The 288,358-nt window shown below is 36.0% G+C and overlaps 1 protein-coding gene across 1 annotated transcript; it reads right to left on the reverse strand.

Annotated features, from left to right (window-relative positions):
- Positions 1-37,462: 37,462 nt before the first annotated feature.
- Positions 37,463-225,626, reverse strand: KCNH8 (potassium voltage-gated channel subfamily H member 8; the record flags this gene model as incomplete). Its single annotated transcript, XM_080339990.1, has 16 exons — positions 37,463-38,173; positions 49,327-49,403; positions 50,127-50,233; positions 54,152-54,504; positions 56,226-56,264; positions 70,888-71,102; positions 74,675-74,924; positions 76,889-77,088; positions 81,590-81,787; positions 103,460-103,667; positions 108,288-108,445; positions 126,290-126,530; positions 129,276-129,403; positions 144,012-144,143; positions 160,139-160,372; positions 225,551-225,626. The coding sequence occupies 16 exons, from the start codon at positions 225,624-225,626 to the stop codon at positions 37,463-37,465; spliced, it is 3,327 nt and encodes a 1,108-aa protein (XP_080196116.1).
- Between the last annotated feature and the right edge of the window lie 62,732 nt (positions 225,627-288,358).

Here is a 288,358-nt window from a genome sequence, read left to right on the forward strand (position 1 = left end):
TTCCTCACCTATCTCTTCTGCAGATTCTATAGCCATCCATTGCACTACTCCAGTTATGAGAGTCATCACACCATGTTTCTGAGATGACAATTAAATAATTTTTTTTCTGCCTCACAAGGGCTTCCAGCTCCTCCTGTTTGTTGCCCGTGCTGCATGAATTCATATAGATGCACTTCAGCTGAGCCATTGATTCCACTGGGTTGGCAGACTGAAGTGCTTCATTAGCACTACCCTCAGATGCTGGGATGTATCCCTTGGGTGTGCCTCTGCCAAACCTGTTTTCCTCCCCCTCCCCTTTCAAATCTAGTTTAAAGCCCTCTCGATAAGTCCTGCTAACTCCTGTCCCAGGATTTTTTTTTTCCCTTTTGAGACAGAAGCATCCCATTTGTTGCTAGAAGGCCAGGTGCCATGTAAGATGACCCATGATCAAAAAACCCAAAATTCTGCCAGTGACACCAGTCCCACAGCCAGATATTCATCTGCTGGCTCTTCCTGTATCTTTCCTCCTCATAACCTGCACATGTAGGGATAGAGAAGAACACTACTTGTGCTCATGATCCCTTGACAAGTCATCCTTGAAGTCTCTCTTGATCATCTTCAGTTTTCCCTTTGCAGTTTCATCACCTGAAAAATTATTAGTAGTAGTCTGAGGCCCTAACCAGGGCAGGAAGTTTCCAACATCTTTAACCCTGGCCCCAGGGAGGCAGCAGACTTCCTTAAGAAGTGGGTCTGGCCTGCATATAAGGCCTTCTGTTCCCTTTAGAAGGGAGTCTCCTACAACCACAACCCACCTTTTTTCCTTGGTGGGAGCAGTTTTGATGAAGGGTGCAGGGTGACTTATCCTCTGTGGCACCTCCAACTCAGTGGAACTGGCTCCCTCAATGTTGTTGTTGGGTTCCACTTGCAAGGCCCTGTACTTGTTTTGCAAGGGAACCTAGGAGGGTGTGGTGGTCACAGTAGGAACCCTCCTCCTTCTGTGCTGGGCAGGAACTTGCTGCCATTTCCCCTCGTTCCTGGAGCTGTTGCATTCCACATCCTGACCCTCTTGCCTGTTGGACACAGGGACCTGGGAAGGTGGGGTGGATAGAGGGATTTTTCTCCTGCTACCCCTAGTGTGGACTCTCTTCTGTTCATCCCTTTCCCTTGACCTGCCTTCTTCAGTGAGGTAAGGGGAGGAGACAGGAATCACTTGATCTTTGTTTCTTGCTGGTGGTCTTACCTGCCCCTGGGTGGCCAGAGCTTGATGCCACCAGTCAATTTCCTTTTCCAGCTCCCTGATACTTCTCAATCTTTTGACCTCTTCTTGCAGCTCTATGACCAGGCTGAACAGGTCATCCACGTGCTCACAATTCACACAGCTGCTTTCTGTATTACAACTCCATACCAGTCAAAGGCTCTTACGTGCTCTGCAGCCTGAGGTCTGCATAGCTGCATGTTCCTGTGGCAGCTCTGAGTTGCCGCCTCCTTCCTGCTTAGGGCAGAGTACTTACCTATGCCCTGAGTGGATACCAGCTCCTTCTGCAAGAGTAACAACAACCAAGCAAGATAAATCACTTGAGCTTCCCTGCCTGTGCAAACTGCTTCAACCCTGTTTCCTGTCCCGGTTCACTGGACCTGTTTGCCTGTGTTTGCTAAGAGGGCATTTAAACCTCCCCTGGTAGCTCTTGGCAATGCCCCTTCCAGGTAGGTCAGCCCCTCTCTCGAGATCAGCTGCTTTCATAGCGATTCTCTCAGCAGGACCGTGGCTCCATGATCTCCCTCTTGCCTCCCCAATCTGTGCCCAGCCTCAGTATCAGCTCTCACCATAGCCACTGCTGTGCATGTTGGTTCACCGCATTTAAAACTCCCGCAGTTGCTGTTGTAGTTGATGCTGTGCTTGTCACTGGCTGCTGACTCAAATGATTCTATGATGCCAGGATTTTACTGCCAAAGCGTAAGACATGGCAAATGAATAATGTGTTAATTTCCATCCCTATGTAATTCCCAAGTGCTTAGAAGCTCTGACTGCGGAAGCTAGCAGAGAAGGGGGCAGGGCAATTGAGCAATGCCACAAAAAATGAAAGCTATCTTGATACAGAACATTAGAATATAACTGAAAGAAGATGCACTTTTTAATGTAATGCCCATCCTAGATACAAAATGAAAATAGTAGCTACATTTGCAATAAAACAAAGCCTTAAACCAATGCTATCTAAGAGTGTAGTGTCAGCTATCTTTACAGACTTGGTCTTCTGCTGGCTTCTGAAGAAAGGCATCAGGGCCACTGAGCAAGTGCCAAGCTAAGTCATATCCCAACATTTCTAAGAAAGTCCAGTACTATAAAGCTTAACTCTACAATAGCCACAAAAGTTTGTCTGAAAATATTAGGAATGACTCAATGTTAAAAGTGGAAGACCTCAGGACAGCCTCAGTGAGACAGATGTGTAGCCAAAACAAGCACCTTAAAAAATGAAGTTAAATAAAATTCAGAATCAAAGAGTTAAACACATACTCCCCTCCACTGTCCCAGCTCTGCTGACAAAAATGTCAGAAACTCATTCACTGAAAAAATGTCCTCTGTCCTCTAAAGCAAGGTAACAAGCTAGATATGGAAGACTGTGCCAATGAAGACACTGCATCCATATTTCAATTATTTTCATGACTGAAGATGAAAGGTCCTTTCCTGGCTCTGAGCAGTATGTAGGTGGGCCCCAGAGTCTGGGTCAAATCCAGAGGCTGGGTTATGGGAATTGGTTGTTTGTAGAGCTAGAGTGGTGTTGATGCAGTAATTTTTAGAGTTGGTACGAATTCTGGAGCTGTTTGGTTTAGTGGGAGTGGACATGTGTCTAGACAAGGTTCTAGCTCACTTGAGGGTTCTAGAGCATGTTCTAGATAGGATTAACAATATCTTGAAGGTTCTACAGCTTGATCTAGACACCATTCCAGATCACATGAAGGCTACAGATTTGGTTCTGGGTCACTTGAGTGTTCTATATTTCTTAGATCTTCTAGATTGGGTTCCAGAGTAGGCATATAGTTCTGGAGAGGGATTGTGTTCTGAGAGTTAGTTTTAAATAGTGTAAGTATTTTCATAATGTCTTTTATCACTACTCTGAATGCAAACACAAGCCCTTAGACCTTGTTGGTAGTGAAACCAAACAATGTTTTGGGAATGTCAAATCTCTGAGAGACAGCATACAATTATTTTGTCGTTGTTGTTCTGTGGTTGGTGGTTCTTTTTTTTTTATTATTTTGTTTGTTTTGTTTTTGTGAATTTCTGTGTGTCTCTGAAATGCTCTGAGGTTCAATTGTACAAAAAAAAGTGACCCGTGCTATTCAGTATGGAGGCTTTGGGGAAACATGGGAGTCCAGCAGACATTGTCCACAATTCTTCTCCAAATAGGTTGTAAAGTTGGGCAAGCAGTCAGAAAAGCAAAGAGAAACCTTTTTTAGCTTCCTCTGAAAGATACATCAAAAATCATGTTTTCATGGAAAATCTTCCTTTTAAACAAAGAGAAGTTTCTTTATGTGGGAAAGACCTTCTGTTAACTAGGCTTATTATATTGTTGAAATTATCATATTAGCAAGTATCATGCTGACTTGATATCATGAAGAGAAAACCAGACATAAAGCAATTTCCTCCTATGACTGTAGGTCAGATCTGCAGATGCAGCGGGATGCTGAGGTCCAGAGGTAATAAACTGAAAACTCCCTTCAGTTGTTGGAATTACTGCTGTACAGGGTGCCACTGAAAAGTGGTGCACAGCCTGACAGTACGGCTTCAGTTTTAGACTTGTGAACTTTTTGTTATCTACCTGTGGCAGTATTTGTACCACCAAAAGAGCAGCTAACCACGTAATTTAGATAACTGTCTGAACACCAGGACCTATTGAGAGTTTTCCTTAGGTTGTTTTTTGGAGAATGTACAGCATTTATTAATTTACTTATTCAAAGCTGCTCTGGATCATTTTGTCACTTTGAGATAATCTTCACCCTAACTGAGCTAAAAAAAGTTTATGAAAGCTGAAATTCCCAAACAATGCAGGAAAAGTCACGATAGTTATGTTGTGTATTTATTTTACTGGATCTGTGTTGCCCTTCTTATGTAATTTTTTTTTTTTTTTTTTAAATTTTGTTTTCACCTTCAGTTTTATTGTGAATAATATTATGCCTGAACATGCCTCCCACACCTCTGCAGCAATCTGTTTGATACATTTTAAATGGATGTATTTTTCAAATATTATTTAACCTCATCAACATGCTTAAAGTGCATGTCTTTTCATAGATGACACTGTGCCATCTGGGTTTCTGTTCAGATAATAAATGCCCCTTTCTTTGTTTAATCTCACTTCCAAATTTGCTTTTTAATGGCTCACCACTATTCTTTCATCTTCGCCTAATTTCCTATTTCTCTGTGTTGACTCATTAATGTAAAAAAAAAATATATATATAATGTATATATATGTGTGTGTGTATATATATATATAAATATGAGGCCAATTCCTTATGTTTTGATTTAAGCTACATCAGTTTGACTTTCTAAATTGATTTATTGATCCAAAAATAAGAAAATAACTGATTTTACCACCCGACTGGTTTACTTTTTCATTTTTGCTTGTTTGTTTTTAAAAGCAGTGATATGGAATATCAGCATAACACATGTATGGACTGTCTGTTGTTAGTATTCATTTGGAGTTGTGTGAAGAAACAATAGAAACAAACACCAGAAGCTTCTTACGAGGTCACCTATAAACTCTCCAAAGCCATGAGGATGTTTAAGATGGTTCATTGTAATGAAAGGTAGATGTTTCAGCATAAATAAAGCAGGACTTACAGCATTTTCATTTACAGCTGCAATATATTGAAGTAGTTTTAACAAGCACACAAACTATGTTAGAAAGCAACAGTGTGACTATTACTATGAGTATAGAAAGCTTTTTTTATAAATAGTGACTTACCTTGACCTCTGCATGTTTACCTGCCAGGTACCATGGTACTCCAATCCTTCTGATTGGAGGATCTAATTTAGTATAGTTTAAAGAGCAGCTTTTCTTCACATACCCTAGCAGAGGAAGAGATTCAGAAGCCAGGCATTTCTCTTGGCCTCCCTGGGTTAGGCCTTTCAGGGGCTAATTTAAGTATCTTGTCTCAGATGACAGTGTATTTTAATACTCCAAATAACTTACAGGATGCTTAAATAATTACATAAACTGTAGAAGACCTTTTGGAAAAATCTTCATTTACAATCTCTCCTGGTCATGATTTAACATTTTTCTTTACTAAGTGGAAAATTATTTGGAAGCCTCACTTTTTTACATTGTTTGAAGATAATAGTACTAGGTCAAACACCAATGTCATTTATTGTTTTCTTACAACTGAATGAACACACAAAAGATCAACTCATTCTGCAGGAGGAAGAGCTGTTGTTTTCAGGGCTGAATTCAAAATAAAATAAAACCTTTGCAAAAGCATTGGAAATGTTTCCTTTGGTATCCTCTTGGAATACATTTATTTTCTTTGTTATTTAAAACAAAAACCACAACTTCATTTCCAGTTAACTGTGCAGTTAACCTGCAGCTTTGTAATTTCAGGAATTTGTCACACATTAAAAATGTTGAGTATCTCCTGTAAGGTAGAATAAAAATCACTTTCTCACAGAAGAGTGCTCTTTCCTACACAGAAAAGTACTGTATTAAGTAATTCATATTTCACAAATGCTCCACAGGCTTTCTCTTTTTTTTAATAAAGGATTAGTGAGTGGAGTTTGTTTGTTTGTTTGTTTTTAACTGTTTTCTGTTAGAGTGAAATGAAAATGCAGAAGAGAAAACAGACTTGTGTGTGTAAATGCGTTACAGCATTTTACGGTATGTCTCAGGTCATATAAAGTTGATTGAAGAATTCTGTTTGAATTTGCTGCCTTGGGCACTGACAGAAAATCAGCTTCCATAGAACAAATCAAAGGATGCATCACATCACCTGTAGCTCATAGAATGTGAGCTTAGAAGTGCAGCACTTTAACTGCACGCTTGTGTAAATAACTGCTCAGAAGGAAAGAATTGAACTTTGGAGAAATGTTTTGATATTTTTAGTTGTCTTTTATAGTGAAAGCTGAAATACTTTTCTAAACAGACTTTTATGCAGTATTTTCTTCTAATTCTCCTTGTGACTTCTTTTTTTTTTTTTAAATGTTAAAGTCTATGAATTCGTATTAGACAAAATAAGATCTAAAATACTGAGCAAACCCACAGCCTCCTGTACATCAGAAAACAGTTCAATGCCACAGATGAATACAACTTTACAGTTGTTCCACTTACAAGGGCATATTTAGAGCTTAATGAACATGGTGTGCTAGTTTCTATTATGGGACAAGTTTCCAAATAATAACAGAAAATTAGGTTGCTGTTAACATATGATGTGAACAAGCTGCATTGTAGGGAAGGCTCTAGAATGAAATAGTCATCTAAAATTGAATTTAGGGCTGAAAACCTGTACTGTTACTCATCATTAGTTTATCCTGCCCTCTCCATTTTAATTCTGTGGTGATCGTTGAAAATACAGCTGTCATGAGAATGTCAGATGAACAGAAGTACATGATGCACCATTCCACTGAGGACACTGAAGACAATGGACTTCTTTATGTAAACCCATGTTCTATTTCAGTCAAATATGCCATCACACCACCTATATGTTTACAACAGCTTCGTAAAAAAATCAGTGCTGGCATATATGGCATATTAGACCATCCTGCTGGGTCAGCTTAAAATGAAACAGGACTCAAGAGTGGGTGAAAATCATCAAGTGATAACAAGCATATAGATTCATTAGTTTGCAATATATTGATTGGGGAACAGTGCAGCTATGGAAAGTCAGTATGCCTGTATAGTGTTTTTCCAGCTGGATAAATCCACCTAGGGTCTTCTTATTACTGTAATTACAAAAGTAATCAGTTTTAAAAGAAGACCACAGCTACCCTGTAAATGGATGTTGACTTTAGCAGAACAGCACCATTTTTTACCTTCTCAACATAATCAGTTTTGCTACATAAAGCAAAACCAAAAAATACTATCAGGAAGGCTGTCCTAGAAGGTTTGTTCTGTAGAAGTGTTTAATAATACAGTATTAAAAATATAAAATTAAGGAGTCAGTTCTAGAAGGGAAGAGAAATAATACAGAGGCACAACTGTATCTGCCAAAACAGGTATATTCAAGAAGCATGTAATCCCAGTATTATGGCAAATTCAAATAACCCTATTAGAAACATTTCAGGTTTGAATTAGAAGACTTCTCATCCACCCAAAGTAAACAGAATTCTTGACAGTGCAATTAACCTTCTTAGAAAAGCAACAGGAGAGGGTGAAGTGGTGGTGGGAACAGAATATGCTATGAGGCAGGAAGCTGTTCAGGTTTACAGCATCCATCTCAGCTTCTGTTGGGCTTACTACAGATACATCTAGTATGAAAGAAAAGTTTATGGCTTCAAAATGAGTGCAGCTGAGAAAATTAGTTTTGCTCTAGGCTTGCTCTTACATGTTTGTGGCAGTATCAAGAAGAACCACTTCTAACAAGAAGTTTTTTTTCAGAATAAAGTGCATTCCACCATCCTTTTAAAAGATTCCCACCTCTGTTCATGCTCTGATCCCTACAATAGGGAGGGTAAAAAGCCTGCCTGCTGCTGTAGTGACATGGTGTATGCTGTTTCAGAAAAAGTGATAATAAAATCCTTCATAATGAAGAAGGGATTGCACTCTAGAAGGCAGTTTCCTGGCACAGGAAAAAATAAATGTGTATGTTTTTCTTTTTTCAGGTGAAATTTTTTTGGGGTGATGTTAATTCATGAGCATAAAAAGACATTTCAACCTTTTTTCCCACAGCTAAGAAAGCATTTTGTATTTTTACACTTGTTTAAAATAGTGAAGTGGATTTTCTCATCAGGCAATGTTCAGTTTTAGGTGGAAAAATATAGGGATGTCTTAAACTCAGAGGAATTTTTATGAGAGAGGTAGTTTCATACTTTAAACATAGAAAACACTGCACTGAAAATAAAAGCAGCTGTTTAGAACAACTGCCCTTATGCAGGTAGCGGACATTTTTATTAGTGAATAAGTAGGGCAAAGGGGAAACTCAAAATTCCTTATGTGACAGCTTTCCTCTCAAGGAAATAACATAATTAAAATTTTCATTATTTTTCTTCTCACTGCATGAAAGTATATATGCGCATGTATGCCAAGGGGAGGCTGTCTGCACTCTGAAATACAGACCTGGCTGCTCTCATCAGCTCTTCTCCAGCTCTAGTCCTTCTCTTTGCAGTGTCTCCCATTTCATACGCACCTCTGTGCTCCTTGTATTTCTCAGGACGGGCCAACACACAAACCCTCCCTTTCAGTTTGCATGAGTGACACAGAATCAGCTGAGACAGAGAAAGAAATACTGGTAAAACAAAATAAAGAAAAGAGATAAGACTAGCTATGAGAGTGAGTAAGGGACTGGAAGAAATTAAACACAGGAATAAAAAAAGCTGCCCTCAGTGTTTTCTACCTGAGATTCAACACCCAAGCTTAGGCTTGCACATTAACTCTGGGCATTTGTCAAGGGTTAAGATTGCGGGGTGACAATAAAACCCTGGCAGATGTATTGTTAACCTCCCTCCCCACTTCCCCCTTTTTGCCCCTCCCTCCCCTCCCCTTCCCACTCAGGACAGGCAATCGGGAGGGAAAGAAGGACAGAGAGAAGAGAGTTGGAAAAATTAACAATGTTTTACAAATGCTACTAATAAGAATATAGAAAATAATACAAAATATACAAAACCAATCTTGAAAGTCTCAGCAACTGCAGAGCCGGCACCCAAAGTCCTGGATTAGACTCTGCAGCCAACCAGAGCTGGATTCAGTCTGTCACTAGACCTCAGTTCACAGGGACGACTAGCAAGGTCCTCTCCTAATGTCGGCCATAAGCAGAAGGGAAAGGGCAAAAAGGGAAAAAAGGATGAAAGGGATGAGATTCTCGTGATCTCCCACTTTTATATGAAGTATTCACGTGAATGGAATGTTATACACAGTTGGTCAGTTTCTTGGTCACTTGTTTCTCGTCGCCCCTCTCGCGAGATGTCCATCTATGCTTATCAATAAGTTTGCATTCCATTGCTAGGTTTACCAAAACCTGTGTCTGGTTCTCCAGGAAAATGCAGCTAATATGAAGGCTTTAGCTGACAGGCAAATTCACTAAAAGAGAAACTTGTTTTTAACAAAACCAGGACAGCAGTGCTGTATGAGTTCCTGCGGTTGTCATAGATTAAAGCTGCTTGACGATATTGGTCAAGTGGCATCTCCTAGCAGCTTTTGATGCTTCTGAGAGTGGAGATGATGGAAAGCCAGGGACAGTCTGCCTTTGGGCTCCCATCACATTCCCTGAAGAGGAGAGCTTGGGTACTCCTATCTGCATCCTTGCTCATGCTGCTCTTATGTAGTGTAACTACATGAATGCCCATCAGGATACTCTGAGCTGCCAGTCATACAGAGGAGCATAACCTGTCTCCTCTCCTCCCGAAGGTCTGATAAACCATACTCAGCTGTCCAGGTGCCAGGTACAGGTAATCTTACAATAGCAGTGCCATGTGGGTTAAAATCTTTCTTTCTTTTGAGCCAGCAACAATCACTGGAGATGTAGAGATACCTCTTCATGTTTACATAGTACCTGAAAATACATTGGAAGGATTACTGTGCTAGGTCTTCCAGATCTCATTCACGTTAATGCGAGCTGTGTTATTATTGCATTCACATTCTCTCAGAGCTCGAGGTCTGATTTGGAAGCCGGACTTTTCAAAGTGTCAGGTCTATCTGTATCACAAATTAGTCCCTTTGCCCTAGTGTATTAGTGTAACACTGAAAGTAAATTGATAATAGGTATAATAACAGGTAAAATGTTTTGGTTGTAGAAACATTATGATATGAATCTGAGTCATTATAGGATTTGCAAGCAACTGCATGTGCTTTTATTTTCTGGCATGAGATAACGTTATCCCCCTTACCCCCTGCCCATTACAACTACATGAAGTGTGTGTCTGTATGTGTAAACAAGATAACAGCACTTGGGACTCCCTTTTGTTAAACTACATTCTGTTACCTTTAAAGGTGTCAGCATTATATGGACCAAATATATGCTTAGTGTGTATTTTTACAATGGTATCTGCCTCTCAGAATTAATTACATTTGTAACATTACTTGTTAATTTTTTCCTTGGTTCTTGGTGATGAGGAAGGTTTTATAAAGAAAATTCTTGTTCTATCTGTTGTTATATTATCTAACTTTGCTTTCTCTGGCCTGTCTTATTCCACCTACTATAGTCAGCATCCCTGCTCCTGCTGGTACAAGCTGTTGTCCCAGTCTGCTCCAGACTTTTAATTTGTGAATCTTGCTGTTTATTCTAAGCTCTCCTTTGCTATAGTGTCCCTGTGAGTGGGGGGCTACAACTGCTATTGACTTTTCTGCCCAGTTAGTCTCCCAATTCCTTTCCTTTTATTCCCAAATTTCTATTCTCCTGCTGCAGCAAAGTAGATTGTGTTGCTGATGTTACTAATTTTACTATTTTTTGTCAGCGGCTTTATGCTTTTTACACTTTTTATTTTATCAGTTAACCCTAACATGGTTGCTGCTGCCTGATGAGATGTCTATGCTGACCTAGTATACAGCAGCAATTTTTTTTCTCCCTCCTGCATTGCTATTTTTGTCTCTTGCCATTCTAATCATTACTAGTTTTGTTTTGAATCAGCTAATGCTCATTCATGTAATTTTCTTCACTTCATCTCTGTCCTAAGCATCTGCCACATTTGATTTGCTCTGCCATTTATTTGACTCCTCAGGCTTCACGTATATGTATACACCTGTTTTATGTGGACTTTCTTCTTTTCTTCCCAAAGGCTTTTGCAAATGCAGGCAGTTTCAGCCACACCTTAGAGAAGTGAAGTTATCCATGCAAGTTAAGTTTCTACTTTTTCTGTGAAAACATATAGTATTGAAAAAGAGTACCACTGTGGGTGTTCTCATGTACATGTTGGACACTACCACTGCCAAGCTGCAGAGAACGCTTTTGAAGGGCTCTAAGGAAAGATGCATGTATGATGCACATGTATGTGAAACAAAACTGTTTATATTTGTTTTATTTGCAATTTGCATTACTCTAACAGAAGGCAGATTTTAAAGAAGTCTCACTAATGTATGTCTTTTTCAGTTGCCTTAGCTATGGAACTTGTGTACAATTGCAGAGGAAGATTCACCAAGTTTGATTATGCACATTTGTTTTTTAAAAAAATATATTTACTATGGTGAAGAATGTAAGATATAATATTTTTTTCCTTGAAGACCTGTTTACTTGACAGACTTGTATTTCTGCCTTTATTGCACGTACTCAAGAGCTGCTTTTGAGACCTTTTTTGCTTTCTCCTTTTTGGGCTTCACAAGCTGCTGTTGGACAATTTCCTGCTGTCATAAATAAATCATGCCCATACTTACGTATTCTGTATGACTTTTTTTTTTTTTTTCCCCTGCATTTACCATGTGAGTTTATTTTTAGTCTTTAGTCTTTTGAAAGTTGCTATTTGAACGGATTGTCTCTTCTTTGACTCTATCTTTTTTGCCAGAGGTTATTCTACTAAGACTGTCAATGGAAATGTGTGAAACCAAAAAATCTGCAGCAGCAAGGATTGCTGTAATCCTTTAGTATCATTCCACAGTCGATGAGGTCATTCAGGGGTAAAATAAGTTCACAGTTCAGTCTCTAACTATAGCTATATCATGTATCATCCTTGGGATATGTTAAAGGATTATTTCTGTTTAAGTATAGATTTCCTGACATGGAGGGTTAAGTGTTGGTATGGGTGAGAGCATCCACTTGGTGGCTGTATTTCTGATTTCTGGAGCTCTTCAAAATAGTTACTTTGAGAGTTTCTGATATGGAAATTTGTATTTTTGCTTGGCGTTATCCAGACAAAATTCCCTCTATCATCCCTTACTTTCAGTGATGATTATCTACACAGAAAATCTGATGTATGAGTTAGAGCCTCTTTAATTGAGTACAGCTGATCAAAATAAAATGAGGCATCAGTGTAAGGTTGTGCAATGAAAGGGCTGTACAATCCAGGGGTCTTGCAAATAGAGGAGAAGATGGCTGGCAGGGGGTATGATGTTTATGAGGAGCAAACCTTATTTCTACTACTAGACCTAGGTTTTTTTAAGTGGTCTGTTTTGTTAATTTTCCTTCTCCTTATCTGTGTTAACAGCAAATGAAAATACATTTCTTATGAGGTTTCCTACTTGACATTTCAGACAAGAGTGAATAGTTTGACATGGCACCTGTGGTAACACATTTAATTGTCACTCCCTGCCTCTGCCAGTCCATACCTCAATCCATGGTCCAGCCACTGTGTTTACCCTGTTAGTTGCTTTCCTAGCTTTGCCTCTTTGGTGAAAGATAATCCGCCATTACTGAAGGTGGGACCTTTTCAGGTGAAGTGAAATAGTGGACACTAACAATTAAGTATTTTCCGATAAAAACATAAGTATTTTTTCCATCTCATGTTAGGATGCTTTCTGAAACCAGAGAATTGATTGAATAGGTTCTTCAAAATTATTGTGCTGGAGAGAAAGATAAAGATGTCATTGAGTGACACTCGCCTTATCTAGCTTTGCTAGGTGCAAATGAAAAAGCTACTTCCCCTCCTCCCCACCTCCAGTCTTGAAACCTTAACATACTTAGACTGTCTTTCTTTAGGAAAGGAATTAAAGAATAAAAATAAAAGAATATAACAGCACCTGACAGTGTGACTTCAGACTCTCTGAGAGGGATGTTCAAAGCCTCTTCAATGCATAATATTAATTTTTATAAATAATATATCAGTATGCTACATTCTTCCACTAAGTAGTATGGTAGAGACCTAACAGATATGTTGACCACTGTAAGTCCTGTTTTCCCAATCAACAGCTAGTTGCAGATAAGTTCTTGATGTTATGACAGACAGCTTCCAGCACTGATGCATTCTGATCCCCAGCAGTTGATTTGGATATGAAGTTGCTCTACTGGCAGAACTCCTGTGAATGGCAGTCACACTGGGCCAAGTCAGCAGGTTTGAAGGCCACCTCCATTTGACTGGCCACAGGAATGTGGTCTGCTAAGACCTAAGAATACCTATCTAGCTGTGCCACAAGGATGAGCTGATTCATGTTGAGGGTCACACATGGGAGAGTGCTTTGGAGTGCTAAGCAGCAATAAAGATATGAGGACCAAATCAAGGAGGTAAACTGAATGTCACAGGTTCTCTGAAGAAATTCCTGGTTTTGAGAGAATATTTTTTGTCCTGTCCTGTAATAAGCAAGCTCCCTGTTTAGGCCTGGATACAAGCTATGTTCAGAGTGTTGCAACAGCATTGTCCCAGCTGCAGATACAACTTAGTTGGCTCAACGGAAGAAAGCCAGAGCACTGAGAAGGACTCTAAGGTGTGGAAGATGCTTCCAGGCACTCCCATCGAGTGAGCTATGTGTGCTGTGAAGGACTTGTATATTATTGCTAAGTATTACCCAAGAAGAAGCAGACTGACTGTGTCTTTGGGTAACCAAGAGAACACGTAGAAAAATAAGTTGCCAAATTACAGCTAAAAACTTTCAGATTAAAAAAAAAACCAAAACCATTTGTAGTGTGTTATGTATAATTTGAAAATAACTCTTTGAAATTGAAATAACTAATTTGAAAATAAATCTTTGTCAGGATTTTCACTGTATTGTGGTTCAAGAGACAGCCAGATGATAATTAAGGGATAGATGGTATTGAGTTGCAAGGCTGAAGAAAGGAAGCAGAAAACCACTTGATCAGGATGAAACAGCTCATGGAGCATGGAAGTGATCCTGCAGCGTGCAACTTGCAACCCTTTTAACATATGATAGCCAGTTTTTGTGGTTGATACATAGGGAAATGAAATGATCTGACAGCTTATCTATGTGTAAGTAAAACTCAGTTGAAATCGAATGACTGGGATATGTGAACAAAATATGTATTGGTGGTTCTGCAGAAAAAGAGTAAATATGGGATGCTTATCTATTGGTAAATGCAAAGTCAGCTGAAGCCACTTACCCTTCTTTTTTCTTTGCATTAAAATATAAGCTATAAGTAGGGAAGAGCAGGCACATGGCTACCTGGTTTTGTGTAGCTGGTATGCAGCAGCTAATTTACATTCTATTGTCTAAGCCCTATCTGTTTAGTTCCAATATTTGAATCACATGTGTAACCTACACCAATTTTAATCAAGTGTTTTAAATTACTTTAAGGGGTTGATATTAGTATTTTGTATTTTTTTTTAATGCATTTATGATCAATGTTTTTTTAGTATAGGGAAAGCCTTGGTTTGAATTCTGAAGTTCTAAAGTTTGTTTTATTATCCCTGTTGATCTGAACCTTCCATCGAATACTCAAATACTCTTTGAATAGTATTTGATTGTGAGAGAGAAATGAAGTAATTTGACAGAACTGAGGGAGAATATATCACTAGTGGAGTTGCATAGTACACCAAGACGTACAAATGGTATTTCTGAGTATGAAATTGTTTTGAGAACAAAGAAGCTTCTCATTTTGTCTTGAACTTCGTGTTGACTGTCAAAAATATTTCCTGGTGCATTAAAATTGATACTTACTGGCCATGGTTTTAGTGAATTAATATTTTTTTTTAAGATTTCTCCCCCATCTGCCCCGAAACAAAAAAATGCAGCCCAAATATATTTCCTCAAAAAAATCATGACCACATCAATCTGACATAATTTGTGTTCAGGAACTGATACATATAAACAAGCGTTGATATCATTGTCACTGAACTGTTTGAAAACTGGCTCAACATCTGTTACTGTTTGGCAGAGGGGCACAGAACGTACAGATTAAATTTTTAAAGCCTTGTAAAATGCTTTCATATTTATGTAATGATTGATATTTCATTGCAATTACTAACCTGATAAAATTCTTCACCAGAGGTAGGAGGATGAGAGAAGTTAAGAGACAGGCACATCTGCTAGTCTTTTGGAGATCCAACAACCTTCTAAATGAGATTCAGACTTTGAACTCCTTTCAAGTTTATTTTTGGCCTGAAACCCAGAGAGGATAGTAATGGGCTGAAAGGAAGCACACTGTATTGCAACAAAATGTGTCCCAGAAGAGCCTTTGTGATAGGTCTCTAACCAGTTTCACTAGTCAAGTGTTTTCCTTGGGAATACGAGTGAGAGAGAAAGGGAAGTTGGCTGTTTTCCTAGCAAGTGAATACCACTATGTCTCTGACACTTCTAAGCTTCTAAAAATTATGAAAGGATACTTTAAAATATCCCTCCTCACAAATGATAGTAATTGTGTAGTATGAATTAGAATGGAATAAGACTTCTGAAAACGTTGCCTAGAAGTACCATGAGCAAGAATAATACTCAAAAATATATAGTTCATTAAAGGGCATAAAAGTGAAATTTTGAAATGACTGAAGATGACAGTTGTGATCTTAAATGTTGAAGTGACTTATTAAAGAAATTCTTAATTTGTTTAAATTTGAGATATGTCAGTCTTTAAAGTGAACATTAAAAATATAGTCTGACTAGATGTTACCCTCAATAGGTTTTGCAATATCAAAATCTCTATGGGCACGTCTGTGCTGTACTATATGATGCAAAATAGGTATCCCTAAACTGATGTTAAAAGGGTTAGAAACAGAACAGTATAGTCACCTCACTTGCTGCAGCCAATTTGTTCCTTAGCCTGGAAGCAGATGTTTTAACATCAGTATATTATTATGATATGCATATCAGTTTATGAAATCAAGCAACCAAAATTGGAAAAGATGGGAGTTTAGTTTGTCTTTGAGCTCTCATGTACATGTATCTTCACACTATCTTTGCTCTCCATAAGACCTCTCAGTCTCTATTACTCCCAGTAAGTTCTTTTGTGGTTTGAGCATGAATAATTGAGCAAGCAGCAGAGAGAATCATTCTGGTTTCCATTTGTTGGAACAATTGCAGGGGAATTACTCTGAAAGTCTGTTCTAGAACAAACCCAGTATAAAGTAAACTTTTTGAGAACACAAGTGCCAGGCAAGCCTCTGTTAATCATGTGTTAATTATAGTGTGGTGTGGGCATTTTTTTTTTCTTCTTCCCTGGGATGCCCTTAATTGTACCTGTTTGAATCTGTTTTGCTATTATATGTGTTTCCTCTGTTTTAAAGAATAAATGTTTTAGTGAATTATGATACAAAGCCTTCCAATTTGAGAAGGTTGTAGAAACATGGTTTTTCAACCTTTTTCTGGAAAACCACAAAGCCTCTCTCATAAAATTATCCTAAGTGAAAAAAAAAAAAATTGACATGAAACAATAAGCAGAGTTTCAAAATTTTGGTATTGCTGACCCAAATTTTGAATAGTTCAGTGACTGAAACCAGAAGTGTTGGACCTTTTTACCAAGCAATGATATTTGCACTTTTCAACTCTTGACTATATCTGTTAGTAGAAATGCTATTTAATCTGTCATTCCTTTCCATAATCAAATTCTTTAGTGGAATAAAAGTGAACATTCATTAGATATTGCCACTCTACAAGGAAATAAAAAATAAAATTAAATTGGAATATTCTGATTTCAAAAGCAGACACAGTTGGTGCTAAAAGTAAAAATCATCTTTCCCAAACATAGCACATATCAATTTAAGTTTAAATAACGGTTTCAGCATCAATACCATCTTGGTGTTCGTCAGAGTATTGAACAGTTGTTGGCAGATGTCTGACAATACAGCAGTAGTTATGAATCTTGCTCTGTTGTATCATTTCTATTTAATTCACTTTTTAAATGATATCTCAGTTTATAGACTCTTCAGGTATGCTCAAGTCCACAGTCTATGGTGCAGACACAGCACAGAATATGCCAACCTCTTAGATTAAATCAATGCAAGTCTAAAAATAAATATGAACATATGTACTTTGAGGTAACCTTTGTTTTCTCTCAACATAATGTAATAAATCAAAACTGTCGATCCAAGCACATGCTGTTGCAGTTCTTCTTGCATATATCACTTCTCAGTGCAAGAAGGAAATTGTGGATATATATAATCTGCAGAAAGTACTTCTGATAGTATTTTTAAAAGGAATGTAGTATTAGTAAGGAACTTACCCTCCACTACTATCTCTTCTTCCTCAAAAAAAACCCTCTAAAAAGTGGGATGGCTGATAGAAGAGTAACTTTCTACAGAATTTTTTTTACCATTTTAAGGTCTTCACACTTATAGATCACCTGCTGAGTGACTACTGACTGTTCATTATCTTGTGGTTTGTGTTAAATGAGATCAAGGGCTGTTCTTCAGAAGTCTGTCTCAGAGCACCTTGAATAATATATGGATCTCACATTCTTGTGGGTTTTCCTCAAGACCCAGTAATTGGTGGTGGGAGTTGCTTTTATCATCTGAGGAGTAAAGCACATTGGTATGAAGCTGAAGAAACGTTGCTCTGTTTTGGCATGCCACGTGTGCTCTGTTCAGTGGGAGAATGTTTTCAGATCATGACCCATAGTTTTTACAGTGGCTCAAGCATTTACAATGTGAAAACAAATTACTCTTGGAAAAGAAATTAAACTTGTGACTCTTAAGCAACAAACATCTCAGAAAGGCTATAAAGCTGGTGAAGGGTTTGGAGAGAAAGCCGTATGAGGAGTGGCTAAAGTCATTTAGTTTGTTCAGCCTGGATAAGAGGAGACTAAGAGGAGACCTCACCATGGTTACAGCTTCTGGTTACAAGGGGAGGAGGAGGGGCAGTCGCCAAACTCTTCTCTTTTGTGATCAAAGAACAGACCTGAGGGAATGGCAGGAAGATGTGCCAAGGGAGGTTTAGGCTAGACATTAGGAAAAGGTTCTTCACCTCAGAGGGTGGTGAAGCACTGAAACAGGCTCCTCAGGGAGGCAGCCATGGCCCCAGGCCTGACGGTGTTCAAGAAGAGACTGGACAACACCATCAGACACATGGCGTGAACTATGGGGTTGTCATATGCACAGGCAGGAGTTGGACTCAATGATCCTTGTGGGTCCCTTCCAACTCAGGACATTCTATGATTCTATGCTTCTATGACTGGAGAGAAGGAGAAAGGGACAAGGAAGCTGATATCAGCAGTATAGAGAAATGTCAACAAGGCAAAAGGATGGGCCGTACATGGAGGTTTATACATCAGCAAAGCTGACAAAAGCAGCACCTAAGCCTTCAATGATCTCCATCTATCTAATTAATGAGTATTAATAGATCTTAGAACAACAACACATAGTTTGGGAAGGGAGCTATCTTTTTTGTGTGTTTTGTTTCTTGGTATGGTAGAACTGTGTGGCAAGGTGACATTCAAGCCCTCAGTTATTTCAGTGGGGTTTTGTCTGTTTGTTTGGAACTGCTTTATGCTCATGCAATGCCCTTTCTGATAACACCATGTCTTTGTCAATTTAAAAAGAAAATCTAAATCTACAATATGACATTTTTCTGTGGGTGAGTGAAGGAGCAGTCATGTAATTCAGATTTATACCTTATAGTTGTTTTGCCTCAAGCCAGCTGAATGAGAGACTGCATTTCCTCTTAAGTTTCTTAAAGATAGTGTTTGTTCTCAGTGTATTTTTTTTTAATAAGGTATTTTTATATTACTGCTTTCAGTTATGAAATGCTTTTGCCACACTAGTGTTGGAAAGTATGGCTTATGCTGATAAAATACAGGTAACTGAAAATTCATCAAGATACGTTTTGGATAAAATAATTTCTAACAATATATAATAAAATAAATAAAGGCATGATTTATATTCTTTGTATTGTGATCAGCCTGCAAATTAAAAGATTTGGATCATAATGTATATATTTGAACAATGATAAGTCTCTGGTATTAGACTTATTCAACATCTTGTTGTGTGGGATTGACATTGTGCAGGCTTTTTTGGCTCACCTTCTGGTTAATTTATTAATTCTTTGATTTTCCAGTATCCCTAATATATGTGGGGTGGTGTTTTTGTTTGGGTTATTTTTTGAGAAGGGAAATAGCCTTAAACATTTGACCACTGAGACCTCTTTTTTTATAAATTTTTTTTAAAACTTCCAAAATACAAGGTTTCTTGTTATCATTGTTATTATAATGTTAAGTGAAAGCAGTCAGAGTTGAGCAAGCTGCTCATATCACTTAGATTCTCAAACTGACTTTGTTTCTGGGAGTTTAGAGAGACTCCTGTGAGCAAACTAAAGGTAATGATTGGTAATTAACTGCCCATTGGTTTGTAGCAGCCCCAAATAGCCTTTTCAGGTTGGTTTTCTATTTCTTATGCTGGATTCTGAGTTTAGTGCATACTTTCAGGTGGGGTTTACTGCTAGTCTGAATGATGAGGCTGGTGCCTTGAGGCCAGGCCAGATGAAACCCTGCTCATTTGCTTCTGGCTTAGCGGGGTGTGAAGAAAACAGAAATATCGTGGGGTGAGACAGGCTTTTTACCTGTGTGTAGTAGCAACTGAAAAGCATCAGAAGATCAGTCTTTTGTCTCACCAAGAGCTTTGACTGAAGGCTTCAGCTTCCTTAACCAAAGCAAAACACCCATTCTTGGGATTGATTTGTAGTAAACTCTGGTCAGCACACAAATAACTAGGTCCATGGTATAATAAGGAAAAGGGGGGATTTTTAGCTTTATTGTTCACCTGTTGGAAGAGTTACCTGAAGGGAAATGGGAGTGAAGAACCTTGGTGCAGTCTCTTTGACAGAACTGCTGCTGATCACAGATGAAGAAGACAAGCCATCTCTATGGGGAGTGTCAAAATTGGCAGGTCTTTTTGTCTCCTATGAGAAGGTCACAATGTAGTGGGTGAAGTATTACGTACAACTGCCATATGGCACCACTTGAAATACTGCTGCAATTAAAAATAACACCTGAACACTGTAAGACTTACTGTGGATTTCAACAGTATGGGCTTTTCAATCTGTCCTATTTGCAAGTTTCCCAACATTTTTCATCTGACTGCTTTCATTGAAAAGAGATGAGCTATGCTTTTTACAATATGTACTCTACAGTAAATCACTAGAAATACTCAGATACCAAAATCAAAAGGTAAATAAACAAACATATCTCTTTTTATACAGCAAATAATCCCTTTACTGTAAATGCTGTCAAGCATAGCAAGAGACAAGGTATTCCACTCAGTATTTAATCCCTTTCAAGATGCCTTTCTTAGGTTAGACTTAAATGCAGTATGTAAAATGTTAATGCAAGTAATTCTGCTTTTGTTGTCTGTGAATTATTCAGATCTGAATATCTGTCATGTGTAGTCTGCAATTTCACAGAAGAATCTTATCTAACTACTTTCACAGTCAATCATTAGAAGGCTTGAGCAAGTATAACGTGCTCAAGTACTGTAACTCAGCTGATTATGCTAACACAGCTCAAAGAGAAGTGTTTGCACTACAAAGGCCAATAAGAAAAAGGCAGTTGTGTGTTGTCAAGAAAGGGATGTTTGCAAACCACAATTACATGCAGTAAAGTAGATTATCATGCAAAATATATAGTATTGGAGTCTTCTTTCAGAGATAGTTTTTTTTGCCTCACATGAAACAAATACTTTTTTCAAATGGCATGCAGATTTAAAAACCACCCATCAACAAACAGTCCTTCAAGAATTAGATAATAATGCCTAGATGCTGTACAAAATTATTAAAAGAGTTTAACGATCCAGGACTTGACTTGGCCCAAGAAGAAATAGTTGGGTGGAAACAGAAGTGAGGTGGTGTTGGCTGGGTCTTGTACCACTTGGTGAGGCAGTGTGTTTCAGCTTTCCTGTCTTGAACTCCCTTTGTCTGCTTGTAGTTTCTTTGGTATAGGCACCATCTACAACTGCATGTGTCTTGTAGTAGATGACATTGCATGCCAGGGTCTTGAGGTGGGGAATGCATGTTAAGTCATGCCCTTGCAGTAAGAGTATAGAGTATAATAGAGATAGTAAGGGTCCTAAGTGGATATGGATGTCATGATGTTGTGGAGGGTTGGTTGTGTGGTATTTTTTTGTGGTTTTTTTTTGTGTGTGTGTGTGTGTGTTTTTTTGTGTTTTTGTTTTGTTTTTGTTGTTGTTTGGTTTGTTTGTTTGTTTGTTTTGGGGGGGAGGTTTTTTATCTCTTGTAACAGTCATTTGTATAACACAATGACAGGAATAATTTGGGATGTGGATGGATAGATTTCTAGGAGAAAGATGTGAACGGGAAAGAAAAGGCAGAGTGAAGAGAAATGTAGGTTATAAAAAAAGAGCAGACCTGATACAAGGACTGTGTTTCACATGGAAGGAAGAATGACCCTGAAATTTTAAGGAAGTTATCTTCAAAACTTTTTCATATCATTACTCCATATTAAGGATGGGCCAGCTGAGGGGGAGAGAAATACCAAGTTGGGGAAAGATTTCAAAAAGAAACAAATGATTTGATCCACTTCCAAGCCTAGTATCTTAAGTTTTATTTTGAATACATCATTGCAAGTGACATGCTTATAAAAGAGTGTGGTCATAATGACTTGTCTCAGAGTAGGAAACAAGCCTTTTGGGCAGCTCTTGAGACTTCCAGAGGTCTTGTGAGTCTAGCTATTTGAGGTGGCTCAGCAGTCTGGTTTGCTGCTCTCTTAATACCGCTCTCCATGCAAGCCTGCTACAGTCAGCCCCACTATAGCAGGGTTCAGCGTATTATGAAGGCAGAATTTATTCACTTTTCAGTACAAATGAAGGTCTCAGACCTTTCAAATGGTATACATACTGCTTAGTGGCCTGCATCCAAGCCTGCCCCTGCTTCTCTGGAAGCATGATGGTGTTTTGGTTAGTCAGCAGGAGACAAACTTCAGCCTCAGAGAGCTGGAGAGGCTCCAAATGTGAAATATAGATCACATTGTTTGGAACTGGATTCAGGAGTCTATTAAAAATATAATCTATACACAAACCTTGTTTTCACTGCATCCTTAGTTTACTGCAAGAAATTTTCCCGTTAATTGTACACAGTATATAGGTACTGGATTCAACTACCAGATTTCTATTTCTCATGTGTTACCATACACAAATCTCTTTATGCATGCAGGCCCAAGTTTCTTGGTTGTAATTTCTCCATTTCTGAGTCTCTCTGAATAATTAACCAAGGCAGCAATAGGGGAAGAGAACATCGCAACTCTGTATGAGGGCTTTTTAAATTCAGATACTAAGTAGCTTGAATGTGTTTTCTGGAAGCTCCTCATTATGTTATGATGCTCCATCTACTGTGCATTTATGGTTCATGTAGTGATTTTATGTGTTGGTTCTCTTGATAACTGGAAGTAGATCTTCAGGAGCAGATTAAAAGTAAGTAAAATTATCAGAGAAATATGCAGTAATTGCTTTGTTCTTCAGAGAGCTTAAGACAAGTGGCAGACGGTTAAAGCAGAATCTTCTTATCCAGAATTTCCTATGAAAGTGCGAGATGAAAAAGGGGAGTAAAATAGATAAGTTCCCTTTGAAAACCACTCAAAAATGCTTCAGTGCACAGTGTTAATAGAAACCACTATTACAAGTCATTTGCTAGGGATGCATGAGTGAGCTAGAAGTGTTTTAGGACCTGAATTATTCCTCTTGGTAGCATCTGCTATTCAAAAAATATTGGACAGTATTTGGATGTGATAAATTTATAACGAAATACAGAAATATAATAATATAACAAAATTGTAGTAACAGTGTAGCAAAAGCGAGAGAACTAAAGGGAGGAAAGGTCATGGAGAAGACATAGTTATTATTTTTGCTATTTTTTTGAAGTTTAAAGCCTCTCAAGGGACTGACAGAAACATACAACTTCTTTGAACGTCAGCATCGTCCCCCTAGTACAAATGAAGCAAGAGTTTATTGTGAAAATAAGTGTTCAGTTGCATAACTAAAGATTGCATGGATGTGGTTTAGACTGTGGATGACTCTTGTAATGCAGTGCATAAGGGTGTATAAGGTTTGGAGGACTTGAGGCTGTGAAGAAGGCAGAAAGCTAACAGGCACCAGGAGAGGAGCAGAGGCTGGAAACTTGTGTCAGGGTGTGTAAATCTTCTGGAGTATGAAATGTGTGTAAGTTTTCTTCTGCAGTGTCAATGAGAGGCTGTGAAGTACTACCTGAATGTATCACTGAGCAATCTGTTTATGTTAGGCTGAAAAAGAATCTTCAATGATGGCTTTATAACTTTAATGAACTTGGTCTTCATTTACAAAAGAAAAAAGTTTGAGCTTACTCAATAAATGTGATGTCACCAGTTTTTGTACTTCAGTCAGTACTCACATAAGCTTCTGCTTATGCTTTTCCTATCCCAATCATCAAACCCATATACCCCATGAAACAAGATGTTGTCATCTTACGTATTCTGTGGTATTAAAAAATAACAATCCCAGTCTCTAGATATATTGGACCTTGTTAAATATACTTGTTTCATTTCAACAGTTCTTATCACTGTGCAGCTTTCCTACTTTTTTTCCTAGTATCTATGTATTGATGGAGACACAGCCTCCACCTTGAGTGTCATCTGGCACTCAGTGCTGTGATCTGGTGCACTTTTCAGCCAGATCACATAATTCTTGAGCAATTTAATGACTTGTACAAACTAACAGGGGAGTGTACTGTGGGTGTTGGTGGCCAGCCAGTCACTCAATGAAATGCATGATGTAACCTGGTACCAAGGTGGGATGAGGCCAAGTTGGTATGTCAAGTACTTGGCAAAGTTTGAGAGTCAGTTTGGGCTGTTGGAGGGGAGATGGCCCATGACTCTAGAGATCTCATGCCCATTACCTGTTTCACCTTGGGGAAACTATCACCAGCAAGTCACTTTTCCTGCCTGTGCAGCTGCTTCTTTGACAGTGTATGTACCTGCTCTAATAAAAGGGAAGATTTTTGAGGTTTGGATTGTCAGAGACTATGCATGTACACAGTTCATTTGTGCCTTACTGTCAGGTCCTGTGATGCTGTTAGCTGTCAAAAATCCTGGGGACTTTTAAACTGTCAAAACCTCTTGTAATTCCCTGGCAGAATACTTTGCTGTGACCATTCCTGTTTCAGGGATTCTGCCTGTTTCTTGCCATTCCCTGCAATTACTGGCTCTGCTGCCCCATTCCCTCATGAATGTTTGCTTACTGAGTCTCACCTGGTTTTTGTTTCACCTCTCCTCTTGGAGTGGAAGTGTCTCCCTAGAGGTTTGTTGCTGGTGCTTGCTACCTACTCCTGTGGCTCTTCTTTTGAAAGATTATCACAATTGAATAGAAACCTTTTGTCTAGAAAGCAAATCAAAATGGTAGCCAAAGACAACCCAGGGCATAAAGTCCTTCACATCCAGGTACATCCACATCCCAAAGACAAAATCTTCTGTGTGGGGAAAGGAGCTGTTGAGTCTGAGTCAGGATAATTTGATGGAAGTTTGATTCAGTTGTTAATGGGCTTACTGAGGAAACTTAATTTGAGGGATGGTTGTCTCCTTCATGAGTGAAATGGAGTGTGGTGTGAAATGAAGTAGACAGGAGATAGGTAGGAGAATAAGAAGAAAGTAGGAAAGAACTTCAGCTCCAGCTGAGCAGCTTGTTTTGATTTCGCTTTGAGTTATCTTCCCCTGCACCCTCCTTGGTCCTTTCTCTCCTTAGGTTGGCTCAACTTTCCAGAAGCAGATTTTACTCTAATCTTGCATTATTTGTCATTTAAATGGATTTTAGTCATCATCAGTTGCAGAAGTACATAGAAGACAAAAAAAAATAAATAAATGTGGTTTAAGTTCACTGATAATGTCAATGTTGGTGTGGGGACTATCTCATTTTGAGCAAGAATGAATTAGTTTTGCAATTTTTGCTGAAATGGAAGTTCGAAAATAATTATCATTTGGGTAGATGTGCAGTGTTTTGCTTTCAGGCTTTTAGCACTTGATTTTAAAATGAATGAAAGGAACTGTTGAAACAACAAGAAACTTGTCTTAACAGCACAGCTATATGTTTGGTAAAGCACTGGAGACTTGGAAGCCACTTCTCTCTTGTCGGAAATTGTAAATCATTAATTTTACCTGAAGTGGTGAATAGTACCTCAGGAAATTTTAGGTTCCAGTTATAATGCCATTTATTAGCTATTCAAGTGACTGATCTCTCCATTTGATGCTTAATGCTTCCCTAGAGAGTTCAGGGACAAAGGTGAGAGGGCTAAAGTTTTTTATTGTTGTTGTTATGGGTCTGCCAAGCGTGGAATCTGGTTCTTTCCTTAGCTAATCAAATACTCTGCTGTGACAGTTCAGGCTTCTCAGGGAACTGCACCTGATGGCAAACTTATTGTATAAACAGACAAGCAGAAAACTGCCTGCGGGTTGGAAATCTGTGTTGCTGTCCCTACAACACATTGCTACAGAAGTAAAAGGCAAGGGATAATTGATGGAAAGAAAATATGAAATTGATAATAACACCCAAAGTATTAGAAGTGTCTGAAAACAGTTTTTGAGAATCATGTGAAAAGTCTGTTCTGGTAGCATGTTGACAATATGTGTAGAGGAAAGAGAGATTACTTACATATTATAAGGCCTTAATTGGCAGCCGAGTGAAGTATTCCATTTAGAGCTAACAGGTATAAAAATGTCCCTCCATAGACAATGGGTTAATAAAACATTTCAAGCATCCTAGAAAAGTTGCTGCTTGTAGAGTGGGCTGGTTATGGCTTCTGTAAAACACAAAAACGCATTCTCCTGCTTGGACCAGAAGTTAATAGGAAAGTGGTATCTGTGGTGTGCAGGCTGGCTTCACTTACAGAGTGAATGTGTCCTTCCTTGACCTTCAAACACCCACCTAGTTGAAAGTACTTGCAGGAAGAAAATGGTCTTTTCACAGCAGATTAGGCAAGGATGGTAAGTATTTTGCAGTCATTCTGTAGTGGTTACTAGTGGAAAAATAACAGCACAAAAAATGCATAACAAAGAGGGACTCATGCATTTATTAATTTGTTGAGGTAGTATCATAAATTACATATTATTAAGATACCTGACCTACAGTGGTCCAAACCTGGAATTCTTTTTTATGGGAAACCTGGGGAGTTAGTATTTGAGCTGTATCTGAAGCATACAGCAGATTTTTTTGAAAGCTTTTTGAAACCTTTTTTTGTTTAGTTACTTGAAATGAAAGCATTTAATAATGTACATACAACAAAGGTTTTGAAACTTCAAAACTGAGTTACGAAAGTCCTTGAGATTAGGAATTAAGGTTTAAGGTTCAAATTTCCAGAACCCCCACAGTTCGGTATCACAAAGGTGAAAAGCTGTGGTATTCTGTACAGCCAGGACTGCCATGGAAAAGCGGACTTGTAAAGTCCAAAGACTAATTGTCTGGGAGCTGTTTGTATTTTGTTAAACATCAATGTCAACTTAGATATTTTTAGAAGGTATTTCAGGTTCAATAATTCCAAATTTTCCAGTTAAATCTGTTTCACCTGATAATTCCCAGTGAGCTGTACTCAGCATACTTCTGTAGAATGGGAGTTTGTGAGAACTTCACATTTTATGAGTACATAAAATAAATTGCTGTATCTGTCTTTAAGTTATTAGTGTACAACTTTTAACCCACCATTTTGAGTGGAAATCTGATTCTGGTGTTCTGGAAAGTCGCTTATAACTATTTTTGAGGCACATCAATTACAACACTATTTCAGCCTAAATAATTACAAGTCAAAATTTTCTCATTACAGGAAGCAGAGGCTTTAACATGGAAACCATAAAGCCTGCTAATGGATAGTGAGGTTCCCTCTTTGGTGAGATGGAGAATGTACAGTTAAGCAACTTTTATTTTTATGGGCAACAACTAACACAAAGGAGAAAAATCCACTGAAGGTGTGGAACAGAATAACTCAGGATTTAGGAGAAAATGTAGAAAACGCACAAAACTACTTTTAGGAAAATGTAAGTTAACAATGTGGAATGTGAATTAAGTTTGACAATAGTCTAATAGGCATGGATTCCTCCTGAGGAGCTCCAAGTTGCCTACGGGTCTCTTTAATTCTCACACTGTTTTGTGGTAGGCATTCTTACTAAGGCAAGTTGGGCTTTTTACAGGAGAAAAACTTTCCTATGAAGATTTCTAAAAAGCACTTTAATATAGATGTAGCACGTAGACTTGGTGCCTGTTCAAGGGGAATATATGCCTTACAGATATTTGAAAATACTAAACAAAAATAATAAAGAAAAAAATACTAGAAATAGATTATAAATAGGATTTTTCTGAAATGAAATGATAGCTGAACACCAGCAATAATTTTTCTTTATGGTGACCACTACTAGACAGTGGCATAGTTCAAATGAAAATAGAAGAGTAATTACTATGGAAGCCCACAAAAACATTCTGTCTCACATTTAGGTCATTACACTATGGTGGTGATATTTACACAGCAGAACTTGTGCAGAAAAATAAAATGAGGACCCAAAATCAATAAAATGACAACCTGGGGGGAAGAATCCTTTTCAAGTAGTTGCATTCTAATGCACCCTAAACCATTAGGCAACTTAAGGTGGGTCCTGGTTTTCTGTCATTGCTTTCCTGAGAGTCATTAGCTGAAAACAAGAATGTTGGAGTTCTTGTCTGTTCAATTTTTTGTTACCAATGCTAAATGGAAAAGAATTCAGCCCTAAAAACTTAAGTTCTGAGGTTCATTTTGTATCACAGAGAGCTCTTGTATCCATCCCAGCTTCAGGATAATGTGCACAAATTGCTGTTGAGCTTTATAGCTACTGGGATTTTACACTCCTCTTTCCTGGGTGGTGGTGATTCTTTCCCCTCCCTTGCAGTTAGTCTCTGGCTTTGGTGGTTGTTATATTGGTTTTTCCTGTTAAATGTTTCTTAGCCAGCAATGAATCATCATGTGCTACTTGTTCTGCTTTCCACTGTTCTGAGGGCTTCTTTATTTATTAATAAGAACAATAGCAAACAGAAATGCATGGCTTTTTCATAGTCATTATTTGCAGAGCACTTTGTTCCAGGCTACCTTGCACCTGTGTCATAAATTAAGTCTGTAACAGACACTTCACATACATACAATAAATAATAAAACTAGTGTTCTCTTGGGGCCAATTTAAAAATAATATATTTACATTCTGTGTGGATCAGTAGCTTTAATATTTGTCTGAAGCTCTGAATAAGACAATGAAATCCTTTTATTTTGCACTTAAGCCATTTATTTTATGTTGATGTTACTTACATGACAGAATTTACACAAGAAAAAACAAAACAAGCTCAGGTTCAGAAAAGCTGTCCCTGCAGAGAGGAAAAGAGTTATTTCTAACTCACCACATTCTGATTTAAACCAAACAATTGCAGGAGAGTAGAAAGTGAAAATAGATTCACATCAATATTAAGAGTTCACCCAGGAAAGTTCAGACTGGATGAAAGTCATAGCCTGGCTAGAGGACTACAATAAAACTGTAGTTAAGGAAAAAAAAGATTTGTTTCTGCCACTGACATTTATGACTGCAAAAAAAAATTAAATGTTCTTCTACTCCACAAAACTCAGAGCTGGCAAGGGACCGTAGAAATATTGGGAACATGTTGTAAACTCTCTAGGCTAAACTTTGACATAGTTGGAAAGTTCAGTACTGTTATTAGTGATACAGAGAGAGAGAGAGAACTGGGAACTGTTTCATTGTGGGAAACTTTCACTTCCCAAATATAGTTTGGACAACAAATGCCACTAACAGTGGTAGACAAAAAACGTGCTGGAGAGATGACAGCTGGCAGATTTAATCACCAAAAGGTCTCTGAAAGAACAAGAGGGAGGTCCTGTAACAGGTCTATTTTAGACTTTTATTGGGGGCATTGCAGAAGGTAACCTTGGACCAACTGACCACATGTAGGTAATTTAAATTAGACAGAAAATAGAATTCTGAAAGGACTTACATATGACAGTCTGAAGTTAGTTGAACCTAACCTGACAAGGAATATGAATACAAAGGAGGCTTCGTTTTTATTCAAATAAAAAAGAAATTATCTAAACTCCATATTCCTAGAAAGAGGACAATGTTTTAAAAGAAAAGTTCTGCAGTATTAACATCATTCATTTGCACAATAAATTCTGAGTCTATTAGCATATTCATCACCATCAAGCAAAATAAATAGTGAATTATTAAACAATATTGGATTTATTCAAATTGTAAACATGAAAGTTGGCTGTAAAAACTATAAAGAACCTGGAGGGAACCTGCTCCCATTCCCAAGGCTGCCAGCTTTTCCTTATCCAGGTGAGTGCCTTGATGTACATGAACTCATATGGAGGTTAAGCTCTGAGGCAACATTGGACATATGCTTTTCTTTTTTTCCCAGTCTTTAAAATTCTGACTACAGTATTTCCCAAGCTATAGATTGTTTTTGGTTTCAGATAGGTCCTGGGGTCTTCATGTTCCTGCTTGTACAATGACTGGGGGAAAAGCTGTGGATGAAGTAGAATTGCAGGATGTAAAATGTTTCTCAAGGTCTTGACTGCCTTTGCTTGGAAGGTTGACTGTAGCAGCAGTGAGGCTTGGGCAGCTGTATGTGCAGAGTCAGCACGTGTACTATGTATTGCTAGAACACGCTGTTGCCTTCTTGCCTCTGACAATACCTGACTGAGGCAAAGTTTATCCTCATAGGCACTAAAATGCACATGTATTGTCCAGATGTGATTTTTATGCCTGATAGCAGGTTAAGGAAAAGGGCTGCTCCTGCTAAATTAGTCTTGCAGGTGTGATTCAAAGCTTACTCAGGCTCTTCAGAGGCTACATTTTTTCCACCTTGCATGGATGAAAAGGCTAATTAATTATCAAACCAGCTGGCATGTTTCAAGCACCTGCTCTCAGAAACTTCAGCACTCTTAGGGAAAATGCTGTGCTATATAGCTCAGACCACAAACAACCCTCCCATATGTCTTGTTTGTAGTTAACTTATTTTTGTACAAAGCATAATGCTGGGAATCCTTCAGTGTCAGTGTTTGGAAACAGCTTTTGCTTCCTGGGGCTCTGTTCCCTGCTCTCCTGCCTGCTGCTCCCACGCTGCAGAGTCACAGGGCGGACAGGGAGGCTGCTCCTGCCAGGTCCCTGCCCAGGCAGCCAGAGACTCTGCTCCTGCCTCCCCACAAGCCATTGCCAGACCTTGGATAAATTTTTCATGCTCCTTTTTCTCCCTTTTTATGCTATTCGTTGTTTTGTTAGGTTGAAAGCTCTTTGAACTTTGTATTGTCCCCATATACTGTGATGAATACAACAGACACCTGAACTCTTTTGGGCACTCCAGGTGCTACCATGATGTGAATAATTGCTTAACTAAGCTCCCTAGGATGCCACTTCTTTTCCAATACAATTTCCTTATTGAAGTGAAGAGCCACCAATGTTTCAAAAGACTGTGTGCTATGGCTCTAGTGAGCATATTGTTAAGTGCCCCTGAGAGTTTTTACAATTCTCCTGTTTTATTTTTTTTTGTTGTTATTAAGTAACTATATGGAAACAAGCTTTTGATAACAGCTGGTTGCTGGAAGGCTCTGTACTTAACAACAGTTCAAAGAATACTTATGTTTTCTTACTGGTTTGCATCAGAAATGGGCAGCTTCATCCCTTGGGTGCTCTATAAGTCTCATATTGCTGTTGTTTATTAAGATAATTTAGTCCTAAAATGGCATGAAATAAAAGTATAATGTTTTATGAAAGACTAACCAGCAATTTTATTTTTTTAAAAAAGCTTTGCCTGTTATTAGAGAGATGGTGAATAAGGAAGATTTGAGTTATCTCTGATATGGTAGAAGTGCCAGTAGCTATTAGTGCACTGTATATATAAATTCATCAGAGGTTCTGTCGCATAATCTGTAGTGCAAACTGGCAATTTTCTATAGGGAAAAATAAGTGGGTGATCACATTTCTTTAAACCCACAATAGCTGTTTGACAAGCATGACCCAGTAACATTTTCAAATGCTATTGTGTAGCATTCAGAAAATGTGTGTGTTAATTTATTTCTTTTTCCCACCACATCTATTAGATTCATTGCAAACAAAGGAGCAGAAAAGAACTTTGCCATTTGCTTTTGGAAAACAATTTCAGACTGATGTAAGAGTGAAGAAAAATATTTTCATTTGTCTCATTATAATTTTCCTTGCCTATAAGCAAGTTTAATACAAGAAATCCATACATTTATGGCATACTAGAGGCTTTAAGAATCTGTTTAGCAGCCATTTGCATGCTTACTGAAATAATGCTGAAATTTTCCTTTTGAGAATGTGAGCTGTAATTCTGTGCATCATTGCTGTGTAGGGGTGGAAAAAATCCAGCAGCACTAAGATATATGTGTTAAATTACAATATTGTGGAAGGAAACTCAAGAAGTAAATGATTGACAATGCTGGCCTTGAAGAAGGCATAGTTAATCTGTAAAGTTACTGCCTATTGAGACTTGTGGTTCCAGTTTGTCTCATGATGCTGCTGTTTTTGTCCTGTTTCTGCAGATTTAAAAAGAAACTGTTATGTGGGATTTGATTGTTTGTACATAGAGGGGTTAATACTTTTTTTTCTTTTTTTTTGTTTTTTTTTTTCTTTCTTGAAGGAAGCTTAAGGTGCCTCATGACGAAAAAATTCTTCAAATATGTGGATTTGAAGTAACTACGCAGTTATTTTCTACTAGGGCAAGCAAAGAATTAACTAGTCCATTTAATTGCACAAAGAGATCAGAGGTAGAATATACCTAAAGTAATCAGAATAGTTACTATGTAGGTCGGGATGAATATATACATATCCTGTCACCTCCTATATATGAAATGTTGAATTTAAGTGCAGATAAGATGGATGATACATTTAGAAATTGCACTGACTGCCCTAAATCCTCAGGATGTGTGAACTGTTAAATGTGAAGTACTGTGAGTTTTTAATTTAAAAAAAAGTCTTTATCTTTGCAGGTCTCCCTGAGGAATCTTTTGCCACTTTTTCACTTACTTAATAGTTCCAGTATTGTTTATTAGGGCCCTAGGATTCATCTGCAGAAACTCCGGTCTTTTGTGTTTCTGAGCATCTTTGTGATGCCCGAATGTCCTTAGTGCAGTAGTTCCCACAGTTGTGATTTACGATGGTGTTAAGTAACTCTTTTGCACTGCTCTGGCCCTTATATTTCTTGGGGAAATAATCTGCAATGAGTTAAAGGCAAGTTAAAAACAGAATGAATTTAAATAGTTCTCTGAAGCTGTAACTTTTAGGGACCTTATCAGCGTATTTTGAATATGTGAGGTTGATAACATCTAGGAAACTGAGGAAACATGTTTCTTTTCAATGGTCCTCATAAGCTGGTTAGTGGAAGCATATATTCCATGTGAGAACAGTTTTGTTCACATTTTATCCTATGGTTAGATAAATACTAGCCATTTACTATTGTAATAGATAATTTGTATAATTCTGTGTCATTGAAGATGTTTGCTATTCTTTTTTTCTACCACACATCTGTTGTACTGGGCTGTTTCTTTGTTGTGGTTAAGATCTTCAGATTTACCATGGCAAAAATTAACAGGTTTCTGAAGAGCTGTGGAAAGAGAATAAATTCAGGTGTTAATCTCTTGTACATAAATGCAAAGACTTAGAGCGTACCACCAAGACGTAAGTGTAAGTTTATATACTAAATCTTGAACATTAAAACAACTTGGGAGAGAAAGGGACCACTTCTCCTCTTGCACAACTCAGAGGTTTTGAGTTCTGATTGAAATGAGTCTTTCAATTTTTAACCTTCATTAACTTGGTTCTTTGAGAGATTTCTGAAGTTTGGGAGACTTCTGGTATCAACATATATACAAAATAAAAATCTATTTTCATCAGCCAGTTTCTCTGAACAAAAGGATCAGATCTGTGGTATTTATTTGTGTTTTAGAAGCAGGAAATTGCTGTTTCTTGTCATTGTTGCCACTGACTGTGCATGGTAGGAGAAAGGCAGGGACCCTGGGAAGAAGAATCTATGCAGTACCGAGGAGGTCAGTGATTGGTGTGGGAATGATGAAATAACTTTTATGTTCATTTTGGAAGTGATAAAATTCATTTTGTCCTTGTAATCATCTAAAAAACTTGCAATTATGCATTTTTCTTTATAGGATTTGACTGTTTTGACTACTTACAGATACTGAGGGAGATGGCTTTAGGTCTCTTGTGATATTTTATCTGATTTTCTGAGTAAAGACTCAATACCATGTAGGCTGCTGGAACAGGTGATTGCTATGCAACTTCCCCTTGCTAAGTCAAGAGATAGAGCCAGGAAACCAAGCACCAGCCTTTTCACTGTTCTTGTTGTTTGCTCTATTGCTGCCTAAATTTCCAGCTGTAGCCTAATTCTTTTAATCTTGTGGTAAATTGTTAGAAGCATTTTTCTGGAAAATGGGAAAGTGACTGTGCACTTTCTGTGGTATGCCCAAGAGCAATAAATATCTGCAATGTGTCCCATCTAGAGGGGTGTTGGAAGCCAGTACTTTTGGGTTAAGAAAAGAAGATGCAGAAAATGCCGAGAACAACATTTAATTTGCAAAACACAGGATCTTTTACAAACTATCAGATGAGGTTATTGACACAGTGTGTTACAAAATCACTTCATAAAATAAAATGTTTTGAAATCTCATGTGCAGTTAGCAGATGAACTAATTAGAGAGTGAATTATTTGTGGTAGATAACCAACTGATGGGTTAAAGCAAGGTTATCACAAGAGCTGGGTATGACTTGTAAAAAAATTATGAGTATTTGCAGAATTTGTGTTAAGCTGTGTTTCTTAAATTGAATCTAGTAGTTACCATATAAAAAAAGACAACAGGAGAAAATTAATGGAGGATCCTAGTTTTTTTTTCTCATTTTTCCTTCAACACCTTTATTCCCATTGTCAGTGGAGGCAGCTGCAGCATTGTGAGTAGGTAACAATGCATGAGATTTTGATTAGAGACTGGTGGTTTACTACCTGAATCTTGACATAGACACAATCTGCTGTCCTGCTTAATGACTGAGTTCTGTAGCCATCTTGTTCATTAGTGGCATGCCTAGGATGTTTCTTTATAGGGAAATGACCAGGGAATAAGGAAATAAATGGTTGGGTTTTATGATATAAAGGGGATATAAAAGAGAATGGATGAGTCAAAAAAAAAAAAAAGACAGGGAAAATAAATAAATGGAGATTACAGTTACTGTACAGGAGAAACTATCTGTGTTGGAAAATATAAGAAAGTAAGAAAATGTATCAAATTTAAGAAGTAAACTGATGCAGAATTAGATGCGAAGAACAATCCTGAAACAAAAATTAATTTTACTTTTTATTTTTGTAAAGCTTACTGCAAAAAGAATACAGTAAACTGTCTGAGCTGGGCTGCTGGATGTCAAGGTGTGGGATGCTTCACTGATGTTCATAACGAACACATTTTCAGGGTAATGCCTGAATTTTACAGTGGTTGTTGCTTTAAACCCAAAAATCCTCAATGACCACTCTGTATGTAGAACTATTGTGCTCATGGAAATCCTGTTTGGAAATTACTGTTCTGTTCCAAACATATGTGCCTTCCCATTTGTCCCTATAAATTGTTATTTTGCCTGCAAAACTGAAATCAGTTTCATCTGTTGCTAGATACTTTCCAGCAAAGGTGCTTGAGAGATTATTTTCCTGAGGTTTTCATAACATAATTGTGTCAGAGAGTTTAAAATAGAACCACTCTTCAAATCCAGATTTCTATTTTGCTGACCTTCCCCTTTCCTTACTTGAGTTTGGCCTGGAATTAACTCTTGTCCTGTTCTAAGTTCCTTGAGCTTTTCCCTTGGAGGCAGCATGCTCACCTGTGTGATGTCCATCTTACAGACACTCTACAATCCTGGTAATGGCTATGGATGTTCTTTGACACTATAACCAATACAAATGTATAGTGTTTGCCACTTTGTTTAGGACATATTTGACACTTGCAGAAACTATTTAGGAGAGATATCTTGGTGCTATTTCTTCTCAATTGCCACACATGCATTTTTTTATTCAATAATTAATTGTACAACAGTTAATCTATGGCTGTTTCTGAAGAGTGGCTTTTTGTTTCCACTGACATTTTTATACTCTTATATAGAACTAACACACAAACTCCAGAACAAAACATTCATTTTTAATCTCATGACACCAGTGTTTATACTGCAAAAGAAAAAACAATGCCAAAACTTTAAAGCATATACATAAGTATTTATGTATTGCTTATAAAATGAGAAAGAAAACATGCTCCCAATTTATATACATAGGGGAAATTATTAAATCATATTGGGAACTAGGCATGGTAGACAGTGTATTTGTGCAGTCCCAGTTGAAGGCTGGGATACAATGATCTTAGATTAGCCTGTGTATTTCATTAATGCAATAGTTTGAGGGCAGGTTACCTTGTGTGGCATGAAGAAGGTAGCAGTGGAGAGTCAGGCCACCAAGCTTTTGGCTGCTCTGTCAGGAACTCATTCCCACGAGCCTACATTATGCAGCTCCTGACTTCTGGCAAGTGGGGCTGCCCTGGGTGTGGGGGCAGGCAGCTGCAGTGGGGTGGGCAATGGAAGGTTGCTAAAAATAGCATAGGCCTGTATTTGCTAGTGTTTGTTATTGATACTTTCTTTTTTATTATTATTATTTTTTTTTTTATTTCTGGGTTATTCCTTATTTAATCAGCACTTCTCTACTCAACCATAAGCTAAATATAAACTGGAAGAGAGGGGAAGTAAGGAACCTTGTATATAAACACTCATGTTGAAGTTTAGACACTGACAAAATTCAGGCAGCTTAAAATGAGGGATGATACTTTGTCCTTAATTTGTACCAGTGGGAGAAAGGATGTGAAAGGATGTAAGTTGGGCACAGAGTATCAGCTGGGATTTGTGTTCCCATGCACATCCAAATGTTAACAATGAACTTAGTCTTCAAAGTTTTCAGAAAAAATAACTCTTAAGGAAGTTAAGCATAAATCTATTTTCTGTAAAAAAAATGTAATTTGATAAATATCATCAGCTTGCATGAATTATTAAATAACTTAATTTACTTCTCCATTTTAGACCATTTATTTTGGGTTGTAAACATGTTGTTCTTTTTAGAAATCTTACTAAAGGACATGCAAATGTGATGCATACTATGCATCTTTAAACATATAAATCAAAATTCCAATGCAAATCCATAACTCTGATTGCACTGTAGCAGTATAAGTTTCTAATACATTAAATACTGAAAAAAGACCCTTAAAATTTGCTTTGGTCATTAAATCATATTCTGAATTAAATAATTTGCTAAACCTATAGTCTATTTTTTTTTCTTTTGACCAAAGGTCAGATCTAGTTTTTACATATGTAAGCAAAAATCATCAGACAAATAAATTTAAATTAATTTATTTGATTCTGACTAAACCATTGTAATTTTCTCTTTTAATATTCCTCAATTTGTTCAATGGTTTTCATCCTTCTTAATTTTCTTGTCAAGATACAAAATCCCCAAACAGGGATTGTGTAGTAAAATGTTGACTTGCTCTTATCAATAATATTGCCATACTTAGACATAAACCAAGGGTACTTAATGTTATCAGTATAACATTTCACTTTCAAAGTAGTAGTAGCTGACTTAGTATAGGATTCAACATTCCAGCTGTTTTATTTTTTTTAAATAAAATAATACCTTAATTTATTTGTATTCCACCAGCATGAATACATTCATTGTAAATTACATGCACATAAAAGGGAATAAATTCGTAAACTACATAATATCTTAACAATAAATAGTATTTGATCTAATACATGATGGTAGTGCACTTCTTGTTAAAACTGCAAGCTTTTGCCAAAATGAAAACAAACTCTTATTCTCCTTATAAATATTTTAAATAATTTTTAAGTACATGTTTCATACCAAGTATATAAAAATAGCATTTTTAGATAAATTAAGAGGTTCCATTTACATGACAAATAACGTGCAACAACTAACCACTCTCTACCAGCTCTATTTGGTTGATTGTCTAGATGACATGCAGCGATAATTGTCCCTTTGCCTTCACAGAACTGACAAACACACCAGCAGGACCCACAATCACCTGAAGCAAACAGTGCCTTACATACTGTTTGAGAACAACAGTCAGACACTCAGGGAAAACCTTTGCTTCGATGAACAAAAGCCACCCATGACAGTTCTTTTGTCCTAGGCTTCCAGCTGCTCTGACCCCCAGGGTCTTTGGACTATCACAAGAGTCTGCCAAACAGAACAATAATATGTATCTGTATACAAAATGCTTTTCATCATGCTTTTAGAATCTAGAATTTTTTTTTTCCTATAATATGAACTGGCACCTTTTCTATATACCTTCTTCTAGAAATCTGAATTTTCATGTTTGTAAGTCTCCATGATTGCCAGAGAAAAGGTCAAATAAAGCAGTCACACAGTACTCTCTGAATTTAAAACTGACAGCTGTGGAACGTGCTTTGAGTACCACTTCACTGTTTCTCATTAGACGTCTATGGCTTGGTAATCTTTATCTTTAACATCCCTTGTGCTTGTCACAATGTCTATCGGGAAATCTGGGGTCTGTGCAGAAACTACTCCCGCTGTTCCTTCCGGGTCCCACGGTACCGGCAAGTTCTCCAGGCTTAATGAGCTGATTGCTCCTTGGCTGAAACTACCTTCCTCAGATCTGCTGGGGAGTACGAGGTGTAATGATGTCTCTGATGAAGAGCATACTGAAGAAGAAAGAGTTGCTGAAATAGACTGAAGAGGAGTCAAGGTAGTGTCTGAACGGGGAGAGGTGCATCTTAAAAACTGTGAATTGTCTCTCTGAATTACCTGATACTGGGAGGGGGAATTGTGAAGGCCTGCTGTATAGTAAAATTCACCACCTATAGAATTTTGTGGGTTGGATTCGGTTCTTTGGGGACTACTGCCCACAGAGGACAGATCCGTATTCCAAATGTCACATAACGTGTTGCCGCGGCAAAGTTGTGCTTTGGTGTAAGTAAAGTTGCCAGCTTGCATGTGTGTCCAAGGTTGATGTGTAGTCCAAGCCATTCGAGACTGCAGGCTTTCCAGGGTAGGGCTTTGAGATATACCGTGCACGGCACAGAACTCGGGAGGCTTCTGGGATGTGAGCAGGTTCTCCAGAAGGTGCAACACATTCTTCATATCCTTACTTAATTGTGAGACTTCTTGAGTTAAAGTTGTCACCTGTTATGGAAGGGCAAAATAACACAGTATTTCTTTGTGTAGCTATGCTTGAAATACACACATATGTACCTTTTCTCCTTCTAAAAATATCAGCTTTCATCTGTGGCACAGTGTGTTTACTTTAAAGAAGTATACTCTACTAATATATGCCTGGGAAATGGTCCATCCATCTGCCTTATCACAGCTGCATGTTACACTTCCTGTGGCATATCGAAATAATCAAACAATTCAATAAAAATGTATGAGGGGAAACACCATAGGCATAGTTCTCCTGTTTTTAAATGACAGTCTGTATATAAAGAATGGGCTTAGGGTCAGAACTGAGATGATTTCCAGGGGCAATATGACATCAATAGCTTATTGATCAATCCTTAAATAGCTCAATGCATAAACCACTTTTATTAACCAATTTTATACTGATGAATGATGTCAAAATGAGTTCTTGTGGAATCTTGTACAGAAATACACAAGTGAAATATTTTGCTGTCTTCACAGTAAAATACAATAAACCCATACCCAAACTCTAAAACAAACAGTTGTCACCTCTAAACATTTAAACAATATAAAAAGCCTGTGAAACAGTTTGCTTCCATATAGTTAAGTTTATGCTTGACAAGTATTGCATTATAACACTGAGATAGTAATCCATAGCATAGATTACTCTGCTGTGTGTGCAAAAAGGAAGAATCATGTTTTCTTTTAGGCTTTTTTTTTTTTAATGCTGAAATTACTGACAGCATCTAATTAATTAAAATAATTACACAAAGTCTTAATCTCCCCAAAAACTGCTGGTTTAGTTGGTTCCAAATTTGTGTTTTAAAGTAAATTAATATATATTAACATTAATGGTGACATTTGTTGGGAGATTATAAGGACATTTTGGGAAATGAAAAGCCTAATTCAAAACTAAAAGTGACCCCCCCACCATTTTAAATATGTTTGTCTTTCCTGTTTCCTTCTTAAGGAAAAATTTGTTGGAAGTTAAGATCAGTCAATGAAGAGAAATGAACTTATCAAGAGATAGAAATGAACTATGTCTCCATGGTAGCTAATCAATCTATTTTAGGCCAAACCACTGTCATTACTGTTAGTCATTACTGTTAAAACAGAGTTTATCATACTGATGCTAGTAAAAATACTTGGGAAAAAAAGACATGACTGCACATTTATCTTCGGAAGAATAAACCTCCTGTCAAAAAGAAAAAAAGGCTAATTCAAGGGGCCTTTCTTTGCTGTGAAGACACCATCAATTAGATGCCCTACACAGATTAATTTTAAAGTAATCAGAAATAGAAATAAAATTTTCAGTTTCTCTGACAGAATAGTTCTGAAGAAATCTCCTGAAAAGACATTTCAGGCTAAGTTTGACTGTGTTACTACAGGCAAAATAATTTTAAAGAAATTCTGAGTTAGAAGGAAAGAAGGAAGCTCCAGTACAGCTCCTATATATTTATTTGTTCCTCTCTGAGCTAGGAGTTCTGTAATGATCACACTACCCTGGAGAGAAAATGCATAAAGGGAGGAGAGTCTTGAATGAGAAGTTACAGGATCTCTGCTTCTCTTTCGCCACCTTCTCTTTCTTTCTGCCTTGTTTATCTAATTAAGTCACACTACATAGAAAATAACCATGGGATCTCCTTCTGTTGGCTGAGATTAAGCTTCGAATGCCTGGTAACTCATTTGGACTTCAGCTAAGGTGAGGCATTAAAATATGTTAGCAAAGTGATTTGTCAACAGGCTTTCTGTGATGTCAGAGTAGCCAGAGAAGGTTCTTGGTGCTGTCAGACTGTAAGGAGACACACTGTAAGATTTCTGGAGAAACCAGCCATGCAAGAACTTCTCTGTCCCATCAGGAACTATGAGATGGCATTGCAAAACCTCTAAAAGGTTCTTTGGGAGGAAAGGGGAAAGAAGGACAACCAAACCTATGACTACATAGATCTAGTGGTCATCAGCTCTTTTTTAGGATCATCAGTGGTCCCTGCTCCTAGCAGACAAAATAACTTTGTTTTCTGTGCCAAATTTTCCAACTTACTTCCGTTTTACAGGTCTTTCTGCAGTTGTGCAGATTGATGTTACCTTATGACTATGCAACTGACCTGAACTATCAATACTGTGTGAAAATACCTGCAACTTTAAAATATCTTATTTGGCTTTATCCATTTCTAATTACTTTAGGCTTTTTTAAAGTTTCATTTATCCTTTAACATGTTTCTTTTGCCAGTTCATTAAGACAACACAGCAAAAAATCTCAGCATCGATACACGTGGAAGTCCTGAATTTCTTTTAAATACAACGTCCTCTAGTGCCCAGATACTATTTTTGATATGTCAGCTAACTCTTGGAGTGCTGTCTTCTCATGAGCTTGCTCTCACACAAGCACAGGAACTGACCTGAAAAACCCACCTTTGATGTACACTTTAGTAGCTTCTAACACTGTGATAGTTTAAGATCCAAAGTAGTTATGCCCAACTTCATTAGAAATTGACCACCATTTAGTGACATCTATTTGGACCAATACTGCTCAACACGCAGGCAAAGCAAATATATTATTTTCTGGATAATTTAAAAAACTTTTTCTGGATTTTGCAAACTGTTAATGTCACCCAATTAAATCTCCAATATCTGTACTAATATTAATTACCGTCTATCTCTATATTATTACACTTATATACTTACATAGTATGCTGTTACTGTTATTATCAATATTATGCTGTTTATGCTATCCTTTCTACACCTTACAGAGATTCTTGAGCAGATGCAAATAAGCAGGTGTAACAGGGTACGGTTTTATCAATAATGTTAACAATTTCACAGTGCTCCAGAAAGTGCCGAAGAACAGAGATTAAAAGCAAAAGAATTTTTATGGCTATGAACCAGAAATTGAAGGCAGTACAGTTTTCTCCTGAGCAAAAGGACAAATTCCTTGCATGCTGGTAAGGCTATTATCTTTTCAGGAGTTCAGTGATTATTGCTAGGCTATACAGCTAGCTGTACAAATGGTTCCTGCTGTGCTAGGCAGACAGCTTTAAAATGATCTGTGAGATCCCAAATATACTTCAAAACTGCCTTAACAGTTTCTAGGACTCGGTAAAGATACTGCAGTGTTTCCTGATATAGAAACTGGGGTTTGTACAGATTTAGCATGAATTAGCAAGAGGTGCTTCTCAGGCTGGTCAAGAGCAATGCACCGGTACCTTTTTAGAAGACTCTGTTATAAAAAAAAGAATACCTTTCAAAATATAGGTTAAAAAATAGTGTGGGCTTTTTTTTTTTTTTTTTTTTTTAACCCCATGGACTTAAATAATATTTTCTCATGCTCTGAACAATATAAGTTTCAGTAAATGTATTTTGCATTTTCAAATTACTTTTACAGTTTCAGTAGAAAGAGTATTTTTCTTTACTACCACCATGAAACAGCTGTGTAGTTTGAATACTGTGTTCCATGTGGTTAAGTTGGAATGGAGGTGATTGTATTTAAACCTTTCCATGAAAGTGAGGAAAAGTTCTTTGTAGTGCAACATGATGATGGTGATCATTATCTTGTTTATATTGTATTGGCTGTACAGGTTTCTCTGTTTTTTTCATTGCATATTCTGGCATTTAATTTTTTTTTTAATGTTAAATTTTCTACTAGAATGCTTACGTCTCATCACTGTTCCTGAATAAATCTGGAATAAACCTATACACCTTAAAAAAAAAAACCAAACTCCCGCCCCTGTTTTTTGTTTTCCTAATAAGAAGCCTAATATAGTGGTATTTTTTTCCTCTCTGTGCTTTACTCCTTTTAGCAATTCAAACTTCACTTAGACCACTTCCTACCATGACTCTTTCTCAACACCCAAAGAAATGAAATAGAATATTTGCTTATTGAGAAATGGAAGTTGCATTTTGGCAACACAAGGAAGCTCCCTGGCTTGCACTGCATGTGGCAGCTTCTCTGTTCCCGTGCTTGATGTTTCATTGCTTCTACTGTTTTGGTGCTTTAAAAAGCCAAGGAGACTTTCAGTCATAATGAGATGTCTTTCAAGGCTCAGATTAACTAGCTGCCGATCCTTTGGTTTTCAGCAAGTGTATTTTTGAATGAACAAAATGAGAACTGAGAAATAAGCAAACAAGTTCTATAAGCACATAAAGAAATACATAAAAGAGAACAGGAAATAGACATTTCTCAAGGATAAATAATGGCAAAGCAATGTAATTCTCTTCTTTAACTGAAAAGCTTATTTAATAGATAAGACGAAACTGCAGGTGCAATATATATATATCATGTCAGAAGAGTTCTCGAATATCACTGTCCCCATGATGTTCTTCTAAACCAACTAAGAAAATAAGACCAACATGTCATCACTGTGAGCTGGATTCATATGTGATTGGAATGGTTTATGATAAACAGTTTGCTGTCATCTGTGGACATTTCAAGCCATTCTTTTTAGCAGCCTATCTAGATATGTTTTTATTTAATGTTTATTTTAAATCACTAAATGGAATTTGAATTCACTTTTAAATATCAGTAATATGAAATTCAACGAAGATAAATGTTAAACATTAGATCTGAAAAGCAAATGTCAGAGGCATGAGTGTAAGTATAATATTCTTCCTATGCAGAGTATTATAGAAAAAAGTCTGTGGAGTTTTGTTGAATCACACTTTGCAGACATTAATCATGCTCCCAGAGTATATCAACAGCATTTTTTTAATTGGACACAGGAAGGAGGATCTCTTAACTAGGAATTACTTAGGTGGATGCAGCTTGAAGTCATGTACTTTGTCAGTGACTTTAAAGATCTAACCAAAGGCAATCTGAAAGAAAATATTACCAATGAAGAGTTCTAGAAAACGTGAGGGACAAAGAAAGACAGAAGGAAATTGGTTTGTTGAGATCTGCTGGAACAGTATGTTTCCAGTGTAAGTTTGTTTTAGAAGGAGAAGGCAATCAGCTTTTCCTTATATCTTCTAGGCATAAGAGAAAAAACAGTGAACTTGCATATCAACAGATGTAGATATTGGGAAAATAGGTCTTTTCAGTGCAGGAAGGTTTTGAAAGGCCTATTAAAGAGTTAACTGGATAGTCATCATCATCTGTCACTACAGTAATATTTTTTATCCAAATATGAAGTCACCTTTTGGTGTCCAGTTGATTTTTACACTGCATGCTTTCCTCTCTTCATTAATTTCTTTGTTTGAGATGCCTTTCCACCAAGGAAAAGTTCAACAGAGACACTTGACATAGGACTTATGCCACGTATGTGCCATATGTCCTGCTTAAAAAATAAATTAACCTAAGCTTTAAAGCATCAGCTGTTCTTGTTACCTTCATCTGACAATAGTTATTAAGTTAACATTAAAAAAAAAAAAAAAGAAAAAATAGCTGAGAAGGCTAATCTACGATCATCAAAGTACAAAAGCATAGAGAGAGACAAAACAAGAAGGTAGGAGCTCTTTGTAAATATGAATGTCAGTGATAAAAGCAAAATGTGTGCTTATAAGTTTACAAAGCTTCTATTTCTTAACACAAATGATACTAGGTTGCATGTATTAACATTTGTGTTAAATTTACATAGTTTAAATCCAAAATAAATAGTATAGTCTTAATTAGTATTAATCATCAATAAATGTCATTAGTTCACTTTTGGACACATTTTCTTGATTGAAGGATGTTTTCTGAAGTGAATTATTGAAGTACGCTGCAAAATAATCTCATGTGATAATATAGTTATGAACTTGCTACAAAGAACATGTTTTTAATTACTGTAAGTCAGGGGAGTTCTTCATTTGAGTTCTCAAAATGCAAATTGAACTTCAGCAGTTCATCCTCTATGTAAAACTGGAAGCCTGATTAACCAAATTTTCTCCATTGGCACTGATTATAAAATGACTGTTTTCATCACATCCATACATTTTTATTATTAAGGAAAATTTTTTGCTTAAAAAAACCCAACCAACCAACCAAACTTTTTTCCTGGTCTGAGAGGAGAATGAGATCGATTTTTTGGCAGCTGGATGTGAAATATGTCTTAAAATAATCTGTTTATAAAATTTCTTTATGTGATTTGGAAAATCAACATATTTATCTAGGATTGTTCCTTTTGTTAGATGAAAGTGAAATATCCCTATGAATGCATTTTCTCTCTTCTGAATAAGTGCCAAATGCTTAGAGTATTTTAAACACTTGCATCTAAAAAACCTAAAATTAAAAATAGCTCAATTTGCACTTAGCACTGCAACATGGAGCTAAATAGAAGGCAATTTTCCAGTACAGAATCTGATGCTATTTGTATTTAGTCACGTTCATTTGTGTTTCAGTTGAATGAGAGAAATGTGAGTACTCTGTTCATTATATTGTTTTAGTACCGTAATTCTGAGGTCTACTGATGTGGCAAAGAACGAAATCAGCCCCTCATTTCTGAAGCTGTATTAGGCTGCACTGGACCTGGGTCTTATTTGGGAAAAACAGGGGACATGCAAAAGTAATCTCAGTTCATCTACATGCACTGTACAAGATGTCCTGTATATCTGAGCATGAAATCCTGTACCTGTATATTCAAATGGAGAATGTGTACACGTGCACTCTGCAAATTACAGGAGAAAAATAATGACTAAAATTTGTGTATCTTCTTACTTTTAACTGACCTATGTTTTAAATAATTCAGATTTGGGTCTTTCACTTTGAATTAAAATAGAAGTATTTCCATGCTCTTTTTGTACAGTTGCACTCAAATGATAGAGAGCTAAAAGCCTATTTTGATACTGACAGTGGCAGAGTGATAGGCGGGTGCTTTAATTTAGACTTATGGCCATCTGCATATCTCAGAAAATCTGCTTAGTGTTTTCCTGGTTTTACTTCTGGGCTCCTTAATAGTTATGTATGATTGTACCAAACACATGGTGCCTCTGAAAAAAGTCTGAATGTTTAGATGCGCTCGTTTGATCAGTATCTGCAGACAAATGCATTGGAAAGAGCAGGCTGGGTGTACAGATGTGTGTAAAGGAAGGATGCATACTTGTAAAGCAGAAGACCTATTCCTAAATTCCCTCTCTGCCTAATTTGGGACAGGTCTTTGAATCAAGCCTTCACCAGCTCAGAAAATGTGCCATGCTGTTAGGTATTCAGTCACCTAATCTTGAAACTGTTGCTTGAATAACTGTGTTTTTTCAGGAGCAAGAACCTGAACCTTAACTCTCTTGTCTGCCACACACGGAACAATAGTGAAAGTCATGCCTTTTTTATTCAGTGATTATTTAGGCTAAGCAAAATGGGCAAATTGGGTAGGAGATTAAGCAGTCCTATTCCACCCCAGTTTACAATGCTGAACCAGAGGGAAATTCCCTTTTATCAGCTTTGATCTCATTCAGGCTCAAAATGAGAAGTGAGTTTAGGTAGAAGAATGAAGAAGCTGGGTGATCAGCTGAGCAGCCAAACCAAGCAGCTAGACAAGAAGAATCTGGGATGTGTTCAAGTTTCTCTCATGTTACCTAATAAAGTGTCTGTGCTCACTTTGAAGCCTGTCGTCCTTAGAGGAAGTCTGTGCATCCATTAGTCCTAAAGTTTATGCATAACGAACTCTGAGAAGTGAAATCAAGGCTCTGTCTTCTGTTTGTCTCATTCTTAGGTAAAAGAACTTTCCTTTGTATTATGTAGTGAATGTTACGCTTAACATACTGCCAAGAGCTCCACTAGATATCTAAGCTGCGTATAGCTTGTTTTGTAGATTTATCTCTGGGGTAACTCTTTGTTTTGCTTTGCTAACAGACTGTATTGACTGTCAGAATGGGAAGATGCATGTCTTTGTTCCCCCAACGAACAGCTGAAATGTTTTTAAGCTAACTAGTGAACTGTTGTAACACAATTGCCTTTTATGAAAGCAGTTATTTTTGCATTTGTTGATAGACTACACAAAAAAAAGTATTAATGATAGTGTTTGCTGCTGTTGGCTACTTATGACCTGTTTTCTCGTATTTTCTTTTTCAGGAGGAGACTGCATGTCTTAATAAAGAAATTTGTTTCTAACTCTGCCAGTATTTAAACTACTGCTAACTGTCTCCTGCAGTGTCAGTCATAATTTTCCTTTAATGGTCATAATTGAGTGATGGAATGATGAAAGCACTGGGTTTACTAGTGTTGTTCAATACTTACTGTAACAACAGAAAATAGCTAGTGTATTCCAGCAAGGATACTCACAGGCTCATCTGGGTAAGTACCAAGTCAGTACTGTCAGTTGAGAAACTCCAGCTGGGGCATATTCAAATACATGTAGAATACCAATTAAGCAGCTTTATAGTCATGAAGTTTTTCCAATGTAAATTTTGATCCATGGGAGGACTTGGAGGATACCCATCTGTCTCTGCAATTTGAGCTCAGAGTGTTACCTATGAAATCTAAATCTATACCCTTTTAGAATTGCTCCTGATGCTTTTTTTTTTTTTCTCATCTAATATTTGTCCATGTTGTATGCCCATGCATTGTCACATTGAACTGAGAATTCTCAATTTAAATGTATTTAAATGTTTCTGTTTAAGACCCTTGCTTAGTCAGAATGCATAATGCTGTTTTTCTGTCCTGGGGGAATTTTTAGACAGGAAACAAAATATGATCTTGGAAAGCAGAGAATACTCCTTCCAACTACTGCAGTACACCAACAACAGTCTTCATCTTAGACATGTCTATATTAGTGTAGATGCATTCTATGTAATGTAGTCTATACAGCATGGAGTAAATTGATCTTGGAGATACTGTGAAGACTAATATTAATGTTCCTTTAGGTTCCTAGGCTAACTCTGGTGTGATTTCCAGAATGTGTAGGGTTTTCCATAATCCTTCACATAGTCTCATGTAGCTCTATAATCTTCTGTAAGTTCTTGGAGGTCCTGTAATCAGAGAAAGGTATCTTTTTCTGCTATGACTAAACAGTAAGTACAACTGCGCTCAGAATTTTTCAACATTATTGTGTTATTTGTATCTCCTGGTTGCACTATCATTAATGTCATTTTATCACTAGCAAGACTACATGTAAATCAAATCAAATGTTGCTCAAAGATGTCTAAGCCTATCAAACCTTTTTTGGCTTCCAGTTTTAGTATTCAGCATTCCATGTTGGTGCCTGTCTGTCAGCTACACAGCATGAAAGCAAATTCTGTCTCACCCACCTAGTAAGCTAGCAAGACTCCACAAGTTTCTTGAACAGTTTTTAAACCTCCAGAAATTTTCTTCCTTTTACTCACAGGACTCCTAATACCTGCTTAACAGACAGAGACTATAGATGAACCAACTTCTGTCACACTCCTATGGAAAGAAGAGAAAGACCTTCTGATGTGACTTCTTCTTGTCTGACAATGTAATGGTTGACTTATTAAGTCAAGAATCAGTGGTTCAAATCCACCTCTGAGGAGACATTGCAGAAGTCTTAAGAGGTAAGCACCTCTTATTTCAAGTGAAGTCTCACAGGTAGAATACTACGTTAAAAAATGGACTGATGCCCCTCCTCAATTTTAAAATTAAAGAGTTAACCACATTCAGAACAGTGAAATATTTGTCTCTGGATTTTGTATTTTGTTTTTCTGTGTGAAAACTGTAGTGGTTTACCACATGTGTTCACATTTCCTTTTTTTTTTATGACAGTGTGAACAAGCAAGCTGCATAATATTTTGTTTATATGGTGTTATCAGGGAAAAATGAAGATTATGCTTGAGGGAAATGACCTTCATCATGGTGGCTTTTTTTTTTTTTATTTTTTTGTTTCTTTAACTGTTCTTTAACATACTGCTCTACTCCAAGATTTATTTATTGGTTTTCACTAGGAAAGGGATGACAAACTCAGAATTGTTGCAGTTGAAATATTTGGTTAATCCTCAAGATGCCTGCCTTAGCACATCTGCCATCACGATGTATTTTCCAATTGCCTCTAGCAGATAACCACATAGTACATCTTTATATTTTAGAAATACCTGTCCTCTTCAAAGTCAAATGGGTTGAATCAATATGGCTTGTCTGTTCCAAAAGTATTACACTGGAAATATTATTTTCTATCACAATAGTGGTGTTAACAAACATCTTGGAGATATTTTTGAGTTCTTTGACCAAGCTTTATAAAAAACTGTCATCAGTGGAGCATGAAACTTTTGTCTGAACTCTACAGTTTGACATAAAAATGAGGTTATGCATACATAGTGACTAAATAACCATGCTTGCACTCTTAGCTTAGGACATTTATCTGACAAAGTTAACCTGACTCAGAAGAAAAGAGGTTTACAAGCCAAATACTTCACATACGGAAAAGAATAACTAGATTAATAGTACACAATATAGAAGGAAAAAGAAAATAAAACTTGACATTTCTGGTAACCAAAGAGATCAGCAAAAAAGAAGTGAAAGTGTTTGGTTGGATTTATTTAAACATTTCCTCATGTGGAATCAGAAGAAATTGTCTCTGATCTCTTTATATTGAAAGACAGATTATGCTAGGAACATATTTTTGTCTTGCAGTATAACTGTGAGCTAAAATCTTATGCCTTCACCTTGTTAGCCAAAGTACTGCAGTAGCTGGAAATATGAAGCAGTTTAGCCAGAGAACACATCCTTTTTAGTGTCAGATTGAGAGCAGATTACATGTTTGAAGTTATCGGAAGGGAAGAATACGAAGCACCACTGAACAATATTGGCCCTGTATTCCTCAGGTCATATGGCTTAAGCAGGACTGGATGAGCTTCTGTTTCTTTTTAAATAGGCACAGGTAAAGTGATCTGCAATGTTTGTCGTGAATCTGAACATGAGTGGATTCACATTTCTTTCAAGGAAATTCACCAAAATCATAGCATTCACCAAAACAAGAAAAGTTAGAAGAAGGGACTTGAGGAAAGAATAAGAGAAATAGATGCACATACAGAAGAGGATAAATGCTAAGAAAATGAGATACAGTAACTATGCTAAACTAATTTACTTTTTAGCTCTAGCACGACACTAATTTCTATATAGCTTTCATGCAGAAAATTAATGTGGGAAAGAGTTAACCTCAAACTGCCTTAAATGTAGGAACTCCATCCAGTTCTGCAAACTTGTTAATCACACATTTATCATATTCTCAAGTTATCTGAGTTTTCTACAGCATTCCTTGAATCATTGTTAATATCCTCCAACCCCCACAAAAGCTCATTACCTCATTATTAAGCCTGTTGATCTGCTGTTTGGTCTCTTCTGCTTTGATGACAAGCACGGCAGCACCAATTTCAGCCTCTGAAAGTAATTCAAATGCATGTAAATGAGAGAAAAGGTGGGGACAGCTTCCTCATAAAAGAGAGGACATTTGAAACAGTCTGAGCTGCACTAGTTGTGCCACTTCAGCATGAGTCTACCCTTCAGCATGAGGCATGAGTCCACTGGTCTCCCCCTCTGTGTCTGTCTTTCTCTCTCAATTATTTTTTTTCTTCTCCTCCCACATGAACATGCTCTGTTCCTCTGTGGTGCTATTTTATGAATGTTTTCAGGATGTAAATCATTTAGGGTTTCCTAAAACCTCTTGTTATTAAAGGTTTTCACTCTTACTTGTGAAAATCTAGGTACTTCCATACTTCTCAAAAATTGAAAGCTAAGTTTGCATATGGAACTTCTTGTGTGTGTCGGAATGTTTTTATGTTGAATTTTATCCTTGTGTTTAGTACCTTACATGCTCAAACGTTTGGGAGCACGAGGCTCCAGGCTGATCCTACAATACTGCTAGTAAAAGCTAATACGTGAAAATACAGTACATGTATCGTGACTGTTAGGAGGAAAACAATAAATGGCCTTCAGGACTCTGTAGTATTTTTTTTGCAGTTCTAATTGTGGTACTGAAATGGTACTGAAAGTATGGATATATGTTAAACCCATTTATGCCACTTCTGAGAATCGAAGGAACAAAGGGGATTATGTTATGAAAACTGTTTTCTCTAAAGAGTGATTTTCCCAGGCAAAACTCACCTCCAGCTGTAGGAGATAACCTGGAGTCCTGCCTAAGTTGATCAGAGCTGAAGTCAAAGGTTTGGCTTTCCTCATTATGATTTCCATCTTCAATCCCATCAACAATTCTGTTGAGAAAAATTGGCATGATGGAGAAGTTTCATAAACAGTTTAATAAACATCAGATTCATAATTATGTTGTCAAAATTACTCCTAAAGGGCACATTTTTAAGTAATGATAAACTTTGCACAACATTAAGTTTAGAGAAAAATAAAGACTATTATATTGGTATAACTTCTTGTGAGTCACTAAAGATTAAACTTGCTGTTAGAGGAATGAATGTGAGGCCAAACATAATTAACTGAAGTTTCAAAATTTTAATAACTTCTGCAATATACCTGTATTGAGTATAGTTTGCTCTTCATATATCTAGTAATCTGTTGCCATTCTATCTTTTACACAAGCTAAGGATGCTTCATTATGCTCTTGTGAAGTTTAAATCTCCTTGCACATAATACTCAGGCTCTTATATTAGGCTTACTTAAGCAAAGCCTAGGCCTGAACATAATATATATATTATATGAAAGCATCTCTATAAATCACAGTCAAAAGTGTTGTTGCCACACAAATAGCTGTTCTCAAATTCATTAAAACTAGTTCAAGCAGAACAATCTTGTTCGCAGATTTGGTATAGGAAGATGCATAGACCAGCCTGCAATGTCCCAGTTACATTAGTGCTGGTATTGGATCTAGATACTAGAAGAGGCATTTTTGTCATTTATTTCCACTCATGCATTGCAGTTGATCTGCAATTTGCAGTGTCAAGAAATCTAAAGAAAAAAAAAAAAGGAAGCATTTAATATAGTATTCAAGTTCTGCATAGAAAAAATAGAAAACTGGTACTAGATGTGCGAATTCATACACCTTATTAAAGTATATAATTATGTTTGTTTTTTTTTTTTCTCATTTATAATAAATTGTGCTGTAAATAGAACTGTTTTAGAGTAGATGAAAGTGATTCAGAAAACTGCCAATTGACAGACACGGAGCATAAATTTGTTTTTCTGTCCAGGCACAAGATTCAGAATTTGTCTTATAGTAGGCAGATGAGTTAAATGTTAATCTGGAGGGGCTAAAGCAGACAGTTCTTGGCCTCTCAGTCAGTGATGATAACTTTATGAGATGGAAATGAAACTTTCCATCTGATAATGATATTCTTAAGCAAACCTCTGACTGGAAATGTTTGGAGAAGGGAAGAACAGACAACACAGAGATATCTGTGATGTATTTGGCTTCAAAGACCCATGTACACTTAGAACCCTGTGTGCATATCATATATGAACTTGTACTTGGCTCTTCATGTGGGTTTAGGGCTCTGTGTCATGTCTGAGTGTTCATGATGCCAGCTGGATGTTAGTAGACTTCACTCTAATTTTAACGAGTCTCTGGGAGGTGAAACTCAAATGTGGTGCTTGATCTGCTCTGGCCTATACTGTTATCTGCAACTGAAAACCTGAATCTTTACTTTGTTTGAAATTTGCTATAAAACCTATTTAATGTCATCTGGCCTCACTGCTCCAAAAAGCAAATTTTAAACACCGATGTCCCTTTAGTAGAGATTTTTAATTATATAAAATGTTAACATTTTAACTGTCTTTAAAACACACCGGGGAGAACCTACTTAGACGTGACTTGGAATTTATAGATGCTATATTCTTTTAATTGTTTAAAGATTCAGACTAAAAAGAAACCATATCAGTAAAAATAGCTAGTTCTGGAGAGACACAAGCCAGGATTCTATGTGGGAAATATTTAACAGGCAAGATACTTATTCATATACAAGGAACTTGCTGTGGAGTGACATAATCTAATGAGTTGAAAACATGAGGGGAAAGTAGTTGGTAAGTCCCATCCCTTTCTGAATTAACCATTGTACAGCCCTGATTTTTCTCCTAAAGACAGGCACATCCACTTATAGAAGCCAAAAAGTCAGAGAAGATTAACATGTGATCTCTTCTATCTACTCAGTCAGAGCTAGAGTACACTTGTCCATGTCAGTCTGAGGAGATTCAAATGCATAACTCCCTCTTTCCAGAACTGCCTTTGTTATCACTTACACTTTCTCCCTTATGATGCTCTTCTACTTCATAGGCAGTACCCAAAAAATGATTGGTAAGTATCCTAGAAGTTAGGATGCTGGCTTCTATTCCTTGTGCCAGGAAGTATTTAAATATTTTACCCAGCCTCTGTGCTTTATCATCTTCACTGTGGTGTACAAGGAAAGAACCTGAAGCACCATTGAAGAGTTCTGGTTGGCTTACTGTAGGGAAAATCCACAACAGAACAAGTTTCTTAAGCAGACAAAATATATTTTCTTGAGAAAGTGTGGTTATACACCTTACAACTGCACTGGCTGGACATTTTAACCTGAGTCTTGCCTTCCCCTTACAAAAGTGAGGATGCTAATTAAGGTCTTATTTTCTCTTTAATATTTACTAAGAAACATTTAAGGCTGATTTTAAAGTGTTATTAATTTGTCAGTTTTAATGTTCTAATAATGTAAACTCATTCTGGGAAATACGAAAGTGTTTTGGTTGGAAAACAAAGTCTGAAAAACACATATGTATTGGGCCAATTTTCAAGCCTATTAACATGATTATTCTGTAGTTATAAAATTATGAATGAAAATAGGACAAAATGATATATTTAACAATACTTGTTTCACATTTTTCTCTTGCAGCCTTGGGTGCCAATGTCTGGCTGCATATGTTCAGAACAAAAATGAATAAGATTACATTTCAACAGAAAATATGAAAGGTAGCTTTTCTCTGAATTATCGCTTGTTAGGCAAATGATGATGACCTTTACTCGTAGCTGCTCTGAACTAAATTCACATGAGATCTATTAAAGAAATGAGAAAATATCCACTATGCATTTCAATTTTGCTAGCCTAGAAGCTGGTTTTCCACATATTATCTTCCCTTGTATTGACAAAACTAAAATCAGTTTGTATTCTGCCCCCATTTGTAATGTAACTGTGCCAATCAAATATATGATAAGGGCGAAAGATTTCTACATAGTCTTTCATGTCCTTTTTATGATTGCATCCTTAGGGACATGTACCTTGACAAAGCTAAGTAAACATTGTTCACGCTGTGGCTATTTCATGTTTGCAATGGCAAGTTGCTGAAACTACCACTCTGCCTTTAGTGAATAAAGGAAGTTCTTGAACATGTAAAACACTTCATATTTTAGAAACTGAAACTTGAACTGGAAGATCAACTGCTACATTTCTTCATATGTGAAAGAAGTGATTGTGATTTCTGTAAAGAACTGACGCCAAAACTCTTGGTTTATAGTTAATTATTACATTGTAGCAATTTAGAAATAACATACATAAATCAGCTTACAAGTAGCATGCAACTAAAAAATAAAATATTAAAAATTAGATACTAATCATACCAAACCAAACTATTATATGACTCTTGTTTAAGTCAAAAGTCACAACAAAACAGATTTTGTCAGCTCCATATTTACTCTCTATATAACTTGCATTATCAGGTTTCCTTTCTGTAATCTAAAACCCCTTATTTTCTAAAATTGTTAGGCAATAGTTTTCCATTATAGTCCTCTACTCCAGTAATTTTTGTATTTGCACAGCTATGCTGCATTTAAACTTGCTATTTAAACTACTGTCTCTCTGATTGACTCCAAATATTTCACAGTGCTATGGTAGGAATCCACATTATTTTGGACAGACAAATGGTACCATAAATCAAGACTGTTAAGATAGTCATTTTCGTGATTGTTCAATACTTTTCCTTTTTACGGGTAGAAATACTTTATTTCACAATTAAGCCCTAAAATCATAATATTCTGCATAGTGTGTAATAGTTCCTACAATAAGAAAACTTTTCCTTCTCTGTGGGATAAGCAAAAGTATCAACTATTGAAAAAACATAATTTTTGTATAGCGTATCCTAGTAATGATATTTTTAATGGGCATTACATGACAGAGAAGAAAGTAACTGCTGACAACTACTACCTTGGGCTCAGGTCAGGTGGGCCACTGGTGGTCAGTGCTGAAAGGTGTAACTTAAGGTTTTTCTCCTTCCTTCTGGAGTAGTAATGGAGCTCCGTTTCATGTTTGGTTCTTGAGGGGTTTGAACTGCAAGCACGGATAGGTGAATGGAAGGGCACTGTTCCTGAGGCCAACTGCTTCAAGTTTCTCCCCAGGTGGCTTTTGCTTCCAGCCTTCTTCTGCTGAGAGCAATTTGTGCTTCTTGTATGGATTGGTGAAAGGGTGCTGCTCTCTTCTTCTCCCTCCTCATCCTCATCTTCATCTTCTACAATTAAAGGGAGTCTCTTCTTTATATTTCCGTTTCCCTTGAGCTCTGTCTAAAATAGATAATATGTACTAGCGTAAGATTCAGAGCCTGACATTGCAGAAACAAAATTTCTTCTGGTGTTCATCCTGGAATGAACCCATATCTAGCACAGCTTTCATTTCTTATTAGAGACAGCTCTTTTGGAACTCTTTCATGGCTTCCCTCCTCAAATATGGCTATATGTGGATATGTGAGAAAAATACAAATTAAAAAAGGTCACTAGCGACATAGCTGGTGAACTCACTGCAATATGTTTAGTTACCAAGAGTACATGACTGGTTCTTACAAGCCATATGCCATATGTAGAATTGAACACATGAATCTTGCTTTACTGAGACATTATTTCTTTCGAATTTTACAATCTCTGATTCCTGGTGGACCAAGGGAAAGAACTGAGGCTGGTAATTCATGTAATTCCACATTTTCACATGGAACTATCTATCATGTATAAATAGCATTTACACCAGTTCAGCTTAAGTGCGATTGTCCTCTGTATCCTTCTTAGTTGTTGTAACTGAAGACACTGCTGGGGTAGTAGGCAGATTTTTCAGTTTATACAAATTCCTGTTAATGCACCAGTGGTGTGACAGTGTCAAATTCAGAATGGAGTCGTTGAAAGCTACATCTGTGTTTGTTTTGAAAAAATGCAATTTGAATGCTTGATGTTGGAACCGAGGTAATTTAGAGGCAACATAGACTGAGGGTTTGTGCTTTATGTAGTAATTAAAGTACAGTCTAAGAGAGCAATGTATTGTTTGTTATTGTTTTGTGGTAACAAAATACACTGGTCATGAGTGCTGAGATATGCCAACATAGAGCTCTTGTCAGGAATAGGCCCTAACTCAAAAATAGTTGTATTTAATCCCACGGTACAACTTACTGTATACATTGGTAGAAGGTGAATAGGCAGAATGAGGTTTTAGGTCAAATTAATGAACTCCACACATTTCAGTGAGGAGTACAGACAAATGCAACTTCATGGTTTCAGAAAAGGTTGCTATTTTTGTTTTCTAGGCTACTCCTCTTAATCAAGCCTGATTAGAGCACTGTTAACTTGAGATAGAAAACCTCAGATAGGTTTGTATAGTCAAATTTCCCACATTCAGGCCAAGTAAGATTGGCTGGGTGGAAATGCAGATTTGGGGAACTGATCCAAATGTTCTAAGCCTACAGTACTATCTGTCTAAATGTATTGCAGCATAAGTTTAATTTTGCTGTGTGTTACAGCACACTTCCATTGAGTGAACACTTTAATCTTAGTGCGCATTGACAGATTTAGTGAACTAGGTCCTTTCCATCTGAGATGTATGAAAAGCTAAGAATTTAAAACAGTGGCAAAAGACATGTCTGTATAAAGTACACCATCCATGTTGTCAACCATAATAGTCACATGAAAGCTGTCGTGATGACCAAATTGTACAGAACTTGGCACTGATGCAGCCTGTACTCCACAGATAATCAACATTACCCATATTCAAAATTTTGGCTTGAGTAACCATGTATTTAAAATGCAAGTGCTATAGTAGGATGTCCAAATCTGGCACCTGGAAGAAAAGATCATAAACTGCTACTCATAAAATGGACAGTGGCAAAACTATGTGCAGAACGTTATTTGAAGTCCTGTTCTGAAACCATAGAAGTCAGTTGGACTTTTTCCAGCTTTACTCTGGCCATAACTGTGTGCGTGTTTTGAAGCTGAGCTTGGCATATTTAAAAATGTGACTAACATACCTGAGAGAGCGTAGACTTGTTTGATAATTTTGATATTACCTGAAAAACAAAACAAAACCAAAAAAATAGCAAATATGTGCATTTGCACAGTATTGGCTTCCAAAAGCACACAAACATCTAAAGCAAAATATTTATGGTGATATGAGAAAAGAATCTCATGACAAAACAGCTGTATTAAATTAAATGGTGACATAGCACTGAACTAAGGACACTCCTTAGAAAGAGGTGCTGTGAGAAAAACAGCAACAACAACAACCAAAACCACAACCAAAAAGTTTCCCCAAAATCCCCACCAAATCCCCAAACATTTTATTTTTATTAAAAAAGATAGTTCCTGTGAAAATAACATTTTACTTTAATAAAAAGTTGTGTCAAAGCTTCAGACCAGTGAGTGAATGTATGCCTGGTAGGTTTCAGTGTCGGTTTGCTGGAATCCCATGAAGGAACAGTACTCTCCTTGGGCCCTTTCTCTTTGTAGCTTTAGCTCCTGTGCCAGCCTAGTCCTTAAATGCAGGTGATTTAACTAACTGTAGCATCTTTGGGGAATTTTCAAAGGCAGTGATGGGACTGAAGCAAGTAGGACTGATATAACCCCGAGGGAGATATATTCCTAACAGCTGTTCAAGGCCATGATATTTTCTTTTCTTGGATTAAATATAAAGTAAAACAAAAGAAAAGGAAGAAGATAAAAATCATACAAGCTTAATGTGTAACTACCTCTAATAAAATCCACTGGAACTGCTGAATAATATCTGTCATGAACATTCTGTTGTATACTTGAATGTCCACATCTTGACGACAGGCAAGTCTCTGACAGTCTACATGCTGTATTTATAGGAAAATCTTAGTCCAACAGGTAGAATTTTCAGAAGTTATTTTCAGCTTTCTCATATGTCAAGATAAAAAGTGCTTAACACGTGTTATTTGTTAATTTGTTAATTTTTTTTTTTTTTTTTCCTCCAACTCCAGGTAGAAGTTAAACCTTTCTGGAAGTCATTGGGACTTCCCTATTTATTTGATAAAAGTCTTTAGAACTCCTAAATACATAAATTTTAGGCATGGATTTGGATTATTTTTTCTGTCTTCCTTCACAAGCCTTTCAGGTTAACCAGAAAACTTCTGTAGTTGCTCATAAAACTGAGGGTACTAGTAGTGGTATAATAAACGAATACACAATATTTAAGTCTGCGTAAGCAGAAATTCTACTCCACAACAGCCAAGCAAGTAGCAGGTGTATCAATAGATTTAGCAATAACACACTAATAACTGCCAAACAGAACAACTGCAATAATTAGCCTATGTAAATAAAATAACTGCTGTGTTCTTCCTGAATTATGTAAAGTACTCAATGGTATTAACAGGAAATGAGACCTCAGATACTGAAATATCCCAGCTTGCACTGTAATCTATGTTGAATGAAGAAACACCGTCTCCTTCAAGATTCAGGACAACAGGAAACCGGTAATATACTAAAATATAACAGTCAGAATTAGGAAGTACTAGTGTCCCACTTCACATGTACATTTAATAAGATTAAGTTAAAATAATGCCCAGAATTGTGGGGCATCAGTTTGCTTGGCTTCTAGCACAGGTGCAGTATGTATTTTAAATAGCATCCTTAATTAAAACTCTAAGCTAATCCCAATCATGCACAGCTTCACAAAATAAATCTTAGAAAGTATGAAGGCCTTAGAAGTGACTTGTCATTTGTAGTTTCTAATGTGGGTCAAGATTTCACCCCACTTTTTTTTTTCTCCCCCCCTTAGCACGTGTTAAACATGATTGTACATTTTGAAAGCAGAGACAAACAAATCATTATGTGGGTGTCTACTAGATGTCCTGGTGGCATTTCCCACAGCCCTGCTGGGGTCTTTCAGCTGGGCTGGGCTTTCAGCTCTGTGACCAGTTGGTAGCACTGTCCCCTGGCTGCAGGACCTCTCTGATGACCATCAATCCAGTGGCCACAGCCACCCATTCATCCTCCTCTGCTCTCTGTGCCACCTTTGCTAGTTACTGCAGCAGAGACAAACTGGCTGCAGAGGAAATGGAGTCACTGGCAACACTTTGTTGCTTTATGACCTTAACAAGAGAACAGTAAAGGGGTTTTTGATTGTTTTTTGCGGGGAGAGGAAGGATTGTACTAGGGAGTAAAGGGTGGCAGTAAAGGACAAATAGGAACAGGAAGCGTATGATGTGAAGAAAATACTCATCAGACCTTCTTCTTCTGTTTTCCCAAAATGGCCCCTTTAAACCTGCTGGGGATAATTTCAGTCTGGATAAATTGATATCTTTAGGTACAATCTGGACATATAAACTATCTTGTCTATCACACAGAACCCATTGTAAAGAATGTTGTAATTGCTTCAGTATTAATATATTGTAGCCATATTTATTTGTTGTAGCTTCAAACACTGTATATCGCATGCATAAAGTGGGGTCTAGACTTTATGGCCTGGTAGTTGAAAGCTGGTAGAATAAACTATAATTAATTTGTGACCAGAGAGAATTCTCAAGAGTTTGGCTTTAAAATCTCCTGCAACAACTCCCCTCTCTCTCCCTGCAAAAATACCAGCCTCAAAGAGAAAAGGAAAGGTGAATGAGAACATGGACAAAGCTTCATATCTGTTAAAATGCAGTATCAGAGTAAATTATGAGGTGGTAGTCCTGGTTTCTGATCTGCTAAAATCTTTTATTTAGGGCAACACACTGGTGTAGCCTTCTATAAAATGCATAAAATGCCCTTTTTTTTTTTTAATATGTAAAAAGAATGTGCATACAAAATAGCTCACATGCTGGTCTTTTAAAAATGAGTAGAACTCCTAAAAGATAAGGGCCACTGGAAGAAAAACACTGGTGTTTCCCTTCCTATGCCAAAACACCAAAAAGACTGATGTTAGTATGACTTGTGAAATACTGTCAAAGATGAAATCAATTTTTAATTTCAGTCCTGGTATCTCTTTCTCTTGTGAAACTAGCTATTAATTTCAAAAGACAAAACAATAATAGATCATGCACCAAAAGCAGAATCATCAAATTCTTCCATGTATGTAATCTCAAACCTATAATCTTCTAATCATTTAATATATTAATATATAGAGCTTAAAAATTAGGTAAACTTTATTATTACTTACTACAAGTACAAAAAGAACATTTCACCATCTGAAAATGCTGGTGATTTGCTATCAAAAGCCAGTGATCTGAAGATTTTTCAAGGGTCAAGACAGTAGTCTTTAATAGAAGAATCTCTACCAGGAATTGTGGCCAAACAAGGTAATTAGCTGTACAATAATTCAAGATGAATAAAACCCTCAAAAGAGAAATATAGAGATGCAGCTAAATTTGAGCTTAATACATTAAATATCCAGGTAAGCAACTTTCTATTTTGGGGCTCAAAATAATGTTACCAGCTTTTACTGGCTTGATTCCTGTCACCTTCATGGGAAGTGGGTACGAAATAGAAACATAATTTTGATGATTTTTGTGTAAGTCTTAGGTCTTAAAATATATGAATAATTCTTTGTGTCTGGGTAGCCAAATGGATAAAATACACTTTCAGGAAAGGATTTGAAATCAAACTAGAATATTAATGTTCTTAGTCAGAATTTGGAATGGTGCATGGAAAAATACAATTCATGCCATATGTTCTATTCTTTGCAAATTTACCATATGGTAATGGCAAAGATACAAACACATAACAAGGGATTACTGTACTGCTGAAAAGCTTAATGCCTCACATGTGTTCAGGCCTCAGTTTTCCATAATCAGGAAATTTTTCAATGAAATATCACAAATCCTTTAGATCACGAAGGATTCAATCACTCACAAAGAATTTGTCAGGTTAAATATAATTGTTTTATATCTGTATTTAAGGAGCAATTAATCTGCCTGCCATTTTAAATTATTTTTTAAATACTTTCTGTAGTTCATTGGCTTGTTCCTGTATTTTTTCAGGTTTATTCTTATCTCTTCTCCTGGTTTTGTGGAAGAATATACTGAATTAGCAGCTGAATTTAACAGCTGCTCTGTCACTGGTATTATATCCTAGATGACCAGTAACTGTGTATTGCTGTGAACTCTGCAATATTAAGTCATTTTCCTACATAATTTCTATCTTTTGAGAAAATTATTGTAGCCTGTGAAGTTAAGGACAGGTGTTCAGTAACTGGCTGTTTGTGGTCAGCTTTGGATAAGTTTTTTTGCAAACGAATACTATCTTGGATTCAAATTTTTCACATGAGCTTTTTTATTTGATATTAAAACTTTTCATATATTTCTTTGAAACCTGGATGTGAATTTCACAGAATTAATCAGGAGAAGCTTGTAATTCTACTTTGATTGTTGCATTAACAATACAAGACCTATTGCATTTCATGTTAAAAAGTTGTCACGGAAACAAAAACTAGCCTCTCTGTCACTTGCTCAAAATTACAATCAAATAAATGGTAGATGTAGGTGGTATAATTTGTAATTTTTACCTCTATATTCTTAACCCCTTTCCCCAGCCCCAAAACAGGAGAAGAAAATAGACTGCTCTGAACAGACGTCTTTCATAGCAAACCTGTGCCAACAAGAATTAAAAAATTAAAGACACTGTCAATAAGGTCAAAAGAAGACAAAAGGAGGAATTGTTAAAATAGACAATATACCTGGCACTGACTCTATGTTGCTCTGGCAGGTTGCATTTTTGGAAAAACTAGTCTATTAATGCAGATAAAAGATGTAGTGGAGAAAACTTTAATATTCCTACAGTTTGATTATAGTAATGTAGAAATTTGCATAATATTAATAGAAATTACAATGCACGCTAAGGGCTTTCAAAGCAATAAAACTTGCCTGCTTAACTTTGTAGAATTCAACTTTGAGTTGTTTTCACACAGATTCATAAATATTTGCAGGACTGGCACTGCATATTACTATCCAATTAGACTTCTCAACTCAAGGTTATGGGTACTATGGAAGAGTTGCTTTTAAGTTTGCATTGTTAGATTTATCTTTAAATGAAACTTCATATTATTTTTTTACTAAATGTGTATATGTAACTTGAGAGAGGCTCTTTAAAAGAAAAGAGGAAGACAATTAAGTGGAATTTAAAAAAATATTCTCTCAATGAATTTTATTACTTGCATTGCCAAGCATCCCCAATGATGCCCTGTTGTTTTGCTGGCACTCAGAGGCCAAATCCTTGGGACTAAGTGTTAATAAGAAATGTCTCACTGAGGATAGCAACATACTTGTGGAGAATTTTTAAGAAAGTCCAGTTCTGTCTGTCTTTCAAGGTATACCTTACTAAGCAGAATGCAAAGACAGGCATAATCGGTTTCCTTTTTATTTTTTTTTCTCAGTAATGAATATTTTGCTTTTTCAGTGGCAAATTGATCAGTATATTAAACTCTATTCAATTCTCCCAGAAGGCAAAAAAGTGCGAATTGAACACACATCTGCCCCATAGATACATTCAGAGTTAAAACTTTGGGAAAGACAGCAGCTGTACAGTAACTGGAAAAGAAATTCTCATGATTTCACCTCAAGGCAAGAAACCATGTCCTGGCATGTGAAGATATCAGCAGAAGTCTAAGTATAAATCTTGTTAAGTAAGAAAGCCATCATAATTTCTGTACACTGAGATGCAATTTGTGTTTTCTATGTACACATAATACAGAAAAGCTGAGCTCATAGCTTTTTGGGGCTCTTGTCAGCTTTGTTAATCAAGAAGTTCTGCGTAGGTTAGAAACCAAGGCAACATGGACAGTCAATAAATAAATATAGCGTGATTATCAATGGACCCTGTCCCTGAACACTTACTATACATGCAGTACTGTACTGTATATACTGTATGTATGTATTTGTAACTACAATCATGTTATTTATCACAGCATTGAAAAAGTGATCTTTACCATTTAAGCCAGTCTGACATGCTCATTACATCTCAAGGTAGTCTGTGCCATCAGAATTAATGTCCTTATAGAAAAATTGTGGTATTATAATTTCCTTCATAAATAAGTTTTACAGAAGAATAAAAGGATAGGTTACTGTAAGAATGCTTCTAAATTTAAGGCCACTATCTCGTCATTGCTGTATCAATGCAAAATAAAAGCAATTCTGATTTTAAAAACAAATTAACCTTCTAAATTAATACCACTTTAAGTTGTATTAGGATTAATTTTATTTCTATTCTTCCAGTGTAGAGAAAAAGATATAATATTAGTATTGTAAAAGTTATATTATCGATTTTCCTCAGGCACAATCAAGCATATTGGAAAAGGTTATCATCCCTGTGTAATTAGAATAGAAATATAGCTATATTCCAAGGCAATACTCTCTCAAAGTCATGAGCTTTTTCTGACTAAAATTCAGTTTGACACTGTGTTTTATACCCTTCTCCTACCACAGTCTGAAAACATCAATAAGCTGCTTTGCTAGCCTGGATTTTTTTTTTTAAAACATGTAACCCCCTAGTTAAGCTTTATAATCTGATGCAGAATGCAGTAATCCCAGGAAGTGAAATGAATGAGAATAGAGAGTGTTCAGAATGACTCAAGAGCTAAAATTAGAAGTAAATTTTTTCACATATTTAAACGTTTTAATTCTAGTTATAATGAAAATTATTTGTCAAGAAAGTACTAAGGTCCAAATGTGAAAATCCTAACTACATATATGCATTGAATAGTCTTAATATAAATAATGTATAACTAATAATTGCGCTTCCTGTCTCTTAACACATTAATAAAATTAAAAAAAATGACCACAGAGGTAGGAATTTTGGAATGTCTCACATATATTAACATATTCCAAGACAAAAATAAATGGGTTATTTTTCTCTCCTTCCCTTTGGCCTCTTCTACATCTTGTGGGATTTATCCTTACAGCAAATTTAGGTGTAAAACAGAAAGGACTTGTAAATATACAAGAATTTATGAGAAAGAAATGATGAACTGCAAAGATGACATAATCACAGAAATAAGTTGTGATGGGATGAATTTCCTAACTGGAACATGACCACAACTCAAAAGAATAAACTATTAGAGAGACAAAACCCAAACATTATAGGTGGCTGTGTGGTGGGGTTTTTTTTGTTTGTTTGTTTGTTTGTTTTAATGTTAGAATGACTGGAGAAGAAAAAGAAACCAGAAAAAAAATATTCCTCAGCTAAAGATACTAGGAAAGCAAATGAAAAGGCCACCAAACCTGCAAGAGAAAAGGCATAGCGGCCTGTCCTTTTTGAATTACATGTTTCTGTATTGCATTATTTCTCAGCGCTGTACCATATTGAAGGATATATTAGAAACGTGATAGTGAGATTATTATCTTGAGGGGTACTGGGTGAACTGGTGACTCAGGGGCACGACACATCATGCTCACCAATGACTGCAAGGAAACCAGCTTTATGAGTCATCAGACAACAAAAAGGAATGAAACCTGACTCGCATCATAGCTCCAGGTCAGCCCTGCTCCTATGCTGAGTGCAGCAGGTAATTGCCAGGTTGAGGGGGTGGAGGAAGGACTGACTGTAACACTGCACAGGGAGGATGATATTGCAGCATAATCAGTTGTCTGAGGCTGGCATCTGCCTAAAATAATCAAAGACCCACCAAAACCACGCTGTCATGAATACATCAATATATAGGAGAGATGTGAAATACCTTGCAGACAGCTAGATGGCAAAGCTTTTTCCTAAACTGCTTCTCATTCATTAAAAATCAGAAATTAAGTGTAAAACAGGTGAAGGAACTGCTCTGTTTTTTTTTTTTTTTTTTGCTGGTGATCATGCCCTTCTACAGCTGCACAATCCTGGTACTTGTTCCATAGAAATATAGGAGTTGAGCTGTGTAAATGATGTACGAGTGCTCTCTTATTCAGCAATAGGGTAATTTATTTTGGGAAGATGAAGGAGAGAGGGAAGAAGGAAAAAAAGAATTCCAGATGGTCCCAAAAGCATGAAAAAAAATGTTCATAGCTTGTAAAATGTGAAAGAGCACTAAGCAATATTTCACAGCAGCACTGATTGCAGAGTAGTCCATGCACAGAGGCAGGTAAAAGACCTTCTCCTGTGAACACGTCAGAACTCACATCTCAAAGTTAATTATATGTTCACACTTTAAAAATTATTTTAGTTTTTGATAGTATGAGGAGCACCTTCATTCATATACTATAATTGCTGGAAAGATCAGAAATTGGCAGACTCCATCTCATACCCAAAGAAGCACAAAAGAGTAATGTCAATATAGTGACTGGCAGGCAAAAAACAGTGGATGGACAGCCATCAGTCACTTAGAATCTCTAACAGAACAATGGGAAAATGTTCTGTCTTGCTGCCAAGCTCTCAAAGATAATAAAGATAATAAACAGGAATTTAAGGCAGTGGTTGATTTTTCTTTGTTTGTTCTCACCCTCCTGCCCCCCTGAATAATCATGCATATAAAGTATTAGCCTTCTTTTGCTTTAGGTGATTTATTCACTGCTATATTCTGCCTGTTGTAATAATTCTTGTATAGAAACACAAAAATTACCATTGACTGGTCTCTTGTTTTGCAGAATTCATACCTACTCTGCCATAGACAATAAACATCAGCGAGTTACACCTGCAGTAATAGTAGATGTTCTTCTGCCAGACAAGCTATTGACAAAAAGTGATGTTTAATTGCATGTAAGTTTGTTTAAAAATGGCATGTTTTCTCAAAGTTACCTGAGCCCACTCTAAATGTCAAAGTACGACTTTAAAACTTTTCTAAGGTAAGCCACTTCTTTCTACAGAGCTACTGGGTAATGGGGCAAAACCCTCTTCTCTGTTAAAAAGGTGACTGGAATTATTCAGGAAATCTATAGAAATTATTTATGATGAAAAATATTTTGCATCTGTGATTGCCCTGCAGTGTACAGGACGAGCTATGGTATAGGCTGGGGTGGAAGAATTATGACTGTGTCAGTGTAGTAAGATTTTATTTGGAAATTATTTTTTTCAATGCATAGGTTTTGTTACAAACACATAGGTAATACCCGAGAAATAGGATTTTTTTTTTTGTTCTGAAAATTAAACATATCAATATGTAATTATGTGACTGAAGTTTCTATCAGGTTTTTCTTAGCTTACAACACTTGCCAAAATTAAAAGTAGCAATTTTTTTTAAAAAGCTTATTTTTTCCTTAGTACCTCTAGAATTGCAAACAGGAGAACTTTGATTTGTTTCTTTAAAGCAAAATACTATTTACTACGCAGAAAATAAAGACACACTAAAAAAATCAGAAATGTCATGCTATTTCCATTGTTGATTCATAATAGATAATCAACTATGTAACAGGTAGAATTATTTCTGAATTATTACTATATTGGAAAGCAGCATTCATAAATTCAACAGATTTATACTAGAATTTCTAGAAAATGCATGCCTAAAGAGGCAAGAATTAATGTATGTCAAATACAAAATATACTGGCTGAAAAACAGACAGTGGCCAGACAGATTTTCACCTGAATTTTGTGCTTGCATCCAAAATATTTTTGCTTTTCTTTTTCCCTACAGAAGTAATGACATCAGTTGTCACAAATAAATATAGAAGTCTAGAAATAAATCAATTAAAAAGAAATAAATTTGAGTTAAATATACATTGTTAAAACACTTAATGCTTAGCTGGAATGAACCGGAAACCAGCATAATTTAGATTAGAATTCGAAACCCTTTTTCTTCCCAAGATGTGCCCTCTGTTGTTTGCTCCAGAGCTTAGAGCTGTTTTCACCTTTAAGAACAATTGGTTTGGCCAGTTTTCAGGTTTTCTGGTAGAAAATGAGGAGCATCCCTTGTAATTTGTTTGGTATTGCTAGTAGCAACCTCAGCTTTATTATATTAAAAATATCCCACAACTGAATCATTAAAATTTAATAAATTCTAAACACCAGCCTCTCCAAAGCACAAGAATTAAGCCCCATTTTGTCACACAGTGCCTTTCTGCAGGGAAACAAACAAACAAACAAACAAATATTTGTTTTTTATTGCTTCTTGCTTGTCTTTTAAAATTTGTTTGTTTATTTTATTATTGAGAAGGCTGACTGAGCTGCAGTAAAAGTCGATGTTCCCAACTGGAGGAAGAATCTACCACTTGTGCAATCTTTGTCTCTATGTGACTTTGTCACATTTACACTGCAGATGCACTGAAGGAAGCAATCCTCCCTCCTGCTTCAGAGACTGAGTATTTTCATTTTGAAGAGAGTAGCTTCTTCTCTTTTGGGGAAAGGGGGCAGGAATGCTCTTATAGGAGGCAGAACACTACTTCTAAGCCTGCAAAAGGAGAAGTTGATTCTTATAAATTATGAGTCCTGTATACAAATGCAGATTTTTTGAATCTTCAGGAATATCACCTTTTCTTTTTAAAAATGACACATACTGATTGAGCTCTAGCACATCAAAGATTGTGCCTGAGTGGGTCTTATCTTCCTTTGGGACTTCATTACAGCTGGAGGGATGGCATAGGCATCAAGGAGGCCTTTTGTTCTTTGTATCAGCCTGCCTGTAACCAGCCTTTGGGGTTTTTTTGATGAATAATGATATCTACACTGCAGACACAAAAAATAATCGGAAACAATAAACTCTTACCAATCCCACAAAGATGCTGTGCAAATATTGACCTCATAAGATTATCCAGAATTATGAGCATCTGCTACTGCTTTCTAAATCCATAAAATAGCACATGTATTCCAGAGCTGGTGGGTAGCAAAATAATTTCCTGTTTCTTTCATGTAATTGTATTATATGTTGTAAGAACTTTCTTATGAGTGCTCAGCTTTTATCAGCTTGTATCTCTCTCTCTCACTGCCTGCTACATATGCAACATGTAATATATAGTGCAAAAGTATATGGGTCGGGTAAGGCAGGTGTCAAAATCTGTGTCACTTAGCAATCTATTTCATGATTATGACATCACAGTCACAGACCTAGAAAAATTGGGTGAAACACCTGAATGGCTGAGTTGTTTTAAGGTCATGACTCCAGCTGTGAAACAAATTAGCCTATACTAACTATCCTCAAATAATTGAACACTCTTACAGAAACAGTTATGAGTTCCTTGAGCAAAGTGCAGCAAAGAAAGTAAAGGGCAGAATACATATATTCAACATAAAGATTTTTTTCCTAATTTACATCTCACTGTGATGGGAATATGTAAAAAGATGGCATAATAGCACTGCCAGTGTGTTTGCACACACGTTAATTGTTATGACCATAAATCACTTAACAGTTGCTGGGTTTAGAGCTATCATGAGGAACCACTGAAACTTTCTCACCCTGTTTTTGCATCTTTCTGTTTGTCTGTTACTCATTAAACACTGAAATAGTTACACAATTGCTAGCATCCGTACTTAAAATCTCCTGAGCTTTTCTTCCAAGATTGCTTAAAAAACAATTTCAATCTATAACTAGACAGCTACAGTTTCTAGTTATTACTGGGAAATCTGGTTACAGCTCCTCCTTCTTTTACTAAAAAGTGACATGGGTATGGAAATCCTGGAGCTTTTTCTACTATTATGCCTTGCTTGGATTTTAACACAGACAGAATACATCATTATATACACTCTTAGACTTGCAAATGAACGAAGAAAACATTTTAAAAGTTTTCCTAGAGATTTCTGTGTGGGTGGGATAGTTACATGATCTAGTGCTAAGTGTACAACTTTGACACTCTGGGATCAGGAAACTCCCAATGATTTTTGGCCATTTTCAGACCACTTACTTTTAATAATTCAGTTCAAATCTCCTATTGAATTTTGTGTGCAATGAACAGTTCAAACAGCACAAGGAAAGGGATAATGGATCACCGGGACTACATCTTTCTGCAGCCTCAACCATTTAATGCTGGCTTAAAGTGTTAGAAAATCTACAACCTAAGGCGGTTTTGGTAGACTGTGACTGAAAATGCAATAATATTTTAGGTCAGGACATAGAGGCACTTGACAAGTCATAATGGGAAATTCATGCTCTTTCACCCTGCAGTTCACCTGACCCTAAATGCTGCTACTGGTCCATTTTCAGAAGCATTACATTCACATTCAGCTGCAAATTTGCAATAATTTAAAACATCCAAGGAAAAAGACCAAAAAACTGACTTATTCAAATGAATCAATCTACTCTTTAATTATGGAAAAGCTCTCTGAAAGCCAAATGTCCGTAAAGCTGCAGAAGTCATGGACACTTGCATAAGTAAAATCTCCCTGTCTTAGGGAAATATCAAGATGCAGTGTCAGAGCTGCCCAATTCTCCCCATAGCACCATTTCCAAGAAATAATGCTATGTGTATATATAGTCATATTTTCATGCCCGTACGTTGTACTTCTGAAAACCTTCTTGCTATTCCATATAAACCATCAGATGACTCAGATTATTTCCTCTTGCCAAATTACATTCATGAAGATATGAAATTCTCTAAGTGAAGCAGAGTGAGTGGTTGACCAGAAACACTTGCTACTGACATAGATATCTTCCCTCATTTTATGAGCCTTCTTTTTATACAATTTTTGGCCACCTGAGTCCTGTTCTTTATCCTGATTTATAAGTAAAACAGTTGGATAAAAGCGATGCACATGACCAAGATTAGTTCTGTTACAAGAGGAATACTAGTGGAGGATATAGTTAAACCAAGGATGTAGGAGAAAGTGACATTCAAATAATCTATCTTGGGTTCTCTATATTTGTCTGTGACACTAGATGCTACTCAGTGTTAGGTTTTTTTTGTTTCCCTTTAAGTTTTAGATAATGGATAACATGAAAATACAGTGTATATGCACAAATGCTGTAAATATTTTCCTTTTTAAAGAAGAAAGGGTGCTTGGATATATCCTGTACTTCTTTAAATTCCATCCTCCACAGTGAGTGTGAGGAGGTGTTTTTTTTTTTTTTCCTGTCTGCACTCTCACCTTCAAAGCTGGTGTAGGCTTGCTTTCAGCAGAGAGTCTACACATCCCCCAGCCAACTCTAATTGGAAAGAGTTGTCCCTGATTTTATAAAAGCTAAATGTGTATGCAGCTGAGATGGTAATCCCCAGAGTTGTCATCATACAGAAAATAATGAAGAAATACATTGTGGGGGTTCATCAGGGTCCATAACAAAACTGGAGAGGAGAATGCAATCACTGTCAAACCCTACCTTTTCATGGAGTTAAACTCCTTTTCAGATTAAGCATTCCTCTCCAAGGAAAATGTGTTGGTTATACAAACTAACCTTCAAATTCTCAGAACAGCTGTGTACTCTCTCAGCTGCTATCTTCAGCAGCAGGAAGTTTGGGGACATTTCAAAAGACAAACAAATGAGATTTCCTGATTATTTTCCTCTCTACAAGTTTGCATTCATATATTTACACCTTTCTACAGCCACTGTTTACAGAGCATTGCTGTGGAAACACTGGTGCCAAAGTATACCTAATAAGAAATTTATGTGGAAAAATCAGCCTATCTATGGCATTCATTGGGTGTTTAAGCTGAGAAGGGATTTTGGCCTACTGTTCTTGCATGCATTGAAGCTGTTCAGTCAGCCCAGAGGTCCCTCAGGCAGGTGACAATCCCCATGGGTGACTACTGCAGGGCAGAACTCGCCATGACCTTCTGCACAGGAACACGTGAGTGGGCATGAGCAGAGAAGCCACAGTACTAGAATGGCATGCATGTAGGACACGCATTAACACTTTTCTTCGTAAACCAGCCAAACAACAGGCCACTCTATATAATAGAGAGTGCCTGCCTACACTATATAGAGGATAACAGCCACACAGTGTGTGGAGTTTTTAAACTCTGAAGGTCTTTGTAGTGTGTGCCCAAACAAATAACCTTTTTTTGTCCTTTATGCTGCCTTAGAATTAAATGCGTCCCCTGCCTTGCTAATATCCTTTTCACTAGTTATGCGCTTTCAATATTATTTCTCTCTGTGTGTAAGGAGAAGCACAATAAAAAGACAAATACCTGAATGGTTAACTACCCAAATGAAAGTTTGGCTGTCACTATCTTTGTTCAATCATATGGTTAAGTCAGAAAAATAGAGCTGTCAGAAAAGCTTTTCATTATTAAAATCTAAATATATATTTTTGTTACAAAATATCAATGCAAGTGCTTTGATGAGTCTATACTGATGTCTTGCAGCAGTGTTTTATCTGGAATTTTTGTTGTTGTTGTTGTTTTTTTTTTCCACATTAAATTGCTCATTTAAATAGAAAACACAGTTTAGTTGCAGTGTGATGAGAAACAACTGTTTCTCGTTTTGAATGTGTGTGAAAATCTTCTTAACTACAAAGTAATAATCAGTGATCTATGAAATAAATGTTCATTAGGCTGGCGCATGAGCCACTAAAAAGGCATAGTTAAATACCTTTATTTGGACACATGTTTTACTTAACTATGAATTATTTTTAAACATAACCAAAAATAACAAAATATTAAATAAAAATGTTCTTCCATAGATGATGTTTTCTATGGAAAATGAGAAACTGAGAACATGTTCAATACTTATGATTTGATCAATTGATAAACAATTCATGTAGGTAATGACTGAATTATCAAACAAATGGAATGAGTGGTCCTTTTAACACAATCTGTGTATTATTTCTTTACTATGGCAAAAATATGAGAACTGGTTAAAGTATCAGTAAAATCTTAGAGGCAGCAATAACTGCAGAGACCTTTAAAGATACTTACATCACTTTCATGGCCTTCTCTTAGATTGTATGTGAGATCATGCTGTATGTCTTCAACAAACTTGTGAGCATACTCTGGGTAAAGGTCGAGCACTTCGAAGAGACCTTTGAGGATAATGCATTGGAGGTCACAGTATGTGAGAGCTTTAACATCTGCATTTGTTTTAATTACTTGATCCCTAATAGATAGGTTTGCTCCAATTAAATCTCCTTTACCTAAAAGAAAATATGAAAATGATAATCTTAAAAGTATGAATTCTTTACCTTTTTTTCTGAATCCTGAATGTATTCAACATAATTACTAGATCTTAAATCCCAGTGTCACCACTGCGTTGTTTAATTAATAACATTCTAAAGGATCTTTGAATAAAAGCTGCCTTTAAAAATTTATTTATTTATTTATTTATTTATTTTTAGGTTCAATCTTATATGCAGTTTGCTAGAGGTACAAAGACTGATTTCCAGATAGGTAACTACCTGATTTAAGGGAGCAATCAAGTAGATATGTATGACATTATGATCTACACTAGTAATGAATAGCAGGCATGATTTTATTTTTCAAAAAATTGAACATTAAGATAGCATTTTAGCAAACACATGATTAAGCATAGATTGTCCATTCAAATTATTGATGTCTTTAACAGCCTAATGTGACAAGTGTAGAGAAAACAGAGATAAATTCATTTTCTGAGTACACAATATGATGAGATGTACTGGGAACAAGTTGTAACAACAATAAAAATAAGTGATTAGAGATCAGGAAATGAAAGTCAGCATGAGGCTGGGTCAAACACTGGGACAGGCTGCTCAGAGAAGCTGTGGATTCACTGTGACAACATTCTTCAGAATGTGTGTGGACATGGCCCTGAGGAAGCTAGGCGTTCCTGCTCCAGCAGGGGGATTGGACTAGATGATCTTTTGAGGTCCCTTCCAATCCCAAACATACTGTGATACTGTGTGTAAATTGGCCCTGCTTTAAGCACCCTTAGGTTGGGTGGCTTCCAGAGGTCCCTTCCAATCTTATATTATTCTATGATTAATCGGTAATAAGTGAAGACTACAAAACCTGAAAATCCACCCAGCATGTGATTCCAGCTGGGTATTACACAAGAAATAGTGAACTTGAAGGGTAAGGTTAAACTAAACAGCAAACCATTCCTGAAGCTACTTAGATAAGATAATTTTATACTTTAAATACTACTCGTGATTTTTTCTATCTACATGAAGTTTGAACAACTTCCTCAAAAGAGCTTGCCATAAACCCAGCACAGGGAGGGATTTTATTTTATGTTAGAAATATGCATACACTCATGCTACTCTGGTGTTTCTTAAAAATTGCGGTTGGTATAAATGAGAACTAGTATTAGTTTTAGGGAAAGATAAATCCAATAGATGACCATCACACTTATTATTTCTTGTCAACTGATGTGATATTTATGTAATCTAATATGATGTAAAGCTAAGCAAGAATTTACTTTTACTTTTTACCGTAAGTATCAACAAGTCTTTAGACAGTGTTGGGCAATGTTAATCTATTGCTGGCTGTGTAACTACAGACGAGAGAAAAAATATTTCGTATATGCCGAAAATGATCTTTAAACATCTTAACTAGAAACTTTTTTGGCGTATAAACTGTATTAACACCAGTAATGCATAAATACTTTGGAAAATATATTAGAGTGCTATCTCATTGTAGTTACAATGTTTAATGAAATGATGTCAGCCTGAAAAACACTACAATTGATCTGATAATGCTAAAATATGTTTATTTTCAAATGAAAATGAGGTAGCAAAAGCTGTAACTAATAAGCTGCGTTTGATGTAGAATTAATGCAGGAGTGAAGTGATCGTACCTTAAATATAAACATCTTTAATATAAACAGAATCATGTAAGTTAGTAGCTCTTTTTCATTGGAGGAGAAACTTTAGAAATGTTTATGCAGATGCTTCTGTTTGTTAATATATCTGGGACATGCAGGCAAAGATATAAATTGCTTGTCTTTATGGATATCTTTTAAATTACTTATGGCTAATATTTTTAAACAAATCTGTGTACTCAAACAGTACATAACTGTTCTATTAAAACATATTTTCCTATAAAAGATATCCTAACCATCATTATTAGATATCAAGTAATAGTCTCAAGAGATAACAAACAGCTGTATTTAATTGGAGCATTTAATTGTATTGTTTCTGTATTGCTTGTTAGTGAGAATGGTTTAGTAAACAAAACTAATCTGCTAGAATTAGAATCATGACAGAATTATAAAATAGTGGACTGGACGCTGTAAGTAACCCAGCATTGTCAGGAAAAAACTGCTTACTTTACATCAGTAACATGTTTTCTCATAGGGACCTACAGATTTGATGCATTTACCTTCTGCTGGTGTTACTTAGGTTTAAATGATGGAGCTCCCATTCACTGTAATGAAGCATTATTTCATCATATTATGTTTATGTTTTTGCATTACAATTTCATTAACTTCTCTCAGAAATCCACTAATCTCTTTCTGACTTTTTTTCATTGTCACCATTACACAATGATGTTTTCATTAACATTTTCAGAAGTGTCTGAAAATGGAATCATGAATGAAATCATAGATCCAATGAGGGCAGCTTTCGACCTTTTGATATGCGTAAGCTTATGTTTTTTTCTAAGACATTTTATATCTTTGATCTGTCTGATCCAATAAAATGGAGGCATTTGAAAACTTCGTTGGTACAAATGAGTGACAGAGGGATGTGGACTGTAATGGAATTAAAGAGTTATGAAAAAACTAGGATGTGTATCACATTTATATTCTAAAAATGGACCAATCAAATGCATGCTAGTGAAATAAAGGAAATTCAATTAAAGAAGATCAGAAGCTTGCATTATCAACAGTCTAGTGCAATCCCACAAAACAGGAAGGAAAACAAAAAAGGGAATGTTATTTCAAACTCTGCTTTGCAAGAATATTAAGAGTTATCAGAAAGAAGAAGGCACTTGAATCTAAAGAGATATTAAAATAATAAGAAATTAGTTATTTACATTTAGGGTAAAATTTTATATTTTACTTTCTCAAAGTACTTTTAAAGCATTAACTATTCATCCTTTAGCTGAAGATAAAGGGAAAATCTTTGCTAGGAATTGGATTGAGGCCAATCACTGAAATTTACAGATAGAGATGCTTAAGTTAAAGTAGTCATCTAGCAAACAACAATTAAACAAGATTTATTAGAACAGAACTTTTGGCCTTTCTCTGTTTTTATATACTCAGATGACTTCTGGCAGCATCTATTAGCTTGAAGAAGTAACTCTTTGGGAAGCAGAGCCAATGATGCCTGGTTTTAATCATACAGATGTCCTGCAAGGGCTGTTCATATGCATGCAAAGAACGAGAGCAGTCTTGCACCACCTTGCCACTAATTTTCCTGAAAGATTTAGGAACTAATAACCAATGTCCCTTGAGGTATCAATACTATCATCAAGCTCAGTTGAAAGCAATAATTTGTATCAAAAGCTAGCAAGTACCTCCCTACATGCAAAGCAGAGAGAATAAGAAAATCAGGATACAAGTGAAATATTGCACCGTTAACACTCTAGCAAGTGAAAGCTCTTTAGGGCAAAAAATACTGAAGTTTAAACTAAAAAGTAGGAATGTCCATTTGTGTAAACAGCAGATTAAAACTGGAAAAAATTCTTTCTTATCAGCCTACTAGGGCACACTAAGTCATCAGTTAGTATTGAAGGTCCTCCTACACTGGAGGAGGATTCTTTCTCTTTGAAGCTATGATTATGAACATACCAAGAATTGCCAGCACCGTGCTGTCCTTCAGGACTTCCATGGAACCTGAGCACACAAAGTAGATCGCTTGCAGGGCATCTCCCTGCCGGAGGAGGTATTCCCCAGGAGCACAGAAGGAGGTTTTGATATGCAGAGACAGAGACCTGAGGCAACCACGGCTGGCACACTCAAAAAGGGAGAGCTGCAAAATCTCCTTGTTCAAGTGCATGGTGATGTCTGAACGTAGCTCATCCGGGAAGTCTTTTAAAAGCTGTCCAAAAATGAGAAAAAGGGGCCAATAAGAGAAAAAGTGTAAAACAACCTGTTTCATCTTTTGCAGAAGTTATCTGATTTAGTAGTGCTGCACGTATTCTGATTTTACTGATAAAGATTTCCCTTTGATTTTTCTTATTCCCTTGATACGATATGTACTATGATTTAAAAAAATGTTTACACTGACATACACTGAAATTTCAGAAAAACAAAAAAGAATAAAAATATGTCTTTATAAAAAGAACAAGTTTTGACAACACTGTGTGTAGATATTCCCCCTAGTGCACAATTTAATCTTGTCTAAGTTCTTAGCTGTTAGAACACTGTATACAGTGGCATATACACTGAACCCAGGGGAAAACTAAATTAGTTTAGACTTTTTTTTTTAATTCTTCGCTGGTAGGGTATATTGCTGCTTCTATGGTAAAACTGCTGGAAGACAAATAATTCGAAAAGCCTCTAGACTTTTGTTTGTTTTATTTTTTAAAGATGCACTTGGACACTGAAGGAGAGGAGGGAAAGGACTGCAGGCAAGGTGCATGTTCAGGGGAAGAACCTATGAAAACTGAAAGACTATAAGGTCATCCTGTTTTGACTCAGTCTTAATTTTAGGCAAATTCCCATTGTAGCCTGGCAAACACTTAATGACATCTATGTATGTTTCACAGAAGATCTGCTGCAGGATGACAAAATTGAGACGAACATCTTTCTGCTCAGAGATAGTCTTCTGAGAATAATATATAACTGCTCAAATAATCTAAAATTTCAGGTGGAGATTAAAAAAAAATAAAATATTTAAGTGGTTTCAAGTATCTGTCCTACTGATGAAAAATACACTGCCTGCCTATGGGCAGAGCTCTGAACCATGCAAGCTGCAAGCCTATAAGCTTCGTTTTCTCTGTAGTCTGAGGAGATCTGGCATCTGAGAAATGCTATCAGCCAACATGTGCCCAGGTGGGCTTAGACAAGGCAGTTTGTGGATGGGAGACAAATCATGAAATATTATTGACAATGTCTCCGGAGGCTGCCCTTATAATACAGCAGCCACTCATTTTCAGTGGGACTAAAGATAGAGAAGCTGAAGGTGATCCTTAACCAAATCCAGGAAAGGCTTGACATAAGGGTTTTTTATACCTTTGTAAATCTTATTAGTTTCCTTCGTTGCTAGGATGCTGTTGAAAATCCCATTCTTTGTGCTGTGCACACCGCAAAAAGAATTTATCACAAAAAGAATGTTCTCAAAGCCAAATCTTTCTGCTTATTTTCACATTATCTTTAGAGATCACTGAGTTTTATAATGACATATATAACAAGAACTCTGAAATGAGTGGTTCATTCAAAGAGCACTCCAGCAGAGAGAAGACATTATTCCTCCTGGAACATAGTAACACGTAACCTGGACAAGTCATTTAAAACAAGCAAGCAAAGACATGTCCAGAAATCTCTCTTTTGATTTCACTTTCATGTTACATTTTGCAAGATTTAAAAAGATAGGTAAATGAATAACATAAAAATTAAGCTCAAACTACTTGTTTACAGTATTGCAAAGAATAAAAGAAAATTGAGGGAGGAAAGGGCTCTAGAGAAGTGCCTCCTTTAAAAAATACCAGAAAAAAAAAAAAAAAAAAGATTAAATATTTTGTTTGGTGAAAGGCAAAAATGGAGTGTTTCTGCTGGTATCATCCAAAAGATTTCTAAAGAATGCCTCTTCAGCATTTCAGAATTATGGAGAATTTTGAATTTGTGATATATGTTACGATGTTCTAAATCAGATTTTTCAGTAGTATACCCTCTTCCTGGGACAACCCAGCTTTATTTTTAAAGATGCTCTTTTTTTAATATGTAATTTTACGCAAAACACAGCATCACAAATGGAAAATTACTGCCCTGCCCGTCCCACTTCCCACGACCCTAGGTCCATAGTCAAAACCATCAAACGTACAACCTCCTTCATTTGGTTACCTCATTGGAATCAATTCCATTATTGACGGACCACGTGGTTTGGAAATATTCAAGCATCCTTTGCTTTAGCTGCTGTGGCAGGTGATGGACCCGTATAAAGTCCTTTAGATCCTTCGTTCTTGTGTGATAAAGGGACCATCTGGAGTACATCCTCTGAATTATGGCAGTCACATTGCCAAACACCAAGGCATGCATCAAAGCTAGGGGGGACAGAAAGTATGTGCAATGTGGAGTGACTTGTTGATCATTAAAATTTAACACAGAAAATGAAAGGATCTTCACAGAAAACCAGTTTCCTGCTTGATAGTTATAGTAAAGATTTTAGATACAAGATTCCATGAGTAATATACAGTGGTATTCATATAATTAGTCAATTCTGATTTCTGTGTCACCAGCAGGCACCATCATGGGAAAGGACAGAATCGCGTTTGATGGTATCTAGTTGGGGCGCCAAGCAAAAGAATCCCCAAGCCAAGTTAATTTTATAGTCTAAGAAAAAAGGAAATGAATGAATGCTGGTAGGCAGGCATGTTCAGGAAACAGAGGCTAATAATGAGTATGAAAAGTAGACTCAAGTAATCACCTAGTGACTACATAGAATATAATAGATTTCATATAAATAGAAACTATTACTAAGAGGGACCATGCATAGTGGAATAAGTTTGCAAATGACATCTAGAGATGCATCATATTCTGGGGAATAAGATGTTAAAAAAAATGACAGAAAAAATCCCAACATTGTAAAGCAGAAATTCAGGTAAAAAACAAACAAACAAACATTCAAACTGACAATCTGATTTCTTATGTTGTTTCAGAAGGTCAAATATGGTGTGAAATTGTTTATCAGAAAGTTCTGACATCCTGGAGTTTGTCTTCAATTAGAGACTGGCTTGGGAATAAAAAAAAACAGAAGCAAAATTGAAGAAATGCTTACAGATACAGGTTGTCTGGGATTGTCTGTGCAGAAATGTGCTTGCTGATTATCAGTGGGAAAAATCACTGCAAGATTGTCTGTCATGCAGTATTGATCTGAGTACATAATATACACATTTACAAACCGTTTATTGAAAAAACTATTAAAAAGCTGGATTATTACTCTTAAGGGATATCTATCTCTACAGTGCTTGAAGGGAGGCATACGGACTTCTCCAAGTGGCAAAGGAATTGGTTTATAAACAAGAAAAACAAGATGTTGACCTTGTATGGCAATTTACAGAAGTCCAGTGTGAGTGAGGAGAGAAAAAGCGGAACAGTAGGAGGAAAGGATGCATTGTCATGCTTAATAAAGCTTTTACATGATAGAAAAAGAAAATTCTTTAGTTTGGAGTGTTGAAAATTTTTGTAGGTTGAGTAGAACACAAAAGAGCTGATAACAATATCTATGTCTTCATTGTGAAGGGAGTGCAGAAAAACAGATAAAGCACTAGTGTGAGGTAGTTTTACAATAAAATATGCATTCTTTTTCAGGTGATCTAATGATATAATTAAGTCAATACAAGTCCATTATTAAAAGAAGATGAAGGAGAAGTAGTGCAAAAAAAAAAAAGGATCAAATATGAATATTAGAAAGAAAAATAATTGGAAATTTATTTCTAAGAATAATCCTCTGGATCAACTGGATGTTGTTCCTGATGATGTGGTGAACTGCTAAGTCACTAATGTCAGAAGCTTGGGAAACAAAATATGAGGGACTGGAGTAATTCTAGATACAGGATACTAAAAACGAAATATGACAGCTAGGGGTGAAACAATTCTGCTAGATGTAGCTAAACAGGCTAAAGAGATCGTATAGCTTTTTTTAAAGATGTGATTATCAGTTTAAAAAGGGGTGAGGGATAAAGCATTAGGTCGTATATAGATACATGTGATATAAGTCTCCCAAGGTTAGGGGATGAACAGTGTGGAGATCTCCATGATGTTATTATAGTCACAAATATAATCAAGAATTTTATAGTTACGGAAGAATGTGTCTTTGCCTATCTACATTGGAAGACATCTGTTACTGATGATGACAAGCTATTCCCAGTTGTGAGAGGCATTAGCTTTCTTTATCAAATAATCACATACCCACCCTGCTTTCTGTAAGAAATCTATTAATCCATTCTCTAAAACCAAGTAAAAGTCAAAAAATCCCAAACTTCTAGGAGCTGTATTTTCATAAAGTGGTCTTGATTTTAACAGATAGTCCAAATTACATTATTTTTCCTTAGGAAAGAGAGGAACACTTCTGATCCCAGAAAGAACTTGAGCTACTAGAAGGGCATCCAGTCTCATAAATACAAAACTGCACATTCTCTGCACAAAGAACACGGTGAATACAAGACACACGTTGTATGGTCATTTGCAGGACTGACTAATATTTTACAGAAGCTAGGTATCTTAGGAATTGTGGTTAAATTTTAATAAATAACTTCTCTTTAAGAAGAAATACTATCTAGAATAAGATGGTTCATCTTCACAATATTACTTTTCTTAAATTATAGTTCCAAATTCATGCAAAACAAAAATTAATACTAAAAGGTAGGTAAAAATCAAACAAGTTATTTACTTGTTAAATTAAGAGTTGATTTTTTTTTTCTGGCTTCAACTTTCTTTAGGGTTGCAGTGATTTCATTCTTTCAATTTGTATTGGCACACATTAAAGAGGTACAGCCAAATTACCGATAAACTAAATCATGCCATCCATTACACCTGGAATTTCATAAACTAAAACTGTAAAAAAATTACATATTTTTTTTCTCAAAACACCACTTTCCACTAGGGAATTTTAAAATTAAATATCAGCTGAAACTATACATCAAAACATGTTTTAATAAATGAAAACATATTATGCCCTGAACTATGCAGACTAGTATTTTATTCCTAGTAGAATTTTCTGAGATGTGTTCACCAGTCTGCGCTTTATGATCCTAATTCCTCCAAGTTTCCTTGCTCTGGCTATTTTTTTTTAAATAGCATCTAAAATACAATTCCTCAAGAAAATATCTGCAAACCAGCCTGCTCTCCTTTCTTACCTGCTTTATCTTGTTTACTGGACCCTCTCAGACGTAAAGTCATTCTTCTACCTACTTGCCTATGAGTAAGTCTGCCTTTCAGTTTTCCATTCCCTCTTCCTACACTCAGTCAACTAGTTCTTCACAACTTATTCAGTGCACAAGCATATTAGTTTTACCGCTCAATAAGATAAGAATTGAAAAAGAAATTTCTATAACTGAACTGAATAAAAGTATAGGATACTTTTACATTCTACTCTATTAAGTTTGTGAAAGCTTGGCCATATCAAAGTGAATTAAATATTCATCATCACCTTACACAGGGTATCTCTTGATTTTTTGATAGAAATGAAAAATCCTTCCTTCATTCAAACACATTTTATGTAGTGAAACCCACAAAGCACAGAGGCCACACTGTATTTTAAAACTATAATTTTATGCTACCACCAAAAGCAATCCATAAAGCTGCTTGTGTTTTTGTGATATTGTCAAAATCAAAATGATAACGTTCTTGGATCAGATGATTCATTATATTATTGCCACTTATTTTCAGGACAGGGAAAAATGACAATAATTCATTGAGAAATTTCTGTATCACTTGATGCTGCAAATATATGGTTTACAGGTCATTCATCATGTTGCCTGGCTTTTGAGTGTCAAGTTACCAATTTATTTTTGCCCAGGAAAAATTATGCTGCAAAACTGACAGCCAGTGCCTTACTGACTAGCCCTGGAGAAATACCTACTAGTATTTAGAGAAAAATTACACAAGCATAACAAAAGATGAGGGGGGCAGCTCTCTAGCAGTGGTTTGCTTTTACCCCTCATACCCACTGTGGCATCTTTGAGTTGTGTGATGTACACACTATGAAATAGTACAGGTGTTTTTTGGGGGAGGAAGATGAAGATAAAGAGAGAGCTGCAGGTACTTTCCCCAGTAGCTTTGGCTTACCAAGCTCTGCACGTGCCATCAGCTCACGGGTTGTGCCCAGGTGCCTCAACAGAAAGAAGGTGACCAAAATTGAGTACATAGTTTTCCCCAACAGTACGAGTAGGTAATTAATGTAAATAAAAATAATACTAAGAGCTCCAAATATGACAAAAGCATTGCATTTTGATTCAGATCTGAAGCAGTGGTGTGTTAAAATTTACTCAGTTTTAATTAAACTGCTTTTTGTTTATGACAGAGTCAGCTATGGCTCAGCAAATAGACCTCCTGGTTCTGTCCTGTCTCCATTGCCTTCTCGCTGGGCTGGTCCTTCATATGTGGATATGCACCAGCTCACGGCCCGATACACTGGTGGGCTGCCCACCTGCCCTCCCCATCATCCCCAAGGATGCTGTGGGGACCGAACTGGAGCTGAACACCCATTACTTGGCTGACTGGAAAAGTGCCTGGCATGTAATCAAAATGCTCCCCTGGCACACGGTGGGCCTACAACCACTGACAATAATGTGAGTTTGCATTTTATTCTGTGAGGACTGTCTTTTGTCACCATAAGTGATCAAAAGGTTTGAAATATGCCCCTTTAAGAGAGTCTATCTAATGTAAAACCAACCCAACAGAGCCTTTTTTTTTTTTTCCGTTTTAAATTAAACTTGCAGTTGTGCTTTTTGTTTTAAAGAAACTTACCAAAACTTCAGCTTTTATTTTACTTGTTCCTACCCCCCAATTACATTTTACATGATTTTTAGCATTTGTACCAACCTCCAATCAGCATTGTGCAAATGGAGAAGATCTTTTCAGCATCGGTGTTGGCTGAAACATTTCCAAATCCAACACTGGTGAGGCTGCTGAGGGTGAAATACAGGGCAGCTATATAGGCACTTCTGATTGATGGGCCTCCTAGTGTATTATTCTCATAGTAAGGAGACTCAATACGTTTTCCTAACTCATGAAGCCAACCTGAAAAACAAAGCATGAAAAGAACTATTAAGAAATACTGGCACCATGAAAACTATACATTCTGTAAAGCAAAACAATGCTATATATATATATATATATATATATATACATACATATATATTTAGAAGACACTGCATTCATCACATGATTATAAAAATAAAAGTAACGTTAAACTGCAGGAAATTTTACAGCACTTAAATTATTGTGTCTCGAGTATTAATTTTTATGCATGATTATTTATGATAAAACTGTATTTCTGTATGGAAATCAAGTGGTTTTGAATTGCATATTACAGGTCTAACTAGATAATTCACAAAATCCATTAAGGCACTGAAAAGAAAAAAATAATCATCACCTAATAACACTGTAACACTGCAGCAAGAATGCAACATTGATTTGATTATTTTGATTAATTAATGCTTGGAAAGCTTTTTGAGATTCTAAGACTAAATTGTTATAATAATAATTACATATTTAGAGCTTTCTACATGTTGTTTTTTTTTTTTTTTACAGTAGAAAAGACTCAAACAACTAAACATCACTTACAAAGCAGAATTAATTTTCAAAAGATGCTTCACTAAGTATTTTCTAAATTGTTCATTAAATCTTTCATTTTGCTAAATGAGTCTATGTGTGCTAAAGAAAGTAGAATTAGCTACTGCCTCATAGATATTTAAAAAGCAACAAAAGAAAAAACAAAAACACAACAAAAAAAAACCCTCAAAGCAACATATCAGGGAAAAGTATGCAGTTCCTGTTTTGGAAAAGGAAAACGAACAACCTGAATGAATTGCATAAGCACAATGCTTCACAAAAATCATTATGGGAATGAAGAAGATGGTCAATTTGTGTGCCGAGTTTTGCCCATTAAGTAGTTTGCTTGGGAATTTTTCTTGGATGCTCAGTGAGAACTGCCAAAGCAAAATGTTATTGACAGACAGTTTTATTTTAAAATGGGTTGGGGGGTCCCCTGTTGAAAACAGAGACCTGACAGTCTGAATCACCTCCTGAATCACCTTCTCTGCACTTCAGCCAGCATCCATTTCTTCATTTTGGATGAACCCAAGTATGAACGGGGGGAAAACCTTTTGTATAGAATTTCTGCAAAAGTTGGGGGCAGATTTAAAGTATCTGTCCCATCACTTCCAGCTAATTTGGGGAAAAAGTCTGTAAGAATTTATCACCTACAACAGACTTGTTGAGCCATGGCTGCCACCCTCCTAAGCTCCGTACTCTCTTGCATGCTCTCCTCCAGAGAAAGCTAAGCCAGAAGGGCTGGGTCACAACAACATAAAGTGCAGCCATGACCCTGCCAACCCACTCTATGCAGGCCAGTGTAATTAATCAAAAGCATAAACAAAAGCACTCTGCACTGTCATAAGCTGGCAGTACTGACTGTGATTGTTTACCTCGCCAACAGACAAGAAAGTATATGAAAATCTCCTTGATTTTGCCTTGATGCAAATTATTAATAACATAAGGCTATTTTAAACTAACTGGACCAATATCAGTATCCCAGTCCTCTTTCTGTGCACTACTGTTTCCTCTGCCTGGCAGAGAGGAGACAGAGTTAAAAAAGGTCTATCTAAACCTAAACTAAAGAAATACAATCATACAGTTCAAAATAAGGTTTTGAAAGTATTCTATTTATATGAAAAACTGCAAAACTGAAACAAACTAAATAACTTGTTTTAAATAACTGTAGCTGATGTCCCAATACTGAAATGATGTCTTTTAGGAGAAAATCTCTTTCCTGGAAGTGTTCTAAAAGACATTGATTCTTGGCCTCTGTATTCCCATCTTTCTGCCTTTTGTTAACTAAATGAATTTCACATTCATTGTTCCTGGTTGTCATATTGCATCTGATTGCAAGTTTCTGCATCTCAGTTTCAGCTATCAGACAGGCAAAAAATAGAAGAGTTTACCTATTGTAATTTTACATGAAACATTACAGACTTCCCTTTCAGACTAGCACATTTTCAGTGCTATCCAGAAAAGGTGGATGACTTCATTCTTAAATTGATAGATATGTGTAAAATGGTTGCTACTTTACACTTTAGTTTTGAGGTTACAAGGCAAAACACACAGCCTTACTGAAACATCATTGTTCCTAAAGGGTGCACTACTGCTAGTAAAGGTAAGGTACAAAAATGAATGCCTACATTGCATCAAACAGTAGAAGTCCCTGTAATATGTATAATATAATTCTACTGCCAAAGTACCAAATAAAATATTAGCATTTTACAGGTGCTAATAAGAACTTCTGGCCAGGACACCTGTATCTGAGATGAGTTGAGCACTCTGTGGCAGAAAAATGATCTTAATCATTAATATGAATGTGCTATCACTGAGCTACAACAGCAGCAGTTATCAATTATTAGCAATTGTTAATAATTGTTAAAAAAAATGCCTACTGCATAAAGAAAAGCTGTTAGGTAACTTTAGAGATGGACCGCAGGATTTGGAACAAAAAACGTATATTTGAAAGTGAAAAACCAATAAATATATTCCTCTGATTTGCAGATAAGGACGTTTACATCTTATAATTTCTATTTTAGCTGTTAGAGATAATCCTAATAAGGACGTTTGAAGAAATTACATAGGATGTGGTTTCAGTCAAAGTATATAAAATGCTGTGAGATCTTTCAGATCAACTATACTTCTCAGATTTTTCTTGATGGCACTACATTTTTTCCATTTGGGGATAGAGAAAAGATACTGTTGGCTCTAAATACTTCCATTAGCCAATGGAAATAGTTGTGAGATAGCATGATTGATTCATGTCTCTTATTTTTTGTTTCTTGTAGGTAACAGCTCCCAGCAGATTCTCTAGCAAACTTGAGTAATTAGTTCCTGCCCTCAGTGAATAAGAAAAAAATAAATATACCTTGTAGTCAGAGGAAGCTTCCTAGAACGTAGCCTTATGAACGCTGTCTGGTTCTGAATTAGCATTACCTAAATATAGCTCTGTGACTTTGAAAACATTTTTAAGCAGTGATTAGCATAATTAAGAGGAAGATTTTTTCAAAGGAAAGAAGAGTACTTAAGTAATCAAGTCCCTTTGGAAAAGTCAGTAGGAATTGGATATCTAGCTCCATTAGGCTACTTTGAAAATCGCTTGAAGAATCTGTATTTACCTGTATCTGGGAAGTGCCCAATTGCAAACATAAACAAGCATATAAGAATCCATAGATGACAGACTTCATAAATGGATGTTAAAACACATTATCTCATTCACTGGACATGCAGAAACTCAGTCTTCCCTCAGTGTGGTGCTTACACCGCACTGAACATGTATATCACTCCCTATAATTTGCAGATTCATTCTATGCTACGACTTAGATTTTTCTTATATGCCAGATATTTAACATATCAGAATCCTGTCTGGTACTTCAATAACTTAGAAAATAGTTGCATTAATTACCTACAGCGTTTATTCTATAAAACAGACAAACATTTTTTCCAGTTAAAAAGTAGACCAAAACTCTCTGGTTTATTCTGAGCTACTGTGTCAGGAAGTACAAAGAGGTGTGTATGACGAGTACCTCTTAGAGCATTCCTGAATGACTGAAAGGAGAAACAGTTCCCAAGTAGACCAGTGGTGATGATGTTAGAAGAGAAAACATGAGACAAAGATCTACCTTCTCTCAGGTATGGTTCCACATCAAATTCAGGGACTTTAAGTATTCCTAGGGGAAACGTGAAGGTAGAAAAGCCTATCTGCTCCCACATCATCCCTTTTTGTGTTTAAACAGTACTTGAACTTCATTTAGAGCCATACTTGGCTCTTTTGGGCTAGTGGGGGAAGAGAGTAATCAGTGTTATCCTGATATTAGGGAAAGAAAATATGTACTGAGTAAAGCTGTTGTAAACTAACACTGCCAAGTATGGGTTATCTCTAAGGGCTATGTTTCAGGCTGAGTTTTGTTTTTCTGATTCAATTGAAAACCTCTGGAACTCTAAATGAAAGTACAAAAGATGGCAATGGCTTTATTAGATTCCATGTCTTCTTTATACTTCTCCAAAACCTAGTGCTGTACCTTATGAAACAACAGGTAATACAAAACCATCCAAAACCAAACAAAACCTAGGAAGGCTGGAAAATGAAAGTCAAAATGTATAACCAAACACTGATTATTATTTTATCATTATTACCAATAATAATAATAATAACAATAATAATAATAATAATCCTAGAAGAACTTAGCTGAAAGAAAAATCACTAAAAGGAACTGGTCTTGTTTTTAACAAAACCAGGACAAATAGTGATAATAATGATGCCCTGAACTGGAGCACATACAGTTTTCTGATATAAATAGCTTATAACTTTTAACACAGAACTCTTTTTATTTTATGCCTTCTACTGTGTATTGCAGTGAACGGTTTAGGCTCATTAAGGAAAAGATAAAAACTATACAAGAGAAATTAAATCCTTTGTCACTGAAATGCATTTTTAAATGAAGATCACCATGTGCCCTGAGAGCTATGTTGGCTCCCACTGCATCAGTCCCTGGTCACTGCTGATAGCTCCTCATTTCAGATCTAGAGTCAGGCAGGAGCTATAGCTTTGCATGGGGTATCACACCACTCTTTCATTACACACACGTTTGAGTCTGCAAATTATCATCTTGTATTTCCATTTTAAAACTGTTGCAAAGATCACACTCATCTCAAGCCAAGATTTAGCTTGTATCTCTCTCTACTCTGTTTCCTTGAAATATTGAACTCCAAAAAATAAATCTTAGGGTGAAACAGCAGCTAAGATAGAACAAGTAAGAACAAGTAAGCATTTTTTTTTCTTTTTTTTTTTCTTTTTTTTCTTTTTTTTTTGTTTTTCTGTGAAAGCACTCATGATTACACTCTGTGAGATAGATTTTACATGTCCAAATCAATTTCATCAACTGCCCATGTTGCTTCTCCATAATGCATCATAGCTAAAGAGCATTTGAGGAGGGGAGACCAGAGCTAATGTTTTATTTGAGATGTTATCATCCTTTTCTATAACAGTATAATTGAATGTATTCTACCTTATCAAACCCTAATTACCATTCATTAGACATTAAAACATTAGCTTTGCTTTTAAGATTTCTTCAAAATAATTTTGCACAGTTACTCCCTAGTTGTTTCTGACTAATATAGTTCATTCAAAATTTAGAGTTGGATAAGAAGACTAAATAATTTTGCATTTTCTAGTATGCATGACTCTGCATTATTGAATAATCATTGTCTCTGTTCTCATGGTGATTATTTATTTAAGGTATTCAAGAGCTTCTGAAGATCCTCAAAGCTGCTTTAATCCCTGTCTAGCCAAACTGTTTTTTCATCTGCAGTTTTTTCCTACTAAAACATTTGCATTTTTTCCCCAGACTATTGATATACTAAATGCCTCCATTCCTACTACTTAATCTTGTGGAACGTTGCTGTTACCCTCTCATTTTTACAAAACTTGATCATTTGTATACAGGTTTGATTGATGATGAAATTTTGCCTGTAATGTCAGGAGAAGCTCTCAGGTACCAGAGCAGATGGTTTAAGGATTAAAGATCCCCAGAGATGACAGGAACAATCATACTTTCAACCACTGCTTCTGGAGGATTGTAAATGTGGCAGACATTATTGCACGAGGTCACAAACAAAACATGAACCAGGCTTTTCTTCCACACAGATTAGAAAAAAGTATGTACTAAAACCGGAAAAACTCACAATCCTGGAAGTATCATCCAGCTGCAGGTTCTAGGAGTCTGAAAATGCAGCTCCATCATGTGTGCTCAAATAGCGTAATTACGTAACAGTAAAATACAGGATATGAGTCAATACTCTTTTCAAAATGAAGACAATAAATAAATGCTACATGTGTAAGAGGAAATCTGAAGTGCATCTATATGGCATATCAGCAGTTACAGGCTACAGAGGAACAGGCCTGGCCTAGAGGCTATATTTGAAGAAAAGTATTAGCTGGCATTCAAAATAAGTAAAAGTTAAGCGGTAGTGCATGAAATTTAGACTAGAAACACTTCAATATTAGTACAATAGACATAAGCATAATGGTTGCATGACAATGAGGAAATGCTGGCATTGATCTACTCCCCTTGGTCTTTATTTTGCTAGCATACTTGCATGCAAACAGTAGAGATCTAAAATGAGAAAGAAAAAAAAATGATAAGGACATTAATATTTTTCTCAAGCACTGAAACTCTGCCTATAAATATTAAAGTCATTCCCAAAATAATTTATTCTAAAAATGTGTGGAATGACATGTTACATGGGTATGCATGAGACTCATAGTGTGACAGAACTAAAGGAACATCTTCACATGCATGAAAAGAAATAGACTTAACTAGGACTATATGAAGTACAGTTTTATCTCAACTGCCTGTGGCTGGAGCCATTATGGTAGGGGCACACAAAACCACTCAAGGCTGCCCTCTGTGACCTCAGGACTGGAGCCCATGCACATTACAGACACTAAAAACCACCAAAAATTCCTTTAATATGTAATCAAAGAGGAAAAAAAATGACTCTTTTTTTAACCAGTACTCTACGTCTCTTTCTATTAAGTAGATAAAATGTTTACTGGGGAGAGTACCAATTTTATAGGAAGTTTTATTTCTTCATATCTGAAATGTTAATATTTTTAAAGTCTAATACATTAATGAAAATAGAGCCTTAATTTATGTAAGTACTATATATATAATTTACACCTGTGAAATAATGAACACCAGAATTTGGGGGAGTCGCAAATGATGACAATGATAAGAAATGTTATATTTGAATATTAAAAGAAAAAATATTAGAGAGTTTCAAAACTCTTTGTTTCCTTCTCAAAAACAAAGCTTAATGAACTCACATCTTCTCTCCAAAATTATAGATGATGATTCATGAGCAACAAATTTTAGGATCTGCTCAAACTAAGTAGGAGATGGGCATGAACCAAAATCCAAGATACAAACACGCTGAGATATAGACTATATCTTTGCATCTAGTTCATTTCTTTATTATAGAAAAAAATAAAGAAAAAAACATCAGGATTTGAACCTATGTCCGATGAAATTGCAATGCTCTGTTGAACTTTGGGAATTCTATCACTGATTTTCAAGCATCTATAACATCATCCAGAGAAAGTCTGAACTTGGATATAGTGTAGTCAGAAAAGAAAAACAAAGATAAAAATTACAGGTCAGTGTACGCCTTGCTTGTATGGAGCTTGCATACTCAAGATCCATTAATTTCTGTAGTCAAAGGGATGTAAGTGAACTGATTATTTTCATATCTGGTTCCTTTTCAATGCTTGCCTTAAATGATGGAGTACGCTTTGCAGATACATTACCTGTTGTTCTTCTTAGGCACTGGTCTAGAGGAAATGATAACTTTTAACTATCTAGAGACAGAATGAGACAGATGTTTTGAAGACTTTTAAAACCTGTGGAGTTTTCCAATCTAAATGCATACTCCCTTTGATTAGAGCATTTTTAGATACAAAGCTTAATGTTTGTCAGGTCTACCAAAACATGATCGAATTTGAAAAGTCACATCCTTCATAATTCTTTTGTAAGGCTGACTAATACTCTTAGTAAATAAATTGGCTGTTGTATTTCTATTTGAATATATACTTAGAAACTATCACAAAAATAATTACATTTTGTGGAGCCTTAACTCATGTAACTCGACAAAGTCATAACAAGATATTGACCCATTCTGCTCACTGTAAACGAAGTTTTCACGGTGCAATAAATATTCAATGAATTTAGTAGTCTCAGGAAGAAGAGGTGCTGAATCAAGGGATTAAAAAAGAAAGAAAATCTAAGATCTAATTGTAGTGTTGTTGACAACAACAAAAACACAGCTGAGCCCATAAAGTGCTGAAAATCTGACAATTAAGCACTAATTATCTGACAAAACAATTCCCAATTACAAGTATCACTGCTTAGAATAAAAGAGTAAAATTTCTATATTCTCATGGTAAAATTCGTGTCCTCTTGGATGTACTGATGAAATTCCTTTGCAGGGAGCATTTAATTTCTTTTCATGAGCAAGGTGTGGTTTGTTAAAAAATTTATATTTTCAGTTTGTAAGGTCACCAGTGCAAGAAGAGATACTTTTTATCCCATAGGAAACTTGTAATCCACCCCAGTGAAGGTACTATAGATGCCAAGACTTTGGTTGATCACTCCTTGTCATGTTCACGGCTTGTAAGTGGTAGAGCAATAGGTTCAATATTAAATACTTGTAATGTTAACATTTTCTTAGAAAACAATGTTGGAATTATATATTTAAAATATATTTAGTCACCAGTAAGAACAGGGTGGAGTTCTGCACCTCTTCCACCTAATGCAAAATGCTACATCAACAGTCCCCAAAGCACAGCATATTTGAATAACCAACAGCTGCATATGTTTCAAGCCCCAGTTTGTAGCCAGAACCTATGTTCATGCATTAAACATTATCATTTCTAGATGAAGTCCTATTCTCTTTTGTCCGCAAAGTACTTTAAATTTTTCTTCCAGTGAGTGTAAAAGTCACTAAGGACCAGCCCAGACACAGTTCCACAGTCAGAACCCCAAATATTTCTTAAGATGGTATTTAGTTCACGTAAATTAGCTACTTACATTTCTCTTTCCCCATGTGGCAAAAAACTCCCTTTCCAGAGAAGTGATTTCATGTCTGCAGCTACTGTGTATTCTGGAGAGGAAGGAAAGGGAGGGGTAGGGGCAAGATATGTCCTTTTGAGTGGAGCTCCAAGACAGTCTCCAAAAAAGCTAGCTGGTGTTCTGCATGACTGTAGAGGTCATTACTGGAGGACTTTTCCTCCAGGACCATCTGTCACGTGGAATGGGAACTGAATGTCTGAATTGTCCTGTTTGATGGGCCAGCCATGCAGGATAACTGGGCAGGATTTGAGTGATTTGTCCCTCTCATCCCACTGCTGTGTAACTACCTTGCTGTCACATGAGGCTGCAGATTCCAACTCTGAGACACACAACTGCTATTCCATAAATGTCTAAACAAATCAGACCGCTGCATACCTCTTTTGTTTATGTTGGTGAGGAAGCCTCCAATATGCCTTCACAACAGTCTCATAGTTTAACACAATAAAGATTTTCCTTACAGTAGAAGATACGTTTATTCCAAGATAGACATCTGGCTATATCACATACAAGAGCTATATATAAGAATTTTAGGAACACATTCCTTTTGATATTTTATGATAATTCTCTAAACATCTATACATACTCTTGCATAGAAGCTCCAGTATACATGATAAATGCACCTGCATACCTGCAAAACTAGGTCATAAATTCCTTCAGTCTCATTTATCAAGGAGTAGATAAATTTAGAAAAGACATGTACTGGAAACTCTCCTTATTTGTGTCAAGCATGTACAGCTCTTATCAACAGTAATTTCTCAGATGGCTATATTTGGAAATGTGGGAGATTTAAATCCTTCCTGCTTTTGCAAGTCAAAAGTATTTTTTTCTTTTCCCCACTAATGGAAAGGACAAGATGAGGATATTTGCAATATTAACCTTCCATGGCTATGGCAGTCAATATATACAAAGCGCTCTATATAGCTAATGATTTGAATTAAAATTTTCTTTTTACTAGAAATAGTTTATACACAGCTCTAATGTCATGAATGTATTTGTAGTGAAGAAAAATACCTTCTCTCTCTTTTTTTTTTAATTTCCCCTCCCCTTGAAAAAAAAAATAATCCAACAACAACAACAAAATCCAATTTTTTTTCTTTATGGTTCTTAAACTAAAATAAATAAATAAATTACTAAGATAAATACATAAACTTTTTTTTTTTTCCAATGTCACATATTATTAATTTATTTTTTAGGTTACAGGCGAAGTATACAAGTCTAAACCTATAGATAATTTAAGAAATAAAATTGCAAGCATATCATTAGAAGCATATAAACCACTTGCAAATAATCTCTTTTAAGGAGGTGTTCACACTGTCACTTCACAAAGAGTCTCAGCATTTAACATTACTGCTCCCTAACAAAACGGGCTTGTACTGTCCTTTTCCAGGCTATCAAATGCCTTGCAGCTAAGCTTGGAATTAGAAACATTAGTGCTTCTAGTCCATTCAGTGCAAAGAGCATGTCTGTCTATGCCCTCTTTGCTTCTCTCTGCTCCATCAGTCTGTACCCATCTGTTAGAGTTTTTCTTATCTTATATTTAGAGTGTAATACCCTTTTTGGCAAGAGCAGCCCTTTTATCCTGTGTTAATTCAGCAATGAAGACAACAGAGTCTTGACGCATAACTACGATCCCAGGTGCTGTTGCAATAACATTAATGGTAATGACTTTTCTTTTTTATGCTGTCAGCTAAAGCGTTAGAAATCTGCACTGCAGTTTGAGGTGTTTGAGTCCAAATTATGGCAAAAAAGGTTTGAGCTACTACAGGTGATACATTCCTTTCTTTTTTTAAGAAATGAGTACCCTTTTCCATAGATCAATATATATTATATTAAAATAAAAACTTTATTATCAAAATAAGCAAAACCCCCCACAAACCAGAACCTTGAAGAATGTCAGTTATAAGGTTGCTAGTAACATTTTTGGTCTGCATTACCTAACTCCTGTGATAGTTGCTAAAATAATCTCACCTCTGCCTGACATTCTCACCTGGTCAGGTCTCACCATCAGAAAAACTCAGGCTAAATTCTTTCACTGCTTACATGGCAATTTCTCTGGCCTATCAGTGAGTATATTAACAGTCCTGACCCAGAATCAGCAAACAGATTTTCCTCGGGGCAATGATAGTGGTGATCAATACCTTAAAATGTCTGTAAAAGAAAGTATTTATTTGCAAGAGGAAGATATAAATGACTATATTTTTTATAAAAGTATTTAAAAATTCTATATTTATTTTCATACTGTCTAACTGCCAGCAATCTGTAAGAGTGGAGCTATTTACTTCTGGGCTCCCCTGAAAGAGTCGTCTTTGTTTCTCATAGCTGAGTAATGAAATAGGTGGACCTTGATGGTGAATACCTTCCCCTTTCCTGCCATCTCTCCCACCCCAGCAATCATGACAATTTTCAGCATCTTCTATCCATTCAATAGCAGCCTCCCACTTGGTAAAACGGGGGCAGATGCCTCAGCACAGAAGCTATTTCCTTTAGTGGGTCTGGTTATAAATGATTTCATTTCATTTCATTTTATTGCAGAATTGCAAGAAAACCACGTTAGTTTTCATCTGACTAGCTTGTGTAATCACACAGGGTATGGAGTTCAGTTGGGTCAGTACAGACTGCTGCAGTCTACATGACATCTACTTCTCCTTGTCTTCTATACTAATAACATCCATGCTAGTTAGATAACAGCTAAATATGCTAACCCTTACTGCAATGTTCTCCTTGCTTAATCCATAGATTTCATAATATCATCTAATTAGTTTCCTACACATTCTCATCTAAGGAGCCACTGTGCTGCTTTCTGGATCAGGATGATGTCCAAGTCAGGTAGCCTTATGAAGGCTTGATGCAAAAAAGGAATAAAAAGTAAAAAAGAAACCCAGTGTCTAGTTTGGAAAGCACACTACATGCTTAAAGTCACAGCAGCTCTGAAATAAAATGTCTGTGTCTGAAGACCTGACAGGTCTTTTTGAAGTGTATGACATAAGGAAATTCTAGGCATTAGAATTTTTATCCATAGGTATCTTAGATCTGACAATGGAAAATGGTTTAGAATAATTAGGTATAATTATTTTCACAGAATCTGATTTGTGTAAAACTTACAGACTGTAGAGTGCCATGACATACTCTCACAACTCCATATTAGTTTCTTTTGCTGAAAGTAGTTACTAGATAACTTTGAACACTGTTGCCTGGAAGTATGAAAGAGTCATGAATATTTTCCAGTGTATGTGGAAATGGAAGAAAGTCTGGAAAGAAATGAGTATTGAATAATTTATTCATTTTTGTATGGAAATGATTTTCCATTCTGGTAGCAAGAAAACCCATCTTTTATCAAGTACCTGCTCTGTTAAAGGGCAGGAAAAAAGGATAAATAAATAGAAAATACACAAAGGACATTTCTAGATTAAAAAAGTAAACCATGCTTGTGCTATAGAAAAAAAATAAAAGCAATTTTAGTCTTTATGGAATGTCCATGGAATGCAATATGGCATTCTAATACCCTAGTATCTTTACCTATGTGATGGGTCTGAAAGAGGCAGCTGCTGAAAAGACTTCAAAATACATAGCAACCTTTTGCGGGTTTAAACTGGATTGAGACATTGTAATTTGAATAGCCAAGCTGTGAGCTTTGGAATCAAAAGTAGATGCATCTGGGAAATCCTAACAAAACATCCTATTACACCAAAGTGTAATAGACACTAACATTTTAGCAAACTGGTACAAAGCTCTCCAAGGAGGGTAGTGTAATGGTAGAACAAGTAACCCAAAGAGATGGCAGCCCCTCTAGACTTGCTATTTTTCAGGACTTGCAGGGAGCAAGCTGTGTCTTACTCAATTTAGTGCTGGTGATAGTCCTGCCTCAGCTGGCTTGCTGGACTAAATAATCCCCACAGATTACCTCCAGTCAACATTTCTACAATTCAAAATACAATAGTCAAGGGTTAAAGACACTGATGTAATTTCTAATTGACTGAGCAAGGTTTTTATGAACAATATTTTCAACTTTCAAAAGATTATGCTCTACAGTATTTCCATTACAGAAGCCATGTGAAAAGATCATGGTATTATTTTACCTCTTGGGATTATTCCCTCTTATGGGGGCTACACTGAGCAGATTTTTCCCCCTATGTGTAGCACTGAGAACTTCTATTACAGCTGTAGAAATTGGTCCAGCTTTTCCACTGAGATAAAAACTGCTTTGTGGAATTAATTAATGATGTGTAGATAATCTGCGGTTAGACACCGCAGGACACTTTCAACTTTGTCAAATCTCAGGGGCTTTACCCACACACCAGATTTTTATTTTTCACTTAAAATTGTCTAAAAAATGTTGTACTAGGTGCAAAATCTTGGAAATATATTAATAACTACATAAAAACTTCACAGTCTCTTTAATAAGGTAATTTCATCCCTTTTTTTTTTTTTTTTTTTTTTTTTTCCCCCCCCCTCTGGGCTGCAATTCCAATGGGATATCAAAGTCCTGGGGTATTTTGTGATTGCTAAAAAGGTTCAATCTGAAAGTAAAGTACCATTCATAAAGGAAAATATAGCTTAATCAAGCAACTGAGCTTGTAGAAAAGAACAGCAGGGAAGAATGGCTGAGTAAGATCTACTAAGGCCCAGAGCAGCTGAAATACAAATTAATGTTAAACTAAACGCAAGGGAAATGTTTCAGTTCAGTTCAACAAATGACATTTTGGTTTGACACCGCTCCATCACAAAAATAGTGGTTTGGATTTTCAAATGCAAAACTGAATGATTGCCACAAAATTAATTTCTACGGATATCTTAAAATTTAATTTTTATTTTAAAACCTGGCAAGGTCTGGTATACATGGGTCTCAAGCAAGGGTTGTTAATAAAGAAAACTTTTCCTAGAAAGTACATTTTACATATAAAGCAGGCAGAAAAGTAGGGCCAGTTTTTCAGATAAACCTTTATGAGACCTTCATTCGTGTTAGTCTTTAACAAGTGCAGATACGTTTCCACACACATTTCCAACACATGTCCAGGTAATTACAGCTGTACATATAAAAGCTCCTTATAGCAGTTAAATTTCTCTGTGTCTATTCTAACAGGTTGACAAATGAGTGAAAAACTATGTGCCTCTGCTCGTATTATACTAAAAATTGTGCATAGCTATGATAATCTACAAATAGGATTTCTTCTTCAAAAACTAAATGAACTTTCCCCAACTATGCTTAATTAAAACTGTAACCCAAGAAGATAAAAGAGTAAGTTTTCTTTCATAAATATTTCACACTATAAGCTTCTCCAAATTGGGCTCTATATATAGTATTGTACACCAGAATTGTTTTAAGCATTCAGAGGAGATATCCAGTAGACTTTAAATAAATATTTTGTAATTATTTTGAAAAAAATAACTACATTTTTTTCACCACTTTCATTATTTTAATGAATTTATCTATTTTAGTTCTTACAAGGTTGGAAAATGTGCACGTGAAGCATTAATTCATAGAAAACGTACACGTTGCGCATACAATAAAAGCATTATTTTTACTGAGAGGTAAAAATCAAGAGGATTCCAAACCATTTAAAATATTAAAAAGCATCTAGTGTAAAGCATTCTCCTGGAGTTTAAAATTTCTGTTTCAACTGCTTTAGAATACTTGATCGCTGTGAAATGCTTCAATGTTGTGGTACCTTGTCTCTTTTAAAGGATGTACAATGTAACAAATGGAGTTTGCAACTATTTGTGAGATGAGTGCTTTGAAAAGATTCATAGCTCCAAAGTAATTGTCTTTGCCCATTTAGTTTATTCCTAGTTTTCATTCATGTATGACAGTCCAGGGGCTAATTATCTCATGAAAGTGCTGCAAAAAATAGTCCAAACTAGTTGGCTGAGTCTTTAAGATACCAATGCCCCTAAATGTTTCACAAGAGTGGTAACCATAAACATTTCCTTCATATATTAGTTAGAAATTATTTTTCAGCCAGATTAATTCACCACCGCCACCCTCCCATCCCCCCAATATCTAAATAGACAGGTGAGTATATGGGTGTGTATGTTCCACACAATAATGGACCATTGACACAGATACCCCACGTCAGCAGAGCATTATAATTCATTTTACTAAATTGGAAGATGTCAACACTCATGCACGATATATTTTTAAAAATCCTTAAAGTTGTCTCTTGAAAATCAGAAAGGATCATAGTTCCAAAGTAACTGGTTTTGTTATTACCAATGACAAAAAATTAAGACAACAAAATACAAATTTATTCATTATGTAACAGAAGAAAATGTGCAGAGACAGAGCTGGAATGATCTGGGATCATTAATAGTTGAGATAATTTATATATATAAAAAAATAAAAACCAAGCCTCTGTCTCAGCTTTGAGACCAACTCTTGTGTCACATCTAGTCATTTAAGTCATTAACCTGCCTTGCAAAAAATTCATGACGTGAATATTTACCTGCTTCTACAATACACTATTAGGATTAACATAATATGAAAATACTAAGAGTGAAGAGTTAACTAATTATTACTTTAACAAATTACATACTATATTGACCAAGAATGGGAGTGATAACACTGATTTTTCCAATATTATTTCTACTGTTACTTATTCCATGGTTATGCTGGGTCCAAGAGCACCAGAAAATTATATTAGTTCAATAACATACATTTTTTGGGGAAGAACTAGCAGATACATGTACCTAAAAATAGTCTTCCTTCTGAAAAGAGGATAGCCTGAGTTTTTACCTGAATAAATATACCAATGCCACAAGTATCTATCGTCAAGGATATGCTTAAATTTGCAACTTCAGAATTCCTGGCAAAATTGCTCAGGACCTCAAGAAACCTAACAAAGGCTGCCTCAGGTTTCTTAGCATAAGCTTGGAAAAAGCTTCCCAGAACTGAAAACTTCCCAAGCTGTTGAAACACAAGAGATTTACAGGCCAATGACTCTCTTTATGGATATTCCAGCTTGATGTTAACTTATGAAATTCTGACAAGACTGAATCTTTAGAGGAGCCACAAAGGACTCAGACAAGATTTAAGAACCAAAGCTCAAGAGCCTAACCTAAAGATGACATCTGAGACATTAGACATCTACATTTTGGATAGGCCATATTAGCCAACTTCTGCATCAGGTCAGAAATGCCACCATGATTAAAACATGCAGAGAATCTCTACTGTCTGCACCCAGTGAGGATCATTCATCCACTTTGCCTTCAGCCTTCATCTCTATCTTCACCTCGACACTGGGGACTCTGGGTAGAGACTCAAGCATCAGCCATTCCTCTATTAAAATCACATCAGTTTGGGAAAGAAAAGAACAACCGGAAATCAAGGAAGAGAGCTGACCTGGGAGAATGTTGAGCGAAGTAACCCATACATTAGGATATTGTGCTCTCTTAAAGAGATTTTCCTTCTACCTATATCTTCCGTACCTTAATAGAAGTTCCAGTACCTGAACCCCATGCTGAAAAAAAGTGAAATTCAGTAACAATGCTTCTGCCTCCTTTCATGGGCAAAATAAATTGGAGGCCTCTTGTTTTGTTTTTCACCAGAACAACTCACTTCACACCTGTGATCTAGATGGAGACAACCCCAAGCTGCTTGTGCAGACTCACAGGAGTGCAAGAAGTGCTGCAGAAAGGAGAAATCCTCACTGTCACATGTGCAATGCTGTGCAAACACAAATAAACTTACAGAAAACTCAATCCTGCTAGAATTAATAGCTTGTATCAACACTAATTGAGGGATTTCTATGTTAAGTTCCATCATATGAAACACACACGTGCTTCAGTACCTGTGAAAAGGGGTAATAACTTTACTGCAGCCCAGTCTGAGGCATATAAACCTCAAGTGAAGGGGCCTGAAGGCAAAACCTTATTTTCAGCATTTCCCACTGGTTCTACTCAGCTGTTATTCTCCTCACTCTGCACCTAAATCTGCCATCCATTGTCCTGAGAGGTACTTCAGGCTATAAATTCTTCACTGGGAGCCAGGCATCCAGTCACTTTAAAGGTTCTGGTTGCAGGTGTGTGATAAAGTGTGCAGGGGGAAATTTGCTATTGCAGAGTGTGTCAAAGTACACTGGTTCAGTCATGATTGAGCTCTTGTTTTCAGAAGTGCTGTAAATTACAATACAAATAGAAAATGAGTAAAATCCTGAGATATGAGTAGAGGTATGTTATTGAAATAAATATTTAAATAACTGAAGAATTAGCTTTACAGACCTAATTTTAAAGCTTCTCCCAAAGTCAACACATAAGCTTATTTATTTATTTGATAACAACTCCTCCCTAGCCAGAATGTTGTAAGTGGTACTGTGGGTGGACTAATAAAAAGTTGCAGCTGAATTTCTGATAGACAGGAAGGAATATTTTTTCAAGACAATTACCCAAATTACACCTGACAGCTTTGACTATCTAAGAGAGCCAGCATCCTGACTCTTGGCCTTCTCCTAATCTTCTCACTGCACTCAAGATAGCTGAATTTCAACAGCTCATATGGTTGTCACAGAATGATTGCCTTTAGTAAGAAGAAACATTTTCAATATTATCTGTTTCCCATAGAGACAGATTGAAAAGTCATTTCTTATATTTGATAAGAACTTGCTCTATATTAATTCAAAACAGCAGACAGCAAATAAAGAACTTTTGTTTAGATGCGATACCAGTTAAACTTGTAGAAATGAGAGACAATGTATTGAAGTCAATGGAATTACAGCGGTAGGATCAGCCAGGAACATCACCACAGTCTAGTCTCTACTCCATGTCAGCTAATGGAAAATTAATCTTATTTTTACAGGTTGCTTAATATTATGCCATGTCTCAGGGAAACATCTGTTTCACTGATGAGAACAAATAAGGGGAGCAAGGTGGAATGTAACAGAGAGAGATTTGAAAAAGCTAGAAGGGAAAAGCAGGACAAGGAGTGTTCGAGTGTTTCAGGTGAGTGGGAATGATCATTTTAGGAGTCATGTTTTTATCAGACGTTGCAGTCAAGCTGCTACATGTGGAACAACAGTTTCCTGGGATGGGAGAACTTACTGAGCTAAAGGTTTCCAGCACCTGAAAACAGCACTCATGTTGCATATTTTCCAAATATCTCATGTTATCAGTTAAAATATCAATACTAGAGCTAAGCAAAAGATCCAGATTTTTAACATTGTACTGGTAAATGTTCCAATGCCATGGCATCATAACAGTTCATGAATAATATTCCCAAATACTACATCTTTCTCATTTTGCAATAATGTGGCTAAAATTGTGAATATAACATGTTTTAAAAATTATTTGGAATGAGGATGTTGTCTGAATAGGGACTGAAAAAAATAAAACAAAGGAGTTTGAATATAAACAATTAGGCCTAGTAAGAACAAAGCAAAACCACTTTTCAGTTCTGGGAATTTTCATAGGGAGAACTTTAGCACTCCCATCACCCCAATCCAAATGCAAATTAAGCACCTCATTCGTTTATATTAGCCAAAGAAATAGCTATACAGAGCCAAATGCTATTCCCACTAAAGTCAGTCTTGTGAGATCTGGGCTATGGAGCATATCTGATAGCACAGCAAGGTCCAAAGTGCTATGTTAACAGTACTACAGCTTTAAAATGTTTGCTCTAAGTGTTAGGAAAACCTCAGTCTTGTAATCTGTGCTGCAGGCTTTCTGAGGAAGCATTAAATGGAGTAAGGAGGTTGCTAAAAGCTCTTTTCTCCCTCTTCCACTCCTAAAAAAAAAAAACTAGAAGCAAATAAAACCCAAGGAAATCTATTTTTCATCCGTGTATTTCAGCTGCTGTATGCATTGGAGTATCTGTACCCATAGTACTAGTTCTTCAGGCACATACTGCTTGAGACACTATAGTGAAAAATATAAAGTATTATTTACAAGAGGGAGACACATACTATTTAATAAAAAAGTACAGACATTCTAATCATTGTTTTGTATTCTTTTAATGCTACCAGTTAGAAAGCCTCCTAGTGTCTGGAATGAACTTTGAGGAAGATCTATTGATGGAAACTTGAGTGTCCAGTTTTGGTATTAACGTAGTAAAATACAGAGTTTAGAAATATAAACCTGTAAATACCAGACTAAGGTTCATACCCTACTGCTTTGCCTGCAGTAAGAAATCTCTTTTACATGCTCTTTGAAAGCACACAAAAATTTTCAGTTGAGGCCTTCATACAGGAGGACAAAATAACCTTGTCTTACAAGAATACCACCTTTATTATACCCCAAGCAAGATTTCTCCTGTGTGCATCATTTTTTTGTAATTAACTTCAATGCGTTTCACCAGCAAGTAGTTTGCATGTAGAGAGCAATAGGATTTGCACCAATTGAAGGAATTACATTATTTTATTTTTCTGCTCATATATGTGACACATAAGCTTAAACAGAAATTTTAGCAGTGCTGAAGTGGTCTTTGTAAAATAATGGCTTCATGTCAGGAATCTGGATTATTCTGAGCTCTTTTTTAAAAATGCAGTTTCTAATAGTTTAACATTTTAAAACTTGTTGCACTCCTCCCCCCCCCCAAAAAAAAATAAATCCTTAAGCCATAAAAAAACTTCATACTAGAGAGAACTTAAGAAATAACCTTTCTGACAGATATATAACTAATATCTGTCTGAGTTTTACAGAAGTCATTGAAGTGTAATTTTTTTATTACACATTAATAGCTTCTAAACATTTTAGAGACCATCCACGAGGGTGGCAGAACACCTTTCCAGATAAAAATACAAAAACTAAAGTAAAATCAGGTTGTAAGGTCAACAGCTAAGCTGTTTTGCCAGGTAGGAGGCTAAACCCCAAGAGTATGCACCACTAAGAAGTGCCTTGTCCCATCCAATGGGGACATGCATTGCCTGCAGGCCACTGAGTCTCACATGTTGAGATGAGCCAGTTGTGAGAGGCTGATAAGGAGCAATTCCTGCCTAGGAAGCCCCCTAAAAGATGATCGTTGCATGATAACCCAGATACAACACACTTCACTGACCTGCAAATGAGACTTCTGTGAAATGACTCTGTTCCAGTTAAACTGGGATTGATTCTAATGTGGTTGTTGGAACATCCGCTTATTACTGACATCACCCAAGAGAGGACAAAACTAAGGGGTATAAATTAATGTTTTCATAGCAATAAATGCCAAGGGCTCCAGGGAACATGAAGAACATTTCCTGAATGTGGCCTCTGCTCAGGCAAACAGGAGAGGGCCAGGCTGCATGGGGAACACAGCCAGTGGCCACACCTGGGGAACAATGATGCAGCCCATCTTCATCAGTGGGACTGCAATGAATGCTTTCAAATTGCCTATCATTTGTGGCCTACATAAGCTGACAATGTATCTTCATAGCTACTTCCTGACGGGGAGATTCATCTTTTTACTATTACTATTATCTGAATTTGTTTTTCTGTTAGCAGTATTTGACCAATTTGTGCACAGTGGGCTTTCTTTGTATATCCTTCCCTACAGCTGCAGTCTTTTCTTTGAGAGGTTTGCACTCTATGAGGAGTTCAGCAGCAGGTCACAGACATGGTTTACAAAGGGAAGGAAAAGTAAACAATCAAGTAGAAGAATAAAAATACTCCACAAAGCTTTCAGTAACCTATGGAGAAACTGGAGAGATATATTTATTGGACTTCTTTGCTTCTTTTCCTCTTCCTGAACCAGCACCCTCACCTCATCTGAGGTCATACTTGTCATTTTTCCTTCAGACTTATCAGTATTAGATAGATGAACAGATAATAATGGGGTTAAGAGAGAAATGAGAAATTACAGGAGATATTGAATAGAGCACACTGCAGCTTGAATGCGCCTCAATGAGCCTTTGGTCACAGATATTTGCATTATTCCCCCCAACAAATATTTTTTCTGTTGAGAAACTCTCTCACCTTTAGATACTATTTGTTTATGAAAGAGACACATGTGCCTTCTTTTCCTCTCACAGATAACATACACATGTTAAGTTATTCATATGCTTCTTAATTGTGTCTTTAGTGCCTAACAACACAAAGAAAAACAGCAGGTCTTCCCCTTCCAGTTAATTTTATTACTGGCCTTGTTTTCTCTCCTGCTTCACTGAACACACAATAGATGTAGGCTAAATGTGAATACAAGTAGAATTAAAAAGACAGAGCACAAGGAACCAGAAAGAAAAGGGAGAAAAAGGCATGCTCAATATTGATATGGAATCTGAGAAAGACCAAAAAAGAAATGCAATTCTACAATAAAGCCAGAATGACCCACATTGGAAGATGTAATTATCAGCTGTTGCACTAGAGGGTAACACACCTTCAAGAGTGTACAAAGTAACTGGCAATGCCAGGCTCATCTACAAGATATATTCTTTCTTCATTGTACTATCACACACAGGTACAACCCTTAGAAATAACAATAAACCTTAAACAAAAGAGGAAAACCTTAAAATCTAAAAAGTCAATCTGAAACACTCAATGAAATCAGAATAAAGGCAGGGTGGAAACTACACATTGGATCAAAATACAGCGTTCTAAAACCTCCACTGATAAACACTTCGTCTGCTGTGCAAAAGAGCAAAACCTGCAAATCCACTAGACAATGTTCCTGAAGGGAATTTTTAACTTGAAGGCATTTCAGGGCCTATCTATTTCAATGTATAGTAAGGAACAATCAGCACACTCGAGGGAATGTCTCTGTCGAAGAATTTGCCTGATTTGCAAAACCAGGATGAACTTTCTCATCTACTTTTCTACACATTCTATCTAGCCCTTTCCTATACAGATCCTCAATTCCCAAAACATTGAAACACTCTCAAAAATCTCATTCTTTTTCTACTTTCCCATTTTCTTTTCATTTTAACCCTCTTTTTCACATTGACCTGAAATTCAGAGCGCCAATCTCTTCCTTTTCTCTACAAACAACATTAAATAATAGTATAAGATTAAACAAAAAAGGAAATATTGAATGACTTGTACATGTGTTTTTATGTATTTACATATATATATGCATATATACACACATGTATACATATATATGTATATGGTGTAAAGAAGAACTTACCTATGTCCCAGGTAAGGGGGTTATTCTGTTCCATCTCCCTTTTCCCTATGACATACCAAATGCAGGCCATCCAGTGAGCAAGCAAGGCAAACATGGACATGAGAAGTGTGAGAACAATTGTGCTGTGCTGGGAGTAACGATCCAATTTCTGAAGGAGACGCAAGAGGCGTAATAACCGGACGGTCTTTAGGAGGTGGACAAGGGAAACCTAGGAGAACGAGGAGAGAAAACAACTTTCAGCAATTGACTTCTATCACGCAGTTCTCTTATTTCAATGAAAGGAAACTCTATCTGCTAAAGCTCTACAAATTTTTGCCCACTCTTCATTCAGTTACTCTTAGACTAGATTTGAAGACAGCAGAGAACAGCAAAGAAAATGGTTTAAAAAAAAAAGTGTTTACTTTTGCTGTGTACATATATGTTTACTATTTCTGATTAAAACCAAAGAAACTTGAAATACTGCGAGCTTTTCCATTTTGTCTTTTTTTTCCATGCAAAGTCTTCTTTCAGATTTAACTTAAAAACATGTGTTTGTGCAAAAATGCATCCTTCCCTGCTCTAGAACAGAAACACAGTTGTCAAACTGACCAGTGTTCATTTAATTCCAATATGAAACCACAAAATAACCATCTTCAGGCACACAATGATTTTCAGTTTCTGCTAACAGCCAATCTCAACTATGTATGACATGAAACCAGCTTAATAATTAAAGCCTGGAAGAGATAATAACATATAGCAGATATTTTACAGAACAAGGAAGCAGAGAACTGAGTGGAGACTCAGATGTTTTTCTTCAGATTTAAACCTAGATACAGGTTCCTGGGCACATTTTATTGCTCTGTACTAAGTTGAAGTCCAAAAAAGGTTGTATTAAAACTTCTGATACTACTGCTTAAATTCCTTACCTAAAACTTTATTGCCTTTCAACTTTTCACCTAGTCTGCTCAGCACCCTAAGTGTATGTCAGTTTATGAAGTATATGTGCTCTGGCCTCAGAGGAGATGCTCCCATGCAGCAGCCAGCAGGCTCTGGATGACCCCATCTCCTCCAGAGCATCCTCCCACCTACATCCACAGAACATGCACAGTTTCCAACTTTGCATGGAATATACTTGGGTCATGTTTCAGCTGTTTCATAGAGTTAGCAAACAATATATAGGTTAGGATCCCAATTTTTTTTTTTTTTTTTAATTTTTTTTTTAAGAACCTTGACATTTTTTCTCAGGTACATAGCAGGGGAGAAAAGAAAATCAACAAAAACATGACACTTATTTAAAATAATTTGAAGTACACTGCTGTCAGGAATAAGATCTAACATGAGATCACACAAACAACTACATCGTCTTTTTTTTTTTTTCTTGCATTTCTTTCATTCATCTTATGTCATTTACAATAAGTCAGTGAAATTAGTTATGTCTGTGGCCTTAAGCACAAGAATATCTACAAGTCTGCGGCAGAAGGCTGTAAAATATTTGGTTGTATTAGTACAAACATATAGCTATTAAAATATAATTATTCTAATTGAATGCCATGCCACCATAGCAACTGCCTCTTTCTCTGTGGTAATTCATTCCCCACCAAAGTTCTCCTTTTCTTGTCTCTCATCAACTTTTTTGAACCAAACATGGTTCTGTTGCACTCTTAACATAAAGGGATCCCTATTCATGACTGACTCTTCAAGGTGTTATAATAATAGATATACATATATATATATAAGGATCATATATGTGCTATGGCTTTCACATTGGAGCTTTCAGCTTTACCGGAGTTCTACCACATCACAACCAAATAGTGATAACTTAGGTTACAACAAGTGTGCCTTGCCAGTTATCACTTGTGACTGAATTCTGCCTACTTTTTTAAGTTATAGAAAACTAATAGACATAAAAACAGAAAATCAGATATCATAATAATTTTAATGTGAAAACATGCTTTATTTTAAGCCTAAAGATCACCTCATTTTGAAATAATTTCTGTATAGATTTGAACACAGATGTAATTAATCATATGTAATTGCACTGAATTTTCTCATTAGTCATGCCAAACACTTTTTTTGTATTGTGTCCAATCTGTCATTGGAAGACCTGAAATGCCTTCAGGCAGCTTTCTTTTCTATGCCACAAATTTAGAAAGACAAAATGAGGAGTCAGCACTCATACTTGTGCCTGCATAGATTTTTGTCTTGCCCACAAATATAAAGCCATCTAAATTTTCCATTTGGTTAATCATTTTAGACTAGCTCGGTTAACCTTTTTCTGTCAAAATGACAAAGACAGAATCTTATCTCTAACACAAACTCAATCATAGCATAGTGCTGAGAAGTACTGAGAAACAAAGTTGCTACAAACTAGGGATGAAATTCTCTGCTTGGAAGAATCATGTCCTACGGCAAAAAGGTATTATTCAGGAACATGATACATTTTAATAAATGACTAGTGGCAGGGATCTTTAATCCTTGTGTCTACTTCATTAGCTGCTTTCCTTAAAAACTGATACTCTCACTATATAACCACCAAAAGTTACCCAGAGAAGAGCAAATTCAATCATTATAACTGTGCTGTTTTTCACTTTGGCAGCATTTCATACCACATTTCTATAGATTAAGGGGTTGTTTATGTTAGATAATTACAAGCATGGAAGGGATTAGGGTCTCAGAAGGGGTTAGGTTCCCAGCAGTACCTCAACATCTCCCTGAGGTTAGGGAGGAATGTGCCTGAGGTGTCAGACCTCCTAAGAATCACCCATTTAGTGGTGGGGCAGAATCACTGCAAGGTGTAAAGACAGTCGAGCCAATTTATACAGTTTCACTTTTTTTCTTTCAAAATATCTCCAAGGATGGCAAGAGACTCCACAGCTTTTTCACACACTCTAACTCCACAAATCTCCAACTGGAGGATGACATTCATGTGCCATACATACACATGTATGTATGACACTATACCTATAGCTTGCAGAATTTAGAGCATCCCTAAAAATTTGGCCTTTGTGCCAGGACCTGAACAGCAAAGGAGTAAGATGCTCCCTGATGCCCCTTCTCACCGTTCTGTTGAGGCAACATCTGAGAGTCGATGGAGTGAAAATCTGAGAACAGACATGAGGAAATGGCTTATTAAATCTTAAAGCCTGAAAAGAGTGGAATGTACAACAGACAGGAGATGTTTATTAATCGTATTATAGTAGTGTTTTTAATATTATGACATTTTAACTGTAAAAACAAATATTGGGTAATACTTTGTTTTCCACAATTCAGTATGGAAAGCATATCAGTCTTCCCAATGAAAAAAATGAAACAAAACAAAACCAACCAAGATAAATTTTGTGATAATGTTTTGTTTGGTTTTTTTTATTTTTTGTTCATTCAATGAAAAATTCTTAATGAAAATTAAACCAACATGATTATACTGACTGTTTAGTTTTAATGAATGGGATAAACTGAGATAGTAGTGTATTTAAATAGATTACCACCAATTATTAAAAAAAAAAACAAACAAAAAAACAAAAAAATCAAAAAACCAAAACAAAACCAGTAATTGAAGAATGTGAAATGATTAACTATCCGGTTTTAAAAGCTACTGTGCTACAATCAGATTGTTCATTTGTAATGTATAAATGGAATGAAAAGGAAGATTATTGAAGGAAATGGAACAAAATCATAAAATCAAACATGATACCTTACATGGGAGGCTTCCTGACCAGTGTTTTTCTGTTTTGTTTTGGTGTGTTTTTTTTTTTAAATTATTTTTCTTTATTTTTTTCTTCCTGAAATGTGCCTACCCTATCCTCTATGTAATTGTCTGTAATTCACATTTAATGAAAATGAAATTGAGCGTATCTGTTTACAAAAGATCAAAATTCTGAGAATTAGAAAGTGGACAGCTTAAAAGCCTAAGTCTCTATGTGAAAAATCCACATAATTGAGAAACATTTGCCAACTTTTTTTTTTTTTCCAGAATTAAACATTCTGATTCAGAGGGGGTGGAGCTTGTTTGTTTGTTTTTTATTTGCTTGTTTTGGGGTGGAGAGTGTTTGTTTGATTGTTGATTGTTTCTTGTGTTTTGCTTAGTAGATTCTTTCTCTACTAAATCTAATAGCACTATCAGAAGAATATCCTATGTCTTAGACTAAGTAAACTAATAAAAATGTACCCCCATCATGAGTGTAACAACACCAGACCCACACGTTTTTCAAAGCCATTTAAGCATTTTGTCATTATATTCCTAAAAAAGATGAGCTGAAACCAAAGCCAAAGTTAATAACAATTGTAAGTAATACAAGTTAGAACACACAAGATTTAGTGGTCACACTGCAATTTTTGCACTAGAATGTGCAGAGAAAAGTGAAAGAGAAAACAAAAGAGAAAGAAGATTCCTAGCTGAGAAAAGAGTTCTGACCATACTGACGAGAACAATTATTTACTTTACCACAGTAAAAATTTATGAGTGTTGAAAAATTAAGGACTGAATTCATACAGCATAAGAAAGCAAAAGCCATAAGGAACTGTATGTGAGTATCGCAAGTAAAAACGAAGCTAATCTAGGTACAACTCTTTACAAAGTAAGGATAATTGAATTTAAAAAAAAGGTACATATGTGTCTTTCATTATAATGACTGGTGGCTTTGACACCCAATCTTGTAATACTTTTAACCAATATGTACCACTACATTGTAGCCCTTCCTTCAGCATCCAATGTGAAAATACACTACAAATCTGAGAAAGACACCAATGTATTTTAGTTCATTGAGTTTTAGTCTCCAGATTTGAACAAAAACCCAATCAACAAAAACATCTTGAAAGAAGACAAAATAAAAAAAGATAGGTTAGTACTTACCACAGTGACATTGAAAGCGTAAAGAAGATCAAAAGGAAGTGCAGCAATTAAATCAATGATAAACCAGGTAGTCACGTAGTGGATACAAATAGATCTTGCTTCAAATATAACTTGGCCAGACTTGCTGACATACGTTGTTCGGAAATTTAGAATAATATCTGCTTGACAAAGAATGAACAGAATCAGAGACATGGATTTCTTGATTCCTGGGGATAACATCTGAAATTGACCATAGCAGTGATTGTTTTTCTTATGTATGGAAAAACAAACAAACAAACAAACAACCCCGAAAAATGTAATGCAGAAGCAAATAAAATATAGCGGTAAGAGATCATATACATAGAGTTAAATCAATTCATGCAAGAAATTGCTCTTTGTAAGGAGAAAAATAATGTTTAGAACATTTCAAACTCTCTGATTTCAAAGGGATCTTGAATTAAAAAATAAAAAATAATACCAACCACAAACTCACATTGTTCTGTAAACAGTACCAAATATCGGTATTTTTCTTAATGAAAAATGAGAGTATTATCGCTGTGCATTAAACTTGCTTATGTTTTGAGATAAAAAAACCAAAAAATTAATCACTTTATTTCAAAGGTATAACGGAAACTTACTTTTGTGATAGCTGTCCAGCACAGAGAACAAATGCCATCCTCAAAGATAATAATTTGTTTATCAACAGAAAAGTGCTGAGCTCACTCAAAGAAAAAAAAAAAAGGCTTGTAGGCTATGGTGGAGATCACAAAAGTGATGTGAATTGCTTGGTGGCTTGTGCATTTTGTATGTTCCTATCTAACATTCCAGGATGAGTGTCTTTCAATAGGAGATATGCTTTTGACATGTCTTGCCAAAACAAATTAACACTCAAAAAAAAAGCTCAGGTCTTGACAACAGAGTCTCAATTATTTTCATGTCTTACAAGACAAAGACTATAATCTGTCCTGGAGCTATATACCAGTTTCTACTAACATTAGTGAGAACTACTTGTATAACTTTTACACAGTCAGAGAAGAGTGCAGCCAACCATTAATTCTTGGTGGTTTACAGCAAGATAATGAGCCTGCTGCCTTGCAAATTGTAATGCCTCATGTTGAAGACCATCTCATAAAAGAGAAAGAAGTTATCCCAAGTGTTAGGAAGACATTCATAGTATGACTGACTTTTTTCTCATTAAAAAATAACAACTGTGGGGTGATGGTCTTGGCAACCTGAAAGCCAGTGGACTTTCTTTAATATCCAAACTATGATAGGCAGCTTTCTAGATGCTAGTCCAATGTGCAATAGACTTGTCAACTGTGTTATTTGTAATCTAGGTAGACTGTTATTGTTACACAGAGGGAACTGCACTCCCTGTGCCGTCTTATGTCGGCAATGGCAACACAGACTCCTTTCTGTATGCTGGTGATGGACAAGAAGCTACACCTTCAGCTGCCTCTTTTACATGCTGCTGTTGTATGGAGGTGATTTTAGGAGGTGCATGGCTCCACATCTTGAAGAACATGGAGTGTGCAGATGTTTGGAAAGGGTTTGCTGCCCAAAGAGATGTTTCTTACAGCCTGTGGGGAAGGGGAGGTAGAAATGCTAAATGGAAGAACCTACAAGTGAAATTCAGCCTCTTGCCCATGAACAGAGTGAAGGTACAGGAAGATGATGCCTGCCTCACAAATGGAAATAAAAACAGAATATAAGTATTTCGTAGTTTCAGTTTATTAAAGGGATTTGTTTTATCTTTGGATGCAGATATTTCCTTTCCTTATAGCTAGTTTATTGTGTGTTATATAAATCTGCTCCAATTCAGCATATTCCTGGGGAAAAAAAAAAAAAGATATGAAGTCTTAAAAACTGAGCATACCTCAGCTTTCATTTCTTCATAATCAAAACATAATGCAAAATAACCATTCTAGTATTGTAGTATTGTAACTTGGTTTTATTACAAATCAAATTAAAACTAAAAAGTGGGTAGTAGAAGAATTACTAGGAGGAGTAGTAGATTTGTCTGCTCTTGGTTTTGTAGGCAGTTTCTGATGCCTGAGAACTTTTCTTCCTGCTCTATACACATAAGAATGAATACTTAATTTCTGATGTGTCTTTTATGCTGCATTTTTCATTCAGTGTATGGGAAATGTCTGCAGACCAGCATGTATGAAGAGACTCCCCTCAGAAAGCAAAATCGAAGGATAGATTTTCCAGAATATGACAAACAAAGCATTTCTACCACCAGACCTATAAAGAGTAGTGATTGATCTTTGTCCCATTTGCAAGCTTTCATACAATTTAGAAAAATGCAAAAATAAGTACTGACAGGTTTTTGCCCCCATGATTTGTTTGAAAATAATGACAAAAAAATCAAAACCTTATGCTTACATAAACATGAACATAGAATAGCAGAATAAGTAACTATTTATGCAGTTCTCTTTAAATGAGAAAGATTTTATTAGATTCTGGTTGTTAGGTATTTTTCCTATTTCCTGACTTTTCCTATTTATCAAATACACTGTTTTCCACCTTTTCCCCCATGTTTTATCTCTTTTTTTGTTGTTGTTTAATTTTTCTGTGCCTTTACTTCTGAATTAAGGCAGCATTGGAAATGGCACATTTCAACAATTTTGTTACTATAACAAAGACAGCCAACACATAGACTTGATGTGAAGGAGAGCACTGTAAAGAGAGCAAAAGTATATGACCAGGTACACCTTCAATGAGTAAAACAACTTGAGATAAAACAATCTGACATGTTATAAAAACTCAATGGAAAATGCTGCCTCATTGAGAGGGCATGGATCACCACTAGTCTATATTAAAGAACTTTTACATTCTAGAATTTTATTTTAGAATCTTTTGGTACTGAAAGGATATTATAAACGGAAAATGTTTGACTCTCACTATACCAGGATAGCATTGGAGAGTGGTACCTACAAGACTCAAATGCTTAGGTTTAATGTTGTTTACATTTGACCAGGTAGATCCAGTATTCTATAGCAGCTTCTTATGAACATAGATACTCAAATAGAACAGCCACATAATCCATGCAGAAATTACTTTTGAAGTCCTACAACAGAGTTCACATTGTTGGTTTTGCAAAAGAGTTTGAAAAATAAATCTATGCACCTACTAAATTTACCCAGTTGCTCACACTCCATTTTAAATATAATGCAGTAGCTGACACTCTGACAAATTGCTAACTCTTGTCCAGGTTTGAGCAGGAGAACTGTTGCGGTCACTCAGTATCCATGACAGCATTTCCATCTTAAGAAAAGCAATATGAAACATTCTTTCCTTTAATGTACTTGTAGAGAGGCTTTCCTCTGCAGTGGTGTACTACTGGCACATGGTGGAACCTATGAAGAATCGGAGCTGAAGACCTCTACATTTTTGGGACACAAGGTGTAAGAATGTCTAAGGCACTGCCAAACATTGGTATAATGTTACACAGAAGTATCAATTTTGCCATTGTGTTTAATTCTACCCTGATTTACATTGAGAAACCCATTTTGTGAATTGATACTTCGTTAGATGATCCTCTGAACCACCAAAGGACCTGATGAATTTCATTACTGCCAAGAAACACGTCAGTTACAAATGTTACAGATGTTACAAATTCAACTTTCTTGGTTTATTCAGCTCCAGAACACTGTCAGGAGCACTGACTTTTACTTGTTTTCATCCACTGACAGGCTGCTTAGGAAAGACAGGCTACACTGGGCAGACACTGACTTTAGGTAAAGTCATTTTCGAAATCAAATGTGGCTTAGCAAATGAGATGATAAACTCACATCATTTAGATTCATGTTAAACACTCGTATTCTGTACAGCACAATGTCTACAAAAATATCTAAACTAGGTTCAAGCATAAAACACATGTATATGTAGAGGTGCTAGGGAAAAGAAAGGTGGGTTTGACTGTCATGATCATCCCTTGCAGAATTTAGTTACTCTGTTTTTCCTTTCATTTCACAGCTTCAGGAAGGAAAGATTGATTTGCATTTCTCCCTACATGTTCTTTAGGTAGGCTACACTAAGACTAGGTAAAGTAAGATCTAGCCTATTAGCCATTATAAATAAGAAGCCAGGAAGTAATTTTTTCCCCTGCTGACACTCTACTGAGGGCAAAGGGAAAATGCAGAGACAGCAGAAAGAGAGTATCACATTGGACCATTCATTTGACGTATCAGAAAAGAATTCTTTAGGATATATTTCAATCAAATGCCCAGTTCTAGTGCCAGATCTGAGTCTGGAACAGAATTACTTCCCAGGTTTCACTTGGAGAAAAATTTTATATTTCTGCAGAAATCGTATTCTGCAGTTTGAAGCTAGGCAGTATGCTATGATAATTTGACATATACAAGTTAACCTACACACTACTAGTAGTGGATCTGTGGTATTTCTGCCATGTTGATCTCTGCCATTAGATTTGAGTCTCTAAAATTAATGAAAGCTCTGAGGGAATTCTTGTTGTTTTGGCACAGTGCAAGATCCTTCAAATTTTTCAAGATATAGTGCAAAGCCTTAACACAAAGTGAGTTAGACACACATCTCAGAATATCTGGTTTTGTGCATTGAGGTCTTTCAGGTTGTAATTGGTTCATGCTTTAAGAACTACTGTTTTCATTCAACAAAATCCTCAGGCTGAACAGAAGGTATAAGTAAAATGCGAGGTATAAACATTTTAGATTATATCACCAAGTAGGCCCAGCTGGCTCTGCGTTCTTAAAGCTACAAAAAATGTTCTGTCATTTTCAGTAATACAATTAAGATTTGAAATGAGCAAAATTTCATATGGTTCATAATGAGCAAAGCTCCATAAGTGCTTAGTAGAGTTAGGTGTTTACTATTCACATATACAAATCTGTGTGGTAGCACCAGCCACATACCTAACTACTTCATGCAGATTTGGTTGACATAGCTAAGAAAGAAAGATATAAGGATATTTACATTTGTCTCAGAAACCTCCAGTGTGTAGTTATCAAAGTTAGAAAAAAGGATTTTCTTACTTATTCCACATTAGCATTTGTGAAGCAACCAAAGCTTTAACAGAAAAGGAGATAAATGCTTGCTTTAAATTTCCCTAGCGATCCAGTACACCAAAGGCTTATCAGTGTGCATATGGAATCCACCATTCAAGATTGAAGAGATTAGAGGTTTTTTGGCATAGCACCCCTTTCTACCTTATTATCAAAACAATTTAGGACAACAGCCCCAGATAACATATATATGCAATTGAATGGAAAATGGTAAGTATTTCTTTCTGCATCCAACTCATTAGCTAAAAATCCAGAGGGAGGTAGGTGAGTGTGATTCATCTTTTATTTCTTGACAGCTCTCTGATCTATGCTTAGGTGTAAGCTGTTTCTTCATCTGGGCAGTCTTATTTACAGCTTGACTGCTGTGCTAAAGTACTTACTGAGAAAGCTGTAAAAGGAAAAACAAAAACAATCAAACAAAAACAAACAAACAAAATCCCCCAAACTAAAACAGAACTCCTGAGGCAAGAAACTTCTAAAAACAGTAGAAAAATCTTTAATACAAATTGAGAAATGACCAATTCTCTTGAAAGAGTTTATTATTTTTAGGAATTACATGTTCTACTTTTTTTGGGGGGGGATTACTGTTTAAAAAGTGGTAGATTAATTTTTTATATATATATATATATATATATATTTTTTTTTTCCTCATTAAGACTTTGAGTAAGTAGGAAGGTAAGCAAATTGAGGCAACAAAGAGTATTTAAAAAACTGAACAATAACCTATTCTGAAAGTACTTATGGAATATTTAATATGTTATAAACTGTTTGTGATTCTTAGTATGCACTAGCTTCTACCTACCAATGACACTAGCTTATCAAAAAACTTTGAAAATTCAATACAAGCATCAATATTTTAAAGCCTTAGAGACTCCAGACAACTACACAGCATCAAAACTATTGGTTTTCTTTAGTGCTGAATTTGTGTCCCAAATGCCCTGAGATGAGGTGGGCTTTAAGCATTTTCTACAGGAGGAAGGGCAAAAATTTTACAGATAACAACTGTAAAATGGGCAAGAAGGATATTTAATTTGAGCTGATTGTTAAAGCAACTTTAATATATTTGGACAATTAGTGGATCGGAAGTTTTCTACAAGAGGTATGTTAGAATATATTATCTTTAAGTATGCCCTAACAACAAACTTCAGCCTGTGCAAACTTCATACTTGAAGCTTTATTTGATATGTATGTTTCAAACTGGGACAAGAACTACAACCTCTATTCTGTCTCAGCAGCTCACATAATACAAATCATTAATAATAAGCATTATTACTACAGTGAAAAATTCTGAAGTCACCTCACTGTAAATTCTTTCTGTGTAGGCTGGAAAAACATAATTTTAAGTGGTCTTACAACCTACATACATCACACCAAGCACTCTGAAAAGGAGAACAGGTGATGTAAATTGTGTATCTGACATAAGCAATGGTTGCCTACAACTAAAGCAGAAGTAGTAACAGATAATATCAAATTAGTTGGCTGACCATATTCTGTGCTGAAACACAGCACACACATATCTAAGATATCATCTTTATACTTGATGTAGAGAGGAAGGAAAGGGTGAAGACTGTATTCTTTTCTTCACTATGAGAAAAGTTAGATAATTCAGCTTCAGTTATAATTAGAAAAAATCAGAGTTCAAGTGAATTGAAGATCAAGAAGTCTAGACTATCCCATTGACTTCAAAGAAGTTGCCCACGTTCTGTAAAAACTACAAAGTGCCTTTTTTTCCCCACAGATTTTTGCCATGTGTTAGCACAGATACGCCTGTTTTGTTAACAAATACCCATGCATTTTAAGACAGCCCTGACTGGTGTTGCAGACTTTTGCTCCTTCCCCACTTACTGCTCTGCTGGTGAGCCTGTAAGCTTAACAGAAGCAAAGTGCATGAGTCTGCAAAGCAGCAAGTAGTTATGTTGCTGTCAAAGGTGGACTTGACCTGGCAAGGTGAACTGACTTGGTGGAACTCAACAGGAAGAACTCAAGATCTTCAAGTTCAACAGGTTTGGAAACAGCAATCATATCACCTATGCATTCCCCACTCCTCACCTCCAAAGATTTAAACAGAGCTTTTTCTTTTTTTTTTTTCCTATAATTTCAGCTCTAATTTTCACACCCAAGTAATGCAGAATCACTTCATATGAAGCAAAACTCAATAGCAAATCAATGGTCAATCACCCTCAGAAAAACAACTCTGCCTAGTCTCTGTAGGCAGATTCTTACTTCTGTATCCTCTCACTTTCTTTTTCATATTCCTGATGATTTCAGCCCACGTTCTCTGACCACAAGCAGCTGCTGATGCAGTTCTTTTCTGCTTTTCCCATGTTGCTCCTTCTTCCCTCCAGCCTGCAGTCGGCCCTCCCCTGCCAATCCTACACAAAGTAAACCAGAAGCTCCGTTAGGCACTAAGTACCTAAGAAGCATGCAGGAAAAATAAACAGGGATTGACAAATCTCATAAGAGCATTTTGTACAAAAAACCTCAAATGTAAACCTTGGCTTTGATTTATTCAGTTGGATCCTATCGCTAGCGAGCTCAATCTGCATGGCTTCTCTCAGCCTGTTATTTCCACTACTGGTAAGATATGGGCACACATCCCTTTCTAAAGAAAAAAAAAAAAAAAATCTTGTAAGAAATGTACTCTCTCAAAAACTCTTATGAAATTACACTGAAAAAATTAAAGAAAATGAATTTGTACAAAAAAAAAAATGAACTCAGTTGTTTCAGATATGAAAGTGTCTACATTAAAAAATGTGAAACTACGTGCAGTTGTAGTTCCTTATTTATTTATATATTTTGCTCCAGTTAAGCTCTTACACAGTATCCACAACACTAAACATTAGAGGGTTGAGACCAACATTACCCTAGTGTCTTCCAAGTTTGTAATCACCATGTCTACATGCTTTTGTGATATTTTCATTCAAAATTTCTAAAGCAAATACCAGAATCTAACTGAAAAACTCTAACTTATTCCTTTCCTTACTTGAGTGATCTAATGGTTTTTACTCACCATTGATGACCCTTTTCCTTTTCACAAGCTTCCAGCATGAAAATCCATGCCCAAGCTATGCTCAATTCCTATAAAAAGATGACTAATTTCATAGCTGGGCATAAATGAGCTAAGAACCCTCTGCAAGTCTATAGGGTTTTGGAACCATTTGGTGATCTCTCTTGAACTAAAGCTCTGTAGGACATGTCACATCCTTTCCCAAGCCATCCCTTTCTAGTTATCTGCCATACTCACACGCATACACAGACACATGCACTCAGTGAACAGTATGAAAATACCAGTTTAAACTGGTTCTCAACAAAGGGCAAAAATACGGAGGTTCTACTTAGTGCATATGCAGGTTGTAATTCTAGATGATATAAAAAGAGTCAAAACCATAAACTGAGATTCAACAAACTATTCTATTAATCCTTAAAATATTTTCCAGAATAATACTTACTTTCCAATTCTGAAAGCATGATATGTGTTACATATAATCTCGATTTCTAAACCCTGATAAAAAAAAGAAAAAGATAATCCAGAGATAAAAATTTATCTGGTAGCCATCTGAACCCCTTTATCCATAAATGGGATTATTTCACCTGAAGCAGTTGATTTTCCTGTGCCAACATTTTTTTGCTTGTTAGGTTTGGTTTTTTTAAAAACTAAATCCTGTGGGGATTAGACATATGATCAAGCTACAGTAGAATATCAATTTAAGATTAATCAAATGATTCAATAACTGCCCATGGCACACTATTATATCGCAGCAAATTCTAGGTAATCTAACTCAGTTTACCCTCTTTCATGGTGAAATAAATGAAGTTGAAAAATCCTGCACCTTTAGGACAAGAAGTATACATATAAGCAGCAACCAGGGGACTGGGTGATGCACAATTTCTTATTAGACTATAGTAATTCAATCCTGTGCTTGAGACCTAGATGGTTTAGATATATTAACCCCATTGATTTTCAGAGCAGACAGTTTTCTATACCACTTCCCTCTTCCTGATGATATGGCTGACTCTTCTGCTATTTATTTATTTTTTTCCATCTTCCTTTATGTGATTTCACATTGATTGTCTTTAGCTAACAATACTTTCCCCAAAGTCCCAAGCTCTTTGATCTATTTCATTATTTGAGTCAATGTTATTTAATTATATATGGATAATGATATTAGAATCTGGCCGGAGAGCTTTTAGGAAAGATTCCAGGAAATGTTAGTGTTATGTTGCTTGAAGAACAATTTATCTGTCCCTATAAAAACTCTTATTTTTTCTGTTATAATTTTGCTATAAACCTAGAGGTTCCTAGTAAATCTCCAAGGAACAATTTATTCAAATGGAAGCGTGATTTTTCAGGACAACATATCTCTCCAAAATGTGTGTTACCACGATTAGCTTGATGATTTTTCTTTTAGATGCTGAGTGATATGGTGAGGGAGATGGTATTGGTTTTATACAGGAAGAGAAAGTAATGCTTATTTTATATCTGTTGACTAGGAATTTGGACTATTATGAAGTCAAATAAAGTATATAAGAAAAATAAAAAAAAACACCAACAGAGATTAGATAATTGAAAAAATGAAATGTAGGGGTTTAATATAATAAATACATAATATATAATCAATTAAATAAACAATAATATATAACAATATAAGTCTTTATAACAGTCTAGCGCAGCTGCTGAAAGAAAGACTTTTTTCTTCTTTATAAGAAAGAAATAGCAAATGGTGAACAGATATTAAGTAACAATCAATATAAACTATGGAAAAATTGATGTTGAAATCTAGACCTGTTTGGGAAACAGAAAGAAAACACTAGCAGACAGTATGAAGGCAAAATAGAGTTTTAAATGTATTAGGAAAGAAATGCTAATTGGCAACTTTAGTTCCTTTGTACTTGTGACATCCCATTATGAGAGAAGCTATTAATAATATTGTAGAAAAATATATGTATTCAATAAATACTTCTTATCTAATATTGCAATGAAGCAGCAAAGCAGGTTTGTATTGTATCACATGCTAAATTATAATCCAGTGTATCCTAAGTAGGAATCAGCAGGTAGTAAAGTTTTAAACCAGTACTACTAAACACTTAACAAGATGTCACTTCTGCAGGTTGATGAAAAAATTAAAAAAAAAAATAAAAATAAAGCCATTTACAAGCAATAGTTGAGTAGAGTTTTGGGTTTTCCTTTTTCTGAGATCTTTGAAGAAGAACTGATGTCCTTCAGGAAAACATGTCTTAGCCAAACACAATTAATTTGAATTAATATTAATACCTAGACTAAATATGTGTTATATTTAGGCTTGAATTAGATGGTCAAAATTTTTCTTATCAGAATCCTTATGATCTGAAAGGTCACATAAAGCTACATATAACTGGAATCTCAGATGTGTCATATTGACATAAGTAACAGAGAGAAAGAAGAAGCCAGCTCATATTTTATACTGCTAAAAGTTAAAGAAATGACATATCCCAAGATACAAACTGCAGTTCCCAATGGTCTTGAAATCTAAAAGGAAATATCAAAAGCCATCATTGTACCACCAAGATGGCACTTTGTTAAGCAGAAACATTTGTTCCCTTCCACATCTGAAAGAGAAAAAAATAGTCTTATTGAGAAGCATTAAAGAAAATGTTGTAAAAGAATTAGAATTAGTCATTAAGCAAAAGTACATTTAAAATGGTAAAATTTGGCTATTTTTCCTTGGGTGCAGTCCTCAGTAATGTTTTATCCTGGCCATTAGCATTTTAGAACATTGTGGAAACAACCTTATTTGGTTTGTGTGGCTAGTCACAGAGATTGGGAACCTCATTGCAGTGACACGTTTCACCTCCATCCAAAGAAGCTCTTTTTTAGGGGCCTGTGGCTTTAGCTGGGTGACTAGCATTCAGATGAACAATGGAAAAATAGTTTAAAGCTACAAATTCTTAAAATCCTCAGCACAAGGATATGGCATTCATGTAATATGATAGACCTCTGAAAAAGATGCTCTGCTAATGCAAAGTGTATATGATTCTTAGGGTTTGTTCTGTTGAAGTTATCATTGAATTCACTAAGTTATTTTGCCCATCAAATTTCTCCTGCGAAAGGACATTTTTTAGTATTGGACTCTAAGATGCCTGTCACTATACAGCATATGGGGAGTGCTACAGTCCCTGTTCTAAGGCAGGGTTGTGATGTATGTTCTCAGCCTCATTTCATTACAGCTTGACAAATTGACAACTAGTTTAGTGATTTTGATGGAGCAAGATCCATTTTCAGGTATGACGGTTCATAGCGGAACTGATTCCCCAAATCCATCTGTAACTGACAGACTGATTTGCTCTTCTCTACTATTTGTTCTCACAGTGGAAGGTAATGGGATATTGAAGTCATACCCAAGCGGAAATACTGTTTTACTTGGGTAAATCATGCATTAATTTAAAAAACTGAAATGTGAAGGCATTAGTGGTTCAAATGGCTATTGTGGTAACAACAGTCACTCACTCCAGGAGTATAGTATGGTCAGTGTTAATGCACTATCATGGTATGCTCTACCAAACACCGTATTTAGGCTGCTGCACCCATTACTGTGGGCATCCTGGGACACACAGAATAGCCAGCATACCAATGTTAAAGCAGGGGATTTAACTGCAACTCTGTGCTGAGACCCACAAATTCAAATCTCAATATCGTGAAACTGAAGAAAAGACCACAAACTTGAAAAATAAAAAGTTAAATTATTTTATCTGCTGACTTGATTTCCAGCCTTTTGAGTTCACTGTTCAAGTGAACCTTAACTATAAAGATGTTAAACAGACATTAGCTAATCTCAGCTCTACAGTAGCTGATATGCCAGGAAAACATCACAAATAGTGACATTTGTAGTAACATACTGAACACTGGAAATATTTTATTTTCTATAAACTATGTTCTACCTTTTAAAAACAGACTCAATCTATTAATATATTAACTCAAAAAAAATGTATTATATCAACTTTTCTATGAAAGAACATACAGAGTTTGGAGTCTTGAAAGAAGAGCAAAACCCTAAAAATATTCCTGAAAAATGAACTACTACCTCTGCTTTAAAAACAAGCTAGTATTTGTGACTGAAGAAGTGTGACAGTTTCTACATGGGTAATTTTCTTAATAGAACCTGCAGAAATAAGGAGAAATAAGCTATTCCAAAGAGTGAAGAAACATCAATCATATGACTTAACTTTTCACTAAATTCAGTATGTGTGAAGCAAATGTAGTTAAGTATTTTCATGAACACAGTTCACTTTACACAAATGCTGAAGACAAAAATTAAAAGATTAAAAAAGTCAAAACATTCAGTGGGTGATGGGACAATTGTTTTTGCACTTAAAACTTTTGACCAGTTCCAAGGGGGAAACCTGAAATATTTTTCTCAGAAATTACCTCATGGACCTTGACAACAATTCACATACACGGGTTATTATCCAAAAATCATTTAAAAAAAATATGAAAAAGTCCACATGAAAGCTCACAAAAAATATGGTAAATTGTTAGACATCTAATCATTCCTTGGAACTGACCTAGGTGGTTAATTAAAATATGGTAATCCTATTGGAAGACAGTGTTGTTTTACTATCATATTGTAGGATAGTAAACCTAAGTACAAATTTTGTCTGATTGTAGCTATAATGCAGTCAGTCATATTCTGTATAACAGGATAGAATTAACTTTGTATGCCTTTTGAATAGAAATCTAGTGGAGTGAAAATTATCTACAAAACTATTACTACAGCCTTTCTCAATGTATGAATTGACTATAGGTGCTACAAATGATTTGTCACACTGCTTTCCTCTTTGTTTGTTTGTTTTACAGTAGCACCACAGCTTAGTCAAAAGAGATGAAGAGTCAGTTCTTAAGTGCTCTTAGTACTCTTAAGTGCTCAGAAACCTGTCACTCCTATGTTATAAGTCTCATTGCAAAATAAGTGGTAGGAAAGAAAAACAATTTGTCTGAAGAGATTCATTTAGGACAGCCAAGAAGTGGAACAGTAACTATATTTGCCAGAAGCACAAATGCGGAATATCTTGACGCAGTTATAAGCTGCCTACAGACCTCTCCCCAGAATAATGAGGAGTTATATATGGTAAATGCTGTGTATTTCAGCCTATAACCATGAAGTTCCAATCACCCTACATGTGGGGTTTTTTTAAAAGGCCTTTATCGTGCATGAATCACTTGGTTAGTTTTAGGTATTCCTTCACAATTTCAGAATGGAGCCTGTTCAGTACTTCTGTAAGTGGTTATTTCTTGGATTTTACCTTTAACTTTGATGGTACATGGCACAATACATAAGGATTCCCTCTTGTAACCAGTCCACCAGTAGTTTAAATCATTCGTTTTGGCTTCAGCAAAAGCAGGAATGCTCAGATGAGCAGTGTTCTTGTCTTAACTGTTAGGTACCTCTCAACTTCAGGAGTAGTAAGCAACATTTTGGGGCAGTGATTTCTCAAAACTTCAGTTAGATCTACAAGCTTCTGTGAGAAGCTGGCTAATGGTGTGTAAAATGGCATCACACCTCTGCAGATGAAGAGGAGTCAGCACAGCTGATGCAAAATTTTCTAGGTGCCTCTGTTATCATAACATTTATCTGCATCTACCTGAAGATACAGAAATATTTCCATGGAAATAACCACTTTGAAAATATTTATGTCCAGGTGTGTATTTTTGTGCTTGGAAGCAGCACCTTGTGTGCAGATTAGTCTTTGTTCTTAGAAGGGTATATAAAAGGAGGGTTATTGGAAAAATTTCTAACAATGTATTAGTAGTGGTCCTGTCCACTTCAGTGTGATGCTTTAAGTGAGAATCTTTAGGAAATTTATTATTGCTTTACAACATAAACATTGTGTACTATTTGTTTACCTTAGTAGGTAATCCATAATCCATGAACAACTTATTTTGACCTTTCCACCCTAATATTTGGTGTATCAACAATCACTGTATCCAGTTTCATGTTTTGTTCATATGGATTCACAGATAAGACTATTTGATGCTCAGAGATAAATTCCCAGGGACAAATTCAAACCAATCACTTGGTGTAAGACTGAGTTTTAGCATATTAGGGGGCTGAGAGCAAACTTTCTAAAACACAGTCCAAAACACTGCCATTTTCATTCAAAATGCACAAGGCTTAGAAATGAGGTTCCTGTGACACAGGTATTGCTTTACAAGACCTTCTATGCACTTGCAAAGATATGAAATGATAGACATAACAGTGAAAAAGAAGATAAGAGAAAAAAGAAAACAAACCTTCTAATTTAAAAGAACCTTATAAAATCTATAGCATTTCACATTATCTCACCTAATTCCAACAAATTTTGTCTAACATACATTATTTTCAATACAATAATATGCATACTTGAAAGATTGTGCAAGTCATGAATGATGATATGAATTTCTAATGGGTTTGTACCATATTTTTATGTCTCTAAATATTAAACATCTGAGACTCAAGGGCTTCATATGTTTTAAGACTCTTTTGGAAAGATTTTGAGTCATTTACATTTGTGATAAACACCAACGGGCCACCAAGTCTCTTTAGTCTACAGTTTCATGGAATATAAATCACAGCTTTAGGGCTTCTAAAAATGCTGCTTTTAAAAACTGATATTGCTGCTAAAACACTCTGTTAAATAATATTTAACAAGAGAGACAGATACACATACAAAGAGAGGCCACCTTAGTATCCATGATCAATTTTCTTTCTTAAAAGGTAAAGTCTTCAGATGAGCATGTGTGAGTGGAGAGTAGAGGAAGGGATAGGCGTCTTTTGTTTTGTTTTGTTTTGTTTTCCACAGGTAGGCAAAGGACTATGTTACAGAACATCACTTAGAATTACTGTTACCAGTATGATTATAAAGAGCATAATTTTATAGCTACAGTCAGTACCCAAGGCTCTCCACCTATAGAAAATTAAAATGAAAAGTTCACGTATTTTTATAGCTCCTCTCTTTACAGTTGTTCCTAATCACCTTAGAAGAAAAAATACTTAGACATCCTTGATTTTATCTAGCAAATAATATATTACCATTACCTTGAAAGCCTATAAATATTTTCTCTGAACTATCTCATTGATCTCAACCCCTGTTGAAGACATCCTATTCAAATAATCCTATGAGCCTGAGAATTTAGCAATAAAGTATTGATAATTTATAATTTTTTGAGTAATGTTACTTTCTTCAATTAAGGTGTTCAATAACATATTAAAAATGAACAACAACAACAACAAGGCAATATCTGAATGAACATTGGAATGAAACAGTTGCTGAAAGAAAAGCACTACACTGGATAGTTGTGGAAGAGGAGAAGTTAGGCAAGCAGGAGGAAACTATTAATAAAATTGATTGAACTTGGAGATTATCCCAGCTTTCCTGTCTAAAAGAGAGGAAATTTTACAAATATTATAGAAATATAGCCAAGATCCATTGTGCTTCTTAGACATATTGCAACTTCAGCCACCCAGACATTCCTATCTACAAATGGAGTCAGCTACTACCTATGCAAAAAATAAGGAGCATAAATTTTGAAGTAAATAGTGCAATAAAACAGGTAATATCACTCACCAGCTGAAACACTTCCTAAGACAATTCATGTGTTTGCTTAAATACATTAATGTTAAACTTTTTATCTCCACCTCTTTATGATTTTAAGATACATGAAACAGTAAAAAACAAAACAAAACAAACAAACCAAACCAAACCAACCAAACAAAAAGACTTAACTAGTTCTACACTATCATTAGATAGAAGAAGCCCAAGATTTATTTACAGGAGAATGTAGGAGAGGTTTGCACACTTAACAGATGAAAAGAAATCTGAAAGTACACTCAAACATCACATCATACAACTTATCAAAGCACTAATATATACAGAAAACATCAAGTGAAAAATAATCATAACCTAATTTGAGAAGCCTTAATTATGTTCTCTCTCTAGCATCTTCCCCAAAGACATCACAAAATGTGTTGTTCTTATTATTGTTTGTCTTCTGTTTATGTTTTAGAGAACTTTAAAGGCTAAAGCAGCTAAACTCTAGCTAGATATGTACTTTTGTCATTAATAATTTAATTCAGATCAACACTTTTACTTATAAGCACCCCAAGTCAGGAGAACACTTTCATATGTATTTTTATCATGCTTAAGCATATGCTAACTCACAAATTGAATAAGCCTAAAAGATATTTTTAACCCCTCTTCTGCTTAAAGAAAATCTTTAGCCTCTACCCTATTATGTCCCTTGAATTGATCTGCAGACATCTCTTCCTTTTAATGTCATATCTTCACTCCCTTTGATGACAGCTAAAAACAAAGGCTTTGTGAAGTCCAAATAAGGGTTTATGCAAGTTATGTGTGTAAAAGGAATATTATGAGAAATCCAAATAAAATGAAAGCAGATAGATTCTTTTTTTCCAGTCCATGATTGCAAAGTTGTGATATCTAAATCCAGGATTACAGAGCCATCACACAGCTGTAGCCCCATCTCAGACAGATGTCCCCACTGACTTTCTGAGATGGCAGCATCATAAAAAGAATTCTACTCAACTTTTCTCATTGACACTTCTCAGAGCACACAGATCATCAGTTAAAGTTGTGCTTGTCAGAGCCACAATGCTAAAGTGCCCTGAAACTCGTGCTTAAAATTAATGCATGTTGTCAATCTTACTACTTTCAGTAGAGTTACACATGTTCTGAGACATACTAATTCAACATTTTAACAAACAAAGGACTATTGAGAGGTGACTATAAACACACTGTTTTCTTTGAATTCACTGCAAAGATTTAAATGCAGTACAAGAATGTCCTGAAAATACTCAATAAATCTTTCACTAGAGACAGAAATTCAAAAATATATAATAATTGTAGAAACAAGATCTTCATGAAAAATTGAGCCATTATTGAAACTGTGGGGGAGGAATATTGGTATGCTACAGCACAGTGTTTGTGGTTACCAGTAACATGACTATGCAAAGGAGTCTTTTCTAGTACATTAGACACTTTTCTTTGACTGTATTCAGTTACAACCATAGTTTGATTTCCTGGGTTATAGACATAAGAGTCTAACCAGAAAATACAAAGTCAAATTTACAGAAAATCTACTTCATTTTAGTTATCTGTTGATCATAGAGATACCATTGCTTTTTACTCACTGATATAAGAAGTGCACATTTCCTGCAAAGAATATAAACATAAAAGTAGCACTAAGCAGTATACCATCTGTCTTGCTTCAAATGAATACTACAGTACATAAAAAGGTTTGATACAGATTATACTCTCTTGTGTTCAGATTCTGATAAACACATTCATAACACAAACTAGGTATCTACACCAGTGTGGGGTGAAGGATACTGTCATTATCAAAATATTGTAACCTCGAGTCTACTGTTTTTATAAAGACACTCAGGTTGATCAAGTGGAATTTTTCAGTTTGTATTCCTTAAAATGGAACATGGAGACATTTATGACTGACTAGGAGTCATAACCTTGCTCTTTTAACACAAGACAAAAGCTGATCCTCAATGATCTGCGTCGTAGAATGCAGTTTTCTTATTGCAATGTTTGAGTGTCATTGAATGTGAATTGCTTGCATCAACATGAAAGAGTCCACCAAGATCCAATAGTAAGTGTAAAAGAGGAAGATTAGATCTTAAACCTAACGACAGATCAATGTCCAAAGGTGGAAACACAAATATTTACCCATCATAACATCTGATTCTTCCATCAGCCACATCACTTGTTAGTCTTACTGCTTACAGTAAAGCTGTCAGAGAAATGGAATAAACTTCTCAAACTTTTTGTAAGAAAAACTTCCGTTAAAATAAAGACATTCTGGGTTGTTCCTACAACTAGAATTTATTTTCTTTAAAATCCTGAAAGTGATTATTACTTCCTTTTCTATAGTATATATTGTGTGAAAACCTTAAATGTTAAAAAAGAGATCCCAAACAAATCCCCAAATTATCTTACCGATGATAAAAAGAATTTCCACTGCAATGTCACTGACAGTTGTGCTTCGAGTAGTAGACAGCTCATCATGGCCAATAAAGCAAACATTGTAAGGTACAGTCACAGCAACATAAAACGTTGCCAGTAAAGTAAGCCAGTCCCAGCCAGCTTTAAAAGTGCTAAAATGCAACAGTATGAATTTGGATTTTTTTGCATCTGAAACTTTGTATTCTGGAAATGCTGGTTTATCTACAAAAACATTCTGAAAAAGAGAAAAAAAAATAAAATAAGACAAAACAATAATTTGATCATACAGACACATTTATTCCAATGGAGCCATTAGCTGTTTTGTTTTTCTTTTTTAAGCATAATGAAATATGACATGCTCATATGCAGGCAAGAACTAATGCTAATTTTTTTCTAATGTAATCCTTGCACTTACTTAGACAGATGGTTCTGTTGATGGAATAACTTTTGTGAATGTTGGGGCAGGAAAAGGATTAATAAGGAACAGATTAAATATTAATAGAATGAGGACAGGACTGAATCTGGCAAACTATTTCTTCCTCTGTTGGGTGAATTCTGATTGAAGAGCAATGTTTTTCTGCTGGACAGATATGTTAAAGCTTCGTATACATGAGAACATAGTACTGCAAATAGGAATATACGTATAAAAAGGAATAGATGGTTATGAAGACAAAACATCCTTCCTATACATACTTTAGAGCTATAAGGAGGTGGTTTCAGACTAACTCTAGCCTTGTCCTGCCAACAGCTGTTAGTTCCTGGAGCAACTCTCCTGGTTTAGTTTCAGCTGAGGGAATCCAGTTCATGTGCCCGAGACTGCTATCAACCAAAGCACTATTACCTGGAATAACTTCATGATTCTCTTTAAAGATGAACTCTTTACCTAAATCAAATACTAATATAGGCTCACTGTAATATGGCTTCAGAACAGACTGCCTTCACTGTTAGACTATATCTAGCTTTGTCACGTGTCTCGAGTCTTTGTCATCTAACCATCAAAGGTCTTTGCAACAAAGACTTCAGTCTTAAGCACCAGTTTTATAAATGCTTAGCTCTCATCTTTCAGAGTTTTAAACAAAACATCTACCCTCCTGAAAAGCAGCATGTGGTACATGAACTGTCTTGTAGTATTTATAAGAAAATTCTTGCTCACTGTCATTGTGGTCCTGGTTAATGCTATTCCAGTAATGTAGAGCCTCACAAAACAATATCATGTATGCAGCAAGCTAAGATTATTTCTGATCTTGAATATAAAAAGGCAACAACTGCATGACTGCATACTTAATTACATTTGCTTTGCCCGTCACAGGCTTTCTCTTTGTGTGTTTCTTTTGAAATAGTGACATCCTTGCTGTCTCCATTCTTGGTTCTCATTCATGAATATTAGGGACTAAACTGCCTTTGTTGTTAGCATCAGCCCAATTTTAATCACAGAGAAGAAAATGTTCCTCTTATGGCTTCCAATTCTTATCTCCAAAAATCTAGGCGCTAAAGGTAGTAAACTAGTCTGACAACAAATATTTTAAACCAGTATAATATCATCTGCACTAGGATTTTGACAGTGCAGGAAAGTCACCAAAAGCTATTAAAAAGTCACCTCCCTAAAAAAATATACTATACTACGAAAATATCACTGGAAGACTTGGTTAAATTTTGCAGACTCTTTTTTTTTTTTTTGTTAATTTTTTTACGCTCTTTCAACATGCAACATTTGTTACTATTTAGTATTTATATTCAATGCAAGAGACTTTATGCCCTCCAAGGCATATACCTGCTGTGTATTTTCATGTCCTTAATCTATAACAAGTTTTTCTGCTTTTAATTTGTAAAGTAATAATATGCCTAGGGGGATGTATTTACCCTGATGCTTGATTTTGGTAATCAACAAAAGAAACATGCCCAGTGGTAGATCACCTCTGTCTTCAATCCTTCCCCTAACCACATAAAAACAAAACAGAATCAACCAACCAACCAAAACAAAAACCACCACCACCACCACAAAACAACAAAACCCAACCATTTTCTTCTTGTGGCTCTAAGATTTTAGCTTTTTGATGCTAATGATATAGAATAAAGAAACTAAATACTGTTCCAAGATTTTAAGAAAAACTGTATCTTTTTGCTCCCCTGCTTCAAATAATTATTAATAGGCTCTGTCTGTTAGGAAACACTCTTACATATTATTCTACAAAATTTTTATATGTACATACGGATTTCATATGCATCTCTAGTTTTCCTCTGCATTAACTTTTCTGCTGAAACATAGCTCCACAGAGCAGGAGAGGTATTCTTCCTCCTTAGCATATTTCCTTACAAGTCTTTCTGCGTTGTATTTTTGGTTTTATCTATTGTTCGATTTGTTTTTTTGGAACATTCACAGGGTGTTTATGAACTTACTCATTAGTTATAGTTACTATAGGAACAGAAATAATTTAAAGATGGAAACTTTACTCCTTCAACTAGGACATTAAAAGATATATTTACTCTCCACAAAGTTGGAGGCAGTCACATGAAACGTTGCCTAAAGGAAGTGTGACATTCTGGAGCTTACACAGTATAGAGATTTTCAGCTAGAGTAATACCTTGAGTTTCTTTTTTTTTTTTCTTTTTTTTTTCTTTTTTAATTTTTTTTTTTTTTTTTTTTTTTTTTTTTTTTTAGATTTTGGCAAATAGTAATTATTGGAATGAAATAATTGAGATGGTAAGGTAAACTGGAACCTAAAATTAGGTTCTGAGAAATTCTATAATGTTGCTTTCCTGGGATTAAAAAAATGTTTACAGTATGGCTAAATGCACTGTCTTGCTGTATGAAGAGTAATAGATACCATAGTAGGCAGAACTGCACTTCAGTGGACTGAACTTTACTGCTTTTGTTATCATAAAATTATGTCTAGGACATATCTCATGTACTTACTGACCTTCTACAGCACTTAAAAAAATGACCATAGAAAGACTACACTTTTTAAAGAATTATACCTACATTATTAATTTTTAATTTGTTCTTCTCTCTTCTTTGTAGATGTCCAGAGATATGATAAAGGACAGCTCTACTCCGTCTTCGTGCTGACTCAAAATGTGACCCCGCTCTTCCTCTTCCTTTCCATTTTTCTGCAGAACAGAAGTGATAGTACATTTAATATTAGTAAATGGTACTTTAACCTTTGGGAGCTGAACTACTGACATTTTAGACTTTGGCAGAAGCAGGGCTGCATGTAAAGATTATACACAGCTTTTCTTAGTTTTGTTTAATCTTTTGCATTTAAGAGAACTAAATCCCTCTCCCGAAGGGCAAGTAAAAATCACTGTTTTGTTTTAATTGTAAAATGCCTTCACACAACTTGGAAGTAATTAATTACAAGGTATGATTTCATAGATAAGAAAAATATAATCTTTGCTGTTTCAGAAAATGAAATGATGATTACTGATCAGAGGCAAGCATAGCTAAGAACAACCACTTAAAGTGTCCTTAAGGTGTTCCTCCGTTCTCTTTTATTTCAGGGGAAAAAAAAAAAACCCAAAATCTCTTGTGGAATACTTTTTACAACAAAGAATTTGACTAGTACTAGGCTTCCATTATGTTAGAAAATGCTAATTAGCAAGCTTGCTCATTAGTAATATCCAATTCTTATATTCATGCATTTAGAATTCTTTTCCCACCACATGGTCACTAGTATTATCACTTGACACATTCCTTCGTGACATGAAATTCATTAAGAGTAAAGACTGAACACTGTTTTGGAAAGGTTTGTGGTTATTTCCTCCATTCAGACATCTGTAATTGTCAGTCATGGGAAGAATTTTTTTTCTTGCTTAGACAGTAAATTTGAAGTAACTCCATTGACTCTGATGGAATTACATTGAAGTGATGCCAGAGTAAAAGAAAGCAGACATTTTGTGATGTGTCAGGATTAAGAAAAATAGGAATTATGGGAATAAAGGAAGAAGCAGTTTGTCAAGTAAGTTTAATTAAGGTCAATTCAATGCATACAAATTAAGGGGGCAAAAAAACCCCAAAACTCAATTAGCAGAGCCAGCTACATCTTGAAACTTGCATAGAAAAGCAAAAAAAAAAAAAAATTACAGAAAACTGACGTATTTTTGGCTCTGCAACACAAAACTGTACATAGCAAAAAGTGTAGGAAGCTAGACTTTGCAAACTTCTTGATGAAGTAGTAATTTCAGGTAATGCCTGCAAGATCCCCCTCTGGCTGAGGATATTTACATATCAGTAAAGAGAAGAAGGGGGGGAAAAAAAAAAAAAAAAGAAGGGAAGAATGTTGCACTGCAAAACTAAATAGCTACTCCTAAGCTGTAGGAGGTAAATGGAAAAGCCCCATACTTCCCCATCAGGCACTTGGGTACCTGTAGGTGATTTAAAGAGCTGCAGCAAATACAAGTACCAGCTACAAAGACAGGTAAAACAAAATTGACTATTTCGGATAATGCTCAACGAAATGAACATGTTATTTTTAAAATTTCATCTCTCAATCATTAAACCATTCAAAACTCAAATGGAATTTTAAAGCTGTTCTTAAATTTGGAGCAAGAGCAAAGTGCTTATCTGTTTCTCTGAGCAGAAATGAATTTAAATCTATTGAATCAGGTATCCACTGTAGTATTGGACAGCTGCAATAGTCTGTTTTTGTCATATGACTTGGAAATTGTCTTTATAATTATTTACAGGACTCCCTTCCCTTTTGCAACCTGAAGTGTCATGTTGGAAAAGGCCATCCAGTTTACTGCCTCCCAAAATAGTGAATAAAACATGTTTCAGTTCTCCTATGTGGCATGCTGAGAAAGCGGGCAAATTACCTTTCCCAAGTTTCTGGCCAGCAATGCTTTCAGGACTCTTTAGCTAAAGGCTTCACCCTCATGATGTCTCACATCTATTACCTCTCCATGTCTTCAATCTACAAAACACAAGATATTCCATCCTGGTAGGTGGCAGATGCAACTCCTAACCTCAGATTTGCCCTTTTCTTACATGCTGAGCTGGAAGGTGTCCATGACACCACTTCCTTCCAGAATAGCAATAGTTACTATGGATACAGTTGATACACATGCATTCACTTAAAGTTGTTTCTTTTTTCTATAGGTATATTGACACTGAATTTTTATTTTTGTGTCCACTCTTTTGTAAAAAAACAAGGTCCTTGTAAGATTCAAAATTTTATATGCCACTGAACTGATAAAGTTTTGCTTTAGATGGATCCCATCTCTCCTATGTAGGTTTAGCATTTCAGCCACTAAGAATTCTATACTCATTAACTTGCTCAGGCTGTGGGGCTTGATAGGGCACTTAGAATGATACTAGTTATATTCAATCACATGCTGATTCCACTATTTGCAAAGGATTAATGCTACCTCTATGTTAATATTGGAAGTCACTCAACTCCTAGGGACAGCAAAGCACAGATAAAAAGGGAAAACATGACATTGATTATGAAGTAATAATAGTTTGCTTTTTTGAACAAAATGGTGAAGATTTTTTTATTGTATTTATTAGCAGTGAAAAAAAGTATGAGTTGCCTATGCAGATAAGATACCATCAGACAATGCCATCACTGAAGCATGTGTCAATACCTTATAACGTAAACCATTGAATGACATTAATGAATTGTTTTGCTTTAAGATCTTCCAAAAGCTTTTAGGAAAAGAGATAATCCTGATTCTTACTAAACTAGGTTGTTCAGCTTGTATTTGTGCGATTATTGCCTTTAACCTTCATTTCTTTCCTGTCATACTCAGTTTACAGATTGTTTCTTTCTGGTTCTTAAAAAATACTTGAGGTACCCAACAGACTTGCTTTTGTCTTGTCATGGCTGTTCTTAGCAAAAAAGATACAATAGTAAATCCATTCATAAGAAGAAAGTAACTTTAAATACATCTGTTTTATTTTTACCCTGTGCTTAAAATCAAAAGCTTTTATCATCTCACCAAATACTGTGAGAAATCATCGTGCTAAAAAAAAACCCGCAGATTTGGGGCACTATTTCCTGGTGCTTCTACACACTCCTTCCTATGTGAAGATAGTCCTCCCCTAAAAATAGCTCTTATAAAGGATGCTTTGCAATTTAGTCTTAGCTGCCCTTTTCTTTGATCAGAAAAGTGATAACTAGTTTTTTTAACTCTTCTTGCTGTTCTTCTGTGTTGCTTTTTCTTTTAAGTGAGATCAGGAATAGCACCACAACCATCACACACGACAATATCAGGAGACTTTTCTAAGAAAAGAAACTAACAACACCTCTTTGCCAATCTTAATATTAGTTTCATAATGGCTTAAGGGTTCTTACAATCTTGTAGGGGAAGGTTACTGTAAAAAAGTACAATCAGACAGAGATAACTTTGTAACTGCTGACTTTTCTATTTGTGGTTTTATAAGAACATGGGGCATCAATCTTCCTCTTAAAGTTAATGGAAAGTGGAAGCATCAGTCTTTTCTTGTCCCCTTGGAAAAAAAAAATGAATCTACTCCTTAGGTATAAATCAGAAAAATAAAACCTGACAAATTCTGATAAGCTCTACTAGGTATATGCTGCCTTATCAATGCTAAAGAACTGAAAACTGGCCAAATTAAACCCAAGTCTATGTATTTTTTTTCTTCAAAGCATAGAAGAGTAGTCAGAACATAACACTGGAGATAGTCCAGAATACTTTATGGTTTATAATGTTCTCATTCCCCAGATAAAGTATGACACATTTAAGTCCTTAAAATGTAAAATAAAGTTTGAAATCATCAAATGGGAGGTCAGACTCATGCTATTCTTCCAGTCATGAAGTTCAGGTGGTAACAAATAAAAGATATCACAAGTCCTTCCTGAGGAAGAGTCAGACCTGGAGGAGGGGTGCTCAACACATGGTCAGGGAGCCCATTGCAGCCCAACTGCTCTTGAGGACCTTCCTTCTCAGGACAGCTGAGAGTGTGACAGGAACCAGCTCATGGCCCAGGAACTCTTCTATGGGCATGAGCAGGTTGCATGTGAATACCAAACTGCCGTTGTTCTGTCTCTACCCCTGTGCTTGGTTTTAAGTGTGAAGGTATAGGAACTTCCTTGAGAAGCAAATGCACCACGTACAAGCAGAACCACCATTATCTTCTTGTGGAGTAGGTTCAGGCTGTCTACACTGAGTAACTCTGATGTGACTTGGAAGCATTATGCACACTCCATAGCAGAGAAGCTATGGCATAAGTGAGACCATGAGATGCATCTTTCTCCAAATATCGAAATAAGCTAACCTGCTCTGGTCAGAATGTTTGCACATTAGTAACAAAAAATCTCACAGCCTTGGTACATTTCCTCATTTATGACAGCATTAATTTGTATCCCTTCGAAAGAACTGCTGTCACTATTTCCTCAGGTTATGCATAATCACAACTGAATATGCATTAATTAAAACCCCTACCTAGATTTCCCTCTGGTGTGATTAAATGCCCAACATGCACTGTACAGAATCATCTCCATCTGATCATGGATCATTAACACAGAAAGTTTTCTATTCAAGTGTGTGTGGATGCAAAAAAAGAAAATTAATAACTAGCATCTCATTTGTATTACACAGGAATACCCACGCTTTATTCACAGAAAGTAGTTCTACCAAAACCCAATGGCACGGAGTTATCCTAAAGGCTGTGAGGCTGCAGACTTGGACCTCATAGCAGTATTTCTGCAATTTTCAAATAGTATAAATATGACCATCTCAAGTCATGTCATGCAGCAAACCTGACTGTCCATGTGGACAAAAGTAGGGAAAGATAATCTTTGAACACTTTGCAAGGAAGAGTTCTGAAGAAAAGCAGTGTGCTACAATCAGATGGCTCCAGATCTACTTGGACAGTCAACCCTACAGTACCTGCTGTCTAAAAAAAAAATAAAAATAGGTTTATTTAATAGTGTAGTGTATACTTTTATAAGTAGGTTTGTATAAAATGATGAGATAACTTCTTCTTAGCTCTTTCAAGGTCCAGGAGCAAGTATGAGGAATAAATAAGCAAAATTTTTATTCTACTAACATTTTACTGAGAGTACTGGATAAGTTAATAGAGTAGCTAAGGACATTTTAATTTATTTCACTGTTTATAAAGCTAAAATCAATCACAACATGAAATGTTGTAATGCCAGCTCCCACCTAAGAAAATTTGTCATCAAAATTCTGAACTTATAAACTAGATTTCCTTTTGAACAACAACAAGAAGAAAGAACAGGACAAATGGACTTTCTTCGTTGCTAAGAAGTGTCCAGATATGGACAGACACGAAGAGATCCATGATGCTGCTAAATGTAGGTTCTGGAGCACTGTGAAAAGGGGTAGTAACTGGGCTAACACTCTGACTTTGAACTACTGATGGTTGGACCCTCCCTTCCTCCAAACACAGAGGAAGTGGCATATTCATGTACCTACAGGATCTCTCCTATGCTGTACTGTGAAATCAGGCAGGGAAATAAACCTCACCCATTACCTTTCCTGTATAATTCTGGGTATCATAACCCAGCCATTTAGCCCAGCTGCACAGTGGGATGATGGTACCTGCAATATAAGTACTGAACTGTTCTTTTTTGATCCTGACTTCAATGAACCATTTACTAAATAATTTCTCCATTATTAATCTTACAACTCTGTCTATAAAAAGCTCCCTCTATGAATTGCAATTGTCCTTTAAGTACAAGTCTTGAGAAACTCTCATTACTTACATCATATGGTAAAGAAAAACACAGTAGGAAGTGTGATCTTTGCATAGACACCCATGAATAGCCCACATGACATAAAATAAATACAACGGTGTCTACTGGAAACACAATGGTAATTAATCGTATCAAATATCATTACATCAAAATACATTTCATATGTAGCCCTCAAAAAACAAGAACAACACCACCAAAACTGCAAAACAATCAATAAAAAACCCCACAAAAAACCACAAACAAAACACAAATCAAAGTCAATTCCAAAGGAGAAAATTGGCGTAAAGCAATGCATAAATATTCTGAACAAACAGAAAAAAATTCAGAAACAGATTGCATGGAAGTCCTGCATGAATTTTTCTAGGCTTTTAAAAACCCTTTAGCTAACTTTCAGAAATTATTCTCTGGGGACAGCACATCAGCAGTTGTCAGTAAAGTGACAAAAGGCTGCTTTGCTGTTAATGACAGAATAAAAGCACTACCGTGGGCAACAGGCTGCAAGAGGTCTGTTGGTTGCATGACACATTCTTTCTGTCAACAACAACTGAATATTCGTGGAACTATTAGCTGTATGGTGGATCCATCTAGCCTCTAGCCTTTTTTTTATTCTGTTAACTGATTAACTGATTCAATAAGAAGATGTACTTAACGCACATACCAGATGAAAAACTGTAAACATTATTACAGAATATTTCTTAAAGGACCAGTTTTACACAGAATCAGTTGTATGGTTTTCATCAATTTTATATTGTGCCTTCAGAGAAAATTCAGCTGTGAACAGGCAGACAAGAGAAGCAATAGTATACATTAGTACTACTGTTTCATGGATCTGAAAGACCTTTAAACATGGTATGCTTATAAGATAAGAAATCCCTAACCACATTTTAGGCTGCTAAGTCTTCTCTCATTAAGAAAAACAGGTAGGAGGAGACAAACAAAGACCAGAAGAAAGGTTCTTTCTCCATCTCAGTGGCTGAGGGGTGAACACTTCTAAATAAATAAATACATCTTCTTTTATAGATGCCAATATTTGGGCCTGTGTCATAAAATTCAGAACTAAAAAAAAAAAAAAAAAAATCCAGGCAGACATCTGAAGGTGAACTGACTTTAAGCTATTTCCCCATTTATTAATACTGTTGACTTCTTCCAGGTTTTACGTAAAAAGTTAAAGAATGTAAAAGTAAATTAATTATTTAGTAAAGTAAAATAGTCCAACTAAAAAATAACTACTTCATAATTGTGTAAAAATAGTTTATTTACCAGCTTATCACTACACAATTATAGAGAGCGGTCTCAGAAAAGTGAAAATTGGAATTTTCATTATGCCACCAATTTTGAAAGGTGTCTATTGATTTAAATGGAGTAGTCACATGTAGTTCTTACAAAATAAAACTTAATGTTGAATTTAGAGCTAGGTCATCACTTATTCTTTCAGGGTTTTTTTTGTGTGACTTATTGCCTGGAACAGGTTGCATTTCCCATAGTGAGTGTTAGCTCATACCAAAATTATAAGTTCATTTACCATTATAAACAAAAACCGTAACTGTAATAATACAAAGAATACTGGAAATATTTTTAAAAGACCATGGAGCTTAAAAATTTCCAGTTATTTAAGTCACTGAGAAAAATTTGGTTGACTTAAGCAAATATTAACGTCTGACTTTCTGTGCAAGGATGCAGTATTTAAGGACATTATCTCACTGAATCTAAAGGTTTTCTTCATTCCTTTAATTCCATTAATTTAATCACATACTTTATTTACTGATATTTTGTCCTCCAGAATATTTGAGGAAGGTTATTTACAATCTGAGTTGATCATAATTTCAGAATAATTCTTCTTTGCACAAATTACTTAAAAAAAATTCACAGAGGTTGATGGTAAAGTGTAACTTTACTCACTTAAATGAAAATAGTAATATATACACCTGAATAATTTCTATCTGGTAATGAAAGCAAGTCCTCTGATAATGAAGACTTGTTTTCTTGATATATTTATCTACTATTCAGAACCAGATCTGTCACATATAAAAATGCTTTGTAGTCATTGCAACTTGTCCAGAAGCAAAACAGAGGGGAAATAGCTTTAATATATAGAGAGTCAATATTTATATAAGTTCAAAACCATAAAATGTCTGTGTGTGTTTTGTGTGGTTATTAGAACAACCAGAGAGTATCTCTGATTATCTCTCAAGGAATGAGATTTTCAGACTATGAAAGTGACTGGTCATAAAGCAAAACTCTTTTACAATCTTAATTATACAAGGTAGAGTGGATGGTTGGCAGTTAAAAGACTGTTGTTGCTACAGGTAGGCAAAACTCACCTGTAATAGGTCTTATTTGCTGAGTTTTTATAGGACCTTAGAGTTACTCTGAGGAGCTACAGCAAAAATTGCCTTCAATATAACTACAATTACAGGTGAATTCTCAAATGGTCCAGTTCCCTTTATTTGTGTTTCTGAACACAAAGTACATGTGCAATATGTATTCTAGTCCTAGTCCTCATTGTCTCTTAACTAATAAAACGTAAGACATCAGATTGTGTCTAGGCCTGTGAAAGTCTTTAAAGACATTTCTTCCTTTGAAGATTTTTTTTTCCATAGAAATAAGACATTTATGTACAACGGTTTGCCTACCCTCTACCTCCTAAAAAACACCCCTTATTCTCCTCAAAAAATCACCTACCATACACACAACTCTGAGGAACTCTTCTAATTGGCAACACACATACTGAGTATATTCCCTGCTTCTTCCATACTTTTTGTTATCAGTCTTGCATGGTTGAACTAGCAAACTCTAAAATGAACATCTTAAGATATTTTTCCAATAAGTCCACCATCAACCTAGTCCAAGTAACAGAAAAGAACCAAACTGAAAAACAAACCAAAAAACTCTACACAAACAACACCTCCCTATTTGATAACTTGATTTCTAAGGAAAAGTGTTTGCCATCCACTAACCAGGAAGAAAGGAGTTTCTCTTTACTGAAGGCAGAAGAGATGCAGATCCGTTCTAATTTGATGGTCAGCCAGAAATAAAGTCATCCTAGACAGGAGGTAACTGAATCATTGTAGAACAAAGGCTTCCCCAATTCATTCTTCCTTTGAGTAATGGAAAAGTTGAGGTAAAACTGTGCTTCTATCCCACGTCCTCCATTGGCAGAACTCACGATGCTCCATGCATCTTGAACAATTTTATCTGCATTGAATATGTACCTCTAGGTGACTATACAACCCCTTCTATATTTCCTGCCTCCTGACAGGTGTATGGAGCTTTAAAATGAAAAGTTGTTCCCTGAATATTCACTGCTGTAGCTTGAGGAATCACAAAGTAGCTGAGACAGTAATTAAACAGAATAAATCAAAGTGCACATTACAGAATTTCTTAGAAGAAGAGCCCATCCCTGCACCCACCAGGCAATTTTACATAAAAATCTGGAATGCAAAATAGTTGGCACATGGTATTTCACTTCTGGCACACTGAAAAGAACAACCTCCCCCTCCAACAAATGATGTTTAATCAAAATAAATCTGTTTTCTTAAAAATTCTTATAGACCTAAGGATTAATAAGAAGCCAGAAAAAGCTAGCCAGTTAAACCATAACACTGTAGCTGAGTTAAATCTGTGGTGGGAAAGGGTGTAGTCCAACTTTTAATTCACATCAAATAGAAGGATAAAAGCACCTTTGCCAACAGGCAGGCCAGTCTGGTGAGAGGGCCTTCAAACTAGGAACAATGTGGGAGGAGAGGATGACCAATAAACAAGTGAGGAGGTGGTGAGCTAGACTGACAACTGACTGAACTCCTGGGCTCAGAGGGTTGTGATCCAAAGCATGAAGTTGGAATATATTCATCAGTGATTTGGATGAGGGAGTAGAGTGTACTATCAGCAAGTTTGCTGATGACACCAAGCTGGGAGGAGTGGCTGACATGCCAGAAGGCTGTGCTGCCATCCAGCAAGACCTGGGCAGGCTGGAGAGTTGGGCAAGGAAAAATGTAATGAAATATAACAAGGGCAAGTGTAAAGTATTGCATCTGTGCAGGAACAACCCCAGGTTCCATTATAAGTTGGGAAATTACCTATTAGACAGTAGTGTAGGGGAAAGGGACCTGGGGGTCCTGGTGGACAGCAGGATGACCATGAGCCAGCACTGTGCCTTTATGGCCAAGAAGGCCAATGGCATCCTGGGGTGTATTAGAAGAGGGGTGGTTAGTAAGTCAAGAGAGGTTCTCCTTCCCCTCTTCTCTGCCCTGGTGAGACCACATCTGGAATATTGCGTCCCGTTCTGGGCCCCTCAGTTCCAGAAGGATAGGGAACGGCTGGAGAGACTTCAGCATAGGGCCACGAAGATGGTTAAGTGAGTGGAGCACCTCCCTTATGAGGAAAGGCTGAGGGAGCTTGGTCTCTTTAGCTTGGAGAAGAGGAGATTGAGGGGTGACCTTATTAATGTTTACAAATGTATAAAGGGTGAGTGCCAAGAGGATGGAGCCAGGCTCTTCTCAGTGACAACCAATGGTAGGACAAAGGATAATGGGTTCAAACTGGAACACAAGAGGTTCCACTTAAATTTGAGAAGAAACTTCTCAGTGTGGGTATCAGAACACTGGAACAGGCTGCCCAGGGAGGTTGTGGAGTCTCCTACTCTGGAGACATTCAAAAACCACCTGGACATATTCCTGTGTAGCCTCATCTAAGCATTCCTGCTCTGGCAGGTGGATTGGACTAGATGATCTTTTGAGGTCCCTTCCAATTACTAACATTCTGTGATTCTGTGATAAAGTTGAGGAAATTTATCTTAAAATAATTGTTTTCAAACAAAGAGCTAAAATTTTTCTCAAATTAAAAACAGGCAAAAAGCCCCCTATTAACAATAAAGGCTGAAGGAAACTTTTTTGAATGAGTTGTATTCAACAGGTGAATTTTAGCAGTGATTATAACAGTAGCACTCTACATGAATAAAACAAAAACTATTACTTATTTGCATAGAAGTTACAGATTTAAAATAGTTGCAGACCAATTTAATTTATTTTCCTACCTAGATTCTTGTAATCTTACTAACTTCCAGCATGTGTCTGGTTGTATTATGGACATTTCATATACAGAAATGAAAAAACACTGACCCAGTCATACCATATTGGAGTCCAGATTTGTAATTTGATGTTTTTGGCTTAATCAGTTTTCCTCCAAAGGGACGATGGAACTCTTAACCAATTTACCAAAATGTACCTCTTTATAGGTTAGGATAGTAAAACATGTTTCCCATAGCACTGTTTAAGAAACAGTTTCTGAATGAATTGTTTTGTTTTTTGTTTTTTTAAAAACCCAAAACAACCAACCAAACAACAACAACAACAAACAACAACAAAAAATCCTCCACAAACAAAACAAAACAAAACAAGAAACCTCCCCAAAAACAACAACAACAACAACAAAAACCCCCAAAACCTCATCGTCCTTTATATTGGAAAGACCATCAATTTGATTAAAGAGTCCAAATTTAGGAAGAATAGGTGTAGAGTTGCCTTTCACAACAGCAAATGATTATGGGTATTATTAAGCAGATGGAAAAAAAGAGTGTATTTCTACAATAAACTTACAGGTAGGGGAAACATGTTGTTGAAAGCAAATTAACGCTATCAGAAAGCTGAGGCCTCTAAGAACATTGCAATTAAAAAGGGTGTGGAGGTGAAGGAGAAGGATGGTAAATTAACTCAAAAAAACCAAGCCAAACCAAAGAAGCCATATGAGAGTTACTGTCACAGTATTTCTCAAAGACTGCCAAACTTCTCATGTGTATTTTTTTCTTTTTTCCTATGAAAGTCTCAGAAAAAAATCTGCTCTTCCCATTGGCTCAGAGGGCTGATTTCACTGGAAACTTTTATACAGAAGAGAAGAAGAAAAAGTTACGTTAAATTTGTGTTTAGAATGAGCCTTTCAAAAGAAAAGGTCACAGACGGCATCTGACATTTGGGCTGAGTAAAGGGAAATCAGGCAAAAAAGTGGACTTTGCATGATGCATTGGCACAAAGGAGCAACCAAAGTTGTGTGAACAAATGAGATAAAATCGATAAGAATAGGTATGCAGAAAATCAAAGAAGGTATGAGCTCCTGAGGTCTGTAAAAGTAAAAAGACAATCCACAAGGAGAGAGGCCATTAAACCAGGAGAAAAAGCTCAGGAAGGTGTCCTCATACAAGTGCAAGGAGAACAAGATTTTACAGATGAAACAAACAGTATCAAAGGCAGGAAAGACATGAGGATAAATGAGTCTGGAGAAGACTTTTGGAGGTACAACCAGTGAGAGTGTATTATTGTAGACTGCTGTTGGAATGTCAAGTCCAAAATAGACTTAGGAAAAAAAGGAACATGAAGAAATTCTGTTAGATAAGGTTTCTAAGGAAGCTAGAAATTAAAAGGAAGTGAAATGTGGCTATTTATGATCTATACAAATTATAAAATCCTGTTCTTGATAGAACAGTAGAGAAACAGACTGAAATGAAAACGTTAATATTACAGCCTTACATGGGCAGAAGAGCTTGACACTGAGCATATTTACACCTATATTCTCCTTTCCATACACAACCTTACTGCAAGTGATACGCCAAAAAGGCAATAGAAATCAGTATAATGGCAATTATATTGCACCAAGAGCTAGCTTTCAACTCCAGGTTTAGAGGTTGCCTGATTTTTGAAAAGACAAATTCAGTAATCTTTGAAATAATAAAATTATCTTTTAATGAGTATTTACCGTAAAAATAAGATCTGATAATGTGTATCAATCACTTTGCAACACATGTTAACCACTGAACATCAAAAAATATTTTCAATACCTTTAATCAAAATGCAAACTCTTTTTTTCTGTTAATATAGGGTGCATCCTACATGCCTAACAGTAGCTGCAGTCTAAGCAAAGAAGAACCAAATACTTCTACATGTTAAACATTCTGAAATGTCAGATACTGCATCAATTGTATAGCTTGTACCGAGAATTCTTTTATGACAACCATAAGATGACGTTCACCAGTGGAGGACAAGTGAATCACTCTGCACAGGAAGAATTTGAATGTCACTTAAAGTGCTAATGTATCATTAAATGTATTGTCATACAGCTAAGAAGATTTACATAATATTAATATGCTGGAATTGTTTGTAAATATTTTGAATAAATGGTTAAATCCTGTTTCTTATCTCACTTTATTATATAAAACAGTGTATTTGGCAAAGCCCCACACAAAGTGCTACTTTCTGTCACCATGATGCAAACAAATATCACCACAGTATAAAATGATTGTAATGGTTTTAAAATTAGTATAAAGGGAAGGAACAACAAAGTTTTGGGATTGCGCTCTAGAACACATAGCACAAGACAGCCACATGTTAATATTCATAAGCTTATAGCAATTGAATGGGCTAGTGTAAGGTAGCTATGTATAAATGTGTTCCTCTGTCAGTACACAGTAGAAAGAGTATTGGATTTAAATGTGCAACAACAAACATGAGTTAAAATCTACTTAGATTTACAATTTGACATGAACCCTCATCAAAAGCTGAAGGTCATTTTAATCCATCCTAAAATAAGTATACAGCTGTAAAATGTTTATCAGATAACCGATAGCTGTCATTTTACAAGTAGTCAGTGATATATTGTACCTATATCAAGTCATCACTGGCATACTAAATGCAGTTTCTCATTAAGCATATCCTGAAAATGTGCATGTTTCATAAGGTAAATCGTTAGCCTTTGAAACACAGATGTTCTGACAACGTCTCTTCTACAAGGCCCCACATTTGATGTTTTAACTAAATACTTTTTTAAACTTTAATAAGTGAAATGTTTTCTAATACTTAAGGAGAAAATAGATAAAATATGTTTTATATTTTATTTTTTTTTACTTTGAGGGGAAGTGAGTGGTTGAAACTAGATGTAAGGAAAAGTTGCAAAATGTGCTTGTGTACTACTTCAAAGCCTTTCTTCAATCTTCCAGCTCAGAAATTCTCAAATATATTCAATGCAGAAAGTGAAGGATGTAAAAACCCCTCTATTATTAAAGGCTTCAAAAGTAAGACAAAGGTGAAATTATTTGCCCAAATGTACAGAAGAGGCAGACATTATTAGCATAAATGTTGATTTAATAATATTCTGTAGCTCTTTCACCTTCTACAGATAAACTTTCTCTAGACAGTTCCTTTGACACTAAAAAAATTGCAACCTTAAAGTCTTAGTTCACTATACCTTCAAGAAATGTAAACCTAGAATAAGTTCACTGCCTTTGATACACAACATGGGTCAATGCTGATGGCATAACCTCCATTCCTCCACGCTGTCTTTGCTCTGTAACACTGTGTTACCAGAATTTAGCACAACTTGACTACACTATAGAGTCCAAACAATTTTATAGCAACTGTGAATCATTAGCGTAACACAATCTTTTTCCAAATTTATGAGAGAATCATTGCACTGTTTCCTTTCAAGAGCAGATAAATATAAGAACATATCTCTCACAGTATTGAATATTCCTAAAGACATAATAAATATTAATATTTCATATAATGTAATGAACATTAGATAATACATGAATAGTCATGTTTCTCAATAGGTAAAATAATTTCTAAAATTGTATGTTCTACTTAGAGAAACACATTACAAAAATGCATTCATTCATCTTTCAGCTATGTTGAAATCAGATTGTCAAAAAGAATGCTTGGAAAGGTCTAGCTTTTCCAAAATGTACCTGTGAAAATCCAGAAATAAACAAATTAAATCACAACGCATTAAACAAATTTAATTTTGAGGACAAAGTAAGCTGTCCTCTAGATTCCATGCTTACAGAATGTGGGCCAATATGTAAATTTAAAACAAAATTACAAATAAGAACTGCAATAAATTGTCCTTCCATGTCATAAATTAATTTATTCTTTTGAAAGCTAGGTGTTTGCTATATTGAAAAGTGTACACGAGAGACACAGTTCATATAGGTGTGACTCTCAAAAAAGTTATCAGTGTTGGTTCTTATCAATGTTGTTGCAATTCACACAAACCTTCCTTTTTGTCTTCTGCAGCAATCTTCACTTTTGTGTCTGTTATGTCTTTGAAAGAGGCCAGAAAGAGTACTACATCTCCTTTTTCATTCTTTATTGGAACAATATCCAGTAGGCACCAGAATGAAGACCCTGCAAGGATAAAGAATGAATTTAATTCAAACAGCTGTCTTTCAGCAGGGGAAGGGGCAGGGGGGAGGAGGGGGGCAGTGGGGGCAGAAGAAGTGAACCACTCAAACTAACGTAATTTGGAAAAAAATTTCTTATTTAGGAGGTCAGTATTCAGGGAATCACAGATGTTCAGTCCACTTAGATCTCCTTGCATCATTGGTTGAAGCTCAGTAATACTGCTCTCTCTAGAAGCAAGGCATTAATTTAAATGCAAAATTTAACTACAGGGATCATTAATAGAGTTTAATGAAGCTGCTTTCTCTTCTGAAGCCATGCTTCCTTTGAACTCTCAAGTGATGTTTCTTATTTTACTGGAATAGCTTTCACTTTGTTAACTTGACGTCTGAAGCTTCCATGTTTACTACAGAATCATTCTACCTTAATCATCTGACTAGATACTCATTAAAATCTCTTGACAGACAACCTGATAGTCAGAGTATCATTCCACTAATTCAAAGACACTTAAACTAATCAGACATCAGACTTCGTATAGAAAAAGAATTAACTCACTGCATCTTACAGATGGTGAGATTTATAATGCCACACATCATCTGTAAAATTAATACTAGCTATCTTCGTTATTGTCTATAATGTTCATCTTGATAAGACTTAAGTTAGACAACACTGAGTTTGACAATATTTTTAATTCATGTCAATCTTTCTCTGCCCACACCTGCTACATAATTTTACTGCTTAAAATAAATGGTTATCATCACTGATTGTGTCACATGTCCTGTTTGCAAGGTAGGTTGTTCAATTAGAGTTTGTCATTAATGCAGACTACTCAGAACAGAAGATAAGGAATGTCTAGGTGCTGATAATACACTGGAAGTATGACAGGGATCTCAACAAACACCCAAGATCACAACCCCATCCATTCTAGGATAATTCTGCCCATTGCCAGTCTTTTGTGTTCAATTTAGGGGTATCAACATTAACTACCTCCACCCACCATCAGCCTATTTATATTATTTATAACATACAGAAGTACTGCTACAGCATTACTTTTTTAGTTTTACATTTCTTTTTTGGACACGTCTTTACACTTCCATAATTGTGCTCCTTCCAAACATACTTTTTTTGGCATTCATACACAAGCCACAAGTCTACTTTCATTCATAAAGCCAACAGGAATAGTTCTTTGGACCACGGCTGTCACAATTGACTGCTGCCAAGTGATCCACTGAACTTTAGAGGAATCCTTAGGAAGAGCAAGCAGATTAGTCACTTTCCACTCTATTCTCTTTCTTCTCAACTCTGCAGTCCTGAAAATTAAATGGATGCACTGAGCTCACAGTTCAGCTTTCTAATTTAAATTTTCAACTGGAAGTTCTCTGACTGCCTATTGAAGGCTGCAGGCAAGCATGGGATGACAAACAGCAGCTTTCCTTTTGAAGGACCACCATAGTTGAAGGTTCAAAAGTATGCCTCAAAAGGAATTAATCTAGTCCTCTCCTTCATGGTCAAAGTGTCCAAGAGGCAGACAGGCAGCTCTGATAACATTACTAGTTCAGTATTAAAATAATGCTTGCATTTAAGGTATTTTAAGAAGAGAAGGGGGAATTAGGAACACAAGGAAGGCTGGAGGAGAGAAAAGTCATAGGAAGAAGCAGACTAGCTTTATATTGAATTTAAATATTCACATTTTGAGATTGAAGACAGAGAAAGCAAAGAAGCACTTTTAAAAGAAGGTAGAACCGATGTCAGAAGCAAGATATTTCTGCTGTTCCTTTTCCCATATTAATTTTCTGTCCTTAATTAATTTTTGTACAGATTTAACTATTTTATCAAAACCTCTGGGAAAAACTGCTCAGTCCTGTTATTGTCAAAATGTTAGAGAGCCACCACTCTATCAATCTGAAGTGATGCATTCAAAGAGAATAAGTATTAAGCAATTTTACTTTCCTGCTTAAAAATGGAATCAGAGATCTCTACAGAAAACCATTATAACTCCTAAACTGGCCAAATGCTTCCTTGTAAAGTTACATTCTGCCCGGCTACATTCCAGCAGTAGTTTCAGTTGGACAAGAAATCACTCTCAGCTTCCTCATCAGCCATGTTCAAATAAACCTAACTCAGTTATGCTAAGCAGCACACCTGCTAATATTATCTGAAATGATAGATTTGTGGGTTTAAGGAAGACATTGTAACATGGTTCATCATTAGAAATAGAGACAAATCAATTTATACCTTGATGTTTTAATGCAATTACTCTTTTGTTTAATCGAAGCATATTTGAGTTCTTTGTAGGCGAACACTGGTTACTGAGATCATACCATGTCCTGTCATCATTTAATGTCATCTGTTTCTCATCAATCACATTTTCTCTCATTATCTGTCCTTGTTCTCCTCTTCTGCAAATATGCCTGAAAATATTTTAACTAAACTATGCAAGTAATGATAAAAAAAATGGCATGCACTACTACAGAAAACACATACCCAACACATGCACAGCCTACTTCTCTTCTGAAGAGATCCAGGCTAGTGCCCTGCAAGGTAGGGCTGTCAATCTTGGCATTACATATACACTCAATCTTCAAAAGCACTAAATTAAGCTGCTTGATTTGGTTTTTTATTGGTTTGTTGTTGTTGTTGTTGTGGGTTTTTTGTTTGGTTGGTGGTTTTGGGTTTTTTTTTTGTGTGTGTTTTTTGTTTGTTTGTTTTGTGTGGTTTCTTTGTTGGGTTTTTTTTTTTCCCTTGCTTGGTTGGTGGTGTTGGTTTTTTGCTTTTTGTTGCTGTTGTTGGTTGTGGTTTTCATTTGGTTGGTTTGTGGTTTTCACTTGTTTCTTTTTCTGTTCTTACTCTGTAAGAAGCAGATGAATATGAAGTACTCTTCAGGACTAGACGAGATGATCCAGTATTTTAGGTCAGGACAAGGTCAATATGTGCTTGCACTCTGTCAGGAACAGAAGTGTAATATCTTTCACCGTTGAGGAAAAAAATACACTGATCCAATGCACCAGTTACATAGCTATTACTGATAGCTGGCATCATATAACTCTGTAAGCCAAGGAACTTTCCACTCATAAAAAAAAGTAGTACCCTGTTTCGTTACAGTTTTTTTGAGTGCACTCATCTGTGAAACTAAAATTCCTTCCCTGCTTCAGATGGTGCATACAAGGGTTTTCTGTATTGTCAAGAGTTGTCTATCAAATACATTTCTTCTGGAGGTTATATGTATATATACACATGTACATATAAATATATAAATATAAATATATATATAAATATATATATTTGTGTGTATATATATATATATATAGGCTCTCTCTATTGCTCCAAGCCACCACTCTTGAAGAAACAGTCTAGTCTTCCTCTTGCATTATGAACTGATGTTTCAAAATATATTTTAATATCGTCAAGGCTTATAGAAGAACATCACAGGAAAGGAGAAAAAAAGACTAAATGAAGCATAATCTTATCACAAAGTAATTCAGTTATAGTCCACCTTTTTATATACATAAAAAAGAGAGTGCTTTATCATCACTGTCTCAACTACTCTTTCTGGTTTTCCTCACTTGGACAACTAGAAGTCTGTTCTCAGACTGATATCAAAACAAAGGTCAACAGACCAAAGAATTTGAAAGTGAGATTTTATAGAAAACCATGCCATCAGAATGCCAATAGCCTTCAGAGGGAAGCATTTCTTTCACCAGAAAATAAGGCCTACTTAAACCGAGGAACAGATTCAGACCATTAGGCCTATTGATCAACTATATGTACTCAGTGTACAGTAATATTTAATCTTTAGTTATGCCCACCCTAGACAATGATCAATGAAATACTCTTTGGTGGGTATTTAGGTATTGCAGAGGTATCATAATACAGAAATGGAATGGTATTATTGACAACCAGCTTATTTAGTTCTTTAATAAAATTATGAAATTCTGCATCCACTCCCTCAAAATTTTAATTGAGATTTTTCTGCAGTAACTATCTTCTTAGCCACACATATTACTATTATTTACTTAGAACCAGTGATAATGATGCAAAACTATGTACTTTTATTGCTCTAGGTAACCTGGGAGTAGTTTTATCCAGGAATACAAGCTTAGGTCTTCATTTTTTAGCCATGAGTGAACCGTCAAATTCCAGACCTTCTTGCTGCACCACCCTCCAGACAGACGCTGAACCAGCTTTTATTGCTCCTTCCATCACTCAAGGGCAGGAAATAACAAATGAACAAATTCCTGTGATTTATCTCTTCCTTTCTGTAGTGAGAAGAATAGGGATTAAGATGCAGAGCTCTTTCACAAAGCTCTGCATCTGCACATAACATATCAGACTAACCAAATGAAATCTTTGATAATCTAAGTACCTTAAGTTCAAGTACCCTAAAAAAAATATGAAGTGTAAATGTTTTACATATTAGATATATAAGTCTTGTGGCACAAAAAAATCCCTCTTCAAGTTAGAGTTATCATGATGTATATGCATAACAGGGCAGAATTAAGTTGCACAAGATATCATAAATTTGGCGCAGTTCTCTACATTCCAGTATATGACTTAATACACTCAATATTCTTTTAAGCAGAAGCAAAAGAAAACTTAAAAAAGATATATTAAAACACACCACTCTATTTCCAGGGATTTGTTATGTAAAAGACAAAAATATCTTCATATAACTGTAATAACTTGTCAATAAGGTTGATGATAAATCTTTAACATTACAACACAGCCTCTTTTACAGAGTTACTAATTCCTAGCAAAATAAACGTGCTGCTGGATACAGGAGAGAGAAGTTCTAGCTTGATCATTTCCACTTATCCACTGCAAAAAGTGTGAACTCCAAGACTGACAGATCAGGCTGCCAAAGATTTTGCCTGGGGAAACTAAACTGACTCTTTCATTAGCTCATTCAAAGATTTCTGGCATCATTGGTAACATTTGGTTTTGAATATTCTGTGGTTTCGACAAGATGTCAACATTTTGTTGAGGAGAGCAAAGTACAAAGAAGAAAACAATGCTTTAAAATTGCAACTGAACTAAACAGAAAAGGAATGGAGCTGGAAGAAAAAGTAAAGCTATAACTAGAGTAGTTTCTCTCTCATAAATAGCACATATTTGACAATGATCAATTAACACAGCTAATGTAAGGTTTTCCAGCTTTAAGCAAATAAGCCCCTCATTCTTCTCCATTATCTCTGCAGAAATCACATGTATGTATTAACAAAATCTGTCCATTTTTTCCTTGAATTCTGCTACTGTGGATGAGAGCCTGTGTGCTGTAAACAGGCGAGTGTCTTCGGCCTGATGATATTGCAAGAGAACTAACATGATCACACACAGGCTATCAGATAATTGACATACATCATCACTGATGGTTGTGCTGACACTTTCACAAGAGTCGTAAAGAATACTCTAGAACTTGTTGACCCAGATTCTGTGTGGCCAACACATCATGCTTGTATCCTGCAAGTAACTCTGCCTACAAGTTTTAACAGTCAATTCCAAAATGTCTTAAGCCAGAACACAATAGTATCCTAAGAACTTGGTAGAAGAAAGTTACAGTCCTGGGGAGTTGATTTAGAAACTTCCATTAAAAATATCCCTGTATCCCTCTACATATTCTATGGAGTACCATGTGAAATTATTCCAATCTATCACACCTTATCAGAGAATGTGCAAATACACCCTACATGTGTTTCCACTCTCTTTTTTGTGCCCCTGTGCTCTGCTCGCTCTACTGCCAGGTATGTCATTCTGCCCAGTGTGTCTGACTTGTTCTGCCACTACTGCTGTGATGGGAAGAGGGAAAGGAGACACTTTTCTGCACAACAATCTTCTATCCTTGCCTGTCCTTCAAACTACTCGTGTTAAGCAGACAGGGGCTTAACTTATCACCTCAAATTCTCCATTTATTGCTATGTGGACACAGACTGCCTCTGTAATGGCAGATCTTAGTTCAAGTGCATGACTTTTCCATCCTTAGTGTTCTTTACATTTTTTTTTATTTTATGCAACTTCTAGTACAGCCTGCAGTGCACATTTTAAGCAAACTGATTCATGGACTTCCGCACATCTACATTTGAGCTTAGTTTACTGAGCTCTGCTGTCTCTCTTTTAAATAACTCCATTATTTTTCCTATTTAATGAAATATCCTTTCAAAATCCTCTAGTTACACTTGAGTTTTCATTCAACAAAAACAGATAAGCTAAGCGATTCCTTTTAAAGTCATACGACATTCATTATCCTTATGTGTACTACTTACTTTTTGTCTGCTCTGATTTCCTTTTCCTATCTTCATCCAGATTAGAAAATAAAACTGCATTTTAGGAAATAAGTACTTCCCTGATGTAATACATTTGCCAGGTTACATTTATAACAAATCGCAAAATACACAGGATTATCTAAAAAACTCAGTGAAGTCAATGAAATGCATTCTATTTAAATGTAAAAGGCTTCAGAGCAGATTCATGAATATTAGCAGTCTGCAACTGAACTTTCCCTCCACCCCGAAGATCATTACTATGTCATGGTCATAATATTACAAAACTTTGAGCATTTGCCAGCTAACTCCTGTGAAAGTCCTATTTGAGGCAATCTATCTATTTATATAATTAAATATCCAACATCTATAGTTAAAGTGAGAAAAACAAAACAAACACCAAACAAAAAGCACAAGAATACCCACAAACAACAACAAACAAACAAAGTACTCTTTGAGTTTCAGAACCAGTTAGACTCAGTTCTTCCTGAGCAGTATAATCTTTACTTTCTTTCATTGAACTCTGCTTTTTTCATTACTTTGAGGTGAGCAATCCCAAAATGAGAAGTTTGCTTTCCCTTGATTACTGTATTTTTGAAATCTATTGTTAGAATTGTTTTTATAGCCTCCTATGGTACTTATTCCTTTTGGATTTTAAGAGCTCCTAATCCAACATATAAATGTAATCACAGTAGCAAATACAATTTCTCAGCCTACTGAGGGGTGTACTTTTGTGCCTTGGAAATAAGGCAAGAATTTTTTTTAAGTCAGTATGATCTCTTACATACATGTATGTATGTATGAGTGCATATATATTTACATATATATCTGAAAAAACGTATATTTATACACACTGTAAAAAATTTCAGTTTCTGCCTATAAGACACCTAATCTTTTCAAAATTGCATCTGATATTTTGACACCTGGGTGAGATGTACCCCACATTCATCTGAACACAACCATGTTCTCAAATAACATCACTGTGCTTTTAAGCTTACTATTTTATTCTCTTAAAAAGAACCTTCAAAGATGACAAAAATTTTCCTGTAAGTGAAAGCATAGCAATACCAAAACATATCACTACCACTTATAATTTTCCAATGTTCAGTTCACATAACAAGTGATAACAATATAAACAAAAATATTTTTATGCAAGATATTTTTGTGACCCTGATTCTGATGTCTCTGGCAGTGACAACCCCTGGAAACAGAAGGTCTGAAGTCTGCAGAATGGGAGGATTCTCACTGTTGGGAGAGGTGTTGGTCACAGCCTCATGCTTATTCATAAAGTTTTCAACAGACATCACATGGAGAAAGAAGAGATTCTGCTGGTTAGTTGTCCGTTTACATTGCAAAGCACCACTTCAGAAACTGATCATTTATTTTCCATTGCCTTTCCCATAAGGTTATGTTGGAGGAGTTTTTTGCTTAATAAGAATATCAGTGCCTCTATAGTTCATGTATATTATTTTAATTTCACCATTTATATTCACCAGCAAGTTTGACGATTTCCTATTGAGCCTGTGATTCAAGAACTTTAACCTGCATTTGACATGCTGCCCACTGGCACCTTTCTGGAAGGAAGGAGCTACAGGTGGGACCCTGTAGAAGGGGTCGAGTTGTAGATCTGGATTGATACCTCCATCCTGTCAGGTTTATGTTTTTTGTATAGAAGTATTTTGGGACAAACACTAAGGAATTACATAATGCCGTAGAGAGGATTAATCTTCCCAGTTCACCACTTGAATCCATGTGAGCACGTTCTAAACAGACCCTGAGCCTGCCAACTGAAAAGAACTACAGTAATCCCATCAGTTGTTGGTGGTAGGTTTTAACCTTTTAATTACTTAACTGCTCTATAAAGTCAGTCTGCTTTTGCAATTCCTCTAGCCAAATCAGTGAGAGGGTTTAATAGATAGTGCTAATGTGAGCCACCTTCTGCTCTTCCAAAAAAACCACGGAGATAATGCAAGAACTCATTGTAATTGTCAGTACAGGTGGTGGCAATTAGTCTGCACTGTGTTCCAGTACATGGATTTGTGGATCACGAACAAAAGAGGGAAATCTCAGCAGAAGAGAGGCAAGTAGTCATCAGGAGAACTTGTAATTTGATCTTTCTTTAACCAAAGAAGAGCCTAACTCATGGTGAAGCATAGTGACACAAGTCACCTTGGAGCTAACACTTGATTGGAAGCTCATAAAAGGTAGCCTATCAGCAGCCTCAGAGTGACCATAAAATTGGGAGAAAATTTGAAGAGAAAAGTGACTGGTTCGATGTAGTTCAAACATTCCACTGCAAAATAAATTTCTACATATCTTCCTAAAAATGGATGTATAAAAAGTAGAGTAATGAAATATAGCTTTAAAAAAACCCAAACCCAAACAAAACAAAAAACAAACAAACAAACAAAAAACCTTAAAGTGCATACAGGATTATTAACAGCCGTTCATATTAAGTGCAGCTGGAAACCCAGTGTGCCTGTGTTGGAAACATTTATCTGGAAGCAATGAAGAGCCCGTCACTTTGTGACAATGCAGTAAGCAGCAGGAAACTCTCATATGGATTTATTTACTTATCAGTGTGCTTCTAGGAGAACAAATCTTTTTTTCAGTGAATTACGCTTTTAATAAATTGTGTTGCTATTGAAAGCCATCAGCCAATGTCACCATAAGTGTCACCAAAACAAAGTCTCAGCACTGTCAGTTAGTAAGCAGTAGTCTTGTTGAAGCCTCATCAAATTACAGAAAAAAAACTCAGATGTTTTAGATCACATTGCACAGAAAGAATTTTACTGCCTTTTTTTTTTTTGCCTTCTAACTGAAGTTCACCCCTTGTTTCTTGTCCTCACAGGCTTTCAATGACTACTTCACCTGAAACTCCCCAGAGCCGTCTGCCCCATCTTTCTCTTCTGCTGCAGAAGCTGGAACTGTCTCGAAAACACCTGTACACTTCAAGGCTACATATTACCTTTCATCAGAGGCTATGGGTCAATCAAGCAAAGTGTTTGGACAGAAAAAGAGGCCAAAATTTCTTTTTATGTTGTGAAACAGGGGAAAATAATGGCATGCCTTCTGTCTACATCCACAACTATATTCCTTTTTAAGAGAAAGACTTTTCAAAGATTAGTGAAACTTCCTAATGCTTACAGAGCTATATGGAAGGGGAGAAAAAAAAAAAAAAAAAAAAGAAAAAAAAAAAGAAAGGAAAAAAGGAAAAAGAAGATGATGCTTTTATAAAGATACAAATTATTGTTTATGGCTCATGTTACTGCAATTAGATATTACCATCAGATTAATTTTTCAGTATTGCTTGTTCTTTTTATTCCCCTCCTCCTATATTTTGTAGTATAATTTAGATAATGTGAGCAAACCAACCACAAAAGCTTTTTAGCTTTCTTATTTTTAAGGCCACGTTTTTAAGGCAGAGGAGCAGTGGAACAATAGTGAGGTCATGTTGCTATGAACTATCCTTCCAAGCAACTTGTCAAGAGACTTCATCTACGGTAATAACTAGACATCACTAGAAAAATCGATGCTTCTGTACAAAATTTTTTTTCTATTTTTTTCCAATTACAAAATTCTAATAAATGCCTCTTCTCTAACTTCTGGATTTAACATTTCCCAAACACATGGTGGATTTCAGAAGATTTGTTGAAACAGGGAGTCAGTTCATATTGAAAAGGTACCATACAACTCCTGTGTTTCAAAATGCCACAGGATATTTTCAGAAAACAAGTAGGTTTTTAAACATCTTGATGGAAAAAAGGTATATCATTTCTGCAGTGAGCAAAATACTTTTTGTAGAGTAGGAAAGCTTTAAGAAAACTTAATTTTGTTTCATTTTAAAGGAAGTAAATTTTCTTTACCTTTTTTTGTAATTAATTAAATCTTCTATAATTTGAAGATTAAACTCCTAATCTTAAAAAAAGCTTTCTTTGTTTACTTAATGCAAGTTACACATTTACTGCAAATGATGTAACACAATCTTTGTTATCCTGTAGCCATGCTATTCAACTGCAACCATGGCAGAGGCAATAGATGATGTCTCTTGGCTTGAGACATATTTCATTTGTCTGTGGCTGTCATTGCTGCTGACATGAAAACATTGTTACACCTAGACTTAAAATTACCTTTTGTCTGATAGTATCGCCTAACATAGTAAGAGTCTCTTTCACCTTTTCTCCACTCATATGAAGTAATGTAATACCTTGGTCCTGACCTTCTAGGTAAGGATTCAAAGTTATTAAAACACATGTTCTCCTACACTGATGAGAAGAGCCAAAATACCTTGATATAATCATATGACTCTTAAAATTAACATACTCAAGCAACCAAACAAAAAATCCCCAAACAAAACAACAAACAACATCAATCACTCAATAACCCCTCCAAAAACAAACAACAAAACCCCTTACAAACCAAACCAAACCCATACCTGCATCCTGCCTGCCTTTACCAAATCTTCTTGGGCCAAGAACTACAAGGCACATGCCTAAGACACCTCAGAAAGAGTTTAAACCAGTTTATGTGTAGAAGATAAGAAGGCACCCCTTGAGTCCCTGTGGTCTATCACATACAAAGCAAGCTCTGCTTAGAGCTAAGTCTTAAGGCAACTTGTAACGATGGTCCCAGCAACACCCACTCACTCCAGTCCTCTTACAACAGGGATCTTTCGTTGTTCACAGAAGCCTGCACAAACATGCCTTTTGCTGTGGTGCGCAGATACAATGAATACCAAGATGAAGCCCCTCAAATATCCATAAATCAGAAGTGGCTATTGCTGATTACATAGCATTTCACACAATTTACATTTACATAGAAAGAGGCCAATTTCCTTATGATGAAGGAAGGTTGTAGAACTACCGCTGGTCTTAAGAAGGTGTGTGTAAGAACAGATCTCTTTAAATACCACAAAATCAGTTTTGAGACATAGAAAATGAGTCTGATGGGATCATAAGGGAACCAACGTATGACCTTGGAGAGCTTAGACTTGACTAAGTAAATCATTATAGGGTTTATTGTAGTATCCTCTTAGGCTGCAACAGAAATGGAAAAAATCCACAATGCTACTTGTTTGTAGTTCAGTCTGGGGGGTTGCAAATACCTTATTTAACTACATGTACTTGCTGTTGATAAATTTCTGCAGTGGTCTGGCAAGGAGAAAAAGAAGGGTTGGTGTAAACATAGTTCCTCAGCATAGTGTCCATCTGCTTTTAGATGACTCAAAGAAAGAGATCCAGTGAGCAAGTTATTTTCTCATAACTCATTTGAATTCAAAAAGGTTAGTTTGCATTCAATTGTCATAACTGACAACTTAATTTGTTGCACATGTTTTGAAGAAAGCACAGAATTAATAAAAGAAAAAATAATTTAAAAACTCAGCTCCTAAGCTATATAATTTTAAAACTTTCTGAAGAAATCAGCAATCATAAAAATCCCTGTCTTTTAATAGTTTCCTTTTCTGTTTGTCTTCAATAACCCTATACAGCTCTGATGAATAAAAAGTTAGAAACTGAATGGAGAATCAAACCAAATACTGAAACTATGATGAAAAGTGTATTTTGAGTGAGATTTTTAAAAGGCATTTCTTTCTGAACTTGTTGTTGTTAGTGTCACAGTTCTAATACTGCTCTGTGCTAACATGGCAGAAAATATCCTGGATGAGAAGGTACAGCCAGTTTATCCTATGCCAAGGATTTAGCAAAATGCCAACAGGAAAACATACACAGAGAAAAGTTCCTAATCATTCCACTTCTAGTCATTCCAGGAGGATTGTTTTCTAGTTTGTTGAGAGTACAACAGTTATCACCCTCCTGCTAAGATCCAAATCCAAATGACAAAGAAAATGAAATCCTGCATTTCATCCCACAGACAGGTAATCCATTTTACTCATCTCCCTACCCAACTCCTTGCACGCCACTCTTACTTGCTGCAGTGTCAATTCGGAGCAGTTTGGAACTTCCATGAAATTGTATGTGAGTTGCTGGAGTTGCTTTAGTTATAACAATCATTCCTTTAACTAACAGTTACTGAGTATAAGTGCTATGTGAACTCTTAAACGATGGTTAAGTAACTGTGAAAGGCCCCATGTTCAAGCTTATTCAGATCAAAACTAGTATGAGCTTTAAGTCCCAGGCTTGAATCACTACTTGTTTAGAATGAACAGCCTATTTTAATGATAAAAAACAATATCAGTTTTAAACTGAGTTTAAATCAAATACAAAATACTGAAAAATGTGGCAACTAAGAAATGAACCTAAATTTAATTTTGGAAGCTTGAATTTCTGTCTCAGAAGAGGAGACAAATATGGGGGTGGCGGGGGGCAGAGAGGAGGAATATTATTTACAGATTTCTAGGTTCTACATTTTAGATCAAATCCAGAAGAAGAAACCAAGAATAAGTTATTATGTTCATATATCTATTTCCCTCATAGTCATTTCTCATCATAAATTTGTACTCATTATTAAGCTTTTAAGAAGTATGTTAAGGACATACTCTGTGATCTCAGAGTTATCCCTGAAGCTGAACTTCTATACCTGAAGTTATCCCTGAAATTGTACATTTGGTCTTGTAGCTAGGACTACAGAGCAAGGCTGTACCTCTAAATATTGGACTAAAGCCAGATATCTAGTTTCACTTTGATACTCCAAGGTCCTAACAAGACACTGAAATGTAACCCTATGACAACTAGACATTGCTAGTTACTTGTCTTTCATTGAGCTAAGTTCTTGGCATTACAATGGGCAGTAGCCCAACTGACAATTATTTTCAACATCAGATAAGCCTGGAGGTATTTATGCAGTCAGCCTCACTTCTGTTCCTGGCAAAATTATGGAGAAGATTGTTCTGGGAGGTATTGAAAAACATCTGAATGACAACACAGTCATTGGTCACAAGCAGCATGTGTTCATGAGGGGCAAGTCTTGCTTGTTCTATGACAAGGTTACCCACTTAGCTGACCAAGGGAAGCCTGTCAATGTGATCTTTTCGGTTTTCAGTAAAGCCTTTGGTGCTGTCACTCACAGTATTCTCCTGGACAAGATGTCCAGCACACAGCTCGGTAAGCACACAATGCAGTGGGTGAGCGATTGGCTGATGGGCCAGGCTCAAATGGTTCTAGTAAATGGGGTTATGTAGAGCTGGTGACCAGTCACTAGTGGGGTTCTGCAGGGATCCATCTTAGGGCCAGCACTCTTCAATGTCTTTAATAAGTGACTTAGATCCAGGACTTCAGGAATTACTAAGTTTGCAAATAACACAACCGTGAGGAGCTACCAACACTCTTGAGGGCAGAAAGGCCCTGCAGAGGGAACTGGACAAACTGGAGAACTGGACAATCACCAACTACATGAAGTTCAACAAGAGCAAGTTGAAGGCAAGTTGAACACAGGCCAACAGTGTGCCCTGGCAGCCAAGAGGACCAACTGTGTCTTGGGGTGCATCAAGCACAGCATTGCCAGCTGGATGAGGGAGGTGATTGTCCCACTCTGCTCTGCACTGGTGCAGCCTCACCTGGAGCTCTGTGTGCAATTCTGGGCACCACAGGATAAAAAAAGATATAAAGCTGCTAGAGAGTGTCCAGAAGATGGCTATGAAGTTGGTGAAGGGTTTGGAGGGGAAGCTGTATGAGGAGTGGTTAAAGTGGCTTGGTTTGTTCAGCCTGGAGAAGAGAAGACTAAGGGGAGATCTCATTGCAGTCTACAGCTTACTCACAAAAAGGATGAGAAAGGGTAAGTACTGATCTCTTCTCTTTGGTGACCAATGACAGAACCCCAGGTAATGGCATGAAGATGTCACAGGGGAGGTTTAAGTTGGACATTAGGAAAAGGTTCTTCACCCAGAGGGTGGTGGAGCACTGGAACAGGCTCCCCAGGGAGGCAGTCGCAGCCTCAAGCCTGTGTTCAAGAAGAGACTGAACAACTCCCTCAGACACATGGTGTGAACTGTGGGGTTGGACTCTATGATCCTTGTGGGTCCCTTCCAACGAAGGACATTCTATGATTCAGGACCATTATTCCCAAAGTTCTTGTGTCTTAAAATATTTTAAAAACATGTTTCTGCAACAAGGCCTTTTTTTTTTTTTTTTTCCCCTGCCAATGTTGACTAAACTCAACTGCTTTAGAAGTTCAATTTCTCTTCTAAAAAAAACCCCAAAACACATCAAATCCAAAACATGTAGCTAAAATGGATGATTTATGAAATTTGATGCCCACACTTTGTAGCTCTGCTGAAAAAAATAAGGCTAGTTTTTAAGATTTTTTTTTTAGTTTTATTCAAGAACAGTCTCATGTTATTTTAATACCTATTCATTTCTGTTTCCCAATAGTACAGGAATACATGAAAATGAAAAATATAATAGGTAGTCTGGGAAATTTATTCATACTCAGAAAATGCCTTGAAATGGCTTCCAGTCAAATTATACACAGGGATGCAAGTAAGAGGTTATTGTGGGAATTCTTTCATCCTAAACAATTTCTCTATATCTATTTATCTGTGGTTCAGCTAAATCATTGATAAGCAAACTGATCTGAAATTTTTCTTTCTGCCTGTATTAATCATACCTGTTATACATTTGAAGCACCTCTTCAAAGTGAAAAGGAATCACAATTTATCATTCAGGACCAAGCAATGAAATGAATATGTTAGCTTTGCATCTTTCATTTAGATTAATTGAAATCTCTTCTCACTGTGCCCACTCATCACTATACAATACTGGAGAAAAACAGTTCTTATTTTTCTCGATTAAGATTATTTTTCCATACATACAGACATGATTTACAAATTTGAAACTACTTTATTCAAACAACCTTCCTGAAACATGAGTTCAAGGTACTATAGGAATCCCTTCTAACTGCTAAAAAACAACAACAACCACACCTAGAAAGATAAGAGAAGGAAGATTTTAGCAGTATCTTCAGAATGACTTCAAAATTTCATACTGTGAAAAACAGCAGTCATCAATACAAGCCAGCTAAGCAACATTTCTCTCTTTTGTCCAAGCGAGGGAAAGTAAAGCTGCCTTCTCTTAACACCCTAAATCATTGACTATCTTGTCAATATGTCCCTTTTACTCTCAAAAAATAACTTTTAAAAATATTTAATGCAACAGGAATAATACTCAAGGGGAAAATGTTTCATTAGCAGAGACATAAAAAGGATCTATGAGGAAAGCACATAAGCTAAATATATGCCTAGGAATTCTAGCCTGATATAAATGAAACAAGCTGATGAGTATGTATTGTAGGATACTTTCTTCCCTTGCTCCCTCATCTTGACTATGAAATTATAAATGCCTGATCATAGGAGTGAAAGCTTTGGCAGTGCAATGTAAAATTTAGTGAAGTCATAACTAAGTATAAATTTTATAGTAGTTATAGTTTCTGAAAATCATTATTATTGCATTCAACCACTGTCTTCCTTATGGTGATTATTAATATCAATGTTTGAATTACAGTTTCAGCAATCAGGGGTAACTATTTCAGTGTCAGTGCAGATAGCACAGTATCTCACAATACAGCTTAAGACCCCGAATTTCTTCTATGCAGCTTTGTAACTTGTATAGTTATATAAAATCAGTAGCGCTAATATAAACGTAATCTCAATGTGTACCCAGCTGTCTTTATTGAAACCTATTACTCTGGGCCTGACTATAGGCATATAAAATCATTACACAGAAATGCATACTGTATATTATATGCATTAATATTTATTCTTTGAGGCTAAGAAAATGGGAAAGAAAAACTTACCATTCTTCTTATAGAACATGATTTCTCCCTTGAATTCTACCTTTTCCTCCAATGATTTCTCAATTTGAAGAATCATCTGCTCATTTGTTTCACCACCAAGTAAAAATTTACAGCTGCAGCTCTTCTGCATGACTTCAGTTCGTGCAAATCCAGCAAGCTCACAGAAGCCATCTGAGCAGTAAACAATAGGGAATCCTTTAGCCACCTGAGCATTTGCAAGGATGAAGTTACTATCTGTAGAAGAACACAAAAGGAAAAATTGAATTACAGTCTGAATTCTGTATCATTCAACATAATACTTCCTTTAGCTTCATAGGAAGGCACAACTGGGTGTACATTTAAAAACAAAGTCCCAATTGCCTGCAAACAAGAATGCAACTTCTGTTTTTAGATCATTAATCTGAAATGAAACCAAGTCTAAGTCTCCACAGAACACCTTCGTATGATGGGTCCTCATGGCTACATACAGCTTACCTCATTACAGCCTAAAGAATTATTTACCAAAAATGCCTCTGGGATGGATGTTAGCACAATAAAACAACCAATTGAGCAAAGACTGCTGATGAACACAAAAGTCTTCAAGAAATTTCAAAGATGCTATATTATGCTGCCACTTAGACTCCTCTGCAGTCTCAACAGGCACAACTATGTCATAAGAAAGGTCAACCTCTGTATGCTCTTAATAAGCTAAAGGTGATATTTGTCAACAATCAAATGCATTTATTTTATATAATTTTGCAAGGGAATCCTTAAAAGTAGAGTTGAGGGACATTCTGGGGCTACATGGAACATGGAATTATTTGTCTTTTTATTTATTTATTTATTAGTGTGTGGGAAAAACAATTCATTCAAAAGCACTCTCAGCTGCCTTCCAGAGCCCCACTGTATTTCGGTATGAAAGAAGTACATGAAAGATTTACCACCATGTTTTAACTTAATGTGCTTTATATTTTTTCAGTGTATTTAAGATGCAACTAACATGTATGATAAAGTCAAGAACAGTATATCAAGATGGACATCAGTCAACAGAAAATGATCTTCTAATTTGAATTCAAATCTTTGGAAAGTCTTGTCACCTAATAGCTCTTTTCTATCCCTTGCTAAAATGTCTTTGTAACTTTTGTGCCTTAAACTCTCACCTTCAGGTTGCATCAACAGCTCTAGCACTTTACGGTCTTTTTAACTTAGCATCAAGATTCCTTCCAGATAATTTATGAAGTTCTCATACCATTTTTCTTGCCTATGTTTCCTTACCTTGAAGTGAAAAAGTAAACAAATAAAAAAGTTGATGGGAAGAATCTGTCTACATTTCACATTGAGGGAAGAAAAATATTTTTTTGCCAATGCTTATTAAGGAATGTTTACCTTACAGCTTGCTAGAGGGAGCTTAGGAGCAGTCTAGTCCCAAGACTAGACCTCTCATGTGTGTGTATTAATGGAAAAATAGTATTAACTAACTCAGAACCCCTTGAAAAATATTCATAAATTTAAAGAAAAAAAAAATGAACTATTTTCATGGAAAACTCAGGTTGATATGCCTAATCCCCATATAATGATATATTATTAATAAATGTGGAAGGTAGGTATAGAATTAATAAACTAAAAATGAAAAAAAACACCAAGGTTTGGTTTAACCTTAACTGTGACACAAGTTCTACAACTACGAAATTCCAACAATTTCAGCTATATTAGTCTTTATTTATCCCAGAGATAAACTACTATGGTTGATATTGTTAAGATCTCAGTATTTTAAAGACAATCCTGAGGTTTTTATATAATCAATTTGCTCTTAAGATTTTGCTTCAGTTACTCACCTTTTGCTTCAGTCTCATTAAAGTCTTTCAATAAATGATTGCTATATTAAAACAGACTTTTCTCCTTTACCAAATAATGCGATTTAAAAAATGTATTCTGGTTCAGTGCAGTGCTTGACTTAGTCTGTCATTTTTATTTGTCTAACTAGGGAATAAGTATCATTACCATTCATGCACTGACATACTGCTCCCCCTGTCAACACAAAACTAAATCCCAACACTGTCAAAAGAATTAAAATCATATGCTTGCAGTGCAGTTTAATGATGGTGTTACAGTGTTAAGACCTGCAGATCATACATTCCAAATGCATCTGTAGCTATCAAATTAATTTACTCCTGGGTTTCTTATTGTTTAAGATATAATTATGTGATGTAAAGACATTTTTTTTTTTTTTTTTTTTTTAATTCTAATAGTTGTGAATTGCATAAGGCAGAATATAAAACACTGAAAGGACAGAAAGGGCAGGGAGGATGTTCTCAGAGTGCAGGAGTGTTTGAATATCATTATGAACAGGAATACACTAGTTTACCAAGCATATAATGATTTTATGGAAAATTTAAGATGGCCAAACTCTGCTGTCATTTACATCAAAATAAGCTGAAAGAAAATACAACCAGAATTATATTTTCTGTTTTTCTGGAGCTTGAAGTTTAAATCAAATGATGAAAGATATGCCTGCAATCTCAAATTAATAGACTAAAAGACACATTTAAATAATTTATTGAAAAAATTGCTTTAATGTTTAAGGATCAAGCAACAAAATTTTGCCCAACAATCATTTGTTTCATTAAATTCTTCAGTAATACTTATTAAGTGATAACTAACAATTCCCTATTATACAGAGTAAATTAAAAAAAAAATCTTTAAATATTCTACTTAAAAGTTTCTTTACTTCTATAATTTACTTTCATAGATTGGAGTCTTTAACATCACTTGCTATTCCTAGTGCGCATAAAGCACCACAAAATATTTCAAAAAATAGGAACCAAAGGTGAAATGGATATCATTCAGGCCTTAATGTGACACAAATAACAACCTCAGAATTTATTTCTGTGATCTTCAATAATAGCTACCTAGATATTAAAATCAAGAGTAGGAAGAATGACATTTTATTCAGTATAATTTATTAGAAACCTATGGACAGCACTTTCGCATATCTTTGAACTTACAGCAGGATTGTTGCAATGAGTGACAATTTTATTAGTTTGTATATTTTGTCATATCTTTGTGTAGATGGAGATACTTCCAATTTGTCAATGCTTATGAAGGGATAATAATAAATAAGAATAATAATAAAAGAATATGTTGAATTCCATATTGTTCTTTCAGCACATCAGTCTGCATATTCAGTCATTTTATTAAGGATGGTTGATAGTACTAGATTACTGGTGTTGTAGGAAAATAGGAAATTTGGATTTTAGGCCTGTATCAGTGTTATAAGCTGTGCTGCTAAAGCTGCAAGCCTCAGCTTGTCCCCTGTATAGCCCTTGCCCAGAACCACAAGCGTGGTTACCTTATGCTTGCTTTGTACCCTTAGACATTGATGAATGCTATTCTTAAGTTTGCTGATTTCTGTACTAGACTGATGAACTATGGATAACAAATGAGATAAGTAGAACTTCAAAGCTAGCCCTGCAATGCAAGGACTTTTCGTTCGGTACTTGCCAAGTGGAACATGAAGAAAGAAGTGAAACCTGCAGACCACTGGGACGGAAGGAACCTGAAGACATTGACAGTGATAGACAGTGATAAATTTTGCTTAGTTGCATAATACCTGTTAGAACCCTATATAATGACTAGCTGTATGGCTGTATGATTGTCACTCTCTGAGGAGGTGATCCAACCCTGCTGTTCCTGCGAATCTTCTACAATAAATACTGCTCAGAGTAACCCACGAGAGTTCGAGTCTCTCTCCAGTGCCTTCCTAATAACCTTTTTCAACTGGTATGATTTTTTTTTTAAGACAAAAAAACATATCCAAGTGAAATTCAAGATCTATTGAGAAAGATGTAACCTTGATCCTTTGGGACTTATGGGACTCTTTAGGAGTACAGGGCATTGACAGCAAAAGAGTAGAACTGCTGCAAATCTCTGTACAACCTGAAAGAACAAATTTTGACAAAACCATGAGTAGCAATCTTCAGCTCAGAAATTTTTAAGTGCTGCTAGTGTGTGCAAAATAAAGAAAAAAAAATATCAAATTTTATATTTGTATACTTAGTTGTATGTTCAAGGCTGCATATGTTATGTAAAAGTGATTTAGACATGCTTCTATTAAAGATGGGACAAGAAGCCTAGACACAAAAAAATCCAACAACTTTCACTAAGTTTTCCTTAGCAACAAGTCAGCAGAGATGATCAGTATGACAGAGGTATGTCACAACAATTCAGCATGATTTAAAAGCATATTTGTTTCAGCTATGCTTCTTTTCCTTTGCATTAATTTTCTATGAAGATCAAATTACTTTTTCCTGTGATAGTTCGAAGGGAGAATATTGGGAGCTTGCATGCCTGCATTTGATTTGGAAACAGGATATATTGGAGTGGATAGGACATTGATCAGCTGAAGAATGACATTATTTCCAGAAACCTCTGGCAGACATATAGAATAAACCTGGAGACAATTAAACAAACTGAACTAGAACCATGCTAATTACACCTCCAATCACAGGCTTACACACCGTTGTCCTGTGTCAATGACTATACTGATACCCAAACATTACAACTTAAGAAACAACACAAGTTTCTGTTACATGCCATCTGATACAAAGAGACAGCTTCGTTAAACATCCCATGACAGAGTTTTATAACTCAGATGATTAAAGGAAAAGACCGTTATGCAATTCTCTCTTTGTAATCAATGCTCACAACTTATCTGACTGTAATAAGACTACATTATAATTAAACTCAGCACTCCCTTGACAAAAGGCTTTTTACTTTATTATTGTAGCTATGTTTGCTATAAATCTCATTGTTGTGCTTCCCCAGATCTTGTAACAGTTCTTTTCAATCAAAGTCCAAATGCTTTCTGCAAGTCTTCATATTTTCAGTGAACATCTATCTGACTTCTTGTGCAACTGAGCACAAGCAACCGCCATTTTAGTTTTAAATATTAAACTATTTATGAATTAAAAAGAAAGAAAAAAAAAAAAAAGCCCTACAAAGGAAAAAAAAATCCCCAGCAAACAAAGAAACTGCATTATGAAACAAACTACTAACATAGTTACTCTACTGAATGGAGAACAGTCTGTAATTCTGGATGAAGTGATTTACTGCATCTAGGTTTGATTCCACAGTTCCTACATGGACAACTTAAAAAGAGAAGTCTCATTCCAGGTTCACGTAAATTACTGTTACAGATACAGATACAGATCACATTAACAGTTACAATTGCCTAACTGAATGATTAAAAACAGCATATGAAAATATTTAGCTTTATGTCAGTACATTTAGATGGAAGTAGGTTTAATTAGAGTTCAAGCTCATTTACCAACTACTATACTTTGAATCTGATTGAGACCAAAATTATTTCATGATGCATACATTTCCAAACTTGAAAGTTCCTCTTGAAAATTTCAGTGCTGTTAACTGGGTCACTAATGTGAGGTTAAGATTTACTCAGATCTAGGTGAGCTGGGAAGAATGTATATTGATTATACTGGTACCTCTTCCCATTCTTCTCTAAAAACCAATGTATATTCCAATGAGTTTACAGTTCTACAACAAAAGGTAGAATTATTGCAAATTAACCTGCAAGTATGGACTAATGAAGGACCCATCATTGTAAGCTTTATAATTGACTTAATTAGTCAAGTTGTTTCAAATAAAAGCTGACATTACCAGGAAATATATTAATAAAATTGGGCAACAGTTACAAATTCGGAGTACAAAACAATATTTGAAGTACCTAGCTCTATGGGCTCAGGTCAAGGGTGAGCTGCTGCATCTCTCACTTAAAGAATCACAGAATCATTTAGGTCAGAATAAAACTCTTAGATCATCCAGTCCAACTGTAAACCTAACACTGCCAAGTCCACCAGTAGAGCACGTCCCTGAGTGCCACATCTACATGTCTTTTAAGTACCTTCTGGGAAGGTGACTCAACCACTTCCTTGGGCAGCCTGTTCCAATGCTTGATAACCCTTTCAGTGAAGAAATTTTTCCTAATATCCAAGCTAAACCTTTCTTGGTGCAACCTGAGGCTTTTTCATCCTATCCCTTGCTACTTGGGAAAAGAAACTTAAACACACCTCGCTACAACATCCTCCTACTGAGCCTCCTTTTCACCAGGCTAAACAACCCCAGTTCCCTCAGCCCCTCCTCACAGGACTTGTTCTCTAGATCCTTCAGCAGCTTTGTTGCTCTTCTTTGGATGTGCTCCAGTACCTCAATGCCGCTGTTGTAATGAGGGGCCTGAAACTGAACACAATACTCGAGATGGAGCCTCACCAGTGCTGACTACAAGGGAACAATCACTTTCCTAGTCCTGGTGACCACACTATTCTTGATGCATATCAGGATGCCATTGGTCTTCTTGTCCACACTGTTGGCTCATGTTTAGCCAGCTGTTGACCAACACCTCAGGTCCTTTTCTACCAGGCAGCTTTCCAGCCACCTTTGCCTGAGTCTGTAGTGCTGCACAGGGTTGTTGTAACCCAAGCACAGGACTCTGCACTTAGCCTTGTTGAACCTCATACAGCTGGCTTCAGCCCATTGATCCAGCTGGTCCAGATCCCTCTGTGGAGCCTTCCTACCCTTGAGCAAATCCACAATTCTGCCCAACTTGGTGTCATCTGCACTCTATTCCCTTGTCCAGGTCATTGATAAAGATATTAAATAGAACTGTCCCCAGTACTGAGCCCTGGGGAACATCACTTGTGACCAGCTGCCAACTGGATTTGACTCTCTTCACAACTCTTTGGGCCCATCCATCCAGACAGTTTTTTATCTAGCAAAGAGTACACTCATCCAAGCTCATAAATAATTTAAAGTGGCTTGGTGACTACCTCTGCCAGCTTTCTCAGTACTGTTGGATGGTTCCTATCTGACCCCATAGACTTGTGTGTGTCTAAGTGGTGCAGCAGGTCACTAACCATTTCTGCTTGGATTGTGGGGGTTTCATTCTGCTCCCTGTCCTTGTCTTCCAGCTCAGGAACTAAAACTGCACTGGCAAAATAAATTCCTGTTATGTAGAAAATTTCTGAATTCAGAAGCTGAAAAAAATACAATTTCACTTCCCATTTACAGTAATATTTAGTCTCACATAAATACTTTACTGGGTACAATATTTATAGCTACAAAAAGAGTTTATCTGTAATGCAGTTCTATGTAGAGACATCCAAGCAAAACTTGGACATCTGGATGCTAAATCATTCCCTAGTCTTACTGATAAACACAGATCGTAAGCCATTTAAGAGACTCAGTGTTTAATGATCTCAAACCCAGCCTTCAGTGCCATTAGTGCATCAGGTCAATACTGGACTAATGACTGCAGCTCTTTTTTCATGATCAAAGTACCCATTCCTAGAACAAAGCAGATCAAAAAACAGTATAGATGGAAACAAAACTGAAAACAAACCCAAAAATAACCCTTAGGGTGAAATGGGCTCATTGGATCCCAGCCGGAGGCTGAGGGAGTGGGGGGGGGGGGGCACGTAAAACTAGCTCCTCTGTTAGAAATCTCTGTTTTCTTTCCTTTTCTAATCCAAATCTCATTTGTATCCACCTGAATTCTGAAGTATAAGGACTGAGAAGGACTTTGCTAAAACAGTAACAATGCTGTTACTGCTAATTTATCACAGACCACCTTCCAAATAAACAACTAGTGCAATTATAATGCGTAAACTAAAGGAAAGGAACCTTGAGCAGAGATGACTTTGACATTCTTCAAAATTAAACTCCACTAGCAGAAGCAGACATCTACCCCTTTGCCTCAGAAGGAAATATCAGCTAGCTTAAGATATGTCTTTTTACTTTTTTTTTTCTTAATATTCAGCTGGATTTACTCATTCACATTATACATATTGTGCAACAACAATGAAATATTTCTTTTACCACACTTAACCATTTCTGATTTTGACAAAACTCTATTTTTTCAGTATAAAAATATTACATTCTATTTAACCAGCTATATTTATTATCGATTGTGCGGTGACTGCCAACATATAGTGCTGTTATAACTTAAACTGCATTGCAGTAGTCAAATACTTACATGCTAGTGTACAATTTCATATGCATTGAAATGCTGCAAGTGAAAAATTACTTGCCAATGGAAAAGATAGAAAAAATAATATATTAACAGTGAAGAGACACTGCAACTCCTGAGTTGCCAAAGCAAGGTAACAATGTGTGGTGTCGTCCAGAAGTTTCTCGATGGGAACTGAAGGTGCTTGTTTACTTGGCAGAACTGAACCCTCTATCCTTGAGGAGTTCAGCTGCTGTTTGGTGTTTTTTGCAGATGCCCACTGGAGAGCAGAGTGCACAGATTCTTGCTTCCACAGGAAGCATGTTTTGCAATTTCTCCAATAAAATACATGGAAATTTTAAGTCCACTCACCAGCCACAAGGCCCATTTGTGTCGTGTCACCCACCTATGTTTAATTTGCTGCTTTTTTCAGACTGTTCTGTTGATTTAAAGTTCACCTGGAGTGGTAAAAATGGAATTGCTATAAGTCAAACTAACACATTGAGTTCTCATGTGCTTAAATCATATGGCCTAATGATTTAAGATCCTGGGATCATGATTTAGTTTAAAGTGTTCAACTGAAAGGTTTGCAGATGACCAGTCCTCCTGAATAGAAACATTTTCAAAGACAAGAGACATATTATTGTCAAACATTTACCAATGTGGTACTGTCCATACATTCCTTCATCACTTGTCTGAAACAGGAACAAAATAAGGAGTAGAAAGCTGGTTTGTTTACAGCTGTTTTAAGCATTATGTCACCTACTCTCCATTGGTGCTCACTTTACAGACATACCAGACTTTCACCACTGCACAATATTTTGTGTCATTAGCATCCTACACATGCTGTTACTAAGCATTACACCCAAAGAGCCTGTTTATAATACTACTGCAGTGAATATTGCTGCTTTGGATATTTGTCCTCAATGTATGTACTGCTACTGATGTTGCAATATATTCAAACAGCCAATGTTACAGATGCTGATAACAGAGATAGTAGAAGGATACAGGAAATACATTAATGATCTGTTATTTATATGCACCTGAGGGGAATAACTTAACCTAGACATTTTAAACTCAATGTGAAATGCATTTAAAAGATGATGTTCCTACCTCTTTGAGATCTAACACTCCACTCTTCTTATGAGAGTATTTTGACTAAGGAGTGGCAGCTCAGAGGCTAGAAAAATATCCTGATGAGAACTATACTGTGTTGATTTATCTCTATAATTATTATACTTCAATATTACAGTTCCAGGACTCTATGGATAGAAGTACCCATTTTGAGCCTTTGCAGTTTATATGATCCTCTCAGTCTCTTAAATTAAAGGGTAATCTCGAGTTAATTTTAATGTGGAGAAGAAGCAGACTCCCATGTGCCTATTCCAGTGAAATGAGTTATCTGTAAAACTGCAAGAATTTCCACATGCATTTTTCTCAGAGAAGTAACACTAATCTAAAATGATGCTGTAGAAAAGAAAGTCTGTTCAAAGAATGTTCTTCTGACAAACTGACAGAAAGAAATTATGTCAAAATAGTTCAGAAAACAATGAACAGCGTCCAGGAAATGTCATTTCCAGAAAAGACAGAGTTCTATACTGCACTCTTTACCACAGCAAAGAGTTGCACTGTGTATCCCAAACGCACGCTTTCTGAATCAAACTAGTTCCCAGCATCTTAATATAGAGCTTGATGACTTTCTATTCTTGAGCAAGATCCATTAAAACCAAAACACACATGTTTTTGCGGTGGAAGAGGATGAGAGGGAGGTTACAGGTGAGAGTAACTAAATGATTGTGTCCAAAAGAAATTGAACTGTCTTGTAGTGGATTTGCCAGGAGAGAATGATCTCAGAAAAATCCAGAGGAAAAATGCTGAAAACTGTGAAGGGTCCAGTGTTGTTGTTGAACAACCAGCAGAATAAACTTAATGGAAATGTTAAGTAGATGCCTGAAGCACATAGACTATTATTTCTTATAATGAACCAACTATGGACCTCCTGAATGATTGACATAGATTAAAGCAGGAGCTCCTGAGTATAGATCCAGTGATTTATGTAAGATATCCACATAATCAGATTCCCCAAGCAGCTTCTCCCTTGAAAGACATCAGGTGAACATCACCATAAAGTGATCTTCTGGAGAAAAATCCAGATATTGGCTGAAGGAATGGATATGGTCTAGGAAATTCAAAGCATCTGAAACTTCCTTGCAGTAAGAAGTACAGATACACACAGCAAAATTATGGGGGTTTTGATTACCCTAGAAAATGTTAACAATAATTCGGACTAAGTATTGTCTCGGGGAAAGAAAATCAAGCATAGGAAAAGATTGCTAAAAACAAACAAAAAATAATGAAAAACACCCAAGCCCTAAATTGAACTTCAAACAAAGAACTTGAATAGTGCAGACAAGAGCAGAAACACACCAAAATCATAAAGGGACTGAAGATACTTATTTACTCAAAAGCTAGGCCTTTTTACATCTGCTTGTTTTGTTTTATTTCTAGTTCTTTTTAAAGGTAGTAAAGAGGCTAACACAGAAGAATCTTTCATGTTTCCAATTGTAATTTTATTTTCATTCTGTTATGGAAAAAAAAAACAATTCCCCTTCCCATCCCTTTGCCCCCAAAACACTGCTTGAATAAAAGAAAACTTACAACAGAACTCATATCAGAACAATAAGCCAAAGTTCAGTAACTAATGCATGACCCAAACACCCAACATCCCAGGAAAACATTACCTATTAACTGTACTGACGTGAATCAGTATCGATAGGGAATCAAGTAACTTTTCTGAATTTGTTTTTGGTCAAAACATACAAATTACGTTTTGGGTTTTGACTAAATCCCTCTTACTGGTCCAAAACAGTTTCATTTTAAAAGAAAAACCCAAAACCAAAAAGCAAACAACCAAACAACAACAACAAAACAATCAACCCCCCTCAAAAAAACCTTGCACAACAGTGCCAACACTATTTTTGTTCGACAGGAAATAAGTTTAAAGATGCTGCAACCAAATTACAGGGAGGTAGTTTAAAGTCTTGTTGCCTTGTTTCCCCAAAACCCAGTCTATGAATGGCTCAATCAAACAGCAGAAAATGCTTGTAGATGGTTACAAAATTTTCATGAAGGAGAGAATAATCTTATCCATTCTGACAGTTTTGAAGTAATTTGAAAAAAGCCAGGTATTTACACCACGGATTGGTCACCTGTCTCACCAAGTAGAAGTGTCACTGAACAAACAGAGAATAAGAACTAAGAACACATAAAAAACCCCACAGTTTTTAGCACAAACTATGAAAGTTTCTATAAATTACACTTACTGAAAATACCAAAAGTAGAAGAAAGCTATAAGTTACAACACGATTATACTGCCACATTTGCTATGCGATCTGATGCCATAAGTTTGGAAATTCGCTGTTGTTCCAGATACTGTTTTGAATGTTAAAAGTAATTCAGGGAGACTGTAAGTCAGGTGGAGAATTCAACCAGCAGCATCATATACAGCAGAAGAAATGCCTTTGTGTATTTCATAACCTTTTGCAATTCAGGTGGCCACAATCTTGAAGCAGTGTAAACCTCTCCCCTTTAGCCAACTGAACCTCAATATCAGGCTCAGGAGCCTTATCTCCACAGGAATGGCTGAAAGTGACTTCTTCCAAGGGTTACTCAGAATAAAAACCTATATTTATCATATGAGGAGTTTATGTGGACTAAAATGCTTCATGTTTAAGCTAGACTGAAGACTATCTTAAAGTCCAGGGACTGGGTAATACCAGCAAACAAGTAATGAAAGAATTCAGAAGAACCCTTCCATACTATGTGTATGCAGGTAGGTTCTACATGTTGAATGCCTGCACCTGACCTTGCCCTGTCTTGTCTTCTTAAAAATAAAGGGCATAAAACATCTGTAAGTGAATACTATAGAACTAATTCCTTAACTGGAAATTAATCTAAGGAAAGAGAAAGTGGTACAGTGCTTGCTTTTTTTTTTTTTTTAATTTTTCTTTTGCTGTTTTTGTTGGTTTTCTTTTTATTCTAACAAAATAAGGTGCATGAAGTAGGAGTCTGACCTACTTGTGGTGCAGGAAGATCACTCTATTTCAGATCTTCCCATATGTGTGAATGTAAGTATCAAGGGCCATTACACATATTGTGCATAATACCATAAATGAATTTTCTTAAGTTACAATAGCAATAAGGATAACTTTGAAAAAGTTGGGTGAATACTTGACAAAATCTACAGTTGTTAGTTAAAAATAAAAACAAGAAGTGTGAAACTTGACCTGTTAAAACAAATACTCTCACACAAGCTGAGAAAACTTATGGTATAGTAGATTTACATCCAAAAGAGTAACAAATATTGTGCAGTGCCTTAGGTACCATGGTACCTAAGTCTTAGTAATGCTGTGGGACTACTACTTGCAACCCCATAACCCAGGGGCATCAAATTCATTTTCAACGGGCACCACATCAGCCTCGCGGTTGCCTTCAAAGGGCCGAATATAATTTTAGGTCTGTATAAATGTAACTGCTGCTACGAAACAGTCCTAAACTTACATTCGGCCCTTTGAAGAAAGCCAGGAGGCTGATGTGGTGCCTGTTGAAAATGAGCTTGATACCCCTGCCATAACCTTTACCTATACTGCTGAAGCAATGTTTTCAAAGCCTTTGTAGTATTATTTTTTCCTTTATTTTTGTTATACCCTTGTTCTTATATTGTTGTTCTTGCAGCCTTGCACCTGCAAGCCCAAATAGTAGTGGGCTCTCACAGGAAGCACCTATCACCATTTTAAGAATGATCCCTTCAGCCCCCTGGTCTCCTTATCTTGCTTTGTAGATTTTAGTTTGCTAGAGAGAACCAAAAGACTCTGCACAACTAAGCAGAGAATAATAAATTAAGTATTCAATAAATATTAACCCAAATAGGTGTACACACAAGCTTAACAAGCAACAAATACGTATCACCGCCAGCTAATTCACATATCCCCATCAGCGCTGTTGTGGTTTAATACAACCACAACAGCTGCTCGCTCATTCCCTGCTCCTCCCCGCAAATAGGGTAGAGAATCAAAAGGGAAAGGAGAAACTTGGATTGAGGTAAACACAGTTTAATAAAACAACAAAATACTAATACACTTCTAGTAAATATATATATATTTATATTTATATATGTTTTTATATTTATATTTATATATATATATATATAATAGAAATAGAATATAAAATAAAAGATTCTCAATGCAACTCCTCAAGAACTCTCTCCACACCAAGCAGCCAGCTCCAGGAAACACCACCTGATCCCAACAGCTGATCCCAGAGAGATAGAAGGAAAAAGGGGCAGGAGGCCTCTGCAAAATTGCAGGATGGCAAACAAAGCTGAACTAAACGTCCTGGGCAGAACTCCCCCATCTCTGGCAAAAAGAGCAAAGAAAGAAAATAAGTGAGAGAGAGTCAAAGAGACTGGAAGATCCTGCACTCTCCTTAAATATGAAACATGACGCTAATGGGATGGAATATTCTTATTGATCAGTCTGGATGTCAGTCAAACTCTGCCCCATCTCACACCTGTGGGCAAAGTGCTCAGAATGTCCTTGGCTCTCAGAACAGAGCAATTAAAAACATTAACTCTGTTCTGGGGTGTTATCTTCTGTTCTCAAACTAAGTCTAAATAATGACCATGCTTGCTATGAAAAAGGAAGGTTTCTAACTGCATGAAGAAAATTAACTCATTTTCAGGCAAACCAGCACAAGTGCTAATGCCATCATTTAATGGGAACAACCTGTGAGGAGAGTGGGAGACTGTAGAGGAAGTCCTGATGAAAGTGTATAGCACCAGGGCAAAACAAGGTAAAGAATCATCTTCCTCACTGCCACCCGCTGCACTGCAGAAATGCCCTGAGCTCTTCTAGGGATCCTGTTGCTGCTTCTCCCATCTGCACACCAGGGAGAATTTTCCTTTTCCCTTTGCACCCTCAACAAACTCAGTAAATAAAATCTCTCTCCATATTTTTTCTTTTTTTTTTTTTTTTTTTTTTTTTAACTTGAGTTTAATTCCTGCTGACTAGCAAGCTGAATTCAGTAATCAGATGAGAGAACTTTAGTGCAAGGTATGGGGGGAGGAGGCAGCACAGGGTCTCCCCTTTTAGAGGTCAGCAGGTAGTAGGTCAGCTTGGATAATTCTTTGTACAGTAATACATGTAACCCACTTTGGGTCAAAGCTGCCTGTGGTAGGGAGCAATTTGAGGGGCAGCACAAGGACACAATATTCCAGAAAAAGGGTTTCTTTTAACAAACCTGTCAGAACCTGAATGCTGCTGCACTCTTTTCTATATTAATATGGACTCCTGTGTGGGAGTCACGTCAGTGGAAAACTGAGCAGCAGGAGCCAAAAAGAAAATATGTTTCAGGGAAAAATGAAGTCTCTCATCAAGGCAATCATCCAAGCAATAAATAACAAGCCAGCATCTGACGCAGTAATAAATTGGGATTCATTCAGAAGAGGGATAGAATTCTCCCAACCCTTCTAGAACACTTTCAGTTTTTTTTTTTTATAAGTATATTTTTTCTGTCTCTTTCCTAAGACTTTCAAATAGTTTTTATCCTCATAATAGATGAAAAGACCTTTCAGAGGGCTGCCCAAGAACTTCTCTTGCTTCAGAAAAAGTTGATCAGCCTTCTCTCTCTCAGGAAAGACAGATAATCCATTGCCATTCTCTTAACAAAGCCTTGAATATTAAAGTAAACAAGACTCATTTCTTTTCACGCCACGAGACAGAAGAAATGGAGAGACAGAACTTTGAAACTTGGTTCTGTTTTCCTTTTTAATGGGTATTTATTTCATTCCTCACTAGTTGGTAGTACTGGCATAATTCTGTCAGTATTATTAACTACCTGCATTTTGTTACACTTATGATATAGGACATTTTATGAGCATTTGTGCTTAAAAAAATAGCTCTGAACTGCCTGAATCAGGAAGCAAAATATAACTTAAGAGGTGGAGAGACAGTTGCAATCAGTATAATTAGCTTGCCATTTCTAGAGGATGCTGTAGGATACAGCTGTCTGCACAGGTCAGATCATTAACCTCTTTGCTTTGCTTCCTCACTCTACTTCATTAAAGAAATTCCAAAGGGAAAATTACATAAACAGTGTTTTGTTGATATTACTAAAATACTTTCAGTATCAATATCATTATGAGAGGTAATTTTTTTTTCAAGAATATCTAGAAGGTTTTTTTTTTTTTTCATGTATAGAAATTTTCAGTTGCTTAAAATCCTATAAAATTAATTTGATTACTGTCATAAGACTAAATGCTGGGTTTTGCAAACTTTTCCATGGGCAATGATTCCCCATCTTTCTGACCCACCAACTAATCTGCCATATGTCAAAGGGTTCTTAAAAATGGGAAATGCATTAGTTATTTATTTGGAAGTACTACTAACTAGCTTTTAATTAAAATTGAAATCTGCCTTTATAAACATCTTGTTCATATAACCTCTGCTTCAGAAGGGCATGTTTTGAAAAAAAAAGAATTATCCAAATAATTAAACATGCATGAAATGCAACATTTAAACTGATTTATCAAAATTTCAAATTAAAGGATTTTTGTTAAGTATTTTTGTGGCTTTATAAGAAACCAGAAGTAATAATGATAAGCTATTTCTTTTTACATCATCATATGACATGGTAATAAAAATGTAAAACAACACACAGGGAAAAAAACAATTAAGAAAAGAAAGAAAGAAAACTATTTCCCAAAGCTGTTGTTCTTCTCAGGATATAGCCTCACTAGTACATTAACCGACTTTTTTGCGGCATGTAGAAAAAGCAAATGTGCTTGGACCTCTGGAAAGTAATATACTGGTAATATTTCAGGAAAGCGTTTTCAATTTGGCTTTCCCCCTCCCACAGTTTTCATAAATGAGTGTGAATGGCATCGGAGGACCCAGATGACATAGGCCCTACATTTCCTTCTTCGGAGGCACTCTCAGCAATTTATTTCAGCTAGAGAGGTCATTCAAGTCCCCTACATTAAACAACTGAGAATCTTATTTCTTATCCATTTACCCACCAGATGTGGCCTACACTGCAGCTGTAGTTCCCCAGATCTATCACTATTTCTTTGGGCAGTCTGAATCCCCAGGAAAGGTGCTTTCTGTTGATTTTTAAGGTAGCTGTCTCTAACTGGATTTAGGGAATAGGAACTTATTAGAAATACCATTTGCCTCAAACTTGAACTAAGCAAGGGTCTGAGATTCACATATCTTTGATCTCAGTCTACTGTACTAAAAGGCTGTAAAACACAAAGGTTGGTCACACCAACACCTGCCTTTGCAGCATTTAACAACTAATCTTCTTCCTGGATGATTTTCTCTTCCACTTACATTTTCTTAGAAAAGAACAAGTAGACTTCTTCGCAGTTTGGGCTCTTTGATCTTATCCCAGTCTTCAAGAGATATGACAAAAACATAATCCGCTATCAGCTATATGCCCACTGTAGAAAACTGAATAACCTAACAATCATCTGTACTAATTTCAGCTTCCACAAGAAGTGAAGGAAACTATACAGCAAATGTCTAATATGTTCATTTGTAAAGAGAGGCAACCTTAAGGATTTCACTTTACAAATGTATTCCTGTACCACATCACCATTTTTTCAATTAAAATCTGGACATGTTCACATTTTTCAATATTGTATGCAATAATTTGAATGTTTAAGTTCTGCTAATTAGTTGTTGCTCCATTTCTTACTATAATAACAAGCCAGACATCTTCAAGCACTGCTCTTAGTTATGCTGTTTCACAATTGAAGGGGAGCTGATGCTAATTGAGACAATCCTATTCAGCTGGTAAAACTAATGACTAAGTCTCACTTCACCTTATGTAACTGAAACCAAATTAGAAGAGACAAATGACCCATTTTTTCATTTCTAAATCCACTATGACTTGTTTCTAAAAAAAAAAAAAAACCACCTTGAAAAAAAAGTCTATATCTGGCCAAACAATTATATTGTTACGTGGACATGTATGCGAGATTTGTATTGATCATGGCATGATATTTCTGTAACTGAGATGTTAATTTCCTACAGGATTTTCTCTCTGCAAAATGACAAGTAAAGAGAGAACATATTCATAACAAGATTAATATGCAATTTATAAAACATTTCAAGAATATTATAATTCACAAGAAGCCTGTTTCTCAGCCATGAGACAGATGTGTCTCATTGATATCCCACTGTGTTCAGCATCCCATCTCTCAGAATGCAGAATTACTGATGGTTAACTGACACCATTAGTGATGTGCTGCCTGATGCTTTCACCTAAATAAATAACATTCAGGCCAGCTTTGTTTTGAAAGCAAGATTAGGTGCATGCATGCTTCCTGCTTCAGACTTGTGTTTAGTGTATTTGATTTCAAACTTCAGAACTATTTGCAAGGAGAAAATTCTAAAGAGGAATTTCACAAAGGAGTTAAGGAGTTATAGCAAGTCTACTATAGAAGCTCCTTAACTATTAGCCGTGGGAGAAACAAAGGTTTGGTGTTTTTTTGTTTGTTTGTTTTGTTGTTTGTTTGTTTTGTTTTGTTTTGTTTTTAAATAATGGCATTTGCAGCTCCTAGCCCCTGCCTTCTTAACTGCAGGCCACCATGACAAGACCTTATTCATAACTCCTTTTCTTATGCTGTGGTACTTAAATCCTCTTCATTACTTACTGCCTACATACACCCCTTAAAAATCCTCCAGTTCCTCCCTTTCTTCTTCAGGTCCCTAGCTATTTTAATTTGCTTTCAGTTCTCACATGAAGAGGCAGAGAACATTTTCTTGGCCTGGTGAAAAGTGCATGGTGGTTGGTTGGCTGAGGGGGAGATAGGAGCTGGACATCTTCCACTCAAGAGACATGGGTAAGCCAAGTGGAACTTCTTTTTAGATGTTGAAAGCCAAACAGTGAACTTGAAATACTTTATATGGGTTCTGGTTATTTCTTCTGCTGGCCAATTACACAAACGTACTATTTCTTAAATTATCCAGCAAATTCCCAAGTTTATTTTCTGGGGAAGGGGAACTGAAAGAGTATAATACAGTACACATCTTGCTTTCTTGGAACCAGGGCACAAAGTAGTGATTACCATGATCATAATTAGTTTTAATTCTTCTCCCAGAATTTTAGGATGACACTATATTAAATAATGAAAATAGTGAAAATCTCAATACAAACTTAGTTTTCTTGATATAGTTTTAGATCTGTACAGAATCAGCAAAAATAGCATTCTGATCCATAGTATGCATGTATGCTTTTTGCTGAAGTTGTTAAAATAACCTCAGGTTTTTTTTAGTCTGAAGGTGTTTGCTTTAGCTCACCACTGCAAAGTATTTATCCACAGTGTAAGAGTCCATTGTACATACTTTTGTAATTTTACTGGCCAGAAGAACCCAGATCAGATGTGACTCTCCTCAGAGTATTTGTCCACAAGCAGATACTTACTTTTCATCTTGTACATGTAAACTATTTCAGTTGCTGGGCTTTTTAGGTGATATATATATATATATATATATATTTTAAAGATAAAGAGATGTGGGTTTTAAACCTAATTCTTCCTTTGGGATATTAATGTGCTCAAAATTAAATGTCAGTCTTAATGGTTCAAAGGCAACACATCTATAACTAAAAAGTAATAGCTGAATTAGAAACTCTCAAGCTTGCTACTGACTGGAGATTCCTGGTTACATTCCTTCACAGGCTCCATGCAAGAGCAGTGAGAGCACTGATGCTGAAGTGCTGCTTTGTTCCCATTTTTATTATTTCCCCTTCTCCCCCCCAATCTTATTTTTTACTTTGATTTCAAACTGCTGCAAAAGTTGTCTCTAGACCTATCATCGCATATTTCCTGTCACCATATACATTAGAAATGTTTACTCTTATATGAATTAGCAACCTAGAATTAAACTCTGCACTTTTGCTTCCCACAGTTATCTTCCATGTAATAGACGCTGAGACTGAAAATCTTCAGTAGAATGGAAGGTAATAAAATCTTGTTCAAGTGAAACCTGACTGGCCTTTCCTAATGTTTCTTTGGAGTCATAAACATGCATACCCAAATCGTGATATAAAAAGAAAAAGAATAACGCTCTGCTATTACTGCTCAAGTGTTTTAGCACTTATTTTAATGCTAAGAAGCAGGGTGGAGTAGAGGGGGGAAAAAAAAAAAAACACCACCAAAATTTTTTATGCATCATCATTTCCTCTCTCGATTCCCTAAAGAAACAAGTTCATAATGAGAAGGAATTAATGCCATTTTAATCAATATATGTTTTTTCCACTTTCAAAAAGAGCTTTATCATCTTCATCCTTAGATACATGTATTTAAAAATCTCATTTTCTGTGCTCTCAGTTACTCTGGTACATCTCCAGGGCAATTCATTTGACAGTAATAAATATATCTTACTCTAGAAGAGTTGGAAATCTGGAAACTTAGATCAAGCTTCAGTACTTTTGAAAAGTATTTCATTTGAATCCAGCACTTCTTTTCCCTGGCAGCTGGCAAATTAGATTCTGATTTCAATAATATTAATTTGCATCTCATAAAATATTTTCTGTGGAGACTCAAGGAGAGACAATAATTTTAGGATCTCAATTTAGCAATTTACCAATTTTAATAAATTATAATATTGTTATCGAAGAAAAACAGTGAAATGGTAACTAAGGCCACAATCATTTCAGGCTATTCTTAATTTTAGTGTCAATAATAAAATTTGTTTCTAAACTTCCACATCTTCTCTTTTATAAACTGTTTTCTTCTATTTTAGAACAGATGTTACACTATTTATTGTCTTACTATTTTTGGCTTGTTGTTTCATTTTTTAAATCCTTTCTCCCTACAAAACCATGGTGCCGAACAACATTCAGCTGTCAATCAGAAAATACACGTCAAGCTTGAAAGATGCATTGATAGGCTTGTCATATCTGTCTGTTCAGAGGAGAAAGTACAATACTATCAAACTGTTTTGTAAATTAATACACTTTGAACATTTATAATCTCTAAAAGCAAAGCAACACCATGCCATGTGTAAAAGTGCATTAATAGACAGTCCAAAATATTTTTTCATTGAAAAGATATTTCAAACGGACAAAAGACTTTTGAAACTATTGCAATTTATATGATTTTTCCAATCGCTAAGATGCTGAACATTACATAAAGTTCAGATTGGAGTGTTTGTGTCTTTTGAGATCTCCCCTGCAATTAACTCTCTGTTGAAATTCTTAAAATTCCTATTTTTTTCTCTCCAACAACTCTAAGTAAATCAACATTTTATCTGGCACCCAGACCAGACATAATTCAACTTCTTCATTCTTAACAATTGTCACACCTCTGCAATATTGCATCTGCAAATCACTACCAGCAGAAAAAAATAGAGTTTGGAGAGCAAGGCCATATCCATCACAAGTAGCAAGGGAACCTTTTTACATATAGGAGGACTTTTGATGGCTTTTTTTTAAGTGACCTGTGTCTGGTTGAAACTGTGCTGTCTGAGCTGACTGTGCTCCAGCATATAAGGTCTGCTGGATGAAACTGATTATTTAATACTCAGCACATAGGCCTGATTATCAAAGATTATTTTGTAATTTTGGCAGCTGTGCTTTCACCAGAAGCTAAGTAAAATATAACTGAACCAAACAGAATATTCAAAATTAATCAAAACACACAAGCAATTATAATAGATTTGTCTTGAGAATTGGTACTCAGACAAAATTACATCAAGATGGATTTCAGTCTTCCCAGATAAATCACTGCATTGCTCTGGATTATTATATTGGAGGTGGGAGTGTCACTTGGATTTTTTTTGGTTTTGGGTTGGGATTTTTTTTTTATTTCACATGGATAGACTGATACTTCTTTTACTCTCATGTTTACTTTACTTTTCTAAATTATGGTATATCTCCCCTTTGTTCCTCACTTCCTCCTTAATTTTTCGCATTTTGTCTAATTACTTTCTCCAGCTCCATATTGCTAACTCAAGCCGTTTTCCATTCCCACATTCACAGTTGGAAGATTACTGAAAGAGGACTCAAAGGCGCTGCCTGCAACTGACCTGAAAACTGGAAGATAAAGACTGAATTTAGTGTTTGTGGACGATATTTGAGCTTCAAAATTAGTTGTTTGTGACCTATTCCTGCAGCCAGTTATGTTGTAAATTACAACAATTTCAGAGAGCAAAGGGTAGATAACCTTCCTGACAGCCAGCTGTTTCATTCACTAACAAAACAACTGTTCTGTACTACGCATACAGGACATGAGGCAGCTTTCCTTTCCAATATTTACTCACTCATCTGTCTTGCAAGTAGATTGTCATCTTGAAGAGATTCGTCAAGACTGGGGAAAGCTGAACAAAGTTAATAGCTTGCTTTAATCTACAGGAAATGAGACATTGTGTTCAACCTCAAGATTAAAAAGAATAAGTAGAATAACCTTAACTGAAGTTAGATAAAACAGAAAATGGATTTCTTACATTTCTTCAACCACATAGAGAGATAGAAGAGCTAATTAAGCAGTCATTATGTCACTTGCAGCAACTACATACTAATTACTAAAAAAATATTTGCCAAGTCATCTAATAAAAACTTGTAGGAATGCAACTATTATTTGCATTAAAATGAGTGATATGAGCAGAGAAGTCAATAAACTGGTTAAGTCTGATATGGCAGATCAGTTCTGAATTATCAGACTCCCTATATATGAAGAGATGTAGCAGACACGATTATATGAATAAATGAAATTAGAGTTGTTCAGTCAATTAAGTATGCATTTATTACATACTTCATCTTGACAGTTCCTATTTCAAAACAATGCCTGTGGAGGGGCTGCATTTATCAAGTGTGGTTTGAAAGTGGTCTCTAGATACAGTGTATAGTTCAAATTTATCACACCATAGAATCCTAAACCTGAGTGGCAACAGGAGGCATATAGAAAAGAGTCACAGCAGTGACTGTCAATTTTAACTCCAACAGCGAGCTTGAGACAAGATTTAGACTGTAAGCTCACAGACAAAGGCCTGCAACCCCATGGGATGGAGCACCCTGAGAACAGAGAGCCAATTTTGCAAGAAATGTTAGAGTCTGGAAGTACAGATTTTGTTCCACATGAGAAGCCTCCTTGCCTGACCCCCTTGCCTCCAAAGGAAAAGGAGACTTACATATGTCTTCACCATTTTTACTTTCCTCCTCCCAATAATCAGAAGCTGAGAAGACAGAACACTCATGTGGCATTCAGGATTGATCCCAAATGGGTTGTATCTATAAGTACCTAAATTATCAGAGTTTGTGTTCAATTTCTGTTTCTCAGTCTTGTCTGTTCCACACAAAAGGCAATATTCACTGAGTCAGAGAGAGACTGAGCCAATCACAGCTGTCAATATCCCAAGGCTGGTGTGCATTTTGGGTCTGAGTCACTCCTAACTCTTCTGATTTATCCAGAAATTGTACGTAGAGGCTAATAGACTGACTAAATTGTCTCTGGGAGTTTTCAAAGCCCAATATTCTTTAAGTTGTTCCATACAAACCTCCCTATTTTGACTGGATTTTATTGTGTTGTCCCAAAAGTAACACAATAATTCAGGGTGGTAGACGTGGGCATTTTTGTTTGCTGAGGTCTCAAAACAGAAATTATTCCCTCCAACTTCAATCTCTTCCTGATATTCAGACTTTCTGTAAAATGCTAACTACATTTAAAAGAAAAATTAAAACCCCAAATCTCCATAGCCTAACACCACTAACCTTTTCCTCATTATTTTTGGCTGAATATTTTAACTGGAATGAAACAGGTATCACTTCTGCCTCTGTTAAGATTTTTTTTTCAGAGATTACACAAGAAGCAGCTGACCTCGGCATATAATAATACTATTTTTAAAAACAATGACATCACCATTCTTTCAAACGTTTTAATAATTTGAACAAAGGACAGTTTTGGCTGTTTGTTTTGTAAATGATGTCTTTCTGTGGCATGGCTGCCACTCTAGACTCCTCTTCGTTCTGAATAAGACTGATTCTCCAGACTTCCAGAGAACAATGGAATATTTATCAGCAGATTACAAAATTAATTAGCTTGCATTTATATAATGTTTTGAAAGAGAAAAGCATTACACACATATTGATGTTACATGTAATTATGAATAAACCCATCTTTGTTAAGATCTGATGTTAATTCCCTGATGCCTGGCATGCAGCATAATTATTTCTACAAACCTCAAGTTTTTCACAGTGTGGAGAACAGAAAATGTTGCCAAAACCAGACTTGTATAGTACTGCATTGTTTACATCTTCTAGACCTCTTCTTCTAGACAGAGTCAGAGAGAAGCATCTCCTCAGACTTGATAAACACATGATTTTAGAAAAAATAAAGGCAACAACTAATTATAGACCAAGCTTTCTTAATTAACTTAACAGTGAAGCATACCTCCAAGTTTGCATCTTTATTTTTGAAAATGCAAATCAGGGACTATTCTCTGGCCTTGAGGTCAATATCTTGGAGAGCACATATCTTATGTACCTACCAACTATTCATTTAGCTTCTATCCAAAAAAATATAATAAATCCACAAACGAAACAAGTAAACAAACAAAATCCCTAGGCAACAAATGCAAGGGTAACCTCATTCTAACTGTCTATTGAGAACAAGCCTTTTCCCTCGATCTTTCTTTGGCACTACATGTGAAAATAGCAGTTGGATTGGGCCAAAACCATTTTATAAGGCATATTAGCTATCATACCATATGGGATAAAAGCTTTCAACTTGGCTCTGTTTCAGGAATTTCGACAAAGTTTATACTAACAGATAGAACAGCTCAATTAAAGGTACAAATGCCAAGTACTAAGCAGTCCACGATAACCACAAATTCATTGCCAGCCCTATCAGTTGTTTGAATCAACAGCCATTGATTGCAGCTAGCTAGATGTCTCTTGATATGAAGATTGGATCTATAAAGAGAGTGTTTATTGTATAGTTTACATTCTACAAATGCTTAATTAGTAAGGTGAATCTTTTACCACACTGGTTTGCCCTTGACTTTTCTCTCACAAAGCTCTATAAGTTCTGAATCATGTTAGAGCCATGCTGTGAAATTTTAGTGAGGTAAGGAAAGATGGGAACTACAAAAACATTTTGTCTTTATTTATGTAGTTTATTTATGTAGCAATGTAACACTCGGAATTTTATCCTAATTTCTATCAAAAGTCAGGCTCCAGAAGAACCTCAGTGTGTATAACGGCACAATGTCCTCCCTGAACCAGAATACCACCTCCCTCACAAATGGAGATGGAAGATTAAGCTAAAAAAAAATAAATTTCATGATGTGTTGTCTGCAATAGGAAGATACTTTGTTTAGTTACTCGGGAAGTTGCTTCTAATTCTAAATTCCTATTCACTTTTGAAGCTGCTAAATACAAGAAGTAAATGTAATACAAGAAGCAAATGTAATACAAGAAAGGGGTGCTGGAGTAATTGGCCTTGGTATGGGAAAACTGGAATACTTTTAGCTGTCTTTCTTGGATGAACACTGAAGGAATTCATGCAGTACTCTTCTAATACCTTATTTTGAATGAGACAAATAAAACTGTTTAACTAACAGCTGGAGGCTGAGCTACCTATTATTCATGGAAATCTCTTTTTTAGAACATTTTCACTGAACTATTTCCAATATCAATAAAGACTTTCACGTGGGCAGTATTTTTCCATTTCAAATTTCTTATAATGCCAAAGAAAGATGTTTCTCTCTTGTCCTCAAGTTGCCATCAAAACCATCAAATTTCAAAAATATTTTCTTAATAGCATTCTATGTTAGTTTCTACTCATATCTGTTCCACTATCACCTTTTCTGACATAACTAATTTTAGAAGAATGAAAACAAACCATATTATATATTAGAAGCTTTGGATATATAGTCTGTAAAAATACATACAGTAATGACTTTCATCTACTTCACTGCTAGGTTATCAACAGCCTTAGCTTTTAAGACCATGAATATTTCATTCCCATAATTTCCACTGTTCCGTTTTCATTAATTGCTGAATTCCCATATCTGCAAAGTTGCGTCAAGTGTACATTTTCATTTACAATGGCATTTAGAGATGATCTATAGGGAGTGAAATAGTTTTGTGCTACTTTATTCACATGGCAAGGAAAACCAATAATAATCATAATTTTCCTTCTTCTAGATGCAAAAATAATTTTGCCAACTTAGTCTTCAAAAGCTGCATTTTTAATATGTTAGATTATCTTTAAGCTTTATAATTTATTATGCAGGAATGACAGACAAATTCGAAGTACATCTGTGTATGAAATAAATTTCTGGCTTCTTTAGGAAGAAAGAAATAATTCTGAGAAAATGCTAGTAGTTTAGGCATGTGCAAACCATTAGGACTAGTTTAAAACCACACAGTCTTTTAAGTCACTAGAGATTAGAGAAATAGGGATTTGTCAGCCAGATGTTTTTAGTTACAGTGAACAGGAAAGTACAAGGTAGCCTAAAAAAGTACTTGTAGAGTTTTACTTTAAATCCTTCAAAAGTAAAACGAGCATACCAAAAAAATGGAGACTTCAACTTCTATATAATTTTTTATAGGAATGTCTCTAGTTATTAACATAGGGGGCTTGTTCTCCTTTTTAAGCACCCCTTGACAAATGTACTTATTCTACACATAAAAGCAAGGTCTGAAAGTATTATGAAATTTATTGCAAGAAGCAAGACAGTAACAGCAAACATTTTAAAGTTTATTGGCTTTGAGATGAATTACTTCCCATACCTGTGTCTTATTAAATAAATACTATAGAGAGACTTCAGGATTGCATGACCTCATCACTAACATTCTGACATATATACATATATATATATATATATATTTCAGAATATTTTAAGCTATTTTTTCCCCAAATTATGCCTGAAACAACTGATACTAAACCATATAACTGACTGAAAAGGCAGGCTATATATATTCACTATACTTTTGAAAATGTTAATTCCTCAAACATTTGTTAAGTCTCATCTGACTAAATGTACTTCATATCTGAAATAGACATCTTGTCTTCCTTTATAGTTGGAAGGGCAATAGGTATTTCCTGGTCATGATTCATCTCTTTTAAGGTAGATGTCAAAAATAAGTCATCTGAATCATGCCCTGAAGTTGTCTGTTTCTATCCACTAGGAAGAGAGAAGATGGGGGATAGTTAGAGATAGATAATTAGAGATAGATAAGAGTAAAAGCATATTTCATATACTCCAATAAGTCATGGAAAGCCAGAGGTCAACTGCCATTTATTAATCTGTTCCTCTCTTTGGAAAAGCTAAATGAAGGTCTATGGAAGTCTTGATTATGACTTAAAGTAGGGTTGATGTGGTAGAGATTTGCTTTTTTTCATTTTCTTCTGCTAAGCTATTTTGTCCCTGTAGGATCTCACAATGTATAATACCATCACATAATATTTTTAAAGACAAATATTAAAACATGGTATCAATGCCAATACCTATGCCCATAAATCCATTATCCAGAAATGCTTTACACTTCTTTGTCATTGAAGACCAGTTTAACTTCAAGCCTTTGAAAAGTTAGGCTCAATTCTATCCTGCTAGTAACAAATGTTTACAGAGCATACCTACATAAACATTGCAGCACTCCTCTATTCCACTATAAAACCAAAAGGTGGTTCAAACACCCCATGACTCAGTGGCACCCGTGACTTTGTCCTAGAACAAGCATTCAACACAGTCAGGAACCAGACTCTGTTGAGGAGCATCACCTAAGATGCTGGCTTGTTCAGAGTAATTGCCTCACGTTATTAAGTGCAAGAAGGACACCTGTCTGCCCTGGACACTTGATGCCTCTACTTCAGGGGACTCCACACAAGCACACTACACAGCATGACATTGACAAAGAAGCACTTAGGTAATCTACAAATTAGGGCTTCTTCTTGAGCAAGAATCAGTAGTCTGACCTTACCCACTACTTCTACATACTGTTATTTTCATGAGTCATCTTGCATGATGCATGTTGTTTATAAATAGGGGGCAGAAATTCTGAATGTGCACTTCTGTAAAACTATTTGCAGGAAAGGCCCAGAATAAAATGTTTTCTTACAGACAGTATCAGACATGACAAGATAAAGAACTCAACTCTGCCTATATATGGCCTAGTTTGCTATGTACTGTGATTTATCTTGACAAAGTTTTCTGAAAACAATTTAAAAGATTGACTTGAGTGAAGCTAGGGTTTCTGATTTATAAGTAAAAGGACTTTTCCCATGTATAAAAAACAATATATGTATAAGAGGGATGATTCCAATAAGTTAGATTGATAGACAGGCACGACACAGAAAAAAGATGACAGGAGAAAAAAAAAATAAAATATTCCATTAGCATCAAATGTTCTATTAGTAATACAAGATCAGGTTTCTGCTTTGGCTTCCCACTGTCTGGAAAACAGTAAACTTCAGGTTGTGCTGCACTGACAATATCTTGGCTTTCCCAACAGTCTAGAAAGTAGATCGGCTTTTGAGAACACATTGGCAACACATTTCCTTTTCTGTCTTTAAGTACTTTCAACACCTATGGATATTCATGAGATATTCCAGCAGCCCGAATTTCTAAAATTTACTCATTAATGAGCAGACTGAACATACTGGTTAAATAATTTAAAACTAGTAATAGAATGTACAGCTTTTATGTTATTACTACCTAGTGTATATTTTCAATATTTCTTATGAAATAATCAAAATACCATGCAGTTTGAAAATTTCCATGTTTCTTTTAAATTATTACCTTTACATTCCAAGTTCAGCTACCTAACTCTGGATCTTACATTGCAATCTGCAACATACTTACAGTCCTTAGAGACTAAGACACAACCACTTTGATGTGTATTTGCAATGCTCCTTGACATAGTCACAAGCATATATTTAGGTTGCTTCTCAGCTGCCTGATTTCTCATTTACAGCAACAGAATTTATTGCCACAATTATGTGATGAAACGAAGCAATGTTATATCACTACAGCTTTGTAGAGATGTTACTAATATGCTTAGGCGGCCATTAGAGGCACTCCCAGGTCTCTAAAAGATGACCTAGAGGAAAAAGACAAAATAATCTCTCTTTCTTGCAGTTGGTACAGGGATTACTTCAAAAAAAAAAAAAAAAAAAGAAAAAAAGAAAAGAGGAAACATTGACAGGTCCCTTCTGTCAGGCCTAACTCAGTTTCGTAGGAACATGTGCAGAATTTACTAGTTGTTGACATGAACTGGAATAACTTAAAAACTGTACCTTTTATTTTTTTTCCCCCCATTCCTTCAATGCATCTAAACAGCAGTTGAATATTTAGAAGTCTTTCAACCTTGTGTCTATACAATTAAGTCAGAAATTAAACATCTATGTGCATATTTGGCATAATAACATCTATATTATTTTTACATACATTCACAAATAATATATACTGAGTAATTTTTGCTTTTTATTCCCTTTCATTTCTCATCCCCCTCTGAATTCTTATTAACTGCTCACTGCCACCAGAAAAACAAACAAACAAACCCCAAAAAACAAAAACAAACAAACAAAAAAACAAACACAAAAAACCAAAACTAGAAGTCATGCTTAGAAATGCTAGACAATTAAAGAAGAATAATAACTATGAGATTTCTCTAGCACAAACTGTCTGCACCTACAAGTATAATACATGCCAAAGAGAAGGAAGACCTTGGATGGATCATGCTCTGCAAACACCTGACTCCTCAAGTATGTACCATCCTCTGAAAGTACCTCTTTGCACTAATGACAGCTTTATACCTTTGAGATGTTTGCATGAAATAAATTATATCTTAAAATCATAATGATCAAGCTTTAAGCTTGTAGTTTGACTAAAATATAGGCAGGTGTTTGTGGTATTTTGTTTGTTTCATTTATTTGTTTGTTTGGTGGTTTTTTTGTGGGTGTGTGGTTGGTTTTGTTTGTTTGTTTGTTTTTCCTCCTTCTTCAATCTGGAACAACAACAACAAAAAAGTGAATGAAGAACTGGAGAGTTCATGATTCCTACATGATTTCATGGAGATAATACTTCAGATCCATTAAATTCACTTTGGAAAATTTCAGTGCGGTTCCAGTAGGTTATTCTACTATAACGTAAGATTACAACGAAAAAAAAAAATTCAAATCTTGCTTATTATAAGTCAGTCTTGTTTTAATGTCACCATGAGCCTAGAGTTATAGGGAGGAAATTAATTCACTGCAAGTCCACACTTGTTGCAAGGTAAGAGTACAATTGCAATAATAATCTCGGGAGAAACCTATAAAGAATCTCCTATCATGAAATGCCAGTATAAGGTATATTACTGTTAAAAAATGCAGAGGAAATTAAAGCAAATAAAATCCATGTAAAACTTATTATTAGGATCCACAAGTAAATCTGCATATGTTATCAGTCCCTATTCTTCTGGTTATATATCATGAAGCACAGCTTTACTGTAATGTTAAAGAATATACATTCACAAACTAAACAGGAACCTTCTATATCACCCCCTTGATTGTAGGCTGTACCCAAAAGAGGAAAACTTGATTAGGTAGCAGTAGCCAAAACCTTTAACTCTCAAGTTCAGTTAATATTTGCTGTGATGTCAATATATATGATGTCAATTTTCAGCACATGTTGAACAGCTAACAACATCCATTAAACTGCTCTGATTTACATCAAGGACACAAACAGCAGCATTTTAAGAATCAGGAGAATACATCTGGCTTTAAAACTGTGATGTCTCCATCTCCAGAATTGACTCCCTATGAAACAGATAAAAATGTGATCATTTACCTCCCTTAATTCACCGCAGATATTTGGTACCTGAATGTGTCTGATACTTTCAACTATGTTTCTGGTGTAAATTTACTTTGAATATACACTTACACCTATGTAGTTGTTTTATATGATTTCTGCTGATATGGAAAGCCAACGGATTACTTTAAAAAAAAAAAAAAATCTCTTCTTCCCATGAGGACATCACAAATAGGTACACTCTAGAAATCAGTCTGAGATGTTCAATAAAATGTATTCTTCATTCTATAACAAGAACAAAAAAGACCCAGTCCAAGAATCTACAGCATTTAGTCTCCCCTGACAGACTTGGTCAAGAGTCGCCAAACAGAAGTTGAAATGGACCACAGCAGCAACAGAGGAAAACAGAGCAAGCACAACAGCATCCTGATCACAGTATCACAGTATGTTTGGGACTGGAAGGGACCTCAGAAGATCATCTAGTCCAATCCCCCTGCCAGAGCAGGAACGCTTAGATGAGGCTACACAGGAACATTTCCAGATGGGTTTTGAATGTCTCCAGAGAAAGAGACTCCATAACCTCCCTGAGCAGCCTGTTCCAGTGCTCTGTCACCCTCACTGAGAAGAAGTTTCTTCTCAAATTTAAGTGGAATCTCTTGTGTTCCAGTTTGATCCCATTACCCCTTGTCCTATCATTGTTTGCCACCGAGAAGAGCCTGGCTCCATCCTCGTGGCACTCACCCTTCATATATTTATAAACACTAATAAGGTCACCCCTCAGTCTCCTCTTCTCCAAACTAAAGAGACCCAGCTCCCTCAGCCTTTCTTCATAAGGGAGATGCTCTACTCCCTTAATCATCTTTGTTGCCCTACGCTGGACCCTCTCCAGCAGTTCCCTGTCCTTCTTGAACTGAGGAGCCCAGAACTGGACACAATATTCTAGATGGGGTCTCACCAGGGCAGAGTAGAGGGGAAGGAGGACCTCTCTCGATCTACTAATCACCCCCTTTCTAATACACCCCAGGATGCCATTGGCTTTCCTGGCCACAAGGGCACAGTGCTGGCTCATGGTCATGCTGTTGTCCACCAGGACCCCCAGGCCCCTTTCCCCTACACTGCTCTCTAATATGTAATTTCTCAACCTATACTGGAACCTGGGGTTGTTCCTGCCCAAATGCAGGACTCTACACTTTCCCTTGTTAAATTTCATCAGGTTATTCCCCACCCAACTCTCCAGCCTGTCCAGGTCCCACTGGATGGCAGCACAGCCTTCTGGCGTGTCAGCCACTCCTCCCAGCTTAGTGTCATCAGCAAACTTGCTGATAGTACACTCTATTCCCTCATCTAAATCATTAATGAATATTTTGAATAATATTGGCCCCAGTACTGACCCCTGAGGCACTCCACTAGATACTGGCCTCCAACTAGACTCCGCACCATTGACTACCACTCTCTGGCTTCTCTCCTTAAGCCAGTTTGCAACCCACCTCACTACTCTATTGTCTAGACCACACCTCTTCAGCTTAGCTGTGTGAATGCTGTGGGAGACTGTATCAAAGGCTTTACTGAAGTCAAGGTAGACCACATCCACTGCTCTGCCATCGTCCATCCATCTTGTTACATTACGTATGATGTAACGTCCTGACTCACTAGCGGATTGTACCTGCCTTGATGTCCTGCCCTCTCCACTCAGATACAATGAAACACTACCACTAGCCTAAGTGTTGCAGTTTGTGTTGTGTTCCTCTGATGGCCTGAGACAGTTCTGCATATGCAGACTTGTATAATTTCCTTAGCATATGCTGTTTGAAAATAAGGTAAACCACTGTAAATAGTACACTGAAAATTAACTGTAGAAATTTATCTTGGAAATTCTGTAACATCCTGTAAAATTTGCCAGTCTTATGGCATGTGGAGAGGAAGCATTTCACCTCAGAAAATATATATTGCCAGAAAAACACAGGAAAGTTTAAAGCGAATCCTTTCAGTTCTTTGCCTAGTGCATAAACTCAAAACGTATTTGCTACAGTGGTATAGTGGGAGTTGGACCACGAGCTTTAATGGGAACAATATTATGCACTATCCTTTTAAACTGGGACATCTATAATGATCTTGATTAGGAGAAAAGTATGCATGTAGTTTTCCTTAAACAGTTTTTTTGATCTTGTTAAGCTTGTTATTTAGAACTCAGATAGTAGTCACAAGACCTAAAGAAACAGTTCAGAAAAGTAACAGTGCCTCTGTGACACCACAAAACAATCCATAATAGTAGGGAAACTTGATCTTAAAGAGAAAAATATCAAACAAGGATAATGAAAGGGCAAATCAGAGGAAACACTAATACATTAAAATGGATATGCTCAGACATATTACTTGTTAACCTTCTATTTCAATAAGTTTTAAATTTTAAGTGAAAAGTTTTATTCAACATTATGTTTTCCTACAATACACCATGTGATAATCAGGAAAGCAGTAATCGTACATAAGGGGAAAACTAAAAAACAAAATGAACCCATTCTTTAAACTCAGTAGAATCACGGTCTAACTCATGTAAAAGCAGATGGAAACAAGATCCTGTAAGCAAGCATCTACAGACATGCATTCTCTTTCCTTAGCACAAAACAGGGTGAAAACAAGAGCACCTTTGTTGGAATCAGGTGCTGAAAACCAAACATGAAACTTGGCAGGTCTTGGGAACTCAGCAGCACCCTGCAGATTTTCCCATTCAAGAGCAAATGAAGTATGAAGTGGGTGGCAATCATTTCATATAAATAAAATGCAGGAGTCTTAACAGTGAATGTTATAACGTTATAATGGAATAATGAATACATATTAACACTGAAGAAAATTTCTGTCTTGTTTTAAAAGGTTGGGTTTTTTTCTGTTCCAGAAGAGAAACTTATTTTTAGAGACAGTGTTGATGAATGAAGCCAAACCGGAAAAGCAAGACAAGAAGGACACCCACTGTCCCATTATGACCAATTATTTTTTGTGTTGGTACATGTCAGTAATTTCATCTTTGTTCATAACACTGTTTCTTTTCCTTCCAGTTGCTTAAACTACAAGTTTCTCAGGGCCCTGCCAGTTCTTTAATACATGCTTTGATTGTATTTACCGCAGTGGGTTTCTTTCCCATTTTATTTTGCAGCACTACTGCAATATATTGCTGGTATTTCTCTCCTGGATGCTCATCTGATGGTATAGCAATATCATAACTTCCTAAGTTTCCTATTTGAGAATACTAATGTAGTCTCATTTCCCACGAGAGCTGGAAAAAACATTCACAATAATTATCCCTTTAGAAATGCCTCCCTAGTCAGAAATTGTTTACTAATAAGCATAGTTATTTTAAACCACAAATATATGAAATCATTCATTGAAATGTAATGCAATTTCATATTTATTTGTAGTTCATTAATGACTTGCTGTGACTGCGTAGCTGCCACTTATATTAACGTATCTCAATTCTATGTAGTGCTCCTCACCTACAACATACACTAAATTGCTACTAAGGACATCTGAGCATGAAAATGTGTTGCACTTATGATACTTGGAAAAATTAGAAACTTAGAAGAGAAGTTTGAATTAGAAATTAAAAAAAAGAAAATTCCAAACTCAAATTGTAAGTCTCTTGATGAAATAAATTCAAAATATTTTTAAAATAAATTGTCATTTTTTTTACTATTTAGAAACAATACAGAAAGTAATTAACAAGTGTGTAAACGACAACTGATAGACAGCAAGGGTGACAGGCAGTATGGTAACTTAGTGATGCAAACTCAATACTGTTTTAAAACCTACTCTTTGGCTTACAGTAATATAAGTTATTAATCTATAATTAATGTATCTATAGACAGAAGTGATTTTGTCATCTACTTCAAACACAAAACTTTATTTCTAATTTTTGTAATCTTGAAATCTGGCATTGATCTTCATCCTTATAGTTTAATTTTCATTCTCTTGACTTAAGGACAGACATATTCACATACTGGACCTGCAAAAAATGTACCCATCCCTCTTTTTCTATAAAATTAAGTATTTCACTTTCTCCTTTTGGCTTCCAAATTGTTGTTATTCAGTATGACACAGAGGGTCCTCTTCTTGAGCATATGCACTCTTCTAACTATTCAGCAGTTATACAGGGGTCCCTTACTTTTTCACTTTTACCTGATCATTGCCATCAAGAGTGATAAGGTGATGAGAAGCCTGGTTTGGAGACATTTGTGATATGAAGTGAAGGAAAAACAATCAGAAGAGGAAAACAAAACAAAACAAAACAAAACAAAAAGAAAAAAGACCTCTCTCCCGCTGTGTAGTTTATTAGTGTGTTTGTTTTGTTTGCAAGTTATTTTCCTTAAAATAACCACAAAAATGCATTAAACTTGGGCTATGTAATCTTACACTTCTATAAGGAAGCTGCTAGTAGCATTTACAGAAGAAGAAATGTGGGAGTTTGATAGACACCAGAATAATCTCTAGTAGATTAAACCAAATGCTTTCATTAAAAGGGTCACATTTTATTAAATTTTATACAAAATAGAGGTATTGGTTCAAAAGAAACCTTTTTTATACCTTTATAAGAAAGAACCTCAAAGATGTGACCTGAAACTTTTGTCACAAAGCTTATGCCTAAACCCAAATTCTATCATGTATGGCATGGAAAAATCCATTACTGGAGGTGAACCACAGTGAAGGAGTTTGCCTCAAATTAATAAATTAATTAAAGATCTAATTATGCAGCAATTTCCCTTCAGTGTTCTTCCCTTCTGACTGGGACAAGATTGCAACATTCAGTTAGCCTGATCTGATCCTGTTCTCCATCTTCGTTAAACATATATATCAGGACTGTGCTGACACATATCTCCCACATTTCCTCAAAGGCAGAAGGGAATAAAAATAAAATCCTCATAGAAAGCTGCTTATTCAATTGGGTAGGTTGGTGGCGTATTCCCTTTGGTTCACAGCCTAACACAGGCAGTGATGAAGGGTCATTAGCCACAGGCTGAATCAATCTGTTTCACCAGCCACATGAGTTTTTAGAAACAGTCTGTTCTTGGACAAATCAAGCTAAATCCATTTTCTTTTAGAAAGTCAGCACCTCTTTTCCAACAAGGTCTATTATTCTAACAGAAGGGCATCAGGGAAAGGCTTGACAATTACAATCTCATCTAGATCAATTACTGTAGGTCTTTCACTCTTTCTACTTGAACCTCTCTAAGATCATTTCCAGTTGTTTAACCACAGTCATTCATAGTGTTTCATCCAGTTCCCATGCCTACATGTTAAATGTATCCTTTTTCTATCAACAGCTAAAATTGATCAGGCTGTCAGTATTTTAGAATTCTTAAAGAATGTCTTTGGGTCAAAGCCTCCACCTAAATATTTCATTATACAGAAAGAATGCTATTATAATTGTGGCATCTAATGTTTTATACATAGGTAAGAAGTAGATGCTGTAGTTCCCTAAACATTCCTTCTCCATACAATAAGGCAAATCTTCTATCATCTATAATCCACATAATAGTATTTCTTCCTCTTGCACAACAAAATCCCTTAAAGTCACTCTTTTTTTTTTTTTTTTCCCACAGAAAAACATACTCTCAAAGTCAAACCTAGGAAATTTTTATATAATGTGAAAATTTTTGAATGGAGTTTTCCTTCCTTTCAATATATATGTGTCAATTATGGAGTTTCTCAAAGACTTCACTACCCTTCAACTGAAAAGACATAGAAAAAAAGAAACAAACAAACAAACCACAAACATATATGAAGATGGAACATTACAGATAGCACCTCACAAATACACATTTGAAGGCTGATAGCGAACCTTAACTCCGTGGGATTCTGTTTATATTCTTTGTAAAACTTAAGTCTATATAGTTGTCTCCTGTCATATAACATTTGTTATATTAAATTGCACAACCAGTGTCAAAAAATAAAAAAATCATACCAAAAAAACCAAAAAAAACCAAACATTGCATAAGAACAATAATGGAGTGACTATGAACGCTTGCAGAGTTGGGAAGGCGATGCTTGAGCCTACTGAACTTCTGAAAGGACCTATATAAGCAAAACCCAAACCAGCCTTGCCTTTGCTCTGTTTGGAACACAAGATCTCATAGTGACACCGTAACAAATAGATATTTATCTGACACTGTGATGTAAGCTTCATGTTTAGCATGTCTATTCACTGTTTGTCATATCTCAGCTGCTAGAGTGGAAGAACATATAATCTACTCTGAAGGTCAGCATTTCCTGAATTCTCAACTGCTCAAAAGAATTTTTTTTTTTTTTTGACATCTTTCTAAGTGGTTCTAATACCATGGCAGAAGAAAACATTGAAACTCAAATCTGTCTGTCCATTGTTCCTTGTACTAACACAACCACTTTTCATGTCAAACTTTATAAGCAGTATTTTTTTGCTCCACAAGAACTGGCTGCTGATGTTGTTGATTAAAAGATGAGGTTTACAAATTCATATTTATCTTTCTTATTTAATCTTGCATGCTTCAAGAAGATGACAAATATATGGATTTAGCAATTTCTACTAAATAAAAATATAACAAACACCCTTAAATACTAATGCACTTATCTACAAACCCCCTAAAATCCAGCTAAATTGTAAAGCTAGTAAGTTTTACAAACCTCAAAATACAAAAACTTCTGAAAATCTTTCAGAAAATAAATGAATCCAGTGATTATGCCCTAATCTTAAAGCTTCAAGTACTACTTTAGGCTCCACATCATTCTCTTCTGCTCTGTATTTTACCAAAGCAGTTTCCCATAGCTGTTTCTTCTCCATGGCAGCCAGTGTAAGGCCACTCCAGTTGCTACTCATTTCCTCTATTTATGCCAGGATGCGGGAGCACAGAGCTTAGCATTTGAAGAGAAGCAGAGACTGATACCACTGCCAACAAGCAAATACATGAAATCTGAACAGGCTAAATCCTGCTACTAGCAGCAGACATATTTCTCATGTGCATCAATGGGACTGTGAATATCTGTGCTTTGTCTAGTACTTGCATTCATTGTATTTGCAGTCGTAACTACATATGCTGTACATCTAAGAATATGTGGAGAGATGTTTATTGTGAACTCAGAGCCACAAAATCTTGTTTACGTGACTATCTTACGTGTCAGTTTGCAGATTTATGCTTTTTACTCAGTACTCAGAATTTTAAAATAAATTTTATTAAAAACCTGCGTAAACAACTTTCACGGAAAAAAATTAAGTTGTACCAACACAAAACTGGCATGAAACATTAATCAAAAGCCAGTAATTTCTAATGTATTTTTCCATTGTTCCTACTTTATCTTTTGCATCTAAATCATCGCTGTCATTTTGCTATTCATTGTAACAGATGTGTCAGTGTCCTTATTTCCAGTTAGTAATTTGAGAACAGGCAGGTCTAGAAGAATCTGTGCCTTTAATTTACATTCTGTACATCTCTGGAAAAAAAAAATCCATTTGAGATGATATGGAAAAAGCAATGAAACGAGGTAATGAAGGCAATGGAAAAAATCATAGTTGCTTTCTGTATCAAAATGACTACTTTTAGAATATATGCAAAATACTTTTATTTTAAATGAGAGGTTTACTGAGACAAAAATTACATAACCAGCTTTGTTTTGTCCAACAAAATAATTTTCAGTAATACTATTTTAATTCTGAACATATCTTTAGGTCTGAAGAAAAAGTTACAAATTATTTAAATAGGAAGAGTTCAGATGGATATATTGTTTGTTTATGACTTTCTACAGGCAGATTCTTCATTGTGACCACATATCCAAATGGTTGAAGTGAAAATTAGTTATTCCCTTACTGATCCTTTTAAGTTCCTCACTATGCGTTTCATTCCACATTTTCAATTTCCTTTAAAAGAAACTCTTACAAGTTTAGCTCAGTAGACTGGGACTATACTTTCCTCACAAACTCAATTTCTCAGTTACACCTTTCAGTTATTAGTGATCATAGTGACAGGTCACAGATTTATAGCCTTTCTGCTCAAAACTGATGAAGCCAGGATTGAACACTTTATGTACCTTCCTAAGACTTACAAGCATGATATGAAAAATTAATGGTAAGTTCATACATTAATATTTATCCACATATTACTCCTGGAACCATAACATTTCAGTTTTAGACAACGTATTATAGTAAGAAAATGAACACCGTATTCCATTTGTTTTATGATCACTTTATGTGTATCCTGTCAGATAATCAGAATGATTATTTTAATTTACACTGAATATGCAAATAGATCTGGCAATAACTACACTTGAAGTGTTGTGTGTTGTAATTAGAGCAGGGTGAAAACCACAACAGATTTGCTTTAATTATTTCCTCAAACTTAAAAATAAATGGCCACATTCTGCATTCCTCCATCACAGTGAATCGAATTTGCACATTGCAATTCATAGTTCCACTTAGGTAACAGGCAGCAATAACTACACCAAGTAGATCACAGCACTTAATAAATGTTCCCTCCAAGACAAAAGTCTGGTTTCCACCATCCCTTGTCCTTGGGCTTTAGGAAAGGAAAGAGAGTACAGGAAAGGTGTGCTAGCCCCTTTCCTTTTTTTCCTCACAGTCAGTGACATAGGAGAGACAATGATGCTGTCAAAGCCTCAGTTGCTCCTTGCGGTTTTCTTTCAACTACCTGCCTGTCTCTGCACAAGAAAAACAGCACCACAGAAGCAGCTGCTTATCTTCTTCCAGTTTTCTACTGGGAGCACTGGAAGAAATCAAGATGGGAAGAAAGAGAGCTCAATTTAGATAATTTTGTACCATCACCCATCCTCATATTTTTTGACTTAACATACATCTGCTTTGTAAATGACTCCACTGAAACGAACAGAACTATTAACAGCACAAGGTACTAAGAAGAGTCATTGTAAGATGATCAGTACTAAGTTGTTGCCTTCTCCCTGAATCTGTCTCCACCAGGTGAAACCATGACTTGTTGTCTCAGTCAGCACCTGAGCACTCTTTAGAGCTTCACATCACAAAGTTCACAGAAGGTAGATTAAGCTATGTTAGCTGATTTTGCACAGAAACATATCAAGAACACTAATAAGATCCATTATGTTGGCTGCACTGTGAAGGCACTAATCACCCCCAAGAGAGTACAAACACTGTAAATCTCCATGGCTGTTTGTGCAATAATCATTAGACCATGGCTTAAGAGAATGGTTGCAGACTCCTGCCCTGTTGTTATTATTTGTGAAACTGAAATTCATTCAAAATTCTCTAGCAGATTTAGCTTGCTAGAATTATACATGAAATATAGACTCTGTTGACCTGAAAAAACGATTTTTATCTCCTTCTACAGAAATGTCATGCATGCTTCAAGGAAAACGTCTTATTCCGCCCTACGCAGCTGGAGCTGTGAACATAATGACTGAGAAGCTGTGAATTCCTTAATCACACTGATGAGCAGGTACTTGGGCTCTGCACTGGGACACAGATCAAAATTGCAGATAAGTTAGGCCTGATCTTGCTAATCACTGTGCCTCATAAGGATCCTTCCCAGAGCTGCAATCAAGCTCGGGAAGATAAACAAAATAATAGGCCCAAGTGTGGAACTTCTCAAGTAATGAACGTGTGTACAGTGAGATCTGATCACAGGAGTTTCACATACAGCTTAAAAAAAAAACCCCAAAAGTTGTTCTTGCTAGGTTTTACTGTGAATTGTTTATCCAGACAGTTGTCTATTTCGTTATCACAGTATTCCTGGAGAAATAAAATGTCTGTTCATTGAACTTGCAGCCGACAGTGTCCTGACATAGTTCCTGCTTTTGCATTTTGCTGGAGAAAGTTCCATGAAGAAGCTTTTAAGAGCTATCTTGAATACTGAAGTAATTAATTATTGCAGTGTTTAGTGCGTGGATCAAAATCTTGACTGTACTGAAAGGCAACAAACAAAACAAAATAATTGAAAGCACACTCGCAAAAACTAATTCCTTTTTAAAGGCATCTTGCTCTGAAATGGGAGAATTTCACTGAATTTTGAGTGTTCAAAAATATAGAGAATCACAGCAACATATAGATAGATTAGAAAATAAAATCACGTTAATCTCTATTAGCATTTAGAACTTACCAAAATACATGGATTTATGAGCACTATTAATAATTGCATTGCTTAAAGTCTGTTTTCACAGATTTTCCGCTTTCTTTTTCTTAAGATGATATACCAAAGCAAAATACTTATGTGATAAATTACTTTCTGTTAAATTTGTTTTTTAAATACATATTCATAAAAATATAATCTAATGCAAGTTATGTGTTTGTAAGTACACATAATCACTTTCCAAACGAATATTTATATCCACATCTAAATAAACCAAAAATAACTATGCAACATAGACTAAAACCCATCATAGCACTTTTTTTCTTGTTTTGGGACTCCTTGTTGTTTAAAACCCCTTTAGTTCTATTTTAGATGAATGTGAAATAGAAAATTACCATTCTGTTATGTATTTATATTTAACACAGATTCTTCAACTTCACAGAATTGCTAGCGTTTATTATGATACATCTAACATATATGTAGCTCTCACGGAAAAGCTAACACACTACCAAGGGTTTCTCTGCTGACAGCAAGTTCTCTCTTATCTATTTTAATACAGTGGAAAATAGAGACTATTAAATACATCAGCAACACTACTTAGTGTAACTGCTGTGGGAATGTTATTTCGTCATTACTGAGACATACCACAGTGCAGAAGACAACCCTAGAATACAGTGTATGCTAGGAAACTGGTTTTGACATATTCTGTAACTGAAGCTAAGCCTAGCAAAAAGTAAACTACACACAACAAGAAGAATGAAGAGTAACAAGTGTCCCCTGAGACACTTTGGATAAACTTGAACTAATACCATACACTGGTTCAATTTTGTGGTTGGTTTCATTTGAGAGAATGTCACTGTAAAAGGAAAATATTCTTCAAAATAGAGTATTCAGTTTGAAGGTGAAAAGATTTAAAAATCGACAGAGTATTTTAAATTTTCATAGAAGTCCTAAACAATGTGCTCGAAATCTCATTTTTTTTTATTCTGTTAAGAACCCCAAATTAAAGAATCCATTATTTAAACAACCTCATTTCAAATGTTTCATACAAATTCCTTTATACAAAATGGAGTAATGAACTGTACATACATACACAATGCAGATCCAATAATTAAATTTGAATCTTAGTTGAAACAATACAAACACTGAGTAACTCTAACATTTTTTCACTGAAATAGCAGGAAGTAATATCTATATTACAAAGGTCCACATTTTAAAAAAATAATTAAAAAAAAAAAAGTAAACAAGGTGAGTAGATATAATTTACTAAACCAGAAGCTTGGGCCACAATTGAGAGAGAAAAAAAAAATCTCATCCCCTAATGCAGTGTCCTTCCTTGTCCAGTCAGGTCGAAATAAAAGAAAATAAGAGATGCAGATTTTGACATACACTTCTTGTCAAGTTTGTATATAAGTCCTTTCCTGAATCAGGGCTTTGGTAAGCAATTTAAGCACAAGAAATGTAGTTTATCATCCCTAAGATGTCCTCTTTCCCTTGGGATATGAAATACATACAGAAACTCATTCTAAATCTCCCTACAGACAGACGAGTGGTAAGATACTCTGCGTGATGATAAAGCAGAACAAAAAGAAAAACAACTTTGTAAGAGATGTCAGGGCCGATAATGAGGCCACTTATCAAAGAAGTAAATTGCTGAGCAGAATTTGAAAACCAGGAATTGAGACACAGGCTATAGGTTACGTACTCTGACAAAATAATCAGAACCCCACTTTCTTTTCTAAAAATGCAGGATTTTACTATGATTTTCAAAGCAATTGATATTGGATTTTCAGCAAATATAGTAAACAAATATTATTGTATTCAAGAACCATGTGTATATCTGGATTTTTTTTTTTAACTGCAATTTTTGGCAACACTTAGAAGGGTAATTCACTCTATTGCTGGTACTTGTTACTACTTTCACTGTTGAAAAACTCTTAAGAAATATCTTTGCAATGTTTTTTCTACGCTATAATTAAACTAAATTGGTAATATAACTATACAGGAAAGTAGAAGATGCATGGTGTACCTTTAATTTCCCAAAGCATGTCTGACCTATCACACTTAAAGATATGCGTGACAATGAACAGGAACAATCATGTAGTGATAAATAGTTGGAGCATTTGGAGCCTTGCATGTCATTCAAGTGAAAGATATGCCACCATCTTGGTTTTCAGCAGTAGTATACCATAAATTAGACATAACATCATTTGGTGATAACTGCAGCAGATTGAATAAAAGCATAACACGTGCCCCCTTAATGACATACATGCTGCAAGACATCTAAACATTTTTTGTTCTCTATTAATAGCAATTTTCTCCATGCCATTTAAGAGGGCTGAAAGAGTAAGACGTGATAATATGTGATATTTAGGAAAACTTGACTCACAGCCTTGTGCAAGACTTTCAGCTTTATTTTGGGGGAATTTTTTTGACTATAGCGTAATACACCTTTCAAACTCCATTATTCCTAGTTAAAATAAAAATAAAAAAAATTAAGGCATGAAATGGCAGGCGAACAAGGGGAAAATGGCTTTATAAATATCTGACAGCACACATAGATTTAATAATAGTAAACATTAGACACAAATAGCCGTACGCACTAAATATAGGCATGTGGTCACAACAGTTCACATACTTGATTATCATCTCTGCCTTTTCTTCTATCCATTATCTTTTTTTCCTTAATTCTGCAGTATCTCTTCTAGACACTTCGCCTAATTTTCCCCTGCCTGTGTTGTTCATAATAATTTGTCATGCACATTTTTGTCTCTGCCTCTAGTTTGCATTCTTTTAAATGATGTATAGTTTAAAACAAAAATGTGAACATGAAGATAAACTATTGAAAATATCAAAATATTTTCAGGGAGAACATGTTATAGTCTACAGAATTTCACAACTGCATGGAACATAATATCACTGGAAGGGATAATATGCAAAGGGATTTTTTTCATTAAGATGATCTCCATATAAAATATACTTAAGAATTCTAAAAAGTGATGAAGAAGTACTCAGGATTCATATTCACAAAACAAAATTAAAATTATCTTCTATGGTAAATCAATAATAGTAAGAAACTAGTTGCATATTTAATCTTTCTGTTCACACATTGCTTATTTTAAAATGCTATTTTTTGCATTTTGATATTTGTATCATCTGGCAATAACACACCCAAAAAACTTTACATAGAACAGTCCACAAAGCACTGCTAGTCAACAGTGTTATCTCCAGAAGCAGAATATATAGCATTTTTTTCCTTAAGTTAACACACAATTAGTGTAGTTATATTCTCACCTAACACCCCAATAGACTGAAAGAACAATTATAATTATGGTCTGCATTTACAAATTTACAGTGCCTGAGAATACTCTTTTGTTTCTGTGTATTAAACTTCTATTTTGTCTTGTTACTGCATCAGTGTGTAGGTGTTGCAAAGGTGGGAATATTTTTTGTTGCCTATGTTTATCTCTGTTTCAAAAGGTTACCATGCAAGTTATGCATGCTCATTCATGTCACAGCCATGCATTATTTATTAAATGTCTGTACACTTATAGATTATTTATACTCTGATACTTATGGCACATACAGATCTGAAAGTCTGTATGAAATTATGAGAAATAACAACACATAACACAAAACCCTATTATTAAAAAAAGAATGGCAAACAATGCTTCTAGTATTAAGCGTTTAAAATAAATAAATAGATATTTTCCCTAGTGCCTTGCAAATAAAAATCTGACTTTAGGGTTCACTATTCAGGGTTTAGTACATATTTTTCTGACTGTACATGGGCATATGATTTTTTTGAAATATTTCTGTCCAAACAACAAGCTATTGCTGAGCTTTGGTATCCCGTGGATACTTATGCTTCCACAGAGGGTTTAAAGGTTAAGATTTAAATAAATGTGAACTTCTGAAATTTATATCTATTAAATAATTATTTCCTCTACAATTACTTAAAATGTTGTTTTTATATGCTTTAAAGACCTTTTTGGTAAAATCTTAAAGAACATATTAAGATAAAGTCTTCCAGTTTCACCATCCACATGGTTTATACACAAACACCTAATGAGTGGGCTTGAACCAACTCATATAGCTCAAAAAAAAAAAAAGGGAAGAGCCTAAGTCCCAGCCCACAATGAGTTAGGAGTCATCAGGGCTGAGTATGTTTCTTTATCAGCAAGTAACCAATTGAGTTCTTCCTAAGCAAGAACAGCTGATGTGGTAACAAGAGCTGGACAGACAGCGAGCTGTGCAGGTTGAAAGAGTGTGCATGTCACAGAAGGCAGCATTTGTAATCCTGTTCTTCACTGCCCATGTACACCCAACCTCTATGCAAAAGTGAAAAAGGCATTATACATATAGAAGGATACACTGAAAAGGATGAAATAGATGTAAAAAAAAAATTAAAAAATACCTTCAGAAGTCAAGGAAAGGAAGAAAAAGGAAAATTAGTACTCCAGGGACAGGCCTTCTAATAAGTTCACCATAGTAGGATTATCCACGTTGAGTTTCCGAAGCATGTATGCATTTTCAACTTAAGCTTTGACAGTCTTTAAGAAATACAGACTGGTCTTCTATTATATTTTTAAAAATTACTTTACATTCAAAAAGAATGGATAAATCCAACTGGAAAAAATGTAAAAACAGAAAATAGAAGAGTATTTAAGACACAAAATTATAAGAAGTAACAGTAACATAGATAAAATTTGAAAAGAACATGGAATTAAATGCTTTTCTACAACCTGCTTTTGTTTCAACTAACTTGGCAATGATAACTGGAGAACATGTAGCTGCAGTAGAAACCACAAAACTTCTTAAAACAGAAAGGACAACATAACTAAGAAACCCAAAACTTCTATTTAGCTGAAGTTGCATAAATGGTACTATACCTTCATTACTGCTCTATGGATGACATATAGCAACAGCTGTAATTGCACAGCTTCACAAACAGTACTATCTCAAAAGTCACTGGGACTTAGCACAACATTACTGATCTGCCAAATCAGGATAGGACTTGAGGCCTATTGACAATTTGCTAATATTATGTTTGTGACATCGGCCACTTACTTCAAGAGAGAGCTTGGAAAGCTTAAGTCTAACCAGGGTAAAAGTGACTTTTTTTCCCTCCAAGTTTTGATAGTTTAATTGAAATCTCTGTTTGAAAAATATTCATTCACAGCAGCAACCCAAAGCTGAAATAATTTCTCACTTCTGTTCTATTTAAATAATAGCAGTGCTAATGGATTTGAAAAAGAAATAACTTCTTAGTAAAAAGGAATAATAGCTAATATTTTGCAGGGCACTGTACATCTTCACAATGTTTTATATGCATTAAAAGTTCCTCAAAGCCCCCTTGCAAGTTAGATGTACATGATGTCTCACTTCAAGAGCAGAAGAAAATTAAATTAGGAAATTTTATTAATTACTCAGAGAGTCAGAGTGAAAGTATAACTTAGATTATCCAACCTGCTAGCCTTTACTCAAACCTAGAACTACTAGATATCTGAATTTCCCCTCACATTTGTCTTTTTGTTCCACCCAGGCTTCTTAACTAGGAAGAATTGCAGCATTGCAGCATTCTCACCTTTGTCTACAATACATACCCCATGGACTTAACTCTGAAGGAGCAGATTGGCTAGAAGGACCACGAGACATCAGAATTGATTGACAAATACTTTACTGATGGACAGACCATCAAGGCAACATTACCAGCTTCAGAAAACATGAAGTCTACTGTGCGTACTGCTCTGTTCTCCCTGGACTTAACCTGATATATTGCTACAGGATGTCACACAGAGTCTTGCTGGTGCTTCCTGCAATTCAAGGCTTGGTGAGCACCTGCTGTAGCAGGTATCCATGCCCACCCTGACTCTCTTTCAGATCATAGGGATGTGGTAGGTCCCCTCAGTTGGTGGAACACACCTAGGACATGTGAAACACACCACAGATACCATACAGTGCTCACACATACAGGTTTTGTCTAAATTAAAGGACTTATAGACCTATTCAGACCACATCTCAGTGCTTAATGCAAACCCAGTAACAAGAGACATGATTTAAGTTAGTTTGAATTAAAGTAATAATAACATTACAAAACATAGAGATCAAACACTTCCCAGGAACCTACTGTCCATGTATTTTCACAATATAAAATGAAACATCTGCACAGTTGCAAGCAATATCAAGAGAAATGAGGATGTCATCCCCATGGAAAATATTCTAGCTGGGAAAGATCTCATCTATGGAGCTCCACATTCAATTCTCTTACCTTTTCAAATGATGGGCTTGCATGTTCCTGAGGAACAATGATGGAGAGCATGCAGTAACAAGCAGGGGATATTTCAAGCCTGACAGGTCTCACTATGAAAAGGCGTGCGCTTTGGTGAGTACCCAGTGGGTTTTTTTTTTTTTTTGCTTTTGTTTTGTTTCTTTTTCTTCCCTGAGAAAAACGGTTTCTTTCCTGATTAATACTACGTGAAGCACTGTTACAGTGCTGCTCTGTTCCACCATAATCTCCCAACATCCTGTGGGATTACAAACTAACATGAGGTAAATGGTAAACAACAGGCCAATCACTCCTGACCCACTTACATTTCCTTACAACCTATGGCATGCAACTTCCTACATTCATCTGTCTCTATATCTATTCTATTTATATATCTCTACATTGAAAGACAAGTGTAATACTACGGTTTAACTTTTCAATTTAGCTTCATTAAGAACCAAATCAAGTTCAGACCTAGTGATCAGTGCAATCCTGTGGAATTCTATCCCTAGCTTTAATTTGGTCAGCAGCTTTCAATACATCACTCTGCTGAAGTAAACTTCTAGCAATGATAAATATAACCAGTAGATTTAGGTTCAAATATCAATACTAAGTTGGTTTGTCTGAAAGAGCATGTTATCCTTGAACAGTTATTTGAATTGTATCGCTTCAGTGGTTATAACTGGCTGTAACATTTATATATAGATGGATAGAAAATTAAAAAAAAAAAACAAAAAAACAAAAAAACACAAAAACCACAAACAACAAAAAACCCCAAACCCACCAAAACAACAACAACAAAACCCACAACAAAACAAAAACAACAACAGAAAACCCAATATTTTTCAATGACTTAACTGGATAATGACAACTATCAACTACCCTCCACTATGGCTATTTAGTCACAAGGAGAAAAGATCACTTATGTTCCCCTTCTGTCCCATCAAACTTCAGGCACTTATTCCTTACTTCCCCACTCTAATCTTTAGAGAGGACACTTTTCAGATGGAGAAAACACCATCTGGAGCTGCCTGTCCCTTTCCCATGACTGGCAATCCATTTAGGAAATATGTTCATAACAAAGACACTGAAACATCTGGTCTTCCAGAAGTTTCAAATTTTAATTTAATATTGAATTCACTCCTTAGACTTATTACAGGTAAATATTCACAAGAATGAAGTCACTTACAAAAAATAATGCACTACAAATTATAAATTACATGCAGACTCAGAGAAGGATGACTATGTTTTGAGAACTGTCAGAGGGCTTGTTCCTTATCATCCAATTTCCACAAATAAAAGTATAAATACAGGCCAAGTGAACCAAACTCTCCTATTTTTACTCCCTATTGATAAAGTTCTGCCATTCTAATGATTGATTCTGAAGGAAAAAAAAAATCAGAATCCACATCATTATAATATTAACAAGTATTTTTGTGATGTTGATTTTCATGTTATGAATGCATGATGCATCTACATAGCTTTTTCTGACAATGGAAAAAAATATTTTAAAAATACTTAATGGTGTACAAGGTGGTTCAGCTTATGTCAAAACTACTTTGATAGCATTTTTAACATTGAATAAAACAACAGAGACTGTAGTAAGTACATTATGTTCTACCACTGCATGCCAGATGATGTTGCTATTTTAGGAAGAAATCATTTTCATGGGAATAACTCACCAAAGACTGCATGATTGATTAGAAGTATTTTGCAATGTTCAGTTCATTGGTCATTAGATCAGTAGTTATTTTAGTATTTAAAAAAATGCAGGCAGGAACCAGGCTATAATCTCTGTCACTAAACCAGTTAAGTTCATACTCCTTAAGGATATTTTTAGGCAAAAAGGAAACACTATTCAGCAATATTAAAGGTATTAAATAACTCAATATAGAGCCCAATCATGTTTTAACTATTAGAAAATATATGTAATATAGGTAGCAGTCTTAATATGAACATAATGTAACTAAAAAGAGCACCTCCCCATACCCAGATGGGTTCAATTTAAGGATATAAATTTGTCTCCTTTCTCAAGTGACACTTGAGACACTATCCCCAGCTGTTTCATTTTGTTTGCTAATATATTATTTAGCTGAAACTGTGTTAAGAATGAATGTTACTACAGAGCTCCTTTAAGTGTCATTTGTTTCTAAACTGTTTCAAGCAAATAGATTATTCCAGTTAACTTAGTCAGTAATTTCTGCTGATGAAATTAGCTCAAGTTCCATCTGCTTCAGACAGATGCATGGAAAAAAAATGTAAGACAAAAAACCAAAGTGGGCTTGCTTTTGACCACTCTCTTTTGCTCTCTGCATCAGTTCTCTTAAGAAAAAGAGGTGTAATTCTCATTATATTATACAAGATACTTCCATAAAAGCAGAAAAAAAAAAAAGATAACTCTAAACCATATGTATTTCCACTCTTTTCAGATGTGAGAGATCTGAAAGGAGCTATTACAAGATTCTTATCATGTTTTATGCAGTTATAAAGGGCAGTTGTATGGTCTGTTTTAGACCTCTAATGTGCATCCAAGAAGCACTAAAGATTAGGAATGCAAGATTCCTGATACAGTCAAAAGAGAGAAAAGCACTTTCCTCTCCCCTGCTCCATCCCATAAACAACTTAAACCTGTCAGGAAATAAATAAATAGAAAAAAAACCCCACCAGAAACAAACAAGAACAACAACAAAAACCGTGTCAAATTCACCATACCATTTAGAACTTCTTTCATCAGGAAAGTGAATCAAGTGAGTTACTCTAAGCCCCCTCCTAAATATCCAATTGACAGAAAGCCCATCTTCAGTCCTTCTACTCACACTTATTGGAGGGGCATTAACTGAAATTTATTAGCTAAAAAGGGAGCAAGACAGTTCTGAGAAAAGGCTCATATTTAAGATAGCAAGAAGGACAACTATCATGTATTACTGTTATGCATCTTATAATTTCAATTGATTCATTTCTTCTCTCACAGCAGTAGACTCAGAATTACTGTAGCAAGCATTTCTGAAACCAAATACCTCTGAACTCAAAAAATGCAGACCCAGTTCAGCATCTGCTTCTGAGTGTTATAAAGGGTGAAACTTCAGCTGTTGTAGATTGCCCATACTTGCCAAATCTTTCAAGAAAGTTTTTATCTGTTGCTACTTCTTGTAATAAAGCAAACAGAATATACATTAATTTGTTCCCTATACATGTCTGATTTCCCCCATCTTTTCCCTTCTCAACACTAAATCCGCTGCCTGTTTTCGACAATATTTAATATGGGAGAAGAGGTCTAAAGGGTACTAAGATGCTATAAGCTTCACAAAACAACCAGGAGAAAAATTATTCATGCCCTGTTTTCATAACACTTCAGTGTCACCTTGACTTTGTTGAATTTCAGAAAATTCATATAGGGGTTCAACTGCAAGAGGAAACAAGTCTTCATTGGTTCTTTGGCACACAAAATCACTTGTCCCCCCTTCCAACATATTTGCAAAAGCTGAAGAGACATTTTTGTATCTGATACTTTAATAAATTTTCAACGTTAGAATTCTAGCAATTTATGAAATTAAGCAACAATCTACATAATATATTAAAAAGGATTATGCAAAGAAACTTTCTAGATGTCCCTTTAATTTAGTCCCATGATCATAGCTTATTAAAAATGATCACTTTAGGGCTAGGGTCTAAAGGTTCACATTTCTCATCACTGAGTTTATGTTCTAGTTATGGAGAACTCAAGCTAGTGATGTAGTTTCCATGAGACACCCATGAAACCTGCATATTATTCATGGAAATAAAAAGTCTCAGTACCTTAAACAATTATCTTTGTGAACAAATAAATAACTGAACATCCCCACACTCCAAGAACAACTGTCTCAAACTTCGAGGAATTTTTCAACTGACCTGAGCTGAGTCAAGAACTGTCTTGGGAACAATGCAGGATGGGCTACTGATGCTTAGTCTGAGTAGAAGTAACTGCAAAAGATACCACCTTGGAGAAACAAATTAACTAAGTTCATATGGCTAAAGTGCTAGGAGTTCTGGTCTCGATGATTTTGAAAACAAGACAACACACCATGACACAGAAAATTCATAGCAGTAATATTTTTGTTTTCAGTAGACTGAAAACAAATACAGCTGTGCCTCAGAAAATTGAATCAATACTAACGAAAAACACTGTCAACTCCTCATGTACTCCTGATGTTTCATAAAGAACACAACATAGCAGTCCTGAAGTTATGAAACAAACATGTCAACATAATAAAGAACACCAATTAATTACTGCCACTTTTTTATTTATGTTAAACTTGTTTAACAGTCACTTCCCTGGATTCTCTTCTTTTAGTTTTGGTTTTCCTTTTCTTTTTAAACATTAATGTAATTTTCTTTTAACTTTTTGTCTGAAAGCTACATTATTAGAAGAACTGTTTGGAAAGTAGAAACACTTTTATAGGAACATTTTCTTTTATCCTGGACATTTAAAACAACATTTGTCTGAAAAGCTTTTTCTTGCTGACTGAGCGTTAATATTGTGAAATATGAGTTGCAAGATAGAATTCCTCTTTATAGACACGCTGTTTCATCCTAGCGTAGGTTGTTACAAATCCTTTGTCATGAAAAATCCTCTTCAATTCTTCAAAGTCTGCGACTGAGAGGAATCCAAGATTAGAAAAAGAGTTACTGTTTTTACCACAGGATGATTTTCTGTGACCTAGACTATCTAGTTCTGTGCTTTGATCCTCTGAGCTCATCGCCAGTATAGTTTAATATTTTCTGCTATTTTACGAGACTAACTTTAGAAATACAAGGTAAGGAAGGAAACATGTTTCTCATGTACAACAAGACATTCACATAAAGTAATTATCCTACAGAAAGAATTAAGGGTGTGAAATACATCTCTTTCATGGAAAGAATAGTATAGATATGGTCCAAAGGCAGCTTTTGGTTGTGTATGCCTCATAACTGTAACTCTGGTAGCAGTTTGCACTTGTGGAAATAGATAAATCCTTTATTCTTTTAACTTCTCAATTTCTCTTTGGTTACAACTATCTTGTCCTTAACCACTACACATTTAGATGCCAGCAGAGATCCTGAAACAGTTTTGATCATCATGACCTTTCTTGAGTTACAAAATACAAAAGGCTTCTGAAAATTACTTTTTGAGCTTAAAACCTGATAAAATTGTAGAATTAATCCAAGATTTCAGACAACTAAAAACTGAAGATAAATGTTTTGGTTTAGAACCACAGGAATTTTTTTGTTTGTTTTTCATAATAATGCCATATACTTGATTATAAGAACAAGAACAAATTCATTCAGGAAGTACTGGGAACTTTAGAACAAAAACAACCTTTAATACAGAGTATCAGTACTGACAGAAAGAAACATAATTTCTATGGTTACAACTTGTTTTATTTCTGGGTATTATTTTACCATCTTGATAATTCAGAGAACAGCTCTTGGCTCTTGCGTCATAAATCACAGCATTCTGACCTGAATATCACATAGCACAGTACTTCAGACCCTTTCCTGTCAGGTGCCCACATTGTATGTGCAGCTGCCAGCCCTGATGTTTGATCTACTGATCACATACTAATCTGGCACATGGGTTCCAGGAATAGGAGAGCCGCCAGTGCTTTCCTGAAGCAGAATGACTTGCCATGGAGCTGTACTGTGTCTGGCTGGAGAGCGTTTCCCACTTTGCATCCTCAGCCAGACAGATATTTCATGTCATGTAGCCTAATCTTTCATTGTCTGATGTACCAAAGAAGATCTTGATGAAGTCTGTCAAACAGGAGAGATTCATTTTTTCTTCACAGCCTATCAGAACACCCACTGCAGTGTTTTACTGCCACAAACTCTGCTTGCCAAGCCTGAAAAGCTTTCAGGAAGCACCTGCTTTCAAGAACAAACTATTCTATTATTGTATTTAGTTTATTGTGCCATTCACAAACTCCCCCTGGAAGCCACGAATTAACCGTGATAAATGAAGACCAAAATATTCAAGTGCTATGAAAACTGCTACAATACTCTGAGCATTAGAGCAGATGAAATAAAATCACTGTGCTTTCCATGGCAATATATTGAAGTTTAATAGCTAGAAAAACAGCAACTATCACACTAAGGAACACCATTACAAAGACTCTCTCATTAACTTCACTTTAGAAAAATATTTTCATTAGAATAATTACTATGTACATTTAATTAAACATGAGTGATCAATTTTATGTACTTCTGAGCATTAAAAATGTAAGGACACAATATCTTTATAAATATATGTGCTATCAATATATCTATTAAAAAGACCTTTTTCTCTCCATTCATTCTTGCTTATCTTCAAAAGTCAACCCAGCATAGAACAGAACAAGTAAAGGTGGCAGAAAATGTTTCATAATGCTTAATTGTACCCCTGGAAGTACTTTTTTTTCAACAACAGTCCATATAAAATGATATACCAAACACATCAGGCTGGGGAAAAAAAAGAAAACCTACTGTAGTTCCCCCAATTAATTCTAACCTCTTAGCTTCGCTTGTAATTTTTTCACTCATCTTGCAAAATTCAGCTTATTAAGACCTATCCATCACAGCGTGGGTCACACACTATTTCTGTTATTGGGCTTTCTTTCCTTTGTGTTTCTTCCTTTCAGTGGGAAGACTCTGCCTACAAAGAATTCATAAAAGGTAAATGTGATTTTAAAAACAGAAAAAAAGTAAAAGGTGAATGAATTACTATAATTCCAGATTATTTATTTAGGTGGCTAATAATTTACCAAACTCCTGGAGACACTCTTCACTTGTGAGACTACTGGTTGGACAATTTACCTATACTTTGCACCTTGTTTAATGATGCATATATTGGTTTTTTTGTTTCCCTGCTCTGACTGTTGTCTGCATTGGAAGAAATCTTTTCTTTGTCCCATGGTTTTGGTGAATGATCATACCTATTTATACAATAATGTAAACTTATTACTTCAGTAGTTTGTTATATTTCAGGAGAGATTGATTCCACATCAGGTTATGACTACATACATTAAAAACAACAAAAAACCACCAAAACAAACAAACAAAAAACCAAAAAAAACCCCACAAAAAACAAAACACAAACCCAAAAAACCCACCAAAAAGGACAGCAGAAACTAGTAATGATAAAATTATTTACCACAGAAAACACAAACAGAAGGTCTGCCCTGACAGTTCAAGTTATCATTCGTAGAAGTCTCCCTTCAGCAGAAAGTACATGAACTATTTCTCCTAACCATATCATGCTTTCTTCTATAATTAAGGTAAATTATCACCTGCATATGTTTCTGTATTTGTAAATATACCCAAAATACAAAGGGTTGAAAGGTCCAGATAGATAACTGGCTTTTCTAAAGACACTGTTGGAGTCAAGAGAAAGCTTATCTCTGATACACAATTTCCTTTAGTTAGGACAAAAGCCAGGAGAAAAAGAGCAATTCAGATAACTCCGACTAGAGACAGGCAACAAAGTCTCTGTGCTCTTCTCCAAGAGTTACTGCTACCACTGTCTGTTTTGGTAATTAGCACCGAGTTGCAATTGGAACCGAAACCCCAGATCCCCATCTGGATCCTGCTCAGAGCAGCATGAAAACAGCTCAACAGCTGCCTGTTTTATTTATATAAGAATTATGACTAATGAGTTTAAATGTCTGCAGTTATTTCCACCTGTCCATCCTGACTCTTGCTCATTGTTGCCTCTGCTGCAGGGATCGATCAGCTGCTTAGGGAAAGAGCACTGAACTGCTGTAATTCACAGCCCCATGTGTGGAGTTAAGCTGGGACTGTTCATTGCTAAGACACAATCTGTAGCTGCTCAGCAGCTGTTTGGTCAAATCTGATCTACCCTGAGAGTAGGAGTGGGAAGTTCTGAAAGGGGCAGGACAGACAGCAAACATGAGAACCACAGTAGACTTCTAGACATGCTATAAGCAAGTTTATGAAAAATAAGGTCATGTACTATCCAGTCATCCACACATAAAAACCCCAAATCAGCTAAAATAAAAAACCCTGTGGTTCCTTATTATCTTTATAAAGGCAGTCATTTATAACAGTAGTCTTTAATAAAAAACTGTATTTTTTAAAGGAAAAAAATAAACAAAAACAAAACCACAAGCTGCCATAGTAAATTCTTTCTGTGCTTTTCATCAGGTCAGCTACCTAACTTACTTTTGGTTGCTTCCTTCCCCCATAGCACTAGCTAGAAGTTACAATACGATGAAGTGAAGACTTCAATTAGTTTTAGTGGCTAAACTTTCATCAAGAATATAATGAAGACTTGTTTGCCTATGACAACCAAGACTGCCAGATGACTTTCCACCAAGTACTAGGTAGGACCACAGGCAATTTTTAATCTGAGAAGATATTAGATAGTGCTTTTAAACCTCTCTTAACTGTACTCATTCTTGGTAGCATTTCGCTGGCCATATTCTGCAGCCAAGTGAAGCTTCCCATGGTGCTACAACCATTTAGTTCGCTCCAAAGCACTACCTGCTCCTCACTCAGCAATCCCATCAGTCACTGCATCTTCACAACTGCTCCCTCCTTTTGTCTTTCTTGGCTAAAGATGACTCATACACTTTACTGCATAAAACTACTGCTTCCCTCTGAAAATCATTCACCACTCCTCTTCATAATGCAAATAAAACTTTAAAAAAATAATTCTGTATTTAAGGTCACTTATAAACAGAGCTGGAACGAGATGATTTTTTAAGTCCCTTCCAACCCAAACCATTCTATGATAATCTATTTTTTTAAATACATCTTAGAAGGAGAGTAGCCTGCTTTTTCAGAATTCACATGTCACTTATGGCTACTGCCTGCAGATACAAAAAATAGTTAAATAATTATCTGTAATTGCTAATGAATTTGAAGACAAAAATCACAAATTGAAAGGCAGGAAAGTGACAAGCCCTTATAGCGATGTCAAAGTCATTGGAAATAGTTGGATGCAAACCTGCACCCTACCAGAAGAAACTCTGGAAATAGGCTTTAACTAGCACAACATTTAGCACACATGTAAATGTGTTTACATAACTGATGTGAGGTCCCCAATAGTGCCACACTTTTCCTTAGAGAAGGACTCAATGTAGTATGATGTAAGAGCTATCATCTCCCTAGTTCCAGGCAAGAATTTGTTGGTAACAGAAACATGGAGCATGTTGTGCTCTAACCACTCTCAGATGCATACTCTGCAAGGCTGTATCAGCAGAGCCACTTGTTCTGATGCAGTCTAAAAGCCTCATGTAAGTCTACTTAAAAAAAAAAAAAAAGTTTAGGTAGATATTTCTGTAAAAAATATAAAAAGATGAAGAGATTCACGGTGTCTAATGCATCCAATGCCAATGCAGAAGAATCTCTTGCGCACAACTGAGACGTAACTTGGCCATACTGTATTGTAGCACAGCTCTTCAAACAAGGCCACTAATGCCAATATATTATAAAATCACAAACACTAGATTACAGTGAGACTTTTAATAGACCCCAAAATACAATGCCTAACTGCATTATTCTATCAACATTTCCCTTCTGTGCTGTCTAATAACTATATCACTGAAACAGTCACAACCTATAGCTATATATTGGCCTCTGAAAAATCAGTGATCCTGTTAACTTTCCTTATTCTTGGCAAATGCGTAGCTCAACCTCTTCCATTAGTACCTACAAACTATATTTTTCTACTTTGAAATTTTAATTCTTGAAATGTCTAACACATGGTTCTATAACTGCAGATTTTATGAGATACATGCTTCTTCCCACTGTTCTTGAAGTGAAAAGTCTAAACTCCTAGCCTTGAGATCTTTCAACTCGAAGAAACAATCCACTGTAGTAAATACAATGACTGTCTTATGTCCCAACCTTGATCCTTATATTCAAGAGAATCAGAGATTAAAATATCGTGCATTTTTAATTTTAATCATTAAAAAGTCTGCTTATTAGTGATATAATGTGATTATCATTTTTATATTCAAATTCTTTTGCCAATGAAAGAAGGAGTTTGAGCTTACACGCACACAAAAAAAAGTGTGTTTTTCCTACAAAAATATTTTCCTGTAAGCCAATATAATAGTCCCATTATTTTTCTTAACATTATTAACTCAAAAATGTGAGAAAAGGCACAATTTATACTCTTCTCAGCACTGGAGATACCTGACATTTAGGTGAGTGGGGAAAAATAAAAATCCAGCCATTTGTCTTAGGACAATTTTGTCAGTGTAAAAATCAAATAAATGACAAAATGACCAGCTTAGATTTCTCTTTCATACTTTTAGAATAAGATGTCTAGTCACGTATCATAATAAGCTGTTGAGGGAGATGGAAGGAAAAAAGAAAAGGGCACCAAAAATAGCTGTAGTAATGAGTTGCAGGCACATGCTGTCCAGATGAATCTTTCTGTATTTCTATAGGTTTAAATTGAAGGAAAAGCAAAATAACCCTGGAAACTTTCAACCTTTAAAAGCCTTAAGAGCTGGAACCTGGACTCCCAGTAATCATAAGTAATGCCTAGAGAAAAAGTGAATTCATTGCTGGCACACTCGAAGCTGTTTTCTCTTCAAAAGTTAACAATTACAGCTTTATATAATACCACCTCAAAACTGCCTACATCTCCCCAAAGGTAATACATCTAAATACAGACAATTCATTTACTGCAAACAAGATCTCTTGCATTATTATGCTTTATGGTAAAAAATAAAAGAAATAAGAGATTAAAGGTCTTTATTAAAGAACATTCAAGTGAGATTGTGTCATAGCTGTTTTTCTTCCTTTTCTTCTTTTGATGCAAGAAAGGTCTAACCCAGACTCAATGCATGAATGTATTCACATTTTTATTACTAATCTCTTAAGGAAAAAAAAGGAATCATTTTGTGACAACAAATATTCCTCCTTTTTTTTTTTTCCTATTTGTTGAATATATTAATACTTTTCTCCATTAAAAATCCTTTTAACTATTTGTCAAATAGTGTAAATTCTAAAGGAGATAATTTCTTCATGTTTCATGCTTTGTTCTTAAGAGTATATAAATTCATATTTCCTGAAACACAGACATAAGGTTTTTGCACTACTATTTTGTGCTTGATACTAAGGAAAAGTTTTTGTACTTAGTGCATGAATATTTTTTGAATACTTTTACTTTTATATATATATAATAGGAAAAGCTAAGGTACTTTTTAAGGTACTCTTTAGAAAGGTCATGTAAGGTCTTGGATCGGACTCCTCTTTAATTTACGTAAATAAGATACTGATATAATTTCAACAAACTCAGAGGGATATACACGATCAACTCTAGGAAAGAGACAGACTTGACTTGCAAAACTTAAAAGCTATTGCAGGGATTTACAAAATTCTATAACACCATGTTGAAAGTCATACCTGAACACTTCTTTTCTCACTCAAATAAAAAAAAAAAAATATATATAACATGAATACATTTCATTTCAGCTCCACTGAAAGTAGAGTTAGGCCAAAAAATTTTAAAATGCAGCTTTATTTTATTTCATTTTGGCCAAAAAATTTGACTTAGCATTTTGCCAGTTTGTACAACATTCTTTGAAAATCCGGATGGTAATGTCAGTTGCTTTACTTGTATTTTCAACACTTTTCCTAATTTCTCAAAGATGGACAAACTCAGCCACACAACCAGTTACATCCTCAATTTGACTTGAGAGGGAACATTTTGCAAGTCTTTCAGGACAATTCTCTTACCTATCCTCATTTCTCCCTATTTCCTTTCCTCTTTACACAGAATAGGGGTGTTCCTATCAGATTTTACTGATCTTCACAAAGCAGCAGTGCTATTTATGGATAAAAAACAACAAATCTGAATGCTTTTTATGTCATCTGATTAAAAACATTAGTGGAAAATAACTGGCCACGGACTCTCAAAAACTTATTCTGATGAAAAGTGTCTCTCGAAGACCCAGGGACAACTGACTCAACCTAGGTTTCTCTCAAGGGATCAGAAAGCTCTAAATCTAGTCTCTTAAACAGCCACTGAAAATAGATGTCTTGGGGGGTGGGGGGGAAAGGAAAGACAACAACAACAAAATCCCAACAACATACAAAATACCCTTCCCTGAAAAGAGGAAAAAAATATTGAAACATCATAAGATAGTGGACCACATTTCTTAAAACAATTCCTGCATCTAACTTCAACAGGAAAGATGAGGTGTTTCTCCATAATGCAATTGTCTTCAGTTGTCCTTGAAATGACTGACAGCCCAGCATTAAGCTTTAGGGATGCTCGGAAGATACATAATGTCAAGTTTGATGTTGAACATGTTAGTATTTTAGGAACCATACCTGTTCCAAAAACCTTTGAATACTATTATCAGTCCCAGAAAACAGAAGGAGACAGAAGCCCTTGGCAAGAGAAACTCCAAAAGACTTTTCTTACTGTTGAGGAAATCTCTCTCTCATCTGCAGTTTGAGAATGCTCTGTTTGTTTCTTTATTCCTCCTCCCTTTCTTTTTTCTCTCATTTATTTTTAGATTGAGTAGGCAGGAAACAACATTACTTTGGAAGAGGGTTGTTCCTTAATTGCTCTTTGCTTCTAGTCACTTTTAACACAAGGTACCAGTAAACTAGCTTGCAAAAATACAGAACCATGGTAGCAATTGCCTGTGTTCACCTTCTCCAGGCTTTAGTTGATGTTAACACATGCAACTTCTCTTTCAAAAATACATTACATCAGAATAATACTAACAGTAGTTAATACTTTGTAAACCCATACTTTTCCTGATTTATGATATATTCAAGTACATATATTTGCTTACACTTCTACATGTGCTTGAGGCAGTGTTTTTGTTGTGTTTCTATTGTTCTGTTGCTCTGAACAGTATTCAGAGCAGGAGTTCTTTGTATTCAAAAAGCCTGGGAATATGTATAATATTGCTACCTGCATAAACAAAATAAAAACAAGAAAAAATAGAAGTTGAATGTGTAAATGCAATGACAACAAAAAAAAAAAAGATATTTCCGGGGGGGGTGGGGGGGGGAATCTATTTACTAACTGAAATTTTATTGGAAAAGAAAATGGTATCATACATTTGGAGAAGAATAAGAGAGTAGATTTACAGAATATGTCTAGTGGGAATCCTGATAATCATCTAAGATTTAGAAACTCAATAGGGAGTGTCTTCTCTAATTCATTGACAAAGTATACATTCATTCAACTATATGTCACCCCAAATATACAGACTTGTTATGATCACTGCACTGAGTATCAGGTTTCTTAGCCTCACATACAAAATCCTACCCAGACACAACAGAAGGGATAGTCTTATTACTCAGAAAAAAATTTCCTTATTTAATGACTCTTTTCCTCTCTTAAAATTCAAATGTTCATCTTGAATTCTAATACAGAGTTTACTTCTGAAATAACAGTGTAGGCTATTAGTCTAACTTCATGAGCATTAACCTGGAACCTTATACTTAAAAGTGGTGTGCTTAGTAAGTTGCATAGCCTTCCGAAAGAAGTGCTTCAAAATTGTGATTCTAACTTCTTTCTGTCTGGTGAAAAACAATAGACCACCACCTGATGATTCAAATACACCAGTATTTTCTCTAGTAAAAAGCTCTTTGAATAAAACGTGCAGTAATAACAATTTTTCACTATTTGAAAGAATAATCTAGTGACCAAATATTAAAAATGGCACCTGCACACTTTGTCTTGAACCAGATCCCCAGCACCAGAACTCAAGAATTAGTTAGGAAATGTGGTCTTAAGATGCCTCTGAAACCCTCCAATTCTGTGTGTGTCAGGTCCAGCTTCTGCTCAAATTAGAACCAGAAGTTACTATAACTGCTGAAAACAAAGATCATCCAAATAAAACAACTTCAAATTATGATATACTATACCCCCCCACACTATACTATACCCCCCACACTTGTGCCAGAAGAAGAGGAAAAGATTTTTCAAGTAGCTGCTTAATCTAGCCATCTAGCCTCTTGGTTACTTCCAGGGAAGATCAACAAACAGCACAACACAGTTTCCAACATCTGACCCCTGGTTTATATTCAAAAATCACATTTGTCTTCCTTGTTTTTGTGTGGTTTTTTTTTTCTTTTTTTTTTCCTATTTTTTGTTGTTGTTGTATTTTTTTTTTTTTTACTTAAGTAACAGCTGCATTGAGCTGCAACACAGGCCATGTTTAACAGAGACAACTACAAAAAGAAAAGTATTTGCTTTCTTTGTGCTCTGAGCTCAGAACAAATGAGATTTTTTTTCTTGTGTTGATGGTATATTTTTGCAGTGACAAATACATGATTCATTTAAAACACCACATTATTTACTTACCCAAGAATACAAGCAAAGGGCAAAATGAGCCTGAATATTGGACGACCAGCTAAATAAGTATTTTTGGAAATTTTTCTCTGGATAACTTGATCCCTAGCAGAAAGAACTAGACTATCTTCCCTGCACCTCCATTCCTTCAGAGGGAAAGATTGGTAGGCCACCAGCTTTTCAACTGTCATTGCTTGGAAGCCTCCTTATCGATGATCAGCGCTTATCATATTTCGATTCTTTCACCCTTCTTTGGTCACAGACTTTTGCATTTGGGAGGTGAACCCCTTTGATCCTGGAGTCTGACAAATACTGTCCCCCCTATGGAAAGTTCAGCCATCATTTCCCTACACCTACCACTTGCAACTGCTTGAGTCAGTTTGGGAGAGAACTGCTGAGTGGTATCTGTAGCCAAGAAGTGTTTTGTTGCTTCTGTTTTTGTGATAACCATGTTATGATTGAAGCAGCACATTGGCTAGTCTAGAGAGGGTAGGTTCAAGCTGAAAGAGACACAGAATTTGATGACAAAGCTGCAGAAAAAGTGTTAGTCTGCTGGCTCAACCTGGCAGACCTCACCAGTTTCTTTATGAGCATGAAAAGCAAATGATGGATGTGGCCTTGGGCTAGTGGAGGAGAAATGCAAGCTATCTGGGAAGATCACACCATACAAAGGCTTTCACTTCTGTATCAACTGCTGATTATTCAGAAGAGACAACCTGTTTCTACCCATGATGACAATGGATGCCTGTGATTGCCCCTCAGGTTAACTAAAGCAACTGAAACCACATGATAGGAAAGGACCAAGGAAAAAAAAAAAAATTACTTCTTAGATATTGTTCAAGTATTAACAGACAGAATTTTGTATAAGTTTTTAATTGGAAAACAAATCTGAATGTAGAAGCTGTTCTACAAATAAGGAATTACCAAATTATCACCATTACAGTGAGCAAGAAGGAATTAACTCAGCTTGATCTTCAGATTAGTCTGATCATACAAGATTGTTAATAAGGATGTGGAAGTACACACTTAATTTGGAAGCTGATCATATTTGATAGACACAAGAGATAATTATAGAACTTCAGCTGTCATTTTATAGTATAACCATACACAAAATTGTCATACTTTTAAAAAACCACAAATTAATGAGGCCATTTGCCGAATCTCCTTTAGCTTTGCTCTCTGGTAAATTATCAGATATTTGCAGAAACAACCACCTCTGGAGTGGACTTATCTATGGGAATAAATAAATAATGCATACAGAATGTATATTTATGTATATATGTGAGAAAGCAACGGAATATAATTATCTACCATGCAATCAATTCCAGATGCTTCTCCTAATCTAAATAAGGATGAAAAGTAAAAATGTACAATTTTTTAATTCAAAAGCTTGAAGTAATTAAATTCAGACATTCATTTTCATTATATTTGGGGGTTTAACTATCAGCTTGTATTTTATATACTTGAATATTTCACACTTGAAAATAATATCTTGTCTTGACAACTTAAAAAAATACCCAAAAAACCCCAAACCCGAAAATGAATAAAAACTGTAACAAACAAAAAACCCAAAAAACACATGAAACACAAGTTATTAATTTGAAAATGTGTATGTTTCCTTTTTTTTAATAACCACATATGCATACTTATAGAGGGGGCAAAAACTGTTTTAATGACCTTCTGGTACTTAGTTATCAGAAGGAGAAAAAATGCTTTGAGAAAGTATTGACTTAAACTGTGATGTCATGAACACAAAAGACACTTCAGAGTTATAAGAAAGAGGAGGTGTAATAGCACTTAGGCAGATCCAAAAGCTCTGTCATGGAAATCCAGGTAAGCAAACCCTTAATGCTATTCTTCCACATACACAACACAGGTAATGGGAACTCTGCAGGATTTTTAGGATCTCCTGCACATCTAAGAGTCATCCCAACATTAATCTAATTCTCTTTCTTGAGCACATTTTCACTAGTTTGATATGAAAAGAATATGTACACATATTTTACACACATATATAGCAGTACATAAGTACCGTAAGAATTCTGAGTGAGCAGCTGAAGCACGTATAAAGCAGTTATCTGTGCCTTTTTGAGGTATGCAATTTTTTTCATAATTTCTAATTCCTAATTAGACATAAATCATTGTAATAGTAAAATTAAAATATTTTTGTGAATGAATTTTTGAGGAGTTCTGTGTGAAGCATATTTTCTTATATTATCTGGAATCCTTTCTTTGCACTGCTGCCCAGAATTAGAATTATCCCTCTTCTGGATTAAAGATGCAATGGTGGATTAGTCTATCACTGATGTCAACATAATATATCCTTCCCAGAGGCTTAAAACGAAAGGAGGTCTGTTAACTACAGAGTATGTTAAAACAACAACCAAAAAAAAAAAAAAAAAAAAAAGCCCTTTGACACAAAACTGTATTTCTGTATTTTAACATCTAAATATCGTCATGTATGAGGTCAAAGAAGTTTAAGTTTATGAAACACAGCCTCAGGCTCAGTGCCATGTATCAGTTCTATTCCTTTCACAGATTGTATCATCTATAAAATTAGTAAAACATTGGACTGATTCCTGCAACAATTAGTATTAGTATTACTTCTAGCTTTAGTCACCTGGACAACCTCTCTAATATCATCCGGACAATTTATATTAAAACAATTTGCTTTACTTTTGCTACTTGATGCTTAAGTTTGCATTTTGCAAAATTGTGTTTCTTTATTTGGAAAAAAAGTCAGTTAAAGAATCAATTTTTTTTATATTTAAGTCTATTATTTTAAAGGAAAATATATGTTGTATCAAAGCAACACAGGAGATGAGCTCTTTCTGAAGATTTTAAATTGAGCTATGATGTGGATTGATATACATAAGTTTGTTTCAGAAAAACATCAAGTTGATTCATTGTTTAACACACTAAAAGAGATGTTATGTTATTCTGTAAATTAAGAGACATGCTACCCGTTTCCCGTAGAATAGTACCATGCTCCAAACTTTTATTACATCATTCATATAACATCTTCCCTTGTGAACTTCTGGGAATATTTCATATGTTGATAATCACACAATGATGTCTTTTAGGCCTGTTTAATATTTAAGCCAAATTCTATAAAGTTTTCATCATCTGTAATAAAATATAATGTGCTGTATTTTCTTGAAGTACTTAGACTTCTTTTTAATTACATCCTATGAAAAAGTAGAGTTGTTAGCATTAGAGGTTGCAAAATAAGACACTGGAGCCTGATTCCTCTTGTTTAAGAAAATAATGACCCAATTGACTTAATGAATTAGTAGAATTATTGCTTTAAAAGAGTAGCTAAATTTGGCTATACAATTCAGCTAAGCAATAAACTTTATACCACACTTATCTCTTGGTGTCAATAAGAATACAAGGATTAGATATTTTTCTAGTGTTTATTTAATAAAAGACCTCTGTGTCGTCACTAATGTTGCTTCTTAAATTGGATCTATGAAGAATGATATAGAAGTCATTAAATGTTTGGGTGCATGGCTCGCAGGCTGTGTGTTCCATCCTTTGAAAGGAAGCCATTGTAAAGGGGGAGGCTCCTCAGCACAAAGCAGGGAAAAACTGCTTTTCTGGCAAATAACAGTATCAGCAACAAAACCCCTATTAGAGCTGCACGCTTCAATATGCAGTAAATAATAGCCATATGCTTTAAAGAAATAAAAGGGTGAAGGATGGGGGGAAAAGTACTTCAAGTTCTGTAGTCAAAGGAATTTAAAGGTACATCTAAGTAGTCTTGAGAGGGATCACTTCATAATGAAATATCAGTTACAGACATACAGCCCTGAATCATAATTAGCTATGTATCCTCAGACTAACAGAGCAGCTATAATTCAGTTCTGTACTTCTCTGCAATTGATCTCAGTGACTATATCATTTTCTTGACATTTTACAACTTATTGATACCGTAATCACAGTTCAGTTCTCTTAAGCACAGACTAACTAAACCATTGAGAAAATGCCAACAGATACATAATCAAGAAGATGTCAGACCATTAGATTATAATGTTTACATCCAAGAAACGGCCAACAGCAACTCAAATCTGAGTTTGTTTTTCCACCACTTTGGATGTCTGTATTTTTTCAAAGGGAAGGGAGTTCATTTTGGCCCAAACCTGTTCTCTCCCTGCTCACCTCCTACTTGTGTGTGTGTGTGTGTGTGTGTGTGTGTGTTAATGAGCCCCATTAAAGTAGAAACAGAACTCAAGATACAGGCAACTCCTAATCCGCAGAACCCACAGCCCTAGGGGAACAAGCCGGTTCCCCCCCCAGGATCCAGCTCCTCACGCTAAAGCAGCGCCTTGCCCGGGGAGCTGCCGAGCGGGGCGGTGGGACCCGCCTGGGGCCGGGCCCCGTCCATGGTGCTGCAGCCGGACGGCGCTGCCAGCGCCGCGCTGCCGCTGGAGGGCCCTTCCTTCTTTCCTTCGCTAACACCCTCCAACAGCTGCCGACACGGCTCAGCCCGACTTACAGGAATTCAGCTTTTAGGGAGATTTAATAGCGGGGCTGGGGGTAATAAAGAAAAAGATCCCCAAGCCTCCTGCCAAAGCCCTTCCCAGGCTCTGAAGCCTGCTTTTCCCTCGCAGTTTCTCGGCTGCCATGGGCGCTGGGCGGCAGGGGAAGCCCCAGCCCAGAGCACAACTTTCCTGCAGACATCCTGGCCACAGGGACAACCCGGCTCGCCCTGCTGCCGGCCCTTCCGGAGCCCCAAAACGGGGGGTCGGGAGAAGAGGGGATCCAGCACCCTCGTCACCTGCAAAGCTGTGGAGAAGCCAGGCAGGAGAGCGAGAAAGACTGGGAGCTCCCTCGCCTCCCCCTCCTCACTGCCAGGTTCTGGTACCAAGGAAACCCCCGGAGGGAGGAGGGAAAGGAAGAGGAGGCTCCCATCGTATGCACGGTACCCGCTGTGCTTCCCCTTCTCTGGGCGTCCGGAGACAACGCCCGCTGCCCCAGCCCGGACTCACGTGTGCCGTCAAACCGGGTGGCGATGGTGTCGAGAAAGGTGTTCTGAGGTGCCAGTAATCCCTTCATAACAGGCATTTTTCCAGCGCGGTGCGAGGTTCCCCATCAAAGTTTGCCTACGAGGGTGGTTCGAGAAGAAAGTGCAGAGGGCGCCCGGGGGAAGAGAGGGAGGAGACGGAGGCAGGGAGGAGGGAGGAAAGGACAGGGAGGAGGAGGATGATGATGGGGATGCCGCCGCACCGCCTCCGGCGCCGGGAGCCCCCCGCTTGTCAGCGCCAGCACGGCAGAGCGCTCCCGCCCCCGGCTGCCGGGCGTGGCGGCCGCGGAGCGCCGCGCACAGGTGAGGAGACACCCCCCAGAGGTGCGGATCCCCCGGCCAGCAGCACCTGGGCCCCTCCCCTCGCCACCTGCCAAGGAAAGCGGGAGGGGAATGCCAGGGAAGAGCAGCTAGGTTGCTGAGAGGGCAGGGAGAGCAACCTTTACCTACCTGCGGCAGGAGCAGTGCAGCCAGCGCTCTCCTCCTCCCCCCATCCAGCTATCAACACTGGCACATAAGAAGTTTCTTAGGCTTGAAACATATTAACTCATACGCACCCTGTTTTGTGAGTAACGATAGCACAGGACAAAGCTTGAGATATTACCTTGCTGAAGGGAGAAAAGCTATTGACATGTATAGCAAGCGCCTCTATAGATGTTCATTGGAGCACTGGACTAAAACATGGAGGATGCTCCATCAGATGTGTGGTCTCATTAGTTATTTGTCTGTTGAGGCTATTTTTTATTTGTTGGACAGGTATTTTCTACTCCATTGTGAATATTTCCTAGCTAGTTTTTTAGAAATTCTTCTCTGAAAAGTTTCTGGAAGAAATACATTATTATTTTGACAGCCAAAGAGAGAGTCAAGACTAGCCCAGCAGGTCTGATGTGTAAATTAATTTCAAAAAATTAAAAAACAGGCACACCAGCTGCTCCCACATTGGCGTGAGTAACTTGCTCAGGCTGGTACTGTGTCTCTTTGAATGCTGCCAGATAATGCCCCAAGGTACAGTCATTTAACTTATTGCGGCAGCAATGGCAATACTACTCCAGGTTCTTTCAGGACTCAAAGACACTAGAGAAAAGTGCAAGTACATTCCCTAATCTACAAAGCCACTGTGCATTATGGAGGGGAAGCCTGTTCATCTCTTGCTATTTTACAGTATTGCTAGTTTTCTTTCTTGCTAGTCCTGTTCATTTGCACTTCTCCCTGTCTCCAGATGGATAGAGTACTTTGCTTCCCACTTTTTAGGATAAGCATCACAATGAGCACAGGAGGGACAAAAAGGGGCTTTTCTTTATGTCAGATAATTAAAACCAACCAAACAACAACAACAAAAAAACAAAAAACAATAAACCAAAACACATACACACATTCAAAAAAGAAAAAAAAGAGACAGCAAAACAAACTACCTTAGGAAATGCTGATGCATAGGTTTTATAGCAAAATATAAAGTCTACCCGCAGTAACCCCACCTTGGCTTTGAAGAAAAGCAGTATTTACTGAGATCATGAATCTGCCCAATTCTCCTTGTACTGGAATCCTGTACAAAACAGTTGATGTAGAGCTGCCAGCTCAGTTTTCACAAGTGGCAAGTGAAAAGGGAGACGGCCTTACAGTCGCTATTATTTTGGAAGTCCAAGATCTGAAAGAACTGCCAGTTTCTTAGTAAACTTCAAATGCATGGCAGGCTTTTACTTGCCTTGGAAATCACTAGTCTTGTCCTTAAAATGTACAATTTTTAACACCAAATGCCAGCAGCTGTTTATTTTCTTCTTCAAAATTATTCTCATGTCTTCCAGTTCAACATAAGCAGAGCCCCCAAATTAATTTCTCTTTCTACTTCATCTCACTGGCAGGTATCAAACTCATAGGCAGGTCTCATATAGATATCAAGAGCTACACCACACTCCTACTTGGGAAATAAAAAAAATCCTGTTCCAATATTGCAAAATCCAGGAGAGCACAATCAGATTTTTCATTCTGTCTAAGTGCTCAGCAAGAGAGGTTATTAAAGTAAACCTGAACTTCTGAAATTTGCCAAGGGGTTCACATATGTTGTATCTTATGTGCTGTGGTCAGTTTGCACTCTTTTCCAGGACCTGCCCCAAACACCCTCTAAATAGGGATATAGTGAAGGAGAAAGGATATATTCTCAATCCTACTACAGACAATCAAGAGACAGTAACCTGTGTACACAGCTAAAGATTTCAATTTTGACTCACCAAAAATCATCATAAAAGGGAAAAAGTGCTACTATTTTCCAAGGGAGACAAACTGCCATCTAATAACTCTTCCAGCCCATAAGTGGTTGATACTGTACTTCCTCACATGCAACACAGACTCTGAGCTGTAAAAATCATGTTATTTTGAGGGCACAATGTCATAAGAGCTTTATTAAATGCCCATTGAAATTCCTTAACAACCACGAGAGAGAAAATGTTTATATAAAGCCTTGGGGCTTAACTTGGGAAAAACAAACACACACTCAAACAGCCATACAAATACACACCCCAAAAGGGATGGATAGGTCTCAGAGGAGTTACGTGATATGTTTAACATTGACAACAGTGAGCACAAGTTACAGTTTTTGAAGTGTATGCAAAATAGCCAGAAGAAGGTCATGGCAACTGCAGTGAAGGCTCTGACAACAATGAAAATCTGCTGATGCACAAGAGGGAGAGACAATACCAGATTGTTTATAAGGAGAGAATGCTGAAGGCCTCTTCAACTGTGAGAACTTCAGGAAAGAGGAAGTTCATTGTATTTCACAAATACTTGCAAACATGACATACTGTTATAAATTGGTTATGACAATAGCCACGTACTATGACCAACTGGTAGCAATTAGGCTTTTAAAAAACCTTATGTTTCTGTTCTACATACCACAAAACAACCACCCAAACTTTTCTGAAGTAGAATGAGGTGTTTTACAAAAATGATACACACAACAAATAGCCTCAAACTACATAAAAGAAATTGAAGTGTAGCATCCTTATTTGCACTTGAATTTGGCATATTCTACAACCTTTTATTCACAATAGTAATCTTCTTTAATACAGATTGGTACTTAACTTCAGAGAGACAGTTGAAAACACTGAAGCAGTAAGTCTGGAGTAGTTCAAAGCAGACAAATTTAGCAGGTTAAAATTTCAGTGAGAACAAAAAGTTCAAGAAAGCAGAGACTGAACATCTGAGAATATTTCAGAGAAAGGTGAAGGAGTAACTGAAAATTTGTAGTCAAGTACAGGAAAATTAGTTCTTAAGATTTTATCAAAACAGGAACTAGGTACTCTGAAGAGATTTTTTTTATTTGGCTTTTTGTTTGTTTGGGGGTTTTTTGTTTATTTTGTTTGGTTGTTTTTTTCTCCCCCACGTTTAAGGAAAGAAAATACAAGCCTGGATGATTTTAACCTTGTTTCAGGAAATCAACTTTCAGTCCTTTGATATTAATATAGAATTTGAGTATCTCAGATACCTAGACACTCTCTCTAAGAGATTACTATTTTTTTTTTTTTTCTTTTGCTGGCAAGGACAGATAGAAAAGCATTGAAATCTAACTTCGATTTTTGTATATAAATCTGTATCCATTCTAGGTAAACAGCCCACTCCACATATTCCTCTCTTTGTTTGCTGTGGAGCACTTGACTGAATATAAAAAATTTATAGCAAGGCAGTACCAGAGCTGAGAGACAAAGGAGTAATAGCACTGCTACTACATTTCAAGTTGCCATTTAGCATCTACATTGCAAACAAAATTTAGTCAGGGGCTTATGATTCAGACCAGAAGTATAAGGTTTGTTGTTTCAAATTACTCAACAGTATGTGAAATATAATCTCAGCCATACGTTTCCTCCCACTCATCCACTGCTATTTGGTCATTCAACATAGCACATTACATTTTGAGACACTCTATAATCTTTCTAGATATTGCTAGTTACCCAGAAATGAGGGCATGGACAGAGAGTTTGGCACAGAACATATGCAAGGAGCAGCATGTTTTAGCATTTTTGGTCATGACTGCACACCCCCTTTTCTTCATTTATGATTTAACTGAAAGCACATTTTCCGAGTTTCTTGATTAATATTCCACAGTACCACAAAACATCTCATAATAGAAGTTAGGAGCTGCTTATTTCTTTCCTGGCATAAGCACTTGACCTCAACTCACCTGCTACAATTATGTAAATGAAAACAGTTAGTGAAAAATCAAATTAACCGTCAGAAAGGACTGCCTGCAGCTTACTTTTGTACTTGAAATTGCCACCCACTTATTTGTTTGTTAACCTGGGCATCCAATGGGGGGGAAAAAAAAAAAAAAAGGAATCATGAAAAGTCTGAAAATACTAGGAAAAGACAAAGAATGGCGAGGTGCTGTTCATCTACCATGAACAAGCTAATTTAGTCTGAAGTAGTGTGCGTCAAGAGTATCTTCCTAATAAACGATCATTGTCCTTAAGAAATGCTGTCCTCTTTCTTTTGTTGTGCACAAACCAACAGAATTTTTCAAGAATAAAGGTGCATAATTGAAGCTCTGACAAGTGATTGACAGTTTGAGTTGAAGTTTAGAAACAAAGATATCACCTTCGGCTTAGGAGGCGGTTAAGTTGCTGTAGACTGGGAAAGCTTGCAAAAAAAAATTAAACACCCAAAAAAACCCAAAAACCAAAATGAACAAACAGAAACACAAACAAAAAATAACACTGAACAAAACAACAACAACATCCACACCAAAACAAACAAAACAAACAAAGAAAAAAAATCACAAAGGGGCAGGGGATTACAATACTAACCTCGTTCATATACTCTTCCACCACTATCTGCTGCTAGTCACAGTGGACCCTTGGTCTGCCCCAGTAAGTGTTTTTCATATATTAGGTGGGTTACAGAGACCTACATGTAATTACACACCTGCCAGCAATTCCTACTATAAGACCATGATTTCTATTGTATAATATTTTGCCAAACATGGCAATCTACTTCAGACAGAACATATCTCTGGAAGACTTCAGGTATCTTTAAAAAATATATATATATATATATACACACACACATACACACTTATGTATGTATGTATACACACACATATATTCAACCATTTTCAAGATTCAAGTGAAGAGGAAAAGTACAGGTTCAGAAGTCTCAGAAAACAAAGGAGAAACAAACTGAAACATAATGTACAGGAGAAGACACACTAGCCTGGAAACGATTGGTAATATTAAGATGAAACGGGTGAGGACAAACAGGAATTAGATGTTGGAGTAAGGAACAGACAGAGCTCTGCAGGGAACCTGGAAACCCTTGAGCCCTTACCCAGAAAGCAGAAGTCAAGGGAATCAAAAACCAAAAAGATCATTAGGAAATATCTCAGCTGAATTAGACTCAATGGGAACGAAACAGAAATGAACAGCAGGAGATGAAGCAGAGCAGCTCTGAAACAATGGGGCAAAACACCAGGAACAGGATGAAAAGTGAGAAAGAAAACTGGAGCTGGCTATCTAAAAAGAACAGCATGGGGAAAACACAGGATTGCATCATGGACAATTTGGAGAGGAAACTGTTGAAACAAGTTCTGGGGATGAAAGCAGAAGAATCCATATATGAAAGTACCCATGATGAAGTTAAAGATTCAAACCTCGCTTTCTGTCTGCTGCTGGCAAATATTTATAAAATACTTGGCAAAAGCCTCATTTCGTTTTTTGTGTTGGTGTAAATAAAGGCTGCAAGCTTACCAGTGTTCACAGACACATCATTCACTAACATACTGAAAAACAAAAACAAAACCCCCCAACAAAACAAAAAAAACCCCTAACAAAACCCCTAATGTAGTAAGTTCAAAAGGTTCTAGTCATACTGATACCATCAGCATATTAGGTTGCAATTTATGTATTTGTGTATATATATATATATGCTTATATATAGGACATAAAGTCAAACACATCATAACGACTAATTTAATTTTTCAGATTGTTCAACTACATAGAATTATTATGGTCTATACAATCTCGATTTGGTCTTTGATTAGAAATTCACATAGCCAGGTCTCAAGCATGTATCAGATTTGTATAAAGAGGAGATGCTGCCTTTTGCTTTCTGGAAAGTAGAAGGTGAATTAAAACCTGAAGACAATCTTCTTGTCAAACCAAAATCAGTCAACGGTGGATAGATTATATCAGATCTCAAAATAAATAAGGTTATAAAATTGCTGTTTCTGTGCCCATTTTTCTATCTGTAAAAGCAGGATTGTAGTTCTCAACTTAAAGGACTGTATAGATAGTGTTTGTGTAACATAATTTTACAAAAACATCTGATAAAGCTAGAAACAAACTGGCAGTTTCCATTGAAGAGATGTTCGGGTAGTGTTCAGAAAGTTGTAGAACCACATTTCAAAAAATGAGGAATTAACAAGGCACTGAATTGTTTTGTCATTAATTGAGCACCATCATGTGGGAAAAAAAATATCATTGTTGTTTATATGAAAAATATTGCTTAAGGGAGAAAAGTATTTCTATACACAGAATTAGCATTCGAAGCTGAATAAGTATTATCTAGTTTGAATCAAGTTTGGTTTTTATCAGAAAAGGAAACAAAAAAACCCTACCAAACTAAGCCATACTCCTCAACAAAATATAACAAAATTAAACACAACAACACATCAAAACAACAACACACATAAAACAACAACAAAAAAAACGCTAAAAAAAAAAGAGTCATGCTACACTCCTGGAAAAGAAGCTGAAGCTTATGGTTAACTAAATGGGAATAGAAGTTTTCTTCTCAAAATCTATGCAATAAAATAGAGAGTATGTTGGATTTAGAGTACTCTATTAGCTTATTTGTGTATTTCCTGGACATGAAACACATAGCATGCATGTTTACCCCAGGCATTCAAGGTAACATTGATGTTATAACAATTTTGTAGATTATTCTACAGTTCAAAATAACTTGGCTGTTACAGTTCATCTGTTAATGATGAGTGTTATTTTTGTTCCCAAGTCTTTCCTTTAAATACTCAGTGAATACAAATGTATCTGTTAAGAATATTCTCTATAGTAATATCACAACTTCACTTATTTATTATTTGGAGTTTAAAACTATTTTATTATAAAGAAATCTTTTACCCACTTGAATACAAGTAGAACAAAACCAGAATTATTTGCAAATTCAGATCATGTTCAATGAAAGTAAAGGAAAATTCAGCCTCAAATAAATTGTACTGCTTTATAGAATCTATGGTAGTATGTTTTGAATAAAGACAGTACTCAAAAGCATCACTCCAGCTGTGGTATTTGCTCTTAAGCATGATCTTTCCTAAATGCAGATGTAAAAAGTGGTTACTTTCACAGATCCACAAAATTTGAAATTATACTACCATATTCCCACACACATATCCTCTGAACACTGGGAAATAAGCACCTGAATTTACTGTCAGTGGAATTTCAGTTTAACATGGTCACTTTCCAAACACGATGATTAAAATACAACTCAGAAGACACCACAAATTCCTTCACAAATACACCTATTTTTAAATTATTAAACTGGATAAGTGGAAAATAATTTATTCTATGCCCTGATATTTTTAGAAGACAATTTACATAGGGCTTAAGCTTCCTCAATATCACTAAAATAACTCACATGATTCAGAGGTATTCTTTGTTACTTGCAGCAGTGCAATGAAGAGCAGGATAAGACCCACTGGCTGGTTTTACTATAATAGTATTTCTGACTTGCACAGCACCACAGGTAGTTCTGAAAGTAATAAACAGTACAGCTATGCTGGTCCTAGCAGTGTTGTGGCACTAATTTGAATTAAGATTTTGGTAGCCATTCATGAAGTGACACAAGAGCAGTAAATGACAGCAACATTGTTTTTCATAAGTCTCTGCAAGTCACAAAGACTGCCAAGACACAGAAAACTCAAAGAAGCAGAGACTCTTACTTCACTAGATGTCATACTCAATTTTGTTTTCAGTGCAATTGCTTTGACAGAGGATTCATTAATAAAAAGCCTGGGTGGTGCTACTGGGTTTTGTTCCTTCTTTTCTCTCAGATTTTACTGCATTTTAAAAAGTGAAAAATCTCATCTTAAAATGTAAGATTGATTGTTAAACATGTTCAATAGCATTCAGGACCTCCATGCTTGTGAAGTACAAGCATTTCCACCACTTCATGTCATAAAGACAGAAAAATTAGTGCTACAATGATGGATGCATCTTTAATAGACTTTTAAATTACTACAGAAATTACACCTGGCATATAGGTTTTCTAAAAAAACCCATCTTTCTTGCAAGGCATAGGTCCAAGACCTTAGATATTAGGGTTTTTTTAATGGTAAATGTGGATACCACTCAGTTATATGGTTTGGTTGTGAAGTGAACAGTAAAAAGATATTTTCTCAAAGCTGCAACTAGCAAGCTTCAAAGAAGTCAACAGTAATATTTGAAGTCAGATAATAAGTTTTACTTTAAGAAGTTCCCAACAAGGAAACTTGAGATTTTTTTTCCCCTACTATATAGTTACAATTAATGTATTTTGTAGTATCTTTCATGACATCTAAACAGTAACTGGACTATGTTTGTGAACTTCAGTTCTTTTATCATTATTTACACAGTAAGAATGTGGGGTTAATACTCATGGCAAGTCAAACGTAACTTCTAGCTCAGTACACATTTTAGGTGACTTTAATGGATGCATACTTTAAAGGTACCCTGAAGTCTTTAATTTTTGTCATAGAAGACTGTAAATCTAATGATTACAGAGATCAAAAAGTGTTGATGGATCATTAAAATGTCATAAATAGCAGCTTAAAAGCTTCCATAAAAATGTTAGAGAAAGACGTGCTTATCTTTTTGAAATATATTGCCATACCTCCAAGATACCTGTCCAAAAAGCCTAAATGCACTTAAAAAGACAACCATTTATTAGTAAAAATACAGCCTCACCAAGATCAAATATTTTGCCAAGAGTTAGTTTCAAATTATTTGCCATCTTGATGTCCCTGCTGAAAACAGAGGAGTGGGTGTTTGTGTCCAGCTCCCCACACTCTCCCAAACACCCCATCCCTTTCCCATTTTCAAATACAGTATAAAGTTATTTACCATCTTATTATCAGGCATTATTGTTGTAATTCTTCATTAATGAGATGGAGTATGGGTACCAAAGACAAATCCACAAAAAAAAAAATAGCCATCTGTCTTAACGGCTAGATACCTAAAATTGAGCAATACCAGTATTTCAAGACACACAGCACAACAGATTAACTACAGTGTGTTAAAGCTATATAAACCAAAGCCAGCTACATCCCACACATACACAAGTGTTCTTTAGTCTTTCAAATTTACCAGCAATGCTACATACTTATTTTACATCTCAGCTCCTTTCTTGATCCCAAAACACAAGTATTTACACACATACAACCCCCCCACACCACAGGTATTATGGTATGTGTGCTATTAAAAATATTTATGAATATATATATAGTTTATGAATATATAAGAGAATATGTGTGTGCATAGCCATGTATAAACCAACTTGTAATCAGAATGGTGTAAATAATTTATTATTAGTTAATTGGTCAAGCTGAAAAGTTTGAAGACAAAGCAGGGAGGGTGTCCTATGACAGTCTTTCATGCATCTCATTTAACTAATTGAGGTAATAGTAAATTTGTCAGCACACCAAATGTAATAACACCTGTCTCCTAACAGGAAAAGGAAAAGAATGAAGAGAAAAGAAAAAGAGAAATGCTAATTTTAAAATTACTGAAATGAGTTAGACTTATTTCATGAATCCTTGTGTCAACCGCAATGGGTAAAATCGGTAAAGATATTGCAACATGTATGTCCTTTCTGAAAGATGGGAAAAGCAATAGGAACAATTTCCCATAGCTTTTGGAAAGAGTTTTCTTAACTACAGTTCAGGTTACATTACCTCCATATTATACCAATGACCATCACATTTTTCCCATTTAAATCAACCACTTAATAGTTAAATCCCAAACAAACACCCACACAAGCCACCCTAAGCAAATCCATAAACCTAAAATCACAGAACCCCTTGGATATGCATTAAACCCTATTTCTACATTAGAAGTGCTTCAAAACAGAACAGATAAATTGTAAGCAATTAAGGAACAAGAGAGTAACCTTATCCACCAAGTGTATAACAGATCAGCCTTAATACTGATTGATCTGCTTTTTAATCTTCTCCAACTCATCAACTACTTTCCCATCTTAATAAGAGTTTCATTAGTTGTTCTTCTTATGAGGCTGTTTAAACATGAGAACTTGTAAAGATACTTCAGCAGTCATATTTCATGTTTTTCTGCCTAGAAGATGCTCTGTGTCTTTACAAACAAATTAAATAAATTACCTCTGGTTTCATTCTTACTAGAAAAAAATATACCTTACTCTTACGTATGTGTCTTCACTGAATGTACTACTGAGTTAGACATCTGTGGAAAGAGACACAGCAAAAGGATAGAGAGAGAAAAGGAATACCACAGAAAAAAGAGCTCATTTTTATTTTGGACAAATGAATATGAGCATTATTGTCAAAGAAATCATAAGCGGGAAGCTCGAAAAGCAAAATTAGAAGGAAACATCTAATACATGAAAGTTATCATTACCAGCACAGAAATAACCTTTAGACTAAATCTACGGTGCAACACTATGTGACATCAGGTAAAAGGGATCTGAGTAGGAGATGGTATCCAGGGAGAGAAGAGTGGGCAGCACAGCAGGAGATTCAGGAAGCGCTTAGATGTGCAGAGGCCCAGGAAAAAAAGTACAGTACAGAAACAATTGCAATAATATGCAATTCAGGATTAAGGTCAGTTTTACACTGTAATCACATCTACTTATTTTTGCATGCTCTTCTCCCAGGTAACCCCAACAAGGCTGAAACAAAAAAATATTTTTGGATTTCAATCTGCCTTGAATTCCAGTCAGCCCCAAAATAGGTTGTACTAGTGCACACAACACTTTGAGCTTGGACAATCCTCATTTTTAATTCAGATTTTGACCTTTCTCTATTTTCAATATTTCTAAGAAAATGGGGTCTCAGGTGTGTAAATCATCTGTTAGTTTATCTTCTGTAAAAAATCCTCTATATACTTCTGTATGTCCCATCTATAAACAGTGCATCTGCTCTCATCCTGCAATGGATCCAAGAAAGTAAAGCCTTATGTATCCACTGCTTGCTGTGCATAGCAAAATTAGTAGAGTACAATAGGTAGGTGCAAGGATTAGACTGGGGATCACATTACAGGATTAGAGCAAATATACATGCAACGGATTTGGTAGAAAATGACCAGACTTGCAGTAGATGCAGTCTCAGTCCTATTTATAGTATAATCTCCTCCCTAGTCAGGTTAAATTAATATCCTGATTCTTTTTGCATATACTAGTTGGCATATTTTGGTACAATTTTCAAGAAGAATCTTTTATCTAGGACGACATTTGCTGTTACAGTGCAGTTTAAGACACGATACAGAAATTGTGTCAGCACTTTTTGTCCCAGGAAGAGTTGAAATTAAAGTATTAAAACACAGATAATACAGACATTGTCCTGAGAAGATTCAGAGCTTCTTCCAGTCTCATAATAAACAAGCACACTAAAATCCATGGGCACTTTATAATCATTTTTGGGAGGTTTTCTAGCCATGGAAAAGGTTTTCCACGTTCTTCTGAAACACATTTATTTTCCAAGAACTAGCAGGTTATTTTTCTGCTTGGACTAAAAATCTGTTCAGATTATTTCATCCCAAACTTTAATTGTTTCACACTAAGTGACAGAAATCTATGATCACCTTGATCTTGCATCAGACAGCAGAGGTGAGAATCATTCTATCTTTAGCAATAGAGTGGGATCAAATAATGTGGAATCAAATCCAGGGTGGGCTGAAATATGCAGCTTGGAACTGAAGATTTGAATAGAATTCATTTTTCTACCCTTCAGTACCATTTTTATAGTGAAGCTGGTCTACCAGCTTATCTGTAGAAAGCAGCAATCAAAAACCTTACAAAAATAAGGATCACAATGTTACTCAAATGAACTAACAAATATATTAATATATGTATATCCCCAATAATATTACAATTTCTATAAGTAAATTTATCTTCCAAATACACTCCTAAGCTCCTAAAATCCTAACAGCTGTTTTCTCATTAGAAGTTGTGGTCAGATATTTACTAGACAGGGTAGCAGATATTATCTATGCTCTGCAAGTGGTTGGGAAGAGATTTTTAAAGTTAGAATAGCAGAATATTATAGAAGTTACTGCTATGGGCAGAGAATAATTACAATAGTTTTGTTCAGACATTAAAAAGAATTTTAATTAGCTATATTATTTTAACATTTGAAAGAAGCACTTTGCTATTTTCTCTCTTACGTTCAAACTACTTTGTAGTTTATACTTCATGATAAACTGTAGGGATGATGAACACTTGCACAATTTGTAAAGAACCGATATGTGATCATAACTGTTTCAGAAACTAGGGTCTGAGTGGTTTATTTCAGTTACCAGGAAAAAAAAAAGAGTTATTATAACAAACAATAAGCTATTAGTCCACAAAAATGCCTGCCGTTAAAGTCCAAAGATTGTATTAACATCTGGCAAACAAAAAAAAAAGCAAGCATTTGAAAATCAACAGGACAAAGCAGGTTATTAGACAAGTAAGATAAGAGTCTACATATCTTATTCTATCATCATCTTTTAAGCCTCATTGGGGTATCTAGAGTTCAATCTCAAGAGTCACAGCTACATCAGTGTGAGATCTTATTCTCCAAATTCTTCACAATTCTCTTCACATCACCTGCCCAGCCTTTTCATGTGGACCTGGAAACAAACACACTCTGCAGTGCTGAGATAAGACAAAAGAGCTCACCTATCTCTGACATAGCCTAAGAATGGAAGATACTTTATTTACCCAATAAGATCTCCCAGACAGGAGCAGAGCAACAGAGTACCTGCTTGCAACCAATTAGTCACTTGTGTGAAGAACTTTGGCCAGAAGTCATGTTTCCTCCTCTGCTCATTTCAGCTACGTATTCCCCTTCCTTCTCTATGCCCTCATATTTTCCTCAGAGCCTAGATTGCCATTCACAATTTCCTACAGAATTAATTCAGCCTTCTTTGGCAAGACAACTTGGCAAAGTTAACGAATTGATACAGTGGTTCAGAGAGATTTATTTTAACAAGTTTTGACTAATCCTGTTGTTCTTCGCAAACATTTAATTTCAAAACACTGAATAAATCTTCCAAGTTTGGGATATTTGCATATTTGAGTACATTTCCAGACTCCGGTATGAATATTCTAAATTTATCATAGCTGCTAAATATCATTATCTTGAAAGTCCAATTTCATTCAGCTTCACATGGGAACATTATTCTAACACCTCTGATTTCTGGGCCTCTTGCCCTATCTAAAACGGCACAAGATTGCACTTGGACTTTAACATCCTTTAAATCAGAACAGAAGCCACCATGACATTTCAGATTAAGTCTTACCTTCTTATTTTCTCACTGTGAAGAAGATACACGACAATTTTTGCAATTTATTTTTGGACTTTTAGTACCTTTATTAAAGCATTTTGTGACTAATAGGAGAGAATTATTAGATGGATTTTGAATCCTCCCTCTCCTTATATCACTGTTTATTGACCAAAGTAAAGTACAAAGATCAACTTCAGCCTGTTCAAACTTCAATTAAGCTCAATGTGCTAACAGCTAAAGACCAAATTTACAAAGGTTTTTAGGTGCTCAATGAGGAAGGCGAGAAATGATTTTCAGAAATGTTTAATTATCTTTTATAATTTTGCCTCCTGAGGGTCACCTCATTTTTTGCTGTAAATACCATTGGATGTGTGAGAAGATGTTTTCACTTTCTCCTCCTCTGTGCATGAAGAAAACTATTTACAGCCATTGGGACCCCCATTCTCCTTCTTCTGGATGTCAATATTTTCCCAATTCCACCACAAAATTTCCTCATCTTTACTTATTCAGGCCATTTTGACAAAGATGAGCGAGGTGTGCTGCTCCCAGGACCACCTTTCAGGGCAAGTCTGAAGAATGGGAAGTTTAGCAGACAGTAGGAACTACTAGCTAGAGGCAATAACTTTTTCCAGCAGCAACAGTTGAAGGAGAATGCACTCAGACCCTAAACATTTTAGTCTGGATCCTGAGTTGTATGTGACCTGGGCTTTTGCTCACAATTATAATAAGGCCCCTAGAAGAGCAAGTTTTACCATAAGAAGAACATTAAACATTTTCATTGAGAATAAAAGAAGTGTGTGAAAGGTTCTGGAAAGAATTAACTTAAAAAAAAAATAGTTCTGTGAAATATTTGGTCAAAGTGTTTCCTCAAGTGAAAATATAAGCTAACGACCTGCTGATTGATATCAATTGCATCTTTCACATACTTTTAGATTACGGAAGTGTGGTACAAAAGGTTGGAAAGCAATTTCACAGCTAGCTGTGCTTCTATTTCCATAGCTTAATTGGGCAATATGGTACTATAAATCTTATAACTAGGAAAAATTTATTCAAATTATTATTTTCATACAGTTAGAACTACAGGAAAACACCTTGTATATTCATATTTTGGCCCAAACGCTTCAATACAGTGATATACATAGCTGTTGCAAGTATTCCGATTATAACTGATCTGCTAAAGTGCATATGTTTGTTTGATTTTTTTTGTTTTGTTTTTTTGTTCTTTTGTTGTTGTTGGGTTTTTAACTTTTTTAAAAAATAATTTTGAATCAATGCTCCAGTCCTATAAGCACAAGCTTATGTTCTGCACAGCTGATCCAGCAAAACACTTTAAACATATACTAATATAGGACTGGTAATATGCTTAATATTAAGCTCTGGTTTAGTGAAATGCTTTTAGCACTTGCTCAAGTGTATTTTGTAAGATAAGCAGACTGAAGTATTAAACTCTCACCACACATTTTTCCAGGACTGTGGTCAATGTTTGCCTCTAGTCATAGCATGACCTGGTTACTTACATGTTTGAAAGCTCCTGAATAGACAAAAAGTCCAGCTCTCTGCTGGTGTAATTGCACTGATGGCACTGGAGTTAGAGAGCTTCTAGACCATGGCTCTAAACATAGCACAACATACACATTTTCTAAGCTTGCACTGGATCTATTTACTATTGCTGTCACTACAGGTGTCATGAAGTCAAGTCAGATGAACACGTGAAAGTTTCTAGTATGGGTTTAGGTGGGCTTTCTGAACCAGAGTCAAAACCTCAAGAGAAAATTAATAATAAAAATAAGACAAAAAAACAAAGAAAAGAAAAAGACAAAACCTAGCTGCTCAGACTCACTTGGTATATTCAATTCCTACCTAGAATAATTATGATCCATCAACTTATCTGTAGTTTATCTCACTTTGGAAACTAATAATTTCTAGAGGTAAATGGAATTACTTTAGAGAAGAAGGATAAAAATTTCTTGGCAGTTTTATATACTGTTAGTCCAATAATTCATTCTGTTTCTTTAAAACCTTAGGGAAATTGTTGCAGCAACTGTTATGTAGCAGTTGAATTTGTAAAAGGATAAATACAATACTTCCAACTGTAGTCTGTACATAAAATTGACTCTAATGTTATTTCTTCCTCCTTTATACACTTTGCATTTCGTCTCATGACAATCCATTCCATATTTCCTTCATTATTATTCTCACCTTCTATACAGCCTAGGTATATGGAAATTCCCATGTTCCATTTCTAACTATATTTTCTCTTATTTCCTAATTATATTATGTATGGTAAATTAGTAAGGACTGAACATAAACAGGAAGGTATTATTTCATTTGAGGAGTGTTGTTCTGATTACACAAACACTGTTTATAACATTAGCAAGGCTTCATCTACAATACAGAACAGTATGTAACTCAGTGTTACTTTTTATCATTGAATGTGCAAGTGATATATTTCACCAAGGAATCAGTAATGAAGCAGATTGGAGAGACAACAGTACCCAAGATGCCTTGGCACAAGACCAGTCATTTTACAGTAGCACTTTCTTTTCAGAAATATAAATACTGTGATAGAACTGTGTGCTGTATAAATACTTTCATAAAGCTCTCTCTCCATAGCCCAAATTCAGGTAGCTACACAAATATGTGAATCACATTAAGCATGTGAGTTATTATAATTCAGTTAAACACAATTTATATCAAACTAGCGTTTAAACGTCCTTTATGCTTTTGTATGTTTTCATGTGACATTTAACAAGGCTTGAATCTTTAACCACCTACTAAAACAGAGCTGCCCTCATATGCAAAATCTAAGCAATCAGCTTAAAGAGAAAAGATTAGACAATGAATGAAATATTTTTATGCTGAGCACCCATGTGATTTTGAATATTACAAAAGCTGCTTATTTGCATCACAAGGGCCAGAGACACCAAAACATTTAAGCACTGAGTATTCTTCCTTTTCAGCATCATACAATTATTGTATTAGAAAGAGAAAGAGCAGCTGTTAGGTAAATCTCTCCTGGCACAAATCCATACAAATAAATAGATACTAAAATGAATAAATAAAAGATGTACCTCACACAGTTCACGTCACTGAGTTTCAAGTGTCACCTGCTCCTGGTAGTCCCCATTCAAACCTGAGTGAGCACTGGTATTTCGAGAATATTCATATAAAACTCTTAGGGGTTTCTAAGCAATCTATACTTAATTTCTGCTGGAAGTGTGTTTCTACACATACCACCCCATTAAAAGAATAAGTAAAAGGGAATTTTAGCAACCTCTTTGAAGGCTGCTAAATGAGCCCTTGATACTTCTGTTGAATCTGAAACAAAGATCTCTAATCAAAGTCAGCGGAATATGCGTGAAGTATATTAAGATATGAAAACACCAGCTTCAGTCACTGATCTGATTTCTCTGTCATCCACTCCCCAAGACTCGTACTCTTTATAACTTCCTTCTGCATTATCACTTGACTCCATTAGGGTCTCTTCTCCTTCCACAAGTTTATTTTAGATTCTTTCAATCAAAAACATCTGAGGTGCTTTTTTGTGGTTCCCCCCCCCGCCTCCCTTTTTTTCTACCTAAGCACATAACCCGAACCTTTGTGATGTTGAATGAGACAACTTAAGGATAGCGTATCAATATTAACAATGAATTTCCTTGCTTTTACTGCTTTGAATCATAACTTGAACAGTTTTCATTCTAGTTTTCAGGATTAATTATTTTTGCTTCCCACTGCCACTGTAGACAGAATACAATGAGTATCTGAGAGACCTGGAACCAATCCAGACTTTAAGAAGTCTTGAATAATTTGATTTTTCTTATCTCTCCTAGTTTATAAAAGGTCTGCTTCTAGTCTTGCAAGACAAATTCTGAACTCAGATTTCAACCAAGGTATTTGGTATATAGTCCTCACAGCCTTTCAGCATATAGTACTTGCATCAGAACTCACACACATTGCTGTTTACTTTCAGAAAAAAAAGCTTCCTTGATTATACTGCACACCTACAAGTAGAAAAATTCTGAGAACTTTCTAGACTACGTGATAACACATGCTAGCAAGCCTTCAGTTCTCTATAATGTTAAAGTAGGATGCCACCTACTGCTTAAACCCTAAATTAAAAATAAGACAAACCAATTTCCTATTGACATAAAATAATCTGAGATCACTTATGACTAATGTTTTGTAATGCTGTTGCACTAGTCCAGTTCCCAGTAGAGAGTTTAGCATCTGGCTTATAAGGTTAAAAATTGGTACTGTATGATTTCTACTGCTGGAGGATTTGTATTCTTCACAGTTAATTAAAACAAAGAAACAAAAGCCACACACACAAAAGGTTACATTTTCGCTTTGGAAAGTAGCATTACTTTGTGACACAAAATTAGTTTTTAGCTGCAAGTTGGCTAAGTTAGCAGAGGAAGTAATTGGCTTTGGACCAAATCCCTACAAACAGTGGGCAACTTGCTGCTTGCTTTGATATTTAAAAGAATGAGAGGAAACACAAGGGAGAGAGGGAGCCAAAGTATATCAATTCAGCCTAGGGAGTTTAAGTTTCAAAAGACAGCCAGCAATATATCTGGAGATGTAAACAAAAGTTTGCAGTATTCCTAACCACACAATATTCTGTAAGACTTTGCCTTCACTCATAACCCAAGAAAACAGAAATAATCTATTACTACTACAGCCAACAGAGAGAAAACTAGCATAAAGCAAGCAAAAACAGCTTAAGATGTTCCTGGCTTGGGTTTCCTTCCCACTTCCCTGGAAGAGTTTCAGCCTCTTCAGTCTTCCCAGTAGAATTTGTTGAGTAGCTGCTCAGTAAACCAGATCAGCAAACTCATCGAGATTCAGAACAATCTTCAAAAACCAGTTTTCTTTTCCTACCTGTACTGCTCCTCTGATCCACATTTTAACCCTGCCAACATCTGTGTCAGCACAACTCAGGGGGCAAGGATCCCTAGAACAAGATTTGTCTGTGTGGGGATTTCTGAAGCCACCTTTGCTGCCAGAGGCACTGCACAATATAATTTCTCAAAGTTCTCCTCTACATACAAATTATAATAAAACAGATGTTTCTATCACTTTTTAATTGCATGCAACCTTTTCTATTCAGAAAAGAGCTACAGCAATTGGACAAACATTCTATATCTTTTACATGAGAGTTGAGCAGAGTGCAGAACCTCCACTTCCATTTGCGAGTCTGAGTCCTCAGCACAGAATTTGCATATTTGCCAGAGATGAATGATGGTTTATAAAGGAAGATAATTTCTAATTTAGGGGATGAAGAATTAAATTAAGGATTTTCCTAGGGTGTTGAGACCATTTTGAACCTTTCCTCTTGCTGGCCTTGAGGTGGGCGTGTGCACAAATGAAAGTATTTTGTCACTGGTTTCAACTAGTTTTAAATCAGGTTCATGCTACATCTGTAACAGAGTCATAACTTCTCTTATTTGAATAAAAAATAAAACCCAATAAACAATGCATACTGATAGGATGGCTTTAATCCACCCAAAAGTTCTGTCACTCACTGCATGAACTGACTTACTAAGAGATACAACAGGCTGGACTTTCATTCGACTTCACAATGTAAAAACATAGCCAGTTAGTTTTGGGTTATTAATTAAGACCTTAAGAAAAGGATGCAAAGCCTCTGTTGGGGGAAGCAAGGCATTAAGTTAAAGGCCTACTATAATGCCAAGTACATCCTAGCCATTCAACAGCTTGGTTCAGAGCATCCAAGCAATTGCTCTTCTTCCTACATAATATCAAAATCAGTTTATTAAGCATATCATTATGACCTTCCATTTATCATATGCTTTAATTACCAAGCATGCATACAAGTTCAAAAATCATCCAACCAAATGTGTGAGGATCAAGTTGTATCGCAATATCTTTAGCATACCACAGTTTGTAAATTCTCCAACAATGAACACCAGCAGCTTTCACTTTGAAACTATTAGCTCATTAAGGAGCCAAGATATCGTCATCATTAGTCTAGCATCTAATCACCTATCACACTGAATCCTCAGTCCCTCAAGTGATTCAGAGGTTTCTTGTTTTAGTCACATAATTACAATAATTAAACTTCATATTTCTGGTACTTTATAGCTTTGCTTTAGCCTACAGTGGGTTCCTTCAGGGATAAAGTGAGAACACCTGCATAATCACATTGCTTACTCAGGACCAGCCTGCTCACTGTTATGTTGGATGGGGTTGTCCATACAGGTTTCCTCAGAATCTACCCAGAAGGGTTCTTCTGATGATATTATCAAGAGAATACCATCATAAGCATGTGCATAAAGGGACCAGAAGTGATAAACAGAAAAACAGTGCAAAACTGTTCAGCGAAACAAACTTATCACTCAGCTGAGCAACAGCAAGAGCTGGCTGAAAAGACACAATTCGGTGAATATGGAAGTTCAAAAACTCAGGGTAGGCCTCCTGTACTTCACCAAATTTTGTGGTTAGTTTTGTTAACCTAAGGAGTAAGCTTTAGTAGATTACTAGGGGAAGAATTACAAGTAGTGACTGTCAGATTGAAAAGTATGAGGAAGAAATCTAGTAAGAAGCTTAATTACCCAATCCTAATTACTAAATAGAAAATATGCACAACGAACGAATGGGACAGGGATTACAACATTTCCAGTAAAGCCTGTTTTTTCTTCTCTGGAATCCAATTTTCTGGGCGAAAATCCCAAACATTTGACATCTTGCCTCATTACCTCAAAAATTATTTTGTTTGTCCCCAAACACCTATTCCTTTTCAGGATAAGTGAGAAGTTTAGCCGTATCTAGTGCTGGATGGTTTCCCTTGTCAAAATCAGGAATTTTGAACACTGAAAATATTCCATTAAAAGCTTTTTTAAGGCTTAAAAGGAGATTTTCAACATTATTGCTTTTCAGAGACAAAATACTTAACTAGCATTTGTATAATACTTTGAAGGTTTCATTCATAATGCCTTCTGAGGTTCAAAAGAATGTGTTGTTGAGTTTTTATTACAGTTTATTAATACTCTCACTGCTTTATTCACTCCTACATCTACCCTACCTTTTATTTAGCACAAATTTTCACGCGTCCTGCAATCAGAAAGGATGACCCCAAAATGGAAATCCACATCTAGACTACAGGAACAGCGTTCAAACAATGTAAAACATGCTTTGACCCACTCCAGGCATAAGGTAGCGCTGAGTTAACCCTGCCAGCATTTGATTTTAGATCAAAGGGATGGACATTTTAATTGAGTTTGTTGTATCATGCTCTTTGTATGACTCATTTAATGAAGTGCAAACCTTATTTGTTACTCAAGGATCAATAAGTTTTATTTTGCACTGTAAGTGCAAAAATAACACAGTAATAAAACCAAGCTGTTCAACAGAAAATTGGCAATCTTGCACATATTCAAGTCTTCCACTTGGAAAACTTGGGTTATATATCACAACTCCAAAGTATTAACTTTCTACCACACATGCCTAAAAGACTTTTTTTAATAACTAGGAACACAAGCAAGAATAGATTGTTGCAATATTATGGTTTTAGTAGGGTTAACGAGGTTTGGAAAAAAGAAGCTGACCACATATTTTTATTATAACACTGCTACGGGTGTTCTGTCAGCCAGAATGAAGACGTTCAGCATCTTTTTCCTGCTGCTCATACCGCCTTTAGGAGTTACATTAAAGACAGATCAAAGTAGGGTTTCGCCTGACAGGTTACGTTCCACTCTGCGGCGGATGGCGTGGCACGACCCCCACCTAGCGCACCCCTACCGTACTGCAGCTATGTGCCTCCGCCAGGCCAGGTGTCTTACCGCTACGTACACACAGGCATATACATATAAATACACATGCACACTGTATTTCCTACAGCTGCTTTGTGACAATGCAAAAGAGGCAGTTGAAAATTCAGCCTAATTTGTCTTTTTAAACATCATTTCTAGTAAATTTATCTAGCATCTGAAGTGTAGGCATCAGATTATCTTTCTCCTTCTCTTTATTACGAGAAGGATGAGGGGAGATACAAAAAGAAAAGAACTGATTTCAAGGTAGGATTAGTGGGAAGAGTGACAAGAGAATGACAGCAAAATCTCACAATATGCTTTGCTGTTACATAGCTCAGCAGTTAGATATAACAGAGGAAGGACAAAACAGATGTATTATATTAGTAAAGTTTAATAGTTCACAACAGCAAAGCTATAAGCTACCTGTGCAACACAACTGCAGCCCAAGTATTTGCATGCAGCAGTATTGAGCAGGGCTTGCTTTTGATCTCTACAGAACACCACGTAAAATTGGTGTTTCTTGTTTCAGGAAAATGAGAACAGGAAAAAAGACCCTGAAATAACTAGACAAGCAAAGATCTTTCCTTTTTAGAAGTGGCTTAGAAACTTAAAGGTAAAAAAAAAAAAAAGCTCAAACCTTGAACACTGACACATGCCAAATAATTGTGTGTACATCTCTGTATCAGAAACTGAAGTTTTGAACTCTCAGGATCAAGCCTGCCTCTTAGGATTGTAATCAGAAGCAAAGTCCACTTGGAGATCAGTCACTAGTGGTGTACCCCAGGGTACTATGGCAAATACTAGTTAACCTCTTAATGATATGGGACAGAGTGCACCATCAGAAAGTTTGCAAATGGTACAAAACTGGGAGGAAAGGCTGATACACCAGATAGTTGTGCTACAGTTCAGCAGGACCTCAACATGCAGGGGAAGAGGACAGGAACACCATGAAGTTCAACAAGGGGAAATGCCAAGTCCTGCATGTGGGGAGAAATAACCCTGTGCACCATTATAAACTAGGGAGTGGGACTGTGTGTTTACCAGCACCAGCCAACTGGAATGCAGCTGTGCAGAGAACCACCTTAGAGCATTGGTGGACAACAAACTGACCATGAGCCAGCAATGTGCCTTCATATCCAGGGCTAATATTATCCTGGACTGCACAAGGAAAAGCATTGCCAGCAGGCTGAGGGAGGTAATTCCTTCCCTCTGCTCAGCACTGGCAAGGCCACACCTGCACTGCTGGGTCCAGATCTGGACTCTCAAATACAAGAAAGATGAACTTAGCAGAGCAAGTCCAGCAGAGGTCTACAAGCAGTCAAGCTTGGAGCATATTACATGAGAGTAAAAGGCTGAGAGAGATGATGCTATTCATCCTGGACCAAAGAAGCTTTGGGAGGTGGGTAATAGAGGAGCGGGAGAGGAAATCTTGTTCACGTGTATGAATACTGGATAGGAGGGAATGAAGAAGAAGAAGCCAGACTTTTCTCAGTACACAAGGACAGGTCAATAGGCAACAGGCACAAATTAAGCGACATGGAATTCCACCTGAATAGAAGAAAATTTTAAGGGTGGCCAGACCCTGGAACTGATTTCCCAAAGACTTTGTGGAGTCTCCTTCCTTGGAGATATTTAAAAAAAAAAATAAAAAAAATCTAACTCCATGCTGTCCTAGGGTAATCTGCTTTCATTGACCTTGCTTGAGCAGGGAGTTTGGACTAGATAATCTCACAAGATCACTTCTAGCTTAAACAATTCTGGGATACTTGCTAGCTGCAATTGATACTGGCTGCTTCTAAATGTTGATAACACCTGAACTAACACTTAGAAAAAAAAAAAGTAGCACCTCCCCCAGTAGGATGCTGACTATGTCTTGTACTTCTGCACATAGATTATTTAGATTGGGAAAACAGGGGCTTTGGAGTCCAGAGTGAAGGTGAAGAAGGTTCTGACTGGAGGAAAGATCCTGAAAGTGAGGGAAGATTCTGCAGATCAAGGAACTGATGGCAACAAGTGCCACAGGAATGGCCTCTGGGACCTTGACTGGTAAGATTCAGGGCTGGTAGCTGTAAGCAGCTGCACAACACAAACCAGCAAACCTTTCTGCCTGACCCATCTGAACCTGCAGCTAGCTCTCTCATGAGAAGTGGAAGTTAAGACCTGTTGAACATAACCTGGGGTGGGGGAAAGTGAGTGTCTGAGATATTAAGTAGGATAAAAATCTCTAATCTCCACAGCTCTTAATCTCTTTGCAGCCACAGCACTGGCTATAGTGTTCTGCATGGGTGAGGAGTGGCTCATGACTACATGTCTCATTCACTACCAGATGGCAAGCAATATCTGCATGGAACCTAGGAAGGTCTCTGGTACCTTGTGGTCACCATTCCAGTCTGATACCTCTGCTAAAGTAGCAAACAGTGTCCTAGCACTTCCGCACTACAGGTAAACACATTTGAGGGTCACTCCCTATGGAGGCAGGGTACCTGATTTTCACCCTCAGAATAATATGTGATTAACACAGAGTTGACCTCCACCAGTCTCTCACAGGCAGACTATATATGTCTGGCTGAGAGTCTTCCCTAGAGTTATTTTGCACAGAACGGGAAACAAAATATCTGTCATATTTTTTCTGTCATTTCCTATTGTCAAATAGGTCCAATCCACTACACAAACCTTCATTTATTGATTCTATTTCCATTTTGACCTCACTTAGAATGTTCCCTTACGAGTGTCTCCTCTGCAATTCACCTTTCTTCTTTCTTGTAAGACCTCCTATATTATGCAGCACATTTGCACACATTTGCTGCTACACTAATGACATGTCTTGAATGCTCCATTGCCAGCTCTTCAAACACTTCCAAATTTTTCTTCTGTATTTTCTCACTATTATAAAATTGACCACAAAACTATTACCTTGGAAACAGACCCCTTTTAAGCATCATGACAAAAGTAGGTCCAGAAGTAAAGCCCAGCCAAATACAATTGGCATGTTTGTGTAGCAGTCAGAAATAACAGATTTTATTTATCAATTAGTATATGACAGCTTCAGAATGAAGAGAAAATATCACAGGAACATAGATAGAAGCAGGATCCAATTTCTGTTATCTGCAGATTCTTTTCTGTTCCTCTTAATTACTTGTACTTTGTTCCATATTAGACTATGTTTCCCTTGGAGCAAGAGTCTTTATTTATCTAAGTACTTACGAAACACTTGGACATGCAGATTAGAATCTTCATGTGTGCATATAAAACAAATAGCAGATAATGAAAACAATAGTTAACTGGTTCCTGACTAATGGCCCATATTTTTAGTTTAAGATTAATGAATGCTGTAAGGAATTATATAAACTTCATAATTAGTTTGTGGGTGTGGTTTTTTTTTTTTAGGGTAGACTACACAGATTTAAAATAATTTTATTTTTTAAAGTGCTGATTCTTACTATTTGACTCATTATGGATATTCGCCTCCTGTAAAATCAATTATTAGTCTTTTGATGTAAAAACTACTCTCAGAAAGAGCTTCCTCAGGATGCATACACACAAGTGTTACCAATGAAGAAAAGGTACTATCAATGATGCTTACATTTTAGGGGCACAAAGTAGTTCTTGCAAACTCAGCCCTGCTAGTTGAGTGGTTACTATGGCTACTTCAGGATTGATTTTAAGCATGAGTCCAACCTTATGCTTGAGCTCACACTCATCTCATACAAGTTATTTGGATAGAAGCCCAGACTGTGGCAAGGAAGAAATCCTGTTTCCATAGTACCCTGTAACACAGGTCCAACCATGTGTTTGTCTACACTGAAGAGCAGTGGCACAAGAACGGTAGTACTTTCTCAGTCCGTGACATCTCAAAAAGTGCCCTGTCTGTGATTGAGGTAGTAGCAACAAGCTTGCCTGATCACCTCGCTAGAAGCATGTGCCATTAGGTCCTTCCAAAATGACACTCCACAGTACGTATTCCAACAATATCTGGACATATGTGGGTACAGGTCCCAGGGTAAGCCATAATTCCTCCATTCTCATGCCTGTTGCTTTAGCTAAAAGGCATACTTATTTACCAAAATGGAGTTGCTCAATAGCTGCTTGAAAAGACTTTGTGGAGAAACTACCATAGAAGGATATCCGGAAAGTGTACAAGATAAAAGCATGAGGGGGTGAAGTATTAAAACATATTTAAATCCAAGGAAAATTTATGAAATATATACATTACCAATACTTATCCTAACACTAGTGGCAATTAGGCACGGTAGGAATTAGTGTGGGTAGGAGCAAGGAGAAAACCACACTTTTGCTAAAGCCCATTGAAAACTGTAAAATGAGGCTTCAGAGGTCTAAAGGATAATGAAAATGTCTGCTGTTGTTTCTTCATATTAAAGGCTTACAAGCCTTCAACCTTCCCTTTGATGCTAAAGACATGCAGAATGGTTTTGACACACTTAAAATCACAGGTGTATATGTGGAAAAAAAACATGTGCAATTTTAATTCTAAGGAGACAGAAAAAAAAATCCCACTATTCGTGACATGTGGCCTGATAGGAATCATGTTGTTCATGACTGGAAGGCACTCAGAAACAGGTGCAGTGAGAAAATAGATATCTCATTTCTTCATTTTACACTAAGATAAAAGGCAAATTTCACTCTTATTTGAAAATACTAGTTTTTTTAAAAAACTTCTGTAGCCATGAAAAGTGCGTTCCTCCCCGCCCCGCCACCCCTGCACCATCTCTACCAAGATTAGCATTTGATTTACATGAGAGAAATCCAAAAAGAAAAAATAACATGCTACCTAAAATACCTCTTTGAACTCTGTAAAGCTACAGGGAGAAATTAATCTCTTTAGCTAATTCAGTAAAACACATCTTCCTAAATGCTAATCTTTCTGTACCTTGATGGTGGAAGTTTGTGGGGTTTTTTTGTTTGGTTGGGTTTTTTTTGTTCTGTTTTGGTTTTTTTCCAGTAATCATTTTCATACCAATGAACTCTTAACACGTGGCATACACACATCTAAATATTTAGTTCCTGCTATGATCATGTCTACACAGGTGTTCTTAAATCTTACAACATTATTAAACTGAAGTGTTAGTTGCTGGGACAAGAATACCAAATATTCATCCTGTAATAAGAGTTCCTGTGAAAGTTGTGAATGAATTAGAGTTAAGCCATGCCAGTTTGCTAAATCACCTGCTTCTCACCAATAGCTAGTTGAATGAATTTGTAAGACCTGGTTTGACAACTCTGGCACAAAGCACAAGTAAGAGCACCAAAGAAACCAATATGAATAGCACCAACAATTAGTTTACAATTTAAATACAATAGTTCCTACAAAAGGATTAAACCCAGCTTCTAGTACCACTAATAAAAGACATCCTTCTTCTTCATTATAACAATCAAATCAATAATTTATCACAGTGGCCGACTCAACTGATGAAAAAAGTTATGCTCACCTTTATTTGTCTTCATGTTGAAAAAATAGGATGCTTAAAAAAAGAGAGACCCAATTTCAAATTGGGTCCATCCTTTTGAAATACCTTGTAGTTAAAGCTGCTGCTTGTCTGCCTCCATAATGTTCTCTGCACAAAACCAGCTAGATCTGCAGCTGGTGGAAATTAAACCAGCTGCACTGAGGCAAATGGAGCCTTATTGTTCTGCAACAGGTGAGGACCATTACAACCAGGGGAGGTATAGTGACAAACTCTGCTGAGAAGCCTTCTCTGACATCGCATTATGACCAGAAGCAAAAAACCTGTGGAAGCACACTCTCAGTCCTATCTTTTGAGTCAAAAGACTTCAGTTACTGAAGAACAATTGGATAATAAGTGATGCTTTTGCTTTGTCTGAAATGGAGTCTTCTGAAATATAGACTTCTGACACTTCATACCTTCTCAAAAATCAAGTTTTACTGCATTCTTAAGACCTTTCTAGAGACTGACATAACGGTATGTACAGTGAAGAAGCATAATATATTGTGAACACACACAAAAAAAGATCATTAACAAGTATAATTCCTGAGTAAGCTTCCTTCTAGGAGTACGTTGAGGCTTTGACAGTATTTAGTATTACTTAACACATTTTTAAACATCTCAGCACAAACTGTAAATGCAGTCTAAAAATCTTAAAAAAACCCCACACAGCAATGTTTTCCATAGAGAAGAGACTTGCTGCTGCACGACAGTCAATTTAAATGTCTGTCTGTATTTTTTTTCCTCTTTCATTAAGTGGTAATTCAGCTCTTCATCTTTTCCGATTTTCTTTACTCACTTTCAAGCAATTACTGTTGGGGGCTCTGATGTTAATGAGTTATACACAGCATATTTAGAAATGAAACACGCTTTTAGAGTACGAAGTTAAGTTAATGGAAGCATCAACCTGAATAGATGCAAAAGCCAGACATCTTTGATATCAGTGCTTGATTGATTTTATAAGTCAGGTGTTCACATGAATAAGTAACCCTTACTTAACTCAAGGAGCATTTTGGCAAGAAATTTGCACTGATGAGCTATAAAGGCAGCCTTTTTATAAGACTCTGCTTTGCATTGTCCCTCATATTTTTGATCTTGTTTGCTTTCACTCCTAAGCAATTTAAATCCTCAACATCATAGCATATATACATATTACCATAAAAGCTTTCATAAAGCCACTTATAAAATCTTTAAATATTAAGAAACATGAAACTACTGATGTGAAAACTGTGACCTTACTTCTGAAAATATTATACTTTATCTATGAAGGATTCTTTATTGTCTTCCCTTAATCATTACCATGAAAAACGGCTAATAAGTGTTGATCAACACTTCTCCAGTGAGTTTATCAGTTTACATTCAAAGTAATCTCATTTTAAATACTTTTCTGTTCATTCTTTATTTAAATTGGCTAAAACATTATGAAATACTATTTTAATAATAAAAATCAAAAGTTATTTTAAGTAACAGAACACATGAAACCTTGATCTATTTTACTAAACATATAAGCTATCAGACTTTTAACCACGTCAAAACCCAATTAACTAGATCTTGCAATTTACCCTCTTGGTTTTGAGCTTAGTTCTCTTCTTCTGATTAAGCTAAATCCCTAATCTGAAATTTACTCTGTCCCCAGTGGATATTTACCTACTCTTCACATGGAAGAGACACACATAAGGATGAGCTTTGGGTGTACAGCTACAAAGACTAAACATGAATAGGAAAAAAAAGAAGCCAAAATTGCATTTTATTACAAATTCTTTCCTCATACTATAAGCAGGAACAATTCTAGTCTTCACTGAAAATGCCTATGAAGTTCTTCTCCCCCACCTGCTTCCCAGGTCCTTTAAAGGAAACAATATTATCAAAAAAAACTGACATAATCACATGTATGTTCCAAAGTTATTAGCCAAGATTAGAAAATTTGTGGAAGGAGAAAACAAACAAGTGAGATACGTATATTTGTTAACTACAAGGGTATATAAATACCCGAACTTACCCATGAAAATTGTAGATTTTCTACCCCTTGAAGTCTTTAATCACAATTATCTCTAAAAAGAAACTATGACAAACAAACAAAAATGCAAAAAGCAGGGAGCCAAAGAGACAAGTAAACATAAGGCTACATAAATTTAGCTTATATTATTTTACTGAAACACTTTACCCTCTTGAAGACTCCACTAGTTTTCCAAGCAATCAGTGGCAACATTTCACTAGGGGTGTGTTAGATAAGAATCATCTGATGAAAGGTAAAGTTTGTGCTAATGTGCAGGTGGCTCACATTAATAGAAGAATCCCTCTGGTTTGCAAATCTGTTAAACTATCAGAACTTGTGTTATCAAGACAATCTTCTGTGCAGCCATCAGGTGTCACTCTATGTAATCAAACATAAGAAATGAAAATCAAATATCTCTCTCTCAGCTTTCAACTTTAAATTGTTGTGTTTTAAAAAATATTTTAAGGAATTCCCTTAAGCCCAGTTCTTGTGAGGAAAAAATGAAGATTTTTGTATAATACCAAGAATTCTTGAATTCAGCCTGACTTCTGGCAATGGTGGGTTACACCAGACTAGTTCATTGCCAAAGGCAGGGAAGGGAGGCTGACTTTCTAGATTATGGCTTTGCCTTTAATCTTGTTTATTTTATTTTATCTTATGTGATATAGTAAATTAGGTTTCAGAGTACTTCAAAGTGGAAGAGAAACACCACAGCCACAACATAAAGTCCTAGACTACAATATGCTTTTTCCGATTATTCATGTTTGTTCAAAAAACTGTGGAAACAAACCTGCCAGCCAGACTTCATTGCTAGACTAGGTATCACCAATCCACAGTGCTCCAAGGTTATGCTAAATCTGATTCTATCTTTTTCCTCACAACCAATATCAACATTGATTTATGTACTCTAAGCAATTCAATCCTAACTTCAGTTAAGTGTATAACTGTGGTGTAATCCCACATTTCACAGACCCAAACATGTGATCATGCAACTGCAGCTGTAAACCACGTATAGAAACTGGGTAACGCAAAAAGAAAACCAGTATTTAATCTAATTCAATGGCAGATCATCCAAGGTTTTGTAAATAAACACCTAGGATTTTGGCTCTGTCTGCCGCTGTATCAAAAGAGAAAAAAATGGTTTTAAGTTCTCATGCCATTTAAATCCATCCGAGCTCCATCTCACAAAACACAGAAAGATTCATCTGCAAGATGCAGGTTGAAAATACTTTTACTTTGGTAATAATGCTAATTATCTCACTGGGTTATAATACTCAATTCCAAGGTGTTTCTTGCTCTGTTTATGCATCAACCCCACAGTTTAAAATAGACAGTGTTCCTGCAGTGGCCCTGGTATGGAAACCAGCACAGACAACAGCCTAGCTGTTGTGCTTTCATAACAGTCCAGGTTCAAAAAGAAGCATGGTTAGTGGCAGTCATTATCAAGTTTCTACCTGGTAACAGCCCCATTACACCTCTGTCCTTCCTCTAGCGCAATATCAGATGATTAATAATCTGGAACACCTTTCTTGGCAGAAGACAAATATCCATAAAGGGGCAAATTTTTAGAGCCCAGGCATACAAAAGTCTGAATTCATATATATCCTCTGATGCAGGAAAGTCTACACAATATCTGTTATGTGACCTCAACATGGGAGAACAAAAGGATAGCTGAGCATTACAAAAAGAGGTTGCTTCTCCATCTGCACTGCCTAGCAGCAGCACCTGATGCAGTCTCCAGAGCAGCAACATTGCCACAGTTCAGCACTACAAACCAGGGTGAGATGCTGGCACATCTGAGTCTAGTCGAGCTCTGACTTCAGCAAGGCCAGAATTCAGCCCAGGTTCTTGTTGCCTCAAGAGAAATGAAAGTGTGCTCACAGATATGAAGTACAGACATTTGTACTATCACAAGCTGTAGTTTGTGTTTTTATTTTAAAGGCAGAGTCTTGTGGAAACCTATTGGATGCTCATGCATTATTAATTTTCTTCAGCTATAAAAATATAAAATGGAATGTACAATAACATGTTGTTTATTGCTTATGCCTGTGTGATGCTCAGAAACTCGGATCTCCTGCCAGACACTTAAAAGCAGAACTGTTCCACTTCATGCTGATGACACTGCTCCATCAAACAGCACTAATCAAATTGCCCAGGGCCTTCCAAACAAACTGTTAAGCTGCATCATCAAAAAATAGTCAAATGGTACTGCCCATCTTAGTCTTATACTGACAGCATGAATTGGAAAGTCTCCAAATATATTATAAAAATATGATAGGTTCTGCAGATTTGCTTCTGAAATTCCAGCCATGTTACATCACTGTCCTTAAATGAACGGCAACTGATACCTATCACAATATTTAGAGGTTTATAAAGAAAAATGTTCCACTTTAAAGGTAGCAATGTGTTAGCATCAGATTTTAACATGCTTGATGACAAAGATTCCTGTTTATCTAGGAAAGCTGCGAATACCGGTCTGCTGGTTACTCTAAACATTTCACAGCAATTAAAAAAAATTACTTCATTCCAAAGAACAAATGCATTCTGGTCTTCTCAGTTCTGTACCACAGAAATACTATGCTTTGTGCTAACAGAAGATCATCTTTGCGCTGGTAAGTTTTTTCATTTTTTTTTAGTTTTCTTTCCAGCAGGCATTTCAGTCAATAACTCTGATGTAGAGGAGTGAAATTGCCCTTATGCACTTGTTTCTTTCATTGAGGAAAAAGGGTGGGGTTTTTTTGTTGTTGTTGTTTTTTTTGTTTGTTTGTTTGTTTGTTTGTTTTTCCTAGTTAGTGGCTCATCTCCTTCTTGGTAGCTGTCTTACCTATGTCTTCTGCTTTGCCTCCCAGCTCTAGCAGTGTTATCAAGAAGATTAAGAAGGAGCAGCTGGTAAGATGATGGCACCGGAGGCAGGCAGTTTTCAGAGTGGAGAAAGGCTCCAGCTTCACAAGCTGTACTCCAGGAAACTGGGAAGTGTTTAAGCACAGGGAGAGATGTCATACACGTTGTCTTCTCAAGGATCTCTAATCACCTTGAATGACAGGAGATTAAGAACTTTTATGGATTTCCCATTTGGAGTGTGTTGCAAGGTTTTGTAAGAATGACATTCTTATTTCATGCAATGTGAGTATCCACTTGTTAGCAGATCCTCTGAGATATACTTTTAGCCAATCCTACATGAGCAAATAGTGTTGTACATTAGGAGCAGATCTGTGGAACAAAACAATTGATGCTAAACATCTGACATCGACACTATATGAATTTCAGAGGGGGTTACTTGGACTAGGTTTGGTCTGTCCTGTTCTGAACACGTGATGGGAGTGCATGAGGTGCACATCATAGAGCATAGCTTCCACTTGAGTTCCATCTGAAAGAACGAGCTACTACAAAATGCAAACAAAAGCATGGTAAGTAGGGGTCATTGAGTGATTCACTGCAAAAACATGCTCCGGATCTGAACAAAAATGCTAGTGTATTTGTACCCTTTGAAAGCTTCTTCATGCCTCCCAAACCCTGTAAGCACTCAAAAGTAAAATAGATGTCTTAAAAAAATGAAACAAATGTATTCTGTCTTTCAGATCCACCAGCTGAGAGTTGCTGACACACACATTGCCAGAGAGAACTTCCCAAGCATGAACTTACTTGGCCCTGTTTAACATTCAGTTCAGAGTTTTGTTTGAATGTGGTCAGTAAACCAAATAAACATATCAATATTTTGATAGTAGAGTGTTTCATACGCTGTAAAATAGTTGCAAGTACACCCAGATTTATCACCATATTAACTCTGTTTTCCTAGGTGAAGTTGATGAATGCATAACAAAAAACAGCAGGAGATAGGTCTAGCTAGATCCAGCCATACACATTTGGGCATGTGTTGTGGATGCTTTTGCAAGTAGCTTTACCAATGCACCTTGATCTCTGTTTGCAAAACTTCAGTTCTTCTAGGTGTGGACATGTCTGACCAGAGGCTGCCATCTAATCTACTGTGTCATGGTGTGGATACATGAGGAGGTCTGAGAATCATGTTCTGGTGGCAGACAGTGATGCATGGATCATCAGTTCTAACACATGCAAATTGGTATTTTTTTTTCTTTCTTTTTTTTTTTAAATTTTTTTTGTAATTTCAGCATGTTGGTAATAGATGCAATTATTAAAAAGCCATGGGTAGCAAAAGGATAGTCCATCAATAGTTATTTGCCTTCTGAGTCATGAAATGTTGCACCTGGGCTAAGCTCTGATTTGGAAACTCCCCTAACATATCTTTAGTAACTCAAATATTTTTAATGAAGCACACATGATAATTATCTTTGCTATGCTTACTGACAGTTTATTTTTTTCTTAAATAAACTATGCCTTTAGACAGCCTTTTATTTGAAAACAAGAGCATCAAGCTCAGAATACTAAACTGTTCAGATGAAAACTTGACTTTTTCTTTAGTACCAATATATCAACAGTTCAGCAGAATCATTGGGAAGTGGTGAAGAAAAAAATAATAATTAATTGAAATATATTTAAGAACATGGCTTATTCTGTATAGACTCTTCAGGTCTGTTCCAGATTTGTTTTGAGTGTATCTACAAGTGTCATGTGTTTTCTAAGTACAGGTTGGCATGACCAGACTTCCACAGAAAGTAATGAGGTTCCTAAAGTTTTAAGTGTCCAGCAAGACAAGGGCTACTATTAGTGTCTGCAAATGTTCTTTATCTCTGTCTTTAGATATGAAACATGAAATAAAACAAGAAATACAGTCGGCATTCCGATTGTGGCAGAGAGATAACAATTTCCCATTTGAATGAAATTTGGCCCAACGCTTTGAAAATTGAAACTGTTTCTTCATCTCACTTGATAGACTTGGGCCAAGGCTAAATAAGAATGTCCCACAGTACCGTTATGTGAAGCTCCTCAGTTTCCCGCATACATATATTGTCTTACAGACTAGGTGAGAAAATCAGGCACTGGACTTAAATGTTTCTCTGAGCAGCCATAGTTCAGCAATACTACAGAACTGCTCTATTGTCCCAGACTTAAGTATATATGGTGCAAGTTTACTTTCATAGTGATTATTTTTCCACATTCCTCAGCCTTCCTTAAAGAGAAATCACAGCCATGTGGCAACTGTACCACTATACAATGTGATTTAGTTGATATTAAAAAAGCCAAATAATCAGACAAAAATGCACCAACAAAATCCAAAACAGTCTCAAATGTGTTTGCTATCTGTACATGTTGCTTAGTAAATACTTATATACAGATATGTATGTGAGGACGAATATGTAAACAACTAGGAAGTAGAGGAAAAGTCGAATTTGCAACTGATGTAATTCTCAGCAAATAATTAAATATCCAGTTTAATAGCATAAGTAACAATATGTAACAAGCATTTCAGAACATTCAAACAAAAAAAAAATCAAAAAAAGCCCCCTGTATTCATAGTGACAATTCTCTTATGACAACATTACTGGAAAAGGTTGTAATTAATGCAAAAATAAAGCGGACAATCTATTAACATAATCTGAATAAAATCCTTCCACAGTTAAATGCAGACACTAAGTACTAGTATAATACTTTATTAATTAACAAAGTATTTATCCACTGGGAAATAAGGATAAAAGACTGTACACTTTGTCAGACTGAAAAAAAAATGTGTTAGCTCTTCATAAGAAATGCATAAAACTCAAACAAAAGAATGATTATCTCTTTAAACCAATTACATTTAATCTCAGAAGAAAGAATGAATAAAACTGTTCCTTCATGCTAGTGTGGTACACCACCAAAATTAAGGAGCTCAGTCCTGTATAGTTTTCATTGCTAGTATCAAGCTATTCTCTTGAACTGTTAAAAGTATTAGTATACCACATGGAATTTTAAGTTATAGGATTTTTTTAAGAGGAGAAATAAGTCTGTAAATGTATTACTTTAAGTGGAGCTGTTTTCTAGGCAAATGAAAGATAGGGTGCTTTCTAGTTTTTTGTAAAACTAATCCAAAAGATTATGGTCTTGTACAAAAACTAATAAAGATTTATTTGTAAAAGACATTAATATTTTCTGTTAGGAGTTCTAGTTTTGATTCTTCACTCTTTCAGACCATTTGTGGACTCATGTTTCAGCTAGACTGCATCTCCATTAATGTAATGAAACATCAGAGGATTGCATTGTAAAACATAAAATCTGCTCACAGCACAAATACTTCAGGGCATAACTTCATCATCAATTTATGAACTTTAAAGCGTAAAAATAATTTTCATGTGGAGATCATTCTATCATGAATGCGTATTGTAAGAAGACTTGTTCTTTCCTCCAAGGCAGTTTTTTCTAGCTGGTGGGGCACTTTCAATACTACCTACTGTGACAAGATGCAAAGCATTCACAATCAATAAGAGATTAATAACTTCTTTATTATTTATGAGTGTGTGTTGACGTCATATTATTATCATTTCTCCTTTATGGGATAAAATTATAGAAATGAAAGGATGAAAACAAAGACTTTCAGACAGGAAAGGTAAAACTTTCCTTACAATGAATCAATGCTGATTTTTCCATTAATGTTTCAGTAAACTAATCAAAACTTGTTTTTACAAGGTCTCTTTAAAAAGTAACATATAATGCAGTGAATAAATCAAGTAACCTCAAGTTTCTCAGATTGAATGAATTTCTGTGAAACTCAAGGTTGTCTGATTTTTTTCTCATGTATTCATAAAAAATGCATATATTTGAAATTATCAATCTAGCAGATAATTTGAATTTTTCTGTTTTTTGTTCATCTCATAATCACTGTTGTTCCATTTCACAAAATAAGAAATTTCCCGAATTTGCAGAACATCTCTTGCTCAGAACCAGAGCTAGAAGTGGAAGGGTCCTAACTGATCTCAGTATTTCACATGTAAAATATTTGTGGCAGCATCAATGAAGTACAGAAGAGACTCTTGGAAGTTCAGATCCTTATGGAAGTTATGAGAAAGGATTACTTCCTTTGCCTGAAGCCTTAATACAGAATGAAAACCTCTGCCTGTTAATACCTGTTTCGTGTCGTTCACAGTTATGGGCATGTACTACATTCTTTCTCCTAATGTCTTTGCATTTTCAATATCTTTCTGATGCACTTTTATTATGTACTTAATGCTGTTACAGGTGCAAAACTATAATTTCAATCTTGAATGCTGTTGCACATGTGCACTGAAGGCCAAAACTCTGCTGCTAACACAGATTGTGGGTCAACAACATTTTTCTTTGCTTGCTAATGCTTTATTGTCTCTTAGTATACATTGAAATAATAATGGTAATTTATGCAGATATTTTGTATTCATAGCAAATAATGAGAAACACCTGCAGAAATTTCCCTCCTTCTCTGAGTTCAGCAACTAATTATATTTTTAAATAATGGCTACCATTGAACACAATTATCTAAATCACTTTGAGTATTGGAATCTTTTAAAGGTGTTTTTGAAAATTTTCACACAGTTTTTAAACAGTCTTTTTATATATCGGATAGGAGACAAAGAACATGGTAAGCAGCTCAGTAACCCAAAAATGTTTTGGCAGATAAAATCACAATGAGATTTTTTTTTTTTTTTTAGTCTGTAGTAGCTAATATTTTGCTGATTTATAAAAGAATAGGATTTCTCCAATACCTTCCCTTCCTGATTAACATTTATGGGTGCTAAATATTAAAAATAAACTACAGAAAAAAATAAAGTACTGAGCCACTCCACTTAAAGTGACTGACTCAGCAAATCTTGCCTTCCAAAGGTGAGATTTGAAAGTAGAAGCAGAGATGGAAACTAGCAACGTTATGAATAATGAATGAGGGGCTAATTTAAGGAGAAGAGTAGTTCAAAGGTCTCTGAAGAATAAAATAACATCCATTCATCTGAGAGATACTCACATATTCATACCTTGTACACTGATCGTTCTTTCCAACTCTCTAACTAAACAGGACAGAAGTATTTTTTCTTGCTATGTTGTCAATTGCAAGTAAATAAGTGAAAAAGAGAAAAAAAAAATCACATAACAAATACTGCAATTGGCTCAACTGCTGGATTTGATTCCTAATGTCTGCTTGTAAACTAGAGAAATGAGTCAGTTTTAATGCAACACCTCTTTCTCCTGTTTTTACTTCCAGAATGATATAACAAAGAACAAAACTGGTTTCAATACATCTAAAACCAAAACAACTACACACCTTGCCCCCACCAACAATAAATGAAAACAAAGGATTACTCAAAATCTCTATAGCATTTTCTTCCTCGTATTCAGATGTCAAACCAGAAGTTTCCTGTATTTCCCAGTACCTGGATAAGCACGTAACTCTTAAGTGCCTCCTTGTTCACACCAGACCCACCACCAGTCTTCTCAGCAGTGAGTTTTGTAACCTCAAAGATGACTGATCAAGATTAATTCAAAGCCAGGATGCCCTGCATGGAAAAATAAGCATAAGGGTAAAGGCAGAGGTGATCAATAGGATGGGGAGAACCCTGTGTAGTCAAAGCTGTAGATTTGCCACTGCTGTGGAGTAGAGGTGACTGCTACAGAAAAGTCCACCCTACAGACACCATCTCACAGGTCTTAATTTAATTCAAAGTGGCTTCAGAAAGCCAGCTGTCTTCTCTGGTGCTGACGTCAATGATAGAATCATGCCACTTCTTCTGCTGCTGGGACTCCGTGCCCTAGGTCTACTTTGCGCCAAGGAGTAGCAGCCAGTCCCTGACTGTATAGCACATGCTTTGCTGTTCTAGTTTTGTGATTCTGGTGTAGATGGGTTTATGTTTTGTGTTGTAAACATAGCTTATACTTTAACAACATTGCAATGCACATGCAAATCTCACAAAACACACAAATTTGTGGCATCTAACTTCAAAAAGTTGAGGAAAATGCAGCAACACACTAAAATTGAAACATGTCAGATAAGTTCTTGAATTCTAAAACTCAGTAGGGACACTCCAGCTTGGTCACTTGGGCAAGATCATACCTACATAAAGCATGGCTGCCCCAGGTTTGTGAATCATCCTTTTCATTTCCTGTTGCTAGTGGAAACAGACATGATGCTCCAGGAGGTGGACAAGGATGACAAAAATTACCACTACAGCCTCAAAGAAGCCTATTTATCTCTAGTATTACAGGTGCACAGTATGGTGAAATGGGACAATTAGAGTTAAAAAGGAGATAAATTAGGATTCAGTTATATGTATGATACTCCTGTGTGAAATGAGTTGCTATTATAAATAATTTCCCTGAAGCTAGACATACACATCATATGAATGTGGGAACAGATACTTGCAGTTCACCTTCTGAAAAGAAGCCAAGAATTAACTTCTAATTTCGAGTTAATCAGAATAAGGATAAAGCAGTTTGGAGAAATATTGGAGAAACATTGACACACCTTCTTCCATGCTTTATAGACAAACGGTACAAATTATTTATCAGGCCTTTGAACCAGTATCTTATACTTGCTCAAAGCTCCACAGTGTGACTTGCAGAATCATGACTTTTGCATTATTATTTTCTTATTTCATACCTGCAATAAATTTTTACAAACATTACATGGATTTGATAATGACATTACATTAAAAATGTCAAAAGCATTAGGGACTAATTTTAAAATTATATCCATTACTTGAACTTTGAAATTCACATTGAAAAACCATACCTTTTTGTATGCAAATTTCTTACAGTTTTGAAAATTAACAAAATATTCCATAATATGCCAGAATGGAATCCCTCTTGAAAATAGTCTTAAATTGATTTAAATAGTTGCATCGGATCTTTTACAGTTTAAACCTTTTTTTTTTTTTTTTAACTTATTTTTCTAAAAAGACTGATCGTTGTGCTCTAGACTGAAAGAACAGGAAAATTCACCACAGGATCTTGTCTCTAACAGTAGTCAGTAACGGAAGCCTAGGAAACCTGTAAGGGTAGGGCAAGCATGCAACATACTTCACAGGATGCTCCTTCAGCTTTCAGGAATCTTTGTTTTTTATTTCTTAACTCTGAAAGAATTTTTTAATGTAGTAGCCTACACATTTTATTAGCATTTCCATAGTCTTCCATCAGCAGAATCTTTACAAAACATTTGAGGATGCTAAAAGATACCAAAATAATTAGATAAATATTTTAGGTTTCAAATCTAATTCTAAAAATTTCATTACGACCTTTGCAGTCCTGAAATCAAGATGAATTTTAGTTGACACATGTGCAAGAATGACTTGTAATAAATTTGTAATGTAAGGAACAGCATATCCTCGTTGTCTTGATGTAGGGTAAAACCTGGAAAATCCTGTCCAGGAAAAACGCCATTTGTCACCTGGCCTCAGTCTTTTGTCTACGCATTTGCTAACCGGGCAACTTGACCTATGCTTTCTAAAAGAGAGATAACACAGAGTTTTTGAAACGCATCTGTCCAAGAGCCAAGAGTGCTGTTTCAACCTAGTCTTGATTTCCAAACCAAAGACAGAGAATGTTAACACTCAGAGCCCAGATAGATTTGTAGAAGATTAAAAGGAATTTATTTAAGAACAAGAAGATACAGAAAATACACTGATAAGTTCATTTTTACTTCATGCAGAGTCCTGTGTGTCCTGACTGGAGAAGGAGGAAGCAACATGACTTTACAGAGGTAGTCAGCATGAGAACTAAATAACATCACTTTTAAGGAAGACAAAAGTAGATAAGTTTTTCACAGAATATAGCAGTGGACATCCAAGGGAGACAGAAGATGACGCGGGAATAGAATTCACAGACCCAGTGCAGAGGATAGGAAATACTTTCCACTTCCAAATCCCAAAAGGGGAGTCAGGCTTTTCTGTCTTACAGGATCAAACACAATCTCAAGATGTCAAAAGCTAATGTCAAGTATAACCACAAAACATAGGAACAATCATAATCTCATTTAACCAGGTTACTTATGTCAACTTGTACTTTGTGAAACAAAATGCTAGGTTTTTCATTTAGGATCAGGACTGAATAAAATCTTTCAAACAATACATAACATTATTATAATCTTCCTGATAAGTATCTAAAGGAAAAGAAAAAAGTGCATCTCTTTGTAAAGTGTTGCAGAAAAGACCTTGCAGTTCCAATTGCATTTGCAAGAGAATTTGAGAATGGGCAGTTTTGTAGGAACCATCGTTTCTCCCCTCTCTCAGCAAATATCTTGAGGTTGGTACGTGGAAGAACTAAAATGTCTTTTTGTTTCAAAAATGCTTTTACTCTCCAGATGCATTTCACAAGCTGCGGTAGCACATAGCGTCCATGAGAGGGAACTATTGTTCAACAGTTGAAGATTCATATCACCACTTCATTCAGTGCAATTTCCCTCTGCTTATCTGAACCCTGACAAATGGGATGTTCAGAAAGTAAAAGGGCAATCTCGATCCTCATTAGAATGCTATTTTTGAAAGCTAAACTGGTTTAACTTTTAACAAGAAGACTACTAAAGATGGTGCTACTAATGGGATTTGGTGTACTCTGCAGATGGAACCAAGTGACAGGCTCCTGATACCAAACCAAAGACATGAAACTATAGACATCACAACAAATAAGCATTTGTTACATTTGGCGCTTTCTAAGGAAAAATAAAACTTTTTATGTGGATATATTGATTTTAAAACATGTCACTGTAAAATAAAGCAAGGAATAAAAGTAATAGCTTGGTATTCATCAGATCAGATTCCTTCTTGACAAGTGAAAATAGTGATCTGTAACTGGTACAATGCAAACATACACTGTGAAGTGTTCTTTTTCACAATCTCCCAGAGCATTGCAACTAGTAAAATTCAGACAACTGTGGCAGAAGATATATAGAGTGGACTCTTGGAGATTACATGGTCTCCTGCTGAATTCTGCACAGCTTCTGCAGTGGCAGAAGTACAAAACAAGTTTGAAAGAGATATGCTTATTTAGGGTTTTGGTTCTTTATTTGTTTTTATTTGTTTGGGGTTTTTGTTGTTGTTGGGATTTTTTGTTGTTTGGGGGGTGGGGAGGGGGTGTTTGTTTTTGTTTTTTTGTTGTGGTTTTTTTTTTTGACCAAAGGAGAAGACGAACATTTCATTCATCTTGAGAGTCTCCTAATTTATTAAAACATTGATGTCCCTTCCTTTTGTACAATTTGGCAAATGCTCAATAGAATTATCCTTTGTGCAGGCAGTCTCAGATTGATCGTGGTAGCCGGTACAAAAGACATAATACCAGATTAGGGTTTGGAATGAATTAGCAGTGTAAAGCGACTTCACTTTTACAGACTAGATCGAAAAGCAGTAAGTAGGTTGATAATGTGGCAGAAATTCACGGAAGCAAATTATTTTTGTGAAATTTGTACTGTTAATATTTTTTCTTAAATAAGCTATATGGAGAAAAGCAAAATATAAATAGATTTTTTTACCAATATCTATAGGAAAACTGGTAGGCAAGAGGAAATAAGGTTATAGACCCTATTCTTTTTTATCTGCCTAAGTTTATACATGTGAGTAGTCCAGCTGAATGTAGCGGAGGTAACTTCTTGTATTAAGTTGCCTCTGAAGTTAAAAAAAGCTTTGCAGGTTCAAGTTATGTTTTTCGTGTATTTCGATTATGCAGCTATTTTTCTGGTGTATAAAATGACTCTGAAATAAACACAATACCTCCAGAATTATTTAAATATATGTTGATTTAAAATTCCACACATTTCCTGGCCTTAATTTTGCCCTTTGTCTGAAACTAATAGTCATCAAAATTGCAGTTGCTTAACTGCTGTCTTTAAACAAGAAAACATTCCGCATTTGATTAACAGAGAAACCTCCTCATCAAGATTTTTTTCTTTTAATATTCTATTTTTCATTCCTTCATTAAAAAATGCAACGAAATAAAATGTCTTAAAAGTAAAAAAAATCACAATTAAGCCCATTCTTAAATTAATTAAATAGCACTGTCCTCCAAATATTTTTTTCAAAAATATAAAATCCCTCAACTTAAAATGCTGTGAATTACCATTTATATTTTCTATTAGAAAGGCTCAGCTTCTCTCTGTGCTTTAAAACTGACATATTGTGCAATAAACAGCAATCAGCCTAAAGATGCTATATTAAACAAACCAAGTTTTGTTTTGCTAAACTAAGCAAAATTAGTTGAATGCCCTAAGTAATAGTTGCTGGTATTTTTTTGTAAATTATTTCTCCACTTGTTTTTGTGTCTATGCATAAATTAAAAATCTGCTGAAATTTATTATTCATCTGAGATGTAATTAATATGCAAAATTATGCAAATTAAGATGCAATTAGGCTTCAATTCTCTAGTGGAATTTTCCATTATAATTTAATACAAAGTAATAGAGTAATTGGTGTCACGTGTAATTACGGTTACTCACGTGTACTTGCAGACGTGAAAATGGTGTGGTATATGTTAGTTATCCTATGCAAATGGCTCTTAACACTTGGGAACTAGGTAAACAAAGATTGTCTTAAAAAGAAGTGAGCAACAGTGACCCTTCTTTCTTGTCATGTACTGTCATTTTCAATAACATGAATAATTGCAATTAATTTTTGCTGTGTTTATTCCTTAGAATTTATAAATAGGTAGCCTGATGCAATACTAGGCTTTCTGTTTTTAATGTCTTCATTAGGAATTTGTCTTTGGTAAAACAAAAAATAATTATCAAAACGACAAAGATTTGGAGGATCAGTGATATGCATAATACCAATTTGTCAAGTTTTTAACATAAAATATATTTCCTATCTTAATGTAATATATAATGAGTTTCAATTGCCTTATAATTTGCTGTTTCTTAGCATACAGCTTTGCACTGCAATTTCTAATGTAAAATCAGATTCATACAGAACCTACAGACAGTCGTGGACATGAGTACACGTACTAGGTGAGCAAATCACACTGAACTGAAGTTTTCTGAAGTGTTACCATCTGCAGGATCAGCCTCTGAGTTCATATGAACTGTCGATACAATTGGCTATCTGTGATACCGCAAAATAATTCACAACGCTATTTAAGTAATTTTCCTGTGCTGAAGTTTAATACTTGCTTTGCACTTAGAGAATTTTGGTCATAGCAATAAACTACTCAAATCACCCAAGTAATCAAAATTTCATAATTTGCCAGAAAACTATATATCCAGCTGTATTAAAGGGACATATTACTGTGCTCTTGGATTCACAAAAATGATACAGAAATAAGGGCAGAGAAAAAACAAACAAACAACAACAACAACAAACACCACACATACACACCAAAAAAACAAATAAAAAAACCCCAGAACAATGCTTTCCAAATTTTATGTTAATAAAAGAAGAAAACTGAACAAAGACAACACGATTTAGTTCTTAGCTCCGACTCCTAACTCGTCATTCTCTCACAGCAGCATACACCTTGCATCTTATAACACACTAACAGCAACACACAGAAGCCAGTAGCATGTGTGTAGAAGAAAAGTACTTATATAATTCCAAGATTTTTGTTTTCTGAGTGCTAAGACATTTTGTACAACCACATTTTTCTTTTAATGCTATCATATTCTGAAAACCTTTTATTTTCCGCTGCAGGTTAAAACTTTTCTGTTGTTCATGTTATAGCTTTAATGCGGATGGATCAATAGGTAGGTAGGTAAGGCGAAGAGAGGGAAATTGGAATGATTTAATATAATGAGTACAGAGCTTCAGCGTGCCAAACTAGTCTTCTTCTCTTTCTTTTCATTTGCTTCTACTGCCGCTGGCTAATTATTTAAAGGAAAAGGCATCTATGTGAGAAAATAAAATCTACCATTAGTCTCTTGTGCTGCACCCTTCCCCAGCCCCACCCATTCATCCATATGTAGCTTTTCCATTCACTCCCATAATAACACCAATTACTATGCAGTCAGGACCATTCATATTCATACTCACATCTCACTGTGGACATTTAAGCTACACTCTGAGCAACACTCATACCTTAAACTACACCTATTATACAGCTGTTGTACAATTACTGTAAATGAAGTATACAATATGGGGCTCAGCTTGTATAATAATTTGTAATCAGTGATAGGGGAAGAGGGTTTTGTGTACTTCTGCCCTGCGTACCTTTTGATCTCCTTCTTTCCATCATTCTTCTCTTCCTTCCTCCCTTTGGGCTTGGTTCAATAAAGGCTTGTTCTGAGAGACACAATAAAGAGATTCTCATTGGAGGTAAAATAACTTAGCCCTTCTGCAACTCCACCAGTTTATGCCAGCTGAGACAGTCAGCCTGTCTGTCTCAGCACGTAGCACTGATCTCTTTTGTATTGTTCTTTACTGAAATAGACTTAAGCTTGATTTACACCAAGCATTGGAACAAAATATGTAACCTATATGTGATAAGATGATCAGAAGAAAGGTCAAACAGAATCACTACAGCGAGCACTAGTAACTAAATCAATGGCCTTTTGTTTGGCTAGTTTTAACTGTTTCGAGGGTGTTAGCTGCTCCTACAGGCAAAAGATTATAGACTTGATGGATCAATGCTCTGATCCAGTGGCAAATCTCAGACTGATAACAAAGGAGAGGAAACTCAGTAGAATATCATATATGTTGGTCAGATATCTCCTTGGTGAGCTAAAGTTTTCACAACCTTTTTTTTTTTCAGTATTTCCATACTTACAATTTTGTCACTTAAGTTCATATGGATTTATCACTTTTGAGAACAAAGCCATGTGCACAACATCGTGAAATGTTTTCTGACTGCTAACCAGTCTATGGTCAACATGAACTGTATTTTGCAGAAAACATAAAACAAGAATTGTTATGTAATGTTTAACATCATTTATTCAGATTGTTTCCTTTGTCAGTTTGCAAATATACTATAATAAGAACAAGTTTCACAGTTGTGGAGTCTTGACATCCTTTGGAAATGTTCTTCAATAACATAGAAAACCATTTCAGTATCAGTAGATATTTTAAAACCACAGAAAAAGTTTAAGACTTCCTACTTTATCGTCTTACATAAAGTGTGACCCTCAGACTCCATCTGATATTTTCACAAATACCATATTTTTTATGTGTGTTCCTTCGTCTACACTTAGCATTACATTATTATGTTCTCCTGCTATGTTTTTTCTGACATACAAATGCTTCATATATGAGTAACTTACTTTTTGACTGTCCTCACAAGACTGTGAATTGACTGTATGGGGACTATTCACATACATTCTCCTTAGTAACTGTTTGCAACAGTATAGCCTTAAGATAGGTAGTCTGTCTTAGTAGTGTTGTACAAGTCCTGCCATCTAGCATGCTATGTTATTAAATAGAATAGCAGTGCTAACAAAATTTTAATAACATTTTAATAGACATTACTGTTCCAATTAGAGCAGGATTTCTTCCTTTCTCCCTTAAAGCAGAAGGTCACAGTCAATATTTCTTGTGCCATGCCATTGGGTGACTTTTAACTGAGTTCTTCTTATGGGTTTTCAACTGTATAATAGTTGCTTTCCATGCTACTGCTTCTCTCTTAAGTGGATTAACTGATAGAGAGGTACTGTAGATCTTTCCTTCCTCTCATGTGCCATGTTACAGGGCAGAAGCTGCACCACTGCCCTTTCATCAGCATTTTGTTTAGGTACAGCTTTGTCTCTGCTCCCCTCTTTCTCTTTCAAATACTCTTACTGTTCTCTGTCATATAAGGGAACAACTGCTTTCCATCAGATACTCACAAAAGCTCAGCCTTTCCATTTTTTCCTGTCACTCAAAATATTTATTGTGTTTCCTTAGGAAGGTGGTTTCTCTCACAAGATAAAGGACCAAACAGAGATTATTGTTGCTGCTGTGGTACTTCTTCATTGAGACACATAGTGACTGCCATTCTTATATTCGCATACAGATACCAGACGGTTTACTTATTTCTTACAAACTGGCATGTTTCTTCAGTGAGGTGGGTTAGTTGTCAGCAAGACAGAAAACATTGTCACTTATGGGAAATGAGTACACATACCATTCAAGCTGTTACTGGTTCACAGCTGTTGCGTTTGTCGGGTATATCAAAAGATATAGTATGAGAAGAGAAAAAAACCTCATTCTTAGATTATCTTGTAGAAGGCAGGTGTTCCAAACATTGTATGTACCACTGTATCTGCTGCAGTTCAGTTATCTCAAATAATTAGAACCTCATCTACGCCTGTAGTAAGATCTCTCTAGCCTAAGTGCAAGACACAGTTCTACAGAAGATTTACTTACTCTGTAGATTAAGAAAGGACTTCAGATAAAGAAAATCACTGCTGGTAAAGACAACTCCTTCTGCAAGTACCAACAGAAACATTAACATATAATATTTATTAAGAGCTTTTAATGAGCTTCCCAAGAGCTACAGCTATTCGGTGAAAAAAATTTCTTAACTGGAGAGATGTTTTGCACCCTGAGTTCTCATCAAGTGATTTATCCATTCCAAACTGATCCTCTGATCCTCTGTCTCTCTGTGTAGGTGCAGTGAAGGAGAGGTTTTTAGCTGTTTGGTCATGGAAAGATATGTGGACTGCATCATGGCACTTAGAAAAATCATAGTCTGATCAGCAGTGGTCTTGGTAGCAGCACCATTTTAAGCAGCCTGACTCTTCCTTCTCATCCTTCTTGCCCCTGGCTTAATGTTCCCACACCATTTCTATCCTTCAGCTGTGCACCCAGTACCAAGGGAACGTGCTGAACAGACAAGCATTAAAAATAACCAGTTACAACCAATTTGCTTTAACTCGACTGCACTAGACATATTGCTGCTAAGAAGAGTGTCTCAGACTACATTGCTGCTTTCCCAGGCTCTGTCCCTTTCTGCTGTGTCCTCTAAGGAAACCTAGATAGTAGACTTAATTTGAAGTCAGTTCCGTAGAATCCAGAAGGTGATCCAGCTCTGGAATCCTCAGTACAGGAAAAACACAAAGCTGTTGGACAGGATCCAGAGGAGGCCACCAAGATGACCAGAGGGACAGAACACCTCTCCTATGAGAACAGGCTGAGAGAGTTGGGATTGTTCAGCCTAGAGAAGATAAGGCTCCCTGAAGACCTTATTGCAGCCTTACAGTCCTTAAAAGGGGCCTATAAAAAGGATGAGGACAAACGTTTTAGTAGGGCCTGTTACAATAGAACAAGGGGTACTGGTTTTAAACTAAAGAGAGTAGATTCAGGCTAGACCTGAGGAAGAAATTTTTTACAATGGAGGTGGTAAAATACTGGAGCAGGTTGCCCAGAGAGGTGGTGGATGCCCCATCCCTGGAAACATTCAAGGCCAGGCTGAATGGGGCTCTGAGGAACCTGGTCTAGTTGAAGATGTCCCTTATTGCAGGGGCTTGGACTAGATGGCCTTTGAAGGTCTCTTCCAACCCAAATTATTCTATGGTTCTATGATTCTATGATACAGATCACAGTTGCCTCTTTCCTCCTTCCTCAACAGCACTACGTCTTGCTGTTCTTCTATTCATATTTACAAAAGTCAGGTGCCAAAATGTCTTATCTGCAATATTTTATTTTTACTTCAATGACCTCCTACTCTTATTTTCTGTCTAGGAAGCACTATCTGTCTTGTTAGTCATTCATTGCCGTAAAATCCCTCCCTTCATCTTCCCGAGCTTCTGCAATAGTCTACGATAGAGGCATAATCTCTACTTCCAGTTTTGTGTTATAGCCTTGGTGACTTGCTTTAAATTGCTGTATCTTTTAACTCGGTCTTTCTGTTTTGGCCTCCCATGAATAGTCCACAATTCAGGACTTGAGTTACGTAGGACTCTAGTATTATAATTTAAGTTTAGACTCTAGTATTATAATTGAAGTTTATAAGTTTAGTTAAAATTTCCTGGAAGTTTCTGTGCATTTTTAGAATAGGAAATACAAAGAAAAGAGACAAAGAGAGATCTCAGCTACCAACAGAACAGCCGACGACCCATATTTACAATGCTGAAAGAGGATGAGAGACTGAGCTTCTAGTACAACTCAAATCAATATTTAATTACTGATGTAAAGTGGAATAAATTTCATCAGGCAATTCAACAAAAATCTTCTCTTTAGATATACTGGCTTGGTGGAGCTTCCCTGACAACAGAAGTTCAAGCTATGTCTGGTGTCAGTTCATAGGATATTTAACTGATGGATTGGGTGAATGCCTGCTCTGTTTTGTTATTTATGGTTTCAGAGCAGGACTGTAGAATAACACCTCTTCTTAGAAGTCCATCCTTACCAAAACTGAACCTTGTATTTCAGGTGAAGAAGGGACATTTAGAAAGCAACAACCAAACAAACACCAAAGCAAAACCAAAAAGCTTTCCCAATCCACTGAGAAAATTTTAGTCTGCTTTATGTAAGATTTCTCTTCCCTTCTCCACCCATAACTAAATAGTATCTAACTTCTATCTGAGGCCATTTTATTCATTTATTCTGCTGAAAAAATCTTGATTTTACCACATGCTCAAGACTATTTCCTCCTCCCTAACTGCTGATCACCACTACTACTCTAACAAAGATGCCATATAACAATTAGTTGCTTTGCTTTGTATTATAGCTCATCAACTTGTTGGGAGCTAGGAAAAATGAAATAATGGGGGTCACTTCTGGAAAAATGAGTTTATTTTCATGCCAGCTGCAGAAAATGAGCAAGGCTGGCTTCATGCCAGTTAAAGGGATGCTGTAAGAGGTTTCCTTCTGTTAGCCTGAAGCAAAAATGCCTGTTTAAAGAGTTACACATGCACATACCCACATGCATGTACATGCATGAAATCTAAAAGAGATATTACTGTGTAAAATAGACTAGATTTCACATCTCTTGCTAACTTCTGCCCTCACTTTGCCTCCTTTATTTTTGTAATTTACATAAAACCCTCTTTTCCTCACGTATTTATCCTTTTGAAAACGGTTTACAAATTTAACAAACTTACTGTTGCCTTAACCAGTCAACAAGGGTTTTACAGCTACATGACATGGAAACTAAATATTACTAGGCTAGCTTAGAGTTTGCTTAGAGTTTTTAGCCTTTTAAAAGCAAATCTGATCATCTGCTTCATCTATTTGTGAAACATTAAATGACTAAAAGTTTGATACAAATGGAAGGAGCTAGATAGATATTTTCAAGCACTCAGCACCCATGTACTAATATTTTGACTAATGTGTCTTAAATCCCCAAGAAAGCTGAGCTCTATAGACAGCAGATTACTTAATGGCAGTATATGTTAAGGTATAGCCATAAGTCAGTTTGGAAGTAACTGATGACTGAACTCATCACTGAGGAGAGAGGATGCCATCTCTTTCTAGCAACAACACATCTTCGAAAATAATTTCTTCACTGAGACACAAATATCTGTGTAGCACTTTACTTGGACACTGCACATGGCAGTGCCCTTAACTTCCAGATTTCTACCACATATGAAATGCTTGTTTCTTGTTATAATTTCAGGAGATTTTAATCAAGAAACAAAATTACAAGAAAAGAAAGAAAACCTTTTTAATATTAAAATGTGTGAGCCTTAATAACAAAGAAAAAAATAGAAAGTGTAAGTGATAAATAAATGAAACAAGGTGTAAAGAAGCATTAATGTTTTCATTATTTCATACTATTTCTACTCTGTTGCAACTGATTTCCATAGTAATATAGTTAGCTCAAAATCTGTCTTTCTATATAAGGTCTCCATAGAAAAAGCAAATGTGAAAATGGCAATATTTTCAACACTTCTTTTCTTTAATAAAACTAACATTTTCAAATCTGCTTTTATTAAAACACAATAAATATCATCAATTTTTGACATGAAATCTCATTACACACTGTAAATATTTATCACTTTGTAGAAAGAAGATTATACATTAGTTGTATTCATTCAATTCAAATCTGAGTAAGAATGAATTCATGTTTTATTTTTCTTCATCCATTTAAAAAGGGCCAGTTGCTGGAAGAAAATGAAAGGAATACTTTTTGTTGCTGCTAACAGATAGGCATAGAGAAAAAACTCAGATGTAAGTGCTCTGACACACTGTTCCTTGACCCTGCAATTACTCCCTGCAAATGTCATTTGTGATTCTCACAAAGTCCCGTTGATTTCAAATGGAGTCAGTCCATGAGGACCTCTGTGGAAGAAGAAGATACTGACCTTTCTGTTTCTGGAATTTGGCTTCAAATGTGGACTGTAGTCACAAGGGAAAAAAGAAAATCTGATTATTTTATTCTCCTTTTACCTTTGTAACAGAATCACTATTATATTAACCAGTAGAGTTTAGAACACAAAAAAGCCTCTGTTCACAAAGTTCAAAATTGGAATAGCAGTGGTGTAATACAGCAGGACAAGGTGAATAGGCATAAAAATTGTGAGAGCCTATGTTATGCCTGTCTGTGCTATCCAACACTAGGACTTTTCATTAAATCTAACTCTAAGTATTTTAAATCAATGTTTAAGCTTCAAATTTCTAACTCAGGTAAGTAGCATATTTTCTGGAAAAAAACAAACATTCTTGCAGATCGGTTGCTCTTTGAGTTTATGGTTTTACATAGATAACAATATAGACCATATCCTGTTGTATAGTCTTTGAAAGATTCTGCAAGTATCATCATTTCGTTGCACTTGTCCCATCAGTCTCATTCAAATCCTTTGAAGAATGCTTTTTCTAACCTACATACATTTAAGAACAGAGAAAGTGGGCTTCCTCCCCTTTTTAGGGTCACAGCCTTTGCAGAAGAAAACAATTTAATCGCAAGCAAAGACCATTTGACACACTGCTCAAGCAATTTGAAATTCTGCAAAAGCCATCCAACCACTCTGATAATAAACAAGCAAATAATTAAATAAAATTGAGGAGCTTTCAACCACAAGTCTGATGCCAGGCACGAGAATAAATTGCTGGGCACAAGTATAAAGTGGGAGAGGAGTGGCTGGAGAGCAGCCCTGAAGAAAGGGATCTGGGGGTGCTAGTTGGCAACAGGCTAAATAGGAGCCACCAGTGTGTGCCCTCGCAGCCAAAGGGGCAAAGCACATTGTGGTGTGCATCAAAGTAGGACCAGTTGTTCAAAAGAGGTGATTGTCCTGCTGTATTCAGCACTGGTGCGGCCTCACCTCAAGTACTGTGTGCAGTTCCCGGCCCCACAATTGAAGAAGGATGTGGAAGTACTCAAATGCTTCCAAAGGAAGGCTACAAAGCTGGTAAAGGGGCTGTAGGGCATGTCCTATGAGGAGTAGTTGAGGACAATGGGTCTGTCTGGTCTGGAGAGGAGGAGGCTGAGGAGTGACCTCATTCCTCCCTACAGCTTCCTGAGGAGGGGAAGTGGAGAGGGAGGTGCTGAGCTCTTCTCCTTTGGATCCAATGACAGGATGCTGTGGGAATGGCTCAAAGCTGAGCCAGTGGAGGTTCAGACTGGACATTAGGAAGCATTTATTTACTGAGAGGGTGGTCCCTTCTTTCTCTTCTCAATAACACTTCTAAGTAGAATTTCTTTACTTGGTAATCATGAGAGAATCAAAAAGAACTGCGAATGAGTTCAGTCAGAAAGATAACAAAATCTTTTAGCCCATGACTTCATGAGGATTACAGAACTTCTCCAATGAAATGGGGCAATTCTTTTACCGGGATAGAGAACAGGAATTTTTTCAGTTATGAACTTCAGTCCTCTGCCTGGCTATTTAGTCTCATAAGGTTGTCAAGATCTGTCTCCAATTTGTTTAGGTCCTCTTTTTCATTTGTCAAAAGCTGCTCTTTGGAAGATATACAAGCATTAAAGCTATTTCTGTCTTCTAAGAACAGGTTGCAATGAGAACAGAAAGAGCAAAAGATAATTTAAAGATTAATAGAGTGAGGATTTCAGTACTCCCAAACTCCACTTTTGGGCTAATGAGAAAGTGAAAAAATTCCATCATATTTACACCCCAATTGTCCTTTATCTTGATGCAAAATCGTAAGAATTTTGTAAGGTGTTTTTTTTTGCCAAATCAGTAAGAGATGTAAAAGTTATACATGAGCAATCTTCCCTACAGAATTTTCCCCTTGCAGTTCTTGCCCACCTAAATGTGCATAGTCATGTTATTTCTATGACTTCTGTTGCCATGAATAAGGAACAGAATACTATGTATGAAATGTTGACTTCTGTAATTCACCTGTCAAACAGTAAAAATGCTGAAAAAACATCTTTGAAATATACTAAAAATATATAAATTCAATGTTCTGATGGGTGTTCCAAAAACAGAAGAATAAATCACCTACAATTTTGTGTTGTCAGTTTTCTAAGACGTAGTACCCAGTGTTTTACCATATTTAAAAACTAAACTTATGCAGGAAGTCAAGTCTGTCATTACTATTCGAGTACTTCTTTGAAATGGTGGGTTTTTTTCATGGAATTGTGGCTTTTCTTTCTAAGCAAGACTTAGCAATGCAGAAATAAAGGAAAAGCAATTAATAATTAAAACAAAAACCTGAAATGACAATATTAGAATCTTCCAATTTAAGTTTGGGGTTTAAAAAATAGATGAATATTTAGATATAGATGGATGAGTCTGAATTTTATCTGAAGAAGTCTGTCCATTCCCAGTTCTTACAGGCTTGGAGAAAACCCACCTTCATTATTCGTATACCTAAACAACTATGTTAACAAGTACTTCTAATTGCCATATGGAACTAGAACTCTGAGAGAGATATTTATATGAAACAGAAACTGTAGAAAAGGATATTCTCTGCTTTATTAATCTGATGCCAACATTTTGCTAATTAAACCACCACATGTCTCATGTCACCTCCTACGTAGGTCACTGAAAGAGGAGATACATTTGGACAACCTCAAGGATGAATCCCAGGGGAGCATCCCACAAACGGATGGTATTTAAGCTTGCAAGTTTATTAAACAAGTCACAGAATATATTCCAGTCTAAATCACAGACGTGCCATGACACAATTAGAAGATTTATTGATTCTTTGGGCTAGAGATCTCACAGCTTGCACTGAGGGCTCTACACCCACCAGAACCAACAGATTTGCTTCATCACAAGTAATCTTTCTGAACTAGTGCAGGGAAGTTTATGAAGTTGAAACTGCCTGACTTGAAATTGCTTATTTTCAACTTTGCTTCTATTTTAACCTAACTATAAACTGAACACATTTTGTATTAGTCTTATGTGTCACCACCCTGAATCATTGGCACCCAGCCTGCAATACTGTATGAAGCAAAGAAAAAAAAAAAAAGAATAAACAATATTTTCTTCAAACTAGCTACCATCTGCTTATATTAGAAGTTCTTACCTCTTTATGTAATCCTTCTTTGCTTATTGAGCAACAGTGATCATAATAATGGTCAGGATCTGTGCCCAAACACAGGGTTCTAAAAAGGTTGATGTTTAAGGTACTGGTGCACCTCACATATAGGGAAAGGCTGAGAGAACTGTGACTGTTTAGCCTACAGAAGTCTCAGGGGGATCTTATTAATGTATATAAATATCTGAATGGACAAAGACAGGCTCTTTTCACTGGTGCCCAGTGACAGGACAAGATGTAATGGACACAGGAAGCTCCATCTAAACATAAGGAAACATTTTTCTAACTGTGAGGATGACTGAACTCTGGAAAAGGTTTTCAAGAGAGGCTGTGGAGTCTTCATCCTTAGAGATACTAAAAAAACATCTAGACATCGTCCTGGGCAACTGGTTGTAGGTGACCATGCTTGTGTTGGAAGGTTGGACCAGATGACCTCCAGAGGTGCCTGCCCACCTCAACTATTCTGTGATTCTGTGATTCTGTGACTGCATGCTAACACTTGTTTGTAGTGGAACAAACTGGCTTCTTTAGGCTCCCTCTTTGGATCAAGAGATCCCTGTCAGCTTTTCACAGGCAAACAAGTAACATTATCATCAGTTTGTCAACTATAAATCCTAAAGGATCACACTAAATCTGTGGACTGATGCAGACTTACCTGGCATGGTCTCATCCACACCACTGGCCCACAAATCACTCCTTAAGCTCTAAGAATAGTTCCTGTCATGGATATAATTTAACTGAAAGAAACCAATCGTGTCCACCATGTTCCTCTTACACAAAGAATGAAAGTCATAATCATTTAGGTACTCCAGATTGGTAAGCTAGATGAACCAAGGTCACTTAAATGATAAAACTTCGTGGCTTAAAGCTGATATCTGTTAAACACCTTTGTGATTGCAACTGGCAGCCAGAGATGGGCCATGAAAATGATCAGAGGGCTGGAACACCTCTCCTATGAAGACAGGCTGAAAGACCTGGAGCTGTTCAACATCAAGAAGGCTTCAGTGAGACCTCGTAGCAGCCTTCCAGTACCTAAAGGGGACCTACATGAAAGCTGGGGAGGGACTTTTTGCAAGGGCATGTAGTGATAGGACAGGGAGTAATGTCTTTAAACTGAAAGGTAGTAGATTTATATTAGTTATAAGGGAGAAACTCTTCACCATGAAGGTGGTGATGCACTGGAACAGGTTGCCTAAAGAAGTTGTAGATGCCCCATCCCTGGAAGTGTTCAAGGCCAGATTGGATGACGTTTTGAGAAACCTGGTCTAGTGGGATTTGTACCTGCCCATGGCAGGGTGTTGGAACTAGGTGATCTTTAAGATCTCTTCCAACTCAAATCATTCTATGGTTCTATTACATCACATATAGCTGAAGTGTTTGTACTGAGATTTTATTCTCTGTCTGTAGATTTGGGCATTGTGAAAAAATGTCACCAGCACAGAAAAATTAGAAGGGCCAAGGACAGTAAGAAAATAATTAAGGAAAATTTCATCCTTTTAATTTCCTTTGCTGTTTAAAAGTGAGGTATCCTAGAACCAGGGGGAGATCTAAACAATTTGGAATGCCTGACCGCCTGATCCATTTATATCAAGTTTTGACCTCAGTCTCCACAGGATACTAATACAAGGAATAGCATCTTATTCTTAGGCATAAGAGACTCTCTTGACTTCATCAGTGATGAAGGGATGCTGCTCTGGATGGAGCAAGTACTTGTGAGTATGCTTAATTCTAAGCACTCAGGTAATTCCATTGCTTTCACTGGTGTTCAAAATTAGGAATATGCTTGAGTGCTTTGTTCAAATGGATTTCACCATAAAGTGGTGGTTCCCCAAAGCCATAATAATGGAAATTCTGAAAGGGAAGAGAAGTATAGAAGATTTATCAGATTCATTGTACTTTAACTTGATATTTACTTTGCTCAAAATGTTATCTGAAATAATTGTTAAGCCAGTGTTCATTTTCTTTTTTTAAGAAAGAAATATAGTATATCTGCAGTGGAGGTTATTTTGTTACTACATCAAAACAGAATTTGATACATGTGTTTGGAAGGAAGACATTAACAGATAATTTATTTGTTAAATTAGTGGGGCTTCTTGATTACATTTCTTTTTTTTGAGCGTGCCAATCTTCTGAAAATATGAAGTGGCCATCTTCTCAAAATTCATTTGAGCCTTTCCCTTTCAAAGTGTTCAGTCTATGCAACAAATATCTTGCTTTCTCCTGGGAAGCTTTTCTTTTTAAGATGTCAAATTACATGTGAAGGGCTAATTTCCATCTGGAGACCTTATCAGTAAGGATCTTTCTTCTTCACAACCTTGAGAGGGAAATATTTTCCTCTTGAATATTTTTTTTTTTTTTTTTTTTTTAATCAGGGCCAGCCTCTAGAGCTGTAAGAAACTGTCTGATCCAGGCTGCAAAAGCACTTGCACCCATCCTAGGTTAGACTTTAAGACAACTGCAAAAGTGGTTTGTTCATGTTCTCTGAATATTTGAGAATTTCCTCAGGGCATTTCTGAGTTTTCACAACACATTTTTGTGTGGGAAAATTATCAGCCAGTTTTTATGGTATATGGTATATATGATTAAGCTGCTTTTGTCACAAAACATTAGTTATGCCATATGGCAGAAGTCATGTCATATTTCTTCTCTGCCCTCAAATACTTAAGACAACATATCAGCCCAAATCAGCCCCCTCCCAAAAAAGTGGCTCATCAAAAACGTAATTTTAGTGTAATTCTGTAACCTGAGCTTCTATAGATAATGAAACAAGTTCTTTTAGACCCTCTCTTTAGCTGATTAGACTGTGCTACAAAAATATCCTAACAAGTGATTTTGGTCATTGGATTGACAACTAACTTATGCTGCCTTCTAGAAGCCACTTATTCACCAAAATTTTTTAAATCAGCATCTCTTTCACTCCATTTGCAGTACAGCCTGTTCAGCCTTACCGTCTTCCTTCTCTCGTACTCCTGCAAAAATAACCCTCGACTTATTTCCCTGCTATACAATCAAACTAATCCAAATTCGTCCACAGCAAACTCTCTTTCCATTAAAATGAGTTCAGGAAAAACATAACACATACTGTCATTTGGAGTTTAAGTACTGGTCAGTATATTAATTCTACAGTGCTTTCAAAGTACCTCTAAAAATACAGTTTGAAAATCTTAGTTTTGGGCAACTAAATTCTCTTTGTACAAATGATATGCTGACTGGAAAGGAAGAAAAAAAAAATTAATATCTATTCAGCTGGTTGTTTACAATCCAGTATAATGTCCAAGTTTGAATTTTCTACTTTTGATCCACATTTCTATTTCCTATTAATGTTTTACAACATATGCCTTTCAATTTCCAGCTGCTAGCTCTGGTATTTCAAATAAATATGTGACAGAAGAAACTCTGTGGTGACTTTTCTTAGCTTGTTTCCTTTCAGGATTCATATAGTCAGGACAAAAAATGACAAATATATATATGTATATATTCATATGTGTAGCATGAAGCCTGAAAGTTTCGAGGTATTACGATAGCCATACTTTATGACAGTATTTTTTTTTATTTAAGTCTTTACAAAGTATCTTAAATGAGGAAAAAAAAACAATCAAAGGATTTTCTGTAACACAGTTTCTAGCTTTGAGCTTCTAAAACTAGCTAATCAAACAATGATCTTATTTTTTAATAGAGGGGGCAATTGAAAATCATTGAACAGACCTACCCCCTAATGATTTTTTTCTCAGACATAATTATAATAATTAGCATTATAAAGTGCTAATTATCTTTGGACACAGAGGACTTACACACTGGAGACAGAGGTCCACATTAAGTAAAGAGGATTTTGCTTTCTTCTGTCGCCACTTTTTTTTCCTTTTGTATAGAGGTAGAGGACACTTAGACCATCAGGCCTCCTTTCTGAATATTCACATTTTGTTCTTGTTATATGATTGAGCCCAGCAAAGAAACAGATCTGTTCTTAAAAACAGTGTGGATTGGTCCAGCAGTCCATGCATCTAATCTGTAAATCTGAACTAACCCAAACTTATCTTCTCATTTTATTGGACCTCACACTGTCCAGAAGTGTTGCAAAGACCTTGGATAATTGCAAAGGGTTACTTCAGTCCTACTCAGCCCTGAAGGGACTGGATTAATTTTTCTAGCAGGCAGTGTCATTTTCTCAGAAGTTTTTCCTTATTGATACAGCAGAAGGAAGGTCTCAGTCCCCTCAAGAAATATCAGACTGACATTTTTAAGAAGGACTGTACAGCGAATTGTATATGTTTGAAAATCAGGAATGAGATCATGAGAATGACATAAAAAATTGTGAGTTCTTTTTTTCTACTTCCTATACTGCACCTTACATCTGTCCCTGGCTAACTAATCTTTCTCCTATCCCTCTCACTGGATATCTTTGCCTAAAGCATGAACCATTTATCTCTTGCTTAAATCCTCACTCTTCTTTGCTCCAACATGCTATAAATATTGTTTTATCTGGATTTTGTCCTGCATGTTGGCAGTCCTTCTGCAGTAAGCACTGCTACTTCATTCAGATCTTATGCCCAGTCATCAGACTATCTTCCCCAATTTTTTTTCAGAGCCTGAAGAGGGACTTTGAGACATAGCTTGGTCTCCCTCATTCTCCCTCAGAATCTGAGCCGCACAAGTATCACACTAATGGGTGATGTTCATATATGCAGATTTTCTATGAATATCTTGATGCCTCACTTAATCATCACAAACACATTTAAAAGGTTATTCTTACTATATGTGCATTTGAGCTGTCTTTAATGATGACTTTCTCCATGACATATCTATAGAATATCTTCTCTTCAAACATAAGCAGGTTATATGTTCCAAAGAAACTGGCAACTGCTCACAGCATATGTGACACAGAAAGATTTTTTTTGAATATTCAAGGTAGCAAACAGAATGACTTTAAGAGGTTGCTTTGGAGAAATATGTTCTGATTCTGCTAGATGACACCTACTATCTGCCTCTTATATTATCTGGGCTGTCAGTAAGGAGTCAACCTTCTATCTAGGATGGTATGAAACCACTCCCTAAACACTAGCTGAAACATCCTCCAACAGTATTCCTCAGGCAACTTTGGCTAAATTCCTTCAGAAAAGACTACTTGTTCTTCAGATTTTTGTGTTGTTTCCCTGGATGTGAACCAATGAACTCAAATTCTGTGTGAACTTTGAAAGTTATATCTGGACTCAGATGAGGACAACTTTCTCTCTGGAGCATAAACTTTTCTTCCATCTAATCTCTTTTTTGGTTACAAGTTATTACTCAACAGTGATCACTTTTGAAGGCAAAGCTGATGAGGAGCATAATTAGGAGTTTCTGCAAAACTGGTACCAAAAATATTCTCATACTCTCCCACAATAGGACTGGCAGAATAGTTTTGCCTGGCATCATATAGCTCTTCGGGTTGTATTGCCTTTAAAGTTTATCATCAAATCAACTGCCTCGGTAATTTAAAATCACTGATACTATTATAGCTTTTGATTTAATGACTATGTAAGTATTTTTGGTATACATACATTCGTATCTTGAAACTTAAAATTCAGTTTTGTTAATAACTAGATTTTCTCTAATACACAATCTTTCCTTGACTCTTCTGCGTGAGAAACAGCTTTAGGGAAAGTAAATGAAACAGTGAATGGAGTATAGCCAAATGAAATTTGTTAAAAAAGTCTACAAAATCTCTACTTAAAACAGTTTGCATTGCATTCACATTCTCTTTAACATATGCATCCACTTTTAAGTTTCTTACTCTGAATGTCTAGCTAGTTTGCAAAGAAACTGCGTAGCAGTTATTAGGAACTCTGAGTACTGATTGCACGTTGGATCAAGGTTTAATATCACCCAGTAGAAACAAAAAGTCATCTTCTAATAGCTAAGGCTCCCTTTTTTCATATCTCTGTCATTCTTTTTTTTTTTTTTTTTCCCTAATGCCTTACTTTTTGTCTTGATGGGAAGGTTTCTTCCTTTTAATAAAAATATATAAGTACAAACTTAGGGATAAGAGGGAATTAAAGTAATACGATATGAATAGAATACATCACATCAAGCATCTCAAACTGTATACACTCACAGGAATAATGAAAATTAAGCATAACGTCATCATCTACTTCCCATATGAACAATCAAGGGAGTCAAAATCTAGCTAAACCAGCAAGAGTAAATAGTTTAGTGATGAAAAATTGATATAAAAGTTCACTGAAAATATAAATATCCTCTGGGCTGTCAAAAGCAATCGGTTCAGCTCAATCTGGTAAATCTACTTTTAATGATAATGGCAACAACTTTTCCTTTTTATTACACTTTACATAAATTTATGAGCTTTATTACTTCAAACCAAATAGAATATATTTGTCTCTGTATCAGGGTTTAAAGTTACCATGTGTCTTGGAAACCTACCTAGAAATACAAGAATACAATGGTGGTATTAACCCATTTCTGCTAGGTTGGAATTATACTTCTTGTACCATACAACTGCTGTTAAATAAAAGAAAGGAAATTACTATATAAAGACTGCAGCACTTTTAGTGGAAATTACTTTTCTTAAATAGCTAAAAATACTAATTCATCACAGTTTATATCTATGGGAAAAAATACTGTTTAGAACTGTGATTTTTTTTTAATTAATGAATTCTCTAGTAAATTATATATTTTCAAATGACCCCTGGTGAATTGGCTGGGACCTTGTCAGTTCAATTCTATAAGTAATCTGACTTGTGAGACCTCTGCAGTAGATGGTGAAAGGTTATTTGTGGTTATTATATTCAGATATCTGATTTTTTTTCCCCCAAGAAAACTACCAAACTACTACTTGGTATATATCCCAAAAGTGTCGACCTGTTAATCCATAGCCATATATAACGCATAATACTACTGGTAAAGCCACTTGGTTTTACTAAAACACAAAGAAAAATGTTGGTAAATATTATATACCAATAACAAGCCAATGCTATTTAATAACTAAGCATAGTACTAAATCCAAGCCAGTTCACATATTTTTTGTGGCTATTTATCTTCTAACAATTACATTTTGTCAGGACTTCAATGAAAACTGATCTGTCCATGATCTCATTGACTGTCACACAATTATATTACAGGAAGCATCAGGTACGTCTGAGACTGTAGATATTTCAGCACACATTGCATCATGTGCAACCTGAAAATTTACCCTATATTACAGCCTGGAAGGACAGATACATAGCAAGAGTAAACAAAGGTTTGCCTGTGGTCACACCAAGCACAATGAAGCTGGTAAATTTACATTCCAGGGAGATACATGAGTGAGAATCCTCATTCAGGATGGAACAAAGTGAAGATTTCTCCTTGTTTTCATGCTCTGAAGCTTATTTAAACCTTGTGTCTGAGTGCAGCCTGGCATCAACACAGTTTGACTCACAGTCAGTGTGTTTAGATTCATGTTCAGCCACCAGTAATCCAGGAAAACAGAAGCATTTATTACGTGACAGGAGGCTTGCTGTTGTAAGCAACCTAAGAGGTTGATGCCTCAAATTATTTACCAGTGATACTTATAACTTGGTAGAAGACCAAAAAATGAAAATACATTGTGGAAGAAATTTCTAAAAATACAGTCAAGGTTCAAGCACTTCCTGGGAGAATAACTTGAGTAAGTACCCTGGAGTTAGAGAGGGTCAAAGTATGTATTCAAACATCTTAGCTTTAGGTAATAATTCTGCTTCCACATCCTGTCATGTTGAGGCTGCAGGGTTTTTTTTTAAGTTTATCCATAAGAAAATTTTAAATATTTTAATCCAGGTGAATTTTAAATTATTAATAAAAATAAAGGCTCCAAGAGACTACAGCCTTTTCAGGCAGAAGTTTGATAATACATAAACACACACCTGTTGTATATGCAGACACCTTATACTTAGAAAAACAAAAAACCCTTAAAATTTGCCAGTTTCAGTATCACATATAACACAGAACACAGATGCAGAATCTGAAAGGCTTTCACTGTGGCAAATCCATACTATGCCTTTCCCCATTTTCTCTGACTTCTTTATGGTGGTATTACAAAAAATGGTCTAAAAATATCAAGGATAGATCATTTTGATAATTCCTTTTTCAGTATTTGTGAAAGAGTGGAGGAGTCAGTGACTGTAAAATAATGTTTTTATTTTTCTGGAATTGGTAGTATTTGACCTCAGCTATTTTCCCAATGGATGTAAAATAAATTTTCTTATTATAAATCTCATCTGTACAAAGACAGTCTGGATAGTTATTTAAACACTGCATGGCAAAATGTCTCAAACACCCATAGAACTTAAGGGTTATATTGGCCAATTAAAGATTTAGGAAGCAGTACCTAAGTAAGAAGTACCAAACGGAATTATTTTACATGGTATGGAAACCATTATGCAATATGGTCAGCCTAGCATTGCTTATGGTTCTTTGTGAGAGAAGAAGGTTGTTTTCTAAATATAGATAAAATTGCATTGCATTTAGCCAATAACTTATGTCTGAGAGGTAACATATGCTATCATAATACAGTAAGAGATGCATGACACAAAGATGAGCAATACCACCTTCTAGAGTTAGAGCTCCTTATTGCCATTATAAACCATATTTATTGCAAAGGAAAATGCAATATTTTGGTTGAACGATCAATGAAGGTACTACATCAAGTGAAATTTTTCAGGGCATTTATATTTACAACTGAACAAAACCTTTCTATATGTATCCTGCTGACCTCATGGTCCACTAGAAGACAGCTGTCTGAGGGTATCCTGCTTGACATACAAGGCAATGATCAAGTGACATTTTTAACCTCAAGACAGAGCAAGGATCTTAAATACGTCAGTGCACAACAACTGCTGAAATTCCTGTTCTTGTCTCATCTATCCATTCCCTCAAAATAATTTTGTTTTATGACTGTTTAGTCAGGGAAGATAATTTTACTGTCTGTCACATTTAATTTCAAATAATATAAACTTCTAAAACAGACCCTATGGCTCAAATTCCTGTTGACTTTAAAGGGGCATTAGGCCCAAGCTGTTATTCTTTTGTTTGTTGAACAGAAAGCCAAAAATTCATACCTGGAAATGTTCCTTTGAAATAATGTATGCTTTCACTTTTAAGCTATTTAGTTATTATTTGACTCAAAGTGATTGTACTCTTGCTCCCAACTCCACTAAAGCCCATGATAAAAATCAGTTTTTATAATGTGAACCTGAGTATAGCACATTAATTCATTGGTATTCAAGATCAGCCTCAGGGAACAGCACTGAAGTGTACTGGATTTTTACTTTTAACTAGCTCACCTGAAAGAACTCTAGCTGAAATATTTTCAACTCTGTCAGTGGGTGGTGGGTTATTTTGGTCATTCCTACCTTTTTTCTGTGTATAAGGCTCTGCATATCTTTAAATGAAGATTCTATTGAACAATTATTTTTTATCCTTTTGCATTTAGCTTTTGAGACAAGTTCAAATGACAGAACACACAGATTGCTTGAGAGCAAGTGTGGTGAGATAGGTTTAAAAAAAAAGAGTCATGCTATTATGAAGGTAGATTTTTTTTTCTTTGCACTTTTAAACCACATTGCTTGGTGCCCAAGGCTAATTCCTCTTTCTGAGTTCTGTAGCCCAGTCAGGCTATGGAAGTCAAACTCAGGCCTAGTATCAACACTTGCACAGGCTCTAAAGAACACTTCTGAATACAAAGAGGTCTTTAAAAGTTTAAAACAATGAATGCAATGCCTACCATTTTAACAACTAACTATACAAAAGAAATTATTAAAAAAACAAAATCAAGATTAAAAAAACACAGTGAGTCATGATCTAGAATTACTGTTACAAAAAATCCCACCACTGAGCTTCTCAGTTCTGTACTTTA

The sequence above is a fragment of the Nesoenas mayeri genome (genome assembly GCF_963082525.1).
Source record: "Nesoenas mayeri genome assembly, chromosome: 2".
NCBI lineage: Eukaryota > Metazoa > Chordata > Aves > Columbiformes > Columbidae > Nesoenas > Nesoenas mayeri.